The following is a 288,358-nucleotide window of genomic DNA, read 5'->3' on the forward strand; positions in this document are numbered from 1 at the left end:
TTTGTGACAACATGGATGGACCTTGTGGGAATTATGCTAAGTGAAATAAGTCAGAGAAAAACAAATACTGTGTGATCTCTCTTATATGCGGAGTCTACATAAAAGGGGATGTTATGTACAGCATGGTGACTATACTTAATAATACTCTATTGCATACTTGGAAGTTGCTGAGAGTAAATTTTAAAAGTTCTCATCACAAGAACAAAATTTGGTGATGGATGTTAGACTTATTGTGATTATTTCCAAATGTATGTAAATATCTAATCATGCTGTATATGTGAAGCTAATATAATGTTAATTACACCCCAACTTAAAAAAATGCTTTTCATGGATGCTATTCCCATCACCAATGTTTTTCTCAAGGTTTTAGTGAAAGGGGGGTCAGTAACAAGGTCTTCTTGGGAGACTTAGGAGATCACTAGGATAAAGATGGTCTGGTTGCACATGACAAATCCACTCCAACATTCCTATCATTGAAATCTTTGAATTCCTTTATATTATTTCAGGAAATATTTGCATTCTCAGTTTCATTTAATTTCATCATTAAGTCCATATTTCAGTCAACTAACTGAACCAAGTAGAATGACTTTCAGCTGCTCAAGGCAGCACACCAAATCCAAAATCTGTGGCAAGTACATCCCTATCAGTCAATTCTATCCAATCCAAAAGCGCACTTCTCCTTTCTCAGTACATTTTCAGAATCCCATATTTACTCTTGGGGTTTTGCCAATATAAATAAGCAAAGTCAAGAATTCTTTTGGTGGGAATCTTCTTCTCCTGGGTTTCCCTTTCTACTGTATCCAACACAGCTCCTCTCTGGAATCTGATATTAAGAATGTGCAGGTCATGAGAAGTAATGTGGGAAGAGCAGAAGGTAAACTGAGGCGATCACAAAATCTTCAAGCAAGGCAGTAATAACGTCGTTAGGCAGGAAGAGCTCCCACGTTGATTAGCAAGGGAGGACGTCAATTCTTACACTTTGCCTAGGGGTTGAGGGGTTTCCTGGGACACAGAACTTACAGTATTCAAACCTGGGTTGTTCACAGTAGCTTAGGGTATCACATGTCTTCCAAATCCCCCTACCCATAGATCCCTATTCCAAATCAAGGTCCTCCTGTTTCTGATCAATACTCTAAAGTACAAGGTCTGTGTCCTCCTGTTTCTGATCAATACTCTTAAGTACCTGGTGAAGCTGTGAGTGCAACTCCTCGTGTAAGTTGGCAACGAGTAGGATTAAGTATGACCTTGTTTTCAGTTATTTCAGCCTTAAAGCTAGTAAGACAGAAAAGATTCTTTTGGCAACAACCTAAGCATTGCCTTGAGCTGAGAATTTAATCCTTTGAGCCTCAATGATCTCTTTCTTTATGAACCCATCTCTGTAGAAGCAACCATCCTATCCCACAGTTCCTGGATTTCTTCGCCCTTTACAGTGTTTTATGGCAGGAGCCATTTGTCAGCCCAAACCTCCCCATCCTTAAATAATGCGTTCCATCCATTTTTTACCTCCTGTTTGGGTTCTTGAGGTCCCAAAGATACTTTGCTATATTAATTTTTATTGACATTATATTTTTACAATTTATATTTAGGTCTTTAAGCCATCTAAGCTCCCCTTTTTTAACGTTTTTTTTTTTTTTTTTTTTTTTGAGACAGAGAGAGACAGAGCATAAATGGGGGAGGGGCAGAGAGAGGGAGACACAGAATCGGAAGCAGGCTCCAGGCTCTGAGCCATCAGCCCAGAGCCCGACGCGGGGCTCGAACTCACGGACCGCGAGATCGTGACCTGAGCCGAAGTCGGCCGCTTAACCGACTGAGCCACCCAGGAGCCCCTAAGCTCCCCTTTTTTAAATGATGTAAGGTAGGATTCTAGTTTTAATTTTCTCCACATAGTAGGTCAGCTTTCCCAATCCTCTTACTAAACACCTTATTCTTTTTATCTGTTGATTTTTGTGCTATCTTTGTAATTCATATATTCAGGGGGTCTGTGAGCTTCCATGACTTGGATGCATATGAAAATATCTAGATTTTGGAGGTTAGTATAAGATAAACCATTTCATTAATATTTTTATATGGACTACATATTGAAACGATAATCTGGAGATGTCAGTTTAAATAAAATTAACATGGATTCCACCTATATTTTCTTTTTATGAGGCCACTAGAAATTACATAGGTGACTCACTTCCTTTGTCTATTGTACAGTGGTATTCTAGACTGCACTCTAGCAAAAAGAGAGCAGACTATGAAGCAAGATAAACAAGGATTTAGAGCCCACCTCCTTGACTTATTAGCTCTGTGGACTTGGTAAGCCACTTAAAATACCTACTTCATAGGAACTTGTGAGGACTACATTAATTAATCTATACAGAATACTTGAAACCTAGTAAGTAATCATCCAATGCTTGTTTTATTATCTTTCTCTGAGGATAAGGAAGTCGCTCATTTATTATAGAGCAAATATGACTACACATGTATTAAATGAAGTTCATACTGAAATTAGCTATGAGAATATTTTTAAAATTCATACACTGTCACATGACTGCCAAGGCCCAGCATTATCATTTTAAAATGTAACAGTATTTTAAGAGAAAAAGACAATCATAATTTTATTCATTCACTTTTTCTACACTTTAATAAATCTTTTGCATAGGTAAATACATTTAGTTAGAGTTGCAAGACAGCATGGAAACAGACAAGAAATAAGCATTCTGGATCTTTTCAAAGTGACTATATTGAGGAAACTCTTGACTAAATGTTACTTTCAGAAATAACCGCACCCTGTCTATTCACACCTGAAACTATCTGTATAATCTTCAACCTTCAATAAAGTCATTGTACAGTATAGTTTATCTTGAACATCTTCTTATACTTTTTAAAAGCATTATTTCAAGAACAGAAATTCTCCAAATAATCCTACAAATAAATAGCAAATGTTATTGCACCTGAGCTTAAGAATTTAAAATGGTTTCCATTGGTTCAATTATTAATTTCTAAAGTAAAACTTGAAGTTAACAATTTCCGGGCTATAAGTACTGACGGTAATTAGAATATCTTAATACCTGATGTAAAGATAGTTTCTGATACTGGGGAATTGGGTTACAAAATTTCCTCCATACTCAGAGTAAAGTGAGTTTATTATAACACAGTGAGCTCTAATTACCTGAGCTAATCAAGGAAACACGAGGGCAGGTCACTTAAGTGAGAACCCAGCTTGTCTGGGAACCACACTCTTGCCCCTGACTCCAGAGATCTTTGTCCTAAGAGGTCAGCTCCACAGGCAGCCCTTTCTCGAGGATATTACCTACTCTCTTTCAGCTCTTTCTGTGGCTCAGGCTATGCTGAACTGAAGGTACCAACTTCTGGACAGGCACCACAGTCTGCAAATGTTCAGCAGCAATAGTGTGAAGGATAGGGCATTCAGTCAGGGGAGGAAGAAAAGTGCTTCTAGAAGAGATATCTGACTGAGAACCAAAATGATAAGAAGATGTAACAATGGGGAAAGAATATTAAAATCTAAGGCTGCACAAGGCATTGTAAACAGCAACGATCTTTCTTAGAAATGTTAGAGTTCAGTTGCACTAGAAGAACTAATATAATATAGGACTGGAATAAAAATACCTGAGAAGTTATTTTTCTCTAGGCAATGAAGTAAGTATTGTTTCTGCTTTTAGCAAAAATTCATCTATGCCTAAATTCATTTCTATCTTTATTAAAAAGAAAAAAGAGTAGATTTTTAACAAAATGGTCAACAAAACAATTATGGATTTTAATGTTGAGCATATCAATTTATTACTAATTTTGGTCTCTCTATTAGTTCCCTATATAAAAATGGTGTGTTTCTCAGTAGTAGGTACAACAGCTTTTTAAGAGAACTTGGGCAAAATAATTAAGAGAGAAACCATAAATAATGAGAAAGTAAATGAAGCAAAATTGTCTAGTGTGATGTTTACCCCAAAGTATATTAATATTCTTCCATGAATTTTTATAGTTAAAGTAAAATTATCCTAGTCTAGAATATTACGAGTAATTAGAAAAGATTCCAATCTTTAAAAATTATGAGAGACTTTAAGATCTCATTAATGGAATTAGAAATGTCAGTAATTATCCTACTGGTCAAGTTTGGTCTGTATTTTCTGGGCCTCTTCAGGCCAAGAATAACAATCAGGTAGAATCTGGTCATAATCAGTGCTATACATCTGAGAGCGGACAAATGCTTCCTTGTTTTGGGGTTCAGGATAAACTGTGGCTGTCTTTTCTTGGTAAGCATCTTTCACAATCTAGGAATAAAAAAAGAATATTAATTATTTTAATGAATAGAGTTGATGGTGAGCACATGTCAGTTTTCATCTGTTTCAAAAAATTAATTTATGTCTCGGTTGTTTACAAAAAATTAAGTTACATTATAATAAAAGCACACATACACAAAGAAGATAGAAAAGGAAAATGCAATTATAAATCACATAGCAGGAGGAGAACAGGACATTGCCAACAACGGAAAGTGTGAAGAATAGAGATTTATCAAAAGTGTGATCATAACAGGATTTCACAGATAATCCAGTGGTGAAAGTTTTGACATGACCTGAACGGTAACTAACTTGAACTAAATACCTTAGTATTCCTGCTAAGTTTGAACTCAGATAGTATGCGGTATCCACAATCCCTGTCCTGACCACAGCCTCCTACAAAATTTCCTTATTTATCCCTGTTCACCTAATCCACTGGACTCCACAGTCAGTTATAATGCCCCTCCCCAGTATCACAGAATCTCCTGTCTCCCTGTCTTGCTGTCACACTCCCCATTCTAGTTCCTGGTCTGGGCAACCCTCAGTGCTGGCTTTCCCCTTTCATGGCTGCCTCTAGCGATGTCATACTTTTCCTAACCTTACCTGCATTGATGTGGTTGCATATTATGTTTTTATCCTTTTCTTTAACAAACAAACACCCTTTGTCTCCCAGTTCCCACAAGGCAATTTCAAACCTTCCTCTGTCGTAACTGCATCTGACTCATCACTGTACTGAGAACATTCCAGTTACTCAGCGCAAACAGTCTCAATTTCTGCTTCCATCAACTCAAGTGAACTCCTCTACATCTTCAAACATTCGCTCTCCCCTTACTTTGAGAAGAATGGATTCTCCCACTTGTCAAAATTAATCACTCTATACGTACTCTTTAATTCACTCCAGTTGTAAAAAAAAGCAATCGCTAGGAGCTATCTGTATAATAGAGTTATTTGGATAAGTCTGATTTTGAAGAAGATTGGAATGATTAAGTATTTCTTCTCAATGAAAAATTACGCATTGTGAAAAATTATGGTTACAAAGACTGTGCCATATTATGGAGAAATATTCATGAAAAACACACAGAACAAATGTATATACCATGATTATGACAATATTAGCAAGGATAGCAAGCAAATGAAAAAAAAGACTGGAGGCAAACACACCAAAATAATAAAACTGCTTATGTTAGAAAAATAGAGTATTGGATAGTTTCTTCTGTATTTCCCAAAGTGCCTATAATGTGGTATTATTACTAGTTAACAGCTTTTTTGAGGTATAATTGACTGATTGCAAAATCCCAACATTTTAAGTGCACAATGAAATTATTTTTGTCAATTCGCAGAGTTGTGCAACTGTTACCGAATCCACTTTTAGAACATTTCCATCACCCCAGAGACCCCTTGTGCCTGTTTGCAATAGTTGTACTGCTTTTATAACAAAACACATTATTTCATTCCTGACACAGACTGTGAAAGTTCACTCCTCTTTTTGGTCCCAGGATACACTCGCTGTATCAGTGACCACCCCCGCCCCCCGCCATGAAGCCTCCACCCTCAATGCTAGAGTCTGCAAGAGCAGTTTGTTCTCTGTTGCTTTCCTAATTCTCCCCAGTAACTTCTGTGCTACTGAAATTGCTTTTGTAAAAGGTCCTGCTAACTCTGTACATACTAAAAGTTCACCTGTTTTTCTCACCAGGATATCGCTCTTCCACCCCCATCCTGACACTGTGTCTTGTCTAATTTCTGACATGTTGCTCAGTTCTGAGTCTCATCTTAAAGTCCTAACTTCCCTTCACTGGCTTCTTACCTCTGTGTTCTGGACAGAGTAACAAACCATGTTCCATCCTTAGTTCTCACCTGCTATACTTGCTGTCCTGGTAGCTCCAAAAACTCCTGGCATTTCCCCCATTACCACATGGAAAATAGTTCCCACATCTTTATATTTAGTGTCTCTTTAAGTTTCAACCATTTCTATCAACTTGCTGGAGTTGTATGAATTCTATGTGAATGTGCCCTGAAACTTCAAACTTGCAGGTCACTTACACTATCTTCCTCCCTCAACTTGATTCTTTGTTCTGATTTCCCAGTTTCTGTCTCAGCACTTGATTTTCCCATGATTCTAGGTAGAATATCCGAGTCTTTATGAACTTCCCTGAGGTCCTCTGCTTTTGTACTTTCTCCTCTAATCATAAGCTAACACCTTTTCATTTATGTTTATTTTTGAGAGGAGAAAGACAGAGTGAGAGCAGGGGAGGGGCGGAGAGACAGCGAGATGCAGAATCCAAAGCAGGCTCCAGGCTCTGAGCTGTCAGCACAAAGCCCAATGTGGGACTTGAACTCACGAACCTTGAGATCATGACCTGAGCTGAAGTCAGATGCTTAACCGACACCAGGCGCCCAGGCGCCCCAACACCTTTTCGTTTAAATCTTCACAATGAATTAAACATAATAATGTGCTGTTCGGTGTATTAACAATTCAAATTAGTTAAAAACTAGGAGATATAAAATAGTAGAAGATAAAAAGATACTCTTTCATGAATAGGTAATCAAGCAGATTATCTAAAGTTTTTTTGAAGGATTACTTGGGTTTTGAAGCATATGCCCTCAATCAATAAGGCATATAATGATACATGAATCCTAAATATGGTACTGTTTTGGTAAATTTGCTAATAGTCTTTATTTTCAACCAAAAAACAATATTTCCCCTGAGGGGATACTTGGCAATGTCTGGAGACATTTTTGGTTGTCATAACTGGGCAGAGGCTGCTGACATCTGGTGGGTAGAGGCCAGGTATGCTTAGCATTCTATAATGCCAAGATAACCCCCACAACCAAGAGTTATCCAGCCAATATGTGCACAGTGCTGCGGCTGAGAAACCCTAGTTTACATCTGTAACATATAAACATAACCATTATGGGCTGACCTATGTCACCCAAAATTCATATGCACTAACCCCCAGTACCTCAGAGTGTGATAATGTTTGGAGACAGGGACTTTAAAGAAGTAATTAAGTTAAAAATGAGGCTGTTTGGGTGGGCCCTAATCCAAACTGACTAGTGTTCTTATGAGAAGGGCAAATATGGACACCCCAGGAGAGCCAAGGATGTTTGTACACAAAGAAAAGACCACGTGAGGACACAGTGAGAAAGCAGTCATCTACAAGCTAAGGAAGGAGCCCTCCAAGGAAATCAGGCCTTCTACCCCTTAATCTTAGATTTCCAGCCCCCAGAACTGTGAGAAATAGATTTCTGTTGTTTGAGCCACCCAGTCTGTGGTATTTTGTTACAGCAGCCCTAAGAGGCTAATATAATTATATTGTAAAAAAAGTCAATTTCTCTCTCATCTTAATTACAGAAAATTTCTCTGTCTTTAGGTTCTTCTTGGCTAATTTTTTCATTAGCTCATCTGCCACCCCAACAGCTTTGAGTTCTTTGCCCTCATTGTTTAGCCCTCTGCCCAATATTATCAATTGTGATCTTTAAGATGCTATACATCATAGAAACATAGACAAGACAAATGATTCACATGATTCTAAATGTTACTCTACCGTATCTGCAATATTTTGGTGACAACACAACTGAAATATGGAAAACAATAAGTTAAAAAAGGTGAAATAGGAGAAACCTAACTGAAAGGGAATCCTACTAACTTATTTAGATTATGGGACAGATAAAGAATGATAGGGAAATCAATGATTCACCCCAATTCTTCCATTCCTAGGGATGAAGTGTAGTTCCTAAGCTCTGCTAAAGCACTGTGTCTCATTTCTCTGACTTCTGACAAAATAAGTTGACACAGATATACATTTCAAGGAAGTGAAGTGATTTTTAGTGGCTAAAAATGCATATTTAGCAATAGAAGGAATTAAAAATAATAAGACTTGAAAAAGAGTGGTTTTACCTTTGCTGCAATTTTCAGAGAAACATCTCTAATGGTGTCCAAAGGAGGATAAAGCCGGCCCTCTTCCAAGTGTTTATCTGATACTTGCTGGGCTATAACCTTTCAAAATAAGAAAGACAAATATGTTTTTACTTCACACCATACAATGTGATGGTTATGAGGATACCTAGGTGAATGATCACATATGGTCATATATGGAAGCAGGGCACATTAATGTGATCACCTAATTTTGTCTTTCCCTTTGTCGATGGGAAAACTGAGTCCAGAAGACTTGGTGACTGGTGGGATCCCACCATTAGTAAAGATGGGAACAGAATCTGCACTGCCTCTTACTCCAGTTCCTTTTCTACTGTGCCATGAAATGCTGGAAGCTTTTCCATCCAATGTGCCTGAGGAACAGGGGAGAGAGGGGCGAGGAAGGCAGAGGAGGATGACAGAAGTGATGGACAAGGACCCTGAGAGTACAGGAGGGAAGGGATCCAAGGCTGATCACACTGCTTCTCCTAGCTCACATATTCTGGCACAAGAGGTACAGCACGGGACTGAGAGAGCCACTTTGGAGTCACATTGCAAGTAGGGTTTCAATTTATCCAGATTCTGGATTCTCTGAATCACCTAACTGGTCTCAGCATTTGCTGTTCCCAGACCATTCCCCATTTCTAAATTAAATGACATATACTTAAGAATTTGCTAAGAGGGTAGATCTTATGGTAAGTGTTCTTCTCTCCCTCTCTCAATCTCTCTCTCTCTCTTTCTCACACACACACACACACACACACACACACACACACACAAAGAGTAGGAAAGAGCATTTGGCAATGATAGACATATTTATGGCATGTATTTTGGTGATCAAGTTGTGTGATTAAATATGTACAGCTTTTTGTATGTCAATCATACCTCAGTAAAGTATTTTTTTTAATGAGACAGATTGACACTACATGCCTCCTGATGTGATGCACTGAGAAGGATGCAATCATTAGGCATTTAGTACTCCTAACAAAACCGCATAACTTGAATTCAATCATGAGGAAACAATCAGATAAACCCAAAGTGGGGAACATTGTAAAAACCAACTGGCCTGTATGCTCCAAAATGTCAGTGCCATAAAGGAAAGACTGAAATATTCTTGCAGATTAAAGGATTAGTCTAGAGGCTATAAAGGCCTTTTCTAATGGATAATTGGTGAAATTTGAATCCGGACTGTGCATTAGATAATAATATTCTATCAGTGTTAAAGTTCCTGAATTGAAAATGGTACAGAGATCACATAAAAAAATGTCCTGAAATATCTAGGGGTAAAGGGACATGATACTGTAAGTTGCTCTCAAGCGGTTCAACAATAAAGTTCTATATGCTAAGTTATTTGCTGAACCTTCTGGGGCACAGAGGTAGACTCAGCAATTGTGAAGTTCCCTCCAGCTCTAAGACTTTGATTAGGTATTTCAGTGTGGCAAGTCTAAAGCAGTATGTGGCTGGCTCTATTATTTAACAGACCTGAGGGTGCAGACAGGAAGTAGAAAATCTTCCTCATTTGAAACATTTTGCATAAGCAAACATGTATTTTTCACTATCTCTTAATATGTTAGATTTTTAAATCATGAAATTATTTCTGTAATTGTTTTATTGCCATCAGCAAATATGAAAGACACTGAGCAAGAGAGGATAAAAAAGCAGTTCCTGCCCTTGAGAAAGTTAGAAGTTAGTGAGGAAGAAAAAGGGAATACTGAAAGAGAGGATAGCCTAGGTCAAAGGTGAAATGTGAGTGTTAAGAAATCCAGAAGTACAGTGGAGACAGCTTAGTATGGGACTGAAGGAGAGCTAGGAGTCAGACAAAAGGGAAGGGGTGGGCACTCCAGAAAGAAGACAGATTCAGACCAAAGGCAGAGATGTATGAGCTGGACTCAGTGATCCCCAGTGTCCTGATCTGGGGGAGCAGAGGGGAATCTAAATAGAGAATAAGGATTGGAGCACTGTCAATGCCAAATTAAGGAATTTTGGTTAAATTCTATGGGTGACTGAGGATATTCTGAACAAGGATATTTGGGCAGGAGTGTGGGGTGGGGGGAGAGCAGGATGAAGTTACTAGTACAACTGCTATTTGATTAATATTACATTACATGTTATGCAAAATATATAATTATAATTACAGAAAGCTGATCACAAAGAATTTTATAATAAAGACATTGTTCAGTCCTTTATTTCTTGCCTTTATAACAGGATGTTGAGCAAAACTTTTCCTTGGCCCCAGAATTGGTGATCAGGGCCCCCAACACTAGAAGAAATGGAATTAAGTGTTCCACATTATTATGAAGCCACCAAATAGTGTGAGGACTGCCACGTCCCTCAGAACCTAAGAGGGGGCAGAATCAGCCCTGCCAGCCCCACAAACACAGCCACCCCTTTTCAGAAGGCTGCAATGGGGAGAATCAGGGAGAGTCACTAGAACCATAGTCTGGCCTAGTGGGTAATGCAGTGGCTTCTCTCCCCCTCTTCTTCTTGCACACTGCCCTCTCTTGAAAGCATGAGGTGCCCTCAAGAAGGAGAGTTTGGCATTCTATTCCTCACTTAGCCTGAGCAGTTACAGACATGTTTATGTAAGCAGAGGTGAAGAGGATGGGAAAGGAGAATCAGATAGAAAGGGGGGTGGGGGGGGGTTGCTTGGGGAGGAGCCTGTATCCCCAGAAGGCATGAGCTTCCAAGCCAAGTTACCACTGCAGAGGAGGATCTCACAAGCTGAGCAAGGGAAAAAGGCTGAACTGGAGCCAGATCTCTCATGTCATGCCACAGAGGGCCCCAAAGAGTCCTCTAAACTCTTGTACACATACCCCATGAGAAAGCCAGATATGGGCTCCTGCCTCAGATGGTTCAATGGCCTAAAAAAGTGGAGAGTTAATAAAAGACATGTTTGGGGTGCCTGGATGGATGGCTGAGTGGGTCGAATGTCTGATTCTTGACTTTGACTGAGGTCATAATCCCAGGATCGTGGGATAGAGCCCTGTGTTGGGCTCTGCACTAGGCATGGAACCTGCGTAGGATTCTCTCTCCCTCTCCCTCTACCCCTGTCCCCTGTTCATATGCTCTCTAAAAAAAGGAAAGGAAAGGAAAGGAAAGGAAAGGAAAGGAAAGGAAAGGAAAGGAAAGGAAAGGAAAGGAAAGGAAAAGGGAAAGGGAAAGGGAAAGGGAAAGGAAGGGAAAGGAAAGGAAGGGAAAGGGAAAGGAAAGGAAAGGGAAAGGAAAGGAAAGGAAAGGAAAGGAAAGGAAAGGAAAGGAAAGGAAAGGAAAGGAAAAGGGAAAGGGAAAGTAAAGGAAAGGACAGGGCATGTTTGTCCTTTTCCATACCCTTCCTTTCTGTTTCCAACACATTTGAAGAAATAGGCCTTGATAAGAAGGGGGAGGAGGTGTTCAGAGCCCAGACATGCTCTTTTCCCTGAGCCCCTCAAGATGCTGGGATGGGAGAATGATAAAAGAGAAGGGGCTCTCAGCCAGCTGCTGCGGCAGGCCTCTTGTACTGAAGGAACAAGAGATGATATCTGAATTGGATATTGATTCTGAACGGAACAGATGTTTAATTATTGTTCACTGATATATTCCCCAGCACCCAGAATAATGAGTAGCATATAGCAGGTATTAATCAATACTTATTAAAAGAATGGGTGAATTGAAATGGAATTAAAAGTTACTGAGATGCCATTAAGAGAAAGAAAAGAAAGACTTGATGGAGAATTATTCAAAACGGTGATTGTCAGGAAAAATAAAACCATTTTATGTTGATGCCCCATTGAATTTAGGCTGCTTACAAAATCCTGTTACTTCTTGTTGTTCTGCAAAGGATCTGTAGCAGATTCAAATCATTGGCATTTCTTAGATGTTAAAGCAAAAACCTGTATAGGTATCTACTACTGTTATTTACCTGGATAGAGAAAAAATGAGTAGCACAATGTTGAACGGATATAACAGCATGGTGGTTGAAAGCTCAGGCTGTGATGTGATGTAGGTCTATATTCAAATTCTAACTGCAATAATTACTGTTTGTTTGAATTGGGCAAATTAATTAACCTTCCTAAGCCTAGTTTTCCCTTTGGCGATAGAAGACTACTAACAATTCCTAATTCATGAGATTAAACAAAATAAATGCCAGTAAGGAATTTACCACATTGTCTGAGAAAGTAAATGTTCGGTATGTTTTAGCTATTTCACTTTTTGCTTACTGTTTATTTATTTATTTCGAGAGAGCATGCATGCTTGCACACGCATACTCGTGCACACACACAAGCGGATGGGGGAGGGGCATAGGGAGAGAGAAAGAGAGAATCCCAAGCAGGCTCCACACTCAGCACAGAGCCTGACATAGGGCTCGGTCTCACCACCATGAGATCATGACCTGAGAGGATATCAAGAGTAAGATGCTCAACCGACTGAGCCCAGGTTGAACCCTCTTAGCTATTTCACTTTTAAAAGAACAGAGGGGCAGTCACCATGGCAGAATGGAAGTAAAATAGCTTTGGGGGCCAGATCTAGCTCTACAATATGAAAGCTAGTAAGCTTTTTGAGGTGGAGGCAAGTTCTATAACCAATCAACTGCAAATTATTTCTATGAGATAAGAGGTATACTGTTCCTCTCACCATTGGGGTCCAGCATCATTGCTTCTTGTCTAGAATGTTGCACAATATCATTTTAAAGAGACCGGGGACAGTAAGAAGATGGCTGAGTAAATTAGAATCAGTCTGAATCTTTGCTCTCCACGTATGCCTGTCACACAGAGAGAGAACCGAGACACCATAGAACAGAGCCAAGTAGCAAACACGCGACCAGGGGAGCCTCATGTTAGGAATGAAATCACTAACATGGAAGGGATTGACCTGGGGGAAAAGGGGAGAGTATACAAGAGTCTTAACGTTGCTCTCACCTATTACCTCATTCACTCAAAAACTATTTGCTGCTTTTGATATGCCACTGGTGTCTCTCTACACTGTGTCCGCTTTCAAATGATCTGTCTTCGTTTCATTTTGGCAATGTTACAGCAGCTGGATTTTCAGTTATCCAGTGACTTCAATGAATCAAAGTTTCCTCCAGATGCTGTTGTCTGTGGTGACCATCTCTAGTGTCCTCCACACAGACCTCAGAAAGGGGTGGGGTGAGGCAGATGAGAGAACACAGAGCAGGTGGTTCAGGAGGAATGGGAGAAGGACAGGCAGCCAGACACGCCTCTCAGATGTGGACAGGAGGCGAGGAGTATGTTCCCAGGAGGGCTGACCCAAGGGAGCACTAAGTGCTCGCAGAGGTTCAGAAGGTTGTGAGGGTACCAGGAAAGCCAGAATCCTCTTTGTTGTAACAGCATGGTGGTTGAAAGCTCGGGCTGTGATGTGAGGTCGGTCTATATTCAAATTCTAACTGCAATAATTACTATTTGGTTGAATTTAGGCAAATTAATTAACCTTCCTAAGCCTAATTTTCTCAAGATAAGCCATGGTAGTCACCAAAGGATTCAAGCATGAGGTGGGGAGTGAAGTTAACAGAAGGAGAGGCTTAGATAGGTGAATAGTTCTCAGAGTTTTCCAGGCAGGATAATAGAGCAGTTATACAGGTGTGCGCTTGCATGTTTGAAGCTTTGGGATGAGGGAGAATGAAAGAATGACAGGCTTCTAAGCTTTGGTGTCTACTTAGAAAGGAGTTATCACTAAATGCAGTGCAAATACTGAGGGTATACTGAGTCCTTCACTGAGGGTGAAGGAAGGTGAAAAGTATGGTTTTATGCATTTTGTGTTTAAGGAAAAAGCAACTGGAGACACATTACAAGATGAGACTAGAGACACAGATTTGGCCACTTTTAGACCTAAGATAATGGAACCCAGAGAATGGATGAAATCTCTGAAAGCATAAGAAAAAGGGGGAAAAAGTTACAACAACAACAAAATGAATGCTAGAAAAAAGCTCTTAGTTAAAAGGGACATGGAAAGAAGACAAAGTAAACAATGAGGTGGTGTGAAAAACAAGACTGTTGTGTTGAAGCCTAAGAGAAAACCGGTGGAAAGGCCAGAAGAGGTAGCCAGAGAGATCACTAGCTACAAGAAGGGCACTGCTGACATTACATTTTCTTTTTTCTTCAAAGTTTTTTGATAGTATTTATTACTTTGCCTGGATGGTAAATGGAAGGATTTTTTTTTTCATGGAGTTTGTCACTAGATGGTGCTGGAGTTATTTAGGAAAGCAAACATGGGCTACATTGAGTAGAAGATCTCCCCCCCCCCGCCCCTTTGATGTGTCTGTTATGTAGAACAATAACTATGTTTTTCTTAATGTGTGAACGGCTTTGATAAGCTCTCTTAGTGAGCAGATATCTACTTATGTGTCACAAGATTTTAGGAGATAAAGAAACTCTGGGACACCAGCTGCGATGCTTCTACTGCAGGGAAGACAAAGAAAAGAGCAGGACATTACAGCTTCAATATCTGTTCTCACAGAATGACGCCAGGCGCTAAACACTGGGATTATACTCCTTAGACCACAACAATAACAGAAGACTCCATCTATATTCTCCGAGTTCCTCTTCAAAACAGAAAGCACAGTATGTTTGCAAGCTGAAAATATCTGAATTTTAATCAACTTTTATTTGGTTCAGTTCAGTTACCATGTTGTACAGTGGTCTCATTTTAGAAGAAATTCACTCAAATCTCTCATCCGTGAACTGCATCCTGCTCAAACAAGGTATCAACCAGATGAACATTCTGATTATCAAAAGCTCATGATTTTACAAATATGTGCCAAATCACTGTATCGTCCCCCTGAAGTGTGGGGAGGAAAGGGAACTGATGGGAACCTGAAGTTTATGGTACGTCTTGTGCCATAAGTAATAAAGTCTTTGTCTCCGACCTAAGGGTTTTGGGTCTTTTGCCAGCATCCATGAAACTGTGGCAGGCTAACTCATTAGCTTGCAACTAAGGTAAGGTTTTAGATCCTTCACTTCTTAAGAACAGCTCACCAGTCCCTACTGGGTCTGTTGCGTGATGTTCGGAGAATCTTTCCTGAAGGCCCACACTCAAACCCACATGTGTCCTTTTAATGAGTTCAAAAACACTAATTCCCTGTTATAATTTTCTTTCTGCTTAAAATATTAGAGTAGTTTCTGTTTTCTGCCCTGTACCCTCAATGAATACACACTTCTTCACTATACCAAATCAGACTTTCATTTTAAACCTTCAAAATGCTGTTATTTAGGAAAGTTTGGAGAAACATTGGTCGCTGCATTATGATTTGGAAACAGTATTTTCAATTGTGTCACTACTGTCACAGAATTTGATTGGAAGTATGAAGACGAAAATGAGTTCCTTGTAAGAGATCAGAACAGTTTTTTTACTGGCTACTGAAAAAATAGTCTTTTACTCGTGACTCCAATGTGAACCTGCTACCGACCCCTTATTCTCCACTAGGAGAGATTTTTTTCTTCTTCGGACTTTGTACCTTATAGGGAGTGAGCTGAGATGCTATATAAATAAATAAAGCATTAACCCACATGGAGCTCATCTGGCGTTTTACAGCCTTGGTGAACACAGAGTTTACAATACCTCAGCAGTTGTGAGAAAAATCTCATCTGTAATATGTCTCAGTCCACAAGCCACAACACCAAGAGCGATTCCAGGAAACACATAGGAATTGTTTCCTTGGCCAGGATATAGGGTCCGTCCATCTGGAAGAGTGACTGGATCAAAAGGACTGCCACTGGCAAAAATTGCACGCCCCTACAACACAGACACACAACTAACTTTAAAAAGAAGCACGGTATTTTAAAAGAAATGTATCATAACAGAACTACCCCACAGTTAGAGTACTGAGCATTTAGAAAGAAGAGCAATTTTCATTAACCCTCTAATAAGTCTGGGCAAGCTTTTATGATGTTGGCAGTAAGTTCTGGAGTGGCTGATGACTACTACTCTCTGCCTCCCTCTCTACTCCTCAGAGAAGTGTGTAAAGCACAGGAAACCCAAGACCACCACTCTATTCGCTGCAGTGGTCCAACCCAGAAGCCTATCAACCATTTCTATATGGGGTTCAGATTACAGACTTCTGAAGCTGAAAAAAATGATAGGTTAACATTAGAGTATTGGAAAGTATGACATTTTAGGTTAGAGTTTAGGGATCTACACAGTTTTCTTTAATTTTTTAAAAATGTTTATTTTTGAGACAGAGAGAAAGAGAGAGCACAAGCCAGGGAAGAACAGAGAGAGACACAGAATCTGAAGCAGGCTCCAGTATCTGAACTGTCAGCACAGAGCCTAACTTGGGGTTCAAACTCACAAACCTCGATATCATGACCTGAACCAAAGTCAGAGGCTTAACCAACTGAGCCACCCAGGCATCCCTACAAGCAACTTTCTAACGAAACTTAATTATTTTATATATATACATATATGTATACACACATATATTTAAGAAAAAGACCTGCAACATGATATATAAGCTCATTTATCTCCCTCCCTGCTTTCACTTCCTACCTATTGTTTTATAATCATCATATTTTAAGGAGAACAGCATTCAGTAAATGACAGCTAAACATTCTTGTGTACATGGAGTGTTAATATGGAGAAGAAAATCTCTTCATACTATTTCTGGATTATAGTTTTTCATGCTTCAATAATCTTCCTGTATTTCTATTTTTAACCTTTCCTGACAACCTTTCCCTTGCGCCTAAAGCAGCAGAGACTCATCCAGCACAGACAGACCTTTGCCTGTTCTGTATCCTTTAGCTAAACCAGTGTTTAAGTTTTCAGCCTCAAAATGACTTTCAATTTTATATCCTTTTTTTTTTTTTTAACAACACAGAACATCATGCAAGATGATTAAGAAAGAGTTTAGGTCATTTATATCAGACACATTCAAATTTAAAAACACAATTACGGGGCACCTGGGTGGCTCAGTTGGTTAAGTGTCCAACTTCAGCTCAGGTCATGATCTCATGGTTTGTGGGTTCGAGCCCCGCATCGGGCTCTGTGCTGACAGCTCAGAGCCTGGAGCCTGCCTCAGATTCTGTGTCTCCCTCCCTCTATGCCCCTCCCCCACTCATGCTCTGTCTCAAAAATAAATAAACATTAAAAAACTTTTTTTAATTTAAAAACACAATTATACAAATTTGGCTGTGTTTATTTCTATTACCGGTGAGTCTACAAACTCTTGACACCTGTTGAGATATATGACAAAATAACTACAAAACCACTTATTTGTTATTTGTCTACTATGCTAAAATTTTATTATTTGTGCACCATGCTACAATTTTATTGCTCAAAGGGTTTTTTTTTCTTCCCCTTTTAAAAATTTCAGGACTACTGAAGGATGTCAGGCAAATTTCCCAATCTGCAGATGGGCTGAAAATTAAAATTATTGAGGACACTGATGCCATCCCAAATTAAGAGAGATAGACAATGGAGTGGCTCCTTGCCAACATTTCATTAATTCTAGTAATGAGCATTTAAGGTTATACTATTAAGGAAGTAAAGCCATCAATTTCTGATTTGTGCAGAGTGACTTCACTTTGTGTCATGTTTGCCTTTTCTAGTGCATTTTGGATTTCTTTCCAAAATAAAAGTGTTAGATATATATGATTCAACCTCTGTTTCGTTATAATGACATTTTCAAGTCTTTGAAGGGAAAAAAGGCTATTGTCAACCTATCAGTCAAATATATGTTAATACAAACACAGTATAAAATAAGCCACTTTTTTGGAAACAGTAAAGTATTGAAGCTTCAAGGACTTCTATCCCAAACTGGCTAGATGTCAAAATAGCTGCCCAAATGTACCACCCATGGCATCAAAATCCAAGCCCAGGATTTAGCAAAACAAAAATAAGACTGAGGTTTTATACGGTGTGCTTCAACGTTCAGAAATAGCTAGTTAAAAGTTATTTTAATAAGTATCTAGCATCAAAATTTTTCCTTTTTAGCTTTTATATTTAAGTGTTAAATGCTTCCAAATCACTTGAAAAAATTATCAATAAACTTTAGAAAGCTTGTTTTACTGAAGAGGAGGATTTACACAACATTCTAGAAGAGGAAACAGTTCTTAACCCCTCTGACCTATTCACTTTTCTTTCAATCTTGGTTGTTTAACTTTTAAATTAAGTAGTAAGAATCTTACATGTCCTGGGTTCCTCCATAACGATTAAGAATTAGAGTAGTAAAATATCACACCCTGTGTCAGCATTGGCAGAGCTGGGGACTGGAGGGGGGGAGAGAAATCACACTTTTGCTTTACCTTGGTTAGTTTATAGCACTGCTCTGCAGTACATTCTGCTTTGCTAGTTGGATTACTCAATGCAAAAATAATAGGTCGGTCATTGAAGGCAGCCATGTCCTTGAGAATTTGTTCTGAGAATGCACCACCAATCGCAGCAACTCCTGATGTAGAAATGAGAAACCAGTGAATAGACTATCAGCGGTTAGTGAAGTAAGACGTCCATGCCCTCAAGACAATGAGACAGGTCAGGTCACTTTCTGATAGACCCTAAACAAAATATAGAAGATCTGCATTAACAGTGACAGAAAGAGATACGTTTGTGAATGCCAACAACCTTTAGGGTTACAAATCTCCAAGTATCTATACAAAACAACACAGATCTAACATTTGGCTCATAATACACTGAGTCAGTGATCAAATCACTAGGTTTTTTTTTTTTTAATTTTTTTTTTTTCAACATTTATTTATTTTTTGGGAGAGAGACAGAGCATGAATGGGGGAGGGGCAGAGAGAGAGGGAGACACAGAATCGGAAACAGGCTCCAGGCTCTGAGCCATCAGCCCAGAGCCTGACGCGGGGCTCGAACTCACGGACCGCGAGATCGTGACCTGGCTGAAGTCGGACGCCTAACCGACTGCGCCACCCAGGCGCCCCAAATCACTAGGTATTTTAATGACAGACACTGATGTCAGGAAATTAAAATGTGCCTAATATATATTATCTCTCTATAAATAATTCTAGGAGTATATTCCAGTCTCTCAGGTTATAAAGTAATTATTTTTTATAAACCAGTGCTAACACTTAAGACAACCATCGAATTCAATTGTAAAACTGCAGTATCACTCACTGAAAGAATCCTGACAAAGGATAAAGCAATTAGCATGATGGAAATGGAGAAAAATTCTGATACAATGTATTTTGTAAAAAATAAGGCTTATTACAGTTTCTGTGATGGAGTATTTGTTTTTGTTACCATTATCATCATTGTTCTCAATGCTGTCATGTTTACAAGAACTTCCAGGAATGGATTATGATACAAAGTAAGAACTGACATTCTATACACACAAAATAAGGTACGAAGTTTCATACCCTCCTCTGAGTTTTTTTAACCACATTAAATTTGGCTATATTAAACATCATATGTGCACACGCACTGTGTAAGCACTGTGTTAAGTGCTATGAGGAATATAGATGTGGTCTCCCTATCTTCAGGGAGGGTCTAGTAGTTAGTGCAGTATTTCTCAACCTCTGGGATATGAACATTGTGGGTCGGATAATTCTTTGTGTGGGGGGGAAGGGGTGCTTTCCTGTGCACTGTAGGGTGTTGAATACCATCTCCAGTCTCTACCCACTAGATGTCAGTGGCCCTGACCACCACTCCCCCAACCCGTTCCAAAGTTGTAATAACCAAAAACATCTCCAGACATTGCCAAATGTTTCTTTGGGGGCAAAGTCACTCCCATTTGAGAACCAGTGTGTATCTGGAGCCTGGGAAAGGCTGAATCTGCCAAGGACTGACAGGTTGACAGAGTTAGCAGAGGGGGCTGCACACTTCAGCTGATAGGACTGAGAACACAGTACGAAATTTACAAATCTAAGTGTCCGTGGGGTACTGCTGATTCAGTGAATGTGTGATTTTGTTTGTGAATTCCAAAGGTCAAAATTTCAAAAAGCTAAATTATGCCTCAAAAATCAATTAAGAAAATGAATCAGGCCAAAATGGGGTAGGGTTGGGTTTATGGGAAAGAGAGAGAAGTTTACCTATGAGGGCAGTTGGTTTTATTTCTTGAACAATGGCTTCTAGGTTCTTCATTTCTTCATGTTCATGGGCAAATTCCTTCTTCTCTTGTGTTAAGGCAGCACGTCCCTAAGTAAGGCAAATAAAAAGAAATGTTAAATCTGCCAAACATTTGTGAGCCAATGAAATTTCAGAATATTACACATATTACGAGTATTTGTGCTTAACATTTTTGTGTATCATGTATTACACCTGTTCTTAAATTCTCTTCTCTAATTATTAGAGTATTCTTTCATTCAATCTTTCAACAAATACTTATTTCTCAATATTCTAGGCAATGGGGATGAGCAGTAAACAAACAAGTCTTTCCCTTTCTTAAATATTATTTAATATTAAAATCCTAACTCTACAGACATTTATGAGAAACTGGCACTAATAAATGATAGTGCAAAATGTCATTTAAATAAAGATATCATTTACTAAACATTATTTGTATTAAATGTGTCTTAGAATGCAGAGTTGGCTTTAGTCACAACACTCCCAATTCATGTACCACTGAGTAAAAATTGAACTCAAGGCCATATTTATACCATAGCTTGATTTTCTAAATAAGTACTAGCTTTCAATATTTTTATGTTAATGTTTTGACTATGAATGTGTCATGTGTTATCTAGGAAACATCTAATTATAATTCTCTAGCTACAAATTTTTTTACGTTTATGTATTTTTTGAGAGAGAGGAAAGGAGCACACATGCACGAGCAAGGGAAGGGCAGAGAGAGAGGGAAACAGGATCCCAAGTGGGCTCGGCACTGACAGCAGACAGCCCGATGTGGGGCTCAAACTCACGAACCGCGAGATCATGACCTGAGCAGAGATTGACGCTCAACTGACCGAGCCACCCAGGTGCCCCTCTAGCTGCAAATTTTTTATCTTGACTTAAAGTAATAAATCACTGCCTAATATTATATGGTACTTTGACTTACAAGTTGTTTTCACGTATTTCATATGATCCCCTCAACAATTTTAAGAAGTAAGGCAAGTAATTAGAGTCATTTCACATGAGGAAACAGAGGCTCAGAGATATTAAAGGACTTGCCCAAGGAAGGCCCTGGAAGTCAGTCTTTCCAATAATACAGCACGGTACAGTCCTGGAGAAAAAGCTTTACAAATGGTCAGGGTGTTTACAAATTGTTGCTCTAAAGATGGTACAATTTTCTTGCTTTAAAAGGTTATTATCATTTTATTTCCATTTTTAAAATACTATACATGTGAATTACAGATCACTTGCAGCATATGAACCTATTTGCTGCACTCACTTCCTCATCTGTAAAATAAAGATGGTAAGTTCTACCTTAAAGATGATGTGGTAATAAATATACAAAGGAGTAATACTCAGCCATAAAAAAAATGAGGTTTTTCCCTTTATGACCTGGATGGACTTAGAGGGTATTATGCTGAGTGAAGTAAGTCAGACACAGAAAGACAAATACCATATGATTTCATTTATATGTGGAATTGAAAAAACAAAACAAATGAACAAACAAAAAAGCAGGAAGAGACCCACAAATACAGAGAACAAAGTGATGGTTGCCAGAGGGGAGGAGGGAGGGACAAAATGGGTGAAGGGGACCGGGGGTAGAGGACCGCAGCTGTGAAATGAATAAATCAGGGATGAAAGGTACCACATAGGAATTATAGTCAATGGTATCGTAATAGTGTTGTATGGTGACAGATGTTAGCTACACCTGTGGTGAGCACACAGCACAGTCTAGTTGATGAATCACTATGTTGTACACCTAAAACTAATGTAACACTGTGTGCCAACTATACCTCAACAGAAAGAAAAAAATCAGGGAGGGAGGGAAAAAAGAAAAAGGAAGAAAGAAAGAATTTCTACCTCATCAGGTTGTTTACAAATTAAATCAAACAATACATCTAAAGTACTTAGGATTGTGCAAATTTTCTTAATGTTTATTTATTTGCTTTTGAGAGAGAGAGAGAGAAAGAGAGAGAGAGAGAGAGAGAGAGAGAGAGCAGAGGCGGGGGGGGGGGGAGAGAGAGAGAATCCCAAGCAAGCTCCACACTGTCAATGCAGAGCCCGATGCAGGGCTCAAACTGTGATCATGACCTGAGCTGAAATCAAGAGTTGGAGACTCAACCAACCTAGCCACTCAGGCGCCCCAGGATTGTGCCAGTTTTTAACAATAGCTTAACATTAGCTGTTGTAATTAAAATTATTGTGAGGAAGAAAAAAAGTCATAATACCAACAGCTATAATTTTGGTATATTTTCTTACAGTCTTCTGTAAAGTGCTGTTTCTATATTATTGTTTTCTATTATGAGCAGGATATTAGAGTGAATAGCTTCCTAAGAATAGAATTTACTGTTAGTCACTTCTGCATTGTAAAACGTTATTTATCCTACCTTTTCTTCTGAGACACTGTGAAAAATAATCTTAACACTAAATAGAAAAGATACCTGTATGCCATGTTCACTGCAGTGTTATTTACAAGAGCCAAGACATGGAAGCAACCTAAGTGTCCATGAATAGATGGATGAATGGATTAAAAACAAGACACACACACACACACACACACACACACACACACACACACACACAAACACACAGAATATTATTCAGCCATAAAAAATGATGAAATATCGCCATTTGCAACAACGTGGATGGACCTTGAGGGCACTATGCCAAGTGAGATAAGTCAGACAAAGAAAGATAAATACCATATGATTTCATTTATATGTAGAAACTAAAAAAGGAACCAAAAAGAAAAAAAAAAAAAGCCTGAACTTACAGATTCAGAGAAAAGATTGGTGGTTGCCAGAGGTGAGGAGTTGGGGGACAGAGGGCAAAATGGGTGAAGGTGGTCAAAAGGTACAAATTTCCAGTTACAAAATAAGTAAGTCCTGGGGATAATGTATGGCTTGGCAACTATAGTTAATACTGTATTGTATACTTGAAAGTTTTTAAGAGAATAGATCTTAAAAGTTCTTATCACAAGAAAAAAAAAACATTTGTAACTATGTGTGATGATAAGTGTTAACTAGAGTTACTGTGGTGATCATTTTGCAATATATACAAGTTTTGCATCATTATGCTGTATACCTAAAACTGACACAAACTTATACATCAATTATATATCGATAAAAAAATCTTATTTCATTCAGAATCAAATTTGAAGATTACTATTTCATATTCCTGACTAGTCTCCAGTAATATTAAATTGAGTATATTAGACCATATTCTTATTCATCTTCTTTATGAAGAAAAAGTCAAAAATCATATAAATTCAGTTGCCACTTTTATCAATAAAACCTATCTATTATCATAGGTTTTTTAAAATTAGTCATGGGTCTAACAAGTAGTTTATGCAAACCTACACTGATTCCATGAGTAAACACTGTATTTATGAGACAAGATTTTTTTTAAATTGCTTTTTAATAATATAAAGAAATCTATGACAACACTGAAATGTTTACAACTCTCACCAAATTGGGGGGAGGAGCTACCTGGTAGCATCCTCCTCCCCTCTCTTATCTTCTCAGCCAGGAAGTCTATTTCATTTACATATCTCAATCATGGAGATTAATTAAACCTTATCCTAGTATATAAACAAAGGCTAGGCTTAATGATAATTTATTAGTCACAAATGAAAGAAACAGAAGCCTTGGAGTACCACAGAATTTCCTCTAAATATTTTGATAATTAAGACTTCAATTTAGGCCCCAATTCCTCAGCATCCATTTCCTGTGTCAATGTTCTTTGCAATGTAACTTGACAGTTCCTTCCACAAAAAGAAGTTATACTTTCCCACCCCTTCTCTTTGGACTTGAACATGTGATTCTCTTTGGTCAATAAAATGTACGCTGAAATGAAAGTGTGCCAACCTTAGGCCTTAAGAGTAACTGGTGTTTCTGCTCATTCTCTTGTGCCTTTGCCATTTGTGCTTTAACGTGTATAACCTGGGTAGCCTGATGGTCCACTGAAGATGAGAACCTTGTGGAAAAGACCTGGACCCAAACTACAGCTTAGAGCCACCCCGCCAACATCATCAGAGCTGCTCCACCTGACCCTCAGGTGTGTGAGAAATAAATCATTATTGCCGTATGTCACTGAGACATTGTAGCTTTTGATAACTCAGCAATAGCTGAGTGATACAGAGGATAATTTAAATTTTGATTATATATTCCATCATTTCTTTTTACTCATTATTACTATTTGCTGCTTTGGGAATAAGAGGTTCCTTTGCCTGAAATGATTTAATGAAAAGAATGCTTTTGCAATCCTCAATGCTCTTATTACTGCTTAGTTATTTGGCAAAAAAAAAAAAAAAATCTTGCATTATTGGAAAGGAATGAAAAATTCTGGTTGTGGGTAGGAATAAGAACTTGGAACCATTTGATGGTAACAGTATTTAACTATCTAAATTATTTCTAAACTATTTCTGGAAGTAATATAAGCTAAAATTCACGACTATTTTTGTTCTCACTACAGTGAAATTTCTAGAACAGGTATTCAATAAAGTTGCAGCTCGGTGAGACATATTTCCTGGGAATAATAACTTTTAGCTTCCAACATAAACACAACAGAGTTTTGGCTTGTTGCTCTTTCCCAGAAATGCATATACTCAATATCAAGTACAAAGGCAAGATGTTAGACTAACATCTACCTGAGGCTCTATATGGCAAATACCATAGAACTCTAAATTGCTTCTAGCGTGGCTTCCTGTACACTTGAGGTTAAAGGGCTAAACTATATCTTGAAGCTTGAGTTTCTACTTCTGACACAGCAGTCACCACGCTGATGTACCTTTGTAGGACGTTGAAGGAGAAAACGCACATCCTGAAGTAGAAGTCATGTGGCTCTTCTGGAAGCGTGTGGTAGTGCTTGTTTGTTTTTAGGCAAAAGCAGTGGTCTCTAGTATCCAGCCTACCACCCACAGGTGTGCTGAGTAATGGTGGTGGCGGCAGCCACCATATTTGGCAGCTTCCTGTCTGTGGCTAAGACACTGATTCTTGAGTCCACAGCCTCAGCAGTTCCTTGCTATTGCAGATGTGTATTACAACTACTCCTGAACATTTGGCCCTGTGTCTACTTCTTCTAAGGTTTGGAGATTTGCATTTCAGAATGTTTTTATGGACAAGAGAACTTGTTTAACGTGTGCTAGGTTCCCTAACAGAGAAAGAGATCTCAGGATATTCACCTGTTCCAAAATAGCTAGAGTCACCTCAATGCAATGCTATGTAATCTTGAGGGCTACTGAGAAGATGCGTAACTCTTAGAGTAAACAACATGTCACAGGGTTTGCTTTCTGGTCTTTTCGATTTTCCACCAGACAAAGTATAAGTATTATGCAAATACAATTCAATAAATTTACTATAGTGTCTGAAAATGTCATATTACTTTTATATCCAAATTCTGAAACTCTTTTCATGCCATGGTAGAGAATTCTAATTGTCCATCAATATTCATGCTCTCTTTTTTAAATTTTAATTTATTTTTTTTTTAAGTTTATTTATTTATTTTTGTAATCTCTACACCTAGTGTGGGGCTCGAACTCATGACCTGGAGATCAAGAGTCACATGCTCTTCTGACTGAGCCAGCCAGGCACTTCATGCTATCCTTTAAAAAAAATTACATTACTGTGAAAACACAGTACGAAATTTTAAATTTTTAAGTGTACAATCTCTTTTTTGAAACTTTTTTCATTCGTTCCTTTTTAATGATAAGATTTTCCAGTTTTAGCCAACCACATTGTTCCCCAGGTGGAGACTGTATTTCTTAGCCTCCTTGCAACGTAGAGTGGCATGAGACTATCTCTGTTGGAAAGGGTGGAGTGGAAGTGAGGTGTGTACCTTCTGATGCAGCACACCCCCCCCCCCACCCCGGTCCATTCCCCACCCTCTCTCCCCAGGTGGCTTTGATGGCGACACCCGGAAAGCTTCTTTGCTTTCCCAGAGATAGATGATGGACACAGAGATGACTCTGTTCTGCCTACCTCTATACTATCAGATGACAAATACATTTTAACTTGTTTGGGTTAACATATTTTGGGGTCTCCTTGGAGAGCAATTTAACCTAAAATCGAACTAATACATATCTTTAAGCTAGTAGTCTCTTCATTTTGTATCTGAAAATAGTACACACACCATCAGGAGGAAACTTTGCCTTGAGAAGCCCTTATCTTCTGGGAAGGCCAATGACCAAACATTAAAACCAAGAAAGTGTCTATATGGTTTTTAAAAAGTTTTACTTATTTTTGAGAGAGAGAGAGAAAAAACCCAAGTGGGGGAGGGGGAGTGAGAGAAAGGGAGATACAGAATCCGAAGCAGGCTCCAGACTCCGAGCTGTCAGCACAGAGTCCCATGCAGGGCTCGAACTCCCAAGCCACGAGATCACGACCTGAGCTGAAGTCGGATGTTTAACTGACTGAGCTATATGGGCGCCCCTGTACATTTTCAAGATTCATAGTAATGTAAATTTTACTACTGTTCTATCCTTAAACAATGGTGTTTTTTTTATTCCTGAATTCCTGCTTATTATATAATTTCCTTTTGTTCAATTCTGTGTCATTGCCCTTAAATGATCTTTTGTGTATTTGAAAAGAGATACTGAATCACAGTCTTCCTTTCCCAGGTGAGGAACCCAGATATTTTGAATCTGTTCTAATTGAACCCACCTCTCTTCCCTATCAGTGAGGTGGCTCAAGTGAACTCTCAGACACTCTTGCTTCCCCTTTATATACCACAGGACTGAGGGGCGCCTGGGTGGCTCAGACGGTTGAGCGTCCAACTTCGGCTCAGGTCATGATCTCACAGTTCATGGGTTTGAGCCCCGCATCAGGCTCTGTGCTGACAGCTTGCTTAGAGCCTGGAGCCTGCTTCGGATTCTGTGTCTCCTTCTCTTTCTGCCCCTCCCCAGCTCACTCTTTGTCTCACTCTGTTTCTCAAAAATAAATAAATGTAAAAAGAAAAAAAAAATTTACATACCACAGGACTGAAAACTGTACTCCATCAAAGGAATAACCAATGATGAATATGGCCAAGAAAGACCATACTTCCTGGATCTGGCTTTTAAATGTTATATTACTGCATTCTAGTATCATGTTTTCTTCTTTGATAACAGTTAAATATAATCAGTCTTAACCTGTGGATTACTTTAAGCAGAAAGGAGAAACCTCGCAGAAAGGATTGTGAGAGAAAAGAACATTTGTAACATTTTCAGAATTATCAAAGAATAGGAAATAAGAAATACTATGAAAGAGGAAAAGACGCCACTGATCTGTTTATTTTAAAAACTGCCTGGGGGAGCCTTGGTGGTTCAGTCGGCTGAGCATTGGACTCTTGGTTTCAGCTCAGGTCATGATCTCACAGTGGTGGGATCGAGCCCTGCACTGGGCTCCAGGCTCAACCTGGAGATTCTCCTTTAGACTCTTCTCTTCCTCTGCCCCTCTCCCCTGCTTGTGCACTTGGCACTTTCTCTCTCTCTCTCAAAAAAAACCAAACCAAACCAAACCAAACAAAACAAACAAAACAAAAGAGAGAGATGAGAAAAGAAAAAAAAGTAATGATTTCTTAGCAGCTGAAATAACTGAATTCAACCTGGTACATTTTGAATTGTGCTGGGACTGCAAAATGCAAACAAAAGGGGATCTAGTCTGTTTATATTGAATGTGGACCTGCAAATCCAAGTTGTAAAATGAATTTAGAAGACGCTGAATAAACTGAAAGTGACAGAGACGTGATACCCATTTTTTTAAACTGAATGATTCAAAATATTTTCCTGAGTGCAGTGTCTCAGACTACCCAAAACAGTAAATTCAAAAAAAATTTAAATGTATTTTATAATATTGTCTACAAAACTGTAATTACTGTCAATATGCCATTAATTTCTGATTAATTTTGTTGGCTAGGGACATGAATAAATAACTAGTAGAAGAATGCATTCTAAGAGCCAACAGCAAATAAATACATGTTACTTCTGAAAGCTTGTAATGGTATTCAGAAGGGTAAAAAAAGAGCTCCCGGGTGAGACACAGAAAACGCCATCTACAAATGCTGGACACAGAACATGGGACTAAGGTTCAGGACAATAGTCCTCAGCCTCTTCCCTCACCTCACGACCTAGGGCACGCCCTACGATACTTCCATGGACGTTGATTTCTCCATCTATAAAAGCAGTCTGGGTTAGTGATGATGACAATGTGATGAAAGTGAATGAGATCCAAAGCCAAATGAGCACCAGACTCACTTCAGGAAAGCCAGATTCTTGAACCTTGCTTTCAGATATTCTAAGTCAAGTCCAGGATGAAGCCCTGGAATCTGTACATATATGTTTTTTTAATTTCCCATGTAATTAGGATGATCAGCCAATATTTAGAATCACTGCACCAAATGATTTGTCACATTTCTACCAGATGCATTTTAAAAAGATATGTGATACGTTTTTAAAAAATGTATAAATTGATTTTTCTGTTAATAAGAAGAAAAGCTACAGAATAACATAAATTAGCAATCACAGATTTCTATTACTGCTTTTCTGACTGACAACTTCAGATATAATGAAAAATATTTAATGTGCTTTAAAGCCCCTAAATTTCCTGGAATGAGAAGCAAATCACAAAGAAGATGGATAAACATTGTATGAAAGGCAAAGATGCATACTTTTAGCATGAACACTTTACTTTCTTTTCTTATTTATTTATTTTTTTCATTTGAGAGAGGGAGACAGAAGAGCAGGGACAGGGGCAGAGGGAAAGAGGAGAGAGAATCTTACAAAGGCTCCACACTGAGCTCAGTGTGGACCCTGACACGGAGCTCGATCCCATGACCCTGGGATCATGACCTGAGCTGAAATCAAGAGTCGGACACTCAACCGACTAAGCCACCCAGGCGCCCATCGTGAACACTTCATTTTCTTAGGCGTAGCAACAGCACTGGCAGCTCCTAGCCACTGAAGCCAGATCTTGACCAGAAGACATCCACCCAGTAAGAAACACAGATTACCCACAGTCTCTCCCCCAAAGGCTCGATTCTTGGCACTGACTTAGCAAGGCCAGGAATCACGAAACAATAATACTAGCACTGCTGAAGGACTCTACTTGCCAAAAACAGAAGAATCAAAAGACAAAAATAAAGGTCCCTCAAGTATTTTATTTGTTTTTAACGTTCACTTATTTATTTGGGGGGAGAGTGGGAGAGAGAAAGGGGGAGGGGCAGAGAGACGGGGAGAGAATCCCAATCACAGAGCCTGACACGGGCTTGATCCCACGAACCATGAGATCATGACCTGAGCCAAAATCAAGTGTCGGACACTAACTGCCTGAGCCACCCAGGCGCCCTTCAAGTATTTTCTTCACTGTTTTCAAAGTTGATGTGACAATCTGGTTTAGATGAAAAGAACTATTGAAATGTGACCTCTAGATCTGGCAATATTAAAGCAACTGCCTATACCTTTGGACTTCTATTTTCTGCACCAATGGCTCATTTTCCTCCTTCTTTCAAAATCTAATTTGGAATCCAGATTCTTTACGCCACTCACATCAGTTGGATATGGATACAGAAGACTTCTTTTCTGTTCATTCCCCTCTCCAAGATCCCTTGCTGAAATGCTTTTTGCCTTCTTTTGGCAAAGTGCACGTGGACACTTCTTAGAAATCTCAAACCCTATGGTGTTTTTCTTTTTTTCAAGAGTCTCTAATTACACTAAATGTATTATGGATAGCTGAGAATTTCTTTTGAATGTTACCATTTCTTCAATCTCCCCTCTCCCTTATTTTGTGCTGATTCTTAGGACAGGATAGAAGCTATGATTAACCATACTGAATTACTACCTTTTCCAAAGTCTCAGATGTTCTGGTGTGGCTGGAGAGGATAGGCGGCAAAGACCTCAAGATTTTGGCTTAGCATTTCATGAGCTAGGACAGGTCTAGAAAACTAACTATGGATTGTTACTGATAAGTATTTATTCCTTCCTACACACAGGCACTAGAAGAACTCTTCCATAAGTGCTTTGTTTTGTAATCCATGCCCGCCTGGACAGTTTGCCCACTGCACTGGCCTGGTTCTGTGTCAGGTCATTAGTTTACCAGAGTTGAACTGGGCCCCTCTCTGCATCTGTAGACAGGGCCTTCCTAGCAGGCTGTGGTGGCATTTCACTGTCAGAGTAATTATCATCTGGTCTGATGATGACAGAACTCCATAAATGAGGCAACCTCACTGTATCCTTTTTAGGTTTTGGTTTTATGTGTTTAAAGCATGAATTTGGTATTTTTTTGTGTATTATAAACAATTACATTACCAGTTAGTACAATTAATAAAATTATTATTATTGGTTCTCAGGAGAGGCTGTAAAAGTACTAAAGATAAAGGACAACAAACAAAAAAAATCACGTAAACTTGAAAGCAAGATACATTAATTTACTAGTTATCCTAAGATTTATTAGTTCTGCAACAAAAATCAACATAATAATTTTGACTTTTTAAAAACTTGAAAGAAAAAGTGGTTAATTGAAGCCTCATGTTTCTTTTATATTAAATAGTGCACAAGGTGTTAAATATATAACAACCTTTTAAAATGTAACTTTATCTTGGCAAGCAGAATATATGCAGTTCTTTATTTTGGCAAGTAAAAGACATGAGGTAAGAGTGACTGATTAGGCCTAGGCAACAAATTCACAGTTATTCCAAGTATTATAATCCATGGAATTTGCAGTCTCAGTTTAGTAAGTCTACATTAAAATTATTTGAGATGCTAAAATCGGTACATTTCTATAAAGATTTCACATAAAAATGTCATTAGAAATCACAAAAGAAAACCACAGTCAAAGACTCACTTTTTTAGGTCCTTAAATCTATTACATCCCTAACTACAGCACAATGTGTATGGCTTTTTCCATGGCTCCAACTTTTTACATGCGGAAATCTGTCTCCAGGAGCCCAGATCCTTATCCTGAGCATGATTCTTGTAACCTCTGATTGCCAAGGAGGTAGCACCATGAGATCTGCGCAGGTACCTTAAACTTGCTGTCCAAAATGGATTGCATTACCTTTCTCTTAGTCTGTTCTCCATTCCTTTGCTATCACAACGGCCACATCACTTATCTAGACACCCAAGGAGTCCTGCTAGATTCCCGTCTGTATTCTACCCTTCTCCTCCTCCCATATTTAGTGGGCTATTAAGTATGACAATCCTATTTCCTAAAAGTCTGCCAAATCAAATGTCTTTTACTCACCCTCATAATCATTGCTTTGTTTCAGGCACCAATTAATTTTTATCTGTATTATTACAACAGCTTTGTAACTAGTTTCCTTTTTTCAGTTTCACCTTATTTCAGTCCATCTTCAACAATGCTGAGAAGTGACAAGACACAAGACTCCTCTGCATTAAGTTTCTTCAATTGCTTGAAGCAATAAGTTGCTTCAAGAGCCTTCCTCACTGTTCATCTGTTTCCTTTGAAACCTAGTCTCTAAATGCCTCTCCCAGTGAAATATCTTTTTTTTTTGCAAACGTTGGTCTTCTGCCTGGAAGGCCATTCATTAATCAATTCACTTTTTCACAAACATTTATTGTCAATTATGCGCTAGACACTATGTAGGACTTTGAAGATACAGAAAGATGAAAGACATGATCCTCAAGTTCAGCCAAGATCTCCTAGTGAACTTTCCATTCTGCTTCCCTTGCCTCAGTTTCAGATAGAAGACGTTTAAGATGTCCATGGAGACTCAAGATAAACTCCCAACTCTCCCTTTCAAAATGAGCTGAAGAAACACCTTTTCTAAGAGCCCTTCTTGACATTCCCACTATTCTCTCTAGTGCAGGTGGAAGCATCATTTCCTCGACACCCCTAGCACCAAGGACATATTTCTATAACATTTTCATATACAGTTATAATGACTTGTTTGAGTTTTTCCCACTAGGCTTGTTTGAGTTTTTCCCACTAGGCTTGTAGAGTCGTAGTGGCTTGTTTGAGTTTTTCCCACCAGGCTGTAAGCCTTCTAAGATCAAGGGCCTTACTGAGTCCCAGAGTCTAGTACAATACCTGACCCAGAGGCAATTTCATTCAGTAAATCTCATTTCCTGACCACAATATATGTTGCGTGGCCAGAATGCAAAACTTTTTCTATTTATGCTGATTCTTCAAAGCAAAAGCAGTTTCTAAGACAAGAAATTTTAAACTTCATGTTTTTCTTATATATGATAAAAAAATCACATTGCAAGTTAATAAAATGATTATTATTTGATTTTCAGATGTTATAAAGTATGTCCTGTCTTGTTTTACTTCTTTTTCATTTGTCACAAAAAGTTATTCATACACTCTTTAAGGAAAATATTATCTATATTAATTAAATTTTTTTTTCTGGCTTTAACATAATTGCTATGGAGAATTTGTAATATACAGAAAGGCATTAAAATAATAAGATTTAAACTAGTATGTATTTGATACATTTACTTCTATAGTTCTATATGCAACTCAGTTTTTTTTAACAAAATAGTGACATATAACATGGTGTTTTCCTTTTTTCATCTAACATTACATTACTAATCCTTTAATGTTACTTATAGTTCTTTCAAAAAAACTCTAAGCCTGTATATTCTATTCATGTGGCTATTCCATAATTATTTCACAGTTATCCTCTATTTAGGTTACAGCATATTACCATTATAATGAGATAAAACATATCATTATTACAATTAATGCTGTGATAACATTCTTAAACATAAAACATGTGTCTGGCACAAAAATGGACACATAGATCAATGGAACAGAACAGAAAACCCAGAAATGAACCCACAACTATAAAGTCAATAAATCTTTGACAAAGCAGGAAAGAATATCCAATGGAAAAAAGCACAGTCTCTTCAATAAATGGTGTTGGGAAAACTGGACAGCAACATGCACAAGAATGACCCTGGACCAGTTCATTATATCACACACAAAAATAACTTCAAAAAGGATGAAAGACCTAAATGCGAGACAGGAAACCATCAAAATCCTAGAGAAGAACATAGGTAGTAACCTCTTTGACATTGGCCCTAGAAACCTCTTACTAGATATGTCCCTAAGGCAAGGGAAACCAAAGCAAAAATAAACTATTAGGACTTCATCAAAATAAAAATGCTTCTGAACAGCAAAGGAAACAATCAACAAAACTACAAGGCAATCTACAAAATGGGAGAAGATATTTACAAATGACATATCTGATTAAGCGTTATTATCCAAAATATACCAAGAACTTATAAAACTCAACACCCAAAAAACAATACTGTAATTAAAAAAAACAATACTGTAATTAAAAAACTTATAAACTCAACACCCAAAAAACAATACTGTAATTAAAAAAAACAATACTGTAATTAAAAATACTTGTAGTCACAAGACATGACTAGACATTTTTTCAAAGAAGACATACAGATGGGCCAACAGACACGTGAAAAGATGTTCAATATCACACATCACCAAGGAAATACAAGTCAAAACTACTATGAGATATGTCACTCATGTGTGGAATTAAGAAACAAAACAGATGGCCATCTGGGTGGCTCAGTCGGTTGGTAATCCAACTTCAGCTCAGGTCATGATCTTGCCATTCTTGGATTCGAGCCCTGTGTCTGGCTCTGCACTGACAGGTCAGAGCCTGGAGCCTGCTTCAGATTCTGTGTCTACCTCTCCCTCTCTGCCCCTCCCCAGCTTGTGTGCTCTCTCTCTCTCAAAAATAAATGGATAAACATTTGAAAAAAAAAGTTCTAAAAGAAACTAAACAGATGAACATAGGGGAAGGTAAGCAAAAAATAAGATATAAACAGAAAGGGAGACAAATCATAAGAGACTCTTAAATACAGAGAACCCACTGAGGGTTGCTGGAGGGGTGATGGGTGTGGGGATGAGCTAAATGGGTGATGAGCATTAAGGAGGACACTTGTTGAGATGAGCACTGGGTGTTCTATATAAGTGATGAATCACTAAATTCTATTCCTGAAATCCTTACTACACTATATGTAACTAACTTGGATTTAAATTAAAAACAAAAAAAAACTACCATTAGATATCATCTCACACCTGCTAGAATGGCTAAAATCAACACCACAAGAAACAACAGGTGTTGGCAAGGATGTGGCTAAAAGGGAACCCTCTTGCACTGTTGGTGGGAATGCAAACTCGTGTAGCCACTGTGGAAAACAATATGGAGGTTCCTCAAAAAGTCAAAAATAGAACTACCCTATAATCCAGCAATTGCACTACTAGGTATTTACCCAAAGAATACAAAAATACTAATTTGAAGAGATACATGCATCCCAATTTTTATGGCAGCATATCTACAATAGCCAAATTATGGAAACAGGCCAAGTGTCCACTGACTGATGAATAGATAAAGAAGATGTGTGGTTTTAAATTTTTAAAAAATTTAAGGAAAACAAAAAGATGTGGTGTGTACGTATATGTATGTAGAGATAGAAAGATAGATAGATAGATGTACATGTACACACAATGGAATATTACTCAGCCATAGAAAAGAAAGAAATCTTGCCATTTGCAATGATGTGGCTGGAGCCAGAGACTATTATACTAAGTGATATAAGTCAGTCAGAGAAAGACAAATACCATGATTTCACTCATATCTGGAATTTAAGAAACAAAACAAAAATCATAGGGAGAAAAAGAGAGAGAGAGAGGCAAACCAAGAAACTGTCTTCACTAGAGAGATCAAACAGAGGGGAGGTGGCTGGGGGAATGGGTTAAATAGATGATGGGGGTTAAGGAGGGCACTTGTGATGAACATCAGGTGTTGTATGAAAGTGCTGAATCACTAAAGTGTACACTTGAAACTAAAAATATACTGTATGTTAGTTAAATGAATTTCAATAAAAATTTAAAAAGAAAAAAACCAAAAAACATTGTGTACATCTCTATTTCTATAGGACGTATTCTTACAATTCTATTGGATCAGAAGCATAAACTTGTAAAGGCTTTGGATACACATAAGATAGTTTTCCAAAAAGTTTGTTCACATTCACATTTGTTTCTATATTAAATTCCTGAAGCCTATGCTTATCACTGGTTATTTTAAAAATTCATTTCCATGTAGAAAGGGGATTTACAAGTATTTTTTCTGGCAGTTTAAGGAAGAGTGATTAATGTGCACAGAAGGTAGAAGTAATATTAATGCCTTATAACTATGTAGCAACATGGTCACATTCTTAGTCTTATTTGGTTCTCACAATAACCTATGAAGTAGGTCCTGTTATCTCTATTACAGCTGGGGAAATGACTTTGTCAGTTACAGCCCATTTATTAAAGCCCCTTCAGGAATTCTCATTGAAGCCCTCAAGACTTTGGTTGAGAGAAAGCGGCAAAAGAGGGGCTATTTCATTGTTTGTTCTTTTTTTTTTTCCAGCTAGTGTGCATTTTGACATATAGCCCTTAGTAAAAGGACCTATAGCTAGGTGTTTCAGTTGTGTCACTATCAAACTGCCTCATGTGCAAACTAATTCAAGTGGCCTGACAATCCACAGAGTTGTAAAGGGCCTACGTACACCACAGGCAGATTCTACAGCTGAGCCACAAGCTTCTTTTTCAGAAGAGTAATCAGTATTATTGTACGACACGGTCATTCATGTGTAATGGCTACTCTTTTCACATGGTGTTGGGGTAGGGTGGGTGGAAGCAGTTGTAGTCTTTGAGATGGGCAGCCAGAACGGCACATTAATTTTTATTCTAGTTAAAACTGACAGATTCTTACCTTAACTATTAATCCTTTTGAGTCAACCAACCAGATCTTTTTCATGGCTTTCTCTTTTGGTAAACCTTCTTTTTCCATGGCCATAACAATCAGGTGTGCAATCCCTAAGGCAGCCTGAGAAGGAGGTAATGAACACAAACTTCAAAAAGTTGTTCCACGTAATGTTTCACTCCATTATATCTTTATCAACAAGAAAGAACAAAACGGCTCCATTGACCTAAAGAGTTATATTCATTCATTTGTACTGGGAGCAAAGTATTTTTGTCACATTCGGGTTAAGCTAAAGGACAACTGTTTACTCTTCTTATCACAACAGAACCACTATTATGTGGCTTGCTTTTTAGCCACAGATAAACCAGCGATATCCTTGTCATCATCTTTAATCCCGTTAATGCAATTAAGATTTGCTTCAACAAGCAAATATTGACCCTAAAATAATGAATTGGTCAGCCTTGCTCATTGGACTGTATTGTTTATTGTTGGGCTCCAGATCCTCTAATTGAATTTGAAGAATGAAGCCTGGTCATTTGGATGGGAACTTGACCAATTAGGCAATAGAATAAAACATATAAAATCTCTGTCCCCAAGCATTTATTTACTCCATTAATTTGGACAAAGAAAGTACTGTGAAATCTCTTGCAAGATTAAAGGAATCTACTTCTTTGGTATTTGATGAATTTTGTGATAATCGGTGAATGTCCGAAACCTTTTCAGGGACAAACAAGTGGCAGTTTTGAGTCATCCAACCATGAATACCTCTGCCCTGCTGAGTATCAAGAACTGGCCTGTGCCATTCATCAAAACGCTTGGGAAATTCAAACAATTTGAATTCAAAGAAGAAATTTACTAAAATTAAATACAGCATGTAACATCGACATAAATAAAAACTCAAATTTTAATAAGCTATAATTTAACCTTGATTTTATTTTGATGTGAAAATGAATTTGTGATTTACATCAGAATACTTTGAAAGGTTTACATCTTGGCATTTAAGTTCTAGCTTTGTATATTTTAAGAACAAGTAAAATCAAAACAAACACAATATATACAATTTCGACCAGTGTATTACACTTATTCATAATCCTATTCAATTTGAAATTGTAAAGCTTCTTAAGATATATACAGCCACAAAGTATTTCTCCATTCATTACATTCTGTAATTCCAAATAATCTGGGCAGTTTTCTCACAAGAAGTTCAAACTCAATTGACATTTTAATTCCTATTGTTGGGGGTGAATTATTATCACTGCAGTCTAGTTTTCTTTCTTCAAATGATTAACTCATAGCAAAGGAGGACAGAACACAGTCCACTTTTGTCTCGCTGCCATCTCCTTCCAGCAATTGTAAATGTTTTGGTGCTTTTGCACGTAAACAGTTATAATGCATGACGAATCTCCAATTCAATTTTTTTTCTTAAAAACTCGTATATAGTGATCTATGTGTGCATTGACTTGTGAGTCAAGGAAACTCTCGTATGTGAAACTGGAGGATACTAAATTCATCAGATACAATAGCTTAAATCCTTAAAGGCTTTTATACATAATCACACATTGGAAACTTCTCTGTTCCCACATGGCACCTTAAATATGTAAAACAGAAACCCATGGCACCATTTGATTATCTTACAAATTTAAGACTGAAAACTATCGCTAGGCCTCCTTATGAAAAATTAAAATGCCTCAATACTTACTTTTGGAAATCTTTCAATAAAACCTACAGATGCAATCTACTAAAAACTTAAAAGAATACCCTGAACTTCAAATTAATGAATAATTAAGATAAATTCCACTCATTAGTTTCAGAGAACATAAAAGACTGTATAAGGCAGGTACCTCTCCAGCTCCTTGGAAGAGTATTGTTTGATCAGACAGTTTGTTCTTGGTTATTCGAAGAGCCGCAAGGATCCCTGCCACTGCGACAGATGCTGTTCCTGAAACAAGTAATAAGTACCCTTGAGTGATCCTCAAACGGACCCTGCCAAATTCTAAGCCTCAAATCTTTATTCACATCTTGAAATTTTCATACCACATGGTAACTGGTACAGAAAGGGAACGTGCAGTTGTCTGACCCCACGCTTATATATGAGGCAAAATTCTCAGGCTATTGTCATCAATATTTTAAGACAGCAACTCGCTACTATTCTTGAAAATATTGTGACTTAATGCAGTGATGTAATGACTAAGAGCATGGCATTTGGATTCTTATGTGGATTCCAGCTCAACCTGTTTACTAGCTGGATGAATTTAAAGGTTTATTTATTTTTGAGAGAGCACGCCAAGATGGGGAGGGGCAGAGAGAGAGGGGACAGAGGATCCAAAGCAGGCTCTGCACTGACAGTAGAGATCCCGATGCAGCTCAGACTCATGAACCATGCGATCATGACGTGAGCTGAAGTCAGACGCTTAACCAACTGAACCACCCAGGCTGAATGAATTTAGAGAAATTATTTTGTATGTCAGTTTCCTCATCTGTAAAATAGTTGTACTGTGTGAGATAAAAGAGTACTAAGTGCTATTCGATTCTTCCCCCTAATTACTCTAGGGGCTCCGAAACCTATTACTAATCCCCTCTACACAAAGCGGGTACACAGTAAATGCTTCCTGATTATGGTATTGATGGTAATGATGTTCTACATACATTTGGAATTTAATCTTTTACTCTTCAATTTGAAAAACTGATAGTTAATAGCAATGAAAATCTGATGTTATTGCATCCTTTAATTGGCTTCCTACCTATAAGAATCCCAAAGGTGCTGAACAATATTAATGTAAAATTTATTTAGAATGAAGACTGAGTTTTCCTCATCATGCTTCACGGTCATAGAAACTTCACAGTTTTAATTTTACTACTTTGACATACAGGCTTTCACAGATCACAGAGCAGTTTTTGTGCTTTTAAACATAATTACATAGCTCAAGTTCTTTATTGGCTCATGTCTAAAATAAAACTTTGTACCCTCATGCAGTACTTTCCAGCTGTATATACATACTCCTCTAAATAACACTATAATGGTTCCTAGATCACTCACCTGGGTAGTAAAGCTTAGTTAATTTTTAAACACCCATATTTAGTTGAAAAAAATTGACTGTAATAGGTTTGATGCATGACACAATGATGAAGTGTTATATATGCCATGTGCCAAAAATGGATCAAGTTTTTACCTTCAGTATGTTTGTTATTTTCAATCTTTTGGTTGGTTGTTTCTTTCTTACAGAATTTGGTAGTCATAAATAAGACCACGATAATTACTGAAGACCTGTGTGTCTCCTGCGTGTTTTTCATTTAGAAACACAATGTGAATCATGAAAATAAAATGCTAGCCACTTTGAGCCACCATTATAATAAAGTATGAACTGTGGTAAGTCATACATTATGCAAAGGCTACCCTTCTATACATTATCTAAAATGAAAGTCTGTATTTTCTTTGGGGAAATACTGAGAAGTGGAATTAGTGGATTATATAGTATTTATAGTTTTAGTTTGGGCGACCCTCCATACTGTTTTCCACAATGGGTTACACCAATTTGCATTTCCACCAACAGTGCACAAGGGTTCCTTTTTCTTCACATACTTGCCAACACCTGATATTTGTGTTTTTGATTTTAGCCATTCTGATAGGTATAAAGTGATACCTCGTTGTGGTTTTGATTTGCATTTCCCTGATGATGAGTGATGCTGAACAACTTTACATGTGTCTGTTGGCCAATTTAATCTCCTCTTTGGAAAAAAAATGTCTGTTAAGGACCTCTGCCCACTTTTTAATCAGATTATTTGTTTTTTGGTGTTGAGTTTATAAGTTCTTTACATACTTTGGATATTAACTCTGTATCAGATATATCATTTGCAAATAAATGAAAACACTAATTCAAAAAGATATATGCACCCCTATATTTACTGCAGCATTATTGACAATAACCAAGATATGGAATCAACCCAAATGTCCACTGATAGATGAATGGGTAAAGAAGATGTGGTACATACAGGTACGTACATACACAAACACACACAATGCAATATTACACAGTCAAATGAGATCTTGTCATTTGCGACAACATGGATGAACCTAGAGGATATAATGCTAAGAAAGTCATACAGAGAAAGACAAATACATGTGGAATCTAAAAAACAAATAAACAAACAAAAATCAGGATCAGATCTATAAATACAGAGAATGAACAAACTAATGGATACCAGAAAAGGAGGATGAGCAAAATGGGTGAAGGGGAGTGGGAGATACAGGCTTCCAGTTATGGAATGAATCAGTCACAGGAATAAAAGGCACAGCATAGAATATAATCAGTGGTATTAGTGTAAAAGTGTTATATGGTGACAGATGGTAGCTACACTTGTGGTGAGCACAGCATAACATATAGAGTTATTGAAACACTATGTCGTACACCTGAAACTCACATAACATTGTGTGTCAACTATAATCAAATAAAAAATAATAGTAATAAATGAAAGCCTGTGTAAAACAATGGCTTATCTATGCAGAAAAGACACCATAACAATTATGTGTTTGTCTCTTTGTCTCTTACATCAAGACAGACTCACAAGAGCTGTTAAATAGATGAAAAAAGAACTTGAGAGAGACACTGGTATCCAGAAGATACGAAGTTATTCACAAATAGTAGTTCAAACTATCTCTATCTCAGGCTTTTTGAAGCTAGCCAGAAGTTTGGATTTCAGGGATTCTAAGCTCCCTTCCAACTCTGAGATTCTGCAACGTTAAGGGTCTCTATACATTCCACCAGAACCAACAAGATTTAACTGGTTGATGAATCAAAGTTGAAGTATCATCAGCAATCACTGTATCTGTATTATTTTTTTAATTTTTTTTAAGTTTATTTGTTTATTCTGAGAGAGAGAGAGAGAGAGAGAGACAGCATGTGCGGGGTAGGGGCAGAGAGAGAGAGGGAGAGAAAGAATCCCAAGCAGGCTCTACACTATCAGTGCAGAGCTCAAACTTATGAACCATGAGATCATGACTGGAGCTGAAACCAAGAGCCAGATGCTTAACCGACTGAGGCACCCAGGCGCCCCAGTTTTGATTTGATTTGATTTTTTAAAAATTTTTCCCCCTGTTTTGATTTTAAACAGAACTGGGCATTTAAGAACAGAGAGAATAAAATATCTCAAAAGATCTAAACTATAATATGATGACATTTTTATATGGTTGTGCTGGATCATCCTGTATTAAAAGTCAAGACATTAGGAATGCGGGAAAGGGAGAAAGAAAAAGTCAAGACATTTTAAATTCGTATTAACTCAAATAAGATAAACTAAATCTCTGTCTACAGTGGATGTCAGAGGCTTCTATTTAAATGTGTATTCTATAACATTTCATTAGAACATAATAAAACATCCAAACTTCTCTTCATGGAATTAATAAGAATCAAAAAGATATTTTTACTATCAAAAATTAATTTGAGCATTATTCTTGCACATTTCCTGGTCCTACTTCCTGGTACTACTTTGATTTAAATTTCACTACAGTCAAGGGAATTAGTGTGGCAAGCTGATACTTCACAAAAACGTAGGTTTTCACAATAAATTATTCCAAAATAACTTTTGTTTTGAGACTCAAAACTGAATTTTTAGTAAGGCACACAAAGACAGGGTGAAGTTTCTGACTTTTAAAGAGAAGTTAATATTTAACATTGACCAAAGAATGACCTCTACTAATGCAGTAATTCGTTAAATCTGATTAGGATTACTATATATAACCAGCAAAGGTGAATAACACGTAATCAAATAATTATAATCCTCACGTGCTACTAAATAAACAGATCAGACAGAACTAGAAGCAAGCAGGGTGGGAGTGAACGTGTTGAAGCAGGGGCCACAGTATTTAGAGGACATGCCACCTGAGTACAGTATCAAAAGATTAAGATGAGAGCTCCAGGACCTTCCATAGGACAAGCATGTGCAAAGACATGGAGGCAGAGAAGACTGGTCAAATCGAGGGACTGAACACATAATTTAGTTTTCTGTATCCCCCAATGAACTCTACTAAAATAACAGAGAGAAGATTTAAAAAAAAAAAAAAAAAAAAAAAAGGTCAAGGAACCAGAAGAGGATAGCATCAAAATCTTAGCAGCTAGAAGGCAGATGGGCAAATGGCGACAGACTTAGTAGATGTGGGAAAGCTGAACTGCTGGCCAGCCATGGGGAATGCTAACAAGTGATTAGACTGATAAAGCAGAACTCTTGAAAGGCCTGGTTATAAGAGGGACCAAGAACCTCTGAAAGTAGGGATGAAGAAGAGGCTGAAAACAGGAGGTTGTTCAAAAATCTGTTAAGAAGTAGTTATAATCTAGATCCATTTTCCTCACCTTTTATTAGATGGCTGACCCTCCACACTCTGGAGGTTTATGTTACAGAAAGGGTATCTAGATTATTAAGACACCAGGCATAACTGTAAAACATCCGGGGAAATTGGTGGCAAGGGATGCCATATTTGAAAACAAGAAGATTAAATGCAAATTTACATACTCAATATGCAGACACCCCCCCCCCCCAACCTACTCTTACTTGGCTCAAAGAATACTGGCAGAAAGCTCATCCTAGCAGAAAGCTAATGTCAGGAGAGAGACTGAAAAACCTTTTCTGTAGAATCTGAGCAATGTAAGAGAAAAAGGCCAGAAACTGACAAGGGAGATTTCCTTAAGGAAATGGCTCAACCAAATACCTTATAGTAAAAACCCTGAATACAAGCTCCATTTGTATACCAAGCCTCCTAAAATATAAAAGGGAAGAGAACACATGTGAAACTGTAGGTTTTATAGTGTTGCTGAAACAAACACAACTTATTAGAATGCAAAGTGACGTGAGGCTAGAGAAGTGTTTAGATCATGCAGGGCCTTCTATTACACACTAAAAGTAACTATATAAAGGAAGTATATAAAGCAAGGCAATTATAATTTATTATAGGTAACAGAAGGCTGCTAAAAGATTCTAAATTCAGAGAGTGGAGGGGGGAATACATTTGCGAGTTGGAGGCTGGTGGGATGTAGACGAGTTAAAAGGTCACTACAATTATTGAGGAGAGAGGATATTGCAACGATCCAAGAGAGAAGCAAGTTGAGAGGGAGGAAATGTTTAAGACAGAAAAATCAACAGGACTTAATGATTAAATACATAAAATGGATGAGGAAAAAGTCAGGAATAATCATACATTTTCTTGTTTGGAGGACTAGGGGAAAATGTGCAAGGTAAACAGGAGTTCAGTTTTGAGCTGATGAGGTTGTCCTCTCTGTGTGCTGCTCAGTGAACAATGTCAAGAAGGTAGTCAGATATACAGGTCTGGAACTCAGTCTAGAAATCTAGGTCGGAGATAAAAGATCTGGAATTCGAAAATGTGTAGTTGTATTTAGGTCATGTGGATTCATAACACTATTCAGTGAGTAAGTTCTCTTCAAAAGGAGAGAACCTGAATGAATACAAACATTTAAGGAGTAAGGGCAGGAGAATGTGATATAGGGAAGATGACTAAGTAAAAAGTGGTCAAAAAGGTAGGAGAAGCAAGAAAGTGGATGGCTGTCATGGAAACAAAGGGAGGAAGTAGTGACAAACATAAGAAAGGTCAATCAAGAAGGGAAATGACAAATAACCACACTAGATCTGGTAATTACATCATGGTGACCTTTCAGAGAGCTACTTTATTTACACATGCTAGAGCCAAAGTTGGAGGGCAGTGTGCGGAGGAATAAATAAAAGAAAAAGAACAGAGACAGCAGGTGTTGAGCAGTCCTTGGAAAAGCTTAGATAAGATAAGAAAGAGTGAGATGAAGATGGGGGTGGGGGTGGGAGGGAAACAGAGCCAAGAAAAATCGTTTATTTTTATATTTTTAAGGAAAGAATGACAAGGGCTGTTGCTGAGGAAAATGAGGATGAAGGCAATTATTTTAAAAATTAAAGCAGGGGCGTCTGGGTGGCTTAGTCGGTTAAGCGTCCAACTCTTGATTTCGGCTCAGGTCATGATCTCGTGGTTGGTGGGATTGAGCCCCATGCTGGGCTCCATGCTGACAGTGTGCAGCCTGCTTGGGATCCTGTCTCTCCCTCTCTCTAGGTCCCCACTCATTCTCACTCTCACTCTCTCTCAAAATAAATAAACTTAAAAAAAAAAAGAATTAAAGCAATTTAAACATGGGAAGGCTAATGGGAAAGCAGTAGAGAGAGAGTGGCTGAAGACACAGGAAAAGAAGCTAACCACTAATTCTAATGAGTTTTTCCAAACTGGAATGGTTTCACTGTTACTAAAGCAGAGTAATGTTTGAAAAAATATGCTAGATTAAATTCTTTTGCAGTAAGAATATTTGACAAAAGAATCGTGCATTCTAATTCATGTGCTGCTTTTTCTGTTAAATGTTTGATAAAACAAATTCTAATATAACAAAATAGTCTAAGTAGTTCTTTTGTCTTCTAGTATAAAGACATCTTAGCGGAAACAGAGGGGAATGCAACTGTGGCGTCTCCATATAAAATAAAGTGCTCTGGAATATGAATGTTAAGTCAACTGAGTATTAAAATCTACAAATAAGAGGAAGGAATAAGTGTAGTCAGAATACTGTTTTCTTTTTTTTCTCTGTATAACTTCTTATCCTTCACATAACTGGTATCAATTAAGTGGTGACGTGAAGAATGCCTCTTATAAGGAAATGAGAGCACATACCAAATTACTACATAAACTAATAACAATACGACTTTGAAAAGAACACTAACAGACACAATAGGTTTTTGGTATGAAGTAATCTTGCTAATGAAAGATTATATATTAGGTATTCTTGTGTTACGGCTCAACAGTTTAGCGTGGTATCTTTTGACACTTGAAAAATGTATTCATAAAAAGATGCCCATTGTAGCAAATCCATTAAACAGTTAAAATCCAGATATACAAAGACTAAAGAAATCACCTATAATCCTACTGCCTAGGTAGAATCCTTTTCAACATTCTGATGAATATTCTTACAGCTGTTTTCTATATCTGACATGTGCAAAGTAAAGAAAATTTTAATTTGTAAAAAATACCTCATGCCACGCATACGATTTTAGCATACTTTCTGCCACTTAACAATATCCTGTGACTACCTTATGATGTCAATAACATATTTTAAAATATTCTGTATACTTATAATATTCCATAATATGGATATGTCAAATTTATTTAACCAAACCTCTACTTTTAGATATTTAGAGGACTTCTGATTTTTTGCGTTTAAAAATAACATTACAATAGAGACTGCATTCCAGAGAGGGCAATGGGTGGCTAGGGCCCTCCTCAAGCCCAACCCTGCCCCCGTCCCCCACCCTGGGGGGCAGCCCCACCACATGCCACCTGAAAGGGGAAACAGGAAGGCTTCTCCCTGTCTGGCTCTCAGTGCCAACGAGTCAGACCTAGAGTGCACTGCATCTGGGCCAGGTTCCAAAGTAGCTAGATAACTGATGCTGGATTCGTCAGGCCTGTTCCTGCCACACTCACACTGCTTGCTCCAGGACCACCTGCATGCAGCACCAGGTGCCGCATTTGGTATCAGCTGAAAATGTGTATCTAAATATGAGCTCAGCTCAACAGAAAGCTTTGGACGGCCTTGCCTTGTCCTGTAAAATTGGATCGTGAAGGTATTAGAGCAAATTACTTCTGGATGTTGCTTCTAATAATACTTCCTCTGATAATGGATGCTGTGGAACGTGGAGAGGTGTTGGAACATGCCATCAAGTTACAGCTTGAGCGGACGGGTGGCTATAACTCAGAGGAAGCAGTGGGTCCTCCATAGTTGCGGAAAGCTCTCTGGGTTTCTTCACTAAAAGACTGGGGTTCTTTACTGACTGAAAAGGACAATCAGAGAAGTGGGAAAAGATGCCGGTCTGTGGGATGAAGAGAAAATGTTTCAGGTGCATACATTTGAAATGTTCCAAAAAGAGGTGAATGAAGTGAAAATGCACAGTCTTCCAGGCTGTCCATGGACCTGAGAGAGCCCTGCAGGGAAATTACAAAGATGTTGTGACCATGAAGGAGAGCAGCAGGCAGCACCTAGAGCCCTTGGGAGAGGCTGCAGTAAAGGAAGAGATGGAACCTGTGGAACTTCTGGCAGCAGAAAAACATCAAGTTGAAGCCCTCAAAAATACACATCATCAAAACAAAAGTTTATCCATGCTTGATGACATTCTTGAAGATGTGAGAAAGAGGAAGGAAGAACGCACTTTTGATGACAATGCATCAGTCAAAGGGGTCAATTTTGAGGCAGTTCTGAGGGTGGGAGAAGAGGCAACTCTAAGCAACACCTCACAAAAAATGAGAAGTGGAGCCTGATCTGGGTCTTAGCATGCTGACTGACTCCCAGAATGACCAGTATATTTTGACCAAGCCCAGAGATGCAACAATCCCGGGTGCAGGTCACCACCTGACGAAGAACGCTGTTAGCACAGGAGCGTTGTCTTTCCTTGGAGCCGGCTGTGCGTAGCAACGGGACTGCCGACATACAATATTTCCTTTCACGACTGCTGGGATACTTTTGGGACCTCTAGGACGAAAGGGGATTAAGTTTATTGTACAAGTGGAGACATGAGAATTTGGGGTTCTTTACTCTTTTTCTTATTGGCTTAGAATTTTCCCCAGTGAAGCTGAGAAAGGTAGGAAAGATTGCCCTACAAGGACCACGTCATATGGCACTAGCAGTGACTGCATTCGGCTTACTATGGGGACATCTTTTACAGATCAGACGCACCCAGAGCATCTTTATTTCTACTTGCTTGTCCTTATCAAGCACACACGTAGTGTCCAGGCTCCTCATGGGTAGTACCTGTGGTGAAAAAGAAGCAGGTGATGTTGACTATACACGGTGCTGCTCGAGATGCTCATAGTGTGGGACAAGCAGCCAGGCTTTAGTCATGGCCCGCAGGGCGGCCCTTATCCAATTCACTACTGTGGATACTGGCTTGTTGGTCAGATTCTTTTCTCTGTGGCTGCTGCTTTTCTTCTATGCCTTATCATAAAGACTTATCTCATAGGCCTATCTTATCTAAAGCTTCACATTGAAAGCAAAGGGAATAAAAAATATCTTATAAGAATCTGTGCTTTCACCTCTTTTTCAAAAATGTTTTATATATTTTTGAGAGAGAGAGAATGAGAGCAGGGGAGAGGCAGATAGGCAAGGGGACAGAGGATCAGAAGCAGGCTCCCTGGCTCTGCACTGACAGCAGAGAGCCCGATGCAGGGCTCAAATCAAACCCATGAACTGTGAGATCATGACCTGAGCCAAAGTTGGAAGCCTAACTGACCGAGCCACCGGGGTGCCCCACTGCTTTCATCTCTTTTTTTTTTTTAATTTTTTTTTACGTTTATTTATTTATTTTTGAGAGACCAAGAGAGACAGAACACAAGTGGGGGAGAGGCAGAGAGAGAGAGAGAGAGAGAGAGAGAGAATCAGAAGCACACTCCAGGTTCTGGGCTGTCAGCACAGAGCCCAACACGGGACTCGAACTCATAAACCATGAGACAAACCTGAGCCAAAGTCGGATGCTTAACCAACGGAGCCACCCAGGCGCCCCTGCCTTCATCTTTTTAATGCTGTCACGGAGCTGTTGGATGTCTCCATGGAGCTGGGCTGCTTCCTGGCCAGACTGCTCATCTCTTCCCAAGGCTACAAGGTCACCGAGGAGATCGTGTCTTAAATTAAGCCTACTTGTGACTTCCTGGTTACCATTTTCTTTGCATCAGTTAGCAGGTCTTCACCTGTTTCCCACTTTTGTGGTGTAGGAGCTCACCGTCCTGATGGTCCCTACTTTGTTGGTGGTGATCATGAACTTTGCTCTAGTATCTCTGGTTCTTGTCTCTTCCTGCCGAAGACCAGCGAGTACATCAAGTGGCTCACGGCCACAGGGGCCAAGCGAACAGCTTCTCTTCCATCCTGGGAGCAGAGTCCACAGAGAGGGCATCACCTCTCAGAGGCGTACCTCCTAGTCCTGAGAGTGACTATGCTCAGCCTTTTAGTGGCCCCAGTGCTATGAAGAGCTGCAATTATCAAGTGTGTGCCACCTCAGGAGAGTTGGTCAAGTCCCTAAGGGCACCGAGATGACACATGACTTCACAAAGTGAAACCTGGGTATGGGAATCCAGAAGCTTGGGACACTTCAGTGAGGGCACATTTAGGGCACACTTCTGTGAGCTGGCGACATCAGGAACAAAACACTCCATTAAAGGTGGGGGGTGGGGCCTTCCTACTGGCCTGACTTTATAACTTACTGCCATAGTTTAGGATTTACCAAAATAATTTACCGCATTCAGTTGATTAAGAATAATACAAATATAATGCTGTGTTTTACAAATCACCTTGACTATTTTGTCTGGATGTGCCTTTTCTTCTGAAATTAATGTTAACTTTCTATTGTTACTTCATCAGTACATGATTTTTTCGGAAAAAATAATAATTAGAAAGGTTTTTATTTATTGTTCAACTTTACCGTCTTAATCTGTTGGTCAATGTTTGTTAACAATCCCGTGATGTGAAATTTTAATTCTGGCAATGAGTTTGAAAAGTTACTTTTAATACCTAAGGCCTACATTTTCTAATATGAGACAAGTATATTCTAAGTGTCTTTGTTCTTTATTATAATAATCTAAAAGCTCAATTCAATTTTTATTACATATATCATTCTTTTAAAATATTTGCTTCGATTCACAAGAATATACATGCTTTTAAAAAAGATCATTTATGATCAGAGAATAATTGAAAAAATAACATTGCAAAATAATGTTAATAATATATAACTAATGTTAACAATACTATTAATAACAATAAGTATCCTTATCTAAACAGATATTCTACCAAAGAAGATACACAAATGGCCAATAGGTATAGGAAAACGTGCTCGACATCACTAATCATCACAGAAATGCAAATCAAAACCATACGAGGTATCACTTTGCACCTGTTAGAAGGGTTATTACCAGACACAAGAAGTAACAAGTGTTGGCAAGGATGTGGAGAAAAGCGAACTCTGGTGCACCACTGGTGGAAAGTAAATTGGTGCGGCCACTATGAAAAAAAGTATAGAGATTCTTCAAAAAATTAAAGATAAAACTACCATATGATCCAGCAATTTCTCTTCTGGGTATTTATCAAAAGGAATGAAATCACTATCTTGAAAAGATTATCTGCAACCCCATGTTCATTGCAATATTATTTACAATTGCCAAGACATGGAAAAAAATCTAAAATGTCTATCGATGGATGAATGAATTTAAAAAATGTGATACACACACACACACACACACACACACACACACACACACACACACTGGAATATTATTCAGCCATAAGAAAAGAAGGAAATCCTAATATCTGCGACAACAGAAATGGATCTTGAGGGTATGAGGCTAAGTGAAATAAGTCAGATGGAGAAAGACAAATACTCACTTATATGTGGAATCTAAAACAAAACCAAAACCAAAAAGCCAAATTCATAGAGAACAGATTGGTGGCTCCCAGAGGCTGGGGTTGGGAAGTGGGCAAAAGGCATGAAGGTTTTCAAAAGGTACAAATTTCCAGTTATAAAATAAATAAGTCCTGGGGCATGTGGGTGTTTCAGTCGGTTAAGCATCCAACTTTGCCTCATGTCATGATCTCAAGGTTAGTGAATTCGAGCCCCGCTTCTGGCTCTCTGCTGTCAGCATGGAGCCTGCTTCAGATATTCTGTTCCCCTCTCTCTCTGCCCCTCCCCTGCTTGTGTTCTTTCTCTCTCTCTCCTTCTCAAAATGAATAAACATTTAAAAGTAAATAAATAAGTCCTGCAGATGTCATGTACAGCCTGGTGACATACTGTATTGTGTATCTGGAAGTTGCTAAGAGTAAATTTTAAAAGTTCTTGTCACAAGAAACTGTAACCATACATGGTGATAGATGTTAACTTACTGTGGCAGTCATTTTGCAATATATACATATACCAAATCATTATATTGCACTTAAAACTAATAGTGTTACATGTCAATTATATCTCCATTAAAATAATAAACACATACTTAAAATAAATAAATATCCTTGTACATTTGCTTTACATACTTTTACTTGCTCAGGATAAATTTCTACAAATGGAATTGTTGGCTCAAAGAGCCGTAGACTTTCAAGGTTTTTGACACATACTGCCTTCCCAAGAGTTGCACCAGTTTATATTTCCACCATCGATATATGAGTGCTCATCTTCTTACAGCATTGTTAACAGTTGGGATTACTATAGAAAATCTTTGCCAGCTTGATACAGAAAATCAGTTTTTCATTTGCTTTTTAATATGGTTTTTAAAACTCAGTGGTGTTAAACTTTGAAGCATGTTTTCTGGCCAACAGTCTTCCTTCTTTTGTGAAAAGTCCGTTCTATCATGTCTGATTTTTGATCTTTTCCATTATCAAAGCATTTAGTATAAGATTAGGCTATATCTACCTTATTTTTTTAAAAAATCCTAACAAACTTGTTTATTATGGCTGAATATTCTTTGTAAAATATTTACAATGTTATGTTAGAGAACAGCCATTCCAGAGAGGGTATTATGAGAAGAAAAACCTCTTTTTTGTCATTGATTTTAAATGACCAGAGGATGAGACCTTATTGTTTTGATCTGAATTTGCTGAATTCAGATTATAGAATTAAATGTCCAATTTCTTAACATATTTAACTGGCACATTTTTTCCAGTTAAAAATAATTATAATTAGAATGCATTAAGGTCCAAATCTCTATCTAAAACCAAAATCTCTATCATTTAAAATTATTTTAGATCATTTAGATAAATTATAAGATTTTTAAAATCAAATACTTTTCATAAAATATCTTTAAATAACACATCTGTTAAAAAAAAGAAAAGAAAAGAAAAGAAAAAAGTTCTCCCCAGGGTCCAGTGTGAAACATTTATTTACATGGTAAGGCTGTAATAGCTACATAATTATTTTCCTTGGCACTGGAATGCAATTTCTATGCCCACAGTGGGGAAAGTATTACATTGTGGGCAAAATGGTAAAAACATAAGGTTAAAAAGGTAAAATAGAAACATATGGGGATAATGTGTCACTAAGGACACTATTTTGGTATGGAGAAATGCACAAAATGATTTCGTTGTTTCTAATCAGAACCCCAATAACTTGCCAAAAGTTTTCTCTAGTCAGAGATTGGGCCCATTTTTTCTCAAATCTGTCTTTTTGTTGGCTAAGGCAGTCATACTCTAAAATTCCTATGTGTAAAGAGGTAAACATGCAGATTTTATTTTAGGACAGATTTGCTGGGGTGAAAAATTAGTTATTTAATGCCTCCACTGTGGTGACCCGCTGGGTGGAGTGGGGAATATTCTGTTGTGGACACTCCAGAGCAATTCCACATGCAATACTCTTGGCCTTGACTTAAGTAAGCATCTGCCTCAGATTTCTTGTGCTCCTGACTTTAATTCTGATGCAGCCTAGGCCTTGACCTCTAAATTCTGACTAAGTCGATAGGAGCTCTGACCCTAATTCCAAACTGCTCATTTTGTTTGATAATTTGGATTTAGCACTGTTTGTCTTAAACTGAACTCTGATGCCTATTAATTCTGTGTATTGATTCAAAAGTATGTAATATCAGTCTGTAAAGATGGATATTTCTGTGGGACCCACAAAATCAAAAGATAAGAATATTAAAGAAAGGATAGTTTTTTCAGCAGTGAATGTGGCTATTTTTTTTTTTTTTAAGATTTTAAGTAATCTTTATGCCCAATGTGGGGCTTGAACTCACAACCTTAAGATCGAGAGTCAATGCTCTACCAACTGAGCCAGCCAGATGCCCCTAATGTGACTATTTTAGAGACCACTACAAAATTAACTGGTAAGTGACCCAGTCACTGGTCTACAAAATCTGTCTGCAGCACCAAAAGCACGCTATCACTATATATGTATCTTCAAGTTATAGCTATAATAGAACTATAGTGCTGTAAAATTAGATTCTTTACTTCCCTTTTGAATTTCTCCAAATATTCACTTCTCATGAATAAATATTCAAAAAGAAATTTAAATAAAAAAGAAAGAAAATAAAGTTGAAGTAACGTATAGCAGCATCTTTATCATGAAAATGATACTACAGTAACCATGTGATTAACATCACAAAGGATTTGGGGGGAAAGAAAGACTCAACCAATTGCTTTAGTGTGCCTCAAAAGGTACAGAGGCTCATTATTTTTAAACACATTATATTCATATAGTTATGTCACAATACAGAATTTAAGCATAGTGAATTTTAAAAGTTATATTTGTAAAGTACAACTCAGTTCAGAGGGTATTTTCACACATAATTACTTGTCCTCAATAAAAACTCTATGAATAGACAAACATTATTAGCATCCTCGTCTTACATTTAAACTCTTCTTAGACCACCTCATTTCCAATAGCATTCAACATTTTATTTCACATTGGCTGTCTTCCTGCTAAGTTCCCCGTTGGCACTTATCACCACTCAGATCTAATGCTTCTTTCAAATACTACATTAGAATACCTCACTCATGGTCTACAACCTCCTACCTTTCCAGGTGATTCAATTTTCCCCATTATGCCGATTCTTTCATTTTAAACATCCAATTTATTATTTTTTTTTAAGTTTACTTATGTTTTAAAGAGAGGGAGACTGAGAATCCCAAGCAGGCTCTGCGCTGTCAGTGCAGAGCCCAACGAGGGGCTCAATGTGGAGCTGGAACTCATGAACCCTAAGATCATGACTTAAGTCAAAACCCAGACTCGGAGGCTTAACAGACTGAGGTGCCACCCAGGTGCCCCCTATTACACACAGTCTTTAACCTCATGGGAATATCTGGGCCCTTTTGCCCTATGCATTCTGTATCTTCACTTCCTTCCCTGTCCAGCTTACCTTGAATATCATCATTGAATGTGCAATACTGGTTTTGATATTTCTTCAGGAGACGAAACGCATTTATATTGGCAAAGTCTTCAAATTGAATAAGGCAATTCATCCCATACCTATGGGACAAAACATTCACTTTAGAAGAGGTTCATGAAATAACATACAAATAAACCTTTGAAATCAGTCTACAGAAAAGATAAAACCTTTTCTTTTAAAGGTTCTATTTTGCTACTTAATATAAGTATGTAATACAATGTCTGTTCAGCAAATATTCACTGCATACTTAGTACAGAAAAAGCATTGTGTTGGCACTGCGAAATAATACAAAAATGAGAAAAATAAGGTCCCTATCATCAAAGAATTTAAAATTTAGTAATTTTTAGAAAGTTTTTGAAAAAATAGAAAGTAACATAAAAGTGATATAAACAAGCAATTATAGATGTTGAGAGGACAGATATTACTTCAGGCTGGAATCACAGACCTGGTAATAAATGAACTGAGTTGTTGTTTTTTTTTTTTAATGTTTATTTATTTTTGAGAGAGAGAGAGACAGAAACAGAGTGTGAGCAGGGGAGGGGCAGAGAGAGAGGGAGACACAGAATCTGAAGCAGGCTCCATGCTCTGAGCTGTCAGCACAGAGCCCAACCCGGGGCTTGAACCCACAAACTATGAGTTCATGACCCGAGCCGAAGTCAGATACTTAACCAACTGAGCCACCTAGGTGCCCACAAATGAACTGAGTTTTAAGGAACAGAGATGTAGGTTTTTATAAGCCAGGTAAATACCAGAAGCAACATGAGATGCAAATTGAGAAAGAAAAAAATTTTCAAAAAATAGCAAGAAACCCTATTTGGCTATAATGTGGTGATACATGTAAGGGTGTACTAAAAATAAGGTCAGAATTTTATATTGGAAACCTTAAAATTCTAGCCTAGGATTCTGGTTTTTATTCTATATTAATGGCCAAACACTGAAAGGCTTTGAGCTTTGAAGTATATTGGACAGATTTTTACTTCTGATATTAATAGCTTACTTGTCTGACCCCTTATATGATCATCCACCTGGGTAACCTATCCAAAGCAAGAGGAATTAACATTATTGATAACCCAGGATTCTAAGAGTTGCCAGAGAAAGCCATATAGCCATGCCTTGCCACTACAGTTATATGTCTCCAACCTTGGCTAGACTCCCACTGCCACCCTACATGTGATTCCTCTTATTTGTTCTTGGTCAGCTTCCACTTCCATTATACCCAGTGGCTATTCCCAAGCTTTCCCAATCCTTTAAAATCTTGACCTCTTCACATGTCTCCCACATCTGGCATAGTGAGGGCATAATACATGATCTCCCTCAACTGTGCCCCCCACCCTGACCCCGGCCTCTATCTTTAGCTGTATTCTTCAGGCATCAGTGGACAAGGTATTCCTCCTCCTCTTCAAGGTACCTCACCACAGGTGCCACATTCTCACTCCCTTCTTCTCAGTTAGCTCCCTCCCTTGTACTTATAACTTCTTCTAGAGAAGTTCCATCCTCTCACCTGATTGAGTTTGAATCTCTCATTAAAGGGAAAAAGTTCTCTCTTGACCCCATGTTTTTCCTATTTAATGTGCTTGAAATAGTAGTTTACAGTTCATCTCTTATTTATTTCTCAATCCCCTGGAGTTTCCTATCTACCCTCATTATTCTAGTAAAATTGTTGTTCTCAAGTTAAAATATTTCCTGACTAAATCTAATTGAACACTATTATCAATCTTTAATTTACCGGACCTCTTTGCTGCATTGCCACTAATCTGTTTGTCTTTTTTCTTGAAATTCTATTCCCCAGCCTTCTAAAATGTCATACTTTTCTGTGCCTTCTCCTAAATTTGTGATTATTTCTTCTTTCTACTTTGTGGCATCCTTAGCACCTAAACATTGGTGTTTTCTACTACTCTGTCATTGGCTACTGTGTATGAGCGTGTGTGTATCCTATAAAATCTCAATCCTGCTTATGGTTTTCATTATCAACCATATATACTGACTCCCAAAATGTGCATCCCTAGTCTATTCCTATCAACTTCAGACATGCATATCCCACAACCAGCTGGATAATTTTACTTGAATGTACCTCAAACCAGAAAATCCACAATTAAATTCATTATTTTCCCACAGTACCTATAAGTGCACAACAAGTTTTTGTTGGAAGAAGGTAACTTATAGATATCTTCTAATTCCTGATTTTAATACCACATCCCTTGGTCATGACAAAATCAAAGCTATGGTTCCTTATCTTTCTTCCCCCATGATGCCAATTTTTTCAGAAGAGAGGGTGATAAACTTTCCCTCATTTCTCACTTCTTGTCAATATTTTGCCAATAATTCAAAGGCCATCTCAAACTTTCCAGAAGAGGTCTTTCCTTACCCAACCAAATACTTTGTGAATCAGTTATTTTTCTTCCATTGTGGTAATTTATATATTATTATATTTGCCCTTGGTGGAGAATCTTTTTCAATCACCATTAAATTCATAGGGGAAACTGGTTTCCGAATTTTTATTGATTGATTCACTGATTCCTAGTGAAGTCCAACATCTTTTTTTATGTCATTTGGTCATTTGTAATCCTTTCTGTCAGATTATGTTTTTTGGCTCTATTCTTATGTTCCTTTATTATTTCATAAGAACTCTTTACATAATGTTAAGAATATTAACTTGTTATATATGTTGCATATGGTTTCCCTACTCTAGTATATTGTGCCATTAATCATTTACAATGTTCCTGTTTGTTTTCACAAAAGGAATTTAAAATTTTTATGTTGTCAGATCTCTCTTTTTCTTTACAGTTTCTGCCCTTGACAGTCTTCTTACTACAGTCTTCTCTACATTTAAATATTAATCAAAAATTTCTTCTGGTGATATCATAGATTTAGGAAATAATCTCTATATCTGGTATTATTTTTTTACTGTTTGGATGTAGTTTAAAAAAAATTTTTTTAATGTTTATTTATTTTTGACAGAGACAGAGCATGAGCAGGGGAGGGGCAGAGAGAGAGAGAGACACAGAATCCAAAGCAGGCTCCAGGCTCTGAGCTGTCAGCACAGAGCCCGACGCAGGGCTCAAAGTCACAGACCACAAGATCATGAACTGAGCCGAGTGGGACACTCAATCGACTGAGCCACCCAGGCACCCCTGAATGTATTTTTTTTTAAATATATTCAAAATTTCTATTTTCTATATAATTCATCCAACTATGCCAGCACTATTTATTTAATAGTCATCATTTCCTCTCAACACCTGTAATCAAATACTATATTCTGATAGATAGCAGGGTTGGTTTCTGTGCTTTTCCTTTTATTTATTTTTTATATATAATTTATTGTCAAAGTGGTTTCCATACAACACCCAGTGAGTGCTCATCCCAACAGGTGCCCTCCTCAATGCCCATCACCCACTTTCCCCTTTCCCCCACCCCTCATCAACCCTCAGTTTGTTCTCTGTATTTAAGAGTCTCTTATGACTTGCCTCCTTCCCTCTCTGTAACTTTTTTTTTCTCCCTTCCCCTCCCCTCTGGTCTTCTGTTAAGTTTCTCAGGATCCACCTAAGAGTGAAAACATACGGTATGTGTCTTTCTCTGTATGACTTATTTCACTTAGCATAATACTCTCCAGTTCCATCCATGTTGCTACAAATGGCCAGATTTCATTCTTTCTCATTGCCAAGTAGTATTCCATTGTATATATAAACCACATCTTCTTTAGCCATTCGTCAGTTGATGCACATTCAGGCTCTTTCCATAATTTGGCTATTGTTGAAAGTGCCCTATGCATCAGCACTCCTGTATACCTTGGGTAAATTCCTAGCAGTGCTATTGCTGGGCCATAAGGTAGATCTATTTTTAGCTTTTTGAGGAACCTCCACACTGTTTTCCAGAGCGGCTGCATCAGTTTGCATTCCCACCAACAGTGCAAGAGGGTTCCCGTTTCTCCACATCCTCGCCAGCATCTATAGTTTCCTAACTTGTTCATTTTAGCCACTCTGACCGGCGAAAGGTGGTATCTCCGTGTGGTTTTGATTTGTATTCCCCTGATGAGGAGTGACATTGATGTGCTGTTCCTTTTAGTCTACTGATGCTAATGACAACAAATATTTTTTCACTTTAAAGTAATATGGATATGTCTGTACATACTTGCTTATTCTTTACAACCATTCTATGAGGCAAGTAGTATTATTATTATCTTACACATGAGAAAAACAGGCACAGTTTGTTGATACTTCCTGGTAATAACAGTCCAATAGCAACGATTAGGGTACTAATCTCTTTATCCAGAAAAAAATGACTCTGTTTTAATTACTACAGTTTTTAAATGTCTTTATTTCTTTTATTTTTAATGTTTATTTTTGAGAGAGAGAGAGAGAAAGAGCACAAGCAGGGGAGGGCCAGAGGGAAAAAGGCAGACACAGAATCTGAAGCAAGCTCCAGGCTCTGAGCTGTCAGCACAGAGCCCAACGCGGGGCTCGAACTCACAAACTGCAAGATCATGACCTGAGCCAAAGTCGGCGCTTAACAGACTGAGGCACCCAGGCACACCTAAATATCTTTAATATTTAATAATATTATTTATCTCTCATCTTTCTCTTTATGTATCCACTTGGCTGTGGCAATGGTCTAAAAACACAGGCTTTAGAGTCAGTGCTCTTGGGCTGTAATCTTGTTCTCCACACTCATTCTGTATTCTTTACTGTGCTGTGCCTCTGTAGCTCTACTAGAATAAATGAGAAAAATGAGAATAAAATATTATCATAAGGTTGTTATCAGGATTAAGTGGTAAATGTAAGTTCTCGATGTGTGAAGACAGGTACGTGAGTGCCCTATAATCTGAAATAATTTTCACTTAACAGGAACAATAGAAGCCACAGATAGTGGGTATCTTCAAGTGCCTAAGAGAAAATAACTGTCATCCTAGAACAGAATATCTATCAAAGCCATTCTTCAAAAGGTTGAATTATGCATCAACTATACTTCAATAAAAAAAGAAATGTAAGTAAGAAAAATTCTTTTTAAGTAAGGTTGAAACAAAGACATCTTTAGATAAATAAAAACCAAAAGACTTCAACTAAAGGAACTTTTCATGGGTAGAAAGAAAATAATCCCACAAAAAAGTTTATGATATAATAAAACAGTAAAATATAATAACAATAAACTTTTATCCATATAAAATAGTAAAGAGGAATAAAGCATGATACATTGAGGAGGCTGGGAAAATTTTTCCTCAAACGGCAACAATAAAGCAGAACAAATCCTTCAAAATCATCATTTCAGTGCTCTGGAAATCAACTAAAGGCAAAAGGAGCAAAAATTTAAAAGTAACATGTGGGAGTGGGGTCAAATCTTGAAAGGAACATACAATTTTTAGGCTCCTTATATATATGATGCCATTCTAGGAAACTCTTTAGCTAGCTTTCTTAAAAATTACTAAGATGTTTTTAAGAACGGACAAAAGCATTTCTATGGTTATAACCTACTGCTTTTCTTTTACAACCTTAGCAAAGAAGCAAACTTTGTGGTAGCAACAGATTATCCCAAACACAAATATCAGTTGATAATCATCTGGTGTTTATAAAGGCTCCTTCCCCACTTCTCTGGTTTCTACACAGGCCTTTAGAAAGTAAAGGCTGCATGCTTTTAGACAGTGCCCTCCCTCATACAGTCTGCCCCTGATGTGTCATGTACAGATGGCTAGCAGCATTAGATGATCTGTCATTATGTTCAGAAGCAGCAGAACCTTGTGGTCTCCATATGTGAGGAGGAATCAGAGCCTTTTCGGTTCTATTCCCGGATCTACTACTTACTTGGGTTCTGTGGTTTTGGACTTGTTACAATTTCTCTGTGGTTAAAATGAAATCCCCACAATATGGTTTGCCTTCAGTGTTTAGGACACAATGTGGTCAGGCTTTATGTTTATAATATTTTCTAACTATAATCTACCAGTTATAGGTAGTAAAATCCTACACAAGATACTTTATCATTTACAAAAGTTTATTTTAGAATTATCCCCTGGAGAATACAGTATATCTGTTTTATTTTCATGATTCTTCTGTACCTGGGAGTTAACTTTGATTTGACTCTTAAAGATTTAGAGAGAGGGAGATCCTGGATTCATCTTGTGATACAGCATCCTGCATCATATAATGAAAGAAAACCATGTCAGAGATATTTTGTTCCACATTGACCAACCTTGTCACTACGAAATTATAAGTAGTGGAACGCAAGGAAGCTAGCCAACTCAATTCTACATAACTATGAAAAGAACCTACTATTTTATGATCAAAGTATCACATAAAATAGTGGGTGTAAATGGTTTTAAAAGTTGACAGAAATACCACCCGTAAAATTAACCTGTAAAAACTGGTGGCACTGTTTTCTCTGGTAGCACCATTAAATCACAGAAAATTTCATTACAGTGACTAATCATTATATCTAACAGTGAGTGGCAGGCACTGTGCTCCACTCTTTATGTGGATTATGTCATTCAATTCTCTCGGCAATGAGGAAGGTAGATATGACCCATTTTACAGATGAAGAAACTGAAGCTCAGAGAGATTAAGGGCCATAGCAGAATGCATACTGCTAATAAGTGGTAGGGTCTGGGCTGAACTGCAGGGCCCATAGTTTTAACTACTATATGTACCGGCTCTCATAGAGCACCAATGTCATGATCGACTCAATGAAGTGAACAGTGTATTTATTAGTAAAAAGACTGCATTGATAAAATAAAGGAGTTATAATTTTATAAAACTAGCATTGATGTATAAAAACATCATTTGTACATATTCAATATACTAGGTATTTTTATTATAGAAAGTATATAAACATATTGGTGAAAACAATTAGATTTTCTTTGATTATAAACTATTAAGAATTCACTGTAATCACGTCAACCAAGCACATTTTGATTTTCCCCGAGAGATATAGTAACATGTGGTTCTTTTAGGACTTACTACATACATGGCAGTATGCAGTATTTAAGATCTAAAACACTTTAGTTCTGATTGGCACCTTAGAGCTAATTTTTTACAAATCATTCACTTTTACTAGTGTCACTGAGGTCTGACAGTGCTCAAAGAATTAAACAGCAAATAGGACTCATGGATCTTGTGCTTAACATGCTCACAGTCATGGGGCGCCTGGGTGGCACTCGGTTAATCATCCGACTTCAGCTCAGGTCATGATCTCACAGTTTGTGACTCCCAGCCTCATGTCAGGCTCTGTGCAGGCAGCTTGGAGCCTGGAGCCTGTTTCAGATTCTGTGTTTCCCTCTCTCTCTGCCCTTCCCCCACTCACACTCTCTCTCTCTCAAAAATAAATAAACATTAAAAAAATAAACAAAATAAATAAAAAATTTTAAAAAATGCTCACAGTCTCAGTGGGAAGACAAAGGAAAAAAGCAAAAATCTAAAGATTCAGGTTAAAGGGAAAATCAGGGACACACAAAGAGATCACTATAGGATTTAGGGAAGACAATATGAATTAGAGGAAGCTTAGGTTGGGCCCTTGGCTAAGATTTAAATGAGGTAAAGAGCTGGGTGGGGAATAAAATCATAGAGACCTCAAAGTTTGTGCTAGAGGACACTGAGCACACGGGTTTGAGGAACCTCAGAAGATCAGGACTGGTCACTGAGTTTCAGATTATGAATACTCTACAATTCTAGGATAAGTAATTTTAAATTCATGAGGCTCTCCCTGGACATTTAATGTTTCCTTGTAGGAACTGAGAACAGAAAATTGTTCACTCTCTTGTTTGTTTATTTTGTTTAATGTTTTTTTGTTTATTTTGCACATGCAAGAGAGAACTAGGGGAGAGCAGAGGAGGGACAGAGAAAGTCAGGGATACTGAACCACACAGGCGCTCCTCCCTTGTTAGTTCATTGTGATATGGCTCCATTTCCTACTACTTTACTTCTTCATCATTGTGTAACACTTAGATATTCCTCTCATTTCTTTAATCACCCCTTCTATTATATATTGCTGACACTTCTAAATTATCCTCTGTGAGAGTGGAGGTTATAAAGATTCAGCAATAATCATCCATTCTTTCTGTTCTTTTGCCTCTACAATCTTCCCCTTATCAAGTTTACCTATTCTTAGGGACTCATTAATCAACTTTAGACAAATGACCTCTAAATCTCATCTCTGTTGCTGATCTTTCAAAGAAGTTCCAACTCTCTGTTGCCAAAATGATAGTAAGAAAGACTTGGAGAAATGCCATATTACGGATCTTTTTTTTTTTCTTTAAATGAGAAATAACTGTTCAAGATGTTTTTATATATTGTCATTCTTGCTCTGTAATGGATTTCTGTAAAAATGTCTATAGTATCCAAAAAACCCACAACTCTTTTATATCTAGGACAACCAAAAGTCACACGCAAAATTGAGTCATTTTGTTTAGATGTTGACTGCTTCTCAGGAAAATAGCAGCTTGTGAGATTGTGAGTTCCTTAAAATTCAACAAATTCAAAAGTTGCATTTATAACTAAAATCTCCACTTAGTATATTTTACTAAAAAGCATTTTAAAAGATACTTCTTGCCTCTAGAATCAGTGCACTCTTTTCCTTTAAGATTTAACTTAATATATAAATCTAAAACTTCTGAAAATTCTGTTTGTTTGTTTTTTTTACAAAACTTATTATCCAAATTCCCTATTTCTATCATTGGTACCACCAAAGGCAAAGAACTATAGGCATTTTCCGTTTTGCCTTCCACCTTCCATCCCAGTGGTCAAGTTCTGTTAAGCCTTCTTTTATAAAATTGTTATGCTTTCTATTGTAAGTGCCTCAACTCAAGTTTGGGCTCTTTGGATCACATCAATGCAACAGTATCACAATCTCCTGATTAATCTCCTTGCTTTTGTTTCCTTTCCCACTGAAGTAATTTACATGCTAAAAAAATTTTTGTCATGGTATTTTAAATAGGTACTGTGTGATGGGATCTCATCTAACCTAATCTCTGCTATTCTCAAAAAGAAATCTTATCCTTCCTTTCTTCCCTTATTTATTAATTTATCAAATAACATACCGAGTGCCTACTAGGGGCTGAAATTATTCTAAGTGCTGTTGACACATTCCTGTCCTCACAAAATTTATAATCTTGTGGAGGATACAGTAAATAGGAGATTACAATGCAGTGTGGTAAGGGCTATAATGGAGGAAATTTAGGGTGCCAAAATGCAGAGCAGGGGCACCTATCTAGTATTAAGGGGATTAGGAGAGGCTTTATCGAGGAAGCTAAAGCCTGAAGGATGAGTAGGAATTTACCAAGTTAACAAAAAGGGGAAGAATTTGTGAGGCAGAAAGAACATACTCTAAGGCCCAGGGCTAAAATAAGTCAATGTCATGTTCCAGGAACTGAAATAAATTAAATATGACTGAATCATAGTGTTTACAGGGAAAGAGACAAGAATTAAGGCTAGAGAGGTAAGCAGGGTCAGATTAAACAGGGCCTCTAACCGGTATATTTGATGTAAGATTGGGATGTTAAACAGGAGCGTGACATGATAATTTCCACTTTAGACCCACTTTGGTGGTCAGGCTGAAAAACGGTTATCAGAGGGGCAGGACTAGAGCAGGAGGCTTACTTAAGAGGCTGCTGCAAAACCCCAGCCTTGCACCCAGAAACGAGAATGGGGACAGGGACAAGTAGATGGATCTGAGAAATATTTATGATAGAATTAACAGTATCAGGTGAAGAGAAGCAGCTGATGAAAAAGAAAAAAAAATCAAGAATGAATTCCAAATTTATAGCTTGGACAACTTGGTAAAGGATGGATTATATTAAAAAATAGGAAACCTCAGGAGAAGCAGCAGGTTCAATAAGGAAGATTCTGAGTTCAGCTTTGGATAACTGCTTTTGAGCAACCACAGAAATATGCAAGCAAAGGAAGTTGTCACAAAAAATTAAGATGTAGGACTTCAGTATTTTAGAGTTTGAACAGCTGCGGGGGAAGATAAGGCCCATGATACAGCCATGAATCTCAAGTGATGTGGTACTAAAGGCCATTAGAAATGAAGATCTTAAGAACAAGAAAGTCCAACGTACAAGAAAATTCATCAACATGAAAGTTAAAGGAGGCTGAGAACAAGACTTTAAAAACAGGCAATAATTTGGGGACAGTGGTTAAGAAACTGGGAGAAGATATGGGGCGCCTGGGTGGCTCAATCAGTTAAGTGTCCGACTTTGGCTCAGGTCATGATCTCGCGGTTCCTGAGTTCAAGCCCTGCGTCAGGCTCTGTGCTGACAGCTCGGAGCTTGGAGCCTGCTTCTGATTCTGTGTCTCCCTCTCTCTCTCTGCCCCTCCCCAGCTTGCTCTCTCTCTTTCTCTCTCTCAAAAATGAATAAACATTAAAAAAATTTTTAAAAAGAAAAAAAAACTGGGAGAAGATAGAGATATGATAAACCTGATTGACATAAACATCAAAGAAGCTTGTTGGGGGCAGGAAGCTTACATAAGGATGGAAGACTGGTAATGTGAAGAAAGGGACAGAGGAGAGAAGACACTGATTTCATCTCCCAACCCTAAAACATTGTGTGAACCAGTGACCATTACTGTTTGAAAGCACTACATGAAAAGTGGATGTCTTTTTTTTTTTTTTAAGGTTTTAGTTTTAGCCAATCTCTATACCCAATGTAGGGCTCAAACTCACAAACCCAAGATTAAGAGTCACCTGCTCCACCAACTGAGCCAGCCAGGTGGCTGTCTTAATGAGTCTTAAATGGAAAATGGAAGTTAAATGAACTTAAAGTGGAACTTAAAAAGTGGAAGTCTTATGACAGACATGTTGACATAAAGCAAGAAGGTCAAGGGAACATTCATGGAGAAAGTGAGGACATCAGAGAGCCTTTTATTAAGGAATAGATTTCCACAGACAGTGGAAAGGTTTGAGAGGGAGGGGAGTATTGGAAGTTTGGTTTAGTGAGGCTGAAACACAAAGCATGAAGTATGAAAAGGCACATACTTTGTGAAAAAATATATAGAAATGAACAAATGACATGTTATTTTTACATTTTAACAATTTACATTTTAATAGGAGACCAATTACAGCAATGATGCGAAGGAAGATTTTCTAAGAATTATGTCCAGAGGCCACGGATGGACTGCAAAGGTGGAGTGTGGACAGATGGGTATATGGGAGGAGTTATAAGGTTGGTCCTCAATTGTCTCTCCAATTTGAGGGCAGCAGGGATACAGGCTGAAATGCTCAGGACAGTTTGGGCTCTAACGGACCAACCTGTGCTTCTACAGACCACTGTAGTGTGATCTTCCACTTCTAGTCTGCATCATTTCTTTGGGTCAGAATGCCTTCATATAAAGGATGCAGAAACTTAGAAAATGTTTTTATAAACCCCATCCACAAATTTACCACAGACAATTAAAAGTCTCCTCAAATGCAGGTTCCAGTAAATACCTTATCCCCAGCCTCAATCATGTCATTTATTTCTGCAGTTTGAATCACTAAATCGGTCTATGTCTCCTTCTCAATTTAGTCTAAATCAAACTGTTTATTTCTAACTTGCACAAAACACTAGGGATCAAGTTCTGAGCAAGAGAATTGTAGGTTACTTTGCTTAGAGTCCTAAGATTTTCAAACTAGAAAGATCCTTAGACACAATTTAGCAACAGATAATGCCCAGGAATGCTGAATGATACCCAAGATCACAGGAACAGACACATCAGTGCATACTGCCATCTAAGAGAAAAGACAGAAAAGCCAAGTACATGGTACTTACGATGCTAATAGACAGTAAAATCCACTAGAAATCTAGTAAATCTACTAAAATCAGTTCCATTGTTTTAAAGTTCTATCTTGTACTTATCTTCTTCCCTCTTTCTTAACCAGCAATAATAGATTTAAACAAATATTTTGTGAATAAGAGCTAGATCCAAATACTGACTTGGATTGATATTCTCATTCTTACTATTCTCAAGAATCAGTATCAGCCTCGAAGGGTTTTTCTTAAAACGTCATCATTGTGATATATAAAAAGCATTACTGTAGGTTTTAAAGGTAATCTTCAAAGTGGCATTCCAAAAGCACTGTGAACATTAATGGCAATTATTGTTCAGAGTTCCAGGGTATTACTTGGAAAGAGATAATACTCAGATCTAGCTTCATTTAAAAAAAAATCAATCACATTATTCTATAATGAAACCTCAAAATCAAAGTAAAAACAAAAAAAAAAGACTTTGCATATGTAAGTACTTAAAATAAAAACACTGAAAAATGGTACACATCCTTGTGCCACTGAATAACAAAAATCCATGCATATTATTCAAGAAAAATCTGAGAACTGTACACTTATAAATAGCTGAAGGCACAAATTCAAAAGAAATTACAAATCTGGAGTCTCTGGCACAATCATCTGAATGAATGTTGAAGTTTGAATACTCACCATCTTCCATAACTAGAGTCCACCTACCAGTAAAGTCTTTATAATTCCATATTAGTGGTATTTCCTATGGGAGTATAATTGCCTAACAACAATAAAAATACCAAACTATCGCGTTCCCTGCTATATTAATAGGCTCTTTTCTTCCCTGGGGGCCTCAAGAACTAAGCCATCATATGTTCCAGTGGTACTGAAGGTCTTTTAAACACAAACTGGTTTAAAACTATTTCTACTGACATCTGTATGGGTACATTTACCTGCATGTCAAAGCCTTTTTTCCTTTAAAACACCTCAATAATTGGTTGAATTGGTTTAACACAACATACTAAATTTAGAATCCCCACTTAATTATGAACAATTCTTAGTAACAAAATATGATGTACTCCTAGAATTGTTTTTACTTCCTTTTGCAATAAATCATTTTTAAATGATACCTTTTTTAGTTAACAAGTACACTGATATTTCAGTCTCAATTTTCAACAGTGCAACTCTGTCTCTGACCAACTGACTGACATATTTCCAAAATCTGATTAACAAAGCTATCTTTGTGTTACAAGGGTAATTTTAGGTAGTTTACTGAATGTACTACTATAGGGGTATGTGGAAATATAATTTAAGATCTGTAAACAAATCATTTTATTCTGGTATCACTGAGAAAGAAAAGCCAAGACAATTTCTGTGCCTAAAATAATACTTACTGAAAAGAACACTTAAAATGAAGTTAATAATCCAATGGGCTTAGACTCTAACTACCTGGATTTAAGTTCTGCCTTTTCACTTATAAACTGAATCTTTTAAGTCAAATTCTCAGTATTTCCACTACCCTTCTGAGAACTTCTTTGGCAATTCTAAATCTATAAAAAGAATTGGAAAAATATACCCAACAGAGGTCAAATTAACAACTCAGGCCACCCACTAGTACGTAAAATACTCAGATTTTGAAAAAATCCGACTCTGTTACCAATATGATTCGTGAAAGTGAGAAGATAAAATTCTGACAATTTTACTCTCACCTCTTATATCTTGACTTTTTGATATTAGCCATCCTGTCAGGTGCGAGGTGATTATTTCATTGTGGTTTGGTGTGCATTTCCCCGATGATGAGTGATACTGACCACCTTTTTCACGTGTATGTTGGCCATCTAGATATCTTCTTTGGAAAAATGCTTGTTCAGGTCTCTGCCCATTTTTTAATAGAATTGTTTGTTTTGGTGTTGAGTTGTGTAAGTTCTTTATATATTTTGGATATTAACCTCTTCTCAAATATATCATGTGCAAATATCTTCTCCCATTCATGTGAATAACTTTTAGATATGCACCTATTGTTTCACTACTAAATACCTACATTTGTATTTTGATAAAATATTTTAATCATAGAGAAGAGCATTAGAGAATAATATTAGCTAACATGTAAGTGCTCCCTACACAATTTTGTGAAATGTTAACATTTATTTCAGACCAAAAAAGGGCCACATATCACTGAAACCTGTTCTGCCCCTACTTGATCCCACCTCCTTCAGGTGACCACTCTCTCAAATTCGGTGCTTATCATTTCTATGCATACAATACTTTTTACTACAAATGTATGACATGAAAAGCAAACCTGGTATTGTTTTTGAGCTTTATATACATGAATAGCTGTATATTAATCTGATGGTGTTGAATGGTATCTGATTCTTAGGAAATGCCACCTTAGTACCATTATTAACAGCTCAGGGTGAGTAGACTGAACTGTCTCCTTTTGCAATTTTTTCCTCAATTCTGTAATTCTTAGATATATTAATGTGGACATATGAAAAAGTAGTTCATTCCATTTTTATGTACTGTACAATGCTGTATGCTATATATATGGCACAATTTATCAATTCTCCTGTTGATGGACATTTAAATTGCTTTCAGTTTTTCACTACTGCAAACAACGCTGCTCTGAAAATTTCTGGGCATGTCTCCTTATGAACAAATTTCTCTGGGATGCAAATGCCATACAGTAGGCTATGGCAATCCTAATTACACACCAAAGTGTTTTATGAATTTACACTCTTGAAAGCAATGTACATATTTATCCACAGCCTCACAAACATTTAGCATTGTCAGATTTAAACATTTTTGCCAATCTGATGGATGTGACATGATACTTGACATCTATGAAATGGCAATATGGTGCTGAGCAGCCATGGAAACATGCTGCTTGGACTGACCTTCAAGAAAGAACTTGCCTAAGGATGCAGTTGGACAGCTGCCTCCAGCCACAATAGTTTAAGATCAGATGCAGCATTCCATCCACAGCCATGCTCTTCCCAGGGAGTCCCCAGTCAATTATTGAGCACAGCAGTAATACTAAGGCCAGGTCATTTATACTCAAGGTGAACTCATGTAACAAGCAATCTTGGCTCTGGAGTTCCCCATTAGGTTGGCTGAGACTTTGTCAGATACATATTACAGTCAGAGGTTCTCTCTGCCCGATTTGCTTCCCAGATATGCATTATGGTATGAAGGCTTTTCCTGTCCAATCCTCCCTCCTTGTTAATGCTTCACAAGCATTACCCCTAATATAGTCCTCACACTTCAATGCCAAGTCAGGAACTACTTCATAGAAACTGATAATGGTGTATAGATTAGAGCTCAAACCTGTACAGAATCAAACTGTTTCTAAGTTGGGCAGGTTATGTAATTACTCTATACCTCAGTTTCCTCCTCTCTGAAGTGGGAATAATAATACTATCCGCCTTAAAGGTTTGAGGGAATTAAATTAACACAAGCCCTTGGAACAACCTCTGGCACATAATAAGCACTCAATAAATATCAGTTTGGGTGTATCTGGGTGGCTCGGTCAGTTAAGTGTCCGACTTCGGCTCAGGTCATAATCTCACGGTTCCCGAGTCTGAGCCTGACATTGAGCTCTGCGCTGACAGCTCAGAGCCTGGAGCCTGCTTCAGATTCTGCCTCCCTCTCTCTCTCTGTCCCTCCCCTGCTCATGCTCGGTCTCTCGTCTCTCTCAAAAGTAAATAAACATTGGGGCGCCTGAAGGCTCAGTCGGTTGAGCGTCCGACTTCAGCCCAGGTCATGATCTCGCGGTCCGTGGGTTCGAGCCCCGTGTCGGGTTCTGTGCTGACAGCTCAGAGCCCGGAGCCTGTTTCAGATTCTGTGTCTCCCTCTCTCTCTGACCCTCCCCTGTTCATGCTCTGTCTCTCTCTGTCTCAAAAATAAATAAACATTAAAAAAAATTTTTTTAAGTAAATAAACATTAAAAAAAATAATTAATATCAGTTTTTATTTGTCCGGCGTGATTTCCTTATTTATCACCAGAGTTGTGATTAAGCTGGAGTATATTTGAAACCATAACTGAGTAAACAATGACCTGGGAATATTTATTGGTCCTTTCCTTAGATATGTGTGTGTGTGTTTAGGTAAGTGTTATTATAGCATGTGGGTAAAGGTAGGGTGATCTCAAAATACTCAGTGATAACAAATAGTTCTAGTCTTATTGTCTTTATCAATGATAAATCTGTATTCTAGAACTTGTTCCTCTAGCATTTGTGTTTTGATTTTTTTTTCCTTATAATAAATTACATATACAGGTAATGCTAAGGAATGCTAACTCTTATGAGGCTTTGATTAAATGCCTTTTCTATCATAAAGTGCAGTATACATTTGGATTTTATAGTCTACAAATCTTGGGACTGTTCGATTAGTTTCCTTTAAGGGTGATATTAAGAATCGATCAAATGATACATTAAAATTTCATGAGATAACGCAGAAGTCAGAGCTAGTATTCTTTTTTAAATTGATTTTTTCCCTGAAATTATTTTCCCAGAAATGTCCACCATTTTCTCCTTAATAATTTTTCTAAAATCTAGAGTAATTATACCCCAAATTAATCTATCTGTGAAGAAAGATCAAGAAAGCAGCTCAGTAACTAATGCATCTTTCCTATACCCTTCCCCCCAAAGACCAGGTTAATGAGAATTTGGAAGAGCATTAGGTCTTTAAGAATGACCCAAACATTTATTGTAATTAGATTCTGTTCCCTATCTTCTGTTTTAAAACTAGGAATTTGGCCAAATATAAACTTCTAGAATAAGTAGATGCTTATAAAAATAAAAGTCTTAACTTTGTGAAATATATTTTCTGTCTCATTCCAAACTTCTGTATTCCTTCAGAGCAAGAAAAATAACCTCTATATTATTCCAAAACCCCATGTGAAATGTATACCCAGAGGTCTGGGCCTACAGATCTCTGCAATGAATTTGTGAAAATAGATCATATATCCCATTCTTTAATCCACCCAATGGAAAAAACACCAGGATTGTATATTAGAAAATAGTGCAGGAGCACGTAATGGGAAGAGAAAAAAAATTTGTAAAATCTTGTTAGTAAAATAAGTGATATTATCATCCTTCAGTTGACTTGTATGATAAATTCCTACTGGGTTTTTTAAGACATATATACTATTAAAGTATATTTCTTATCAGACTGTATCTGCTTTTACATATTATAGTATAACTTATCTTCTAAATCACCACTCTTCATTTCTTTTTTAATTGTTAGCTGATCTCCAGAACAGATCAGGTTCCAGGTTTCTGGGTAAATGAGCAATGATCAAAACCCCTCTTCTCTCTAAAATTCCTTCAAAATTAAAAAAAAAAAAAAATAGCTTGATCTTTATGCAGGACAAATCCTATTAATCATTAAACTTTCTTCTGAGTAAAGCAATCACCACTCTGGTTAGTGACTAGAGACATCTAAGAAACTGGGTTTCTCAGAACCATGTGCTACAGCAAGATAACTGGGATTTTCCAAACATAGCAGTCCTTGACCAAGTGATTTTGAGAAACACTAGACAAAACAAGACAGGTCTTCAATCAGCATTTGAGAACTCAGAACTCTAACATACTATTGTTAACTGATGATCTCTAAGAGGCTGCATAATATGTGAACTTATCATTCTTATTTAACTAGAAAATACCAGTTCATAGCCCAAAAAGTGTTGAAAAGAATACTGAAAGACCAAGCATGAGCAACTCTTAAGATACGGTTAGGGAAATTCCCGAGCTGTTTAACAGTTTATGATAAAGATCAAAATCTGTAAGAGGTAATTATTATTCTATACTGGTAAATAGAAGAAGGATATCATTTTTTGGAGGGGGATATTATTTTTATTTATTTACTTATTTACTTACTTATTTATTTACTAAATGTTTATTTATTTATTTTGAGGGGGGCTGCAGAGAGACAGGGAGAGAGAAAAACCCAAGCAGGCTTCACGTTCAGCTCACAACTGCAAGATCATAACCTGAGTCAGTATCAAGAGTCCAATGTTTAGAACACCGGGGGGTGGCTCAGTTGTTAAACGATCACTTCAGCTCAGGTCATGATTTCATGGCTTGTGGGTTCAAGCCCCACTTCAGGCTCTGTGCTGACAGCTCAGGGTCTGGAACCTGCTTCAGATTCTGTGTCTCTGCTCTCTCTGCCCCCCTCTCAAAAATGAATAAACATTAAAAAAATTTAAGTCAAATATAGTTTATAGACATGGTGTCATGAATTCACCCCCTCTTCTGTTCTGAGGGCTGGTCCTATCAGTTCACAAGAGAAGAGGTGCACAGCAGCTGAGCAGGAAGAAGGGGAATGTGGCCACAACAGAGTCACATGGAGGCTGCCAAGGGGGTTCGTGAAAGCTGGCAAAGCTTAAATCATAAGCATATGTGGAGTAAAGAAGTCCCTGCTCCTCCTTCTCATATGCGCTGTATTAGTCACTTTGTTTTCCCATAAGTTGATAACAGTAACATTTTGTGGATTCTGTGGTATCTGGGAAAAAGGAGAAAGGTTTATATTTTCAAATCCCCAGTTAAGAAGGAATTTTTCAATAGAGGAGATTACAGATTTGGAGTGATGCTCCTTATAAGCAAAACATCAACCAAGGGACATTCCAAATTCTCTACATACCAAGCAATGTAAAGACAATATGGAGTGTATAGGAGGTTATGACTTCAAGGAAGAGGTTTCAATTTCATAATCAGAATGTAAGACAGTAGGGACAACATTTAAAAATGTAGCCATCATTGGCTCAGAGCCTGGAGCCTGTTTCCGACTCTGTGTCTCCCTCTCTCTCTGCCCCTCCCCCGTTCATGCTCTGTCTCTCTCTGTCCCAAAAATAAATAAACGAAAAAAAAAAAAAATGTAGCCATCATTAAACCAACTCATTGAGACAGACTAAAGGACCTTAAAGATATGAATATGAAGGTATCCTTGATACTCCACCACCAAATAAACAAATCCACAAAAATCTCCTTTGAAACCATGGCATAGAAAAGTCTTAACACTGTCATGAAATCCTAACAAAGAGAAGGGTTTTTTTTTTCCTGAAACATATGCTACCTTACATGTCACATTACTGTATGTTAAATTTTAAAAGGTACCAATTTCAAATGTTATAGAAGATAATTTGTATCCAAGCACAATATTCTAGGCCTTAACACAGAAGTATGTGACAGATTTAAAAAATTTTTTTTTTAACCTTTATTTATTTTTGAGACAGTGAGAGACAGAGCATGAACAGGGGAGGGTCAGAGAGAGAGGGAGACACAGAATCTGAAACAGGCTCCAGGCTCTGAGCCACCAGCACAGAGCCCGACGCGGGGCCTGAACTCACGAACCGCGAGATCATGACCTGAGCCGAAGTCGGACGCTTAACCGACTGAGCCACTCAGGCGCCCCGACAGATTTTTAAAAGCCATCTGAAATAGGAGAAAGTGAAACACAGGATATCAGCATTAAAGTTGGAAAGACTTCCATATTATGCTTTCAAATAATCCTATGGTTCAATATAGCGGGGAAGCTGGGCTTGCTGTGGTTAGGGATAATTGGAAATGCAATCAGCTACTGGCTCTGACTGGCTCCCTAAATGTGAGGATTAGATTCACACAACTAAAGCCAAGATGAAGTTTTCCTTTAATACTGAGGCCATGCATATCATGTATTTATAAATCTCTATTGTTTTAGCATGCATATACTTAGCATATCTATTGTTATATACCAACAATATTGATTTAGTATGCATATACTTAGCGTATCTTTAGCCATATGCAAATGTTTTATATATCTATATATGTTTTATATGCCTATAATTCTATACATCTAGAATTTACAGTCACATTCATATATCCATTTATAGAATTCAACTATTAGCTCCATGGAATCAAGGCAAACACTGCAATATTAGTTTCTAAAATGAGAGTTCAAATGATCTCTTTTAAGAAAATACATAAAATAAGGTTTTGATATTCCTATGAGCAAATCTTTTGCAAAAATACAGTTAAATATATTGACTAAATATATTATAGAGAAATGCTATTTTTTCTAGCTCAGATTCACAAGAGCCTTGGTTTAAAGACTGCTTTCCAAGTTTTCCACTGTTATCAATTTTTAACAAAATATATAAAAAGTTACAAAACAATCAAACGTCTCAATGCAAAACATATTTTCAACAAAAGACCCTAAAAAGTTAAGTCTTATTCTGTGACCAGAAACAACATTCCATGACTGGAAAGAAGTTTTTCTTCTATGGTGAAGTATTTTTTATCTAAAAAAAGATAGAGGTTGGTTTTCCCTTAAACTCTTTAAATAAAATTATATTAATAGATGCAGATGATTGATTTTATGGTGCCAAATCAGGTAAAAGGACTACCAGTTTTGAAAGAAGATTCTGTCTGCCAACAACAAGAATGTGTTTCATGTTATGTGTTAAGAAATGGAAGTTACATGACACCATCTCTGCGGCTTCAGTTAAGTCTTATTCCACTGAGGCTTTTTTCCCTCTTTTTTAAAAAACGCTTTTATTTAAATTCCAGCTAGTTAGCATCCAGTGTAATATTACTTTCAGGTAATATTCAAGACAGTGATTCTGCCAGCGCTTAGAAACTGTGCCCACAAGTGTGCCTTACCGACCATACTTGGTTAAGCGTCTGCTAACCTTTTATGTCAAGAACCCTATTTTGATAATGAAAAAAGGTAAGCTTTCAACTGCAATTTTTTAATCCTTGCCTTGCCTGATTCACTGCTGTGTTGGACACTGTTAATCCCTATTTCCTGAAACTCTTATCATTTAGCCTGCTACCCCTCCATCATCTGGCTCTTTCCCTCTGCTGGGCTGATACCCAATAATCCGCTAACACTGAAATATGGAAAAGGAGTATATAAAATTATTATGCTTACTACCTGACTTTTACATTTCAAATTTTCCTATAGTATTGATAAGTGTATGTGTCCATGGTTACGTTAAAAAGGAGAATAGATGGAAAGTGTATTTTTATTAATTTCTTGATTATAGAAGTTCTATCACTAATAACAAACTGCAACAGGGAAAGAGACTAATAACATATGCTATATTTCTCTAGTTCTATGATAAACTGTTAAAGATTTTTAGACTGAATGCCAGCACATTAAGTCTTAACACAGCCATCTGTTTTGAAATAAACTTAATCCCACCTCAAACAAATACTTAAGAGATGAATGATAGCATTCCTTTATAAGAAAATATAGCAATAAACATTCTCTCAAGGGTAGCTTTTAATATATTTTGGGAACTACATAATTAAAATAAGCAAGCCACTTAGATATCCATTAAATTGTCATCTATAAACAGAATATTTATATTCTCATATTTACTCACTGTAAGAGAAAAGATGTGTAATGCTAACCACTTCACTATCATAACTGTTTTCTTTAATTTTTTGTTTAACTTACATTACAGTTGGTTAAGTATATAGTGCAACAATGCTTTCAGGAGTAGATTCCTTAATGCCCCTTACCCATTTAGCCCAGCCCCCCTCTCACAACCCCTCCATAACTTTTTTACAGCCTGTGAAATTCAATGGCTTTGAATCTGAGCTCTCAGCTCTCACTTTACTCAGAATCAGCCAATAATCCTACATTTGTAGGAAATACACCTGAAAAGCAATGGTCACATGCCCACCACAAATATGTGGACTCTGTATCATATATAATCACAGGTCAAGGAAGAACAGAGGTTCAGTTAGGCTTCTGGCAGAACAGTGCAAACACTATGGAGTATAAGGTAACACAACATGGGGAAAGGATTCATATAGGATGTGCTAAGGCAAGATCATAGCTTGCACTGTCAAACTAAAACTGAGAACAAAAATAAAATTTGTGGGGTGCACAATCGGTTGGCTCAATCGGTTGAGCATCCAACTTCGGCTCAGGTCATGATCTCACGGTTTGTGAGTTTGAGCCCCACATCGGGTGCTGCACCAAAGCACAGAGCCACTTTGGGTCCTCTGTCCCCCGCCCCTCTTCCCCATTCCACTTACTCTCTCTCCCTCTCAAAAATAAACAAACATTTAAAAAAATCAAATTTGTAATGTGACTCTGTGTAGCAAATCTCATCTTCTTGGATCTCCTGCCATCGGCATCCCAGACTTCAAAATCTAGGGTTAAGGTTTCGGTCTGACAAGCAAATAGCTTGGAAGCTGACACTCCAGTCATCACAGCAAGAAAAACACTGAACCAACTCAAAATTAACAATTCATGGACCAATCACACTGCCCACGGAACTGAAGGGACAAATTGGCAAATACAGGTAATCACGGGAGCACACGGCCAGGAAGCAGCCCTGCCACTGGAGCCAATATCTGTGCCAATGTGTCAACTGTAATTGATGAATGGCTGGGGGCCCAGTGAAGGCTAACTTGAGAGTTAAAAGCTCCTAGGGGGCCCACTCTTAGAGGAGGACCCCTCACAGTTTTACCCTTCAGAAACCTCATCAGGTTCTCACGATGAAGATCAGAGAAAAATTCCCTTATGCTTAGAGCAGAAGGAAGAGAAAAGTAACCATTTTGAAATACTCCCAGTTTCCAGTCTTCTTAAAAAGGCCCCATTAGCCTTCCAAATGGGGGAAGAAAAATACCCATCTTAGGTTCACTAAAGACTGAGACCTAAACATAGGACTGCAGCAGGCCTCCTCTTCCCCCCACAGTTTATTAACACACCAATGGGGCCTAGTATGATAGGAGATTACAGATTTAAAAACAAAAAAACAAAAAAACCCACAAGCCTCAGACTCTAAGAAGTATGTAGGAAAATCCAAAGATAACAAGGGAGACAAAAACAAGGACACTCAGAAAGTTTTGCCTCTAACACCACAGCTATAGCAAACAGTATACCCAACCTAAGTCCTAGCCACAGAACAAAAACCCTCACACTAAATACCTGTCTTCTCTATTTAGTTCCTTTTACAGCATACATCATATCCAGCTTTCAACAAAAAAATGCTAAGCATGCTAAACGGCAAAAAATACAGTCTGAAAAGACAAAACAAGCATCAGATCTAGATTCAGATAAGATAAAGATTTTGGAATAATCAAACCAGGAATTTAAAATGACTATGGCTAATATGCTAAAAGACCCAACAGAAAAAGTGGACAACGTACAAGAACATATGGGTAATGTAGCAAAGAAATGGAAACTCTAAGAGAATCAAAGAGATGTTAAAAATCAAAATCATAGTAACAAATTAATATTGCATTTGATAGGCTCATTAGTAAACTAGATATAAGAGGAAAAGATTAGTAATCTCAAAGATATGTCAGTAGAAATTTTTTTTAATTTTTTTAATCTTCATTTATTTTTGAGAGAGAGAGACAGAGTGTGAATGGCGGGGGGGGGGGGGGGGGCGGGGAAGAGAGGAAAACACATTTCTGAAGCAGGCCCCAGGCTGTGAACTGTCAGCACAGAGCCCAATGCGGGGCTCTAACTCACAAACCGTAAGATCATGACCTGAGCCGAAGTCAGAGGCCCAATTGACTGAGCGATCCAGGCACCCCTAGAAACTTCTAAAACTCAAATGCTAACAGAAAAAAGAATAGAATGGTCGGTCAAGAACTGTGGGACAAAAGGTATAATATATGCATAATGGGTATACCAAGAGAAGAAAGAAAGGAACAGAAGAAAATTTGAAGTAATAATGCTAAGAATTTTGCAAAATTAATGACACATGCCAAACCACAGATCCAGGAAACTCAGAGAATATCAAGCAGGATAAATACCCTACCACCCCCAGCCCCACCCCAAAATCTATAATTAGATATAACATACTCAAACTGCAGGAAATCAAAGATAAACAGAAACTTTGAAATAAACCTGAAGGGGGAAAAAAAAAAACAAAACACCTTACCTACAGAAGAAGAAAGTTAAAGATACATCAGACTTCACTTCAGAAGCCATGTAAACAAGAAGAAAGTAGAGCGAAATATTTCAAATGTTGAAAGAAAAAAAAACACCATCTAGAATTCTGTATCCAGCAAAATTATCCTTCAAAAAGCAAAGGAGAAATAAAGACTCTCTCAGACAAATTAAAATTGAAGAATTTTGGGCCAGCAGACCTGCCTTGCGAGCAATATTAAAAGAAGTTCCTTGGAGAGAAGGAAAATGATGTAGGTCAGAAACTCAGGGCTACACAAAGAAAGGAAGAACATTACCTTTTTTTATCTTAACTGATCTAACAGATAACAGTTTGTTCAAAATAATTATGGTAATAATGTATTTGGTGATTACGGTTTATACGGACAAGTGAGATGAATAACAGCAATGTCATAAGAGACGGCAGGAAGGAATTTGGAATATTCTATTATGACATACTATTATATACGTCTATTATGACTGTTGTGTGGCTATCTAGTGTTATTTGAAAGTGGACTTGTATTAGTTATAAATGTGTATTACAAACTCTGAGGCAACCACTAACATTTTTTTTAGAGTATAAGTGATACACTAATGCAGAAGAAAAATGAATCCAGGGTCAGAACTTGCTTCTTCTTATACTAATTAACTCCTTGTCCTTCCTTTCCTTAAGGATTCTGTTACATGTGTCTTTGGAGCTCTGTGTATTTCAAGTTTTGATTCCTCCAACTGCTCTATCTTTTTGCTGTTAGGTTAAGAAAACAAACAAACAAAAAAGCTGTTCACAATAATAAAGAACTGATCCAACAACCACACTGAATAAAACATATGGAAGTATGACAGAATTCTATAAACCTTGCCTCACCATGAACATATAATTGGGTATTTGTTGATTATAACAGAACCCTGTACAGATGAGTCTCAAATAATACTAGTAGTAAAAATAGATCTATAGTTCCAATGCCTAGAACACCACCTGGCATATAGCAAAAATACCCAATATTTATTGAATGAAGAAATGAAGAAGATTTGATACCTGCTGAGGGGCAACAAAAAAAATTTAATGTTATTTGTCAACTTGCTTTAACATCCATCTTACAAATAAAATGAAGTCTCCTATATTGGTTTTTTTTTATTTCTTAAGTCTACTTACTCTTAAAAACACAAGTATTTCAGATCTGGGAAAGATCTTACATCTGGCACATTAAAAGGTGGTGAGACCGGGTGTCTAAGTGTTTAAACATAAAACACTCACTTGTGAAAAAATATTTTGAAAGCGTTCCAGATATGTTTGCACATTTAAGCAGTCTTACCCATGATTAAAGCCAATTTCTTGGAAATTTAATATAACGTTTCAAAATATCTAGGGATGATGGTGAATCAAAATGTACAAAGTAAGCAAAATCTGTCCTAATTTTAATTTCATATGGTTTGGCACTTAGGAAAAAGAACAGTTAATACTAAACTATTCTTTCTATAAAAGCCAGAAGAGACAAGTGAAATAGGTCCTCTCTGACAACTCATCTCCCCCACATTATTTATTAGGTACATTATTTTCCATATTCTCTTATAGTACCCTAAACTCATTTCCACTAGAAGCTTATTAAAAATGTCTATTTATTTATATCTCTCCCCAATTACACTGAGTTCCTTAAGAGCATTTCACAAAATGAATGCTTGGCACATAAAGATGCCCAATGTGTTTGTTCAATGAATATATAATTCAAGGTACCCTGAAAACTTTCTTCAACTAAGTTTATAGAAATTATTGGCATGATTGGGGAAGAACTCTAGAAGACTAGGCTAATTCCCCTGTTTACTGGTCAATAATGTTTTTGGTTTTGTTTTTACCTTTACTCTATTTGTTTTCCACTAAAATGGAAATTTTGTTTTCCACTAAATCAATATAGCATACCCAGAGGAAAAGCATAACTTAGACAGCTATAAAAATCAGTGGTATGACTGTGAACCCATGTTGAAATAAACATTCATATTAAGTCCTGTTTGGCTATAGCATGTTCTTTTCCTACACACAGCACTGTATTGCTAAAATCACCCAAACTAGCAAATTAAAATGGCTATCTTTCTATTCAAAAAGATGTCTGGGGAATTTTTTTTTTGTAATCTCTGTAGGCCAGCATTTAAATTTTCACCCAATGATTCTTCCTTATTGAAAAATAATACAGAGCTGTAAATCGACATTTAATGACAACTAATGCATATTAGAGGTATAAGGTGATTCTAAGAAAAAACGCAACTTCCATTCTTTTTCAGTTTTTGCAAAAATAACATGAGTTCTTATCAAAGTGACCTATAAACATCAACCTAAATTAAATTTAGGAACAAAGACAAAAAAAAAAATGTGATGACTTCCAGTGCTTTAGCTGAATGAAGTCTGCTTGTAAAGCAGAATACAATTTCAGAAGAAATCTATTCTGTGTTTATAATTTAATATGCATAATTATGGGATATATATTTTATCTTTTCTTGACATCAGAATGAAAAAAGGGGAATGGGTGTAGAATAGATTATAAAACTAACACAACTTTAACCATGATAGCATAATAGATATTTTATATTTAATTTTTTTAAATGTTTATTTATTTTTGAAGGAGAGAGAGACAGAGTGTGAGCAGCGGAGGGGCAGAGAGAGGGAGACACAGAATCCGAAACAGGCTCCAGGCTCCAAACTAACAGCACAGAGCCCAACACGCGGCTCGAACTCTCGAACCGTGAGATCATGACCTGAGCCGAAGTCAGACACTTACAGTGAGCCAACCAGGTGCCCCACATAATAGATATTTTAACAGTTACTGAAAACTTACCATGTGATAGGGACTATTCAAAACCAAGTGGGACTGGTTTTCTCACTTTTGTTCTTTTACTTACAACAAAAAGCATGAATGTTTTAATTCTAGTTAACTACCAGAAAAATCTTAATGTGAAATATTTTGAAACCAGAGATAAAATGAATATATTCCACAAATATTTCCTAAGTGCTTCCTAGGAGTCGGGCTCTGGGGAAAGAGAACTGAACAAAATAGATGGAAATCCTTGCCCCCATAGAATTTATATTACATTTGTAGGAGACAGACAATAAATAATAAGTAAATTATACAACCTGCTCCGAGGTAATAATTAGGACAGAGAAAAATAAAACAGAGAAGGGAGACAAAGAAAGCCAGCCAGCATGAGAAGTGCAATTTAAGACAGACTGGTACAGGGAAGTCTTCACTGAAGTGACAAATGAGGAAAGCCCTGAAGGAGGGAAGGGAAAGAGACAAAGGCTTACAGGTTCAAGAGAACAGCAAGGTCAAAGACCCTGAGGTGGGAGTACGTGTGAAGTGCACCAGAAACAGCAAGATTTGGAATGGCCATTGAATGAAGCTTCTATTGAATGCACATATATTTCCTATTTGTTTCTAACTCAAATAACACAAAATATCATCACACTGTTTTGTTTAGGGAATTATAACATTGAGGGAAAGAAAAAAACTCATAGTTGAACCAAATTACCTAGTTTTCCATAACTGTTTTTCCACAGTCGTTAGGGTACTGCTTATCTTCACAGCTACGTATTCAAAATTCAGCCCCAAGCTTACAGTTACTGTCATCTCTATTTTCTCCATTATACCAAAAGCTGAATTTATAAGGTGTCTGAACTCAAAATCAAGGTCTAGGGAAGTTGGGTATGGCCATGGAAATGGAATCAAGGCATGGATCAAGGACATAATAGAGAAACGGTCTGGATGGCTTTAGTAATGAATCTGTTCTTGAGACAAATGCACCGGAAAACATTGGGAGGGTCATAGAAGATACTCAAGAGGAAGCAATTATTTCAATTTGCTTTGGGATACAATCAGAAGATACAGACATAGATATATATGAAAAAGACAGAGAGAGAGAGAGAAAGGACTGGTCTAGTTGATTGGCATGAATGGCTTATGTATGCGTAAGTCTCATTTTAACCTTTGCAAAGTTAATTCAGTATTTTTACTATCTTTGTATCACTTTTATTGTATTTACTTTTATTTTTTATTATGAACTTATTTTGCAGCTGACTATACAATTAATATGTAGCACAGGGAATATAAAGCAAGGCAAACAAAAACTTTTTGTGAAATATTTTCTATTGAATTAATCACCTTGCCATCTGTCTCTTGAGCTACTAATGAAATAAACTTTGGATAGCAAGGGAAAACTAACGTTTATGTAAAACAAAATAGTTTAAAATGCTGAATGAGAAGCTTATTCCTTGGGGTCAAGTATAATTATATAACGTGATGATCAAACGTTTTCACCTGACTCATAATGGTAACAATTATCAGTGAACTGCTGAATTTTATGATATAGATCAACCCTGAATGATGAAACAAAACACAGCTTCTTTAATACTTTATAGCATCTTAAAGTTGGAATATTTCCGAAAATACTTAATTGGGTTTTTTGGTTTTTTTTTTTTTTTTTTTTTTTTGGTTTTTGTTTGTTTTTAGAAAAAGAGTACACACAGGCAAGCGGGGGAGGGGCAGAGGGAGAGGAAGAGAGAGAATCCCAAACAAGCTCCACACCCAGCATGGGGCCTGACACAGGGCTGGATCTCATGACAGTGAGATTCACGACCTGAGCCAAAATCAAGAGTCAGACACTTAACTGACTGAGCCACCCAAGCGCCCTAGAAAATATTTAGTTCTAATCCATCCTCCTCTACTTAAGGCAGAAATCTTTATATACTAGGCGTATCTACCCACATAGAGTGACAGACACATCACAAAGAATACTAACAATAAAAATAACCAAGAAAAACAATTAGTGATTTTTTTTTTTAATTTTTTTTTCAACGTTTATTTATTTTTGGGACAGTTAGAGACAGAGCATGAACGGGGGAGGGGCAGAGAGAGAGGGAGACACAGAATCGGAAACAGGCTCCAGGCTCTGAGCCATCAGCCCAGAGCCCGACGCGGGGCTCGAACTCACGGACCGCGAGATCGTGACCTGGCTGAAGTCGGACGCTTAACCGACTGCGCCACCCAGGCGCCCCAGTAAGTACTTTTACATACATTATTTTGGGATAATTCTAACTATTACATATTCCATCTACTACTAAACCAAATTTGCCAGCTTATAACTTTTGAATTATTGGCTCTAATCATGCTTCCTACAGAAAAAAATTAGGATTACTATTTATGGCAGTTAAAAAAGTAATTTTCTTTTTTAAAATTTTATCTCAGTCATCACAACAACCCTGTAAAGTAGGTACTGTTATGATTTTTCACATTTTTCAAGAGAAAGAACTAAGCCTTAGGGAAGGCAAATACCTTTCCCTTTGATGGAGATGAGGATTAATTTGAAAGCCCAGGTTTTACTTCCCACTTGCCCCTGAGACATGGCCTTTGCAGGCTGGCAAAACCAGCTTTCTAAACTTCCTGAGCTGAGTCAGATCTCAAACCACTGAAGCAAAAAAAAGTCATTTTCTGAGGCTAAAGAAATGGACTGTGAACCTATCTCAGGCAACACCACTCCAACATGTGCTCAGTATGACTCAACCTTTTTTCCATTCAAATTTCTACATATCCCAACCTAACCATATTGGTTAACAATAAATTTAACAGTTGCTTGTTTTGTTTTCTGTTTACCAATATGGTGATCTTTACCATGAATACTACAGGATATGGTATTATTTTGGCTGAAGATGTGAAAAAAAAAAAATGAGTCACCATCTGGGGATGCCAAAAAGAAAAACAGTCTTATGAATTAAGCACTACATCATGGTTAAATCAAAATCATGGCATGCTGTGTTAATTCTGGCTTGTTTTACAGTTAGTGAAATAAAAACAACCGTCAATGATGGAAAACTGAGTTAGCCAAAATGTGATCATCTTGGCAATATGAATGATTATTTTGTTTAAACTCTTGATTATAGCAAATTTTATACAAATTTCATTACAGCTTTCAATGTTAGAACTTTGAAATATTCAAAAAATATTCATCACCAACTTACATTAAAATTATTTAACTTTATGTAACATACCAATCACTGTACTTATCTCCACCCATCAAGGGATAGATAACCCTTGATGTTTGTGAGGCCTGAGAAAATAAATATTCATCCCTCACCATGTCCTATGGTTCTCCTTTCCACATAAAAATGATGCTGGTAACTCATCAAAAGTAAAGCATGTTTAAAATGTAATTTTCTAGTAATGGTGAAAGATTTGTGCCAATCCACTCACATTCTCCTGTGTGGCCTCTCTTTGAGGGGTTCAATTCAATCAACAAATATTTATTACATACCTATTCTGTGCCAGGCATTGATGTAAGAACTTGTTCCTAAAAAGAAGAACTAGATCCCTGTACTTAGGGTACATACATTCTAGCAGGTGAGACACACAATAAGCAGTAAATGTAATACGTGGATAAATTATATAAAATTATACAAGAAAAAGTAGAGCAAAGCAAGAGTATCAGGAGGGCCAGGGATGGGCAGAAGGTGGGGCAGAGTTCAGTACCATTGGGGTAATCAGGATAAGTCTAGAAGAGGGTAAGATTTCCACAAGTACTGAAAAAGATGAGGTTGTTAACAAGCTGATTTCTGGGGGAAGAATATTTCAGTCAGAGGGCAGAGCAAGAATAAATATTCTGAGTGGGGAACATGCCTTGAGAGTTCAATGACTCCAAAGGCAGTGCAGACAGTGTGGCTGCAGCCCAGTGCGTCAGAGATGTCAGGAGGGGCCGCGAGAAGGACCAGCTTTTACTAACTGAAATGCACTGGTCATCAATAATAAGGTTAGGTCAAGATAGAATATTAACTGTAAGTTATTTTCACATTTCCTACTGAACAAAAAGTCCCCTTAACGTCCTACTTTACCCCAAACCAACTTTCTAACTTTGCTTCCATAATGATTCTTTTCCTTTCAGCATCTTTAATCCCCATTAATGAAACTACATCTTTTTTTTTTTTTTTCAACGTTTATTTATTTTTGGGACAGAGAGAGACAGAGCATGAACAGGGGAGGGGCAGAGAGAGAGGGAGACACAGAATCGGAAACAGGCTCCAGGCTCTGAGCCATCAGCCCAGAGCCTGATGCGGGGCTCGAACTCACGGACCGCGAGATCGTGACCTGGCTGAAGTCGGACGCCCAACCGACTGCGCCACCCAGGCGCCCCAATGAAACTACCTCTTGTTCAAATATTGTTGTACTATTTCCCCAAACTGACCACATACATAGTCTTAAAAATAAAAACTAAACTGCTTTCATAAGTGCATACCTGCTTTATTTTTGGTTATAAATACATTTAAATTAAGGAGAGCAAGAAAAGATTACAACAAAGAATCTTGTTTCGATACATAAGGCATTGCCACTGATGGGGTTTTTTGCTTTTGTTTCTATGAGCACAATTAAGGAAATCTATATTGAGTCTCCTTTTTAAATATTACCAATGAGTAGATATATTCATTCTTATTTTCCAATTTATTACACATGGTAATACAGATGGAAACCTAAGAAAAACAAGCTTTTAAGAAACTAGGCTGCTTTACCTTGTTGAATAAGCTAAGAGAATAAGTAAAGAAGAGAGATAGAGGAAGCATGATATAGATTTTTGTCAAACCTTAGTATCTTTAATAGATATAATAATTTACTTTTAATAAGCTCAGATAAAATATTTAGGGATTCCTCTATATAGACCTTGGTATCAATTCAAAGAGAACAAGTAAGGTGTCTGTTGGCCATCTGTATGTCTTCTTTGGAAAAATGTCTAGTCATGTTTTCTGCCCATATTTTAACTGGATTATTTGTTTTTTCAGTGTTCAGTTTTATACGTTCTTTACATATTTTGGATACTAACCCTTTATCAGATATGTTATTTGCAAATGTCATCTCCCATTCTGTAGGCTGCCTTTTAGTTTTGTGGATTGTTTCTTTCAATGAGCAGAAGCTGGAGGTTCCTCAGAAGTTCAAAACAAAATTACCCTATGATCCAGGAATTGCACTATTAGGTATTTACTCAAAGAATACAAAAGTACTGATTTAAAGGGACACATGCACCCAAAGTTTATAGCAGCACTATCAGCAATAGCCAAATTATGGGAAAAGCCCAAATGTCCACTGAATGATCAATGGATAAAGAAGATGTGGTGTGTGTGTATATATGTGTGTGTACATACATATATATACATACATGTATGTACATACATATATACATTTATATGTATGTACACACAGTAGAATATTACTCAGCCATCAAAAAGGATGAAATCTTGCCATTTGCAACAATGTGGATGGAGCTACAGAATGTAATGCTAAGCAAAATAAGTCAATCAGAGAAAGACAAATACCCTATGATTTCACTTATATGTGGAATAGACACTTAACTATATAGACACTTATAGCCACTATTACAGACACTTAACTATAGAAAACAAACTGAGGGTTACTGGAGAGGAGGTGGACAGGAGGGGGTATGTGGATTAAATACGTGATGGGAATTAAGGAGTGAACCTGTCGTAATGAGCACTGGGTGTTGCAATGTAAGTGACGAATTACTAAATTCTACACCTGAAACTAATATTACACTGTATGTTACACTGTAATTTAAGTAAAAACTTAGAGAAAAAGTAATGATGGATACAACAGTAATTTATTAAAATATTTCTTTAGAGGAATTTCAAAATCTAAAACATACATGTACCTATGTAATGAAAACTCAAATCTTTAGTTTACAGAGGCAGAACCACTTTTTTTGGAAAACTGTGTGTTTCTCTAGTTTATGTTAGTGGACCACCTTTCCTTTACATATATGTCACCATAGTTTTGTGAAGGTTGGATTTAATGTTTAAGTAATACTTTTTCAAAAGAAGTTATTTTATACCCACTATGTGGTAGGGTATATTGTGGGATAGTGAGAATAATAGTCACCCCTTGATAATAAAGTTCTTTTTTGTGTGTTTATTTATTTGGAGAGAGCAAGAAAGCACAAGGTGGGGGAGGGGCAAAGAGAGGGAGAGATAAAATCCTAAGCAGACTCCATGCTCAGTGCAGAGCCTGACACAGGGCTTGATCTCAGCACTGTGAGATCATGACCTGAGCCAAAATCAAGAGTCAGACATTCAACCAATCGAGCCACCCAAACATCCCTAAAGTTCATTTTCTGGCATGATTCATATTCTAGTAAGGAAAATAGGGCATAATAGGGAATATTAAATTCACAAGACTCAAACAAATAGAATAAAACCAATGGAAAACATTTACACCCCTATTAAAGGAATGCTGGAATTAATGCAATTAGAATTAATGACTTGAATAAAATAGTATTAGGCAAGGAAAGCATCTGAAAGGAAAAAGTTGTAAACCATGTTCACCAAGAGATGAAGGCTGGGTCAGGATATAGGCAAAGATGTAAAACTAACAAAATATTTGAGAATTTACCTTAAATCTTTGAAGAAATATATATACGTATTCTTAAATACATATACCTAAGGCATGCCTACAGATTTCTAATTGTTCTATGACCTCCCTTTTTCATTCACTTGAAAAAAAAGTAGAGAGAAAGATAGAATTTTTAAGAAAAACATGGCTATACGTAAATTGTCAATCTGATCTTTCTTTGTATGGGCAAGTGGAAAAAAATTCTGAGTCATAAATTTGATTTGAGTCATGTTCCTTGGTAAGTGACATCGTTGCTGACTTCTCTCATATTGACAGACATTCTTTCCATCTGACTTTTTTTTCAAATAGTTTACATCACCTTTGGACCACAGAGAAGAATAGCAGATGGTGTCCCACAGGGTCATATGTTTTCATTAAATTTCTTATGAAAACCAAAGTAAATTATGCTGATTATAATGATGGGTGGAGTCCAAAAGGTCTCACAGATTTACAGATAAAATCATCAAAGTTATAAATATATCCATTCAACTAAAGGGAAAAAAAAAAAAGGATGAGGTAGAAAAGGCAATGATTGGAACAGGTGGAATAAGGCAGCAGAGAAAGTCAGCCATGCAATTAACTGCAGCAGAAATGGCAGAAAGACAAACAACAGGAAAGTATGTTAAGGCCAAATATTTGGTAGAATGGTGAAGAAACCATTAAATTGCAACCTTGAGTAAGGGTGAAGACCACATAAACTCACATTTCTGGTGAATTCTTTAAAAAGAAAGACCATTATAAAGAATAATAAAAATAAATTTAGTAAATCTGGCCATGATAATCAGGGGCTATATATCTTATTCCTTTGAAATCTGATATATGACCTTCAAGAACTTTTACCAAATTAATAGCTTCTCTGAAAAGTCTGGTCTGAGACACCCATTCAATACTGAATGGGTGAAAAAAAAAGCATCACTTTATGAAAACACCATCATCACACCTTGCAGCATATGGCAGGCGGTATGGCTTCAGACTAAGATTATTTTCCTTAAATACTATGTGAGAGATCATAATAAAATTTGTGATGGCAGCCACGGTTGGGGAAAGTCTCTAAATATTATAATAATCATGTTTGTGGTCATTCCTGGTGATTCCAATTGACTTTTAATTTTAATCATTTAAAGGAAAAAAGGAAAAAAAAATTAAAAATACAGTCCTTGCTGGAGTTTTTATTTCTTTCATTAAAAAATGTAATACTAGCTTTTAAAAACTCAGGACGCCTGGGTGGCGCAGTCGGTTGGGCGTCCGACTTCAGCCAGGTCACGATCTCGCGGTCCGTGAGTTCGAGCCCCGCGTCAGGCTCTGGGCTGATGGCTCAGAGCCTGGAGCCTGTTTCCGATTCTGTGTCTCCCTCTCTCTCTGCCCCTCCCCCGTTCATGCTCTGTCTCTCTCTGTCCCAAAAATAAATAAACGTTGAAAAAAAAATTAAAAAAAAAATAAAAACTCACTTAAGGTATAGCTTTTTTTTCCATTTAGTTACTAATCATCAATGGAGTTCTGATACAGAGAATTTTTGGTAGCAAAACTGAAGCAGTCATTCCATTTTAGGGGCAACTGATTCAGGAAAAAGAATCAGTTGGGGATGTAAAATGGGGAGGTGTAAAAATGTAGTTTTGGAATGTGTTCAAATTCAATTTTTTTATCAACTTAAAACCAACCATTATACACATAGGATTTTGTATGCAAACCTCGCAGTAATGACAAAGCAAAAACTTATTAAAAATACACAAGAGATAATGACAAAAAAATATGAACATAAAAGAAAGCAATCAAAGAAGGAAAGAGAAAGAGAAGTCATAGAACAATGAAAACATGCAGAAAACAATAAATTGGAAATAAATAAATACTTACTTATTTACTTATTTGAAAATAAGTTTATACTTACTTATTTACTTATTTGGAAATAAGTTTCCAATTTACTTAAATTGGAAATAAGTAAATACTTATTTACTGTAATACTTACAATAATTACTTTAAATGTATATGAACTAAATTATCCAATCAAAAGACAGAGTGCTCCAATGGATGAGAAAACAAGATGTATCTATATGCTGACTATAAGGGACTAACTTCAGAAGTAAGGACACACAGAGACTAAAAGGGAAAGGACAGAGAAAGATATTCCATGCAAATGGAAATGAAAATAAAGCTGGTGTAGCTATATTCACATCATACAGAATAGACTTAAACAATGTAATAAAAGACAAAGAAGAACATTACATAATGATAAAGGGGTCAATCCAGCAAGAAGATATAACATTTATAAATACATATGCATCCAACATATGAGCACCAAAATATATACAGCAAATATTAACAGACCTAAAGGAAGAAATTGACAGCAATATAATAGTAGTGGAGCACTTTAACATCCTACTTACATCACTAGAGAGATCATCCAGACAGAAAGTCAATAAGGAAACACTGACCTTAAATGACATGCTAGACCAAATGAATTTCATAGATATACCCATTTAAAAAAGCAGCAGAATACATATTCTTCTCAAATGCTCATGGAACACTCTCCAGTGCTAATCGTACGTAAGATCACAAAACAAATCTCAATAAATTCAAGAAGACATATTATATCAAGCAGCTTTTCTGACCACAATGGTATGAAACTAGAAATCATTACAAAGAGAAAACTGTTAAAACTACAAATACATGAAGATTAAACAACATGCTGCTGAGAAAACAATGGGCCATCAATGAAATCAAAGGAGAAATCAGAAAATAGCTAGAGACAAAAACAGAAACACAACATTCAAATCTATGGGATGCAGCAAAAGCGATTGTAAGAGGGAAGTTCATAGTAATAGAGGTCTACCTCAAGAAACAAGAAGACTCTCAAATAAATAATTAACTTCACATCTAAAGGAACTAGGAAAAGAACGAATGAAGCCTAAATAAAGTTAGGAGAGGGAAGAAAATAATAAATGTCAGAACAGGAGTAAATGAAATAGAGATGAAAAAGACAATAAAAAAGATCAATGAAACTAAGGGCTGATTCTCTGAAAAGATAAGTAATAGTTACAAAGCGAGGCAAACCAAGAAAAAAAAGGGGGGGCTCAAAGATATAAAACCAGAAATGAAAAAGCAGTTACAACTGTAACCACAAAAATACAAAGGATTATAACAGAATATTACAAAGAATTATACAACAAATTGGACAACCTAGAAGAAATGGTTAAATTTCTAGAAATACACAATTTTCCATGACTGAATCATGAAAAATATAAAATCTGAATAGATTAATTTCTTGTAAGAAGATTGAATCAGTAATCAGAAACCTCCCAACAAACAAAAGCCCAGGATCAGCCAATTTCACAGGGTAATTCTACCAAATGTTCAAAAAAGATTAACACCTATCCTTCTCAAACTGTTCCAAAAAAACTGAAGAAAAGTAAATACTTCAAAACTCATTTTACAAGGCCAGCATTACCTTGAAACCAAACTCAGGTAAGGACACTACAAAAAAAAAGGGGAGGGGGGAATTATAGGCCAAGATCCTTGATGAACATAGAGACAGAAATTGTCAACAAATATCATCAAACCAAATTCAACAATACATTAAAAGGATCAGATAGGATGATCAAGTGGGAATTATTCCAGGGAAGCACAAATGGTACAACATCTACAAATCAATCAATGTGACATACCACACTAACAAAATGAAGAATAAAAATCATATGATCATCTCAACAGATGCAGAAAAATATTTGGCAAAATTCAGTATCATTTATGATAAAAACTCTCAACAAAATAGGTACTGAGAGAACTTATCTCAACATAACAAAAGCTATATATGACAAACCTACCATCAATATCATATTCAATAGTGAAAAGCTGAAAGCTTTTCCTTTAAGTTCAGAAACAAGATGAGGATGTCCACCCCACCACTTACCTTCAGCACAGTATTAGAAGGTTTTAGCTACAGCAATCAGACAAGAAAAAAATAAAAGTCATCCAAACTGGAAAAGAAGAAGCAAAACCATTTCTATTTGTAGATGACATGATACCATATACAGAAAACCGTAAAGTCTCCACAAAAAAACAAAAAACAAAAAACAAACAAACAAAAACTTGTCAGAACTAATAAACAAATTCAGTAAAGTTACAGGATACAAAACTGATATACATAAATCTATGGGGTTTGTATACAATAATAACAAAACATCAGAAGGACAAATTAAGAAAAAAATCTCATTTAACAATGTATCCAAGGGGTGCCTGGGTGGCTCAGTTGGTTAAGCGTCAACTTTGGCTCAGGTCAAGATCTCACGGTTCGTGGGTTCAAGCCCCGCATCAGGCTCTGTGCTGACAGCTCAGAGCCTGAAGCCTGCTTCGAATTCTGTGTCTCCCTCTCTGCCCCTCTCCCACTCATACTCTGTCTCTCTCTCTCTCTCTCTTAAAAATAAACATTAAAAAAATGCATCCAAAAATATTTAGTAATAAATTTAACCACAGAAACAAAAGACCTGTACACTGGAGGCTGTAAGACATTGACGAAAGAAACTAAAAAAGACAGAAATAAATGGAAAGATACTCCATGCTCATGAACGGGAATAAATAATATTGTTAAAATGTCCATAATACCCAAAGCAATTTACCGATTCAGTGCAATCCCTATGAAAATTCCAATGGCATCTGTCATAGAACTAAAACAAATAATTCTAAAATTTGTAGGGAACCAAAAGAAATCGCAAATAGCCAGTCTTGAGAAGTAATAACAATGCTGGAGGTATCACACTCCCTGAATTCAAACTATACTACAATGTAGTATTTGCATAAAAACTGACATACAGATCAACAGAACAGAATTGAGAGCCAAGAAATAAATGCACACATATACAGACAATTAATTTATGGCAAAGGAACCAAGAGCATAAAATAAAGGATAGTCTCTTCAATAAGTGGTGCTGGGAAGACTGGACAGCCACATGCAAAAAAAAAGAAAAAAGAAAAAAAACAAACAAAAAACAAAGAATGAAACCAGAACATTATATTACACTGTACATAAAAATTAAAATGGAATAGACTTGACTGTAAGACCTGAAATCATAAAATTCCTAGAAGAAAACATAGGTGGTAAACTCCTTGACAATGGTCTTAGCAATCTATTTCTGGATCTGACTCCAAAGGCAAGGGAAACAAAAGCCAAAATAAACAATTAGGACTATATCAAACTAAAACGCTTCTGTACAGTGAAAAGAGCCACCATAAAAACAAAAAGTGAACCTATTGAATGAGAGAAGATATATGCAAATCATAAATCTGATAAGAGATTAGTATCCAAAATATACAAAGAATTCAGTCAACAATAAAAAAAATCAAACAACCTAATTTAAAAATGGGCAGTAGATCTGAACAGACATTTTTCCAAAGAAGACATAAAGATGGCAAAAAGACACATGAAAACATGTTTAAAAGCCACTACTCATTTGGGAAATGCAAATCAAAACCTCAATGAGATATCACCTCATACCCGTTAGAATGACTATCATCAAAAAGAGAAGAAATGACAAGTCTTGGAGAGGATGTGGAAAAAAGGGAATTTAAACTGCTGCAGAAATATGCAAAAGAGTATAGATTTCTCAAATATTTAAGAATACATTCAGCATATGATCCAGCTATTCCACTTTTGCATATTGATCTAAAGAATATGAAAACACTTACATGAAAAGGTATATTCATCCCTGTGTTCACTGAGGCATTATTTACAGTAGCTAATGTATGGAATTGGCCTGAAGTGTCCATTGATAGATGAATAGATAGAGGAGAAGATACACACACACACACACACACACACACACACACAATGGAATACTACTTAGTCATAAAAAATTAAAATCTTGCCATTTGTGACAAAATGGATGGACCTTGTAGGAATTTGCAAAGTAAAGTAAGTCAAAGTTAGAAAGACAAACACTGATTTCATTGATGTGTGGAATCTAAAAAAGAGAAACAGACAAAAAATACAGAAAAAAAAAACCCTCATAGAGCAGAGATTGATGGTTAGCAAGAAGAAAGGGAGTTGGAGTGGGCAAAATGGTTTTAAAGAGGGTTATCTGTTGGTGACAGACGGTAACCAGACTTTTGGTTGTGATCACTTTGTAGTGTATACAAATGTCATATTAATGCTGTATACCTGAAACTTACATATTATATACCAATTATACCATAATTAAAAAAATACTACTATGAAAAGTATAAACAGAAAAACAAATATAAATATGTAAGGAATGCATACATTTGGTGATTTTAATATATACTTGACAATATGCAAGGATTATAAGAACCTTAATACAGTATTTCGTAAAATTAAATTACATGAGAAGAAGGAATTCTTTGAAATACAAGACTTCTTCCTGGTATGCTTGTACAAAACAAGTGACAAGCGTTGGCAAGGATGTGGAGAAAAGGGAAGCCTCGTGCATTGCTGGTGGGAATGTAAATGGGTGTAATCACTGTGAAAAAGACTATGGAGGTTCCTCAAAAACTTAAAAACAAAAATGTCATATGATCCAGTAGTTCCACTATTGGCTATTTATCCAAGGAAAACAAAAAACACTATTTCTAAAAGATATATGCATCCTTATTTACAATAAATATGCAATTATTTATATATTTACATATTTGTACACAGTATGTAAATATGAAGCGTTATACATATAATACTCAAGATATGGAAGCAACCCATGTGTCCATCAATAGATGAATGGATAAAGAATATGTGGTGTATGTACACAATGAAATATTACTCAACCATAAAAAAAAATGATATCTTGCCATTTGTGAGAACACGGATGGACCTAAAGAGTATTAGGCTAAGTGAAATAAGTCAGAGAAAGACAAGTACCATTTGATTTCACTTACATGTGAAACCTAAAAAACAAAACACACAAAAAAGACACGAAGAAACGCATACATACAGTGAACAAATTGGTGGCTGCCAGAGGGAAGAGGCAAGACAGATGGGTAAAATGAGGCAAGGAGAATGAGAGGTACAGGCTTCCAGTTATGGAATGAATAAGTCACAGAGATAAAAGATAAAAGCAATACAGTTGATGGCATTTTAATAGTGTATGGTGACAGGTGGTAACTACACTGGCAGTAAGTGTAGCATAATTTATAGAGTTGTTGAATCACTATGTTGTACACTTGAAACTAATGTAACTTTGTGTGTCAACTATACTTCAATTTTTAAAAATTGAACAAACAACCAAAATAACAAAACAACAACAACAAAAAGAGCTCACAAATATAGAAAACAAACTGGTGGTTGCCCGACGAAAGAGGGGTAGGGGATAGGTGAAATAGGTAAAGGAGATTAAGAGTTACAAACTTCCGGTTGTACAATAAATAAATCACAGGGATGAAAAGTACAGCATTTGGGAATATAGTCAATATTATGATAACATATGGTGACAGATGGTAACTACCCTTACCGTGGTAAGAACTGTGTGATGTATAGAATTGTTGCATCACTCTATAGTACACCTGAAAGTGAAATAAGTTAAAAATAGAACTACCTTATGATCCAGTAATCATACTACTGCCTATTTACCCCCAAAATACAAAAACACTAGTTTGAAAGTACATATGCACCCCTATATGTATTGCAGCATTATTTGCAACAGACGAACTACGGAAGCAGCTCAAGTGTCCACCAAGTGACAAATGGATAAAGAAGATGTGGCATATGTATACAAAACAGAATGTTATTCAGTCATAAAAAAGAATTAATTCTTGCCATTTGCAACCATATGGATGGAGCTAGAGATTATTATGCTCAGTAAAATAAATCAGAGAAAGACAAATACCATACAATTTCATTCACATGGAATTTAAGAAACAAAACAAATGAGCACAGGGAATAAAAAGAGAGAGAGAGAGAGAGAAACCAAGAAACAGACTCTCAACTATGGAGAACAAGAGGGGAGGTAGGGGGATGGGCGAAATAGGTGATGGGGATGCAGGGCACACTTATCACATGAGTACTGAGTAATGTATAGAATTGTTGAACCACGATATTGTGCCCCTGAAACTAATAGAACACTGTATGTTAACGATACTGGAATTAAAATTAAAAATTACTTTAAAAAATGAAGCCAATATAACATGGTATGTCACTATATTTCAATAACAATTTTTAACAAACATGAAAAAAACTCCCTCTTACCAAAAAGATGAATGACTAGATGAGGTCACCAAGGAAGTGAGGATAATAGTAAAGAGAAGAGTTTTAAGCTCCAACCCTGAAGCACACTAAAGTATAGAGGTTAGGGGAACGAGAATAAACAAGACAAGCAAAGTGTGTAGGGGCCATCACTGAGGTAGAAGGAAGCCAAAGAGAGTGTGCTGGAAACAAAGGGAAGAAAATCATATAATGAAAATGCTCAGTGAATATATTTGGGCATAAAAATCATTCTTTATTTGGTATTATTTTCTTAACTATACTCTCAGATGTAGAATTACTAGGCCCAATTGATGAAACTGTTGAAAAGGCAAGTACCAGGAAAACAGACCTGGAGATGCTAATTAACATCCAGGCTTATTAATCCAGACTAATTTATCAGTACTTCTGAATTCAGTTTTTCTGTTGTTTATTAATTTACCTGACTGTAATCAAAGAGCTCACGCTAATTTTCAACAAAAGTATAACTGAAAGAGTATCACAACTTTAGCAATAGACTTCGTAACAGAAATTACCTGTATCTATTAATAAACATAATAAAAGTAAAATCTATGCTCAAAAAGAGATAACTACATCTATAACATTCATCTGATTTACATAAATTAAGTCACCTATTATTCTTAGACAGCAATTTGTTTCCTTTGTTACATTTATTACGATTTCATTGTTTCATCTGATTATTTGCTGGTTTACTTGTTTATTATCTGTATCCTCTAGTAAAGAATAAGCTATATGAAAGACAGGGATTTTTTTTGTTTTATTCATCCCTGTATCCCCAGCACCAAACACAGTGCCTGACTTTCAACAAATGAAAAATGAATCAAAACAGTAAGGAAGAAAAACTAGGTAGTTTGACAAGACACTTTTACCACAGAGATCTAGCTCCTGTTAGGGCACAGGTAGTTGGGGGAATTCAATGGCTTGCTCCAAAATCCAATTTTTCTTTTCCTTTCTTTTCTTTTTTATTTATTACAAAATAATATCTATTTATTTTTGAGACAGAGACAGAATGCAAGTGGGTTAGGAGCAGAGAGATGGGGAGACACAGAATCCAAAGCAGGATCCAGGCTCCAAGCTGTCAGCACAGAGCCTGATGTGAGGCTCGAACTCACAAACTGTGAGATCACGACCTGAGCCGAAGTCGTATGCACAACTGACTGAACCACCCAGGCGCCCCTCTTTCTTTTTCTTTTTAATTTTTTTTATGTTTATTTATTTTTGAGAGAGAGATAGAGACAGGGGAGGGGTCGAGAAAGAAGGAGACACAGAATCTGAAGCAGGCTCCAGGCTCCAAGCTGCCAGAACAGAGCTTGATGTGGGGGCTCAAACTCACAAAAAGTGAGATCATGACCTGAGCCAAAATCAGACATTTAATCAACTGAGCCACCCAGGTGCCCCCAGTAGCCAATTTTTCTAAACCAAAAATATTTTGCAGGAGCCAGCACTTGTCTGTCATATGACTTGATAACAGAATATCAGAAATAGTCTATTGAACAGATTCTAAGATACGCCTTAATTACAGCTACCTTGAAACTTTTTTTCTGCTTAATTTTTATCTTTATCTAAATGTCATTATACTGAATGCTGTGACATGGTACTGAGTAATGTAATGTAAAAGCCAGAGGACCTCTCTAATAGATACAAAAATGCTCTCAGATCCTACAGCTCCTGAGCAGAGAAAGTTAATCACCAGGAATAAGGCATTAATCATCAGAGTGGTCAAACACTCCAAAACTTTAACAAGGTAGATCTGCTAAGTCAGGTTCCTGATTGGATCCTGACACATGAGATGAGATGTCTGGTTTGATGCCTCCCAAAATCTTGAATTTCCAGATTCCCTAAAACATTCTGAAGCCACAAAAATGGTCTGCCCTTTCCTTCTTGGGAATCACGTACACAGAAGCTTCCCCCTCCTAAGACAACATGTGCCTTCCTAACCTCCATCCACCTTCACCTCCTCTCCAGACCCTTGGGCCTATAACCAGGGTTATGTCACAATATAACCCACCTAAGACATACTAGGCCTAACAAAGGAAGAAAGGGGATATTCCACAAAGAAACTGCAAGATCTAGCTACTTTATATTAGTCAGAAGAGTACATATGAGATTAAATTCTGCTCAAAGGGGCTGGAATGTAAGTATTAGATAAGAGTTTATCGATTAGAAGGCACTATCCTGAGATGCAGGATTTACAACCAGTAAGAATCTCAGGAGATGGTATAAATTCACTACTAGGATGGTTCCTGGAAACAGAGAAGGTAAAGGCTCATATTAAATATTGTTGAAATGCCAGGAATGCTGTGGCAGATGGCAGAAGGGGGATCATGAGTGTCTGAGAGTAATTCTAGAATGCACGTGCTAAGTAAGACCAGAAAACCCATGAAATTACTATGTTCCACTTGAAGGTCCAGAAAACACACCATATACAAAGCAATAAGGGATACGCCAATGAGAAGATATCCACATTAGTAAGTTTTGTGGTGGTTCTTTTCTAAAGGACAGAACTGACAAAAGGAAAGGCTGTTAAAAGAATTAGGGTCAATGATAGCAATGGGGATGATAGGACCAGCTAAGGGTCAGAAGCCATGAGAAGCTAGGTGGACATAATTATCATTAGAGTGGCAAGGCTGGGGTTAGTGAGGGGCTGACCCACAGAGAGATAGTTTAAAAATACAGCATCTCTAGAGGCAAAACAGCTGACAAGGCTACTACTCAATATGTACAATCAAAATAAATCATAGATGAATGAACAAATCTGAGGGAAACTGCCCCAGTGAAGTCACAATCTCTCACTCAGTTTCCAAACCTGACCTAATTTTTTAACTCCGAACCATCTAGAAGCCTGGTGGGTGGGGGGTGGATGGTGCCTGGGTGGCTCAGTCAGTTAAGCATCTGACTCGTGATTTGGGATCAGGTCATGTTCTCGTGTCTCGTGAGATGGAGGCCCATGGTGGGTTCCATGCTCACAGTGTGGAGCCTGCTTGGGATTCTCTCTCTCTCTCTCTCTCTCTCTCTCTCTCTCAAAATAAATAAATAAACTTAAAAAAAATCTAGAGGGAAAGGTCTTCCAACACCATGGCAAGAATACAGGGTAATAATTCCCTTAATCCTTCTCCAATGGAACCTATAGCCCTTTATTCAGTAACTGTGCTCTGGGGACAGGGAATACCCAAACATGTCAAGGGCACAGAGTTGACAGTGATATCAGAAGACCTAAAGTATCTATATAATGTCAACCTCCTCATTAGAGTAGAGGCGTTTGGAAGCCAGTAATAAATGGAGCCCTGACCAAAGTCTAGTTCATAATGGGTCCATCCATTAGGACTACAGACTGATTTCCTCAGTCCCCAAATACATAATCAGAACAGACTTAGTAAGTGCCATAACACCCATATAAAGTCCTTGGCCTAGGAGGTAAAGAGCTATAATTGTGAAGAAAGTCAAGAGGAAGAATTTGAAATTGACCCACCCAACCCTGAGAATGTAATAAGTAAAAAATACAACACAGTATTGGGTGAGGTAGGGGGGGATTGGCAGAAATCAGTGTTCCCTTAAGTATCTAACTGGAACGCAAGGATGATTCCAATGAAGTTATCCAAAGCTGTTGGTGGTTCCACATTGCAGCTCAACTTCTCTTATCCACTCCTATTTCTGTCCCCTCCCTTGCAAAGGGGTCATTCCAAAGGTACTCCTTAATGAACTCCATCTCGGAACCTGGTTCCTGAGTAAGTCAATTTGCAACAGTCATTTTCCACCTTGAATTTAAGTTACATGTTCTTTTTAAATAATCTTGGGCTTATCTTCAGAACCATTTCCCAATTTAATTGGTGCCTCTTCTAGAAAACTTTTACCAAAGCAGCAACATGCTAGAAATATTTTTGAAAAATCTTTGGGATTCTTCTCTGGGAAGAGCCCATATAGAATTCCTGATATACAGGTGCTCTCTGCATTTAAAATTATTGACTTTTCATCAATCTCTATATCCTTATCAAAGATCTTAGGTAATCCTTCAATTCACTGTTTTTTAAAAAAAGCTTTTCTGACTCTATATTGACACAGAGCATTCAAAATTAGCTCATATCTCATTTTCTCCAGAAAGCTTCTCACTGATTCTAATAGAATTATTTCTATTTTATTTCATCAGCATTTAAGTATGTAAGTATATTAAGTATATAAGACATACAAACTATGTTCATAAACTTGTGTAACAGTTTCTTTGTAAGTATACTGAAGCCGTGTATATAAAGATAGAATCTACTTACTCAAATAGACAATAAAAACAATTATGCTAAGAATGGCATTTTCCTCTTCTTTTATAGTGGCACAATGTTCCCTACATACTCTCTGTTTTTGTTTTTTTTTTAATGTTAGTGCATTTTTTGAGAGAGAGATGGAGACAGAGCATGAGTGTGGGAGAGGCAGAGAGACAGAGGGAGACACAGAATCCAAAGCAGGCTCCAGGCTCTGAGCTGTTAGCACAGAGCCCAACGCAAGGCTCAAACCCACAAACTGTAAGGTCATGACCTGAGCCGAAGTCAGACACTTAACCAACTGAGTCACCCAGGTGCTCCTCTGGGGTTTTTTAAAAAGAATTTTATTTTTACGTAATCTCTACACCCAACGTGGGGCTCAAACTCACAATCCCTGAGATCAAGAGTTGCATGCTTCACCAACTGAGCTAGCTGGGCACCCCTAACATAATCTCCTGATTAGTGTTGCTACCTAAAAAGTTACAGGTAACTTCAAAACATTACATTATATATGAGAAACTACTAGAAATTAAACTAGTAGAAAAAAATACAACATAGTATTGGGTGAGGTAGGGGGGATTGGCAGAAATCAGTGTTCCCTTAAGTATCTAACTGGAATTAACTGTTCCATGCAATCTTGAGCTTAAACTGTACAGTTTTCCAACTATTTCTATGAATAAGTACAGCTTAACCAAGTAAGTTAATAACAACAATAAATAAATCAGGCATGTGTGTTTAAAAAGTAGCCCATGCTAACTGGCAAATATACTCTTCCTTGAAACCTTGGGCAATAGGAGATTCAATATATTCTAAATACTGTGCAAGCTGATGAAAGCACTTTCTGCTGTTGCATACAACTTCTTAAAATTAAACCTTACACTAAAAAAAACCCAGAAGTATGTCTCTAGTTACGGCTCATTCAAATGATGAGTTTATTTCTATGAAAAACCAAGGCAACGTATATGTTTTAAAATAGTACTTGGTTTTTGTGGTAGTAGCAAATGGGATGACTGTCCATTAGTGTGACAAAATTATCACAGAATACATTACTAAATTATGGTGGAAATTTCTTTGTTGAAAGAAAAAAAAATGGAAAACTTTATAGTAGTACTTGGCCCACAATCAAGTGCTACTGAAACTAGGTGAAATACAGTAGTGCACTTTAATCATATACTGTAGATTTAATCAGAGACTCATGAACTGTGATTGGATGTCCTGTTTCTTAAACACCATTCTGGACTTGTGGCTTATACTAACTCACACTTGTTCTCCACTTCCTCTGCTTCTCCTACCACAAAAGGGTCAGATACACCCACAAAGATGACTAAAGATCACATTTTATCAGCAGCCAGAAATGAAGTACAGACTGCCAATAATCACAGAAAGTCTTGCTCAGGTAATTTGGTCACTGACTACTGCCTCCTTCACCATAATCATGTATTTCAATAACCACAAGACCTAAAGATTTTTGTAAAAGTATCTTCAGGAATAGCAACAGAGACAACAGTTTGTTTAATTTTTTTTTAATGTTTGTTTATTTTTGAGAGAGAAAGACAGAGTGTAAGCGGAGGAGGGGCAAAGAGAAATGGAGACACAGAATCCAAAGCAGGCTCCAGGCTCTGAGCTGTCAACACGAAGCCCAATGCGGGGCTCAAACTCGCCAACCTCGAGATCATGACCTGAGTTGAAGTGGGACACTTAACCCACTGAGCCACCCAGGCTCCCCCAGAGACAATCTTTTTTGAGACAGATACATGACTTTATCATTTAGTCACTAATAACCATGACACTGTATGTGTGTGCGTGCGCCCGCATTTCAAACAAATCCCTTCCAATTACTAAACACACTACACCAAACTTGGATACTTGTGTAGTTTATTATGTTAGGTTATCTTTAAATTTTTGAAATTCAATTCGAATAAAGATAAATAAAGATTATACATACTTGGAAGAAACTGCCTCCATGAACTCATCCAAAAAGTCATCATATTCAGGACCTCTCACTCTTCTCTGCCGTAGCCCAATGTACAACGGATCTTTAAGTAAATCCTATTAAAAAAAAAAGTTACCATAGATATAGAAATAATTATAGGTATATCATTCATACTTTCTGAGCTTAGAAATGGAAATAAAATCTTTCCATACTGAGGCAGAATTCACCTACAGAGTGTTATATTTTATTAGTATTACATATCTACAGTATTCATATGTCAAATAAGAAAAGTAATTACTAGACATTAAAACATTCTGCCTTATTTTGGGGATAATAAAAGGAATTAAAATCTCTCAGTAGTGCTAATTAGAAGACTTCAATTCAGACTTTACAGGCAAAGTTTATCATATAGAAAAATAATACTGAATTTTGAAGTATTACATTAGTTTAGGAAATGGAAAGATACCAATTCTTTTCTTAGATTTATTTTGTTTTTGAAAGTAAAATCTTCAACAAGCATTTTAATTACAGTTTTAATATATTAACTGGCTGATATTAAAAATAAATTTTTAGCCTTAACTAAAGTTTTCTTAAACTTTTTAAATTTTACAAAGCTCAAGTTTACTCTGTTCAAGTTTTGGTATAAGTAATAGTGTTTTTTATGAGATCAATTTTTTCAATGTATAAAATGCATACATAACAAAAGCTCTCAGTAAAGTAGGAACAGTAAGGTAGGAACTTCCTCAACCTAATAGAGGGCATCTGTGGAAAAACCACAGCTAATAATATATTTAACAGTGAAAGATTGGACGCTATTCCCCTAAGACTGGAAATAAGCAAAGATATCTACTATCACTATTCAACACTATACTGGAGACCCAAGCCGTTACAATAAGGCAAGAAAAAGAAAACATAAGAATATAGGCTGGAAAGAAAAAAGTAAACTGTTTTTATTTGTACATACATGATCACGTACATGGAAAATACTTAGAAATCTATACACACAAAATAACCCACTAGAAAAAAAATATGTGAATTTAACACAGTAGATCTAAGATCAACATACACAAATCAACTGTATCTCTATATACTAGCAATGAACAGTGGAAAATGAAATAAAATATATAACCTCATTTACAATAGCATTCCAAAACATAAAATTCACAGGGATATATTTCGGAGAATGTGTGTAAGCCCTATACACTAGAAACTACAAAATATTGCTGAAACAAATTTAAAAAGACAAACTGCTTTTGTGGACTAGAAAGAAAATTGCATTCTATGTCATGTTATAGTGAAACAATGGAAACAGTGTCATCTTCTGTAACCTGAAACACAGACGATGTACCTAAAGAACTTGTGAATCTGGCTAAGGAGATACCCGGGCAGAATGCTGAATGTGTAAATTGGCTTCTCTTAGCTGTATGATAAGGTCAAAACAGAGATGAGGTAAATAAGGAAATGTTTAGCTTGTGAGCAAAATTTAAAGAGAATACAGAGGACACAAGACTTGCTTGTGAAAGATTTCCAAAGTAAAATAAGGCCTGCAGTCAAAGATTCAACTGTGTAGTTAGCACACCTTTTGTGGAAAACTCTGATTTAAATTGGAGCCTAACAGACCATCCTGACTAGATAAAAAGAACTGGTTCTGCAGCATTCTGATATGGCAGCCAATGTCAGGAGAAGGTCTGTTTTGAAAAGAATTATGAGTAAGTCCTTTCTTTAATGAAGTAGACAGTCTCATATAAAAAGTCTTCAAAAAATTTTTTAGGGTACTGTACTATTTGGACGATTTGGAACAGAGACACTCCAAAATGAAAATACTTCTCTGGGCCCCCAACTTTCCACAGGCAGAGAGCAGACAGAGAAAGCTATTCAGCTTCAACATCGCCATTTCTTATGGAAAAGGAGGGATAGCTCAAAGGACAGCGCCAAGAGCTCAGACTCAGATCCAAAAGCCTAAAAGAACAATGAACTACAGAATCACTCTTAGGAAACACAACCAGGCCCCCTTCAAAAAATATGCCCTCCCCCTAGGTAGGCAGCCTGGCAACATGTGTCCAGTGGCAATTCAAAATTGCCATGAACCACTGAGAGTAATATGATTCTTATTCCTCCCATTTTGAATCGAAGTGTTGATTATGGTTATTCTGTTCCTACCTCACCACTGAATAGCTAAGAGCAGCCACACCAAGGAATAAAACACAAGAAGCTTTATTTGCATCTAGACCTGATTTAGATGACAGGATCCTGAACTTTGGGCCTGCTGTTGTTGTGGGATGAAACTTCTGGGAACCTAGGATGGAGATGTGCATATTTTACATGTAGAATGTAAACAATTTGTGAAGGATGAGAATCTAGATGGAAAAAGGCTGTGATAAGCATCCTGGCCTTCCTACCAATCCCAATGAATCAATAACATTAATAAAATAGTAATTGTTAGAAGTCACTAAATTTGGATGTGGTTTATTATGGATAAATGATATGTTTTTGCAGGTGTTGTGATGTTAAAAGGTTAACCATCTGAATCATCTGAGTTGGGATTTGCTAAAAGTCAACAGAAATTACAGCCCAGTTCATACCTATTATCCTAGTATAGTTATTAACAGCATCCTCTTTCAGTGGGTTTGGCCAATAGATTATGTGGTCATCCTACTTATAATGTACTACACAACGAGTTAAGGCTTTCCAACTAGCTGGAAGTTAACATATTTAATCATATAAATGTATTTCAGATGAAATGTAAAATCTAAAACAGTGCTATTGTAAAGCCCAGCTGTTTTGTGAGGCCTGAAAACTTTAAACAATCTACTGGCAGGCTTCTTAAAAGCTGAGGTTGAAGTGCCAATGAGCTACTAATGGCTGCCAGAATTAAAATACCTTCTCCATGTGTGGAATATATTTGGACTTCGAAAATGTGAATTAGAAAAAGAACACAATTGAGAAAAGATGTTACACGTCCCCTCTTCTCTTTTCTCTCATTCTTTCCCATGCTAATAATTAAAGTATATATCATAAAGAAGTCCAACTACAATGAAGGGTCAATTATGAAGATTTATAAACAAGATAAATCTTTTGAATTAAACCAGGCAGTTATAAAATTCTTCCAGTCATAATGTCCTTGTCAAAAGTTACTATTTTTAAAAAATGTCATGACAATTAAGGCTTGAGTGCATTCATGGAGAGCTTTCTGACCAAAAAAATTAGTATCTACACAAAACAATTTAACAATATTACCCAATTTTGATAATGGCTCCATAGACCAACTAGCTTGGCATACAAGTGATATTAATTCATTGTATTAAAAACTTCTTATGGCCATGAGTAAACATTTAGCACATCTTTGATGGAGAATAAATGAAAGACTTCATATTAAGCAAACACTTAAAAAAGGTTAGACTTTCTTTAGCAAGAGATGTCACATACAATACATGTGGTGTCACTAACGACTTATAAGCATGAAAGAAGGAAATAGAGTAGGGGAAAAACAGTAAAAGACAAAACATATGGAAATATAAGAGAGTTCCAAAAAGGAGAGAAGGAGGGAATACACTGGTGAAGCTAATTACTCATTAACAATATCCCATTTCTGGAAACTTGGAAATTTTTATTCAAAGTATTCATTTATTTAATGCTAAAAGAAATCATTATCAACTTTCACCTTGTTCTGATCTCTCACATCCCTGCCTTTCCAATATGGAGATGGAGAATTAAAAAATATTTTCTTAAGAATCAAAAAAATAATTTATTTTTCACTCCTAAATAGACATTAGTGTGTGTTTAGGGTTGCCAGGCATCCTGTATCTGTGGATATATCCTAAATTTAATGATTTTTATCCTGTGAACACCCTAAATATTCTGTATTCAGATTTTTTCCAACAAGTTACAAAAATCTGGTAGTCAGAAAAAAAGTTTCTTAATATTTTAAGGATTCTTTTTTCATTACAAAGGCAATGTTTGCCTATCAGAAAATTTGAGAACACTGAAAAGTAAAATTAGAAACAAAGAATACCAATAATCTCTACTGACTACTAGCATCTTGATGCATATTCTTCTAGGTCCTTTTCTTTATGTCTATGCATGTAGAATATTATCCCTCCAAATGTATGACAATATCATAGACTGTTTTATAACCCCTTTTCACATAGAATATATCATGAGGAGTTTTCAGGTCATTAGATGAACACTTTAAAAACTTGTGATCTGTATTCAAATTCTGGCCTCCTAGAAAGGATGAACAAATTAACATCTGCACCCAATGACACATAAGTACAGATCTTTCTTATGATAGACTTACATCCCAATAAACCCATCATAAATTGAAAATATCTTGAAAATGCATTTAATACACCTAACCTATGAAAAGCATAGCTTAGTCTGGCCTCCCTTAAATGTGCTCAGAACACTTATATTAGTCTACACTTGGGCACAATCATCTACAAAAAGCCTATTTTATAATAATGTGCTGGATATCTCATTTAATTTCTTGAATACTCCACTGAAGAACAGAATGGCTGTCTGGGTACAGAATGTAAGCGTATTGGCTGTTTAACCTCGTGACCGTGTGGCTCACTGGGAGCTGCAGATGGCTGCCTCTGCCCAGCATCACAAGAGAGACAGAAGATCATACCACATACCATCGGCCTGGGAAAAGATCAAAATTCACAATGTGGAAAAAAAAAAAAAATTCACAATGTGAAGTATGGTTTGTACTGAATGCATATAGCTTTGGGACCAATGTGAAATCCAAAAATCCTAAGCCAAACCATCATAAGTCAGGGACTGTCTGTATATCTATTTTGTTGCAGCTTCAAGTAAAAGTATTATCTTTCCATAAATATATGTGTGTGTGTGTGCGTATATATATATATATATATATATATACATATATATATAATATACATATAAATATATAATAAATATAATACACAAATATTAAATATATAAAAATACATATATTTGTATATATAAAATGTTGTCAAGTAGCATTCATTTGTATTTTTCTTCTAATACTGTTAAATGTTTTTTATAAGTTTATTGATCATTTTTATTTCTTCATTTGTAAATTATCTATGCCCATATGTCCCTAGGCAATTTTTACATTTCACATTTGACATTTTCTTATTGACTTCAAAGTGTTCTCTAAATATTCAGAATATTATCAATATTTATCTGTAATGGTATGAACACTCCCCACTTTAGCATTTGTTTTTAAGTTTTATTTATAATATACAGATAATCATTTTCTTTGTTGTTATTTACTCATTTTCAAATGAAAAAATCAGGTTCTGTAAATAGTATATAATTTTAGCTATTTTGCTGGCTCATATGATCAGTACAATTAAGCAAACCAACTGCCAACATTCAGTCAAGAGTCTGAGACATAAAATTTTAAATATTGCATAAAAGCAATACTTTAAATGTCAGCATGCATATGAGCTGGCACAAATTTTAAAAAGTGGTAGAAGTAAAAGTGATTAAAATCTGACTGTGATTCAGTAAATCTAAAGCAGGGCCCAGGATTCTGCATTCTTTTTTTTTTTTTAATGTTTTATTTATTTTTGAGAGAGAGAGACAGAGAGTGAACAGGGGAGGGCAGTGAGAGAGAGGGAGACACAGAATCCGAAGCAGGCTCCAGGCTCCGAGCTGTCAGCACAGAGCCCAACACAGGGCTCAAACCCACAGACCATGAGACCGTGACCTGAGCGGAAGTCAGATGCTCAACCAACTGAGCCACCCAGGCACCCCAGGATTTTGCATTCTTAACATGCACCCCTGGTAATTCTGAAGTAGTTGCTTCATGGAACATATATTGAGAACCACCAATTTCAAATTTATATTATTAAGTTAAAATAAAAGTATTCTACTTCTCCAAAGGTTTCTGTCTCAGGTAAATATTTTGTCCTATTTTAGTTTATATAATGGGTATTCCTAAATAGATCACAAACTTCAAGAACTTCCTGATAGTTTTAGTGCGTATAAACCAAACTGAAGAGACCTCATTTCATTTCCAAGGCATTGGTTTAGTATCTCAAAAAATAAAGAAATTCTTGATACCATCCATTATCATCTAATTTAGAGAGGATGAGATAAAAAGAGACCACAAAAAGTAAGCACATGACACTACAAACCGAAAGCCTGGAAACTGAGCGATCTTCTTTCCTCTGGCTTTACTGTAATGATTAGTGTTCATTCCAGTGCAGGATCACTTGTCTGAAGTGACAAGCAATCCCATAATATGAAAGGAAGAAGACAGAAATGAAGGAGGGTGGAGGGACAAATGACATTCTATCTGGGACCCAATGGTAGGCAGAATAATGAGTTCCCCTATTCTTAGAACAGTAAACATATTACCTTATGTAGCAAAAAGGACTGGAGATGCGATTAAGGGTGAGTCTTGAAAATTGAAAAATCTTTCCTGGCTGTAGTCAGAGAAAGAGATGTGACAATGGAAGTAAAGCCAGAAAGACACTACATTGCTAGCTTGAAAATGGAAAAAGAGTACCATGAACCAAGGAATGGAGGCAGTCTTTAGAAGCTGGAAAAGACAGGATATGAAACACAGCCCTGTAGACACCTTTAATGATTTTAGCCTTTTGAGATTTGTCAGACTTTTGACCTATAGAACTATAATGTAATATATTTGTGTTGTTTAAGGCATTAAGTTTGTAATAACTTTTTACGGTAGCAATAGAAAACTAACACATTAAAACCACATTTTAGCGCCAACACTAGTTTCTGTGCAAGGGTTAAAAGATACATGGCAGCTATATATGACATAAGATCTGTAAGGTTTTTCTTCAGTTTCTCTCCATCATAGCTGGTTCATGCCAAATAGGAAGAGCAGTTTCTGAAAGACAAGGGGGAATTTTCTGAATGCAAGAAGGCTTCGACTTTGTGAGTTCAAGTTCCAGTAAGGATTCTAGATCTAGATACACTGTAAACATGAACCGAAGGGCAAACGAAACATAAAACCTGAATCAGAAATCTGAGACCTAGAGCAATGATTTCATAAATAAAGAATAACTATGCAAAAAACAAGTACCCATGCCCTCTTTAAGAGTGACCAAATGTTATGGGCCAAATTGTGTCCTCACCAAAATCGTATGTTGAAGTCCTAACTCCCAACACCTCAGAATATATTTGGAAATGGAGTCTTTTAAAGAGGTAATTAAGTTAAATGAGGTCATTAGGGTGGGTCATAATCCAATATAACTAGTGTTCTTATAAGAAAATATTAGAACACAGATGCACACAGAGGAAAGACCACGTGAAGACACTGGAGAAAAACTAGAGGAAGAAAAGCCAAGAAGAGGGACCTTAGAAGAAATTAACCCTGTCAACACCTTGATCTTGGATTTCTAGCCTTCAGTACCCTGAGAAAATATATATCTACTGATTAACCACCCAGTTTGTAGTACTGTTTTGGCAGCCCTAGAAAATACACCACATAATACATGAAGCAGTCTTCAAGACCTAATAAAACCTAGATCAGCATGTAGGGGACACAAGGAACATCTACTCACATCTTTAGTCAAACAGCAAACTTTGATATTGGTCATTTATATAAGAAAAATAGACAAATAATAAACACGATTACTATGAAAAGATTTTGCAATAATGATTTAAAAAGAAACTGAATATGGGATGCTGTTAAAAGACAACTGAAGAAAATTTACTTGAAGTAAATTATATACAGCAACTGTTTCACAAGGAACATAAAGAAAATGTGATCTATAAAGTAACGGATGAAAAATAAGACAGACATACATATATCTTGACTAAATGAATGCTTTGCTTTATTAACCTAAAGAAAAAGAGTATTTTTTAGCCAAGCACTTTTATGGCTCAGTTTCAGTGTCTTTGTTCTTTTTTTTTTTTTAAGATTCTATTTTTAAGTAATATTCTACATCCAACGTGGGGCTTGAACTTATAACCTCGAGATCAAGAGTCACATGCTCTCCCAACTGAACCAGCCAGGCACTCCATTACTGTCTTTGATCTTTAAACCTTCTTTAGGTGAAAGCTGCAGAGATTTAAGAAGTCAGGTGAGTATGATTTATACCAAGTGAAGAATGTCTTATCAATGGACTCCTAATTTCTTTCCTGTTTTCATTACTACTCAATATAGGCATTTATAATAAAAGACGAAAACATTTATAATTTATAAAAACGGATCTAGTTCTCAAACTTTCCTACATTATTCTGGATAAGGAAGTAAGTTATTTTATCAATTGTTTGTATATTTTTACCATGAGGTGCCAAACTGGACAGAGATTCACAAAAGACAGAAGATTAAAAGCTTTTACCACAGGGAAAAACAAAAAGTCTTTATCACAGGAATATTTTCACAGCAAACAATTTTCCACATGTGAAAGTGGAACATAAAGCAGCAACATAAAAGCTCCATTATATTTTACACTGTCACATCGTAGTGAATTTTGTCTTCTCGGTAAAGCAGCAGTAAAAATAAAAAGAAAAAATGGTCAGAATGAATTAAATAAGAACATTAAGAGTTAGTAACTCATCTCAATCTAAATATTTCACTATTCTCCAATATATATTAATTAAGAGCTATAAACATAAAAATTCAGGTTATATTGCTCATAAGTTAGAATGTTACTAACAGATTTTGAACTCCAATAGCTAACAGAAAAATAAAATCATGTGTTGGAGCATTTCTATCTATTTTAAGCAACAGAAAAGTTAATCTAGAATCTAAATGGCTTCTATTCTTCCTGATATATAAGTGCTTTATTGTTAACAAAATACAGTTGATACGTGTCCCAAAAGTGAATAAAATTATGAAAAAGTTAACTAAAAAACAAAATATATTCTGCTTAATAAATAAAACATACCTCTATTAGTTTTTGGAAAAAAAAGAAGACAGATTTATACTTAAAAAAAAAATCATTCTTCTGATGAGCCAAATCAAATATCACTATTTCTTTGCTTAAAATCTTGAATACCATATAACATTAGCAGAATAAACATTGTTGCTATTGCAAATGGAACAATTTTTGTTGATTAGTTATTACAAATACTTAGAAAAGCTGTTGAGTTTTAACATTTATTTTATAAGCATGGGGCGCCTGGATGGCTCAGTCAGTCAAGCGTCTGACTTTGGCTCAGGTCATGATCTCATGGTCCATGAGTTCAAGCCTCGCATTGGGCTCTGTGCTGCCAGCTTGGAGCCTGTAGCCTGCTTTGGATTCTGTGTCTCCCTCTCCCTCTGCCTCTCCCACGCTCATACTCTGTCTCTCTCTGTCTCAAAAATAAACAAACATTAAAAGAAAATATTTATTTTATAAGCAATCACTTTACTGAGGGCTCTAATTTGGTCATGACAATTTTTACTTGATTTTCTTGGTTTTCATCAATAAACATATTACCTATAAATAATGAAAACTGTGTCTTTTCCAGGAAACTATCACCTTTGTTTTTCTTGTCTTATTGCAAAGGCTAGTAGTTTCTGAATAATCAAAGAGAACAGTGATAACAAGTGTCTTGATAACTTTAAAGGAATTCCTCTAATATAGCACCATGGATTATGATGTTGCTAATAGTTTGAATAATTTTTGACATTAAAAGTATTCTGCAGGATTCAGTTTGCCAGTATTTTATGAAAGATTTTTGTTCCTGCATCTATATTCATAAAACTAACATTTAATAAGTACTTACAAAATGTTAATCACAATCATAAACACTCTAAGAGTATTAAATTGTGGTAACTCTACAAGCAGGTACTCATTTTACAAAGGAAACTGAAGCACCGAAGAGTTCAGTAACTTTTTCAAGAGTACACACCTAGAAAGTGGTAAAGGTAGGAACATGGGTAAACATGAGCCAAATTATCAGTTTCTTGTTATGTGCTATTTTTCTTTTTTACCAGGTTTGGATATCAAGGTTATGTTCTTTTCAAAATGAAATGTGAAGCTATGAATTTTAATATACTCTGGAACATTTTATAGAGTACAGGAGCTACATTTCCTTAAAAGTTTGAATGATCAAATCCATAATCTTACATGAGTTTAAAACTGAATTCTACTTAATTTAACATTAAAATTTAGACCTATTTTTCCTTTTGTGTGTTTGTCTCTTATATTTTTGTCTACTGTTTACATAAATCTGTGACATGATTCACAAGCATTCAACCATTTTGGATAGAGCCTGACCATTTTACTTAACAGCCTAGGAGCCCCAACTAACTGTCACAAGGTGGAGACTGACCACACCAGAAAAAATTACCATGTGACTTGGGGTAGGCGACTTTGGTCCAAATGTAATCAGTCGAACAGGTGCCCGAGTTCACAGGGGCAATCAATCAATCAATCATGTCTAGGTAATAGAGCCCAAATAAAAACTCTTAACAGTGGGGGTTACATATCAATCTCACACATTAATACCACAGGGTAACTTGTCCTGACTCCACAGAAAGGAAAATAGAATCTTCACATTTGGAACCCTGAGACTCTGTCTTATGCATCTCTTCCTTTCACTGATTTTAATCTATATCCTGTCTCTATAATACATTATATTGTGACTATAATAGCTTTCAGTGAGATCTGAGTCCTTTTAGTGAACTATCAAGCCTGAAAGTCAGCTTTGGGCAATCTCCCACACTGACAGCACAGAGCCTGCTTGGGATTCTCTCTCTCCCTCTCTCTTTCTGCCCTTCTCCTGCTTGTGCTCTCTCTCTTTCTCTCTCAAAATAAATAAATAAAACATAAAACAAAAATATTTCCTTTATAAAGGTTAAATGAACATTCATATATATAGGAAGTTAAAAATTATAACTTTCTTGGGGCGCCTGGGTGGCGCAGTCGGTTAAGCGTCCGACTTCAGCCAGGTCACGATCTCGCGGTCAGTGAGTTCAAGCCCCGCATCAGGCTCTGGGCTGATGGCTCGGAGCCTGGAGCCTGTTTCCGATTCTGTGTCTCCCTCTCTCTCTGCCCCTCCCCGGTTCATGCTCTGTCTCTCTCTGTCCCAAAAATAAATAAACGTTGAAAAAAAAAAATTTTTTTAAAAAAAAATTATAACTTTCTCTATTAATGAATATAAAAACTGTTCAAGCTAATATAATATATTACTAACGGGTCAATTGCTTTAGAAGGGAAGAAAACAACTATAAAAACTGTACATATTCTACCTTTAATTTCTAGTATGTATCACTATAAATGAATCTAACTATTAGCAACAAAGGATGAACAAAAATATGTACTGATATACAACTTTAAGATTCTAAAATACTGATCCAGGAATGAGAAACACTAAATTCCAAATCATCTACTACAGGTTTAAACAGACTTTTAAAACTACATTTCACACTGATTAAACTTAGTAAATCCTTTGGGATTAGTTCCTGCATAGTATGGAATCAATAATTTTAAAAAGTAACTATGATCTCCTAAAGTAAAACATATACTCTGTAGAATAGTGGTGTGAATGTTCATAAAAGGATCCTAAACACTAAAGAGCTAGTAAAGGATTAATCTTGTTATAGAGAAGGGGAAGAAAAAGGGAAAAGAGAAAGAATAATTTTCTTATAAGACTTAGGGGAAGAGTTTGAGGAGGGAGGGAGAACTAGACAGAAAAGAATGAATTTCATGAAGTTCTTGAAAAAAGCTCAAAACACAAGAATTGGTGCTATATTTTAAGGTATTCAGCTGTCTTATAGACTTAAATTGTTTACCTCATTTTCTGTTCCCACATCCAGAATAACAGGCAGACATTCTTGAGGATTCATCCCTCCACAGGCTGTATACAGTGCCAGCTTGCCCACAGGGATGCCCATTCCATTACAGCCAAGGTCTCCCAAGCCAAGAATACGCTCTCCATCAGTCACCACAATAGCCTAGAAAAGAAAAAAAAAAGTATCTATTAATAGATGTTTGAAAATCCAGGGGCACAGTTCCTGGTCGCTACTTCTGAAGTAGAAGTCTCTACTTAATGTAATGAAACATTAAGCTATCAAAAAACATAAACTGAATATACATGTAAGAGATTTTATATGATCTTAAGTGTGGACGAGTGGAGGGAAGAAATAAAGTTGATATGTGTTTTTAAACTATTTTTTAAAAAATACATATATACAATTAATTGGTTAGTGAAGAGAGAAGAGACGATATGCACATAAAGAGTCAAATGACTTTTGTGGTGAGTGGGAAGACACAGGGAATTAGGAGCTCAAAGTGAAACTGAGAGAAGCTTTGAAACCAGTACCATCCACTTTGAGCATGATTTTGGGAGTGCCCTAGTTAAATAACGCATGACTGCTAAGTATCCTCCAAAAGCTTTGATGTTTACTTTATGCATCTTGGCACCATTTTCACAGCAATTTTCACACATCGGACTTTCAGAGCAATGTTGAACTATCCTCTTTAGCAACCTAACCACTGGATATTGTTCTACCATTTTTGAAATATGCCAAGTCCAGTCTGCTACTTCTTTTACCTGGTAATCTTGCACTAGACTCAATGAATTTTGTGTATTTCTTTCCAATCACCTTGAATATCTAGGAGTCATACATTTTAATCATGAGGAGATTTTATTTCTAATTTATTTGAGATCTGTGTGAAATTAACACATCTAACATCCTTGTTCTGTGACTCATGGCCATTATATGAATTTAAGCAAAACCAATCTCATGAGACACAATTTATTAGATTTTCTATAAACTGCTATACTCATTATTTCCATGGAGCCTTGGGAAAATGTCAGTCATTTGACCTTAAATAAATGGACAAATTAAATTTTGTTTCTTATTTGTAAAATGGGAAGAATAAAGATACTGTACAGAAGAGGTGCATAAAAATAGGATCCCACTCTGTTTTGTTCACTACTGTGCACCAGCACCAAGCACAGCATTTGGCACATAGTATACAATGAATAAACATTAGTTAATTGAATAAATCTATGATTCAATAAAATGATATGCAAAGTACTTAACCATAGTTCCTAGTATATTACAAATCCTCAACAAATTGTAGCTATCAATACTATTATCATCAAGAGTTTTACAGAGTCGTAGTATTTTTGAAGGGGAATTTAGAATATATTTAGTCCATCCCTCTTATATTATAGATTAGGAAATTAAGATCAGAGAACTGAAATCATCTGCCTGAGGTATTTACCTGGTTAATACCAAAGAGCCAGAAACCAGGTATGTTAACCTCTAGTACGATGTTTTTCCACTATGCTATAGTGCAGAACATATTTTAAAATATACTTTTGAGGGGCACCTGGGTGGCTCAATCAGTTGAACATCTGACTGATTTCTCTGCTCAGATCATGATCCCAGTTTTGCGAGTTCGAGCCCCGCACAGGGCTCTATGCTGACAGCACAGTGTCTGCTTGAGACTCTCCCCCTTTCTCTGCCCTTTCCCTACTTGTGCTCTCAAAATAAATAAATAAACTGAAAAAAAAATGTAAATACACTTTTGAGATCTTTTTACATTTCTGTTCACCTATATTATGCAGCTCTTAAAGAACTGCCCTAAAAATAAATACATTTGAGAAGTGGGTGAAAATTATTTTTGCATATCCCATAAAGACACGATCTTTGTCAAATTTTCCATGTCTAATCGCAAAGGGTCAATAGGTTATGCTGTTTTGAAGAAGGCAACTTGATATCACTGGGTTAGCTGGCTCTGATTTAAGATAAGAAAGATAAACAAATACTGCAGAAAATGGTAACTTTGCTTTTTAAATTAAAACCAAATTTCCAAAGTCCAAATACTTCAAACACATATTTGAGATTGTTCTATTTATCATACTATCATAAACAGAGGTACTTTTATCTATCGCTGATAATGTATATTTTTATAAATGTGTCCTTTAAACAGGTAAAGCCAGTTGGCCTGCATATATTTTAAAAATATTTTCAGGGGCGCCTGGGTGGGACAGTCGGTTGAGCGTCCGACTTCAGCCAGGTCACGATCTCGCGGTCCGGGAGTTCGAGCCCCGCGTCGGGCTCTGGGCTGATGGCTCAGAGCCTGGAGCCTGTTTCCGATTCTGTGTCTCCCTCTCTCTCTGCCCCTCCCCCGTTCATGCTCTGTCTCTCTCTGTCCCAAAAAATAAATAAACGTTGAAAAAAAAATATGTATTTTCAGAACATGGGGCGCCTGGATGGCTCAGTTCTTTAAGCATCCGACTTCGGCTCAGGTTATGATCTCACAGTTCATGAGTTCGAGCCCCATATCCGGCTCCGTGCTGACAGCTCGGAGCCTGGAGCCTGCTTCCGATTCTTGTCTCCCTCTCTCTCTGCTCCTCCCCTGCTCACACGCTCTCTCCCAAAATAAAGATTAAAAAAATTTTTTTAATTATATATTTTCAGAAGATATTTTAGGACAGCAACATAGTCATATAACTTAGATATGATCTGAATAATAATGTATATAATGCTTTCCAGGTTTCATTAAAGATATTTAGACCCAGGGAGTTGCTACTTGTGATTTTCATCCAGAGATGCGTGGGTGGCTCAGTCAGTTAAGCATCTGACTTTGCCTTAGGTCATGAAATCACGGTTTGTGAGTTTGAGCCCTGCATTGGATGAGCTGAGTCCCGCTTCCGGTGAGCTGGAGGCCTGCTGTGGGTGAGCTCGAGCCTCACTTTGGGTGAGCATGAGTCCCACTTCTCTCCCTCTCTCTCTACCCTTTGCTCACTTGCACCCTCTCTCTCGAAAGAAAAGAAGAGGTTGAAAATAACATAGTATTTCCATTTATTTTTTATAGCACATCTAAATTAAACTAAATCTATGTCTTATATATAAAGTCAAAGAAAAATGTTCTTTTTCTTCAAAAATTTTATTCCCTAAGCTCTTCTCTCATCCTGAGCTATTAATTTTATTATATAAATATGCCATGGACATTTATAAAGGCGATAGCTATTTGAGTAATTTTTAAAATGTTTTGAGGCATTTGCTATTTTAGCTGCTTATGTGCCTTGTTACAAATGTACATTTGGAGCATTAATTCGCAAACATTTCAACATTGAAGGGTAGATCTTAATAGTGAAGGAACCCTCTGAAATACAAAAAACTGCCATCTACACAGCTTATCATTACATTGACCTTCCCTTGGCTTTTGTTTTTACCTACTCTATCTCCCATGTAAGGAAAATCAAGCAGCTGGATGTCTTCTATACAACAGTGAAGTCACAACAGCAGGATTATCTCAGTAAGACAACTGCAATTCTCTCAGTGATGTCTGCATTTCACAAATTCAACCTTCATCCACTCTGTCAATTTTTATCTGGGCATTACCTGACTAGTAACTCTATGAAACATGCGGGGGTTCTCCGGCACACACACAGACACCCTCACCATATGTCTTGTCTTCATTCCTTCTTTTCCTTCCCCAGGGCCTTTCTACTATGGTCACCCTGGGTGCAACACTCTTGCCTCTTCTTCCTTCTCTGATGCACCTTCCTCAAGCACTACTTACATAAAGCCAGTCCCCTTCTTTACATATGACATTCTATTATTTCAAGTCTAAACACCTCTTTCTGAATTTCAAGAACTTTCATAATAATTTGAAATCTGAATTCCACTACATTTCAACATTAACACTTAGCTTTGTTCAGGGCATCCAATTCACTTACTGCACAAAAATACACCATTCTTTTCCTGAACCAGATACTTACATGCATCTCTTCCCTTCCTAAGATAGGATCTTCTTCCCTTTGCAATTATCCAAAGCTAAATCTAAGTTCCAATTTTGCTAAAACAATTTAACTGTTTCAGCCTTCTCTGAATGATATTATCCTCTGAATGAATATGGAATTTATAATTTATACCAGTTTACGTACATATTGTCTAATAATTGATTGCCTTTGTTTTATGTGTGCCTTCAACTATACAGTAGAGACGACATCTTATTCTTCAATATTCTATTACATATAAACAGCTGCCATTTAAGTGCCTATTCTGTGTCAGATACTATGCTAGACTTTTAAAATAATAGTAGGTGTAGTTAAGATCAAGAATGTCAGTGAGGGCCTAATATTAAGAGTTGAAAGACTAAAGGTAGGCTACTAATGAAGATAAATATTCAGAGATGAGCTAGGAAAAACATAAAGGTGACTGTATTGCCTAGCTGTTATGATTATATGGATATTAATTATTAATATTAATAGCCATATTAATTAGCCCTCTCTACCCTAGAACTATTTTGTATATTGACTCATTCTTAAAATTCTCTCTAGATTCCAGTTAAATTTTAAGTGTCCTTCTTAGACATTTTATACTTCACAGAATTAACACATTTTGGGGGTAGTTCCTAAGGACAGGATCTGTGGACAGTGCAGTTTACCTTGTGGGAGAAAAGCTAAGGAAGCAACTTAGGTTAAAAAAAAAAAAAGTGAAAAAATTGGGAAGACTGGAAATCATGAAAAACATTCTGCTTTACAAGTTTGCCTGGTATAAGCCTCAAAGAGCAAAGTGAATCAATTCTAGCCATGACTGCTCAAAAGAAAGATCAGTAAGGGGGTGATGCTTCAGAAGTCATAGCTGCATTATCGACAATAGCCAAAGTATGGAAAGAACCCAAATGTCCAACGATGGATGAATGGATAAAGAAGATGTGGTATATACATATACAACGGAGTATTACTCGGCAATCAAAAAGAATGAAATCTTGCCATTTGCAACTACATGGATGGAACTGGAAGGTATTATGTTAAGTGAAATTAGTCAGAGAAAGACAAAAATCATATGACTTCACTCATATGAGGACTTTAAGACACAGAACAGATGAACACAAGGGAAGGGAAGCAAAAATAATATAAAAACAGGGAGGGGGACAAAACATAAGAGACTCTTAAATATGGAGAACAAACAGAGGGTTACTGGAGGGGTTGTGGGAGGGGGGATGGGCTAAATGGGTAAGAGGCATCAAGGAATCTACCCCTGAAATTATTGTTGCACTATATGCTAACTAACTTGGATGTAAATTTTTTAAAAATAGTAATAATAATAATTAATTAATTAATTTTTAAAAAAGAAGTCACAGCTGAAGTGCCTCTGGCACCCCTAAAAAGTATCAGTTTGTTCATTCTTACTCCAAAAACATAGCACAAAGTGCTTGGCACGTGGAAGGAAGGAAGGAAGGAAGGAAGGAAGGAAGGAAGGAAGGAAGGACGGACGAACAAGGGCCAAGGCAGGGACAAGTACTTCTCACATTCCTGAGACAAGGAAGGTGAAAGGGTCCATGTCCAAGAGCAAGGGCTCTGAGGCCTGCATGCACCTTCCAACTGCCACCCCTGCACTACTGTGGAGCACACTCCCCTTTCCTTTCCTCACTGAATTATTGTGATAATTGTAAGAGTTAATCCAGGTAGTGTCTCGCACTGAAAGCTACTAAATGCTGGATACTATTCTTATTTTATTTTCATTAGCTCACTCACAGAGGAAAGTCAGATGAGCTACTTAAGGTCACAATGGTAAAGGAAATGGTAAAGGAAATGGATTTTTTGTCTACCTGTGTTCCTCTTAGTGGATGATTAAACCCAACAAATGTGAAAAAGGATTTTGCTTAAAGAAATTCAGAGGCAACTTCAACATCTATTCAACACTTATCATTTATAATAAACAAAGAAATACTAAGAACTTAGATAAAAATAATGGGGAAACTTACTCTCTAAATGGTATCAGAATAAAATTAATCCAGTATGCAAAAATTAAAGGAATATAAATTAGGTGACATTCACTAGAAAAGCTAGTGAATGCTATCTGATATCATGAAAATTGTCAGCATGTTACAGGATAGAAAAAAGAACAAATTTGCCATAGTAGAAAAATTGGATAACTTACCTTGATGACATTTTCTGGCCAAGCATTAAGAACTGAAGCAATATGCCCTTGGTCATGGATACTAATAAAGAGACCCCTGACAGAAAAAAAAAAAAAAAAAGGTAGTTTTAATTTACTTCAGACTTGTGAAACCACCATGAATATTTAAATTTTTTTTCAAATTTGTTTGATACAGCTCCATTTTTATCAAACTAGTGAAAATTATTTCCTTACACATTTAAAAGCTAGGAATCTTATAAATTAGGGAGAAATTACCTTAAATAATGTATTGACATTAAAGGTAGATTATAATAATAAAGGTTCATTCTTATTACATATTCTTTAAGATTTTGTAATTAAAGAAGCATTCACTCTTTTATATACAGAGAATTAAATAGCATTATCAATTCCACTCATAGATTTATTTAGGCTTTCATTAAATAATATACGTAAAAGCACTTAGAAAAAGATGAAGTATATGTAAACAGGCATTTTCAGTATACACTCCACTTGATTACATAGTCACAGTGTGAAGATGAAAGCCTGTATTGGAGTGACTGGAGTCACTGACTGGCTGGAGTGACTGACGAATGCTGGGCACTCCTTTTGTGTGAAACTTACTTGATTTTTTTTTTAAGTTCAAATACCCAAGTTACAATTCTTTGATTTGCAGTCTTAGTTGCTGTTTTCAACTCTGTTAAGACTCAGTTGAAGTCTTTAACACTGCCTCTCCTGCCTCTCATTTCCTATGAAAACCTAACAACTAACTGAAAATTAAAATTAAAAATGAACTTCAATATCTTAATATCATTTAAAAGCTTTACTTTGGGGCGCCTGGGTGGCGCAGTCGGTTAAGCGTCCGACTTCAGCCAGGTCACGATCTCGCGGTCCGTGAGTTCAAGCCCCGCGTCAGGCTCTGGGCTGATGGCTCAGAGCCTGGAGCCTGTTTCCGATTCTGTGTCTCCCTCTCTCTCTGCCCCTCCCCCGTTCATGCTCTGTCTCTCTCTGTCCCAAAAATAAATAAACGTTGAAAAAAAAAAATTAAAAAAAATAAATAAATAAAAAAATAAAAGCTTTACTTTAGTATTGTTAAATGTAACTCAAATACAGAGAGCCAGATACAACCAATGTACAGCTTAGTGAATTTTTATAAGGCAACCACCCTTGTACATAATAGCATTTAAGCAGAGAGAGCCTTGCAGGCATCCCAGAAACCCTCCACATGTTTCTCCCAATCAAAACCCCCCTCCCCTCCTAAGAGTACCAACTGTCCCAACTTTTATGGTCTCTTTTCTTTAATTTATAGTTCTATCATCCAAATGAAAAGCCATCTCTAGACACAATTTGTCTTCTAAAGTTTCCCATAATCTGAATTTTGCTGATTAAATTCCTATGGTATAGATTAACAAATTACTCTTTCTTCTGTATTTCTTGAGAAATTGGTAATTGAATTTAAAGGCTTAATGAGATTCGTGTCCATTTTTTATAAGACACTTCATAGTTGGGTGTTATCAGAAGATGCATAGTATTATCACCAGCTAGACCTCAAGACTTGATCCTTCCTGTCCACCTGCTTGTACTCACTGACATTTGTCCTCTATTTTTCCTTACCTCTTCTTTCCAGCTTATCTCTTAACTGAGGCAAATGGAAAGTAAAACTTTCTCTTGAGCAACAGAGCCTATCCTGACCAGCCGGCCCAGACTACCCAAACTAGTGTGGATTTAACCCGACTCACACCTGAGCGGATGGATCCTGGAATGACCTCCAGAGTGACCAACAACTACCTTTATCTTGTTCTAATACTAGAATCTCTGCCCAGGGAGGAGGCACAAGCTCCATTTACATAACACACAATGTATGTATAGACATGTTTCCTTAAGGCACATGCATGACCTTATGCTTGCCTCTACATACAATGATGACAAGGCAGCCCTGTCTAAATACTCATCCTAACTCTAAACAAAAGAAACCCAACCACCCTTGCTCAGGAGTCATGGCTTTGGAAGCCATTCCCCATGATCTCCTTATTTGCTGCAAATAAAGTACTTTGTGAGATAACCTAACCCAGTGCAGTTTCTGATGCACAAACGAGCAAACTCACATTGGTTCAGTTACAGTATCTTGCAGTGTTTTGTGTGATTGCCACAGCTGCTAATGCTTAATATCTAAATTCATTAATTCATTAGGGATTACAATGGAATATTCCAATTCTGTCAATCATTCCTCATTTGCTGCAACTCTTCTTTAAAGAGAAATTTCACCACACCTATTGTTTGGTTACCCAATGGTAAAGCTGATAAAAAAGCTGGATTCTTCCTCTTTACTTACCAGTTTTATTTTAATGTTTATTTATTTATTTTGAGAGAGAGAGTGTGTGTGTGTGCGCACGCGCACGTGCGTGCGTGCACTAGTGGACAAGGGGCAGAGGGTGAGGGAAAGAGAATCCCAAGTAGACTCTGCACTGTCAGTGCCAAGCCCAATGCGGGGCTCAATCTCACAAACCGTCAGATCATGACCTGAGCAAGATCAAGATCAAGAGTTGGATGCTTAGGGGCACCTGAGTGGCTCAGTTGGCCAAGCATCCACCTTTGGCTCAGGTCACGAGCTCTCTTTTGGAAGTTCAAGCCCCACAACGGGCTCTGTGCTGATAGCTTGGAGCCTAGAACCTGCTTCAGATTCTGTTTCTCTCTCCCTCTCTGCCCCTCCCCTGCTCACGCTCTGTCTCTCTCAAAAATAAATAAACATTAAAAAAATAATAAAAAAAATAAATGAGTTGGATGCTTAACTGACTGAGCCACCCACGCACCCTTTTATTTACCAGTTTTTGAAATAAAGAGGACATTTGCTAGAATCCTTCAAGAATTTCCACTAAAGTGTGTGTGTGTGTGTGTGTGTGTGTGTGTGTGTGATCAAAATAAACTCATGGATTTAAACATATTTGATGTGTTTTAATCCATCACAGTTACTTTCTTTATTGATACTAAAATTGTCCCATACTTAGTCAGTGGAAGACTCTTCATGTTGGCCTGAGTCCTTTTGACATGACTATAGTTTTGGACAGCTTCCTTGATCTTGGTTATGACAAAATGTTCCTTTTTGTCTCTAAAAGGTCTGCCCAAGGCCCATGAGCCATTTCTTTAAGAATCCCTGTTTTCTTTTAGTAGAAAATGATATTTCAAGACCACAACCCAGGTAATAGACATCCCTCCTGCTATTGGTTGGCTAAAGTACTGTTATAGAAAATTAAAAACATTGTTAAGATTCACTTCCTACTTATGGCCAGAAATCTCAATTTGGCACTTTTTTTAAGTTTATTTATTTGAGTAATATCTACACGCAATACAGGGCTTGAACTCACAACCACATGATCAAGAGCCGTACATTCATCCATCTAAATCAGCCAGGTGCCCCAAATTGGCACTCTTCTTTTGCAAAATTTACCACTATGATTTCCTAGCAAATTCAACTTAGCAGTCTCTGAGAGGGCCATTTCACACTTTCTCTTTTCCCCTCACCTCCTACACCCATCTCCCTCTCTCAGCTGATGAGCAAATCTTCTTAGATCCAACAAGGTGAAAACTACCTCATCTGTCTAATATAAACTCCACTAACCCATCTGCATCTTTTAAAATAGATTTTTTTTTTTAGCAGTTTTAGGTTCACAGCAAAATTAAACAGAAGTTATAGAGATTTCTCATAAACTTCCTGCCTCCCCTCCACATGACTACCGGCCTCCTCACCCCCCCCCCCCCAACCAACAACATCCTTCACACCACAGTGGACACTAACACATCATTACCACCCAGAGTACATAGTTTCCATTAGGGTTCACTCTTAGTGTTGTACATTCTGTGGGTCTGGACATATTTATAGTGATATGTAGCCACAATCGTAGAATCATACAAAGTAGATTCACGGCTCTGAATGTCCTCTCTGTTCTACCTATTTATCCTTCCCTCTCAAGCCCCCAGCCACCACTGATCTTTTTACTGTTTCCAAAGTTTTCCCTTGTCTAAAATGTCATATAGCTGAAATCATACACTTTATAATCTTTTCAGATTGGCTTCTTTCACTTAGTAAAAAGTTCCTCCATGTCTTTTCATGGCTTCATAGCTCATTTCTTTTTAACACTGAGTAATATTCCATTGTCTGAATATACCACAGTTTGTTTACCCATTCACCTACTGAAGGACATATTGGTTGCTCCCAAGTTCTGGCAATTATGATGAAGCTATTAAAAACTTTTGTGTGCAGGTTTTTGTGCAGACATAAGTTTTTAATTCCTTTGGGTAAATATCAGGAATGCAATTACTGGATTGTATGATAAGAGGAGGTTTTAAGAACTCACAAACTGTCTTCCAAAGTAGCTGTATTGTTTTGCCTTACAACCGGAAATGAATGAGAGTTCCTATTGCTCTATATCCTGACCAGTACTTGGGTGTTGTCAGTGTTCCAGATTTTGTCATTCTAATAAACATGTAGTGGTAGCTCACTATTGTTTTAGTTTGTATTTCCCTGATGACGTGAAATGTGGAGTATCTCTTAACATGCTTATTTGCCATTAATATATCTTCTTTGGTGAGGTGACTGTCAAGGTCTTTGGCCCATTTTTAAATTGGATTGTTTCCTTATGGCTGATTTTTTAAGAGTTATTTGTATATTTGGGATAATGTCCTTTGTCAGATATATCTCTTGCAAATATTTTTTCCAAATATGTGGCTTGTCTTTTCATTCTCATCACAGTGTCTTTTTTTAACTAAACTCACTGCCAATGTGGGGCTCAAAATCACACCCAAAGATCAAGAGTTGCACAGTCTACCAACTGAGCCAGTCAGTCACCCCGACAGTATCTTTCAGCAAGCAGAAATTTTATGGGGCGCTTGGGTGGCTCAGTCATTGAGCGTCCGACTTCAGCTCAGGTCATGATCTCGCGGTCCATGAGCTCAAGCCCCATGTCAAGCTCTGTGCGGACAGCTCAGAGCCTGGAGCCTGCTTCAGATTCTGTGTCTCCCTCTCTCTCTCTGCCCCTCCCCTGCTCGCACTCTGTCTCTCAAAATTGAATAAACATTTAAAAAAATTTTTTAAGCAAAAGAAAGCAGAAATTTTAAATTTAATGAAGTACAGCTCATCCATTATTTCTTTCAGTGGATTGTGCCTGTGGTGTTGTATCTAAAAAGTCATTGCCATAACTGAAGTCATCTAGATTTTCTCCTATGTTATCTTCTAGGAGTTTTATAGTTTTATGTTTTACATTTAGGTTTGTGATCCATTTTAAGTTAATTTTTGTGAGAGATGTAAAGTCTGCCTAGATTCATCTTTTTGCAGGTGGATGTCCAGTTGTTCCAGCACCATTTATTGAAAAGACTACATTTTATCCATTGTGTTGCTCTGAATTTCTGCCTTCCCTCCTGTTACAGTGGAAGAAATTTCCTATTGCCAAGGCCAACCTCTCACACGCACTCTAGATTCTACTCCATCACAGCTTTTCAAGGGCTTCATTCCTACAATTATCCCATCTCTATGCTATACCATCACTTTCTCTACTGGATCATTCTTACTGGCATAAAAACCTGCCTTAATATTATCTATCTTCTGAAAAGACTGGGTTTTGTCCTCTACTCTCCTCTCTTCAGAGCAAAACCCTTCAAAGACTGATGTATTCTTTTTTATTTTTTTTTAGAGCTAATTGTCTTTATTTTTTTTATTTTTTTTAATTTTTTTTAATTTTTTCAATATATGAAGTTTATTGTTAAATTGATTTCCATACAACACCCAGTGCTCATCCCAAAAGGTGCCCTCCTCAATACACATCACCCACCCCCCACTCCCTCCCACCCCCCATCAACCCTCAGTTTGTTCTCAGTTTTTAAGAGTCTCTTATGCTTTGGCGCTCTCCCCCTCTAACCTCCTTTTTATTTCCCTTCCCCTCCCCCATGGGTTTCTGTGAAGTTTCTTAGGATCCACATAAGAATGAAAACATATGGTATCTGTCTTTCTCTGTATGGCTTATTTCACTTAGCATAACACACTTCCATCCATGTTGCTACAAATTCTTTCTCATTGCCAAGTAGTACTCCATTGTGTATATAAACCACAATTTCTTTATCCATTCATCAATTGATGGACATTTAGGCTCTTTCCATAATTTGGCTATTGTTGAGAGTGCTGCTATAAACATTGGGGTACAAGTGCCCCTATGCATCAGTACTCCTGTATCCCTTGGATAAATTCCTAGCAGTGCTACTGCTGGGTCATAGGGTAGGTCTATTTTTAATTTTTTGAGGAAGCTCCACACTGTTTTCCAGAGCGGCTGCACCAATTTGCATTCCCACCAACAGTGCAAGAGGGTTCCCGTTTCTCCACATCCTCTCCAGCATCTATAGTCTCCTGATTTGTTCATTTTGGCCACTCTGACTGGCGTGAGGTGATATCTGAGTGTGGTTTTGATTTGTATTTCCCTGATGAGGAGCGACGTTGAGAATCTTTTCATGTGCCTGTTGGCCATCCAGATGTCTTCTTTAGAGAAGTGTCTATTCATGTTTTCTGCCCATTTCTTCACTGGGTTATTTGTTTTTCGGGTGTGGAGTTTGGTGACCTCTTTGTAGATTTTGGATACTAGCCCTTTGTCCGATATGTCATTTGCAAATATATTTTCCCATTCCGTTGGTTGCCTTTTAGTTTTGTTGATTGTTTTCTTTGCTGTGCAGAAGCTTTTTATCTTCATAAGGTCCCAGTAGTTCATTTTTGCTTTTAATTGCCTTGACTTTGGGGATGTGTCAAGTAAGAAATTGCTACAGCTGAGGTCAGAGAGGTCTTTTCCTGCTTTCTCCTCTAGGGTTTTGATGGTTTCCTGTCTCACATTCAGGTCCTTTATCCATTTTGAGTTTACTTTTGTGAATGGTGTGAGAAAGTGGTCTAGTTTCAATCTTCTGCATGTTGCTGTCCAGTTCTCCCAGCACCATTTGTTAAAGAGACTGTCTTTTTTCCATTGGATGTTCTTTCCTGCTTTGTCAAAGATGAGTTGGCCATACGTTTGTGGGTCTAGTTCTGGGGTTTCTATTCTATTCCATTGGTCTATGTGTCTGTTTTTGTGCCAATACCATGCTGTCTTGATGATGACAGGTTTGTAGTAGAGGCTAACGTCTGGGATTGTGATGCCTCCTGCTTTGGTCTTCTTCAAAATTCCTTTGGCTATTTGGGGCCTTTTGTGGTTCCATATGAATTTTAGGATTGCTTGTTCTAAATTCGAGAAGAATGCTGGTGCCATTTTGATTGGGATTGCACTGAATGTGTAGATAGCTTTGGGTAGTATTGACATTTTGACAATATTTATTCTTCCAATCCATGAGCACGGAATGTTTTTCCATTTCTTTATATCTTCTTCAACTTCCTTCATAAGCTTTCTGTAGTTTTCAGCATACAGATCTTTTACATCTTTGGTTAGATTTATTCCTAGGTATTTTATGCTTCTTGGTGCAATTGTGAATGGGATCAGTTTCTTTATTTGTCTTTCTGTTGCTTCATTATTAGTGTATAAGAATGCAACTGATTTCTGTACATTGATTTTGTATCCTGCAACTTTGCTGAATTCATGTATCAGTTCTAGCAGACTTTTGGTGGAATCTATCGGATTTTCCATGTATAATATCATGTCATCTGCAAAAAGTGAAAGCATAACTTCATCTTTGCCAATTTTGATGCCTTTGATTTCCTTTTGTTGCTGATTGCTGATGTTAGAACTTCCAACACTATGTTAAACAACAGCGGTGAGAGTGGACATCCGTGTCGTGTTCCTGATCTCAGGGAGAAAGCTCTCAGTTTTTCCCCACTGAGGATGATGTTAGCTGTGGGCTTTTCATAAGTGGCTTTAATGATCTTTAAGTATGTTCCTTCTATCCTGACTTTCTCGAGGGTTTTTATTAAGAAAGGGTGCTGAACTTTGTCAAATGCCTTTTCTGCATCAATTGACAGGATCATATGGATCTTCTCTTTTCTTTTATTAATGTGATGTATCACATTGATTGATTTGCGAATGTTGAACCAGCCCTGCATCCCAGGAATGAATCCCACTTGATTATGGTGAATAATTCTTTTTATATGCTGCTGAATTCGATTTGCTAGTATCTTATTGAGAATTTTTGCATCCATATTCATCAAGGATATTGGCCTGCAGTTCTCTTTTTTTACTGGGTCTCTGTCTGGTTTAGGAATCAAAGTAATACTAGCTTCATAGAATGAGTCTGGAGGTTTTCCTTCCCTTTCTATTTTTTGGAATAGCCTGAGAAGGATAGGTATTATCTCTGCTTTAAACGTCTGGTAGAACTCCCCTGGGAAGCCATCTGGTCCTGGACTCTTATTTGTTGGGAGATTTTTGATGACTGATTCAATTTCTTCGCTGGTTATGGGTCTGTTCAAGCTTTCTATTTCCTCCTGATTGAGTTTTGGAAGCATGTGGGCGTTTAGGAATTTGTCCATTTCTTCCAGGTTGTCCAGTTTGTTGGCATATAATTTTTCATAGTATTCCCTGATAATTGTTTGTATCTCTGAGGGATTGGTTGTAATAATTCCATTTTCATTCATCATTTTATCTATTTGGGTCATCTCCCTTTTCTTTTTGAGAAGCCTGGCTAGAGGTTTGTCAATTTTGTTTATTTTTTCAAAAAACCAACTCTTCTTTCGTTGATCTGCTCTACAGTTTTTTTAGACTCTATATTGTTTATTTCTGCTCTGATCTTTATTATTTCTCTTCTTCTGCTGGATTTAGGCTGTCTTTGCTGTTCTGCTTCTATTTCCTTTAGGTGTGCTGTTAGATTTTGTATTTGGGATTTTTCTTGTTTCTTGAGATAGGCCTGGATTGCAATGAATTTTCCTCTCAGGACTGCCTTCACTGCATCCCAAAGCATATGGATTGTTGTATTTTCATTTTCATTTGTTTCCATGTATTTTTTAATTTCTTCTCTAATTGCCTGGTTGACCCACTCATTCGTTAGTAGGGTGTTCTTTAACCTCCATGCTTTTGGAGGTTTTCCGGACTTTTTCTTGTGGTTGATTTCAAGCTTCATAGCATTGTGGTCTGAAAGTATGCATGGTATGATTTCAATTCTTGTATACTTATGAAGGGCTGTTTTGTGACCCAGTATGTGATCTATCTTGGAGAATGTTCCATGTGCACTCGAGAAGAAAGTATATTCTGTTGCTTTGGGATGCAGAGTTCTAAATATATCTGTCAAGTCCATCTGATCCAATGTATCATTCAGGGCCCTTGTTTCTTTATTGACCATGTGTCTAGATGATCTATCCATTTCTGTAAGGGGAGTGTTAAAGTCCCCTGCAATTACCACATTCTTATCAATAAGGTTGCTTATGTTTGTGAGTAATTGTTTTATATATTTGGGGGCTCCTGTATTCGGCGCATAGACATTTATAATTGTTAGCTCTTCCTGATGGATAGACCCTGTGATTATTATATAATGCCCTTCTTCATCTCTTGTTACAGCCTTTAATAAAGTCTAGTTTGTCTGATGTAAGTATGGCTACTTCAGCTTTCTTTTGACTTCCAGTGGCATGATAAATAGTTCTCCATCCCCTGACTCTCAATCTGAAGGTGTTCTTAGGTTTAAAATGAGTCTCTTGTAGACAGCAAATAGATGAGTCTTGTTTTTTTATCCATTCTAATACCCTATGTCTTTTGGTTGGTGCATTTAGTCCATTTACATTCAGTGTTACTATAGAAAGATATGGCTTTAGAGTCATCGTTATGCCCATAGGTTTCATGCTTGTAGCGATGTCTCTGGTATTTTGTCTCACAGGATCCCCCTAAGATCTCTTGTAGGGCTGGTTTAGTGGTGATGAATTCCTTCAATTCCTTCAATTTTTGTTTGTTTGGGAAGACCTTTATCTCTCCTTCTATTCTAAATGACAGACTTGCTGGATAAAGGATTCTCGGCTGCATATTTTTTCTGTTCATCACATGGAAGATCTCCTGCCATTCCTTTCTGGCCTTCCAAGTTTCAGTAGAGAGATCGGTCACGAGTCTTATAGGTCTCCCTTTATATGTTAGAGCACGTTTATCTCTAGCTACTTTCAGAATTTTCTCTTTATCCTTGTATTTTGCCAGTTTCACTATGATATGTTGTGCAGAAGATCGATTCAAGTGACGTCTGAAGGGAGCTCTCTGTGCCTCTTGGATTTCAATGCCTTTTTCCTTCCCCAGATCCGGGAAGTTCTCAGCTATTATTTCTTCAAGTACACCTTCAGCACCTTTCCCTCTCTCTTCCTCCTCTGGAATACCAATTATGCGTATATTATTTCTCTTTAGTGCATCACTTAGTTCTCTAATTTTCCCCTCATACTCCTGGATTTTTTATCTCTCTTTTTCTCAGCTTCTTCTTTTTCCATAATTTTATCTTCTAGTTCACCTATTCTCTCCTCTGCCTCTTCAATCCGAGCCGTGGTTGTCTCCATTTTATTTTGCAGCTCATTGATAGGATTTTTTAGCTCCTCCTGGCTGTTCCTTAGTCCCTTGATCTCTGTAGCAATAGATTCTCTGCTGTCCTTTATACTGTTTTCAAGCCCAGCGATTAATTTTATGACTATTATTCTAAATTCACTTTCTGTTATATTGTTTAAATCGTTTTTGATCAGTTCGTTAGCTGTTGTTATTTACTGGATGGTTTTTTGAGGGGAATTCTTCCGTTTCGTCATTTTGGATAGTCCCTGGAGTGGTGCAGAACTGCAGGGCACTTTCCCTGTGGTGTCTTGAATAACTTGCGTTGGTGAGCAGGGCCACAGTCAGACCTGATGTCTGCCCCCAGCCCACCGCTGGGGCCACAGTCACACTGGTGTGTGCCTTCTCTTCCCCTCTCCTAGGGGCGGGATTCACTGTGGGGTGGCGTGGTTCATCTGGGCTACTTGCACACTGACAGGCTTGTGGTGCTGGGGATCTGACGTATTAGCTGGGATGGATCGGCAAGGTGCACAGGGGCAGGAGGGTCAGGCTCAGCTGGCTTTTCCTTCGGAGATCGGCTTCGGGAGGGAGTCAGACCCGCCTGAGGGATGGATCCACAGAAGCACAGCATTGGGTGTTCGCGTGGTGCAAGCAAGTTCCCTGGCAGGAACTGGTTCCCTTTGGGATTTTGGCTGGGGGATGGGCGAGGGAGATGGCGCTGTTGAGCGCCTTTATTCCCCACCAATCTGCGCTCTGTCGTCCGGGGCTCAACAACTCTCCCTCCTGTTGTCCTCCAGCCCTCCCGTTCTCCGAGCATAGCTGTTAGCTTATAACCTTCCAGATGTTAAGTCCCTCTTGCTGTCAGAACACACTCCGTCCGGCCCCTCCGCTTTTGCCAGCCAGACTCGGGGGCTCTGCTTGGCCGGCGGGCCGCCCCTCCGTCCCGGCTCCCTCCTGCCAGTCTGTGTAGAGCGCTGCCTCGCCGCCCTTCCTACCACTCTTCCGTGGGCCTCTCGTCTGTGCTTGGCTCCAGAGACTCCGTTCTGCTAGTCTTCTGGCGGTTTTCTGGGTTATTCAGGCAGGTGTAGGTGGAATCTAAGTGATCAGCAGGATGCGCAGTGAGCCCAGCATCCTCCTACGCCACCATCTTCCAAGACTGATGTATTCTTACTGTCTCTATTTTCTTACCTCCCATTCTGTCTTCAATCTACTAGTAAACCTTTTTTTCCCTCACTTCTCCACCAAAACAACTCTTACCAAAGTCACTAACAACTCACATCTGACTGCAGGCAAAGGTCAATGCTCAATTCTCATCTTACTTGACTTCTCAACTGTGTTTGACGTGACATTAAATAGTATGTTCATAATGATGACTCTCAGACTTCTGTCTTCAACCTAGACCACTTCCTTGAGCTCCAAACTATGTATTTAGCCAACTACTTAACTCCTCTAATCATTCAGGCCTCAACTCTCAGCTGAGTTCCTCAAACAGGTCTTTTCTGATAACAGCAATTAAAGTACTTCCACGCTAACATTTTGATCATCTTCACAATACTTCCAAGTATCTGAAACGATCTTATATTTTCACATTTACTACCTGTCTCCTCCTTGCCACCACCACCCCCAGTATACATATACACACAATGCAATGAGTTCCTTAAGTACAAACTCTATTTTTCTCACATTAGTAACTCCAATGTCTTTAACTACGCTGGCACATAGTATGTGTCCAACAATATGTGCTGATGATAGTACTGAAAAAATAAGTCTTCTATAACCAAAATTCTTAAAGTACAGAAAACATGAAATAAGCCCAGATTTACACTGACTTATTAAATAACCAAAAGTTATAGTATGATAGTAAGTGCTAAAGGCAGATTACTGATGATTGTCTGACTCAACAAAAACATTAATTTGCCAAGTTGGCACTAAATTATATCCTTTCCTGGGTTTTCTTTTTTTTTCTTTTCTTTTTTTTGCTATTGCACATGAATTTATTTTGTTTCTCCAAAATAAGAATAAGCTCTGTATTAGTAACACGTTTTTTTTGGATCCCTGTCATATCCAACTATGCAATCAACAAGATCTCAATGAATTATTCTAAAATTAAAATGAAATATTTTTGGACTTTTTAAAGAAGTCCAAATTGTTGAATTATCTAAAATGTTCTTGGCAATATATCATTAAGTAATATTTCTTGGGAACTTGTTAGTTATCCAAGGTTTTCCAAGCACCACTAGTCTCAGGAAATAGTATCTCAAAAAAAAAAAAAAAACAAAAACAAGAGGGACAACGAATGATACTAAAATTTACATAAATTAAATGCCAAGGTTTATTATACAAAGATATGAGCACGACTTCACTGGGAGATTCATTTAACCACCTGTAATCTCTTGTACTGAGCAGAGATTCATTAGTGGCTAAAGTGCTTACTCTTACAGAGAGCTCAATAAATGAAGCATCTGTAATGTCCCACCAAATCAAGCATTTTGGGAGAATAATTTGCAAAACTTCATGTAATATCTCCTTGATCAGAAAACTAATGAGATACCCAAAAATCAGCAGGACATGACTCATACTTGCTGGTATAGAGTTGAATATAAAACATTAATCCTCAACATATACATATAGTTACATATATACAAATGAAAACTTTAGACCAGAAGGTTATTTATCAATGATATTTTTAAATAAATGGAATTTCAATAAACACTTCTCCACCCATGTTTTTGTTGATCAGTTTATTTAGAATATTTCATTTTATCCAAAGTATATTAAATATGGAAACTAAAAATACTCATGCTTTTGTGTCTAGTTCATGTAAGAACTAAGATAATTTGAAAATGTGGGTCATTTTCTCATGTACATACTTCAAACTTTTCTCATAACCTCTACATTGTATATACTGCACTCTCAAAAGAGATTTATGAGATAATATTCTTAATTCTTCATGTTGCCTCAGATAAATCCCTAATGAAGTTTATTTCATATCAAAATAGAATTCATATTCTAACATGCAACCCTCTATTATAACTAGGCTTCAATTTTCTTTTGGAAATTAGTTCATGACCCTGCTCCTGACCCAATGGAGGAGGCAAACACTCTACTATTTTCTATAGGAATCCTCTCTCCTGTTACAGAAGCTCATTTTAATATCTTTTGAAATAAGAAAATTAGACCCCATATTTTTCACAAATTGTGAGTATGCACTAGTGAGTCCTGGAAGTCAGCCCAAAGTGGAGTCATATCAGCAGATCTGAGCTAATGGGAAAACAAAGTGCTTAAGAAACCTAAGTTCAGGTAAAATGTAGGTCTAATCAAGAAATACCTAGGATAAAGGTACAGAGTTAGGAGTCATATGCCTACAGTTGAAAAGAGTAGAATATGGGATGAGCACTGGATGTTATATGTAGGGGATGAATCACTGGAATCTACTCCTGAAATCATTATTGCACTATATGCTGACTAATTTGGATGTAAATTAAAAAATAAATAAATAAAATTATAATTAAAAAAAAGAAAAAAACTAGATCAATTTGAAAAAGAAAAAGAGAATAGCTTGCTAAAGAAGAAAGAAGTGAAGGCCAAGGGGAAAGCATTCCAAGTTAGTACCCACAATGAAAGAATAGGATGACTAAGAGTCCTGGAAGGGCTCTTAGGAGGGAAGGAAGGGAAGGGGAAAGGGAAGAGGAGAGGAAGGAAGGGAGGGAGAGAGGGAAGAAAAGAAAAAAGGAAAGGAAAGGAAGAAAAGGAAACAAAAGAAAAGGAAGAAAAGGAAATGAAAGAAAATAAAGAGAGAGAGAGAGAGAGAAAGAAAGAAAGAAAGAAAGAAAGAAAGAAAGAAAGAAAGAAAAAGAAAAAGAAAAGAAAACAATTTAAAAGACCACCAGTGTTTCTAAAGCCAAGGGAATTCAAGGGAGGGCAGTGTTAAGAAGGCATGGATTAATATTAATTTCCTGCAGTAAATGCTTAGAGGAATTCTAAGTATATTAAGAATTTAACTATTTGAGAGTCAAGTAGCCAACGTGATGTCTCATCACTATCAATAATTTAGTGCATTTCCTACAAACAAAATATTCTCCTACATAAGTATAATAAAAAAACTAATACTAACACATTACTACCATCTGATTCTCAGACACGATTCATATTATACCATTTGTCCCAATGATGTCCTGCATAACAAAAGTCCAGTTCAAAGTCCTATGTTGTACTTAGTTGTCATGATTCTTTGGTCCTCCTCGATGTGGAACATTTCCTCAGTCTTTCCATGACTGTCATGACCTTAATACTTTTAAAGTTACAAGTCAGTATTTTTGTGGAATGTCCCTCAATTTGGGTTTGTGTGGCATTTCCTCATGACTAGATTCAGATTATACATATACTGCAAGAATATCACAGAAGTGACACTGGCTTCTTCTCACTGCATCCTATCAGGTGGCACTGTTCCTGGTCTGTCCCATTATCGGTGATGTTCACTCTGATCACTTGATTAAGGTGATATCTTCCAGGCTTCTTCACTGCAAAGTTACTCTTTCTTCCCTTTGTAATTAATAAGCATTTTATGGGATGATTCTTCAAAACTCCCCATTTCTCTGTCCAATTTTCAATTTATTCATTTATTTATTGATATCAATGTGGGCTCCTGTTCATTACTTTACTCAATAGGTTTTAATCGGTAGCAAATATTTATTTGATGCTCAAAATGTCCCAGATTTAGCCAGAGGGAACCCCTTCAAGCTAGCTGCTTTGTCCTTTTGCCACAAGGACATTCTTTGAGCACTTCCTTACTTTCTGGTACAGATGTCCTCAGCTCATCTTTTAATTATACTGGCACAGCCCTGGAATCAGTAATTTCTCTAAGGAACTCTGGTTCCTTTTGATGGAAACAGTACTCAGATCTGAGTGCTAGATGTGCTCATTGTTACTGGGGTATTGCTGCTCCTAGGACAACTCAATGGACAGAAAAAGAATATATGTATGTACATATATACTTCATACATGTATGTGTATACACATGTGTATGAGTATTATACACATATATATTTCTATACCTATGTGTATATATAATACATACATAATATATACATTTCTATACCTATCCATCTCATCTATCTATACACTGAAAACCATATGGTCACACTAATACCCTCAATTCCAATTCAACACCTAAGGGCTCATTCTAGTGTTCTCCCTTCAGTTTTCACACTTGTAACAACTTTCTCCTATAGTGAAAAACCTAGCTCCTATTATGCTTAATATATTTACTTATTTGACCAGTCCTCTTGTATGAAACCAATCCTGTCTCCCTTCCCATGCAGACACCCTGCTCACTTCACTAAAGCTCCAATATCTGAAGTAGGCAGCCCTCCTACACAGGTGCCCTCTCCATCCACTGGGGCTCTGACACCCAGCACTGGACCACCCTCCTACAAGGACTCTCCCTTCACCTTGCTTGGCTCTCACACCCTGACTCAGGCTGCCCTTCTATGTGGGTGTTCTTAACCCTGCCCAGGCTCCAACACTCCATGCTGGGTCCCCACCCTTTTATTTATTTTTTTAATGTTTATTTTTGAGACAGAGAGAGAGAGAGAGCAGGGGAGGGGCAGAGACAGAGAGGGAGACATAGAATCTGAAGCAGGCTCCAGGCTCTGAGCTGTCAGCACACAGCCTGACATGGGGCTCGAACTCACAGACCATGAGATCATGACCTGAGCTGAAGTCGGATGCTTAACCTACTGAGCCACCAGGTGCCTCCCCTTTTTTTAAATGTAGTCCCCACCCTTTTAATTGGAGACTGAAGCACCATGAAGTAGAGACAGGATGCAGCCAGACTGCTGCTGTCACCTCTGAGGAACATGACAAAACTGACACTGGATATGTAGAAAGAAGCTATAATTATTCTCGGCTGCTGGAGGAATACCAACCTCGAGTACACCTTTAAGGAATTTTACCTTGGAAGTATTTTCATTTTCATGTCCTCTGTTCATAGTACTTGTGGAAATTATTTTCCTAATTGTTTATTTTAGACTTTTGTTTGTTGTAGTTTCCCATTTGTATGTGGTGAAACAAGTGGATTTTTCTCCTTTCAGATTTCTTAACATTTGTTTTAAGCATACAAAATCCTGTCTTATCAATTACTTTTCTCTGTTACCCTTTTTTCTAAAAAAATCTATCTAAAATTTCAGTATACTCTGTGATATGAGGATTTAATATCTCACTTCATACTTTTCCAAATATCACACTTTTGCTATTACTACACTTTGACCTTGTTAAGGTCTCCTGTCTTTTGACACCTGCTTTTTTTTCCCTTCAAATTATCAGTCGATCCTGACTGAATTTCCTTCTTTTTTTTAATGTTTGTTTATTTTTGAGGGGGGTGGTGCAGAGAGAGAGGGAGACACAGAATCCAAAGCAGGTTCCAGGCTCCAAGCTGTCAGCACAAAGCCCGATGCAGATCTCAAACTCACTAACTACAAGATCATTACCTGAACCCAAGCCAGACGCTTAACCGCTTAACCGGCTGAGCCACCCAGGTGCTCCGTGACTGAATTTCCTTCTTAATGCAGCTAGGTTTTATCCATTCCACCAACTAGTCTTAACTCTCATGCTTTCTTCTCTTTCCATCACACCATTTCTGAAAACCTTCAAATCTAAATCAATCCATTTGCCTTTATTTTCCTCAGGCCCTACTGCCTGTCAATAGGCATGTTTGAATAATGTTTGAAAAGGGCATTCAATCAGGTGTGTTAGATCCATTAAAACCTCAGGTTTCCCATCAATCGATAAATTGATAAAAAAGACGTGGCACATATATATGATGAAATATTATTCAGACATAAAAAACAATGAAATCTTGTCATTTGCAATGAGATGGATGGAGCTAGAGAGTATAATGCTAAGTGAAGTTAGTCAGAGAAAGACAAATACCATATGACTTTACTCACACGTGGAATTTAAGAAACAAACTAAAAAAAAAAATGAGCAAAGGGAAAAAACAAGAGAGACAAACCAAGAAACACACTTGACTATAGAGAACAAACTGATAGTTACCAGAGGGAAGGGGGGCGGGTGTGAAATAGTTGACAGGGATTAAGAGTATACATCACAATAAGCACAATAAGAGTAATATACAGAGTTGTTAAATCACTATATTGTACACCTGATACTAATACAACACTCTATGTCAACTATTGTGGAATTTTAAGATAAAACGAATAATTAAAAAAGAACTCACAGTCTCTCCAGTGTCAGCTAGGTCCTCACAACTCAACATGACTTCCTTAAGTGTCTTCTATTGGCTATTCTTAGATTACTCATTAAAGCTACTTCATATTTCTCCTGTCTCCCATTCCCACCCCTCTACACTATTATCAGATGAGCACACTTTTTTTCTTCACTCTGAAGAAACTTTCAGCTCCTAGTTATCCACCTATAAACTGCCTTCCGTTATTCATTAGTGAGTAAAGTGTCAGTATCACTGTCCTGTGGTCTAGTTTACCCCCATGCTGTCACCTTCTGACCACTCAGTCCTCTTCATTAAATGCTGGCATTCTCCAGGGTTCAAGAAAACAGGTTTTTTTCACTCTAAGACACAGTGAAGGCTGAGGGATTCTGCTTTGTTCCCCACCTTGGAGTAATTGTTGAGGTTCCCTTTGCCTTAGCTTCAGCTGAATGTCTGATCTATCTCCCTTTTTAGTCCCATCTTTGCTTCTGGCATTTGATCAACTAATTCAGCCTGAGAACTATCCAGTTTTCAACTCTGGATGGTCTTTTAGGGATTCATTTAGGCATCCCTCCAATCCCTCCAGCTCCTCTTCATGGCCAGGCTAGCTTCTAATTGCTTATCAGAGGCAGTTCAAGTGTTACCTTCTCTTGAAACTATTTCCTGACCCACATTCAAGCTGAGTTGGAACCTCTCTGCAATCCCATAGAACCTGGCTGTTTTTCTCTATCATAACACTTATCATATTTGTCATATAGTTTTTCACTTTCTTATGTCTGTCCTACCAGATTATGAATTCTTAAAATCAGGAATCCTGCTTTTCTTACAGAAAGAAAAGAAGGAAATAGGGAGTTTTTAGAGAAAATGTAGGTAAGGAGAAAAGAAGGTAGTTCGGATAGGACTATGGCACCAGCTGACCCAACGGTGGCTAACACGCTAGTGCCAAAAACTGGACTGGAGAACACTCAGGAGCTATGTGGCCCATGTACACACTTTGGTGGGGGGTGGGGGGGTTCTTCTGAAAATGACAAGACCAAGGAACAAATAGAAGAAATCAAAATTTAGGGGAAAAGTCCCTGGGAAAATACTGCAAGAATCAGAGCCAATGCCCCGTTCAAGGACGTGGAATACTGGGGGCCCAAGATATGAGCAGTGTGAGATCTCAGTGTTAATATGGGAGCCACAGATCTTAATGACAGCAAAGGATTTCAGAAATAAGGGGGGAACCAGAGACACTAGGTCTGAGGAAGAACCATGATTGTTAAGAATACACTAGCTTTGGGGCATCTAGGTGGCTCAGTCGGTTGAGCGTCCAACTTCAGCTCAGGTCTGATCTCACCGTTGGGGAGTTCAAGCCCCACATAGGGCTCTGTGCTGATAGTTTAGAGCCTGGAGCCTGCTTCAGATTCTGTGTCTCCCTTTCTCTCTGACCTTCTCCTGCTCACACTCTGTGTCTCTCTCTCTCTCAAAAATAAATAAACATTAAAAAATTAAAAAAAAAAAAAAAGAATACACTAGCATTAAGAGAAAAGAAAATAAAGTGGTTTAAGGGCTTCAGTCTGTCTTACTCAGAAATAAAACTACAATGAGACAGAGCCTGTAGATGAGAAGGACTCAGTGGAAGGTGCAAGGGCCAAAGGAAAAGTGACATCCTTGTGACTGATTACCAATTCTAATATAGAAGTAAAAAAACTTTTTTTTTTTCAACGTTTATTTATTTTTGGGACAGAGAGAGACAGAGCATGAACGGGGGAGGGGCAGAGAGAGAGGGAGACACAGAATCGGAAACAGGCTCCAGGCTCTGAGCCATCAGCCCAGAGCCTGACGTGGGGCTTGAACTCACGGACCGCGAGATCGTGACCTGGCTGAAGTCGGACGCTTAACCGACTGCGCCACCCAGGCACCCCAACAAACTTTTTAATTGAGGCCTGAAGAACAAGGTAGATTTCCTATTTCCTCTAGTCAGCTACTTCCAAAAGTAAGGTTTTTCTTTTTTATTATCACATAATATCCTAATATTACTAACATGAGTAATATTTTTCTTGGTGTAACTAGTTGATTTTGTTCTGCGATGATACTCTTGTGAATTTGCTTTGTTTATTGTAGATAATACTTAAAGTTCTATTTCGAGTCAATTCTCCTGAGGAGGGAAAATGTGTGGCGGGCAGATTTCTAAGATGGGCCCCACGATCTCCCAGCTGCTGGTGTTCACATTCCCACTACCAAGTACATGATGGATTGTTCTCTAATTAGGTTATGTCAGAGGACGGAATATGCTTTTGCTCAGGTCAAAATCTGGCAGTTATTATAGTAAAGTCCCATATATTTTCAATCCAATTAACTTTGGTATAATAACATTTAAACTGATTATACAGAGGTTTTTAAAGGGTCATAAAAGAACAGGGGCACCTCAGTAGCTCAGCCAGTTAGGCATCTGACTCTTAATTTCAGCTCAGGTCATGACCTCACAGGTTCATGGGATTGATGAACCTTCAGGCACTCTCTCTCTCTCCCTCTCTCTGTGGCCCTCCCCGGCTTGCCCACAGGCTCTCTCTCAAAATAAATAAACATTAAAAAAAAAAAAAAAAGAGTCTTAAAAGAACATCAAAAAGGATTTAATGTTTTAAAGGGAAACCATTAAAGGATAAGTTTTAAAAGAATGCAGTAGAGGAAGCACAAAAAGAAAAATATAACCATTTTTAAATATTTATAGGATTATTACAAAAAGTATAAAATCATTATTTGTAAAACTTCTATCAAGAATAAAATTTTAGATAGGGGTGCCTATGTGGCTCAGTCGGTTGAGTGTCTGACTCTTGATTTTGTCTCAGGTCATGATCTCACAGTTCATGGGTTCAGGCCCCACATTAGTCTCCGTGCTAACAGTGTGGAGCCTGCTTGGGATTCTCTCCCTCTCTCTCTGCTCCTCCCCCTCTTGTGCTTGCTCTAAATACATACATACATACATACATACATACATAGATTAAAAAAAAGAATCAAGTCTTAGATAAAACACAAGTGACCCATGCTTGCATTTGTAAAGCTCTTCAATATTCAAGTGAATAAGTTTAGGAAGATTGTAGAAGATATGAAAGGTTTTCTCTGATAATGGAAGTTAAGGAAATAAAGTAGTTAGTATAGCCAGGTCTTTTCTTAGTCTGTACTACTATTATTCCAATATACTATATGGTGAACAGAAAAGACACAACAAATTTTACAATTTAACTCTGCAAGGGAAAAAAACAGTCACCCTTATCTACCTTGGGTTCAGTCCCTTAGAAAATATTTGCTTCCTCTAAACTCCCTTGCAGTAAAGAGAGCAGTACCAAAGACACCAGAAATATCTACTGGATGCACTAAAATTCTTTGAATAGGATATTATCAGGAGGAAAATTAAAAATTCCCAGAGCTAAGAAGCAGAAGTTAAAATGAGGAGAAATGGAGAAATGGCCATAGAAGAGTAAACTGCTATTCATAAAAACAAACTAGCACCAATTACTTGCCAAGCGTCCATCTTATTTACCCTGTTTGAATTAGCAAAGTCTATCAGAATAGAATAACTACCTAGTCTCACATTGAGGCTGGTATCTCAAGTTTCCTTCCAAAATTATAAATAGCAAAACAGTAAAGGGGAAAAAGCACTTTTCTTCTCACTGTTTAAGGGAAAATACATATTATCCTATCAGACATTTATTGGCAAGGCAAGGGAAAAAAATCCTTCAGTTACTTGATGTCTATGGAATGAGAGGCCTATCCAGAGCCAGTATAAACTGACAATTGCAGTAGGATCCAAGAACGGAAATAATAGAGACACTCAGTGATGGAAGTGCACTTAGATTCATGCCACTGCTTTTGATGCAAGAAGTCAAAGCAGTAAGAACAAGCAGCAGCAATGAAAAACCGATACAGAAGAATTCAACTGCTTCTACACATGTAACACTTTGTTCAGGCCTTTAAGATTTGCTCCAATGTTACATGTTACACTTGAGCTCACCATCCCATATCCAAAGTCTTTGGGGAATCTCTACATTAATGTAACAACCTCTATTAATCCATTGTTGTTGCTATAAATGGACTAACATATAATTCCTCATTCTTGTTTCTCTGATAAACAGCATTCTTGGATAGCAAGCAGTTCTTAGTTGAAGCTTTGTTTTCGGGTTCCTTTCAAATCGCTAATAAAGTAAATCCCACAGTCTTAACTCTGGGCCTTTATCCAGAAGTCTTTCCTTTTGCTAATCTTTACTTTCTTTGGAAGTATTCTTGCAGACTATTTTATCTAAGCCCAAAATTAGTGATCAAAGCATTTAACCAATTAATCCCATTTCCTTTTCTAATATTAAAGAAAACTGAGAGACCCCATATGCATATGCTAAGAATTACAGGAATAGTTTTTATTAACCTAAAAGAAAAATACTGCTGTGTACAGACAGGCATTGTCCCTAGGTAGTCTTTTTTTTTTTTTTCCCTTCCTTTTCAGAGAAAGAAAATTCATCAACAGAAAAATATAAGCCACATGGGCAGACTTGGGATACTGCCAAATACAGTTCAAGCAAATTCCTTTAATATGAGGCCACTTTTCCAAAGGGTTTTCCAGGGGAGGTTGCCACTGCTGGGTCCTAGAAACTGGTTCTCCTCAGTCTTATTCCAAGAACCAAATAATGTCCATTTTCCCTCAGATTTAGACCATCCTCCCACAAATTCAAATTTACAATCACTGGAAATCTGTCACTGGTTTGCTTTAAGTCAAGCATAAGTGAGAAATATGCTTTCAAAAATCAAAGCTGTATTATCACCATGTAAGAAGACTTCTAGAAAGTTAAAGGACAAAGTTAAACAGCATTAACTCAACATAATAGAGTTCTCAGGCTACTTTCTTTGGGAGTTGTGCTTTACTCCAGTTCTGTCTAGGTTACGGACCCCTCCTATCATTCCCTTGTACTCTATCACGGTGCTTATCACACAGTGTTATTACTTATTTAAGGTTTACCTCCTCCATTAGACCATATGCTTCATTAGGCAAACTGTTATGTCTGTTTTGTGCATGATTTTACTACAACGACCTAACAGAATGTTTGGCACAAAGCAGGTGAGTCGGATTAAAGTTAGCCACAGATTCTTTGATACTCCTCCCATAGAAATGTGGGGTCTATGTCCCCTCCTTGATTCTGCTCTTCATTCAACACAGTATGGCAGTTAACACTAACTACTAATTAGTAACTGCTAATTTCTAACTAGTTCTCAAGAGACTAGCAACTCCATTTCCGGTCTCTTAGAACACTTGCTCTTAGAGCCCTATGACTGACAGATACAGTTGAGACATATTTGTACAAGGAATACAAATGCATTTATAGTTTTAAGGGAATCAATTTCCCTATATTTACCTTCCATTTCTCTGTTTCCTAAAATTGATCTACTATGACCTGGTGTGGTTCTCCAAAGACTAATCCACTCATGCAGATTGATTCTCTATCTCCTTTTTCACAAGACCTATTTTATAAAAGCAAGACATCATATCACCTATCCTGAATTTTACTATAATGCATTGTCCCAAAGTACAAAACCTTTGGGATTTTATTGGATTTGGTAAGGCTTACCTTGCCCTATCTTTCACATAATCTTCTTACAAGTAAAGTGTAGAGGCACCAGAATGAGGGTATTTGGGCTCTGAATTCAGACACAGGAGAGAGTGAATCAGTGGGAGCTGGCCTCAGTCTTGAGGGAGACACCACCAAAAGGCAAAAGAACCACGCACTGAAAATGGATTTTCTCCCTCACATATTTAATGAGAAATCTATCTTTTCAGTTACTCTCAATAGTCAGAATGTCTACTAGAAAGAAAGCAATCGTCAAACAGCTGGAAGCAGAAAACAGTTAATGATACTGATTGTTTTAAATATAACTGAGTACTTCCCCAAATGACTAAATATTTCTGGATATGCTGGATAAAGCACACATGTAAAAATTTAACATGATTTTCAATCAAATAAAAGGTCTATCTTTTAATTTTTTTTTTAATGTTCATTTATTTTTGAGAGAAAGAACTCAAGCAGAGGAGGGGCAGAGAGAGAGGGAGACACAGAATTTAAAGCAGGCTCCAGGCTCTGACCTGTCAGCACAGAGCCCAATGTAGGGCTCGAACCCATGAATTGTGAGATCATAACCCGAGCCAAAGTGGGACGCTTAACCAACTGAACCACCCAGGTGCCCCTAAAAGATCTTTTAATAAGTTATTATATAATTTTATAAAATTTATAATACATTTATTCCTATTATAGTTAATCCTACAATTATATTTTATAAAATGGATATTTTCTATATCTTAGTCTCAAGGGGTTTAATTTTTTTTTAATGTTCATTTATTTTTGAGGGAGAGAGAGACAGAGCATGAGCAAGGGGAGGGGCAGAGACAGAGGGAGACACAGAATCTAAAGCAGGCTCCAGGCTCTGACATATCAGCACAGAGCCCAACGCAGGGCTCAAACCCACGAACTGAGACATCATAATCTGAGCCAAAGTTGGACGCTCAACCGACTGACCCACCTAGGCGCCCCTAAAAGGTCTATCTTTTAATAAGGTACTATATAATTTTATCAAATTTATAATACATTTATTCCTATTATACTTAATCCTATTATTATATTTTATAAAATGTATATTTTCTATATCTTAGTATCAAGGGAAAAATTATTAGCCACCAAACCAATTTATTTTTAGCAATATGTATTTTTATCTTTTACTATGTCAAAAGTTTGATCATTATGTCTGACAAAATTAATGTATTTATTATTTACATATATTTATCTAATTATTTCTAAGAGCCCAACACCAGAACTTAATACATGCATACATACATTCTTACCAAAGTAATATGCCTTCTTTCATACTCCTTACTTCATAAAAACTGATAATCTCAGCTATATATTACACTGCTATATAATAAATGAATGAAATACACTTGTTTTATAGTTATTTTGTACTATACCATCTTAATTTTGATGTAATGACTTTCAATAATCAACCATACAAGATGTGTGCTATAAATTATTTCTCATTGGTGTTCATAATATTCAAAAAAGAAATATTAATGCATTTTTGAACTGGCAGAAAGTCTTTTGGCTGAAAGACTTGATAAAAAGGACTATAAGGCCAATAAAGGTATATGGCAAGTACTTTAAGTGAATGAGCTAAATCTACAACTTCTAAGTTTTGACAAAAGCTTAAGATAAACATATTTAATATTTTAAAAGTCTGTACTGTAAGAGATGTACTGAAATTAACGTTTCAATTTTCCCAATCCTTTCTGAGTATATCAGGTTAAACAAAATTGCTAACAAGTGAAGAATAACAGACATTAGCAGCTATTTGCAAAGTCTTGGTAAAGATTCTGGGATACCTCTCAGAAATTAAAAAAGTTCTGACTCTGGGGCACCGGGGTGGTTCAGTCGGTTGAGCATCTGACTTCGGCTCAGGTCATGATCTCACGGTTTGTGAGTTCAAGCCCCGTGTCGGGCTCTGTGCTGACAGCTCAGGGCCTGGAGCCCGCTTTGGATTCCGTGTGTCCTTCTCTCTCTGCTCCTTCCCTGTTCACACTCTGTCTCTCTCTCAAAAATAAATAAAGATTTTTAAAAAATTAAAAATAAATAAATAAATAAGTTCTGACTCTTAACAACTGGGTAACAAAACATTTTGCAATTCAGATGGTTTCCAATTCTTTCAACATTTTTGAAGGAAGATATAATTGAGTAGTCATTTGGCAAGTCATTAAAAATAAATGCTTATGATATATCTCTATATAACTTTGGGGACATAACTTGGAAAGAGTTCAAAGAATTAACTGATATTGCTATAACGAAATTCTCTCCAGTCCTATCTATGTATTTGCATGAATAGATTTTGTAGCACGTAAAGGTGCAACAGGAATAAGTAACAGGAATAAAACTAATCCTAATAATTATCGTCTACCCACAACTACCATACATCTAGATACACACGAATCAGGAGGGGGGAAAAATAATTCCCATTCCACTAAATGATTTATTTCCAATAAAACTGTTTTTATTTTAATAATCAAAATTTAACACACATATCTGTTGTTAGATCAATTATATGCTAGTAATAATCCTAATAAATTTTTAACATTTGGAACCTTAATGTCACTTCATACATAGTTTCATTGCACAGAAGTATAATGCTTGATCAATAAAAGACTTTCAAGCATTAAAATGTATTAATTTAGGATAAAATCATGAATAGGAGTGGAATGAAAATATAAATCCAAAGATATTTATAATATTTCTGTTAAAAAAACATTTGTTTTTATATATTTTAAATGCACAATGACTATATAAAACTGTATCCCATTGGATACATCTAAATGAAATATAATAGTTTTATTTTGATATGTCAATAATTAAATATATTGGAAACTGCATTCCTTGCAATTACTCAGTTATGATACAAGTTTTTTTAATGTTTATTTATTTATTTTGAAAGAAAGAGAGAAAGCACATGCACGCACATGTGGGAGTCAGGAAGCGGGGGGGAGGGGGGGGGTTGGGCGGGGAGAGAATCCCAAGCAGACTCTGTGCTGTCAGCCCAGAGCCCAACTTGGCTCCATCTCACAAACCATGAGATCCTGACCTGAGCTAAAATCAAGAGTTGCACGCTTAACCTACTGAGCCACCCAGATGCCCCTTAGATGTCAAGGACAGTTTTTCAAAATTCTCTTAAGGGGTGTGCAAGCAAAATAGTATGATGATCACTGATACACAGTAATTCAATGATGTTGAATTTTCACTGATGTTGACAGATACTAGTTCCCTATATGATGCACAAGTTCAGTGTTAAATAAAATTTATTTGTAAATGTGACTGGTCAAAGAACTGAGCAAAATTCTTTCTCTTTAAGTTTATTTATTTTGAGGCAGGGGAGGGGCAGAGAGAAAGGGAGATAGAGAATCCTAAGTAGGCTCCACGCTGTCAGCACAGAGCCCGATGTAGGGCTCTATCTCACCAACCATGATGAGATCGTGACCTGAGCCGAAATCAAGAGTGCAATGCTTAAACAAATGAGCCACCCAGGTGCCCCTGAGCAAAATTCTTAAATCAGTTGAGAGGCATACCAAGAGAACATGCACTTTGACAGGGATTAGCAATGATTTAGAATCCAAAAAATAGTTTTCACTGTATTTAAGATGAAACATATGAATTTTGAAAGTTATTTTTTACTATTTGTAGACTCTTCTTTCTAAGGGTTTGTGTTTCCCATACATTGTGAATAGCTGCAGAATCCTCCCAATGGTGTAGTTATACTCTAGCCCATTTATATGACCAGAATTATTAGGGGAAACAATTAAGTTTCTATCAAGCATGCCTCTTCAGAAAGGGAAAGAAAATCATTTGGCATTGGTGAAATTACCACAGTTACTCTCAAGTATGCTTGAGAGTATCATTATTGGAAATTCTAAATTTATACCAATTTGGCAGTATATTGGTAATCAAAAGAATTTAATCTTTCAAGCTCCCAAATATATAACAAATTAGTTTAAAAGAGAGAAGAAATAAGTTGATGAAGAATTATTTGAAAGAAAAATGTATGAAACATTTGGGATCTCAGCCATCAAGCTCAAGACCTTGCTAATTAACTATGTCACATATTCATAGCTGGGAAAACAAAGGGACTGCTGCTTAGAAGGCATTAAAACAAAGACTAAAATGATGGTTTTAGTTTCTGGTCTTTTGTTTTCCTTTTAAACTAAAAGAAAACAGAATCAACAAATTGATACATGCTTTCACTTATAAAGATTTGAGGCAGTAACCAATATGAGTTACAGATTCAGGGAAATCATGAAATCATTCAAATCATAGAAACGTGACAAAAATCCAGAAGACTGGCAAGCTTTAGTCTGTTTTCTCTGAGCTGCAGGAAGCCACCCAACCCTGGAGAAGAAAGCAGATATGAAATCCTAGTAAGATGCCTTTTTAAGGAGGACATGCACTTTTCACTTAGCCTGGGAGGAAATTTTAGGGGCTAATGCCTGCCAAAAACCTGGGTTTGCAAGACATACTCATTAAAGAGAATGTAATGGGGGGTGGGGAGAGACAGGAAAAAGAAAATGTTTTTAAAAAAACTACTGTGATTGAGTACAAAATACAGCCAAAGTCCAAGGGTGAAAGGGAGTTAGTTCTCAAGTCTAATTAAAGGAAGTAATACCATGGCATCTGGGAAGAGGGAAAAAAAAAGCTTTTCTTCAATTTTGAGAGGAATTTATCAAATATTCTTTATATAAAGGACATTGAACAATATATTAGATATTGTTTCCATTAGAAGTTTTAATAAAAGATATAGAAGAATCTATTCTATTTGGCATTTCTTTCTCATATGGACCCTAATCAAAACAGAATATAATGTTAAGTTATGAATGCCTGCAAATCAGGTTGAATAAATCAAAAATACACTTCACTGAGAATAGTTTGTTGTACAGCTAAAATGTCAAACCAGGAGAGGGGCACTTGGGTGGCTCAGTAGGTTGAGTGTCCGACTCCAGCTAAGATCATGATCTCACAGTTTGTGAGTTTGAGCTCTGCGAAAGGCTCTCTGCTGTTGGTGCAGAGCCCCTTCAAATCCTCTGTCCCCCTTTTCCTCTGCCCCTTCCTTGCTCTCACACTCTCTCTCAAAAAAGTAAACAAACATTAAAAAAAAAATCAAACCAGGAGGTATATTCTCTGCTCAATACTTACCTACTGATCAGGATGACTAGAGGGTAGGTTTTATACAAATTCAAGGTCACAGTTAACAGATACTTTGGACAATAGAAATCCTTCATATAAAAAGTTTCTTGTAAGTAGCTTAATACATAAATGTGACTTCCAGCAACTTATTCATCTGTTTTCCAACCACAAGGAATTCTTCCCACCCTAGTCATTGGTGGTTTTCTTTGGGTAAAGAGTGAAGAATATCATCCCTTGAGATTGTTTTGTATTTTTTATTTTTAGAGGAATGTATCTCATTCCAAATAAGAGAAGAAAGCTGTCATGTGTGTGTGTGTGTGTGTGTGTGTGTGTGTGTGTGTGTGTATACATATATACATTTGGCATTCCTCATGTTAGTGAGTTACATACTTTAGTATACACACACAGTTCAAATTACTTCCTTATTTATGTTACTAATAAAATGAATTTTATTAGTACAACATTCCACATTATTTAGAGTGAACTTTGTGCTCTATTTGTTACATGAGAAATAATGGAGAGTAATAAAGGAAAAAGAAACCACATTGCCACGTCCAAGACTTTTAACAGTCACATGTTGGGAATGTCTTATAACTGCAAAATAATAAATTAGAAGCTAAATTTGGTGTAGAAGTCTTTGCAAAAAAAATGTATGTGACATCAGGATCTCATGTATATTACTGGAAAAATTAGTGAGTTCACCTTATGTTAAAAAAAAGAGAATTTCCTAATATTAAATAGATTTTTTCTGGATGAGGGTTTCCTTGAGAAGCTTTATATAGTTTCAACTATTGCTTAGACTTAACACTTTCCATCTGTCTTCAGAAATATTTGTACTTCCTTGGAACTATCCAATATAATAAACTGGTCATGAGGCTAAATAACATACAAACTTCCTTTGTGCTCTATGAATACTTACAAAAAACATACTCCTGGTAATTTTTTTATATAAGTCTTTACTGGCTAGTGTCTTAGAAATATTTCCATTAATCATATTTATAATATATAACTTATATTTGAATATCATTTTTTTGAAATCTTCTAATCCTAAAAATAATTTGGGTTGATGATTCACATGATACCCAGACTTTTCTTACATTTTTCTAAATACATTTTATAACATAACAAGTTATGTTCCAATTATAACTATGTAGTCAGTGTTAAATCTAAGTTTCAATAGTTACAAAAAGAAATTTTGCTTCCTAAGATTTTGATACTTGAGAACTATAGAATTTCTGCCATATACGTCCTGTCAACAGTTTTAAAAAAGATCATCTTATTTAAATATAATCACAATAGTAATCTTACAGATGAGGAAACTACAGATCAGGGAATTTACATTACAGACCAAAGATCACACTGTTAATAAGAAGCAATAAAGAGATTTACACCAAGCCTCTTCAGGTCCAAAGCACACTCTGGGCTGAGAATGTTTATTCACTCTCTCACCCATTTATACACTCAACAAAAACTGTGCAAAGTTCTGCCTGGTTCTAGGGTAGAGGTGAAGTGTACAGAACTGCTACCTTCAAGAAAAAAATGGTCAAGAGACAGTCAGATAGACAGAAAAGAGTCAGTTGCTCTATGTTAGTGTGAAAGCAACCACCCAGGGGTATGGGTGCTACTTGACTTGGGGTGGGGAGCCGGGTATGAAGAGCAGAAAAAGGTTAACAATGAAGACAGAGAAGTAAGCAAAGGAGCCAGATTACAAAAATCCTTGAAAGCCATGCTAAGGAGCTTGGACTTTCAATGGTGGAAATAGAGAGTCAGTCAAAGGTTTTGGTCAAGAAAGTGATATAATTAGGCATCCCGTTTTGAAACTCCCTCTCTTTTGAAATGAGAAGGGTCTAATCTAAAAGACTGGCAACAGGATTGAATGGATGAGAGATTCAATGGATAATTAAGAGGTAAAATTGGCAAGGCTCAAAAGGAAAAGGAAGGGGGAAAACCCTGACTATGTCTGAAGTATCTGGTTTAGGTGACTGAGTGGGTCGTGTTGCAACTTACAGTGTTAAGAAACCTGGGGACTGGGATGTTAAGCTGAGGAGTAACAGAACCAAGAAGAAAACGTTAGAGAGCACTGACATTTTAGTGGGTGGAATGGATCACTGCACTTAGTTGTACAGATTAAGAAGGAAATATATCGAAGAGGGGAAATGTATTAGGTTTAGTTCATGGAAATAAAATGTGAAGCCAATGAATTCATAGGGGACGTGGGAAAGAATATATGTGATAAGGAGGATAAAGCTGCAGAGTGTTTACATTCTTACAACCACAAGAGTGAGAGGAGCCAAGAACACAGCTGGAGTTAAACTCTGTGCAATAGAAGGTCCAGCTGAGACTGAACTATGCAGTTATAGAAATCCACCCCCACATTAATAATATTTTAATTTAAAAAATAGGTGCATAGAAATGAAATGAATAGTATTTTATGGCAGTACAAAACATTGTCTAATTAGCTCTTCCTTGAAGGAAAAGAAAGAGTTGGTTCAGGATGGATTTGTGCAGTGGACAAAGGACAAGATCATAAGAGTACTGACTTGGGTTGTAAATAAAATGGACTGCCATAAGCCTGCATGCTTGAGAAATTCTTATGGACAGCAGATCTTCTTATCTCCTGCTAATGTTTTCAGGGTCAGTTAAATACACCATGTGTTGCATATCCACCAAGTTACAGCCATCACTGCAGGATTAAGGGACTTGCCTGACCTCCTTGCTCCACATTCTAAGAGGATCAAGTCTGCTCAGTGATTCGGATTGATGGAAGGAGGGCCAATATCACAACAGTCTTCTTATTGGTCTTCCTATTTCAATTCTAGTCTCTCGTTTCCAATCTTTTATCCACATAGCGGCTAGGATAATCTTTCAAAACTTTTAAGAGAATGCAATCATTCCTCTGCTTCAAATACTTCAATGGCTTCCCAAATGGATTAAGAATAACAATGAAACTCTACCATGATCCACAAGGCCCCGCATGTGACTCCTGTCTTATTCAAACCTCATCTCAAACCACCTTCTCCACTATCAGACCTTTGAACATGCTACTTCCTCAGCCTCAAATGCTTTTTTCCCCTGGCTTTTACAAGCCAACTCTTCATCCTTCAGGTGTCAGCTTAAATACTGTCTCCTCAGAGATACATCTCTGACTACACTCTGAAAGGAAATTCCCTTGTTATTCTTTATCACTGCCTTATGTTCATACCCTTCATAACACAAGCTGTGCTCATGTATTTCTTTGTTCACTTGAATAGTACCTGTAAGTTCCACAAAGACAGGAAATATGTGTTTCATTTACTTGCACTCAGATTAGTAAAGTGCCTGGCATGCACTTTACTACATTTCCGTTAAAGAAAAGAAGGAGAGAAGAAACCATGAGCATAGAGAATCAGCAAAAAGATTCTGATGAAGTGGCAAAGTTGAAGAAGAAAACAAAGCAAAAACCTTTGGGAAGAGCTGACTGATCAACCATATTATTTGATAATTTCTAAAACCAGGTTTAAACAGTTAAATTAATGTCATTAATTCAATTAGTGGTAGAAACTTTTTAAAGAAAAACTATATTTCAGCAATATTCCTATGAAATATCTATTAGATATATCTAGAAAACAAGATATGAAATTCTTCGCATATACTGTAGTATTTGGGAAAACAATCTTAATTAACAAACCTTAATAATCTTGATAGTTTAGAGGAAAGGTTCAAGAAACTACACAAGAGTGGAGCTTCTCTGACCACCTCAGTAGAAAACATAATCAATCTAAGATAAAAAAGACTCAACACTGGTATGCAAAGATGTGATGGTTAATTTTCTGTCTCCATTTGGGTAGGTATGGTATCTAGACATTTGGTCATACACTAGATGTTTCTGTGAAGGTAATTTTGTGTGTGTGTGTGTGTGTGTGTGTGTGTGTGTGTGTGTGAAGGTAATTTTTAAGTGAGATTAACATTTAAGTCTATAGACTTTGAGTAAAGCAAATTACCCTCCATAGTGTAGATAGGCCTCATCTATTCAGTTGAAGGCCTTTCTAGAAAAGAATGATCCCTCCCAAGGATGAAGGAATTCTTCTAGCAGACTACATTTGGGTTTGACTACATCAACTCTTCCCTGGGTCTCCAGGCTGTCAGCCTACCTTGCAGATTTTGGACTTGCCAGTGCCTAAAACTGTGTAAGCCAATTCCTTAAAATAAACCTCTACACACACACACACACACACACACACACACACACACACACACACACACACACAACTGATTTAGTTTTCTCTGGAGAGCTCTAACACAGAGGTCTAAAGGGTAGAAAACACAAATTCAAGTCCTAGCTCTGGTACTTACAACCTGGGTGACCACTGAGTTTCCTTGGAATGATTATTTTCAATTATAAAATGAGTGGACTGAAAAAATCAACAACTACCAAACGTTAATGATTCTGTCTCCAATATACCACAACTCAACTGCTTCCAAATAAATGTGAAATGAAAATGTACATAAAAATAATTTTAGGGAAGCTCTTATTCATCTACTCATTTTAAAATTAGTATGAGCAGGGGCACGCCTGGGTGGCTCAGTCAGTTAAGCATCTGGCTTTGGCTCAGGTCATGATCTGTGGTTCCTGGGTTCGAGCCCCATGTTGGGCCCTGTGCTGATAACTCAGAGCCTGAAGCCTGCCTTAGATTCTGTCTCCCTCTCTCTCTGCCCCTCCCTCTCTCGTGCTCTGTCTCTCTCTCTCTCAAAAATAAACATTAAGAAAATTTAATTAGTATGAGCATACCAATTAACTACAAAGTAACCGATGTTCTTATAGTTAAAATCCAAAGGACCTTCCATAGTAGAAAATACTGGAAAGAATCCTAACGTAACACTGAATTCAACAGACAGATGGCATTTATTTGGCATACTGTCAATAAAAATTAACTTCTTCCATTAGGGAAATAATATTCTTACAACATTTTCAGCTTTTAAAATAAATTACCTCATTTCATAGTGAAAATGTTTTATTTCACAAGGCAACACTATTTTTGTAAAATAGGTAAAATATGATAGCCTCCAAATTATTATGAATGCCATTCATTCAGCCACTAGACAATCATATTAAGACTAGGATGTATATTGCTAAATGAGAAATTTATTTGCTTAGAAAAAAGTGAAATTCAGTAACTTTCATAGATAATTATATAATTTGGAATGCTATCAAATATTTTATAAATTTTACTACTGTGAACATATCACATATATGAAAATAAAATTGACCATTTCGATTTTGCCTTTAAAATAAACTTTATACTATAAAATTACTTATGTATAAAATAACCAACATTTTTAAAGGTATATAAAAGCATTCTTAGATGATAATTATAGATTATTTTGTCAAGAAAACTGATGAAAACAGGGGCCCCAGGGTGGCTCAGCCATCTGCCTTTGGCTCAGGTCATGATCTCATGGTTCATGAGTTCCATCCCAGCATTGGGCTCTCTGCTGGCCACACAGAGCCTACTTTGCATCCTCTGTCCCCCTCTCCCTTTGCCACTCCTCCAGTTGTGTTCTCTCTCTCAAAAATAAAAATAAATAAAAACTTAAAACAACAACAAAAAAGAAAACTGATAGAAACAAATCTCCAAATTTCAGAAGCATACCTGAGAGGCATGTAGGAAATTTTGGAAAGGGCAAACTCTAACCTGGCGATTCTCCTCAATTACTGATTTGGGCAGAGGGTGCCAGTAGGGGAGGTAGAAACATCACCTTAAAGAAAATTCTTCCTAATAATGCCTCTACTAGCTAAACTATAACTAAGTTTAAATATATATATCCAAGACTGTGAAAGCATATACAGAAAAACAAATAGTCTGAAAAAAAAAAAAAAAACTACAGAAAAGATTAGATCAGAAGATGTAATTACTTCAAGTAAGAAAATGTCAACATTAAACTTTTTATCCATTAAAACTGGAGAAATTTTGAAATCAAAACATTGTAGCCAGGATACAGCTGTGTAAACTGACATGTGTTTGTGTGTTTGGGTGAAGGAGTAGGAATTTTGATGAGATGTGTCATCAAATCACTGTAAATCTGTTTAAAATCCTTGCTTCAAAACATACTATTTTAAATAATTCTTAAAATTATGATTAAAGTGGTCACTAAAAAACTTTCTGAATTAGAAAGGGTTTTTTGAAATGAGGTGTGAGTTAGTTGTGAGATGTTGTTCCAAGCACCTAGGAATTATTCATTTGTAGGCTGCTCTTTTAAAAGTTCATTGAATTTTCTAGTTAAAAGGTACGTTAGAATTCAACTACTTTATAATCACACTCAATGCAAAAATCTGATTTATAATATATCACCAACAGATTATCCAAACCATGTAAGTATTTCCAATGATGGAGAGTAAGGAAGTTTATTCTAATGACAGATAGTTCAATTATCAGAAAAATCTTCCTTTACATTGAAATTAAATCTATATCCCTGTAATATAATGTCCATCCTCTGATTTTAGCTCTACACTTGGGGGCTAGACCATGCAAGTTTATACTTCTTTTCCACATGAAAATCTTTCAAATAATTGAAGAGTTAGCTATATCCCTTTCAAGTTTCCTCTTTTAGTTTAAATATTTCTATTTTCACCAACCCTTTCTAATATGACAAGTTATAACTCTTATTGCTTTGGTCACTCGTGTCTGTTTGCCAACGGCCCTGAAAAGAATGGCATCCAAACTAAATGCAATATTCTTTTTTTTTTTTTTTTAATTTTTTTTTTTCAACGTTTATTTATTTTTGGGACAGAGAGAGACAGATCATGAACGGGGGAGGGGCAGAGAGAGAGGGAGACACAGAATCGGAAACAGGCTCCAGGCTCTGAGCCATCAGCCCAGAGCCTGATGCGGGGCTCGAACTCACGGACCGCGAGATCGTGACCTGGCTGAAGTCGGACGCTTAACCGACTGCGCCACCCAGGCACCCCTAAATGCAATATTCTTGACATGATGTTATATAAAGAACTATTGCCTCCATTTGAAAAAAGAACTTTATTCTTAGTAATAACAACACTGATTTATAACCCTTCTTAAAAATACATAATGATGCCCTAATTAATATATTTTCATAAATACTGCTGGAGATAAAACTTGGCAATTTTCTTAATTCTCTGTATGCTGTGTATAAATTTAAATCAAAACACCTGGATGTACCACACGGATTGGAGCAGAGTTATTTTTGGATCCTAAACTTACATTTCCATTCAAGTTTTCCACATTTAAAATCTCTACATGAATATGGAGACTTGATGAACTGTTACTTTACACTTTTAAGGGTCTTTTACAGTAAAAGATAAGTTTCACTGCCTTGCTGAAGAGATTTATATGTCTTTGCATACACTTAGACAATCCTTAGATCTTGATAGGAAGAATTAATGTTGAATCATGCCTACATTTTTTCCATTCTCTAAATTTTTCCTAATTATGGCAATACTTAGGAAAAAAGAAAGTCTGGAATCTTAAACCACCTCTGGGCACACACTGAATTTCCAGCACTTAAGATATAGGATTCTCTACCTCAACTCCTGTTTAGCACAAGTCACATACACATTTTCTTAAATATCGCATTTAGTCTGCTCAGAAACAAAAGTTAATTTGAATTACTAGTTCAAGAAATCATTACCTACATCTCCATAATAAATGAAAATCAATTTTGCAAATAATTATCTCTAAAAAATCAGCTGAATTAACAGGTAAGAGATTTGAACTAGTCCAGACATTCGATCTAACTTGTTTCAAATCTTTGAAAAAAAAATTCCAATATACAGTGCTTTTTCTCATACTTTAAAGTATAATAGATGCAAATATTAGGCCTATTTCAAGGGAAAGGAGATCAATTAACAAAAGAATATTCTGAAATAAGTATAAATCAAAATCAAAGGTTTATTATTGTAGGTAAATGGTGGAAAAGTTTATTAACATCAAACATTAAAATGATTTGTAGAAACATTAAAAAATGAGTTACTCTCTTAAACATCAACTATTTGAGTCTCTAGAGATACAGAAAATCCTAATACAGTAAAAGATAAAAATTACAAACTAAACTAGAGTTTAAAGGCAAAAATATTCCCTGATTCTCAAAAGTTGCCTACATTTTTTTAAAGATTCTGAAGTCGCTTAACTGAAGAAAGCCAAATGCACATTTGAAAGCTACTAAGAGAATAGATCTTAAAAGTTCTCATCACAAGAAAAAAAATTTTTTTATAACCATGTATGGTGATGGATTTTAACTAAAACTATTGTGGTGATCATTTCACAATACACAAATATCAAATCATTATGTTGTGCACCTGAAATTAATATAATGTTATGTCAATTATATGTCAATAAAAAATAAATTAAAAAGTAAAATAAAAACAGACCAAGAGTACTTTGATAGAACATTAGAAATATCAAAAGAAGGAACATGATTAATTGCCAAAGGCATGGTAAAATGATATGTAGCTAATAAGAGCTCAGAAGAGAAAGAGAGGATTCTTGGAAAATGCAGTGTAAAATAAAACAGGTAAAAATATTTCCAAAGAAATTACATAAATCTGCTTTAGCGATTCTTTATGTATACCTGCATTATCAATTTGCATTAAATTTTTCTTTTAAAAAAAAGTTTTACAGAATACAAGTAATTCAAGTAACACAGTAGGCTCAGCATTCTGCAAAAATACAAAAAGAATCATGTCTAGCTCCAAAAATCACCTCTATCTACAAATTAGCCACAATTGTATATGCTGACATAAGCATATTGCAATACCAAATACTGAAAATTCTGCAAGAATTAAAATGTTATGGGTACATGGGAACAAGATAATCCAAACAAACTTGACATTTTTAAAAATCATTATCCGCAACATTTTGAAAAACCCAAAGTATCTATGCCAAAGAAAAAAGAAATTCCACAGAAGACCAATAAATGGATAATCCAGCATCATACCTTAGGAAAAAATATGTTGGCAGAATTATTCATATAAGAACTTATTTTTGGATACCTAGCCAGATTTTAATGCCATATTTAAAATGAAAAATATCTAGTCATAGAAAAGTATCATATTGAGACAGGGAAACTCAAAGGGCCCATGAAAAACTGCTTTATTCACTCTTTACTTTCTTCTCTTTTTTTCTGCTTCTACTCTTGCTAGGACCTATGCCCCACCCCCCTACACACACCTCATAGAACACATAATGTATGTCTTCCTTGCAAAGGTCAAGGATTTAATGATTTCTTTGGAGACTTTGAGCACAATAGATAACACTGAAGACTCGAGTGACCGGGCAGGGTCATCACGAATGTTTTCCAAGACTACTGACTCAAGACCCCTGGCTGCAGGGCACAAGTGACTTATGGAGAATACCTAAATACTCTTCATTCTTGGATTACTGACAAGATCTGGGCACCAGACCACCATCCTCAATAAAAACTCCAGGCCCCAAGCAAAGACGAGGTTCACTCTTCCTTCCTTTCTCAGTCTCCCAGACACTCTGTCCATATCTACACACTCTCCATACCTTAAAAAACTCTGCTTTTACTTCCTCTTGGAAAGTTTGATTTTTATCCTGCAGGAAGCCAAGAACCCTCCTGGCTGGTCCTACGGGACCTCCCTCTGGGTCCTTGGACCCAGCCAGCCTGCATCAATATCGTTAAGATATATTAGAAAATATGAGATCAAAGATATACCTGTTTGCAATTGTATTAAGCTCAGTACTTATACTATTATCTCTTAACTTTCACTTATTATGTTCCTAATTGCTACCCCCAATTATACAAAGTAAATATAACAAGAAGAATCCTCCTGTTCATTTTCTGAATGTCTTACAATACTTGCTGTTGCAGTAAGAAAGATTAAATAGACATTTGTCAATTTTGGCTTTAAAAAATAATCTATATGCTAAATGAGGCCTGAAAGATCCATTATTATTCAAACACAATAACAGTTTCCTGTCCAATTAAATACAATGTCTAAATATATCCCACATAACACATTTTCAAACAGGTTCCTTTCTTTACAGTCCTAAGAGAAGCCAGGAGAATGATTCCATTAAAGAACTTCAAAATCATCAAAAGTTTAGCAAGATCTACACATTAAAATTAACATGAAAGAAAACTGCCATAAAGCAACCATATATAAATATGATTATATATATATTTATTTATATAAATATATAGATCATATATAAATAGTTTTAGGAACTTTACTTTCTCTGTTAGTAAAGCATTCCTTTACCTAGATTTCAAATACTGTACGTAAGTCGGAAGAATAATAAGATGAATGCCTCCACCAAGATTCAACATTTGTGAGCATTTTGTTACAAATGCTCTGCTACCTCCTGCCCCATCTCTTCCTCTTCCCCTTCCTTCAATCTATCAATTTATTTATTTCTGGCAAGCACCCTATAATCAATATATTAATACTTCTAAAGAAAAACAGATAACACTAAGTCAGATAAATACTATAAATACCCTTATATAAATTCAGTTCCACTTCCCACCAAATGGGTTCAGACACATCAGGTTTTATCCCAAATTTAAATTTTTTAAATGTAGATAAAGGATGGTAGGCTGCAGCTTAATCCCCATGTCACAGAGGTGGAAACTAAGACACACAAAGGATAAATAATGTATTCAAGACTAAAACAAGTAGCAAAACCAAGTACGAAAATATAGGCAATCTACTCCAGAGCCCACTTCTAACCACTGCTCTAGGAAGCCTCCAATCCAACAGGAAACCCTCATGACTTTCTTGATCTATGCAGAATAATTCCATCACCCCTAACTGTAATGCTGGCCTAATCTGGACACCATCCTCTCTCACTGGGTTTACAATAGCCTGCTACCCAGGCCATCTGGTTCTTCTATCCATTTGACTACTAGTAAAAGCTAATGTTCTTTAGCCTCCAAGAAACTACAGGTTCTGTGCTCTCTCATTTATGTTATACCAGTGACTTCACCTACCACTCTCCTCTCTCTCACATCACCAGCGCACTGGCCTCTATGCTACTCCTTGTCCCCAGGCATGTTCCCACTTAGGGCCTGGCACATGTTTCCTTTTATATCTACATGACTGCCCCCCTCACTACTATGGTATCATTTTCCAATGAGGCCCTACACTTTCCACTTTATTTAAAGGTGCCACTACCCCCCCACTGAGCAATGGACTCTCCAAATGCCCTTTTCCTGCCCTAGTTTGTCTAATATTTATTACCTTCCAACATCCTAGACAGTTCACTTATTTTTTATCTCCCTATCTTTTCTGCTCTTAGATTTATAGGTGTACCAATGTATGCTCAGCCCTTAGAAAATCATCTAATGTATACTAAATGCACAAAAAGTAATTGTTGCTATTGGGACTTCTATGTCAACTTCAACCCAAATCCTTTGAGTTATGCTCCTCTACATCTCTTATAGTTAGCATTTCTCAGTATATCCCAAACAGTTACAATTTCAAAAAATATGCTTAAATTACATTTTAAAACAGCCGAGTGTTACACACTTATGCTTTTATGAAGATTATTTTTAGAAACACACTTTATAGACATGGAGAGATGTTCATGTCACTGAGAGAAGACAGATAAGGAAGAGCTTATATAGTATGATCTTTGTGTAAGGAAAACAGTATATATTTGTGTGAATTTAAAGGTTTTCTGGTATAATGACATTAGGTATTTCCAAAGCATTTCTCCCTTCTGCATATTTGTATTTTCTCATTTTTTCAATAATGAAGATATATTGTTTGTATGATTAAAAAATAAATATACTTCTATACCCCCCAAAATTATTCTTCACAATACAATTACCAGCTAAATTCTAACTCTTGCTCTATTAATAAAATATGTATCCACTGTTAATACAGCTGTTTTATAAATGCAATATAGATATATGCTATTAATGTAACTTAACAGACCATCTACAGATATTTATCTAATTATTTTCTTTTTTTTTTTTTTAATTTTTTTTTTTCAACGTTTATTTATTTTTGGGACAGAGAGAGACAGAGCATGAACGGGGGAGGGGCAGAGAGAGAGGGAGACACAGAATCGGAAACAGGCTCCAGGCTCTGAGCCATCAGCCCAGAGCCCGACGCGGGGCTCGAACTCACGGACCGCAAGATTGTGACCTGGCTGAAGTCGGACGCTTAACCGACTGCGCCACCCAGGCGCCCCTCTAATTATTTTCTTTATACAAGGGATGATGGGGTCAATTCTTTTCTTTATACAAAGAATAACATGACACAAGTGTGTTAAATATTACCAATATTATCTATGGGAAATCCACATATTCAATCTAAGTTTCAGATATTACCTTTGGAACACTCCTTTCAATGGCGGTTCTTTTTTTTTTTTTTTTAATTTTTTTTTTTTAACGTTTTTTATTTATTTTTGAGACAGAGAGAGACAGAGCATGAACGGGGGAGGGGCAGAGAGAGAGGGAGACACAGAATCAGAAGCAGGCTCCAGGCTCTGAGCCATCAGCCCAGAGCCCCACTCGGGGCTCGAACTCACAGACCGCGAGATCGTGACCTGAGCTGAAGTCTGACGCTTAACCGACTGAGCCACCCAGGCGCCCCATTGGCAGTTCTTTTAATAAGCTTTTTTACTTGTGGTATAAACTTACAAACATTTTTTATCTTTAAATTCAGAACTATAAGTTCTGAAGCATAAATATATTCAACTTGAGCTTTTGATTTTGCTGCTGTTAAAAGTATTATTTATTATTTATTTCAAATGCGTCCTGCTTCAAAGTATTTAAAGTAATATAATTAATAAAATAAAGCTCTGGATTTAGAAAAATTATATTCTATATTTTACACAACTTTAAAGGTGACTAATATTTCACTTAAGGAAAATCAACAAAAGAGCTAATTTATTTTTTTTAAAGAGCTACTTTAATGCCAACTCTTAATTTAGAAAATGTATTCATTTTCAGAAAAATTTGGAATCCTTGTTTTAACTTCTAATATGTATAGAAAATAGTGTTAATTAACATTTCAAAGTCAAGCTTAATTATGGTCAATTACTTTCTTCCCAAATAAAAAACAAGTTCATTTATTGTCTATAAAAGGAAACCTAAATTGGCTTATAATGCTTTCCCATGATCTTAAATCTAGAAAAATAATACTATATTTTTTAATGTTTACACATATTTATATCTGAAGTTCTTTTAAATGAAATTTGATTTCAATTTTTCCATAATTAACTTCCATTCAATAATTTCTTAATTATTATAAAAACTTTACAAAAAAATAAAGACTCAAGTGTTTTTAAAATGAAAGTTTACATACCTTGGCTTCCGAAATGCTAAACTATATTGCTGGCAAGCCAGACCCACAGTGGGGGTATAGACAATAGGCATGAATTTCTCAATGTCAGACATTAGCACTCTGTAAAAGAGTTTTTCGTTTCTATCTTGAAGATCCATTAAGAGAAGATACCTGTGGAAATTGGACATAATGAGATCTATATTCCAACAAATCATGAAATAGCTGCTTAGATTTTTAACCATTTTTCAACAAAGTACTAAGTACTTTTTAGGTCATAAAGAAAACATCTGATCGGGGCGCCTGGGTGGCGCAGTCGGTTAAGCGTCCGACTTCAGCCAGGTCACGATCTCCCGGTCCAGGAGTTCGAGCCCCGCGTCAGGCTCTGGGCTGATGGCTCAGAGCCTGGAGCCTGTTTCCGATTCTGTGTCTCCCTCTCTCTCTGCCCCTCCCCCGTTTATGCTCTGTCTCTCTCTGTCCCAAAAATAAATAAACGTTGAAAAAAAAAAAAAATTTAAAAAAAAAAAAAAAAGAAAACATCTGATCAAAAAGGACTTTAGAAATATTCTTAAACACCTCAAAGAATGAGGAACCATGAACCTGAGTGAGGTTTATTCAAACATTAAAATCATTGCTGAAACAGCAGGTTTATTTAATACCTGGAAAGATTTTATCCCTATTTTAAAATGAAAATGCCACTATAGATAGAATTTAAATATTAATAGACTTCACCTTTTAACTTGTGGTACTGAATAACCGAGAGAAATGAAAAGTAGACAACAAGGAATAAGCAGTGACTCTAAAAATTACTAAGGTAGGCAAGTTCAAGAGACTTTTCTTATCATTTTATCATATGTCCTTTTTCTTTCTAGAGGTAATTTCTAACCCAGAGTTACCTTTCTAAACACCAACCTTATTATGTTACCTGTAACCTTCGAGAATTCATAGAATAACACCCAAACCGCTGAGTACAACTTAAAATAGTCTTGCAAAATTGCACTTAACAGTCTTACCATACTTTTTACGTTCATTTTCATTCACCAGAAGACTTGAAAATGCACAAAATTTGGAGCCAGAGATACAAGGATTCTAATGTTTGGCAAACAGATGGGTTACACCAACCCCTGTAACATTTGAAGATGATGACTTTCGGCCAAGCTAAAACTGATTTAGTTATGTGGAAATCATCATTGCTGAATCAATGATCAATTCTCAGACCTCATTTTATTTTACCCGCCAAAATATTTGACACAGGTGTCTTTCCTTAGAGCTCAATATACTCTTTTTACTTGACTTCTGGGCCATCATACTGTTCTTGGTTTTCTTCCTGTCTTACTGGTTATTCCTTTCCTGTTTCGTTGCTGCTTCCTCCTCTTCTCTGAAAGCTAACACTCATCTCTGATATATTAGGAAATTAAGTTGGCTTTACCCTTAATATATTCCCAAAATCTACACACCTTCATTGCTACCATCCTGGGTCTAGTCTCTTGTATTAATAATTATTATTATTGTCATAGTCTACTAAATATTCTTCCAGTCTACATTCTATTCACAACGTTGCAGACAATCTTGAAAAATAGATCGGGTCTTGTTGATCTACTTAAAACCTTGAATGGCTCCCCATTTCACTCAGAATAACACCAAAGTCCTATAGTGGCCTTCAAAGCCATTTGGAAACTGTCCTCCATTACCTTGCTAACTTCCCCTCCCAACCTACCATATATTCCCTGAGCTCATTCTGATCCAGACATAAGTCTCCCTGCTGATCCTGGAACATACCAGGTGAAGAACACTGTTTCCCAGATTTCCTCATGGCTAATCACCTCACTGCCTTTGATTATTCACTCATAAGTCATCTTCTCAATGAAGTCTATCCTGATCAATATGACAATATAATAATGCAAACTAACCATACCATCCCTTAATATTCTCAGCCCCTCTTATCCTATTTTTTTCCATTAGCACCTGTCAATTTCTAGCATACTAATTTATTATTTTACTATTTAGTATTTAATAATTTTTAAAAATAATTTACCTAAGTTCCATGAGGGCAGAGATCATTGTCTATAATCCTAATGTCTGAAAGAGCACCTGACACTGAGCCGATGTTCAATAAATACTTGAGGAACAGTCTGTGGTAAAAACACGAACGTGACTAGCTCTTACACGGTAGAGGTAAATGGCCCAGGAAAAGAATGTAAAGTAAAAACATTTGAGTCTGAAGGAAAGACTAACAGAACAAATGAAAGAGATTGTAAAGGAGTTCAAGAAACAGCAAATATACACATTAGGCAAATTGATCAGCTTCCTTCCTCAGCTGTCCCTGGGAAGCTCATGGGCTCATGAAAAGTAGCCATGGCAGTGATAGAGGTTATCCGTGGGCTCAGCAACATAAACTTCCACTCACCAGACCAATCTAACTACAGACACTGCTGAGTACCCCATGAGCCAGCAGAAGAGACCAATGCTGGGCACCTGATATGGCACCGTTCCAAGGGATGACCAGCAAGCTACATGGCAGCAAGCTGATTACACTGGACTGCTTCCATCATGGAGGGGTGGTCCTTTTTTTTTTTTTTTTTTTAACTGGAATAGGCACTTACTATGGATACAGATTTGCCTTCACTGCACAGAATACCTCTGGCTAAACTACAATCCACAGATTTGTAGAATGCTTTAAACACCACTATGGTATTCCACACAATATTTCTTTTAATCAAGGAACTTACTTCAAATGAGAGAAAATGAAATGTGGCAATGGGCCCATGTTCTTGGAATTCACTAGTCTTACCATGTTTCCCACCATCCTGAAGCAGCTGGCTTGACAGAATGGTAGAATGGCCTTCTGGTGACTCAGTTACAGTACGAGGTAGGTGGCAACACCTTGCAAAGCTGGGGCAAGGTTCTCCAGAATGCTAGCTATACTCTGAATCAGTGTCCAATATATGGTACTATTTCTCCTATAGCCAGAATTCACAGGTCAAGGAACCAAAGGATGGAAATAAAAGTGGCACCACTATGACCCCCCCCCCCATTCCAGTGACCCACTAACAAAATTTCTGCTTCCTGTCCCTGTGAACTTATGCTGTGCCGGCCTAGAAGTGTTAGTTCCAAAGGGAGGAATGTTTCACCAGGAGACAATGATTTCACTGAACTGGAAGTTAAAACCACTGCTAGCCACTCTGGGCACCATATGCCTCTGAATCAACAAGCAAAGAAAAGAATTACTTTTCTTTTGGGGTGGGTTGGGATGGGGTGATTGATCCTGACTACCAAAGGGAAATTGGACGGCTACTTCATTATTATTATTATTATTAATCTCTTCAACCCCACAGCAGAAAGGAATCCTGCCAAAGACTGCCTTTGGATTCGAACTGCAACTCTCCCCTTGGTTTCCAGCCTGCCAGTAGCCTACGGATTTAGGACTTACCTTGGCTCCATAATCATATGAGCCAATTCCTTAAAATCAATCAATCAATCAGTCAATCTATCTATATAGATCCAGTAGGTTATGTATGTTGTATATATGTTAGTACTTTTTCTCTGGAGAACCCTAATACAAATACTTACTAGGTACTGGTCTGCTACCTCTTCTAACCTTTGCAGCAATATTTTCAAAGAACTGTCACTTCTTTTAATCCACAAATGAGAAACCTGAGATTTGGAGGGTTTCAGCACCTTATTAAGAAAGGGCCAGGTCAAAAGCACAGGGCCAGGCATGTACAGTGGTCATGGCAGTGGCTGCAGCAATTTGCTCAAGGCCCCACTGCTCATGAAATACAGCCAGAATTCCAACTAAGGGCTCTCTAATTCCAAAGGTAGGGAAAACATTACTTTCACCTTTGTGCAGACACAGAAACTGAATTCTAAAAGTAAGTGACCCAAATCTGCAGTAGTGTTAGAACCAAGCTTGGAAGTTGAAAAAGTATGCTTTTATCTACAATGAACTTAAAGTCTGACTAAAAGCCACTATGACCTGTTTTGCTCTGTCTAGAATGGCATTTCCTGGGGTGCCTGGGTGGCTCAGTCAATGAAACATCCGATTCAGCTCAGGTCATGATCTCACGGTTCATGAGTTTGAGCCCCCTGTCGGGCTCTGTGCTGACAGCTCACAGCCTGCTTCAGATCTTCTGTCCCCTCTCTCTCTGCCCCTCCCCTGCTCACACTCTATCTCAAAATAAAAAATACATATATTTTAGAATAGCATTTCCTGATAATTCACCTTTATAGCAACCATTTGATCACAAGAGAAAAGTGGTCTCTCTGAGGATATAGTTTAGAAAAGAAAATTTTATATTATTCAAATGCTGCTACTGAAGGTAATTTTTTTTAAAAACATCATTGTATTTCTAGGCAAATTCTTCTCAAACTTGACTACTCTGTCCAAATCACTAAATATTTTAACTTCCTCATCCAATAAAAAAATAGACAACTGCCTAAGAGAAACATAAAAATCATCTTCAGGAATATGTTACCTGTCAAAGTCAGAGGTCAGACGCTCAAAATTTTTAATTACTCTAAGAACCTGGATATCCTGACTGATGAAGCAAGGTGGCAACAATCCATGAATATTCAATTGTTGTCTCTCTTCCAGGGTAAAAGCCAAGTCCTATGGAGGAAAAAACAAACAAACAGTAATTTAAAGGGAATAATAACCAAAAACTATAGATGTACACACACTTAAAATCCAACAAATATATGGAATTAAAAATCAGAACATCTGGTATTGCCTAAACAAGGCCATCCAACTGTGTAATCTCTCAATACCTCAGTTTCCTCATCTTTATATATTAGAGTACTATAATATTTTCAGGTCTGTGTCATTCATATTTGAGGTTTGAAATTAGGTAATGGAGAAAATGATGTGAAGATATGCAAATGAAAGACATAAATATTATTACTGTCATTAAATATATAAATGAATAGGAGTTACAAGAGATTTTTAAATTATGAACATTTTAAAATTATGAACCACCTATGACCTGCTGTTCCTCAACCTATAAAATAGATCAGGAAATGCCTTATATATAATTGAGACACCCAACACTGCTCCCCCAAACTATCTCTTACTGTTCTTATTACATTTCTAGCTACACAAACTTTCTCACCATTGCCTAAACATACCACACCCTTTTACTCTTTCATGACACCACGGACAAAAATTTTTCTCTGCTTCTCTGTCCTTCAAGCCTGACCTTAAATGCTCCCTCCTCTCTAATGCCTCTCTAAAGCCTCTCCAGACTCAGCCAGAATGTCCATTAGAACCCTATTATTTTATACTATGTTATCTGTTTACATGAACACTGACTGTAAAAAACATGAAGCTCAAAAATAAGTAACAAAATATAACTGATGGGCTGACACAAAAACCCAGAATGGACTGAAGAGATTTGCTGCAATATAATAAGAGGGGAAGTAGTAGCAGAGAAACCCCAGTAGTCATTAATCTGGAAGAATGGGATGAGCCATTCCCCTGGAGATGACTCCTCCTGGGGCTACCGAAGCCCAAAACACTTCTTTGACTAGACTGACAACTGTTTCTCTGGGTCTGGCAAAAGTGCACCAAAATGATGATGGTTGGGTTCACTCATTATGACCATTACTGACGCTTCTTAAGACAGCTTGGATGGGTAGACATGTGTCCACTGACTTTGTAATGGGTGATTCTACAGCCATCCTCCTCTGCCCCTGAAAGTTTCTTGCAATGGTAGAACAGTGATTCCTAAGTCTTTAGAAGGTTTACTACTCAGGGGAAAAGACAATTTGGTTCATCCCAGAGGTAGATGACAGACCCTGACTGTTGAGAAATGAACACATTGAACCTCAGAAAGTAGGTGAAGGAGGTCAACAGATGAGCAACTCTTTCTTTCTTCTTATTTTTTATATTAATAGGCCCATTTATTCATGTCACTGATGAAAAAGCCTTATGTTTAATTAAACTTCTGGTCAGGGAACAGATTGAAGAAAGTCAAATAGATTAGTCCACTGAATGACACATAGTGGAGCACTCTAAATTGCCTACAAGGGCTAGCTGGGAGTGATGGCTCCAGAACCTCCAGAATGAGAAGCTGTATACAATCTTGACTTCTCAGCAGAAGGTCTCCCAAGTGCTATCAGCACAGGTGGTGTCCAGTTTCCAGATATTTTTCTCCACTAGCAGCCACTCTTATGACTGCAAATGCCCCATTGTTACAAGTTCAGTTGGGGGTCCTCTGGAGCTGTTCTGTTCCCCAGGAGCTCGATGGGCCCTTTCCTAATGATAATCTATAGTGTTCAGCTGTAGCTGGCCCAACCACTCTCTCCTGGATGCCTAGAGAACAGCAGACAGTGCAGCCTGTCAGTCCTTTGCCTAGGAGTTCCAGTAGGCACCGGGAGACACTCATGGTATTGCTAGAACCTTCTGCATGCCATTTGCTTTTTTATCAGTGGTTTGTGCCTCCAACCACAATGCAAAACCATGAGGTCAGGATTTTGTCTGGGGTTTTTTTTTCTTTTCCACTGCTCCATTTTCAGTGCTTAGAAAAGTACCTAGAACTAATACATGAATTAGCAAGGTCCGAGGATATAAAATCAATGAGCAGAAATCTGTTGCACTTCTATATACCAATAACAAAGCAGCAGAGAAAGAAATCAAAGAATTGATCCCATTTCCAACTGCACCAAAAACAGTAAGATATCTAGGAATAAACCTAACCAAAGAGTAAAAGATCTGTACTCTGAAAACCATACAAGACTTATGAAAGAAACTGAAGAAGACGCAAAGAAATGGAAAAGCATTCCATGCTCATGGATTGGCAGAACAAATATTGTTAAAATGTCCATACTACCAAAGGAATCTACACATTTAATGCAATCCCTATCAAAATACCACCAGCAGGGTGCCTCAGTGACTCAGTTGGTTGAGCATCTGACTTCGGCTCAGGTCACGATCTCATGGTTCGTGGGTTTGAGCCCCACATAGGGCTCTGTGCTGACAGCTCATAGCCTGGAGCCTGCTTCAGATTCTGTGTCTCCCTCTGTCTCTGTCCCTTCCCTGCTTGTGCTCTGTTTCTCTCTCTCAAAATTAAACAAAAAAATAAAAATAAAAATAAATACCACTAGCATTTTTCACAGAGCTAGAACATACGAGCCTAAAATTTGTATAGAACCACAAAAGACCCCAAATAGCCAAAGCGATCCTGAAAAAGGAAAGTGAAACTGGAGGCATCACAATTCCGGATTTCAAGATATATTACAAAGTTGTAGTCATCAAGACAGTATGGAACTGACACAAAAACAGACACATACATCAATGAAATGAAACAGAAAACTCAGAAATGGACCCACAAATATATGGTCAACTAATCTTTGACAAAGCAGGAAAGAATATCCAATGGAAAAAAGTCTCTTCAACAAATGATGTTGAGAAAACTGGACGGTGACATGCCAAAGAATGAAACTAGACCACTGCTTACACCATACACAAAAATACACTCAAAATGGATGAAAGACTTAAGTGCAAAATAGGAAACCATCAAAATCCTAGAGGAGAACACAGGTAGCAAACTCTTTGACCTCAATCAGAGAAAATCTTACTAGACAAGGGAAGAGAAACAAAAGCAAACATGAACTCAATTGGGACTTCATCAAGATAAAAAGCTTCTGCACAGCAAAGGAAACAATCAACAAAACTAAAAGGCAGCCTACAGAATGGGAGAAGATATTTGCAAATGATATATCTGATAAAGGGTTAGTATAAAGAACATATCAAACTCAACACCCCAAAATCAAACAGCCCTGTTAAGAAATGGGCATAAAACATGGCTACATTTCCAAAGAAGACATCCAGATGGCTAAAAGACACATGAAAAGATGCTCAACATCACTCATTATCAGGGAAATACAAATCAAAACCACAACGGGATAACCACCTCACATCTGTCCAAATGGCTAAAATTAACAACACAAGAAACAAGAGGTGTTGGCGAGGATGTGGAGAAAGGGGAACCTTCTTGCACTGTTGGTGGGAATGCAAATTGGTGCCGCCACTCAGTATGGAGGTTCCTCAAGAAATTAAAAATAGAAAAAATACAGATACAAAGAGTTACATGCACCCCAACGTTTACAGCAGTATTATCAACAATAGTTGAACTATGGCAAATCCAACTGTCCACCCACTGATGAATGGATAAAGAAGATGTGGTATGTATATATGTACACACACACACACGCACAGACAATGGAATATTACTCAGCCACCAAAAAGAATGAAATCTTGCCATTTGCAACAACATGGATGGAGACAGAATGCATGCTAAGCGAAATAAATCAATTAGAGAAAGACAAATGTCATGATTTCACTCATATGTGGAATTTAAGAAACAAAACTGAACACATGGAAAGGCAGGGTGGGAGGCAGGGAGAGAAAAGAGGGAAAGAAACCAAAAGAGACTCTTAACGATAGGGAACAAAGTGAGGGCTGCTGGAGGGGAGTTGGGTGGGAGATGGGTTAGATGGGTGATAGGTATTAAGGAAGGGCACTTGTGGTGATGAGCACTGGGTATTGTATATGAGTGAGAAATCAATGAATTCTACTCCTGAAAGCAATATTGCACTGTATATGAACTAAAGTTAATTGAATTTAATTAAAATAAATTAAATTAATTAAAATTTAAACAAAATAAATAAATAAATGTTAAAAGTACCTGACATAACTGGGATTCAGTAACTTGCTACATAAACAAAATGGAAAGCTTTAAATATTTAACTTCTGAGAAATATTAAAATTTTAAAAAATAGTACAACTGCTGCTGAGGAAACTGATTAGCATATTAATTCTGGTAAAATTAAGTTTAAAATTAAAAGCAATCAGTAAGGGATATTGTTTTTAAAAAAAAGTAATTGTAAAATGGAAAGCATACTTCACCTGTTAAAGAAATATCTGGGAAGACTGATCCTTTAAAACATAATGTCATGAGGGGTGCCTGGGTGGCTCAGTCGGTTAAGCATCCGACTTCGGCTCAGGTCATGACCTCACGGTCCGTGAGTTCGAGCCCCGCATCAGGCTCTGTGCTGACAGCTCAGAGCCTGGAGCCTGTTTCAGATTCTGTGTCTCCCTCTCTCTCTGACCCTCCCCTGTTCATGCTCTGTCTCTCCCTGTCTCAAAAATAAATAAACGTTGGGGCGCCTGGGTGGCGCAGTCGGTTAAGCGTCCGACTTCAGCCAGGTCACGATCTCGCGGTCCGTGAGTTCGAGCCCCGCGTCGGGCTCTGGGCTGATGGCTCAGAGCCTGGAGCCTGTTTCTGATTCTGTGTCTCCCTCTCTCTCTGACCCTCCCCCGTTCATGCTCTGTCTCTCTCTGTCCCAAAAATAAATAAACGTTGAAAAAAAAAAAAATTTAAAAAAAAAAATAAATAAATAAATAAACGTTAAAAAAATTTAATTAAAAAAAAAACATAATGTCATGAATAACTCTTCAGAATAAAACAGAATTATGTAGGGGCGCCTCGGTGGCTCAGTCTGTTAAGTGTCAGACTTTGGCTCAGGTCATGATCTCACGGTTCGTGAGTTTGAGCCCCACATCAGGCTCTGTGCTGACAGCTCAGAGCCTGGAGCCTGCTTTGGATTCTGTGTCTCCCTCTCTCTCAGCCCCTTCCCTGCTCATACTTTCTCTCTCTCTCTTTCTCTCTCTCTCTCTCAAAAATGAATAAACATTAAAAAAAAATTTTTTCTAAACAGAATTATGTACAGTAATGTAATTGAAAAAGAAAGAAAAATTCAATAAATTTTTCTCTTGCTCAAAATGAAAAATTTGTAAGTTAAAAATGGGAAAAAAGCTAGAGTAAAACTGAGCCTCAAAAATACATGAACATATGTAAAGAATCAGTAAATTTCTGAATATTACACCTTGAAAATAGGCCTCCAAACCAAGAATAAAAATTATCAATATTATGAGAATAAGACTTATTATCAGAAGCACTAACATATTCTCCTGTGTTCACTTAATAATGGCACTTAGTCATTTATTGGTATATTAGCCAGTCTTTTTACATAAATTTTCCAATGTCGGTCTGACCTAACAGGTCTCCCATATTGCATGCCATGTGAATGACAATGCCATCTGGCTATCTTCTGATATTCTTTCATGTTTAGTAACTACAACCCCCCATATGCTGTTAACCAAATATTCTATGGCATAATAGTGTCAATTTGACTCTGAAAAAACAACAACCAAAAACAAAACAAAGCAAAAAAACTACGGCTTAAAAATTTGGGAACTGGTCCAGGTTAAAGTCCTATGATTGGGTTCATATTCTATTACTGATCTTTATGAATTAAAAAAAAAAAAGTTAACACATAAGCAAACTTAAATCTTAAAATCGCTGAAAATTCAAAAATATATATGGCATGATTTTGTTTAAACCACAGTTTTTAAGAATGACACATCAAGGTGATTCCTACCAACCTGCGGCTTCCCAGAAAGTATGCAGCAAATGGTAAGTGGAATTCTGAACCATTTAATAATCCTGGCTCTAAGTTTCATTTTTTCGTACTAACAGAGACATATTCATATATATTTTGTAGAAATTACAAACAGTAGCTTAACACATTCTCCTTATTAAACGCTAGCTTAATACAGTGAAACACTATCTTAATGCATTCTCCTTATTAAAAGCTGATGTAACAAGTATCTGTTTCAAAGAATTTTTACCTTAGGGTTATGCTGTGGGGCCTATCCAACAAAGGACAGTGTATCCCAAGTATACACGCAGCTTCTAACTTCCATTTGCTTTCTACTGAGTCTTTCATGTAGTTAAAAAGTTTAGACGTCTATACATATATTAGGTTTCCAGACCACCTATAATTCTAATTCCCTAATAGCGTTCTCATACACCCAAGGTTCAACCCTGGTTTTCTCATTTTCTGTCCTTCTTTTACTTTCACTACTCCTTAAAAAACCTTTTGGACTAGATCCCTAGACAGCAGAATGGTATGCTGTTTCACTGCTGAGGATAGCACACAGGACAACTATTCTTCTGGACTCTACTAATTGATCTATGTATATCTTCTTGAGAAAACTGAGACCATCAAGCAGAAATGAAAACAAAATTCCTGGCATAACAAGAGACTTCTATTAAAAACTGTGCTTGCATGGTAACTGAGAAAGAAACTTTTTCCTAAGTAATTTATCAGAAACAATTACCATAAAAACAGAAAAGATACATTCTGAATTCTGCACTAACCATCTTTAATGTTTGAGCTTCAGTAATTTGCCTTGTTTTTTTCCCTGAAGAAGGACTCAAAGTAATCAAGCAAAACGGCAAAAAGGAAAACACTGTCTAAATCACAAATATCTTTAAGTAATCTATTTATGTATAATTCATTATAAAATGTATTCATTGTAAGGTTTGTTTTTATTATTATTCTGAAATAAAGAGATCAAAGTGAGCTGTACCTTTATATGTCAATATTTTCAACTATGTATTAACATAGTTTATATGCATATTTTATAACTACAGAAAGAGAAGTGATACTAATTTGTCCTGGACACATTCTACTGAATGGTTTCTTCCCCCAGATCTTCCATAGTGCCAAATACTCCTCTTTGATATTGATCTATTTAATTCTAATTGAAAACATAGATAATGACTTCTAGAATTTTTTTGGTGGTACACAACCTTATTTCTTCAAAACCCACCAGCCAGATAGAATACACATTTCCAAGGCAAGTTTTTAAATGATTATTTTGAATGCATTCATCTGTGCAACTAAATTCTCTCATGATCATCTGCTTTAAGAGGCATAAAATCAATTAGCTACAACCAATAATATATTAACAACAGCTTCTTTAAAAAAACATTTGGTTTCATTACCCTAAAATTTACAGCAAAATACCATAACCATAACACCTAAAATTCATTTCATCTACGTACTTTAGGATATAAGCAAGTATAACTATTTTGTAGTTTAAGTGACACATTTGCTTAATTAATAAAAAGAAAGAACACCTCTACCTAAGAGAGCCAGTGGATTTTCATTTACTTTTTTATGAATATAATTTATTGTCAAATTGGCTAACATACAGTGTGTGAAGTGTGCTCTTGTTTTTTGGGGTAGATTCCCGTGGTTCACTGCTTACATAACAACACCCAGCGCTCATCCCAACAATTGCCCTCTTAAATGCCCATCACCCATTTTTCCCCTCTCCCCCACCCCCCAATCCACCATCAGTTTGTTCTCTGTATTTAAGAGTCTTTTGTGGTTTGCCTCCCTCCCTCTCTGTTAGAAACTATTTTTTTCCCCTTTCCTTTCCCCATGGTCTTCTGTTAAATTTCTCAAGTTCCACACATGAGTGAAAACATTTGAGATCTGTCCTTCTCTGATGGACTTATTTCACTCAGCATAATACCTTCTAGTTCCATCCACATTGCTGCAAATGGCACAATTTCATTCTTTTTCATTGCCAAGTAGTATTCCATTGAATATATAAACCACATCTTCTTTATCCATTCCTCTTTCCATAAATTGGCTATTATTGGAAGTGCTGCTATAAACATTGTGGTACAAGTGCCCCTATGCATCAGCACTCCTGTATCCCTTGGGTAAATTTCTAGTAGTTCTATTACTGGGTCATAGGGAAGTTCTGTTTTTAATTTTTTGAGGAACCTCCACACTGTTTTCCAGAGCGGCCGCACCAGTTTGCATTCCCACCAACAGTGTAAGAGGGTTCCCGTTTCTCCACATCTTCGCCAGCATCTGTAGTTTCCTGATTTGTTCCTTTTAGCCACTCTGACTGGTGTGAGGTAGTATCAGTGTGGCTTTGATTTGTGCCAATGGATTTTTAAAATATTGGATGAGAGGTTTAACTAAATAGTTTAAGTATTTCTCACTTAAAACCCAGTTCCTACAGATTCCTTGTAAGGCCGAGAAATTAGTAACCATCAGTAGCAATACTATATTTTCCAAACATAGCTCTTACAATCATTAGTAAGATTTAAAAACTTGGGGCACCTGGGTGGCTCAGTCTGTTAAGTGTCAGACTCTTGATTTCGGCACAGGTCATGATCTCACAGTTGATGTCATCAAGCCCCACACAGGGCTCTGCACTGACAGCACACAGCCTGCTTGGGATTCTTTCTCTCTCCCTCTCTCTGCCCCTTCCCCACACATGCACACACACACACATTCGCATTCTCTCTCTCTCTCTCTCTCTCTCTCTCTCAAAATAAATAAGTAAACATTAAAAAAAAAAGATTTTAAAATTCTATCAGCAAGATGGAGTGCTGTTGTCCCCAAGGAAGGTTTAAGGTAAATTTCACAAAGTCACCAAACCAGTAAAAGTACCTGGTAAATAACCAGACTGGTAATTCTTAGTAAATTACTGAAACTACAAATGAACACAAATGATTTCAGAAAAAAAAAAGAAAAAAAAGCCAGATCTCAGATCTTTGATTGAACTGTGTATGAATAATCCAAACCAAATGGGTAATACCTATTGCCAGTAGAGTCCCTACTAATCACATGCACATTTACACTATTCTAAAAAGTGTAATATATGTGACCTAGACAAAATCCTCCAGGTATGCCTATGATAGTATGTGTAATGATTATTCATATAGTGAACCGGAACATCAGGATTGCAAGGTAATCATCTATTGTGCCTTTGTTTGGTTTATCTTTTTTAAAATGTTTCTTAATTCATTTTGAAAGAGAGTGTATGTGTAAGGGAGGGGCGGAGAGAGAGAGAGAGAGAGAGAGAGAGAGAGAGAGAGAGAATCCCAAGCAGACTCCATGCTGTCAGCATAGAACTCGATATGGGGCTCAATCTCATGAACCATGAGATCATGACCTGAGCCACCCAGGCACCCCTTTGTTTGATTTCTTAATTCCTTGAGCTAATCAAAGATTCTACAGAGTATAAAAATTAGATGGCAATTCAACACATTACCAATTAAATTACACATGAATTTGTAAATGTCCCTTGCCTATCCTGAATGATGACGATCTTCAAGAAGGCTTTTCCTCCTCCTCTCTGGATTATGAGATGTCCTCCAATGTACTCCCATAACATCATGTACTTCTATCATGGAACTTCGCACTCCATTCATTATTTCTGCTGAAGCACTGTTTTACCCTGCCCAAGGTCTAGGTGCTTCTGGTGAACAGGAACTGTGATATTCATATTTGAATAGTACCTAATAAAATGTCAAGATGGATCAGGGTCTCAATAAGTTTTACAACAGGGTTGTACCCTGACAAACCCATCATAAATTGAAAATACCATTAAGTAAAAAATGCGTTTAATACATCTAACCTACCAAACATTATAACTTAGCTTAACCTACCTTAAATGTGCTTAGAACACTTAAATTAGCCTACAGTTGAGCAACAATACCTAACACAAAGCCTATTATATATAAAAATTTCCAAAGGGGACTTTGGTACAAAATATTTTAAGAACTATTGCAGACAGCAAAGGAAACAAAAAAACAAAAGGCAACCTATGGAATGGGAGAAGATATTTCCAAATAACATATCTAATAAAGGGTTAGTATCCAAAATATATACAGGAGTTATAAAACTCAAACTCAACATTCAACTTATAAAACTCAATCCAATTAAAAAATGGGCAGAAGATATGAATAGACATTTTTCCAAAGACATACAGATGGCCAATAGACACATGAAAAGATGCTCACCATCACTTATGATCAGGGAAATGCAAATCAAAACTACAACGAGATCTCACCTGACACCTGTCAGAACGGCTTAAATCGACAACACAAGAAATAACAGGTGTTGTGAAAATGCGGAGAAAAAGGGACCCTCATGCACTATTGCTGGGAATGTAAACTGGTACAGACACTGGTACTGTGAAAAACAGGTAAGAAGCTTCTTCACAAAGTTAAAAATAGAACTACCCAACAATCCAGCAATTGCACTTCTAGATATTTACCCAAAGAATTCAAAAATATTAATTCAAAGGGATATATGTACCCCAATGTTTATAGCAGCATTATCTACAATAGCCAAATTATGGAAACAGCCCAAGTGTTCATCGACTGATAAATGGATAAAGAAGATGTGGGGTGTGTGTGTGTGTGTGTGTGTGTGTGTGTGTGTGTAAAATGGAATATTACTCAGCCATATAAAAGAATGAAATCTTGCCATTTGCAACAACATGGATAGAGCTAGAGAGTAAAATGCTAAGCCAAATATGTCAGCCAGAGAAAGAAAAATACTGTATGATTTCATTCATGTGTGTAATTTAAGGAACAAAACAAACAAGCAAAGAGAGAGAGAGAGAGAGAAAGAGGCAAACCAAAAAACAGACTCTTAACTATAGAGAACAAACACATGGTTACCAGAGGGGAGGTAGGTGGGGGATGCATGAAGTAGGTGATGGGGATCAAGGAGGGCACTTGCTGTGATGAACACTGCTATATAAAAGTGTTGAATCACTATATTGTACACCTGAAAGTAATATTACACTGTATGTCTGCTAACTGGAATTTTTTAAAAAACTAAAAAAAAGATAGGAACTGTTGCAGAGAACTATGCTTCAGTGTCTAAGCGATGTATCTCACATATCAACATGATATTCCCAGAAACACCACAAGATGGCTTTCTTACTTCAGATCCACAGTTGAGATTTTCAAAAATGTTTGGTCTCCTCTTAGTTACTTTATGGGAGCTTGTGAAGTTCACGGAATTGCTCAAGGGTCTCCAGAGAAACAGAATGAAAGGATGTGTGTATAAACATCACATATATGAAGAAATTTATTATAACGAATTGGTTCATGCAATTATGAAGGCTGACAAGTCCCCAGATCTGAAGTTGGCAAGTTGGAGACCCAGGAGAGCCAATGGTGTAGTTCTAGACCAAGCCCAAAGGACTGGGAAATCAGGAGAGCTGACAGTATAGTTACAGTCCAAAGGCCAGCAGGCTTAAGATCCAGGAAGAGCCAGTGTTTTAGTTCAAATCCAAAGGTAGGGGAAAAAATCAATGTCCTAGCTTGAAGGTATTCAAGCAAGAGGGGTTCCCTCTTTGTCACAAGAGGGTCAGCCTTTTTGTACTATTCAGACTCGCAGCTGACTGGATGAGGCCCAACCACATTAGGTAGGGAAGTCTGCTTTACTCAGTCTACCAATTCAAGTGTTAATCTCATCCAGAAACACCCTCACACACACACCCAGAATAATATTTGACCAAATGTCAGGACATCCAGGGGCCTAGCTAAAATGACACATAAAAGTAATCATCACACTCACCAAAGATTTTTCACCAAATATTTGTTGAGTGAATGCTTATAATGCTTGCAGGCACAGAGCCAATGAAACAGTGTTATGTCAAATATGGTCCAGAGTCTCATGAAGCTAACAATCTAGAGAGCTTAACAGGATATTACATGAAGAGCTACACAAATAATTATAAAATAACACTGTGGTAAGTACAGGGAAAGAAAAGGGAAAACTTAACTTAGGGGCTTGAAAGGGAAGAGCTGACTAAGCAGTGATACTAAAATGAGAACTGGAAGTACCTCGGTGGCTCAGTAGGTTAAGCATCTGACTCTTGGTTTCAGCTCAGGTCATGATCTCATAGTTCGTGAGATCTGACAGTGCAGATCCTGCTTGGGATTCTTCCTCTCTCTCTGCCTCTCCCCCATCTGTACTTTGTCTCTCAAAACAAATAAAAACATTAAAAATAAAATAAAATAAAGTAAAATAAAATGAGATCTGAAGGAGAAACGGAAGAGTAGAAGCTGACCAGGTGAAAGACTCAGGGTGACTGTGCAGGAAACGGCAGGGGCACAAACCCCAGCTCAGAACAGCTTGGCTTCTCGGAGAAAGTACAAGGAAGGAAACGTCAACTAAGGGAAGAATGATGCAAGGTGACCCTGGGGAAGACAGGCAGGAACCAGAGCAGGCAAATCCCTGATAGGCAGGTAAAGTAACGGGAAGACCTGGTTCTTTGCCTGACTAGTGATGCCATTTCATGAAAACACTGCAAGTGTGTCAGCAGCGTTCACCCATGATGTTTGTTATTCACCACATTGAGGAATCTCCGTCCCGAGGCTAGCTCACTAAAGAAAGAGAAAACAGGGCTTCAGAAGCAGTTGCTGAGCACCAGGCAAATGACAGAAGGTTCAACCTGGGCTCAAGATTCTCAATCTGTCTTCCTCGTCCCTGCATGATTCACAAAGATACTCTCAACTGCAACACTTGTCTTTGTAACACCACCTCCTAGCTGCCACACCAAAGGCAGATCTGAGCCATGCCCTACAGCAGTAACATTTAACAAGAAAATTAACCTTAAAAATATATAAACCAAGGGTTACTGAGTGACTCAGTCAGTTAAGCGTCGGACTTCAGCTCAGGTCCTGATCTCACAGGGTTGGTGAGTTTAAGCCCCGCATTTGGCTCTGTGCTGTCAGTACAGCACCTTAGATACTCTGTCCACCGCTCCCCACCCCCCCGCCCCTCCCTTGCTCACTGTCAAATAAGTAAATAAATAAATAGAAGCCATACAATATTTCCAGTGTATAATGGAAACATATTGAGTGCTAGCAACCACAGTTACTGTTTAGAAAGGGGAACAAGCTAGCTGGGGCACAAAAGTGAAAGGGAGACAAACTTTTCACTTCTTCATATTTTTGCTGTTATACAGTGAATCTGTAAGGCTATTAAAAATACTAAGAACTATTAAGAACCGTTTATCTCAATCTCAAGAATATATACCTATATAACCATACTTCTTATTTACATTTGTTAAATCTCTATCCTTGTTTCTGGCAGCTCTGGGTACAGGCAGACACTGCTCTTTACCGTAACATCTATTCTCCCCTTCTTCCGCAGTAAGAGGTCCCTGTATTGTTTGGGTGGTAATGTATCAGATAAACGACTAAAATTCCAGACTCCCCTATAAAAGAGGCCCTGTGAATGAGTTCTGAACAATGAATGTGAGTGGAAGGGATGTGTGGGATGTAGGGAAGGCTCCTTAAAGGGAGCTAGCGGACTCCACTGGAAGGCGGCCCTTCTTGTGTTTCTCCCATTTCTTCCAGCAACCAGCTTGGAATGTGCAAATGCTATCTAAGACCCATAGTCAGTCAGGACCATGAAGTGTTCTGGAAGATGGAAGTGCAGCAATGTTCCTGATGACTCTGTGACCCACCCAACAGGCCCAGACTGTCTACCTCTGATTTCCTTCATGTGTGAAAGAAAAATAAGCTACATCCTAACCACATCACTGTTACTTGTTTTTACTGTTGTTGTTCTTGCTGTTATATGTACCAAAACCAAGTCGTAAATGATATAGTGGTCATTCCTGTACCCACTAAAGAAAAGAGATTCTCCAACATATACCCAACAGCATATTTAACCCACAATGTAGAATGTAACTTGTGGAGAAGTTATAAGCATATTTGAAAGGCAAAACAGAACTATACATTAGGTCAAGAATTAACCATCATTTACCCATTTGACAAACTTTTACAGAATACTAACTATACTCCAGGTCCTGGGAGCAACTATGTGAAAAGATAAAGTTATGATATAAACCAGCCTAACAACCCTACCCACCTCCTCACAGGAAATGTGAACCTTGTAATTTCTGTAGTATTTTCTCCATCACAGCATGAAGAGAAACAGAAGAATACAAATACCAACAAGGCCAAGAATTTTTAAAAATCCTTAGACTGTAGAAATTTTACAAATTATGTCATGTTCTTATTTTTACATAAATCATTTTCAACAGAATGACCTTTATTACCAAAATTACTGTAGCAAATATGTACCCAGTGAAATGAGGAAGATATGTGAATATATATTGGAAAACATATTCTCTGATGTTTCCCCCTGAAACTTAAGACCAAGTTAGACTGAGTTTCACACATTCACCTCCTAAAAATAACAATCTGAGGGTTCTGGTTCTGTGCAAGATGGTGTAAGCATACTTTACCTTGTCTCTCCCAATGAATCTAACTATAAACCTTGTGCAGAATGCATCAGGAAGCTATATGAAGAGTCTGAAAAGTAAATGGCAGCAGAGGAGCAGGGGAAGAAGACCTGAATCCCAGGTACCACCAAACCAACAGTGAGTTTCCTGGAGTTTTGCCCTTCAGTACAGCCTGGCTTTTTTTTCCCCTCTGTGATCAACTGGCCTTGACTAAAAAGTAACAGAAATGCTAGAAGTGCAACTGAGTGCAGACAAAAAGAATGCCAAAAAAAGCTTTCTTTTTCTGGTCCAAGAATCAGGAAAGGGGGCTGGCTCTTAAAGGTTACAGAAGAGGGAAATCCATTCTTATTTTCCATTCTCTCCAGCCCCAGCCCCCTGTGAATCCCACAGTGGGGGGCAGGAGCATGACCACTGCAGATGTCTAAAATTGTAAGATAGGAAAATCATTCTTTTTAGCCAGAGAAGCAATGGTCCCAAGATCATGGATTAAACGTCTGTAGCATTTTTCTTTGTCTTCCAGTCACTTGGCCCTAAATGCAAATGCAGGTAGAAGAAGTATACTACAGAGCAAGGAAACTAAAGGTCCAGTTTTCCGGCTAGTGGGCTGGAAAGGGGGCCTCAAGGAGACAAAAAGTATCAGTGAGATCATAGAAAGAAGGGAACTCAAGAGAACAATCCCATAAAGTTGTATATGAACTCCTGGGCTTGCCTCTGAGCTATGCATGTAGAGACCTGATCTTGAACAGTCTCACAAAAGATATGAGAACTAAACTATGGTATAAACCGCTGTATGGATCCTACACTGACCTTTGGGCAGTACACACGATGAACAGAACCAAATAGCACTACAAAGTGGCTATGAAAATGGAATATTGGAACCACGATCCATAAAACAAGGGTCCAACTTATGAACTCACCTAACCAGTTTGACTGACTGCAAAAACTAAAAAGAACTGTATTCCCTTTGGGATTTAACCAAAACCTACAATGCAAATGTCCAGGATACATGCAAAAATTACTCAGCATATGAAGAAACAGGTAAATGTTAACTTTCAAAGGAAAAAGAAAAATCAATGACAACACAGAGAATGGAGTTATTAAAGATTTAAAAACAGTTATTGTAACCATACCCCAAAGCATAAGGGCAAAATCTGTTGAAATGAATGGAAAAAAACAGTCTTGGTGAACAAATTAAAGCTATAAAGAACCAAGTAGAAATTTTAGAACTGAAAAATATAATAACTAAAAATATTCATAGGATGGGCTCAAGAACAGAATGGAGATACAAGAGAAAAGGGTCAGTAAACTTGAAGATGGACCAACCAATCTGAAAAACAAAGAAAAAAAACTGGAAAAGAAAAAGTCAGAGCCTCAGGGACCTGTGGGACAATACCAAAAAACCTAACATTTTTATCAACAGAATGCCAAAAGGAGAGGAGAAAGAAAAAATATTTGTAGAAATAACGGCTAAACATTTATCAATTTGGCACCAGATATAAAATTACAAATTCAAGAAGCTCAACAAACCCCAAGAAGATAATCGAAAAAAATCTAAATCCAGAAAAATTATTTCAAAATGCTGAAAACTAGAAAAAAGAAAACATCTTTAAAGATGCCAGAGAAAAACCAACCTACTCATTGCATACATATACAATTCGGATGACTACAAGTTTCTCATCAGAAACAAGGGAGGCCAGAGGGAAGAGGAATGGCATTTTTAACGTGCTGAAGGTAAAGAAGTGTCAACCCAAAATTCTATAACTGGTGAAAATACCCCTCAGGAAAGAAAGTGAAATAAAGACATTCTCAGATGAAGGAAAATGAAGACAAGCAGTCTCCAGCAAACCTGCTCTAAAAGAAATGCTAAAGGACATTTTTCACATAGAAAGGAAATGATACCTGAAGATAACCTAAATGACAACCATCTGGGTAACTGTAACAGATTATCCTTTCCCTCTTAAATTCTTTGAAATATGTATGACAGTTAAAATCAAAATAATAAACATTACATTATTACATCAAAAATATTTTTCATAAGAATTCAGTAGCAAAACAAACAATCCAGTTAAAATGGGCAAAGGATCTGAATAGACATTTTTCCAAAGAAGATACACAGATGGCCAACAGACACATGAAAGGAAACTCAGTATCCGCAATCATCAGGAAAATGCAAATCAAAACCACAAGATATCACTTCACACCTGTTAGAATGGCTATTCTCAAAAAAACAAGAAATACAAGTATTGGTGAGGATATGGGGAAAAAAGTTTCCCTTTTTTGGAGGTTTTTGATGAACCTTTTCTCCCACACTCTTGGTGGGAATGTAAATAGGTATATCCACTGTGGAAAACAATATGGAGTTTCCTCAAACAATTAAAAATAGAACTATCATATGATCTAGCAATTCTATCTCTGGGTTTTTATCTGAAGAAAAGAAAAAAACAACATGGAAAGGATATATGTACCCCCATGTTCACTACAGCATTATTTGCAATTGCCAAGATATGGAAACAACCTAAAAGTCCATCAACGGATGAATGAATAAAGAAAAACGTGGTGTGTGTATGTGTGTGTGTGTGTGTGTGTGTACATACATATGTATATATATAAAATATAATTTGGCCATACTAAAAAAAAGAGGGAAATTTCACGATTTGCAACAACATGGATGGATCTTGACAGCATTATGCTAAGTGAAATAAAGTCAGAGAAAAACAAACACAGTATATGATCTTACTTATACGTGGAATCTAAAAAGAAAACAAAAACAAAAACAAAAAATAAGCTCATAGATACAGAAAAAGATTGGTGGTTGCCAGAGGTGGGAAGTAGATGGGTGGAGGAAATGGATGAAGGTGTTAAAAAAGTACAAACATACAGTCATAAAATAAATAAGTCATAGGTGTAGCATGACATATGTACATATGTCATGGTGAGTACATATAGCATATGAGTATACATATAGCATGGTGAGTATAGTTAATATATACTGCATTGCATATTTACAAATGTACATATGGCATGGTGAGTATAGTTAATAATACTGCATTGCATATTTACAAAGTTGCTAAGAGAATAAATCTTAAAAATTCTCATCACAAGAAGAAATTTTTTTATAACTGTATGGTGGCAGATGTTAGCTAGACTTATTATGGTGATCATTTCACAATATACACAAATATCAACTCATTATATTGCATACCTGAAGCTAATTTAATGTTATGTGTCAATTACATCTCAATTTAAAAAATTTTATGTAATGTATGTATGGAGATGTAAGTGGATATAACAACTATAACATAATCAAAGGAAAGTAATTAGACAAATGATGATAAGGTATGAACATTCCAACTGAACTGATAAAATGGTCATTTCAAGTAGACTGAAAAATTATATATAGTATAATTCTTTTTTTTTTAATTTTTTTTAATGTTTATTTATTCTTGAGAGAGAGACAGAGACAGAATGTGAGTGGGGGAGGGTCAGAGAGAGAGAGAGAGACACACACAGAATCTGAAGCAGGCTCCAGGCTCCGAGCTGTCAGCACAGAGCCTGAAGTGGGGTTCAAACTCACTAACTGTGAGATCATGACCTGAGCTGAAGTTGGACGCTTAACTGACTGAGCCATGCAGATGCTCCTATATAGTATAATTCTTACAGAAAGTACCAAAACCAGCCTATAAAAAGATATTGTCAAAAAGTCAAAGATAAAATGGAATAAAATATTCAAACAGGAAAGGGAGAAATAAAGAGATGAAAAACAGAGGGAATAAACACCTAATAATAAAATAGTAGACAGAAATCCAAACATAACAATAATTCCATTAAATGTAAATGGTCTAAACACAGAAATTAAGAGATCTATTACCAGAAAATGGCAAGAGCTACAAGCAAAATTAATTAGATCATTACAATCTCTCACCTACATGTTCCTATGAAGATTGGGAAATGTCAGTCTTAACCTCTTTGTATGTCACCATTTCCAGCTCTTCTTTTTGACTTCTATCATTGGATCTTTCAAACCAGTAATGTCTCTGTGTTATTTATTAAGCTTTAATTCTCAAAAGGAAGTTATAATAATACTCTTTTCCATTTTCCCAATTTCTCAAGTGAATTTTCTCATTATCTGGCAAAACAAATTTCTTTAGAAATTTGAGGAATTCATATATGGAAACAGTTTTTTACCTTTGGTGTGACCAGCACTGAGAGAAATATGTTAAAGTCTGCTAGTATTGGTGTTTATTCCCCTCTGCGTGTTCTGTAGGGTCTTTTTTATGAGGGTGACTGCTGTGTTATTTGATGCATAGATATTCCTTACTTTTTTAACTTTATTCAAAATTGTACTTTTCAGAATTATAAAGAGTCTTTTGTCTCACTTAATGCTTTTTGATATAGACTCTACACTGTCTGATGTCAGGTATAACCCTGATTTCCTGCTGGTTGCATTTTCCAACGTCTTTATTTTTAGTCTTTCCATAGCATTTTGTTTTCAATGTATCTCTTATCTATAGCATAGTTTGCTTCTGCTTTGTGGAACAATCTGAAAACAATTCTATTAATAGAGGAGTTATTCTCATTTATATTTACTGACACTGATGAGGGATAGAAGCAGAAAATTTTCACCTTTAGCCCAGAAGGCTGATCTATGGCATCCATAATTCTGATAAGGATTAAATACATGCTGGTTACTACATTCTTAAAAGGTCTCATGACTGCCTGGCTATCTCACCAATAGTTAATATTGAACTGAATGATAGGCACCAGATAAATCTTGTGAAACTAGTTTTACAAGCAGAAATTCGAAGAAGACCTTTATGATCTAGTACTTCCTGCACATCCCCTATCTCTTGAGTACTAAGCATATAACCACTGGCTTCATACAGCAATAGCACAGCTCTTTCTGTCCATGGGTCCTGTCCCCATGCTACTCAAATAAACTTACTAAGCTGCACCATAAAACATCTCAAGAATTATTTCTTGACCATTGCATTCAACAGCCCTGCAATAAAACCAATATATTTCCTTTCAATTCTGTCTTCATTATATTATAATCTCTACATGTAAAAATTAACTATAATTTTGAATAAGTAAAAATTTTAAAGGCTTACAAAAATACTCATTAACCAAGTCACAGTTTCTTCCTGGCTCTGAGCACTCGAGTAAGGACTTATATTTTGGCCAACTAACCAAGACTTGCCACTATTAGTAACCAAAACATTCTCATCATTTCAAGATTATTGTTTCAAAGGATACCTCAATTTGGACATGTAGACAGAAAAACAAAAGGGGGCTTGACCAGTACTGCCAAGGCAAACTAGAGCCCCATATGTTCAACACTAACACACAGAAAAGAAAGTTACTTTCTAGTAACCTCCCAGGTATGTGAATGCGCTACTTAAAGAAGTCATAAAGCAAAATTTTTTTAAACTATGGGTTGTGACTCACATTTCTTAAAAACTGAAATATGATAAGTACTACTAGTGTGCACTAAACACAGCAAAATATTGTATTATGACATTTTGTTTCCATTACAATATGTATTAGTTTGCTAAGGCTGCCATAACAAAGTACCAGACTAAGTAACTAAAACAACAGAAATTTATTTTCTCACAGTTCTGAAGGCTGTTAAGTCCAAGATCAAGATGCTGGTAGGGTTGCTTACATTCTGAGACTTTTCTTATTGACTTCTCTCTTTGTATTCACATGGTCTTTCCTTTTCTTATAAGGCTATCAGCCATATTGAATTAAGGTCCACCCTAAAGACCTGATTTTAACTTAATTACCTCTTTAAAGGTATTAACTCCAAATGCAATTGCATTCTGAGACAGTGGATAAATCAATACATGACTCTTGGTAGGGCACAATTCAGCCCACAACATTATGCTTATACATGTATTATACATGTGTACTGTGTCACAATCAAAAAAGTTTTAAAATATCTTAGAAGACTCTGAATAGATAATTCAAATGTATTAAATATATTCTAAGCTTAAGGGGCCTAGCCCTAATACTGTCATGGAGTCAGGACTCCTTCAGTCTCCAGATTTCCAGGTCTTCATGAAGCAGTTTAGAATTTAACTGCTCCAGGGATCCTGATAATGCAATTATGAACATTCAGATGAACATGTAAATACTTTTGCTGATATTCTTACTCAACATTACCTGATAAAAAAAATAAACTTAGTGCTTTAGATCTAGGGTTTATTAGTATAAAGCTCTAACAGTTATATTTCCATGTGTTTGAGACTATTACTCATTTTTTCTAATGTTTATTTATTTTTGAGAGAGACACAGACAGAATGTGAGTGGGTTAGGGGCAGAGAGAGAGGGAGACACAGAATCCAAAGAAGGCTTCAGGCTCTGAGCTGTCAACACAGAGCCTGACGCGGGGCTTCAACTCACAAGCTATGACATCATGACCTGAGCCAAAATCGGAGGCTTAACCAACTGAGCCACCCAGGTGCCCCAAGACTATTATTCATTAGTATATTGACTTCCCAAGCTACCCAGATCAAACTGTAGAAATTTAAAGCCATAATGTCTCTCCCCTCTGTTTAAACTCAAAGGCCTCAAGTATCTAACAGTTTAGTTGATGGCTAACTTAGATATATTTTTAAGGCCTGAGGGAAAATGCTGAGGCTTTAAATTCTCTAAATTCACTTAAGACAACAATAATCTTTTGTTTTAAAATGTACTACTTTATATACATAAAGCTAAAAACAGGTAAAAATTAACATATAAGCCATAAGATATTTTAAATATCATTTTAAGAATACAAACATTCACATTTTACATTTAGGTCCCATGTCTAAGAAAATTTCCTAAACATTTAGGTTGGAAACATTTCCAAATTTGTTCTAACTGTAACGTATTTCATGATTTATTCCGGATCTATATACTGTTCAAGTTGGTTGAGTTGGTTCAATAACATAATGAAGTAACAAATCAATCAGTCTTAAGTCTATCACAGTATTTGGTCATGTCAGTTTTGAAAACCATTGGAAATAGTCAAATATTTGTTTTGTCAGAGTAACAGACTATTTCCAAAGCCAGACTCAAGTAAAGGCTGGTTTCACACCACTGGAACTTGTAAATTTCCTGTCTCTGCAATTCACTCCCTCTTCTCCCAATAACTTTAATGACCAAAGCATACCTCTACCTTTCTCTAACAAGCCATGTTCTTTCATACTTCCAAGCCTTCACATGCTTTGAACAGAGTCCTGAGAAGCAAAGAGCTTTCCTTTTTCTTTGTCTTCACAAATATATATTTTAACCTATACCTGGCATTCTGTGAAAGTGTATGAAAGACTGCAAAGGTCATGTGATGTCAGTCAAGCTCAGTTATATGAATTTGAGGGTAAAACATAAATGTCTCTCCCATAAAGAGAAGATAGGTTTTTGTTTTTACTATAAAATAAAGAAGGAACATAATCTTGTCATAGAAAATTCAAGGGAAGAGGATTAGTACACTAAAAGGAGAATTCTTTATAATTGCTCCAGCTATGAGCTCGGACTTTCTATACAAAAGTACTATATTAATATTAGGATATACTAAAAAAACCTATTGTTTTTGAATGCATAATTTAGAAAAAATTAATATTCACTCTCTCAAATCTTTTCAGTATGTGATTGAAGAGGCAAGACAGAAATCACATTACAACAGAAATCTAAGTGCACTCACAAGAATCTTATTCATTGCAATATTGTCTCAACCACAACATTACCTAGTATATACTGGGTTCTGAACAAATATTTTCTACATAAAAAAATAATAAATGAATGAAATTATCACTTTATTTTATAAGGATAGTAACCGAAATTAGGTAAGAAAAGCTCACTTAAAATCTCATAGCTGCTAAATGGAAGAATTGGGGCTTTCGCTTTCTAAATACAATGCCTTAGAACGTTCATTCCATTACATTACATTTCTCATACTTGCCCAAAAGCTAGAAGGAAATTATAACACAAAAACAAAACTTCTTAGACTTTCTTCAGTATTTTCTTATACTCCATATCACCAGTCTCAAAAGTCCTCAGGTCAAACTCCTCTTTCTCCTCTTTCTACTCATTCGAGTGTATTTGTTTTTGCGCTCCCCTACACTACCACCGTTGTTTCAAGTGCAGCAAGGTATCAGCTGTGGAGGCATATGGCTATCCACCCACAATACAATGGCATTTGTATCAGTGGGATTCCACATTAAATAATACATCAGTTTCCCATACTGTTGAGGCAACTTCAGAGAACTGTTATAGATAAAAATTTCTGAATGATTTGTCGTGGTATAATTTACATTGAAGAAAAAGAGGAGGTTTAATGTATCTTTCCTTCATAACCATGAGACTTACTTGTCTCTTTTCTCTACAACACATCCAACTAGGTCTTGACATGCCAGGACACAAACATCTACAAATGCACTTGCCCAGAAGCTCACTTTTTAGATAGAAAAGTTAATGACGCTGACCGAAACTGACTTTGATACATCACTATCTTAAACTGGATTAAAATGCCTAAAATATTAAAAAGTGGTATCTTTTGGAGATTTACAGGTCATGTACATTATTTAATCTTAAAGACATAGAAACCATGTAAGCACAATTATGGCAGAACTAGCAATTCGTGTTTTCTACCATTGCTAGAGGAATGGTATAAAGCGAACTAATAAATTTAGAAAATGAAAAATAAGCGATTTTGTGTGTAGAATTTTACTTTTGAAGAGTTATTTATGAAACACTAGTCACATGAAAATTCCTGAGAAAAAATTTGAAATACAACTCATCAAAACCAGAAGGCATCCTTGAAAATCATAAACATTAAACATTAAATTAGAAAAGTGCACATAACACAAAGACAAGCACCTCAAAAATAGTTTGGGCTGTGTAGAGAAAGATACTGAATCTCAGAAGCATGAGGCAGAAGTACTTTCCCAAATACTATGATGAAATACTACCTGGAATGATGTAATTTGAGTAAAAGCAAATAGAGAATCATACATTATTACCAATGAAGAAAGATCTTAATTTCTCTTAAGTTTTCACAAGGTTTTATTTTTTTTAATTTGGATCATATCTACTGTTAACCTTGAGTTTACCAAAACTAATCACCCCTTTAAGGTTATCTAGCAAGCAATTAAAACTTCATGGATGGTCAGGCTTAAACCAAATTCCAGCTATTCTCCTATATTCCATTATACATTGTATAATGTATAGGCAACTGAGCTTTAGACTTAAATGCAAATTTACTTTCAAAAAACTATAATAAAAAGGATATAAATGTCAAAATAATGCTCAAACGACCACTCTAAAAGCTTCTTGCTTTATAGGAAAGAATATCCAATGGAATAACGACAGTGTCTTCAGCAAATGGTGCTGGGAAAACTGGAGAGTGACATGCAGAAAAATGAACCTGGACCACTTTCTTATACCATACACAAAAATAAACTCAAAATGGATGAAAGACCTGAACGCAAGACAGGGAGCCATCAAAAGCCTAGAGGAAAATCAGGCAAAGCCTCTTTGACCTCGGCCGCAGCAACTTCTTACTGAACACATCTCTGCAGGCAAGGGAAACAAAAGCAAAAATGAACTACTGGGACCTCATCAAAATAAAAAGCTTCTGCACAGCGAAGGAAACTAAAAGGTAACCGAAAGAATGGGAGAAGATATTTGCAAAGGACCTATCAGATAAAGGGTTAGTATCTAAAATCTATAAAGAACTTATCAAATTCAACACCCAAAACACAAATAACCCAGTGAAGAAATGGGCAAAAGACATGAATAGACACTTCTCCAAAGAAGACATCCAGATGGCCAACCGACACATGAAAAAATGCTCAACATCACTCATCATCGGGGAAATACAAATCAAAACCACAATGAGATACCCTTACACCTGTCAGAATGGCTAACATTAACAACTCAGGCAACAACAGATGTTGGCAAGGATGTGGAGAAAGAGGATCTCTTTTGCACTGCTGGTGGGAATGCAAACTGGTGCAGCCACTCTGGAAAACAGTATGAAGTTCCACAAAAAATAAAAAATAGAACTACACTACGACCCAGCAATTGCACTGCTAGGTATTTATCCAAGGAATACAGGTATGCTGTTTCGAAGGGGCACATGCACCCCAATGTTTATAGCAGCAGTATCAACAATAGCCAAAGTATGGAAAGAGCCCAAACGTCCATTGATGGATGAATGGATAAAGAAGGTGTGGTATATATATACAATGAGGTATTATTTGGCAATCAAAAAGAATGAAATCTTGCCATTTACAACTACGTGAATGGAACTAGAGGTATTATGCTAAGCGAATTTGGTCAGAGAAAGACAAAAATCATATGACTTCACTCCTGTGAGGACTTTAAGACACAGAACAGACGAACATAAGGGAAGGGAAGCAAAAATAATATAAAAACAGGGAGGGGGACAAAACGTAAGAGACTCTTAAATATAGAGAACAAACAGAAGGTTGCTGGAGAGGTTGTGGGAGGGGGGGATGAGCTAAATGGGTAAGGGGCATTAAGGAATCTATTCCTGAAATCATTGTTGCATTATATGCTAACTAACTTGGATGTAAATTAATAAATAAATAAATTATAAAAAAATAAAAATAAAAATAAAAGCTTCTTGATTTAAAAGCTGAGTACTGTTTAAAAGACAAAAGAAATAAAAACATGGTTCATTCATTCATGAAATAGGCATTTATTTAAAGCCCACTGGGCAAAATTCTGTACTAAGTATGAATCCTGCCCTATGACAATCATTTTAAAAAAAAATACAATGCAGTGAATACAACATGACATGGTACATTTGAATACACAAATGTTAATGATAACAGGACTAAGAGAATTAGGAACATCTTCCCTAGAGAGATTATTAAATCAATTAATGCCATTTTAATTGTAGGAAATTACACATAGACAAAAAGGAGAGTATTAAGAGATACAGCAAACATATTTCAAGTGGAAGACTAAATTGGGGGACTAATGAGATCAATTTGAAGAAGACGGTAAACCTGACAAGACTGATTTTATATTCAACATTATAGGAACTATTTTAAATACCTGGATGACAGAGGAAGAACATGAAGAAAACACTAACTGATGTACGTATTGCTCTCATATCTACATGTAGGACAGACTATAATCTGAAGATAAAACCGGTAAAAATTGTTGCAGTTACCCAAAAGCTGCGGTGATAAAGGTCTGTGTGAATGTGGCTGAAGAAGTCTTCACGCAGCCAGATGACAGGCTGGAGTGTTAAAGGGCAAGATCTACTAGCCTAGGTTATCACAAAAATCAATAAGAATTCCCAGGCTACCAGAAAACTTTAAAGCCCAGAGGTCTTCAGTGCAGGGCAGATCAGAACATCCCACAGCCATGGTTTCAATGGTAAGGATACTCTGCTACTTCCATTAGGCAACACACAACTGTCTTAGAACTGAGTAAGAAAAAGTAAAGCTCATTCCATTAATCACCCAGAGTTGGTGAACTAGATTTTTTTTTTAATGTTTATTTATTTTTGAAATAGAGAGTCAGAGCATGAGCCAGGGGAGTGGCAGAGAGAGAGGGAGACACAGAATCTGAAGCAGGCTCCAGCTGGGAGCTGTCAGCACAGAGCCTGATGTGGGGCTCAAACTCATGAACTTGTGAGATCCTGACCTGAGCCAAAGTCGGACTCTTAACCAAGTGAGCCACCTAGGCGCCCCGGTGAACTAGATTTTATATCCAATTTGATACTATGCAGACAATAAAGTTCAATTACAAATTCAAAAATGTGTTCTTAACACATTATGCTGCACCTTTCAACTTGGTGGAAGATCTTTGTCATATTATTGTTAAGTAAGAGTTAATCTTTATTGGTAAATAGAAGCCAGAAAGATTTTAAGTAAAGGCATAATAATTACTCTTGCTCAGTGATTGCCTATGCCATCTACCCACTCCAAACACTCATTCTTGCCCATGACTTCAGGGAAATTCAAACAGGTTATACCACTTATGTGGTCCTTCTTAAGTAACAACACATTATTTGGTCATAAATTACAGCAAGCAGATACACATGAAAGTAACAAATTATTTTATAACATCAGATTTTACCTTTGTTCTACTGAAAATAGGCCCCAACATGCAGACTAATAAAAAGAAAAATCTAGCAAATAAATTCATTTTGAAGAAAAAAATAAGTAGGAACTATTTAAAATTTCATGATGCTTTATGACCCCAAATACTAAACAACCACGTATTTTTTAAAAGTTATCTGTCACCACAAAAATCAAAAAGAACTCACACTATAGCTATAATAAACTATAGCTATAGTTTATTAAATAGAAGAAATCGCAAATCTTCAAGCCATTAATAACGATCAACAAATCACCAGCAACATGACCAGAAGGTAAGAGTGGGGTCCAGTTCCTAATGAAAAAGAGTATCTACTAAAGAGACAACCAAAATGACTAAACAGATCTCTGTTGACTGATGGCATTTCCCATATCCTAAAAAAGGAAATGTCAAAATCACAGCTACACACACACACACACACACACTCACACACACACAAAACAATCTAGAGAGAAATTTAGCTATAAAGTGTGACTGCTTAGTATCTAGATAAGCAAAATTATAAATCAGGTATTTTTCATTTGAGAGAAATATTAGGTGTTCACTCGACATTACCAGTGAAGAAAAATGAAATGTTAGCGAGATCTGGAAAAGGGTCTGTAATTTACAGTGGATTCTTGTTTTCATAAGAGGTCTTTAAAAAAATGTTTCTAATTTCCATAGGGCCAGATTAAAAAAAATAGGAATGGCTTTACCCACAGCCCCATGTCTAGGACAGGGATTTTGTACCAGGCCATGCAAAGTGTCCAAGGCAGAAGCCACCCACCACGCATTCCCAGCCTCCTAATCGTGTCGCTCCAGAAACCAAGAGGCCTTGACTTCTAGCTTGTTAATGTGATCTGAGGCTCTGGGAACTCATTTCTGTCCAGGATGTACCAGTAGGGCCACTTCTCTCGGAGCAGCGTCCAAGAATTGCCACACTGAGTGAAACCAGTAAGTAGGTGGCACATACAGGCTGAGCTGGCAGCCAACCTATCTTCACAGAAACAGTTCAAGCACTTAGCCTGATACTACTTTCTTCGCCTTGGCTCCTGGAGAAGAGAAGCCGAAAAGTAAACAAGTTACATCTCCTCCGGTCCCAAAAAGGGATGCCGAGGTGCACCAGCACCGCGCGCCCATCACACTGCTGGGCACACAGCCTATTGGGTGGCCCCTCCATTCCGCCCGCAACGAGAGCCGCGTCCGGTGAGAGCGGACAGAGGGGTGAGGCCGCGTTGGGGGAAACCCCCGGAGGGCCGGTCCCAGACCCAAGGCGACCACTGGGCCGCCAGGTGGGCCGGAGGACTCACCTTGTTGAGGTGGGGGTCCCGCGTCAAGGCGTAGCCGCGCTGGTGGGTGTGGCAGCGGCGGGGGGCTGCGGGCTCCATGGCTGGCGTGCGGGTGGGCGGTGGGATCTGGCGGCGGCGCGCGGCGCGCGGCGCAGGCGGCGATGCTGCTGAGACGCCGGCGCTGAGTGCGGCGGTGGCGGCGGCCCCGCTGGGAAAGAGCCGGCAGCCGGGGGCGGGCGTGGGTGGCGAGAGGGGGTGGACGCGGCGGGAGGAGCCCGCGAGAAGCCGGTGTCCCCAGCCGGGCAGCCTGCGAGAATCGCTGAGTCATGGCAGGAGATCAGCCGAGCCGGCGAGTGAGGAGGAGGAGGAAGAGCGAGGCTCTCGCGGCTCCCAAGGGGCGGCGGCCGCAGGAGTCGCTCCCTTCCATGCACTGGGCCCCACTCACCACTGGGTTGATGATCACAAGTGTCCTAGCCCGTCTCTGCGTGGGGCGTGCCTCCGTGGTGCACGGAACGCTTTTACCCCCGAGACCCATGCTAGTAGCAAGGTCACGTTCCCCCCGCCCGCCCCGGGGGCTTTGCGGGTACCGTAGCCCCTGGGCCCTCAGCGGGAGCCGCAAGGATACCCGGGAGGTGAGAAATGGGGAGGTTCAGGCGGAAAACAGCGGCTGTAGGACCGAGGGATGGGAGCACTCAGGAAATGGACCAAGGGGTTTGCAGAAGACCTCGACTGAGACTCTCTCTCTCTTCCCATTAGGCGCTTCGAAGCTCTCTATCCAGGGTCCCGATGCCGGCCACGCCCAGGAGCCAGACAGAACTAACCTTGACCCAGAAAGCAGAGGCCTGAGTAGAACTGGGAGGAAGTGTGGGCCTGTGGAGCTCTAGATTATACATGGGAATTTTACCTTAATATAATTGCAAGCCAACGTGTGTTACACTGCAGATAGTTATGGCCCACTGAACAGTCACATTTATCTTGTATATAATTTTGTGAGAGTTCTAGAAGCCAGGATGTTTATGAACCTCTTTGAATTCATATTCAAAGATTGGATAACTCAATCTTCAAGGGCTTCAGTTTCTACTTTGGTGAAAGGAGAGGGTCAGAATAAATGATCTTCCAGCACTGGAATTCTGTTGTTATTGTTATTTCTACTTGAAGTTTCCAGGAATGGAGGAGCAGTCAGATCAAAGCCAAAAGGGGTGTGTGATACACAAAAACCACGAAAGATGTCGGTGCCCCAGTTTCTCTTCCAGGTAAGCAGGATCAATAGTTTCTACCTGATTCATTTCTAACTAATAGTAGTACAAAAGACAGCATTAGGGATTGATTATGGGTTGATTTTGTATATCCATAAACTAGACACACATCCAATAATTTCTTACGTTACCTTATCAGAAAGATTGTTATAGTGATTGTTTTTTAGCTATGCTTATATCCAGAAGCTTCTTGGGCCTATTCTTTGAATTACCTAGAATCTGTTGTTTTAAGGGAGAACATTTTATTAATGGGGAACATTTTACTGTCATCATAGAGTTCTTTAAAAAAAAACTCCTTGCATTTAAATAACAGTTCTCACTGTGAATGCTACAATCCATAAATAATTAACCCTAACTACAATACCTGAGAAGAAGGTACACTTTACAAAACTCACTCCCAGGGAGTTAACTGAGACATGTCACAATTAGAGTACTTTATCAGAAACAGAAACAGTTTAATAACAGGCCTCAGAAGCAAACTTAGATGCTGAAGAAACAAAAATGTCAGTACAACTGAACCTTGTTATTATGCCCCTCTTATAGAAGTTTAGCCTGTCTATTCCTGTTTCTGTGATGTATTACATACTGATAGGAAAGCTGACATAAATATAGGGAGGAGCCCAAAGTATATGGGCTCTACCCCCAAGCCCTCATTAAAGGGAGTACAAGATCCTGGCAGTGCAGGTAAAGAGAAGTAAACATATAGGAGATGTGAATTTAAGAGAAATAGTTCAGTCATCTTGAATGATAACAGTAGGAGGCCTAAGTGGGGGAGCCACTTTGTATATTCATGTGCAGTTCCAAGAGTACTGGAAGGAACTCTTTTTCATGTAAATGTTATCCAGAACATTAAATTTCAGTCCTGTTTGTTTGTAAAGTTAGGTTTTAATATAAAAACAAAATCTCAGGAAACAAAAAAAAAACTCATTTTAATTTTCCTTGTAAGAAACTACAGTTGTGCAATCTGCACATAATTGGTAATGTTAAAAATGGTTATGATTCACACACTAAGGGATTAGAACCTGTAAATTTCTGTTGCACAGGTGAGTATACTATCAAATAAAAATCAAATTTTTCTTGCCAAATTTAATGTACAATGAACTCTAGTCATTAAAATCATTAAAATATGATTATAGTATTCTGATTTAATGTCATTGAGATGAAGTACAGAAAATTTAGGAAATATCTAATGGTACATAGAGCATTTCAAGTGTTTTACTTTCATAGTAAACTTAAAAGTACATAAATTTCCCAGAAGGAGGGATTAGTCTATATCATCGGTGTATATTTGCAAAACATTTCAACAGTACAACACTAGAACTTTCTTTTTTTTTTTTTTTTTTTTTTCAACGTTTATTTATTTTTGGGACAGAGAGAGACAGAGCATGAACGGGGGAGGGGCAGAGAGAGAGGGAGACACAGAATTGGAAACAGGCTCCAGGCTCTGAGCCATCAGCCCAGAGCCTGACGCGGGGCTCAAACTCACGGACCGCGAGATCGTGACCTGGCTGAAGTCGGACGCTTAACCGACTGCGCCACCCAGGCGCCCCAACACTAGAACTTTCAAAATGGGACATTGGAAATATTTTACTTTCATGAGAAAAAAATATCTAATTTTTTTTAATGTTTATTTATTTTTGAGAGACAGAGCACGAGCAGGAGAAGGGCAGAGAGAGGGAGACAGAATCCAAAGCAGGCTCCAGGCTCTGAGCTGTCAGCACAGAGCCTGGCATAGGGCTCAAACTCAGATCATGACCTGAGCCGAAGTCAGATGCTTAACTGACTGAGCCACCCAGGCGCCCTGAGAAAAAATACCATCTAAAACAAAGATGTAGCTATGTGATATGAGTAAGTAATCCTTATTTCTTTATACAAAAAGCATGTTACTACTATGTAAAAGAAGTTCTGATTTTTTAGTTGAAAATCTCAACATGCCTTATTCTTGGTGTGTTTCTGCATGAAGGAAAGACCTTTGATCTTTTGGGGATTTTAGAATTCAGTGTTCAGTGTATTAGGGAGGAGAAAGTCCACCAGAGTAAGTGACCCTAAAAATACAGAATTTAATGTAGGCAGCTGCATCCTTGGGATAGCCAGCTCTAGGACTGTGAAGCATACAACTGGAATGAGTGCTAGTGTGGAGGAGGCTAAGCTCTCCTACCTTAGGTTTTCAGCTGGGACTCTTTAACAAGAGGACATTAAGAAAAGAAAAAGTTTATTAATGCTTGCAGTACACATCACACGGAAGAAACTTGAAACAAAGAGTAACTCAAAACAGCTTCTTAAAACCACTGTCTATATAGTATCTTCAGCAAAGACCAATACATTTGTAGAGAAATGATAGCACAAAGGAAAACAGTTTTAGGCTTCCAAGGGTGGCAAACTGGAAGGGTAAATATACGGGAAGAAACTTAACAGTAAGGTTTGTTGCCAATTCCTCTTCTCAAAGATTCAAATTTTGGGGTGACATATCCTGGTTTCCTTCATTAGGTTTTATACCTGGCTCTAAGGAATCCCTGATGAACAAAAAACTCAAAGTTATTGGTATTTAAGTATCCTGGTTATAGGTGAAATGAGTGCATGAGCCATTTCATTAGAATGTTTTAGGGACGCCTGGGTGGCTCAGTCAGTTAAGCATCAGACTATGGCTCAGGTCAGGATCTCACATTTCATGCATAGGGCTCTGTGCTGATAGCCTGGAGCCTGGATCCTGCTTCGGATTCTGTCTCCCTCGCTCTCTGCCCCTCCCCCACTTGCATGCAAGTGTTCTCTCTCTCTCTCTCTCTCTCTCTCTCTCTCTCAAAAATAAACAAACATTAAGGAAAAGAAAAGAACTGGGGCACCTGGGTGGCTCAGTCAGTTAAGCGTCTGACTGTGGCTCAGGTCATGATCTCGCAGTCTGTCCGCAGGTTTGAGCCCTACGTCAGGCTCTGTGCTGACAGCTCAAGAACCTGGAGGCTGCTTCAGATTCTGTGTCTCCCTCTCTTTTTAAAAAAGAAAGAAAGAAAGAAAAATAATGTTTTAAAGAGATGTGCCCGTATTCTATTCTTTAAGCAAAAGTTTGTGCAAAAGCCCCATCCTCTAAAGGATTCTACAGAATGCCTGGAGCTCTATAGAGTTGTGTTGTTGTTGTTGTTTTTCCCCCTGAAGAAAGCAATGTTACTCTTTAACAGTCAAAAGCATTATTCCTATTAGGGATAATGTAATACCACCTCATTCTTACTATGTATTACAATCATTTATATGGATATAAATATAAAAATACAGGCACTGCATGGTGACTAATTTTGGAATAAATCCATAGACTAAGTCACAGCATGTATAAATCATTTATATCTTAACTGCTTACTTATACCTGAACAAATTTTCATTAAGCACATTATTAATTTTCTAGTTATATAATCTGGTTGCAGTATTTTATTTTGCTGAAGCACATTTGAAAAAGAAGTCAGCTCCTTCACCTATTTTAATACTAGTATATTCTGGATCTTGTTATGCAGTGCATGTATAGAAACTTAAAAGAGCATATATTTCCCACAAGAAGACATTTAGTCTCTATCATTGGTGTGTATTTACCAAACATTTTAACGCTACAAACATTAGCAGTTTCAAGATGGGGCACCTGAAAAGGTTTCTACTCTGCTACAACGATACAGGTGTAACTTTACACGAGACATCTTAGTAATGTTAAATCAACTGCAGGTAAGAGCTGTGAAAACCAATAAAGAAGCTAAGTTAAAATGGAGTCTGGAGGCAATGAAGGGGGAGTTCTCAGGATCACTCCTGGCAACTTACTTAGCATACCTCAGGGAGAAGAAGGATGATTCTCCTTGCCCAGCAACAACCTAGCCAATGAGAAGCCCTCACTCTCCCTCAAATTCTCCCTCTCCTCCAATGAACTCTTGTTCAAAGCAGCCCCTCCCCACTCCCTTCTTTCCTCTATACAAGGAAACTCTTTTTCCTTCCTTCTTGGGACTTGCCTATGGTTTGCCATGATTGCAGTCCTAAATTGCAATTCCTCTGCTATTCCTAAATAAATTCATTTTTGCTGGATAAATAACTGGCTGGTTTTTTTCTTTAATTTTATTAATGGATGTCTTGTTTTTAAGGTTGACAGGGTTTTTATCAATGAATTGCTTCATATCCATCATTTCCTGGTGACATGAACTGTGCATCATGCCTTCCTAGGTTTTTAAAGTTACATTGGTTGGATTTACCGATGTTTTTAGCTTTTGACAATAAGAGAACCAACCATTATTAGAAACCAAAGGGTGGTAATCTCCATAGCACTAAGAATAGAAATATCTGTTAGCCTCTGCTAGGACTCCGTGCAATGGAAGCACACAGGGGAAGTGAGTACAGTGATGCCTGCCAGCTTCTGCTGTGTGGTAGAGCAGTATATAAAAGACAAAGCTCTGTCCTGAGAAAATCCTCCCCAAATAACAACATTAAAAGGAATACCTTTCTTCACCTCTGCTCTATCAAGGGCTTTACATTTATGCTATCCAATTCCAGGTTCATCCTGTAAATCTGGTAAGAGCCCAGTAACGTTAAACAAGGCATAGCCATATTCACAATTAATGTGACAGGCATACCTGGCACACATGGGTAAATATATTTGATACGTGAACTTCTGATACCTGCAAAGTCTTCTGCCCACCCATGCTCAGTATCTCCATGGTGAGAAGGGGTACAGACATCGATGGTACTGCCATGTGAGAAGCAGGAACGAAAGTGGCGCCTGTGAGCTGCAGCCCCTCTAGAAGGCACGAGTATCATGGGTCTAGGCCAGTAGTTTTCAATCTTTATCCCATATTAGAATCATCTGGAGAGCTTTAAAAAACACTCTTGCCTAGGCCAAGAGTTCTTGATTTAATTGGTCTCAGTTGTAACTTTAGCACCAGGACTTTTTGCCCCAAGCTCCCCAGATGATTCTAATTCGCAAAGTTGAGAACCACTGGTCTAAAATAATGGTTCTCAAATTTTTTGCATGCATCACAGTCAGTTGGAGGGTTTGTTAAAATAAAGAACCTTTTGATTCAATAAATCTGAGGTGAGGTTTATAATGTGTTTTTCTAACAAGTCCTAGGTGATGCTGATGCTGATGGTCAAGAGAACACATTTGAGAACCACTAGTCTAGAGCAATGCTATCTAACAGAAATATAATGTGAGCCACATACATAATTTAAAATTTTGCAGGGAGGGGCGCCTGGGTGGCTCAGTCGGTTGAGCGGCCGACTTCGGCTCAGGTCATGATCTCGCGGTCCGTGAGTTCGAGCCCCGCGTTGGACTCTGTGCTGACTGCTCAGAGCCTGGAGCCTGTTTCAGATTCTGTGTCTCCCTCTCTCTGACCCTCCCCCGTTCATGCTCTGTCTCTCTCTGTCTCAAAAATAAATAAATGTTAAAAAAATTAAAAAATAAAATAAAATTTTGCAGGGAGCCACATTTTTTTAAAGTAAAAAGAAACAGGTAGAATATATTTTAAAAATATATTTTATTTTACCTATTATATCCAAAATATTATGTCAATATGTTATCAATATAAAAATTATTAATGAGATGTTTTACTTTCTTTTTTTTGTACTAAGTCTTTGAAATCTAGTGTATTTTACATTTATAGCACATCTCAATTTGGACACCAAATTTTTATCAGAAATGCTTGTTCTGTACTTAGATTTTATAAAATTTACAATTGACATAATAGATACATATACCCAAGTTGTTGCAAACATACTTAGAAGATTCCAATAACTAAATTCAGTATATATTTTATATTTAAATTAACATAAAATAAAATTTATTTTTCCCTATTTGAAAAATGCATTAAGATTATTTACTGAAGGTCAATCATTATCTACCTGTTTCTACCTGTTTGTACTGTTTCCATATTATTAATAGATTGTGCTTCCTAAAGCTCATATGCAAGTCACTGATTTAGAAATCAGGTTGCATTTTTTCATAGAAATAATACAACAAATGCTTCCAGGGTATCCTATTAAAGCCCACTTAACACATAATGGCTGAAATATACAAAGAATCAAAGAGTACTTCTCTGCAGTTTTTAAAAATAAAATGTTTCTGAATAAAATATCAGACAAATTCCAATTCAGTATTCCATGAGTATAATTCTCTTTCAATAAGTGCCCTTTGAAAATGGATGAACAATATAAAGATTTAGTTCCCAATAGATGTGAAGTATGTCACCTGCTTTAGAAGGCAGAATCAATTACAGTCACATTTGGTTTTAAAACAACAACTGTTTGCATTTCACTACATAAAGGACATTCATACAACCTATGCATAAAAAAGAAACCACAGGAATATTTCCAAATGTAAAATATAGTTCTAAACTCAAGTCCTCTGCTCTGAATTCTCCAATTGTATCCCACTCACTCACAGAAACAAGGTTATTAATTAAACCTATAAGACCCACATGATCTCCTCCAGTTTTATCTCTGTGGCTTTGTTACCTTTATCTTTCCCTTCGTCTCTCACTCCATTCCAAAGGACCCTGATCTCCCAAACAGGACAAACACATTCCTGCCTCAGGGCCTTTGCTCTTGCTGTGCCCTCTAACTGAAACACTCTTCAACCAGATCACACAGGGCTTCCTTATCCCCTTCAGGTCTTTTCCTAAATGTTTGGGTCTTCACCAATCATTCCACATAGCAATTACTAACCCTCCTCCCACCTTCCTTCCTCTATATCATTCTTCCTTAACTTTTCTCCATGTAACTTTTCACATTTAAATATAATATGCAATTCACTTATTTGCCATCTCACTGCTACCACCACTAACATGTCAACAACATGACAGTGGTGATTTGGTCCTTTCTGTGGAACCTAACACTTTTATGTTCCTGAACTCTACATAAACAACTTTCTAAGTTATTTTATGATCTATTTATTTATACACACATGTCTTTCATATGTACAATTTTTACTTGACTATCTTCCTTTAAGTCTTCTGCATGAAGGGAATAGATCATCCTCCCTTTGGCAAAAGATTTAATTGGAAATAGAAAATTCATTGTTGTAGTAACTGGTGAAACAGCCTTTCAAATAATTCTTGGTCTTCAAACATTTTGAAAAATTCGTGTTTTCAGGGCTAGCTCAGTCAGCAGAGCGTGTGACTCTTGATCTTCAGATTGTGAGTTCAAGCCCCTTGTGGGGTGTAGAGATTCCTTAAATCAATAAAACTTTTTTAAAAATTCATGTTTTCTGGGGTGCCTTCGTGGTTCAGTTGGTTAAGCATTGGCTCAGGTCATGATCTCATAGTTCATGAATTTGAGCCCCACATTGGGTTCTATGCTCTCAGCATGGAGCCAGCTTCAGATCCTCTGTTCCCCCCTCTCACTGCCCCTCCCCTGCTCTCTTTCTCTTTCTCAAAAATAAATAACATTTAAAAAATGCATGTTTTCTATATCCCTATAGAATGACAAATTTCGTTGAGGCTGTTCCGTAATCAATATTCATTTGGATTGTATAATTGTGTAATGTTCAAGTACCCTGTAGAATTATATCAGCTGTCTAAATAAAGTACCCATTTGTGAATAGCGTGTACTATATTATTTAAAACCTAAAAGTACAACTTCTATGAAAAAGATCCAGTTCAATGATTTTTGTCATTTGATTTCACTGAATTAAAATTGTACTACTTTCTTAAATCTGTTTTTTAATCATTTAATCTAGATAAAAACCAAACTCCCATCATTGTAATGAATAAATCTATGTCATTGCTTCCAAATACTCTTTAGCCTACCAACTCTGCCATTTGTTGGTGTGATTTCTTTTTTTTTTTTAATTCAATTTATTTAAACTAAAAAAAGGAAAAACCATTCACCCATTTCTCCTACACACACAGCCCTAACCCCATCTCTGGCAACCACCAATCTATAAGCTTGATGTTTATTTATTTATTTATTTATTTATAGATTCTAGATATAAGAGAGCTCATGCAGTATTTGTCTTTGTTTGACTTATTTCACTTCTCATAATGTCCTCAAGGACCATCCATGTTGTCACAAATGGCAAGATTTCATTCTTTTTTAATGGCAGAATAATATTTGTGTGTATATGCATACATACATACACACACACATACCACATTCGCTGTTTCCATTCATCCATCAATGGACCCAAGTTGTTTGCATATCTTGACTATTGTAAATAATGCTGAAAGTAACATACAGGTGCACGTATTTTTTTGAGTTAGTGTTTCATTTTCTTTACATAAATTCCCAGAAGTGGAATTGCTGGGTCATGGTAGTTCTATTTTTAATTTTTTGAGGAACCTCCATACTGTTTTGCACAGGGGCTGCACAGTCTGCATTCCCACCAATAGTTCCCTTTTCTTCACATCACTTGTTATTTCTAGTCTTTTTGATAATAGCTATTTTAACTGGTATAAGGTGATCTCTCATCATGGTTTTTTTTTTTTTTTTTAATGCTTATTTATTTATTTTGAGAGAGAGAGAGTGCATCTACAGGGGAGGGGCAGAGAGAGGGAGACAGAGAATTCCAAGCAGGCTCCACACAGCGTGGAGCCCAGTGTGGGGTTAAGCCCGCAATTAATTGCGAGATCTCATCTTGAGCCAATATCAAAAGTCAGTCAGTCAACCAACTGAGCCACCCAGGCACCCCTCTCATTATGGTTTTGATTTGCATTTTCCTAATGATTAATGATATAATGCATCTTTTCACATACCTGTTGGACATTGGTATTCATGGTATTCATGTACCTTTAAACATTGAATTGAGGGTGTCACTTGTGCTGGCCATATTTCAAGTACTTAATAGCTATTTGTGGCAAGTGGCTATCAAGTTAGAGAGTACAAATCTAATCCAATATATTTGGGTTCTTAAATAAATGCTTTAAGTGATTGAAGAAGGTCAAATATGCATATCCCTATTTTTGTGATATTCACATAGGAATTGTTACTTTACTTTCAGAATAACTAGAGTTATACTGCCTTATTAGTCTTCCACTTATATATTTATAAGTGCTGTGCAGAATATTGATTTCCTTTATAATGCACTGATTCTTTTCCTTCTTCTCAGTCAACCTAGTTGGCTCATTCCTCAAACTGTTTTATTAAATGTTCACAAAGTCCCATGGGGCTCCTGGGTGGCTCAGTCGGTTAAGCATCCCACTTCGGCTCAGGTCATGATCTCACGGTTCATGGGTTCAACCCTGCATCGGGCTCTGTGCTGACAGCTCAGAGCCTGGAACCTGCTTTGGATTCTGTGTGTGTGTGTCTCTCTCTCTGCACCCCCCCCCCACTCTGTCTGTCTTTCTCTCAAAAACAAATAAAAACAGGGGTGCCTGGGTGGATCAGTCGGTTAAACATCCAACTTCAGCTCAGGTCATGATCTCACAGTTCATGAGTTCAAGCCCCACATCAGACTCTGTGCTTGACAGTTCAGAGCCTGGAGCCTGCTTCCAATTCTCTGTCTCCCTCTCTCTCTGCCTCTTCCCTACTAACGCTCTCTCTCTCAAAAATGAATAAACATTAAAAAAAATTTTTTAATGGATAAAAACATTTAACAATTTTTAAAACTAAGCTCACGAAGTCCCAATTGGTACCATGATATATAGAATAAAAGTACAAAATACAAAAGATTACATTTAAAACAAATTTCTGAAATTCAGGTGTTCAAGTAGGTGTTGCTCTTCAAAATAGTCATACAGCTTGGGAAGTTTTGTGCATACTCCTAACATTGCTGCCATCAACTGAAATGTTTTATTGCAGTTTCTCTTATGGAATTCTTTCTCGTTCATTCTGGGTAAGCAGCGCAGCACAGTCTTCTGAGAGTAGTAGATGAGTTTGATATCCACAGGTGCCAGGGTTAGGACTTCAACATATCTTGGGGGAGTCACAAGTCATAACAAGCATGCATTCTGAAATCAGACTGGGTTTGAGTCTTGTGCTACCACTAATATCATACTGTACAGTACATGTATAGTGCTTAGAAATATGCTTGTCACATAGTTCGTACTCAACAAATCTTATCCTTTTTCTTCAAGATCCAACTCGAACATCATCTTAGGAAGCCATCCCCCACTATCCCCTAATTTATTCAAAACGTTTATTGAACAATTTACTCAGGCTATGCACTAATATTCAGAAATAGGCTTATGAGGAGAAACAGCTAATACACAAGTAAAGAAGTTGATAATTATATGAAGTGTGAAAGAAATGAGTGTACACTTCAGCAATCAGTAACATGAAGACTAGTTTTAATCTTTATGATTTTTGCTTCAAGTTTTAAGTTGTAAAGTTTAAATTCTAGTTTGTTAACATACAGTATAGTACTGGTTTCAGGAGTAGATCCCAGTGATTCAACTCTCACATATAACAGCCAGTACTCATCCCAACAAGTACCCTCCTTAATGCCCATCACCATTTACCCATCCACCACCCACCTCCCTCCAACAACCCTCAGTTTATTCTCTGCAGTTAAGAGTCTCTCTCTTATGGTTTGCCTCCCTCTTTTCGTTTTCTTTCCCCATGTTCATCTGTTTTGTTTCTTAAATTCCACATACGAGTGAAGTCTAGTTTTAATATTTTTTTAATGTTTATTTATTTTTGAGAGAGACACAGAGACAGAGACAGAGCACGAGCAGGGGATGAGCAGAGAGAGAGGGAGACACAGGATCCAAAGCAGGCTTCAGGCTTGGAGCTGTCAGCACAGAGCCCAACGCGGGGCTGGAACTCACAAACCAAGAGATCATGACATGAGCTGAAGTCGGACACTTAACTGACTGAGCCACCCAGGTGCCCCAAGTGATGTCTAGTTTTAAATACTCACAATGTTTTTTAGCTGTATTTTTTCACGGTTCTTGGGATGCTTTATATATTAAGTACTTGGAAATATTTCTGAAGTATTTCTTCAGGTGTAACCACAGATAACCTCAATAAGGCTTCAGTTACATGTATACAGCAGATTTGTCCCCAGTGGAGATATTTACAGAAATATTCCATCAAGTATGAAAGGGAAAACACTCAATTATACAAGTAATAGCTAATATACTTGTCAAAGAGGTTTTAAAAGTAGTAGTTTGGAATATAGACTCTGGAACCAGACTTCCTTGGCTCCTGAAGCAGCTTTGCCACTTTCTAGCTTGGGTACCCTTGTTGTTTTAATTTTTTTTTTTTAATGTTTTGTTTTATGTTTGAGAGAGAGAAAGAGCAGGCAAGTGAGTGAGCAGGGGAGGGGCAGGGAGAGAGGGAGACAGAGAATCTGAAGCAGGCTCCAGCTCTGAGCTGTCAGCACAGAGCCTGATGCAGGGTTTGAACCCATGAACCGTGAGATCGTGACCTGAGCTAAGGTCGGATGCTTAACCGACTGCGTCACCCAGGTGCCCCAGCGTATGTACTCTTGTTAAGTAACTTACCTCCCTTTGTCTCCTCAGATGATTTATCCTCACTAGTAGTAATGCCATATAAATATGTATCAAGTGAAAACGAGATAAATAAATCAGGCACACTATATACTTAGCTTGAACTTTTAAAAAGAAAACACTATCCATCACCATCATTAGAAGAAATTAAGTGTCCTAAGAATATCATTTTTACTTAGAATTTCAGCAAACAGATGTTTTGGCAGAATTGAGTGAGACTTGACAGGTGTTAATATGAATCCTGGAGGACTGTGTATTTTTTATTCTCATAACAAAATAAGTATTATTTGGAATTGCTTGTTTTGTTTAAATTTCATGTTTTGTTTTGTTTTGTTTTAATTTGGAGCTAAAGGTTCCTGAAAATGCAGTTGAGTCCATGGAAGTTTTTTAAATTTGTTTTGCTTTTCCCAGATATCATCACAGTATAGCCACCATAATACATCATCTACATTAACTACCTATGGTATTGCATCTAAAACCCACCACTCTAATTGTCCCTGGTACCCCTACCTGTCCAAACCTCTCCCTTAGACTGAGGAGTGCCAGAGCTATTCAGGTTCTATAAGAAACAAAGAAATTATGTTACTAAAAATTTGGAAAAGCTTGTAGGGTATTCCAGTAAGGTGTTGGTATGTAACATATTACTCAAAAATTTAGTGGCGTAAAATGATAATAACCATTTTGTTATCTCTCATGGGTTCTGTGTGTTCAGAATGTGAGAAAGGCTTAGCTGGTCAGTGCTGGCTCAGGATCTCTCCCATGGTTGCAGTTCAACAGTAGCTGGGACTGGGAAGAGGGATAGCTGGAGCAGCTGGGGGCTGGGCAGAAACTCTCTCTCTTTCCCTCCCTCCCTTTCCAGGTCATCTCAGGCTCTCCATGTGAGGTCTCTCACTCTGGGCTAGCCTGAGTTCCTCACACACAGCAAGGCCACCTCAGGACAGTCAGGCTGCTTACATGGAGCCTGAGGTATTCCAGAACAAGTATTTCAGGGAACAGGGTAGAAAGTGCTTTTTCTTTTGATTACTTAGCCTTGGAAGTCACATACTGTCACTTCTCCCATACTCTCTTGATCCAGTCAGGAAAGCCTGTCTCAATGAGAGGAGTGCCAAAGTCACATGTAAGAAGAGCTTTTGTGATAGGAGACGTGATGATAGGCATTTGGAAAATACCATCTGCCACATAGGAGTGAATAGATCTACTTACATTTGTGTGTATCTGTATATATATCATTAGTTCATCTGGAATATGCAGTGGGTGGTGCCCTGGACATAGACAAGTTATCGGCACCAATATAACATGTACATAAGTAAACAAGTTGAAAAAAACCTATTCCAGAAAAGCAGTTTTTAGAGAGTGTTTTATAATTGAGTTTAGATTCAGGCCCTATCCTTTACCGTATCTTGGGTGTATCAGATTTCGGAGTCACTGGTGACTCTGAATACAAAGAGATTTCCAAGTGCTCTTTCAATTGCTTTCAATGTGTTTTATGTGGTATGTTTTCTTCTAATACTTTGAAAAATGGCAATTCCTAGGAAAATATGTTAGTGCTCAGCCAAAATGTTAAATTAGCCATAATACACTATTATACAATATCTTAACTATCTTAAATAGTTAGGAGATTATTAAATTGGGCTAGTTTCATAGACTGTTAACAAGGAGCAGTAAAAGAATTGCATATTAGAAACCAAAGGCATTTAGGTTTATTAGAACCATGTACTGATTCAGCCGTAGTGGGAATACCATATTAAAACTGATCATGGACACAAAATATCGACTGGATAGAGAATTCTTTTTTATTTTGAAAAAATATGCTCCAAAATTATTGATGGTTTGTTTCATTTTATAGTTTTGTAATGTTTGGAGTTTAAAGAACTGTGTGCCTGGGTGGCTCAGTCAGTTAAGCGTCCAACCATGATCTTTCAGTTCATGAGTTCAAGCCCTGTGTTGGGCTCTGTGCTAACAGCTCAGGGTCTGGAGCCTGCTTCAGATTCTGTCTCCTTCTCTGTGCCTCCCTCTCTTGCACTCTGTCTCTCTCTGACTCTCGAAAATAAATAAACGCGTTAAAAAAAGTTGTTTTAAAGGAATATATATTACTTTCATATTCAGAAAAAAAAAACACAAAAACTTAGGATATGTCCAGGGGAGTGTATATACTGTATATTTATACTGGGAGCAATATACTGTAAAATTTTAGGGACCTCAATTTTTTTTCTTTTGTTCCAAAGGTAATTGGAGATGATGATTTTCTCTAATTACTCTTTCTGCAGTATGGATGAATTTAAATCTCTGCTTGCCAGAGGCACTGAGGCCAACCACATAATGCAACACTGAGACAGGAAGGTATTCATAATACCTTACTCTGCCAAACACCTGTTCAGATCCACCCCACTTTTCTTAGTTTGAAAAAGCTGGACTAAAAACAACACCCCCCCCCCAAAATCTAACCATAAAAAATTAAAGTTAAAACATTTTGTAGAAATGTAACCCTTTTTCATAACAATGTGTATTAAAATTTACCACTTAACCCTGACTCACCTACAGAACAGATTTGCATGTAATTTAGTTAATAAATCATTGATTTTCAAATATAACAGGATATTAATAGTAATTCTCTCTAAGTGGTGATATTATAAGGCTTTTTACTTCTCAGTATCTGCTACATGTTTTGAAATTTTTGATGTTATAATTAGAGAAAATAAACGTTAAAAAAAAACTTTATTACTTATTTTTGAGAGACAGAGACAGAATGTGAGCAGGGGAGGGACAAAGAGAGAGAGAGGGAGACACAGAATCCAAAGCAGGTTCCAGACTCTGAGCTGTCAGCACAGAGCCCAACACAGGGCTCGAACCCATGAGCTGTAAGATCATGACCTGAGCCGAAGTGGCATGCTTAACCAACTGAGCCACCCAGGCGCCCCGAGAAAATAAACATTAAATATGATTTATTTTCAGGAAACGTTTTCAATCACAAAAATATCATGTTTCAAAAACTACTTAAATTTCTCCTTGGAAGGAATATCTAGTTAGTGCTTTAAGATTGCCATTAGTTTCTGACACTATATCAAATTGTCTTCATACCTCAAACAAATATAAAAAATAATGAACCAAAAATCACACACATGAAGCGTTAACCTTATTAAGTTGCTTTATTTAAGTGGAATTTTAGGAGACAGAATATTCTTTGTTTTGGAGATCAACTCAAACTACATCGACCTTGTTAACCTGGCATCCGTGGGCTGTATCTAGTGGTTAGCATCCAGTGACCTGCCAGAAATAGGCACCAACTATCAATCTGTAATGTCACCAGAAACTTGGTATTTCAAATCTAGGTCTAAGCTGAAGCTCCAAATGCAGTGGCAGAGCTCCAGACACTCTGGTTTATGGGAGAGTGAGAATATGTGTCTGAAAGGATGTACTCAGGAGAGTTATACAAGAGATTCATTCACGATAGATGAAGAGACCCGATAGAAAGCACGTAGGCCAGAGGGGAAATTTGAGGACTGAAATAAATTTTGCCATAGTGGAAAGAGCAGGACCAAACCATTTTTTCTGAACATATGGCACAATTTCTAAGGGAAATTGGGAATCTTTGGGCAGAAGAAAAACATTGTATGGATTTGGTAGGAAAGTTATTAAGTCACTCTGGAGTTTTGAAAAGAACCATTCTTTAACTACTTGTTCTCCACACAAATCCATTTAGTCATTTGAGATTTCCCAATTAGAGTAGAATATACATTGACATAGGAATTTACACGTAATAGTTTTCAGACTGGTCACATTCAGATTTGGAGATACATATTCTTTGCTAGAACCACATGCAAAAAAAGTTGGAAGAAGTAGCCAGTCACTTGTCCTGCACCTCCCCTACCCTCATCTCGGCTCCCTGAGCGTGTGTATCTTCTATGGGCAGTGGAGCTTCAAAGGTGGATTATCAGAGCACTTTCCTCACCTTACACAGTGGAGGCTGTTCTGTCCAGCAGTTAAAATGGGCTTTGGAGAGACCTGAGACCTTTATACATGCCCCGCCCCTCTCGCCCTCCCTAACAGTGCTGGCTAAGAAAGACAAGGCAGGAACTAAGTTTTATCAGGTAAACCAGAACCACACAGAGACAGGAATAATCCCCCACACTCTTCAGCTCTTTCCTTTCCTTTCTTCATGCTTTACTAAACCACTCTAGAGGCAACGAAAAAAAAAAAAAAAAACAAGGAGCAAGAAATGAAAGGACCATGCTGAGCAAAGAGGGAGGAAACATTCAAAAACACAGGCAAAGTTAGAGGAAAACTATAAAAATTCCTCTGTTGAAAGGAGTATATCAAAATGCCGTCAAGGTCTTGGAATGAATTTCAGACAGTGTAAGTCCATCAGAGAATAAACGTTTGAATGCTTTACAGGTCAAGTCCCAGAAACTCATACTTTGATTCATACTTTGACTTGTTTGCCCTGTCTACACAGAAACTAGCATATAATTGTAGAAAAGATATTACTTAATACAAATATTAAATCACCTGCACTTTGTTTTCTAACATTTTTCTCACAATTCTTCTGATGGCATCTGTTGGAAAGACACTAAGTCTATCTCATGAGGCTAAAAGAGTTTTTTACTCATAATATCTTTCTCCAATCTGTACATTTTTGTAAGTAGATCTGCACATAGAAAAAGTAAAAGGACATAAGAACAAAGCCCTTTACAGTTGAAGCCTTATGGTAGTTTCTGAATGATTAAAAAGCAGCAGAGAGAGCACCACAGTATATTAATTATTAATTCTCTGGTATCTAAAGATCCCACTTTTTCATATGCCCCTCATACCTTCCAGTCCCCACACCTCCAAGGAGATAATGTATTACAAATTTTCTAGAATTAGCCGCTTTAAAATCTATGTCAAAAGACAGAGGACAGAGTTGTATTTTCCTTCAGTGATAGAATTAACTTGCATATAGGTTCTTCTTGATTCCTAGTTCTACCTATGACATCTTTGTAATTTATCATATTCTTACAGGAGGAAGAGCACTTAATAAACCCAGCCTAAAATAGGAGTCTCCCTAGATAGATTCCTTTTAGAAATGTATAAATAAAAATTCTACCACACGCCAACTTTTCAAAACTCTCAATAATTGTAATGAATATAAATATAAATTTATTTTATAAACATAATAGGTTTTTCTTTTTATTTGTTTTTTTAATGTTTATTTATTTTGAGAGAGAGAGAGAAAGTGAGAGCACATGCGTGCGAGTTGGGGAGGGGCAGAAAGAGATAGAGAGAGGGAGAGAGAGAATTCCAAGCAGGTTCTGGCTGTCAGCATAGAGTGCTATGTGGGGCTTGATCTCACATGACCGTGAGATCATGACCTTAGTCAAAATCAAGAGTTGGACGCTCAACCGAGTCACCCAGGAGCCCCAATTTTTCTTTTTAAATATCTCCTTATTTCTACATAGTCATTTAATGAAACTATCAACTCTTTTATTTTTTTTTAAATCTATTAATTTTAATAAGACATTGCTAATATTTCTTCCCATTCAATGTACTAAATGATACAGAAGAAGAATACCAGAAATAAAAAGTTAGGGGGGAAAAATTGTTGGAGAACCATGAAATTAGATAATTTTTTTAAAAAGCGGGTCAACTGAGGGGTGTCTGGGTGGCTCAGTCGTCTAAGCATCCAACTTCAGCTCAAGTCATGATCTCATAGTTTGTGAGTTTGAGCCCTGAATCAGGCGCTGTGCTGACAGCTCAGAGTCTGGAGCCTGCTTCAGATTCCGTTGTCTCTCTCTTTCTCTGCCCTTCCCCCACTCATGCTCTGTCTCTCTCAAAAATAAATAAACATTAAAAAAATTTTTTTTTAATTAAAAAATGGGTTAACTGAAATCTTAGTAAGTACGGTTTTGCTGGAAATATGTTACTCTTATTATGAAATACTACTGATTTACTGACATCTACCCTACAGGCCATTTTAGTAACATTGAAATTATGACATCAGGGTATTGCCGGCAGTAGATATGGTAGTCCTTGATGTACTTGTTATCTACTAATATGTAACAAGTTATCACAAAACAGTGGCTACAATAACAAATGACAAATAACAGGCATTTTTATCTCACAGTTTCTGTGGATCAAGAATCCAAAAGTGGTTTTGCTGGGTGCCCTGGCTCAAGGCCTTTCACAAGGATGCAGTCAAGGTGATGGCCAGGGCTGCTTTCATCTCGAGGCTCGACCAGGAGAGCATCAGATTCTAAGCTCACTGATGTTGGCAGGGTTCAGTTCCTGGTTGGCCCTGCTTGCTCTGGGAGGCCTTCCATAGGGCAGAGCAACCACAGCAACTTGCTTCATCAGAACGAGCAAGCAGAAAATCCAGAAAGAGAGAATATTAGCAAAATGGAAGTCAGAAGTGACATCACATCACTACTGACATATTCTATTCTTTAGGAGCAGGTCACTAGGTTTAGTCCATGCTCCAATAGAGGAGATGGCACCAAATGTGTGAATACTAGGAGGCACAGATCTTTGGGAGACATTTGAGAGACTGCCTTCCACCCTGCCATAGGAAACTCTTTATAACACCAGAACTTTTTCACGCTGCAGTATTTTTGGATAACCATTTCCAAAGGTTTTATTTGAATAAATTGTCTATTTTGTATTCTGAAATGTTAAAGAAAAAAAAAAGGTATTTTGAAATAATTTTTTATATACATTTTAAAACAGTTGCCTAGTTTTCACATATTAGTGATATATCTGAACACTTGATATATTAAAACACTTTCTTGGCTAACCAAAATTAAAGGGAGTCAGAAGGAGGAAAAATTAGATAAATAAATAATTAAATAAATAAATATTAAATAAGTATATATATGTATGTGTGTTTGTATATATATATATATTTTAAATATGCTTCAGTCTTGACCTAGATAGTATCATAGAATGTAGCTTCTTTGACACATCTATGATTCAATCTCTCCCATTTTACAAATAAATTAAGGTAAAGAACAGTTATAGTTGGACAGTAAAATTGTTTCCAAAAAAATAAGTAAATCCACAAAAAAGTCCAGTCAATTCTTTAAAATTTTTCTCTTCTCTACTGGGTCAAGCATTCTCAACCAGATATTTTTCTGTACTTATTGATGTCAAAACTTGACACCTATGTGCATTTTTCTATAGACAGAACTAATAGCATTCATGAGATTTTTTTTTAACGTTTATTTATTTTTGAGAGAGACAGGAGTGAGTAGGGGAGGGGCAGAAGAGAAAGGGTCCAAAGCAGGCTCCACACTGACTGCAGAGAGCCCAATGCAGGACTTGAACTCAGGAAACATGCCATCATGACTTGAACTGAAGTCAGATGCTCAGCTAACTAACCTACCCAGCTATCACAAAAACATTCATGAGATTCTCAACAAAGAACCATTGCCCTAGGCAACAAAAATTTACGCACTAAATTCTCATATAGAGCCTCATGAATTTATTGGATTTATTGGATTTTTTTTAACTGTCTGTTTCATCAATGTAACTAGTGTTGGTCTCCACATTCATTCAACAAATATTTGTTGAATATCTACTAGATTTGAGCCACAATTCTAGGTAAAGGAAATATAAGTCCCATTCTTAAGGAGCTCACACTTCTGGGGCAGACAATAAACACACTAATATAGACAATATTGGATGTGATAGCTTTGTGGAAAAAATAAGCAGGATATACCTGAATCATCTGAAGCATTAATAGATATATGCAGTTCATCTTAAATCAGTCTCTGATTTAAAACCTTTTACACAATAAAGTACACTCAATTCAGCACAACAGTTATTTATTACACACTTACTAGGGGCTAGGCACTATGCTAGATGCTAGGGAGGCAGAGATGATTATTTCCTCTAGGAATCTCTCTGGGCTGGATTAGGGTTTCCCCCTTCGTGAGCATAAACTAATGTGAGCAAACCTTTATTGGGTTCACCTCCAAGTCCCATCTGTTTTAGTGTGTCTCTTTCCTTCTTGGCTTGTGAACTGTTTGAGAGCAAGACCAACCTTTCATTATTTTCTGATTCCCAAATGCTTGGGGCTTAGCAGGAGTTCAATAAATGCTTATTGACCCACACTTGAGGAGACAGGCTAACGGTGGAGGGACAGCACATACCCCAAAACTTTCTATAAATTCTGCCTTAAGCAGTAAAATATAGACTGGCATTTTTCTTTTAGGTTCCAGGCAAAATCAGTGATGTCATTGATATGAGATCTGATACTGATGTGGTTTGAAGTGTTGGGTTCAGATTCTGTGCCTCCATCTATCTCGGCCTCTCCCCTCTCCCTCTCAAAATAAACATTAAAAAATTAAAAAAAAACATTAAGACAATTGGGTGTTCTCAGAGGACTGTCACTCTGCTGTCTCAAGAACTTGTCAATGGGTTTTAAGTTGTAAGGAAACTTAATTTTCCATTTGCTTCTTTCCCACATCATTGCCCCTTGAAGAATTTTGACCCTTAAATCTTTAAGGTTGTTAAGGTTGGAAGGTCACATCTCCTGTAACTTCTTGCTGAATAGGAGCAAAGAAATGTCCCTACCTTTGGGTCAACATTGGTCAGTTGGGGGTTTATATATGTAGGAGTTACAAAAGGCAGAAGCAGCTGAATCCAAGGAAGACACATGTATGGGGCTTCCTAAGTGGAAAGGATCATCTGTCAACTTGAAATTATGGCAGTGAAGGAGTCTCGGCACCAAGTGGAGAGACCTGGGAGGAAACAACAAAGTATGATTAGAATAGCAAAAAGACAAAGAAGCCCAAATAAAAGTCCTTTGGTAGTTGACAAAAATCCTCCTCCAGTCCAGGAGTTTAAGCAATCATTAGACAAAAGAGAGGACTAACTTAAAGTACTAATTTGAGTACTCATGTCAGTTAGAAATCCAGAAATATTTTTGTGGTTACCTGAAATGTATGCAGAGCATACATAGATAGCACAAGTTCCACCTTGTGCAGCAGTTAAAACATCTAATGCCATTGTATTTTGTAAAACTGCTTTACGCATTTGTGTTACTTCAGTATTTAATAGGAAGTGCTATGTTGAATGTCACTGAGGGCTTTGACTGTGTCTTATTAAGAGCTTCCATGTGCCAAACAACATCCTCCACTCTCAAAGAGGGAACAAAGATGAATGCTAGGTGGTCATACCGATAAAACACAGAATGTATCCACCATTGTTTTAAATTTCGGAGGTTGCTGGGTTGGTAATGGCTTTAATAATGCATCCATGAATCCAGGCAAAACCCAGAGTGTAGCAGCCTACCCAGCCTGGGGGAAGCTATGGCCACAAATTAGAGCCACATAGTCTTTGGGGCCCATTAGGAGGCAGCCATCTAATTTTGGGTCTCCTTGAACTGCAGTTAGGATATCAAAGTCCATTTGGTTTTGGAGAGCCATCTTTTGAATTTCTGGGTAACTGCATGTCAGCCTTAGTTAAAGGTGGTCACTGTATGCTTGGTTAAAGCCTCTATTTGCAATTTTCTATCAATAGAGGTAGTGCCTGGGACAAATATGGCTTAGGGATAAAACCATCAAGAAGCCCTCTTCATCAGACGTCTAGCCTTAACAATATCTTTATGATGAGGAATCACTGGCAAATGGGAGAAGACTTATTTCAGGGGATAAGGGCATCCACAAGTGTATCCCCAAGTGCATAAGGAAAGTGGGATTGTCTCCATTATCCATTATCTTCACAACGCCATGGAGTCGTGTATGCTCTGGCTTTTAAGGAAAAATTTTGTCATTCCAGCCACACAGAATTGGCCAAGGTGCTAGTTGAGTTACACAATTGTTGGGGAATCCATCCCATTTTCCAGCTGTTCAAATAATCATCTGCTCATGGGGTCCTGTTATTATTACCACAGACTAACAAGCACAAAGGTTGTCTATACATTAGCTATTGTGGCAGTTTCTCTGAAGTTTACCACAAGTTGTCTAGCTTAGGCAAACAATAAACATTCAAAGACAATTAGAACTAGAATTTAACAACTGCAAAGATGTGTTATCGAAATTTTTTGCTCTTTCTAAAATCACCCCTATTTCCAGAAGTAGCCACATTAGGAGTAATTTGTTTGAAAATCAGGTCCAATTTTTAACAAGCTTAGCCTAATTACTTACATAAGTTCAGGAAGAGTAGCGACTGGCCATATGGATCTTTTAAAATCTGCTTTGCTGGAACCTTTTATAAGGAATCCAGATTGAACTTTTACTAGCCTCTCTAGGCCAGAAGCTAAGCCAGGTACTTGCCATCAGACATGTCTGCAATACCTGTACATTTGGGTGAATTCCTCTTCAGGAGTTCCCCAGTATATCCTGAGGTTCCTATACCTGCCAGGAAGTCACCTTCTTTACTCACTTGGTAAGGCTGCTGGGAACTCTCTAAGCAGGGTATCATTAGACCAACATTTCCAAGTGGCTTTATGGCTCCATGTTTCATAAAGTCACCCTTGGTTCTTTAAAGTTGTTTGGTCATATCTGAGTCTATGCGTGTCTTTCTCAAATATGACATTCCAGTCAAAGTCTTGGCAAAATAAACAATGTTTCCAATGATGTCCTAAGAGAGCAGATTCTTTTTGGACTTATGCAAATGACTATGATTGCCATGGAAGAAAGAATACTCACTGAGACTTTTTTAATTTCAGAGGGTTCAGGTAGAGAGAAAAGTTAAATGCTTTAGTTGGTTCACAAATGAATAATCTATCACATTTCTGTAAGTCACAGACATCTTAAAGTTTCCTCAATCCAGAAGAACATTAGAGAACCAGCAATGTCTCAAATAAGAGTTACAAAAACTATAATCATTTTTTTTTCAGTTCATTTAGTCCTATGTTACTAATTTTTGTTTAGTTTGAATGTGGCTTTTTAGTTCTGGAAATTCTGACCCATTCCAGTTTAGATCTTAAAGATATCGAATACCTGTATTTGTCTTAAAAGTCCTTTTGATAAGTCTCCTTGAATATAAAACACATTTTGTAAGAGAATAAGAACAATTATAAATGACAAAAACTCAGAAATGGACATTGTTAAAGATCTAATATGAGAGTTCATTATGATATAATTGACAAGGAAATTCAGTTATTTGTATGACACATAACACTTCAATAATCAGAATATCAAGTGATGACCTTATACCAGAACATATTAAAACTTATGAATTTTGTATATATATAAAAGTTTTATATATATATATATATATGTATGTATGTATGTATGTATGTATAATTGAACGGTTATAGCATTTACCCAATATAACCTAAGACTTATTATTTGACAGTGCTTTTCAAGTAACTTAACATACCAAATAAAAAGACCTAATTAGTAAAAAAAAAAACAAAAAACAAAAAACAACTTCATCTACAAATTCATATCTTGGGGACGCTTGTTAAAAAACCTCAGAAAGTTATAAAGCAGATGCCTAAATAGGATTACAGATCATTATAAAACTTAACTATTTATTTAACCAATGTGGCAATAAGAGATCCAAAAGGCAAATATGTAGGTTATGTAGTAGTTAGCAAAACTTAGCTCCTTTAATATTGAGAAGTTTCAACTAAGTAATCAAAGGCCTGATAAAGATAAAACACAGAAACTGGTTTTACAGGAAGACACAAAAGAAAAAAACTTTGTTTACATTTTCTTATCCAGAGCAGACCAACAATCCAAGAAAACTTCTTTTTTTTTTTTTTTTAAATAAAGAAAAGGAGAATTTCAATCTTATACCAGTGTACTTTTAAAATCCATTCATTTCAACCTTAGTCCAACCTGGCCATGCATAAAATTCCTTTCCAAAGATGTCCCTTCACAAGCCTTCTACAACTTTACTTTGCACTCAGATTTTGTCCTAAGCCATTTCCCTCCAAACAGCCAGACTCATATAGAACAAAATTACTTTCTTTTACCTTCAGCAAAAATGTATTTTCATTCCTTATATCTTCCTTACACATCTCCTACTATCTACATACAGAGTTGCTTCCCTTATTTCTGTCAGTCTTAACTCTTAGAAACCTTAGTCTGCAGTGAAAACTAAGTAGTAACCAATCGTGAACTGTCACACTAGAATACTTTAGATGGCAAATTTATGGATATGTATAAGTACAAAGCCTGTTTTTCAACAGACTCAAGTATCCTTAGTTTCTCTGCAATGAGAAGTCAAAAGCAGGTAAACCTTTTGCTTAGTAATCCATGCTTTAGCACTTTATTTGGAAATAAGCCTAAATGGGAAAGACTTAGATGTCCAATGAGTTCAGTCTAATTTATCATCCAAGTAAAACTTTAAACTTTCAGGTTACCAAAGACTTTGAAAGCTATCTTAACAATTACCCATGAAAACCTTGAGACAGAATTAACCATCATTTTAAGTCATCTTTTGGTGTCAAATTGCAACAGAGATAACACAAGCTTAATTGACATTTAGTGAACTTAGGTAGAATGAAAATATCATACTTAATGTCAATAACTCTTAAGACATGTGTATCTTGGGGCGCCTGGGTGGCGCAGTCGGTTAAGCGCCCGACTTCAGCCAGGTCATGATCTCGCGGTCCGTGAGTTCGAGCCCCGCATCGGGCTCTGGGCTGATGGCTCGGAGCCTGGAGCCTGTTTCCGATTCTGTGTCTCCCTCTCTCTCTGCCCCTCCCCCGTTCATGCTCTGTCTCTCTCTGTCCCAAAAATAAATAAACGTTGAAAAAAAAAATTAAAAAAAAAAAAAAAAAAGACATGTGTATCTTAATTAAACCAACAGACTTAAATTAGCTTAAACACTGAATGCCTTCCACCTGTGTCCACTTAAAACTCAATTACTTTGTTCCCCCTTGTCAGTTTTTACCTGGGACACTGGTGAGGAAATCTGAAGTGGGTGGTGTTAAGTCCAGGGGATGCCCTTGGTTCCATGAAAACGAGGATAGGAGAAGGAGTCAATGGCACTGGAGGCACCAAGGATGGTACAAGAGCCAGTTATGCAGACCACACCTAATGTGATGCATAAACAAGGGGGGCAGAAGAGGTGAGGCACTGGTTCTAAAGATAGTTCCTGGTTCTAAACCTCATCAGCTTAGACAGATGAGCAGACGCCATGGTTTTTTTCCACCAAAGTGGAAATATGCAGTCCATGTTGAGCCTGAGAAAACAAGGAATTTCCCAGAAACAAAGAGAGTTTTGGCAGCTGCTTAGGAATATTCCTTAAAGACCATGCTCTGAGGTAGATTAACCACAGTTGGCTCCAACCAAAGCCATTAGCCTGGGAAATGAATGAGGGAGAAGCCCCCATATCAATGAGGAGGAGGAACAGTGAGAGAATCAGCATCTCCTTTATTAAAGATGGCCTGTTTTTCCTCCAGCAACCTGGATTCTATTAGGAGGCCTATTTAGATAATTATAATCCAATATATTAGGAGGGAATTTACTGGCCTGATTAGTGACCAAACATGTTCTGCAAAAGGCACTTAGGTCTGGGTCCTGATTTAGAGCCCTCAAGGCCTGGACCTAGGGTACCTCCATCCATTTGCCCTGTTTCTTACAGAAGAGATCTAACTGATAGATCCTACTGAGGCCATGCAGTGTTACAGGAGATCTCTCTTTACTTAAATTTTGCAATCTGAATTATTTTCAGTGGGTTAAAAGGCATTCCAAGGGAGAGTCCTTGGAAACCGAAGAAGAGAGAAAGTCCATTACCAAACCCCCCTCCCCCTGCCCTTGACTCTCAAGAGGTGTCCCATACAGGATATGTCAGAGGTTCCATGGGTCAAACGTCACTGGAGGTGTCCCTGAAATGAAAATCGCCATTGGTCACCATCCTGCAGTAAAGGCTCTGAATGTAGGAAGGATGCTAGTGTCCCTCCCCTTCCCCAAAGCACATACAGATGTGTATCTGGTGAATGGATTGAAATACCATGCCATACTGTGTCCAAGCATTCCCATGAATGCCATGCTGTGAAGGCCATGTTTTGCCTTGCTTTGCCTTGCTGTGAAGGCCAGGCCATGAAGACCATGAAGAACCTACTGATTTTAACCCAAGGAAAACACAGGAAAAGTTTTACAAGGGGAAATTACCCAATTTTGTAGTTTAAGTAGTTAGTAGGGGAGACTGATGGAAAACAGTAAAGACAGAAATCCATCACGGTCTAAGTGACATTCTAAAATATGTAGTCTTCAGGGCGCCTGGGTGGCTCAGTCGGTTCGGCTCAGGTCATGATCTCACAGTTCGTGGGTTCGAGCCCCGCATCAGGCTCTGTGCTGACCGCTTGCTCAGAGCCTGGAGCCTGCTTCAGATTCTGTGTCTCCCTCTCTCTCTGCCCTCCCCCCACCCCCGTTCACGCTTTGTCTCACTCTGTTTCTCAAAAATAAATAGATGTAAAAAAAAATTAAAAAAAAAATTTTTTTAAATATGTAGTCTTCATAGCCAACTTCTCGAGGAAACAGTCCGTGGTTGGAATTTAATTCAATCGGGACCAGGGACCAGTGTCTCGAGATGTGGAGGGGATCACATTAGACCAATAGGAGGAAGCCTCACATGAGAGTCTGAAGATTGGCAGCCATGTTAGTCGCTTAGGTGGCTGTGGTGTGCCCAAGACAGACGACTTTGTATAAGGACAGAAATGAAGAAAGAGCATCAAGTTTCTGGGTCTTTTTACCATTCTGACCAGGATACTAAACTCCAGCCTCCCCATAGAGTAGCCATGGGCTAGAGGATTGCAGCCTGGGCAATCAACCTGACAGCGTTCCAATAAAGACCATACTCCTTGAAGTGAAAGTAAAGGAAGAGGAAAGAAGAGAGAGTACTCACCAAGTTTGCACCGAGGCCCAGAGTCCAGATGAGAAGACTGAGTCCCTTTGTAGTTGCCAAATAATGTGGTTTGAAGTGTTGGGGTCCAGAGTTGACAGCCAAGAAAGACTTCTTGAGATGTCTTTGGTGAGAAAAGGTGGCTTTATTAAAGCACGGGGATGGGACCTGTGGGCCGAAAGAGCTGCACTTGGGTTGTGAAGAGTGACGTCAGCGTCCCAGGAAATTGAGTCTATAGGTTTCTGGAAGTTTGGCTATTGACAAAGTTGCTGTTTTCCTTGTAAATCATTAAGACAGTTGTAAACTGATAGAGACTATGGCCTGCATGACTGTGATCTCTATCAGTTAACCACTTGTTTTTCCTCTAGCAAAGCATGGACATTAAGACAATTGGGTGTTCCCAGAGCAATGTCAGTTTCCTGTCTCAAGGACATGTCAATGGGCTGTAAGTTGTAAGGAAACTTAGTTTTCCATTTGCCTTTGTGTCCTACATTAATATGATGTAAGAAATGTATTTATCATAACCATATGCATTCTTTCCAAGAATAACTGGTTAGAAACACATTGCCATGTTTTATTAACCCAAAATCCTTCTTTATCTTGGGCCTCTCCCTGTTTCCTGACCAGAGTCTGTGCAACAGTTTCACCTATCATGATACACCTCAGCTCTTGTACTGAGACGACCAAGCCATCTGGATGCTGGAGAAAAGAGGACCATGTTATTAAAGGGATGATCGTTGCTTCTGCCTGTTTTGGTGGCAAGTGTTACAAAACCAAACAAACAACAGCAAGAACAAAAAAACACGGGTTAAGTTTTAAGATAATTTTACCAAAAAAAAGAATCAGATTCAAATGTCAAGTATTCAGGGAAATAGAGAGATAAAAATTCAAATAGAACTGAATTTCTCAAGGTCAATGTGTTCTATGCCTATATTGTATCAAAACAATTACATCATGCCATTTTTCTCTGAATAAGGCCTAATATCTGCCCATGCCTAGCAAAGTGGTTCTTTTTTTTTTTTTTAATTCTAAATTTTACTCAAAGGCAAATGCTTTCCCACACTCAGAAATGTGTTCTTGGTCCTCTGAGTATTTGTTTTATGCCAAGTTTCAAAGTTTTAATTCTAAATTCTTTTGTTTAGTTTTTAAAGCACATAGTATAGCAAAAGGGAACATTATTTTCTTTGTGCTTGAGTGACTCACAGAGTTAATAAATATTTCATGAATTCTTGACAAAAGTACTTTTAAACCAGGAAATAGAAGGAGAAATTCCACCAGACAATCTCATATTTTGAAAATATAACAAATATGAGGATATAGAATCAAAAGTCTGCTTCTTCTGGATCATTATGTTGGTACCATACCATATTAATAAGCTATTAATATGTTACTATTATCCAGGAGCAGTTGGATTAAGTTAATAATAAATTAACAGCCCTGTATCAGCCTGGTGGGAAATCTCTAATTGAATGACACAGGGCTCTATCACTGTCTATATTCTTTAACACTCATCAACTTTTTTTTTTTAATGTTTATTTATTCTTGAGACAGAGAGAGACAGAGCATGAACAGGGGAGAAGCAGAGAGAGAGAGGGAGACACAGAATCCGAAGCCAGCTCCAGGCTCTGAGTTGTCAGCATACAGCCCGATGGAGGGGCTCAAACCCATGAACCGCAGGATCATGACCTGAGCTGAAGTCACACACTTAACGGACTGAGCCACCCAGGCACCCCTCAACTTTTTTTTTTTTTAAGTATCATGTATTTATATTTATTTTTAAGTAGGCTTCACGCCCAGCAGGAAGCTTGATCTCATGACCTTGAGATCAAGACCTGAGCTGAGATCAAGAGTCAGATGAGGGGTGCCTGGGTGCCTCAGTCGCTTCAGCATCTGACTCTTGGTTTGGGCTCAGGCCATGATCTCATGATTTGTGAATTCAAGCTCTGTATCAGGCTCTGCACTGATAGAGCTGCTTGGGATTCTCTCTCTCTCCCTCTCTCTCTGCCCCTCCCCTGCTTGCACTCCTCTCTCTCTCTCTCAAAATAAATAAATGAACTTAAAAAAAAATAAAAGCTTCTAAAAAAGAGTCAGATGATTAACCAACTGAGCCACCCAGGCATCCCAAGACCGAGAAACTTTTTAGATGGAAATTGTCATACCTTTTAAGAAAGTAATGTGATACATGTTTTTTATAACTTTTCATTCTAATTGTAAAAATAGCTCATGATTAATACAGGTAATTTAGAAAACACAGAAGGAAATTATCCATAATGATGTGACTTTTCTTTCTCATGGGAAAATTATATTTCTTGAATAATGTAGCATGGGTCTGAAATAGTTTTATATCTGCTAGACATCTAATTGATAGGCCTAGCAACATATTAACTACATTTATGAGTGACATGGAAATTAAAAGAATAGTTAATATAGTAGAGGAGAGAACTAAGATTCAAAATCTCACCACAGGCTGGAAGAATTGGGTTGAAATGAACAAGATAAACTGTAGCAAAAGGAAGGATAAAGCTTTGGTACAGAAACAAGTGTGCAGACATAGGAAAGAGGCAATGCATCCAAATAGGAGTTCCTATGGAAAGGACCAGGCACTTGTAGTTTATGACAGTCAACTATTAGTCAGTATTTTGCTGTAGTCACTACAAAAAAAGTGACTGCAAAAAAGTGAATGCAAGCTTATGTACCACAGAATTCAGATGAAGGCAAGAGATACCTTCTATTTCACATGGTTTGGGCTACATCTGGAGAATTGTTTTCATTCTAAGTGCACGTTTAAAGACAGTGTTGATAAACCTGGAGGGAGTCTTCCCAGTTGAAATTTTTTGTTGAAATCATGTTACATAAGAAATAGTCAGAGGGACTACTGATGTTTAGATTTGAAAAGAAAGAATCTAAAGGTAGATATACTAGCTGCCTTCAACAATTTGAAAGTTTTTTTTCCCCCCTAGGCAGCTCCAGAGAGCATAATGAGGATACGATCGGGGGTAGAATTGTCATTCAGGTTTCAACATAAGTGATATTTCCTCATCAATGTCTTGCCTGAAGTAGCCACTCGGTAATGAGTACCTAACCCTATTTTAATTTTCTGTGTAATTGGTTATCACTATCTACTCACTTGATTTTTTTCCCCCGTAAACTTAATTCATTTACTCATTGTTGGTCTGTTTTTTTTTCTCAGTAGAATATAATATCCTTGAGAATGAGGTCCCTTCTACCTTGTTCGTAGTTACATACAGTCCCTTGAACAGTGTTCCTATAACTGTTTATTGAATGAATTAGCTTATAGAGGCAGATTTCATCTTTCTGTCAGGACAGAAAAGTATGGGGCGGGGGCCATCAATCACTGACCATATTTTACATTAACTAGTTTTATCACTATAGTTTATCATTAGCTATCTTTTGAGTATTTATATGCCAGAAATAGGCAAGGGTGTTAAGGTTCAGAGAAGGTAAACAACTTTGCCCTACCTCATGCAGCTAGAACTGGGATTATAATCCAGTCTGTTTCCCAAACCAGTGGGCTTTGTACCATACCATAAACAGCAAGATTTTTATGGAGATGAATTTCCTATCACTTAAGCCAAGGCTAGATGGTCATCTATCAAGGGTGTTAAATTATGTTAGACAATGGATTCTTGAACCAAGGGAGATGTTGAACTAGGTCCAACTTGTAAGACTGTGATTCTGTGACAGAATCAGCCCATTCATGATAGGAACTGATTCTACAACAGGATTTCTTTATTTTGCAAATAACAAAGAAGAAAAGAAAACATTTCTGAAAGTGTTGCTTGGAACCCAAGAATGTGAATTTACACAATGGCTGTGACATTATCCCTTAATCCTAGTTGGATAGTGTGGCAAGTGAATACAGAAATATACTTGTGTTTCAAATGCACTAGCTCCTATAATCTACATGTAAAAATAAAAACTAAAACTTTGAAACTATGAAATGGAAAATTTTCAATAAAGAAAGCAAATTGTACAGTGATTGGGATAATAGTTGTTTCAGGTGAATGTCTAAGTAAAGTTCCCATCATGAACTGTGAAAAAGAGTCAACAATGAGAAAAGAATGTTGGCAATGTGCCAGGAATCATTCTTGGAAAGAATTAATCTACCTATTACAGTATTGCCCATTATAGGATTAGCTGCTACAACTCACTTTGAAATGAAAATATGTTATATAGAAGCTACCTATTACCTTACACCTTGAATATACTCAGAATCTTTTTTTTTTTAATCAAATACTGAAGTTTTTTAAAGAGGTAAATGTAAACCAGATACTGATGAACAATTCATTTATCAGAAATCTTTGCCTCAGGTGTTTGAAAGGAGTTACATTTAGATCTGTGGACAAAAGATATTCTGCAAAGAGATTATCTATGATATAGAGGTAAAACAATAAACCAAGGCTTCTAAATGATCCTTAGGGATTAACTTTGTGAGAGAATTTTTTTTCTGAAATTTTAAGTACTTCCCACCTTCCCAATTTTTGCTAATCTTTTTGGGTTAGCTCTTTAATGCTTATAAATAAGGATATTCTTATATAATTTACTTAAAACTCAATCTATGCTGAGTTCAGTAGCTATCCATGAAAAATTAGTATGCTTTTTAATTGATATGAAAATTAAAAGTGAAAGCAAGTTATATACTTGTAGAATATAAAGTATTAGCATGTTTAATCAGTCAGCACAACATAAAGGTGACTTGTGGTATCCAAATGATGAGGGAGAAAAAGGCAAACTGAGAGCAAAGTGCAAGCTAGCAACCTCCCACAGCCACTCCCCCTCCTCTGCCCAGGTGGGACCCCCACAGCCACCACCTCCCTCCCCCAGGTGGGATATGTGTGACATTCCTCAGGCACTCCTGGCTGACCAAGACAAAGGAGAGGGGAAAACAAATGGTTAACTGATAGAGATCACAGTCCTGTAGGACATGAGTCTCCATCAGTTTGCAACTGTCTTAATGATTTACAAGAAGAAAAGCAATCTCTAGAAACCTATAGACTCAATTTCCTGGAGCCCTAATATCACACTCCCCTCCATAGGATAGAAAAACTTACATAATCAGTCACTCTTCACAATTCCAGTGCAGCTCTTTCTGCCCATGGGTCCTGTCCCCATGCTATAATAAAAACACCTTTTTTCACCAAAGATGTTTCGAGAATTCTTTCTTGGCCGTAGGCTCTGAACCCCAACACTTCAAAACACATCATTTTAGCACCCAACATGGGGCTTCAAGTCTTTTCATCTGGACTCTGAGCCTCGGTGCAAACTTGGCAATTCCTCTCCCTTCCCTTTACTTTTTTTATTTCAGGAGCTTTTCAGGGAGTATGGCCTTATTGGAACACTTTCATGTCGATTGCTCAGGCTGCAATCCTCCAGCCCATGGCTACTCTTGGGGAGGCTGAAAGTTAGCATCCTGGCTGGAATGGTATTAATACCCAGAAACTCGATGCTCTCTCTTCGTTTCTGTCCTTATACAAAGTTGTCTGTCTTAGGTACAGGACAGCCACCTAAGTCACCAGGATGGCTGCCAATCTTCAGACTCCCATGTGAGGCTTCCTCCTATTGGTCTAATGTGATCCCCTTCAAATTTCTGGTCTAGCTGCTTCTGGCTGTGAGACCTCCACTCAGAGCTGGCTGAAACGAGTACCTGATTGAATTGAAGTCCAACCAGGACCAATATTAGAATGTTGCTTAGACCGTGATAGATTTTTATCTCTACTGTTTTCTGTCAGTGTCCTCTACTAACTACTTAAGTTAAAAAATTGGGTAATTCCCCTTGTAAAACCTTTCAAGTGTTTTCCATGGGTTAAAAATGGCAGGTTCTTCATGGCATGTCACAGCCTTCACAGCAAGGCAAGGAAAGTAAGGCCCGCCTTCACGGCATGGCCTTCAAGGCAAGGCAGACAAGGCTTGGTATCTTGGCCCATATGCTGACACCCATTTTGCAGTCTAGGATTTGATGGGGAAGCAGAGGGACACTAACATACCTCCTTCAGGGCCATTAACGGCAGTGAGGTAATCATAACGATTTCATTCCAGGCACATCTCAGGTTGCTTTGACACTAAGAACCTCTGACATATCCTGCATGGGATGCCACCTGGGAGTTGGTGGGGGGGTGGGGAGGGGGTTCTTTGTAACAGACCTTCTCTCTTCTTCAGTTCCCAGGGACTTTCTCTTGGAATGTCTTATAACCCATGGAAAACAATTCGGATTGCAAAACTTAAGAAAGGAGTGATCTCCTGTAACACTGCATGGCTTCAGTAGGATCTATCAGTTAGATCTCTTCTGCAGGAAACAGGGAAAATGGTTGGAGGTACTCTAGGTCTAGGCCTTGAGGACTCTAAATCAGGACCTGGACCTAAGGGCCTCTTGCAGAACTAGGTAGAGAAACTCCCTCTTGATATATTGGATGATAATGATCTAAAAAGGCCTCCTCCTGAAAAGACCCAGGTTGCTGGAGGAAATGCAGGCCATCCCTAAGGAAGGGGACACTATCTCTCTCACTGTTCTCTCTAATAGACCGAGGTTACTCTTCCTGTGTGTGGAAGGGCTTCTCCCTCATTCGTTTCCCAGGTTAATGGCTATGATAATTGGAAACAACTGTCTCTGGTTAGTCTAACTCAGGACAGAGACTTTAAGGAGTATTCCCAAGCAGCTGCCAAAACTCTCTTTGTTTCTGGGAAGTTCCCTGTTTTCTCTGGCCTGACATGAACCTCCTAATTCCACTTGGTGGAAAGAAAACCTGCTTTTTCATTGGTCCAAGATGACGAACTTTAGGACCGGGAGACCTTCTCTGGCCTCCAGGCTTTTACCCACCTCCGACTTTGCTAGTGACACCTCACCGCTTCTGCCTTCCCCTCCTGCTCCTCCTGTTTCTGCACCATCTTGTGTGTGGCCTGTATAACTGGCTCCTATACCATCTGGGTGCCTTGGGCATCACTGGCTCCTCCTCCCACCCTAACTATCAAAGAACAAAAAGCACCCCCTTGGACGTAACATCACCTACTTCAGATTTCCCTACCAGTGTGCCAGGTAAAAATTAATAATGAGGAATAAATTGATTGACTTTTAAGTGGACCCAGGTGGAATATAATTCAGTATTTAAACTGTTAATTTGTTGGCTTAATTAAAATAGACATGTCTTTAGAGTTATCAGCATTAAATAGGAAACCTTTCATTCTACCTAAATTCATTGAAGGTCAAATAATCTCGTGTTATCCCTGCTGTAGTTTGTTAGGAAAAGGGTGATTTACAATGATGGTAAATTTTGTGTCTCAAAGTTTTCAAGGGTAATTGTTAAGATAGCTTTCAAAATCTTTGGTAACCTGAAACTTTAAAGTTTTGCTTAGATGATAAAATGGATTGAATTCACTGGACATCTAAGTCTTCTCCAAATGAGATAAAACACTACAGCTTTGGTTACTAAATATGAGATTTATCTACTTTTGACTTCTTATTGCAGACTAAGGATATTTGAGTCTGTTGGTACACATGCTTTCTGCTTCTTTGATTCATAAATTTGCCATCTAAAGAATTCTGCTGGGGGCGCCTGGGTGGCGCAGTCGGTTAAGCGTCCGACTTCAGCCAGGTCACCATCTCGCGGTCCGTGAGTTCGAGCCCCGCGTCAGGCTCTGGGCTGATGGCTCAGAGCCTGGAGCCTGTTTCCGATTCTGTGTCTCCCTCTCTCTCTGCCCCTCCCCCGTTCATGCTCTGTCTCTCTCTGTCCCAAAAATAAATAAACGTTGAAAAAAAAAATTAAAAAAAAAAAAAAAAAGAATTCTGCTGTAACAGTTCACAACTGGCTACTAGTTAATATTCACTGGAGACTAAGGTTCCTAAGAGTTCAAAATTCTGCTAAATGTAATTAAGACTGATGAAAATAAGGGAAGCAAGTTTGTATGTGTCAGAAAGATATCAGGAATGGGAATACATTTTTGTTGAAGGTCAAAGAAAAAATTTAGTCCTAAAATGAGGCTAGTTGTTTGGAGAAAAATGGCTTGGGCAAAATCTGAACACAGAAGAAAGTTGTAGAAGTTTTGTGAAGGGAAATCTTTGTAAAGGAATTTTATGTGTGGTCAGGACAGACTAAGGTATTTGAAATGAGTGGATTTTAAAAGTATACTGGTATAATATCAAAGTTCTGCTTTTCCATCTGTTCAGAAGACAAGGTTTTCTTGGATTGTTGGTCTGCTCTTGATAAGAAAATGTAAACAAAGTTGTTTTCTCTTGTCTTTATCTGCCCAGAAAAGCCAGTTTCTAAGTTCTGTCTTTGTCAGGTCTTTGATTAGGTAAAGTTAAAACTTCTCAATGTTAAAGGAGTTAAGTTCTGCTAACAACTACATAACCCTACATATTTGCCTTTGGAATTTCTTATTGTCACATTGGTTAAAGAAATAATTAAGTTTTAAGTTGTATAATGACCAATAATCCTATTTAGTCATGTGCTTTATAACTTTCTGAGGTTTTTAACAAACCTTCCCAAGATTTAAAATTTTAAAGTTAATTTATTTATTTTAAGAAAGGGGGGTAAGGGCAGAGAGGGAAAGAGAGAATCTCAAGTAGGCCCAAAGCAGGGCTTAGTCTCACCAATTCACCAATCCTGAGATCATGACCTGAGCAGAAATCAAGAGTCAGATGCTTTATCTACTGAGCCACCCAAGGGCCCCTCCCATGATTTAAATTTTAAATGAAGTCTTTTTGACCAACCAGACTTGTTTATTTGGTATGTTAAGTTACTTGGAAAGAACTGTCAAGCAAATAATGATAAGTCTTAGGTTATGCTTGGGTAAATGCTATAATCGTTCAAATATATATATATAAAATTCCTGTAGTTTTAATATGTTTTGCTATAAGGTCATCACTTAACATTCTGATTATTGAAGTATTGTATGTCACAAAGTCACTGGATTTGCTCATCAGCCACATTATAATGAACTCTCATCAGGTCTTTAAACATGTCCATTTTTGAGTTTTTGTCATTTACAGTTATTGTTTTATTGTCTTGTAAAACATGTTTCATCTTCAAGAAGATTCATATAAAGGGTTTTTGACAAATGCAAGTATTTGATATGTTTGAGATCATAAAACTGAAATGAGTAAAAATTTCCAGAACTAACTAAAATCTATATTCAAACTGAATAAGAATTAGTAACATGGGATTAAATGAATGGAAGAAGAGGATTATAATTTTTGTGACTCTTGTTTGAAACATTGCTGGTTCTCTAATGTTTGTTCTTCCAGATTAAGGAAATTTCCTTTTAAGAAATCTATGACCTATAGAAATGTAATAAAATATTCATTTATAAACAAGTTGAAGCATTGAACTTTTCCCTCTACCTAAACCCTCTGAAATTCAAAAAGTCTTAGTAAGTATACTTTCTTTCATGGCAATTACAATTATTCAATAAGAATCTGTTCTTCACATAACAGAACACCATTGGAAACATTTTACCAAGACTTTGACTGGAATGTCATATTTGAGAGAGACATACATAGACTCAAATATGACCATATAGCTTTAAGGAACTAAGATTGACGTTATGAAGCATGAAGCTTTGAAATGTTGGCCTGATACCTTGCTTACAGAGTTCCCAGCAGCCTTACCAGGTGAGTAAATAATGTCACTTCCTGGAGTGACTGGGTGGCTCATTTGGTTGAGTGTCGAACTCTTGATTTTAGCTCTGGTCATGATCCCAGGGTTGTGGAATCGAGCCCTGCACTGAGCATGGAGTCTGCTTGAGATTCTCTCTCTCCCTCTGCCCCTCTCCTCCACTCATGCTTGCTCGTACTCTCTTTCTCTCTCAAAAAAATTAAAAAAAAAAGAATGCCACTTCCTTAGGGTGCCTGCATGGCTCAGTTGGTTAAGTGTCTGACTTAGGCTCAGGTCATGATCACGATGTTTGTGGGTTCAAGCCCCACGTCGGGCTCTGTGCTGACAGCTCAGAGCCTGGAGCCTGCTTCAGATTCTGTGTGTCCCTCTCTCTCTGCCCCTCCCCCACTCATGCTCTCTCTCTCTCTCTCTCTCTCTCTCTCTCTCTCTCAAAACTAAATAAACACTTAAAAAAATTTTTTTAAAAAGAAAAAAAGAAAGAAAGGAGCTCACCCAAATCTACAGGTATTGCAGACGTTTCTGATGCCAAGCATTTGGTTTGGTTTCCAGCCTAGAGAGGTGACTAAAACTTCAATATATCCCTTATGAAAAATTCCCGCAAAGCAAATTTTAAAAGATCTATACAATCGATCACTATTCTTGCTGAGCTTATGTAAATAATTAGGCCAACTTTGATAAAATTGGACTTGTTTTACAAACAAATTAGTCTCAATTTGGCTATCTTTGATAAAAATGAGGGTGATCATAGAGAGAAAAATGTGTTTTAATAGCACATCTTTGTAGATATTAAATTTTAATACTATTGATTATAAACTAGAGTAGATCCTGAATTCTTCTGGTTCTCTCAAATATTTGGATATGGCTCTTCACCTAAGGTTTCCAATCTTCTTCCATTCGCTTGACTTAAAGTCATTAAAAACTAAAACTGCCTTTTCCTAGATGCTCTAAAAACTGATGCTGGACAACTTGAGGTAAAGTTCAGAGAAACTGCCACAATAGCTCATGTATAGACAGACTTCTTGCTTGTCATTCTGTGAGGTTAATAACAATTTGAACAGCTGGAAAATGGGATGGATTCCCCAACAATTGTGTAACTCAGCTAGCACCTTGGCCAATTCTGTGTGGCTGGAATGACAAAATTGTTCCTTAAAAGCCACTTTACTCCATGGGGTTAACTATGGACTTGTGGAGATAGTGGATGGCACCACTTTCCTTATGATCGCATTGGATGATGCACTTTGGGATGTCCATATTCCCAGACAAATCCTCTCCTACTTGCCAGTAATTCCTCATAATTAGACATCACACAAAGAGGGCTTCTTGACAGTTTTATCCCTTAGCCATATTTGCGTCAGAAGCCACCTCTATTGATAAAAAATTGCAAATAGAGGTTTCAGCCAAGCACACAGCGGCCACCTTTAACCAGACCCAAGTTGTAGTTGTCCATAAATTCAAAAGATGGCTCTCCAAAACCTAATAGCTCCTGATATTCTGACTGCAGTTCAAGGAGGCCCAGAATTAGATGGCTGGCCCCCAAAGGGACCCAATGGCTGTGTGGCTCTAACTTGTGGCCATAACTTCCCCCAGGCTGGGTAGACTGCTGCAGTCTGGGTTTTTCCTGGATGCACGGATGCATTATTAAAGCCATTACCTTCCAGCCTTAAAGATTAAAACCTTCCAGATTAAAACAACAGTGGACATATTATCCGTTTCATCTGTATGACCATCTAGCATCCATCTTTGTTCCCTCTTTGGGACTGGAGGATGTTGTTTGGCACGTGGAAGCTCTTCATAAGTACACAAAGCCCTAAATGACACCCAACATAGCACTTCCTATTAAATACTGAAGTAACACAAATGTATAAAGCAGTTTTACAAAACATATGGCATTAGATGTTTTCACTGCTGCGCAAAGTGGAACTTGTGCTATCATAGAAACAGAATGCTGTGCATACATTCCAGATTACCACAAAAATATTTCTGGGTTTCTAACTGACATGAATAGTCCAACTGGTGCTTTAAATGATCCCTCTCTTTTCTTTAATGCTTGGTTAAACTCCTGGACTGGAGGAGGATTTTTGTCAGCTACCAAAGGACTTTTATTTCAACTCCTCTCTCCTGTTATTCTAATTATATTTCTCCCAGATCTCTCCACCTGGTGCCAAGACTCCATCACTGCAATAACTTCAAGCCAATAGATGATCCTTTTTACTCAAGGATGTTCATGTATGTTGTCCACATTGGATTCCGCTGCCTCTGCTTTACGTAACTCCCCTATATGTTCCCCAATGGACCAATATTGACCCATAGGTAGGGACATCTCTATGCCCCTACTCAGCAGGAAGAAACTACAGAAGATGAGACTTTCCACCTTCAACAACCTTAAAGATTTAAGGGTCAAAATTGTTCAGGAGGGAAATGAGGGAGAAACAGGCAAGCAAAAGGACAAAAGGACAAGCTAGCAACCCTTCCCACCCCCCCACCCCCAGGTGAGGTGGGATATGTGTGACATTCCTCAGGCACTCCTGGCTGCCCAAGACAAAGGCAAGGGGAAAACAAATGGTTAACTGATAGAGATCACAGTTCTGTAGGACAGAGTCTCCATCAGTTTACAACTGTCTTAATGATTTATAAGAAAAAAAGCAATCTCCAGAAACCTATAGACTCAATTTCCTGGAGCCCTAACATGACCCTCCCTCTATAGGATAGAAAATCTTATATAATCAGTCACTCCTCACAACCCCAGTGCAGCTCTTTCTGCCCATAGATCCTGTCCCCGTGCTGTAATAAAAACATCTTTTTATACCAAAGATGTCTCAAAAATTCTTTCTTGACCATCAGTTCTGAACCCCAACACTTCAAACCACATCACAAAGGAATCATAAAATGGTTGTAAGTAAAAAAGACAAGTTAATTCAGGGCAAGGTGGATGGAAATTAAGAAGGTCTTTACAAAACAGGATTATCAGAGTCTTTTTCAGGGGCACCTGGGTGACTCAATTGGTCAAGCATCTGACTCTTGATTTCAGCTCAGGTCATGATCCAGGTTTGTGGGATCGAGCCCTGTGTCTGGCTCCATACAAAGCATGGAGCCTGCTTAAGATTTTCTCTTTCTCTCTCCCTCTGCCCTTCTCCCCCGCTTATGCTCTCTCTCTCTCAAATAAAAATAAACATATATTAAAAAACAAAACAAAACAAAACCTTTTTCATATGTGCATCTGGCACATAAAGCTACCAGGCAAATGTTAGTTTCCTTCCTTACTGTTTATTGTATGTCCAACTCTGGCAAAGGAAACATCATTATGTACACACCATTCCCAATATATGATGGTTTGATTTCCAACCTTTCTTTTTCTTTTTTAATTTTTTTTTTTAACATTTATTTATTTTTGAGACAGAGAGAGACAGAGCATGAGAAGAGGAGGGTCAAAGAGAGAGGGAGACACAGAATCCGAAACAGGCTCCAGGCTCTGAGCTGTCAGCCCAGAGCCCGAGGCGGGGCTTGAACTCACAGACCGCGAGGTCATGACCTGAGCCGAAGTCGGGCGCCCAACCGACTGAGCCACCCAGGCGCCCCTGATTTCCAATCTTTCAACTTTACCATATGCAAAGGCGATACACATTCAATAAAAACTACTTTGAATTTTGAAATTTGATCTTTCCTACATTAGCGATCGGGGTACATCCTCTGTCATGATGCTGCCCAGGGGCAGCGGCAGCTCCCAATCAGCCCTGCGATCATGAGGGTAAATAACCGATATACTTACAACCACTCCGTACCCCCACAACCATTCTGTTTTCAACTTTAGTACAGTATTCAATAAATTACATGAGATATTCAACACTTTATTATAAAATAGGATTTAAGTGAGATGATTTTGCCCAACTGTAGGCTAATGTTGGCGTTTTGAGCACCTTTAAGAGAAGATAGGCTAAGTGATGAGGTTTGGTAGGTTAGGTGCATTAAATGCGATATCAAATTACAACCTTTTCAACTGCTGATGGGGTATATTAGCATTTGCTTTAGTGGAATGTAGCAAATGATAACATTATCGTTTCTACATTGTGTAAAATTTATTGTTTTCAGTAAATTTTGCCTAAAGAAAATAAACTTGTTAAGCTATTGAGTAATGGGTCATATCTGCTTGGCATAAAATTCAGAATAAAAAGATAGTATATGACATCTCCATATTTAGACCAATGAAATAAACTGCTGAAATTCACTTATTCTTAAGTGTCAGTGTGGTGGGAGATTTTGGTTGCATACAACATTCCAAACTCTTGAATCAGAAAGGGTAAATGTAGTTCGTTCAAAATAATTATTCTTTCATATAAAACATGCTGATCAAGTTATAAAAATTTTACCATCTCTTGGGCCGACTTATCACTGTACAATTCCCAAGAGAAAATTGGGATGGCACTATTGAACACAGTGGAAATGATGTGGAGAAGAAAGGCAAAAGGAAATGTAGATAAAATTAAATTTCCTCATAACCTGCAGCCCATTGACAGATACTTGAAGCAGGCAGAGTATGACATTCCTCCAGGAACTCCCAACTGTCTAACTGTTAATGCCTTGCTAGAGGCAAAAACAATCTTACCTTGACAATAGTCATGCCAGGATACTGTGAATCTTCTTTAACATATGAAAATCCTCTTGGTGGGGCATCTGGATGGCTCTGTGGTTAAGTGTCCACCTCTTGATTTCAGCTCAGGTCAGGATTTCTTGGTTGTGACAGGAACCCACCTGGAGCTCCACGCTGAGCTTGGAGCTTATTTAAGATTTAAGATGAAGACTGTTAACTATAGAGAACAAACTGAGGGTTCCTGGAGGGGAGGTGGGTATGAATGGATGGACTAAATGGGTGATGGGCATTAAAGAGCACCCTTGTTGGGATGAGCCCTGGGTGTTATATGTAAGAATTAGTAAATTCTACTCCTGTAACCAATACTACACTATATGTTAATTAACATTAATTTAAATAAGAAAGAGAAAGGTTCTCCTCCCCCTCTCTCCCCTCCCTCTCCTTCTGTCCCTCCCTTGCTTATGCACACACATCAATGCAAGTGCTCTTGCTTGGGCTGTCTCTCTCTCAAAATAAATAAGTAAATAAATAAATTTTAGAAAACAGATCAGAAGTTTTAGCGTCAGTCCAAACTAGGTTTGGAGAAAGAAAGAAAGAAAGAAAGAAAGAAAGAAAGAAAGAAAGAGGAAGAAAGAGGAAGAAAGAAAGAAAGAAAGAAAGGGAGAAAGAAAGAAAGAGGAAGAAAGAAAGAAAGAAAGAAAGGGAGAGAAAGGAAGAGGAAGAAAGAAAGAAAGAAAAGAAAGAAAGAAAGAAAGAAAAGAAAGAAAGAAAGAAAGAAAGAAAGAAAGAAAAAGAAAGTTGTTTTCGAAACTTCCCCTTGTCTTTACCTCCCCCAACTCCTAAGTATCTCACACGTATAATGCAGCTCTTTCTGCCCACAGGTCCTGTCCCCGTGCTTTCATAAAATCACCTTTTTGCACCAAAGACATCTCAATTCTTTCCTGGCCATCAGCTCCAAACCCCATTTATACATCAGAAATACATGACAGTAATCAACAGAGGAGAAAAAGCCAGACAGAGGGGAGAACACAGTATCTGGAAGAAAGAGCTGTGTATCTATAGTTTAATATTGTGGAATTCCTGATGGTTTAGGCTGTAGCAGCTTCACTTCAGATTAAGGCTAATTATAGTATGCCAAGATCCTCATATTCTGCTGAAACACATTTGCCAAAATTATTTCCTCCATTACATATGCTATTTTTCCTTTCCTCCTCTGTGTATCCCACATTTCTAAATATATAATTCACTGTCAGTAGGAAAGATAAGTTCTTTTAAAAACACTTATATAATTTATATAATACATAAAATCAGAGACACCTTCAGAGGTTGCACATTCCGATTTGATTTAGTCTTTATGTAGCTTCTGTTTATTTTAACTCTTCCACGGGAAAGAGTGCATCAATATCATGCAATAGATTATTATTAATATTAACTCAATATTGAGAGGAACCCAAATGCGTGCAATTTCTGATTTTAAAATTTGGCGTTTTTATTTGAGTCAATATAAAGACGGTGATTGTGTCCAAGATTAACTAACTTCCGGTACATCATAAAAAAGCAAGAGCATCCATGTCTTGTAACAAGGAAGAACATTAATGTATCTGTTCCTAAAGGTTCATATAACCTAGGTCCTATTGTTTGTTATGTTCTAGATTGTAAAGACCCTGTCACATTGTGTATGTGCCCTTGAAGGAGACTGAAAAGGAAACTATCATTGTTGGCTATATATTTTGTAGGAGGCATTTTGCTAGGTACTTTACATACAATATTTCAATTCTCACCACCATCCTGCAAAGTGAATTTAAGTATTCCTATGCCCTGCTGATAGCCCCTCCTTGAAGAATGACCCAGATTATGGATACTATATTTGGTAGTAGTAATTTTTCTGCAGATAAAATGATAATGAAATCGATTTGGAGGTTGCATTGTCCAATATGGCAGCCACTAGCCACATGTGATTATTTAAATTTAATCTATCAAAATTAAAAATTCAGTTCACAGTCACACTAGCTATATTCCAAGTGCTCAATAGGCACATGTGATTAGTGGCTACTGGATTGGACAGTGCAGATTATAGAACATTCCCTCATTGAAGAATCTTCTATTGGGCGATGCTAATTGGAGGTTTACAATAATTAAAACAGATGGGATTTTCATTGCAGAAAAAAATGGACGTTGATATACAACTGAGTAATTAGACTGAGCAAAAATTATTTCAATTTTATTTTTTTAAGTTTATTTTTACTTAGTTTGAGAGAGAGAGAGAGAGCAAGTGTGGGAGGGGCAGAGAGAAAGAGAATCCCAAGCAGGCTCTATGTCGTCAGCACAGAGCCATTTGTGGGGCTCAATCTCATGAACCATGAGATCATGACCTGAGCCAAAATCAAAAGTCTGACACATAACCGACTAAGCCACCCAGGTGCCCCAAAACATTATTTCAATTTTAAATGATAATTTATTTTGTGACCAATGACAAAGATGCCCTTAATATTTCCCCTCAGCCTGACTAATCTTTAGACAGACTTAGACTTCTTCCTCACACAGGAGCCCCTGACCTCCTTTTCCTCAGGTCATTTTCTTTAGAAAATTTTTAATTGGAAATGATTTTTTTGAACTTTGCATTGTATGCAAGTCTTTTATGAGACTGATGCTGGAATGTATGCAAGTCTTGCTGGTTTTACATCTCAGGATGTAGCATCTTGCTGGTTTTACAACTCAGGAATATCTTTCTCAATGACTTGGGAGCCATCTTTGAAATAATCATCAAAGGAGATAGCACCCCCATCTCCCAGTTTCTGTGGGTGGACCTCAGCCTAACTTCAATGGGCACCTTGCTCCAGGTTAGAAAACTATCTCCTGTCATAAAGATATGAGATTATTTCTTCAGATAAAACCAATGAACAAACACTGATGGCCTATAACTTCCCCCTAACATTTTCTAGGGCTTGTCCACTACCTCACCCCAGCCCTTCAAATGCCCTACCCTTTTTTTTGTCTCAGTGCAGTTAAGTTCAGAATTAGTTCTGACATCTCTCCCCTAATGCAATAGCCTTAATAAGGTCTTTCTTGCTACTTAACTTTGGTCAATTTTTGCTTTGACATCAGTTTTCAGAAAATGGAAATAGTCATTCAAAATAGTTGTTTCAGTATGCTGAAAATAGTTTTGATATTTTCTTAATATAAACCACCTATTAAAGGGTATACATAGTTGTAATCTTATAGTTGTGTGGGCGAGGTGAAATGGTTTGACTGCAAAGGTAGATCCAGTTCCAGGATTTAAGGATATAGAATTGCAATTATATGTAGCTATGCCTGACACCACTTCAACTCTACATACACCGATTACCCAGTTTAACTGTTCTCCCATGAAAGTATAATGGGAGGGGCGCCTGGGTGGCGCAGTCGGTTAAGCGTCCGACTTCAGCCAGGTCACGATCTCGCGGTCCGTGAGTTCGAGCCCCGCGTCAGGCTCTGGGCTGATGGCTCAGAGCCTGGAGCCTGTTTCCGATTCTGTGTCTCCCTCTCTCTCTGCCCCTCCCCCGCTCATGCTCTGTCTCTCTCTGTCCCAAAAATAAATAAATGTTGAAAAAAAAATTAAAAAAAAAAAAAAAAAAAAGAAAGTATAATGGGAAAGGAAACCAAGTTTTTTGATCTAGGAACACTTTCTTCTAGAACATGCTCCTCCTCTGGCTGACCACCAAAGTATACCCCATCAAGGCTTAAAATGGTAGAGCTGGGTTCACTGGGGGAACCTTCCAGCAATCTACGGTAATGCCCCCATTATCCATGGGGGTTACATTCCAAGGCCCCCAGTGGATGCCTGAAATTGTGGATAGTACCAAGCCCCATATACACAATTTTTTTTCTATATGATAAAGTTTAATTCATAAATTAGGCACAGTAAGAGATTAACAACGATGACTAATAAAAATTATAACAATAAACTGTAATAAAAGTTATATGAATATGGTATGTTTCTGCCTTTTAAAATATCTCATTGCAGGGGTGCCTGGGTGGCTCAGTTGGTTAAGTGTCTGACTTTAGCTCTGGTCATGATCTCACTGTTTGTGAGTTCGAGCCCAGCTTCAAGCTTAATGCTGACAGTTTGAAGCCTGGAGCCTGCTTCGGATTCTGTGTCTCCCTCTCTCTCTGCCCCTCCCCCCGGCATTCTGTCTCTCTCAAAAATAAATAAACATTAAAACAACATTTTTTAAAAGTATCTGATTGTATTGTACTTACCTTTCTCATGATAATGTGAGATTATTAAATGCCTATGTGTGGTGATGAAGTGAGGTGAATGATGTAGGCTGTATAATAAAGTGTGAGGCTACTACTGACCTTCTGATGATTCACTAAAAGGAGGATCACGTGCTTCTAGAGAATGGTGGACTGCCAGTAATTGAAACAGTGAAAAGCAAAACCACAGCTGGTCAGGAAGGAGAGGGAGGGGAGATACTACTGTATTTCCATTAGGATTTTCAAGCCCAGCCATGGCTATACTTAGCCTAAATCTACCTTTTCAGGTCTTCCTAGAATTTATATTTTCTTTTTTTTTTAAATTTTTTTTTTTTTTTCAGCGTTTATTTATTTTTGGGACAGAGAGAGACAGAGCATGAACGGGGGAGGGGCAGAGAGAGAGGGAGACACAGAATCGGAAACAGGCTCCAGGCTCTGAGCCATCAGCCCAGAGCCTGACGCGGGGCTCGAACTCCCGGACCGCGAGATCGTGACCTGGCTGAAGTCAGACGCTTAACCGACTGTGCCACCCAGGCGCCCCAAGAATTTATATTTTCTGAAAATTTCAGAAAATTAATTATTATGTCTTTTGGCTGCTTTTCAGCATTTTGCCAAAGTTGAATCACTATTAATGAAAAATACTTTCTTCTCAGAGAACAAATTCAATGATTTGTTGACAGATTGCTCTTTGGGGTGATTTTCTTTCCTTTCTTACTGGCATCCCCGGACATTTACTTCCATAACTGGCTGAGGATCAGAGAGGATCAAGAAATATTGGCTCCCCCCCCCCAGCTCTTATTCCTGGTTCACTACTTAAAAACATTTTTTTTTTTTTACCAGATTTGAAAAATGATACCTCATGGGGGTGCTGGGGATGACACGAGAAGAATCACATACTTTCAGTAGAACTAAAAATATGTGACAATATATGGATATATTTATACATTTCATGTGCTTTATAATTTTTGGAAAATTTTCATGTTAATTCTTTGAATCCTCTTAATAGTCTCACGGGGTGGGTTTTAATATTTGCCTATTTTACCAAAATAATGCCAAACAAAAATTCAGAAGCTCAGAGACACTGAGGGGCAATCAGCTTCCCCAAGAGCTGTGTACCTCTACCTCTCACTGCCATTCTCTGTAACTCATGGCAATGTGTGCTTGGGCTCCTACCACTTGACTAAAACTACTCCTACCTCTTTGTGAAAACTTTCCAGTCCTCATCTACCCAGAGTACCATTAGCCCTTGACTTTCTGGGCCATTACCTGCTTGGTCCTTAGACATCATTCTCCTTTGTTTCTTCTATTGCTAAACCAGTTGTCTTTTTTTCTTTTCCTCTTTCCTTTTTTCTTCTTTTCTTTTCTTTTCTTTCTTTTCTTTCCTTAAGAGAGAGAGGACACACAAGTGGGGGAGAGGGGCAGAAGGAGAGAGAGAATCTTAAGTAGGCTTCATGCTCAGCACAGAGCCCAATGTGGGGCTTGAACCCACAACCGTGGGATCATGACCTGAGCAAAAATCAAGAGTCAGATGCTCAACTGACTGAGTCAGCCAGGCACCCCTCCAATTGCCCAATTTAAGGACTCAACATCTTCTACATTAGAGCTTTCCAACAGACATGAAGCAAAGAGATTGCTTTACCCAGGCAGGCCCTGGAAGTCTAGAACCCCCAGTTGATGGCCATCATTGGAAACATTTGTGTTCTGTGCCCCTATGAGAGCCACCAAAGAAAAATGGATCAGAAAGTGTGCCTCTCTCCTTCCCACAACATACAGAACTCACTGCTGTATTGAGTAGCCCTGGTAGAGGCCAAGTTACACATTGACTTTAACAGCCCGAGAAAGAATTTCAGCCTAAAATAGAACTAGAGGATACATAATGGAAAAATCTCACAGATGTGTCCTCAAGAAAATAAAACTTAAGGACTGAGAGTTTGATTTCTTGTAAATGCCTGATTCACAGAAAACTGATAATATTGCACTTTTCCTAACTGACAGGGAATTGGTCAGGGCTTGCCTCATATCAACTTTGGGAAGTTTTAGTTATGGCTTCCAGAGGCATGAACAAGAAATGACACAGGTCGGGCTGGTCTCAAAAAATACGCTGACTTGAGCTTTGTTTGTGTGACTGGACTGGTTCTGTTTGCTTGGGGATTTTCAAAGCTGGTCTCCACCTCTTTTTGATTTTCACAGACTCTGACTGAGTTCTCTTCTCTAACTGAGCTCTCCTCTCTTTACATTGCCCGCCTATAAATACAGCCCATCCCAAACCCTCAAGAGACTTGTAGGCAACTGGCTACCATTTGCATGTCTTAAATTGTAATTCCTCTCCTAAATTGTAATTCCTCTCCTACTCCCTAAAAACCTTATCTTTTTGACAATTCTGAGCTTGCCTCAATTTACCACTTTAGTTTGACAAGACCAAAAAGGGTAGTACACACTTCAAGATACAGCTGGCAGTGGGGAGGGGGGGGGGAAGCAAAAAGGGGTTCACCCTTACTGGAGCAGAGATCAAAGGACCAAGTTCTATATTCAAATGTATAGCACCAACTATACTTGTAGTACTCTCCAAGACTCATCAAGAGAAAATTTGATTGGATTCAAAATCCATTCTTATCTTTGCAAGAAATTTACTATTACGTTTGTCAATTAAAAAAAAAAGAGCTGATAGCATCTTTAAGTATAATTTCAACTCACATAAATTTTTGAGTGATTATAAAAATGTTCTTACTTTTTTTTATTACTTATTTGTGTGAACATTTCTCACCAATGGTAACGATCAAGAATTTGAGAATCAAATTTCCCAGAACAGAAGAAAGAAACCATATCTGTTTTAAGATGACAGGGCATGTGGATATCCAGAACACTGACTCCGCTATACCAGCTGAGAAGCTCTAAATCCTGTAACACCTCCTGTGTACCACTATTTTGATTCTCAAGCCAGTGTGCCACAAGTCATGGCACCTGCAGTGTTTAGCTCCAACAGAACTGTGTTAGTCACGAGGACCATGGATTCCAAGAGTAACAGGGTCTTGGCCTGGAGCAGTCATACTAATTTGGTTGCAAAAGCACTTTTAACCAGACCTTCTACTCTGGATCAGAAATTCCCTGTGATGTTAAGTGGGTAGAGAAAAGCTTTAAAGCAGATATGAGTCTCCAGGGTGCATGAGTGGTGCAGTGGGTTAAGTGACTGACTCTTAATCTTGACTTAGGTCATGATCTCATGGTTTGTGGGCTGGAGCCCCAAATCGGGCTCTGCACTGATAGTGCGGAGCCTGCTTTGGATTCTGTCTCTACTTCTCTCTGTCCCTCCCCTGCTTGTGTGCATGAGCTCTCTCTCCTTCAAAAATAAATAAATAAGCTTGAAAAATATCTAAAACAGGTATGAATCTAAATTCCAAAACCTGTCAGCAACAGGGCTCTGCATCTTCTTCCTGAAAGTGGCTGTGTTTAACCTGCTTGTGATGCCCAGCTGTGGCCCAGCTGAGGTCACCAAGACTATGAGAGCCCTGCGTTCCCTCACTTCTTGCTGCCTCACTCCTTTCCCTCTTCAAACAGGGAGGAGCACTCTCTGCCCCAGGGAGGAGAAGGCTCCCTCTGCCTCTCTGGCCCCAGTGGCAGTGCCACCAACTGGATCCTACCGAATATTTGTAATGAAGATGCTAAAAGAGCTGCAAAATGTTGTTGCAGTTCCCTGAGTCCCCTCACTGCTTGTCACTGCCTGACATTCCTGGCAGAGACCAGGACTACTGCAGCATCCGCTGGCTGTGGAGAGACTCCCTACCCCTCCCTAGAGGCTGCCTCTGGTGTCCCATTGGATGACGATCCCCAGCACTTTCTCTTGGGTTCTTGCTCCTGGAGAGTGTTGTGAGGCGTTGCATCTTTAAAATAGTGTTTATAAGTGGGAGAGAGCCAAAGCATAAGAGACTCTTAAAAACTGAGAACAAACTGAGGGTTGATGGGGGGTGGGAGGGTGGGGAGGGTGGGTGATGGGTATTGAAGAGGGCATCTTTTGGGATGAGTACTGGGTGTTGTATGGAAACCAATTTGACAATACATTTCATATATTAAAAAATAAAATAAAATAAAGTAAAATAAAATAAAATAAAATAAAATAAAATAGTGTTTATAAAGAAATACAGATCACCTCTTTCCCCAAGGTGTCTGGAAAATTATTTTCTTATCTAGGCCCTTCCACGCTGTGTTCTGAGTCATGTTGCATATTCTGCTGTCCGCGGCTTCGTTAAAAGCAATTTGCAAGAGAAAAATAATCTGAAAAGATTATACATAACTAGAAAGTTTATCCATTTCATTACAAACATAAAATCTGGCATTAAAAAGTCAGCTTAAATATTATATAAGTTCAATATTAACACCCATACTTTTTATTTCATTTTCTTGTAATAATTGTGGAATAATAAGAAATTATTATGGATTGAATTGTGTTCCCCCCCAAACAAAGATATGTTGAAGTCCTAACCACCAGTGCCTCAAATTGTGATCTTACTGGGAAATTGGGTCATTGCAGATATAATTAATTAAGATGAGGTCATACTGGAGTAGGGTGGACCCCCTGATCCAATATGACTGATGTCCTTGCAAGAAGATGGTCACGTGAAGACAGAGAGACTCACAGGAAGAATGCCATATAATAACAAAGGCAGACATTTCAAGCCAAGGAAATCTAAAGATTGTTGACAAACCACAAGAAGTAAGGAAGAGGAAGGACTTCCCTCACAGGTTTCAAAAAGAACACAACTCTGCCAGTATCTTGATTTTGGACTTAAAACCTCCAGAACTGAGATAATACATTTCTGTTGTTTCAAGCCACCCAGTCTGTGGTACTTTTTTAGGGCAGTTCTAGGAAATGAATATAGAAAGTAATAAAAAATTTCACCAAGCCCATATAGGCACCCTTAAATCTCTTACAATTTGCCTGCAATGTGCCATATAAATGCTATTTTCTGTATGTGGAATGATATGTAAAAAGTTGGGTAATAAGTCTTCCACCTTTCCTGCACACATTGGTGTTTCCTAGGAGGTTTTTTCCTTCACTCTCTTCTCAGTTAACCCATTCTTGGTGGGTAATCTTATCTACTCAACATACACCTGAAAGTTGATTACTTCAACTCTATGTTTCCCAAGCTCAGATCCCTCCTCTGAGGTCCAGGCCCAATATCCAATTGTCTGCTGGACTTGTAGTCCCCATAGTCATTCAAGACTGTGAGACCCAAATGAGATAATAAAAGGAATTCAGGGTGGCTTGAATTCAGATAATAAAGAAAGGCTTGGAGATGTAGGTGTCTGGGTATTACTTCAGGGCATAGCTCTACCATTTTCTTTTCTTTTTCGATAGAGATCTGTCCCTAGGACTTTCCCTGAACCCATTTCCCGTCACAGTGAAGACAGGGTTAAGAAGCATTTCTGAGCCTAGAAGAGAACACAGGCGGTAAGTTCTTTGACATCAACCATAGTAACTTCATTCTAGATAGGTCTCTTGAGGCAAAGGAAACAAAAGAAAAAAATGAACTCTTGGTACTATTTCAAAACAAAAACCTTCTGCACAATGAAGGAAACAATCAAAAAAACTAAAAGACAGTCTATGGAATGAGAGAAGATATTTGCAAATGACATATCTAGTAAAGGGTCAGTAGGCAAAATACATAAAGAACTTACAAAATGCAACATCCCAAAACCAAATAACCCAATTAAAAATGGGCAGAAGACATGAATAGACATTTCTCCAAAGAAGACATACAGATGGCCAACAGATAAGTAAAAAAGATGCTCAACATCACTCATCCTCATGGAAATACAAATCAAAACTACAATGAGATATCACCTCACTGTCAGAATGGCTAAAATCAAGCATACAAGAAACAACAGGTGTTGGTGAGGATGTGGAGAACTGTTGCTGGGAATGCAAACTAGAGCAGCCACTCTGGAAAACAGTATGGAGTTTCCTCAAAAAGTTAAAAATAGAACTACCTTAAGATCCCACAGTTGCACTACTGGGTATTTACCCAAAAAATATAAGAACACTAATTCAAAGGGATACATGAACCCCTATGTTTACAGCAGCATTATTCACAATAGTCAAGATATGGAAGCAGCCCAAGTGTCCATTGATTGATGAATGGATAAAGAAATGGGAAATGGCATATATATACAATGGAATATTACTCATCCGTAAAAGAGAATGAAATCTTGCCATTTGCAACAACATGGATGGAGCTAGAAAGTATAATGCTAAGCTAAATAAGTTAGTCAGAGAAAGACAAATACTGTATGATTTCACTCATATTGGAATTAAAGAAACAAAATAGACAAGTGAAAGGGATAGATAGATAGATCTCTTTCTATATATAGATAGATCTCTCCATCTCTATCTACATATATAGATACAGATAGATAGTTATAGATCTATCTATCTATGTATATAAAGAGAGCATGAAACAGACTCTTAACTATAGAGAACAAGCTGATGGTTACCAGAGGGAAGGTGAGTTAAAAAGGTGATGGGGATTAAGGAGTGCACCTGTCGTGATAGGCACTGGGTGATGTATGGAAGTGTTGAATCACTATATTGTATGCCTGAAACTAATGTTACACTGTATTTTAACTAACTGAAATTAAAATAAAAACTTAAGGAAAAAAAAGAACTATTTCTAAAGAATATCATCATCTTAAATTGAAAATGCTGGCTGAATGTAGTACACTATCTATAAGAATTTATCCATATGAAAATAGAGCCAAATATGCCACACATAATAACTGGCTAGCTCATGATGTTAAAAAGAAACTGTTCATTGGACTCTTGTTAAAAGTGGCAAGACAGATTTTACTCAAGCTACTGCAGTATGGGAGAGAGAGCAGTATAGGCTTTTTAAGCTCTGGGTGTGTTAAAAGAAAAGTACTGAAGGACACTGTGTGTGTGTGTGTGTGTGTGTGTGTGTGTGTCAAGATGGTGTGGGGGGTTGGCCAATGTGTTGATACCATCTTTATCTGCTAACAGGGGTCAAAGTTAGGCTCCTATTCTCCCACACAGACTAGGAGACAGGGCCCTATCCTTCTTGATGATTACATTTCAAAAGGATGGTCCCACCTCCTCAAGAAAGGCATTCTTGGATTATAGAATATACAGTCTCAAAAAAGAGAAAGGATTTACAATTGCATGCTTTCTAAAGTAAATGCTCCAAGAAAAGGGAGGTCAGGGGCCTATAGTCAGATTTCATCTGGAACAAACAATACATTCTTTAGGCAATGTTGAGTTTTCTCAGGCATGGTATTTTGAGGGAGTTGGGGTCCTCATCCTAGGAACACAGATTTGAGCTGATAAAACTATGTGTTTGTCCAAGTCTTAGTGTGGGAGATAGATGAAGTCATTTGTACTGAAAGTTACAAAGTCTCTAGAGGGAAAAATTGAGGCCTAGTTAGGAACAGGACTCAGAGGAGTCTGACTAAAGTTTAGTCAAGGAGTCTTTGTCAGTGACTGTAAGGATATAAAGTTCCTCCCATGACACCAGTGTTCTCAAAGAATAAAATGAAAGGTGTTAATTTTTCACTATTTTAAAAATACCTAATAGTCCACAGTCATGCCTTTTGTGAAAAGCAGAGGTTGCGATGTCTATTATCACTAATGTCTAAGAGGCAGAAATTTAATTCACATTAATAAGGTTGAGAAAGGAATTTATTAGAAAAGCAAACTAGGAGACCTCTGAATCTTTGGGTTGCATCTCTTATCATAAGTAAACAAATGGACTCTATACCCACCTAGGTATCTTACTTTGAAATATGCTTTGTGCCCTAAGGAAAAGCCAAATCATTCAACAAATATTCATTGTGTGCCTACCATGTACTAGGCTCTGTTCCAGGCACTGAGGATACAGTGGTGAATAAGACAAACTTTTAAGGATTTCATATTTTTTAGATTTATTTATGTTTTTAATATTTATTTATTTTTGAGAGAGAGAGAGAGAGAGAGACAGAGTGAGTGGGAGAAGGACTGAGAGAGAGGGAGACACAGAATCCGAAGCAGGTTCCAGGCTCTGAGCTGTCAGCACAGAGCCCTACGAGGGCTTGAACTCACGGACTGTGAGATCATGACCTGAGCTGAAGTCTGACACTTAACCGACGGAACCACCCAGGCACCCCAGAGATTCCATACTTTAATAGTGGGAGACAGATAATAAATAAGAAAAAAAAAGATAATTTTAGTTGAAACATTTTATAGAAAATTGGTATAAGATATTCCAAATAGGGTAATGTGATAGAGCATGATGGGCTGAGGGAGACATGCTTTAGATATGGAGGTCAGGGAACTTCTCTGAACAGGCACTTAAATTGAGACCTGAGTGGTCCTGAGGTCATACAAAGATGTGGAGAAAGAGCATTCTGGACAGAGGCCACATGTACAATGCCTTGTTGTGAAAATAGTTTGGGCGAGTTTACAGAACAGAAAGGAGTAGGTGGAGCATGATGAATGAGTGGGGAGTGGTCTGAAATGTGGCTGGAGAAGGAAAGCCAGGTTACACAGGACCTCAGAGGCAGTGGTAAGGAGTTTGGATTTTATTCTAAGTATAAATGGAAACTCATGAAGGATTTTAAGTGGGAGAGTGGACCAGTGTGAGAGGGTAGTGAGAACATTATATCTATCTATCTATCTATCTATCTATCATCTTTGTACTTTTGGTTGTGAAAATAAGAATGGTAAGGGGCAAGAGTGGAAGGAGGAGAACAATTTTGAAGATGTTAGAAAAATCTGGAGACTATGTGATGGTAGCTTGTACTAGGCTGGTGTAGTGGTAGCAGCAGAGAGCAAAAAGACACAAACAGATTAAGGATATATTTGAAAGGGGAAATTATTTATGAATAGATTAGATGTAGGGAAAGGAGAAATCAAGGAGGACACTTAGATTTATCACTTGGTGGAAATACTGGGGAAAATAGATTTGGGGAAGTGGATAAGAGTTAACTATTTATTTAAAAAATTTTTTTAATGTTGATTTATTTTTGAAAGAGAGCATGAACGGGGAAAGGCAGAGAGAGAGGGAGACACAGAATCCAAAGTAGGCTCCAGACACTGAGCTGTGGGCACAGAGCCTGACATGGGGCTGGGACTCTCAGACCTGACTGTGAGATCATGACCTGAGCCAAAGTTGGATGCTTAACTGACTGAGCCACTCAGGCACCCAAGAGTAACTTTTTTTTTTTATTAAAAAATGGGTTTTTTTTGATGTTTTTATTTATTTTTGAGAGAGAGAGAAAGCACAAGCAGGGGAGGAGCAGAGAGAGCAGGAGACAGGAATCCAAGCAGGTTCCGCAATGTCAGCAGAGAGCCTGATGCGGGGCTCAAACTCACAGAGTGATGAGATCATGACCTGAGCTGAAGTCAGGGGCTTAGCTGACTGAGCCACCCAGGCGCCCCTCCCAAGAGTTAACTTTAAAAGGAAATGTTATGACGTCTGGGTGGCTCAGTCAGTTGAGTGACCAACTCTCAGTTTTGGCTCAGGTCATGATCTCATGGTTTTGTGAGTTCAAGCCCTATGTCAGGTTCTGCGCTGATGGTGAAGAGCCTGCTTAGGATTCTCTTTCTCTCCCTCTCTCTATGCCCCTCCCCTGCTCATGCTGTCTCTGTCTCTCTCAAAATAAACAAAAAAAAAACTTAAGAAAAATTAAAAAAAAAAAAAGGAAGTGTCAATTAGCCACTGTATATATGAATCTAGAATTCAGCAAAGGGTTCAAGCCCAAGATGTACCTTTAGGAGTCATCTATTTAACACATCACTTTAGGATCTGAAGAGCACAAAGCAGAAATCAAAGTGGCAACATTTTAGCCAAATGGGCAGATGAAGCAAATATAGTTGTCTATGTTATTTGTTACATTGAATGGTAGTTGTTACGTCTTGCAAATGTGCTATATGTCAAATGTACCCACAGGCACATTTAGAAATACCATAAGGGAAGGGAGAGAGACTTTGCCATTATGTTTTATGGTGTTGTAATGCTCAAAGCATATACCAAGTTTTCAAGTCAACAGTGCTCTATGTGCTAATAATCAAAACAGTGCACTGACTGGTATAAAGGCAGAGACCAGAAGTGTCTGTAATGATCTCCTGGTGCATTCCTGTGTTATTATGCATCAATGGTAGTAAATGTAGTGACTGTTAGCTGTCGCTCACTTCTGGAAATAGGAGGGTGGAGCAGAAAAGTTCCACACAGAATTGCTCCCATGGACCATCTAAGCCATGGCTCATGGTGCCATCCATAAGGACTGTGTGATTGCAGCAAGCCTTTCATGGCACATCCCCAAAGAGTGTCAGGCTGGACCTGTCAAAACCAGTAGGCAGTTGGGCCACGGTTTGCTCATGCCTAATCCCCATTGCTCATATGTTCCAATAAATTCTTCTTTTTAATGGGATTATACATTGTCCTGCAGCGGATCAAACACCTCTAGAATTCAGTCAGTATTGTTCAGATATTGGAGATGTGCGTTGGGAAAGGTGTCTTTCTCATTGGCTTTGAGCTCAGCCTCCGTATGACCACACCAAATTTCTGCTGTAGTCTCAGCATGACTGCAGCTCCATAAATGTTACTGGCACCCAAAGTTTAATAAGCATTTTGTGGAATTAGAAGGTAAAACTACGCTTTTTAATTCATGGGGGTGGTTGGATTAAATGATTATTTTCTTCAAGCCTTAACATTGTGTTTATTTGAAATGACTGCTACAGATAACTGTGCAATAGAAACTATCTTGGCAACATGGTCTTCTAGTCTAGCCTAAAGGCCTCTGGTGAGCAAGAATTTTCAATTCTCTAATGCAGTGTGTTCTAAGGCAGTGCTGTAGTGGTTTAAGGCTGATGTATTTCCTGGTATATACAACAGTGGCTGGCACATAGTTGAACAAAAAATATTAACTCAACTCACTTTGGATCAATTATAGTTTCAGATCTCAGTTTTTATTCTTTAAAACAGTGCTATTGGAGATGTAAATCTTGCAAGCCTAACTTTCATCATCTATAACATGCAGTTAAAATGTTTAACTACTTATCTACCATAAGGGTTAAATGCGAAGTGCCCAACGTTTGGCAATACTGAGCATTTGTAAATAGTAGTAACGTAAACCGCTGTGGCCACGTGTGAAGAATTCTCCTCTCATCCCTCTCACCCCATGACTCTTACCCATTTTGGCCACTTACAATGCCGTCTAAAGCTTCCATTGCCTCAAATAAAAGAAGGGACTTCAAATAAAACAACACTCCCAAATGTCAAATTCTTCAAGAAGGATCTGGATGAATAAGCGACCCAATTCCTCCCTACCCTGCCTCCTCCCATCCTCTGAATACATAACGATCCCCTGAACTGAGAGAAGCAAGAGGGGGACCGAGAGAAGAAGACTGTGTGGCTAAGTGTCCCCAGACTCTGCCCACCTGGCTTCCCTGCTCCACCAGCAGCTATCATATATGGTTTGCAGTTTTGCATGGCCAGTGTGTGACTCCCTATCTAAGCCCTGTGCCGGGCTGCATGGCTTGGTGTGCCTGTGAGGGAAAAGTGCCCCCCTTCTGGGGAATCTTGAACTGATCTGGTTTACCCTGAAATGACTTTTTCCCTTGCAATTGGAGACTTGAGATAAAATCCGATAGACTTGGGGGTGCCAGGGTAGCTCCGTTAGTTGAGCATTGGACTTCAGCTCAGGTCATGATCATGGTTCATGGGTCTGAGCCCCACACTGGGCTCTGCTAACAGCCTGTCAGCCTGTCAAGGCAGAGTCTGCTTTGGATTCTCAGTCCCCACCTCTCTCTCTGCCCCTCCTCTGCTCATGCTCTCTCTCTCTCTCAAAAATGAATAAAACATTTAAAAAAAAATATGATAGACTTTGAAAACATAAAATTACATTTTGTACATTTTGTAGTATGCGACTTAAAAATCCTACTGGCCATAGGAACTTTTAGCTTTATATCAACTAAGGTATTAATATATGTAATACACCACTCTTTTTATCCAGTGGTCATATATATATATGGAAATATATATATGGAAATATAACTTATCTTTCATCCAGCAACTCTTAAAATATTTTAAAATGGATATCTTGTCTCTCAGATTTTTTCTGTGTTAGTGTTCTTAGGTTCATTAATCATTTATCACATAAAATTATTCTAGACACTTCCATTATAGTTACTGTTATTTGTACATCCTCAATCCTATTTATTTGTGTCTCTTAAAAACCAGTGATCATAAATAAATAAATAAATAAATAAATAAATAAATAAAAAGACTGGTGATCAAACTGGGTTCTGCATTTTATTTATTTTTAATCTTAAAAAAATTTTTTTTTGGGAGAGAGAGAGAGAATGTGGGTGAGGGAGAGGGGCAGAGAGGGAGTGAGAATCTCAAGCAGGCTCCCCACCCGGCACAGAGCCCAACACAGCACTCAATCCCACAACCCTGGGATCATAACCTGAGCTGAAATCAAGAGTCAGACACTCAACCAACTGAGTCACCCAAGTGCCTCTGCATTTTATATGAACATTTTATTCTGTTAAATGAGATTAATCTTTCTTGACACTAAATGGCTAAAGAATATTTAAAATAATGGGAATAACTGCTTTAAAACACTGGGGCTCCTGGGTGGCTCAGTCAGTTAAGTGTCCAACTTTGGCTCAGGTCATGATCTCGTTGTTCGTGGGTTTTGAGCCCCACATCAGGCTCTTTGCTGACAGCTCAGAGCATGGAACCTGTTTCGGATTCCATGACTCCCTCTCTCTCTGCTTCTCCCCTGTTCATGCTCTCTCTCTGTCTCTCAAAAATAAATAAATGTTAAAAAACAAACAAACAAACAAACAAAAAAAACATAGATCAACTATAAGAGTGTAGTAGGAACCCAAGTTTTTGTCATTTAAATAAATTTCTCTTCATTCTGAGCTTGGTCATCTCTTTTAGACTCTTCATAAATGCTAATGTTTATTGTGATCATTATAAAATAACTTTATCATTAAGAAAAACCCTTGCTGATCATATTTATAAAATTCAATTAATTAAATTAATATAAAAGTTAGTATATGCGATTAAAGTGAATTCCATACTCTCTTAATGTCTTGGAGAAGATTATAGTGTGTTCATAACATGGTATGGGCAAATGGCAGATGGTATGAATATCAGCCAAATCCAAATGAAAAATCAGTCTATTCTGAATGCAAAACAATTTTGCAATGGTTTTGTATTTCCTACTTCCTCATGGCCTTATGCAAGCATGACTTCGGTTTCTGGTGAATGTCAAAGATGATTGCTTGTTAGGCAACATAATTCTAGCAGTAGAGGTATGACTTAGTGCATTAACAGCTACCACCAGTGTAACTATCTCCAGATTGAATATCTTTCGAGTTGACATCTGTATGCTGTTCTCATTACTGATTGAAGTACAGTGGGACAAAGCTCTTTAGAATCCTGTGCCAATAGTTCCCAAAGAGAATCCTGTAAATGGGCAGCAATAGCTAAAGAAGCCCGAGCCCCTACAGATCCTTCTTTGTCACTGCTCATCAAGTTCAGTGTCTAATTCTAGGCATTATGCTGCATGGCCTACTGAGCAAAACCTGGGGAAGAGGTCAAGATTTAGAGTCCATTCCTGCCTTGCAGCAGATTTCTGGGTAACCACAAAGGAAATACCTATGTTTGTATCAGCAAATTTAGTAGTTTAAAACATCTCCATTTAGTAATGAAACGGTTTTGTAAGGATTTATCATTTTCCACTTGCTCATTCTCATTCATCCCTTCATTTAGCTACTCACCCACTTTCTTCTTCTAAAGATCTTTTTTTTTAAATTTTTAAGTAATCTCTACACTCAATGTAGGACTCACACTTACAACCCCGAGATCAGGAGTTGCATAACTACCGACTGAGCCAGCCGTGTGCCCACTCACCCATTTTCTGATGGCTTTCCTTCTCTATCACTTCCATGCTATTTTTTGTTTTATTTTTAATTGTAGTAAAGTATACATAAGATTTACCATCTTAACCAGTGTACAGTTCAATAGTGTTAAGTGCATTCACATTCACATTGTTGTGCGACCAATCTCCAGAACTCTTTCAACGTGGAGAACTGAAACTCTATACTCATTAAACACCACTCCTCAGTCTCTGCCCCCTCAACCTGCCCCCTCAACCTGCCCCCGTAATTACACTTTACTTTCTGTCTCTGTGAATTCGACTGCCTCACTTAAGTGGAATCATACAGTATCTGTCTTTTTGTGACCAGCATAGTGTCCTCAAGTTTCATCCGTGTTGTAACATGTGTCAGAATTTCTTTCTGAACAATATTTTTCAAGACTGAATAATATTCCATTGTATGTATATATCACATTTTCTTTATTCGTTCATCCCTCGATGACACCTGGGTTGCTTTTACCTTTTGGCTACTGTGAATAATGCTGCTATGAACATGTGTGGACAAATGTCTCTTTATGATCCTGCTTTCAATTCTTTTGGGTATATACCCAGAAGTGGAGTTGTCAGATCATAAAGTAATTCTTTTTCTTTTTTTAATTTTCAAAAAATCTTTACTTTTGAGAGAGAAAGAGACAGAGTGCAAGCAGGGGTGGGGCAGAGAGAGAGGGAGATACAAAATCCAAAGCAGGCTCCAAGCTCTGAGTTGTCAGCACAGAGCCCTACTCGGGGCTTGAACTCATGAAACATGAGATCATGACCTGAACCGAAGTTGGATGCCCAACCAACTGAGCCACCCAGGTGCCCTGATCATAAAGTAATTCTATTCTAAAATTTTTGCAGATTGCCACACTGCCTTCCAAAGAAGCTGTGTCATTTTATATTTTCATCAACTGTATACAAGGGTTCCAATTTTTCCACATCCTCACCAACACTTGTTACCTTCTGTTTTTCCAATAGCACCTGTTGTGGACTCAATCATGTCCTCCCCAAATTCATATGTTAAGGTTCCAACATGACCATATTTATAGATGGGGCATTTAAGGGGTAATTATATTAAAATGAGGCTATTAGGGTTAGCCCTAATCCAATCTGACTAGTGTCCTTATAAGAAGAGATTAGGGGGACACCTGGGTGGCTCAGTTGGTTGAGTGTCTGACTTCAGCTCAGGTCATGATCTCATGGTTCGTAGGTTCAAGTACCATGTTGAGCTCTGTGCTGACAGCCCAGAGCCCTGGAGCCTGCTTTGGATTCTGTCTCTCTCTCTCTCTCTCTCTCTCTCTCTCTCTCTGCATCTGCCCTGCTCATGCTGCCTCTCTCTATGTGTCAAAAATCAATAAACATTAAAAAATTAAAAAAAGAGAGAAGAGATTAGTCTATTCAGAGAGAAACCAGGGATGTGTACCCACAGAGGAAAGGCTATGTGAGGACACGGTGAAAAGGCTGCTCCCTGCATGCCAAGGAGAGAGGCCTTAGAAGAAGAAAGCTCCTGATACCTTGGGAATTCTAGCCTCCAGAACCTGAGAAAAGAAGTTTCTGCTGTTTAAGCCACCCAGGTCGTGGCATTTTGTTATGGCAGCCCTAGCAAACTAATACCACAGTCATTTTGACGGGTGTGAGGTGGTGTTTCATTGAAGTTTTGATTTGCATGTTTTTAAGGATTTGCAATCAGCATCTTTGCATATGCTTATGGTCCATTTGTATATCTTTTGAGAATCATCTATGAAAGCCCTATGCCCATTTTTAAACTGAGTTGTTGGTGTTTTTGTTGTTGAGTTGTAGGAGATTCTGGATATCAAGCCCTTATCAGATATACGATTTACAAATATGTTCTTCTATCTTTACTTTTGCTGCCTGTCTTGGTGTCATACCAAGATATCATTGCCAAATTGAATGTCATGAAGCTTTTCTCCTATGTTTCCTTCTGATTTTTTGCATGTGCATATCCAGTCTGAAAAAGCCATTTTTATGGCGAGTCTTCCTGTACCCAAAGTTGAGTATGAGAGACACTTGGGAGGTAGTCCACACTGACTCTGTAATTCTCTAAGAGCAAAATTGTAAGACTCCTCATTTGGGCCCTTCCTGTGACAAGTCAGGTTTGCAGCATGCAGGTTGGAAGTATGACTTTGAGAAAGTACAGCCCTCATAAGATAAAAGCTTGTGCTAGGAAAGCCGAAGACATTTCAACTGGGATGTCTCCAATTCCTGGGACTCCCACAGCTGTCCTAAATGTCTTCCACCATCTCAAGGATTATTGCCTCTTAGAAATCAATGAAAATTTCACTCAACCCCACCTCTTGTCCCAGCACCTCCTCACACATTTTGTCTGGTTCTGATTTAGTGAGGTCCTTCAGGAACTCCCTGGGCACTCATACCTGCACAACCTGGAAATGAAGGGGCATCAACACCTGTGGGCCAACCTTGACAAATGGGGTGTGGAAGGTGATGGATAAATGTTTCTTCCCTTCATCCTCTAGATGAGAGTTCTCATAGGCCTTCTCAGATGGCCCAGGCAGCATCCAGCACAGGTAGCAGTGGCCAACTTGACAAAGTATCCTGTTTTGCTTCCCCTCACGTTGTCTGACTCTCCCTGCTGCCCTGCTGGCTCCATGGAATCTCCATTCTCAAACAAACTCACACAAACCTTAATCTGCTTTCAGGGGAACCCAGGCTCACATGGACATTCTGGAGTTACAGAGTTCCTTGCTCCTGATAAAGTGCCTACTCACCCACATGGATGGCCTTCTAGTTTTTTTCTTTGGCTGAAAAGGCATGGAGGGAACCAGAAAAGGGAGTGAAGAATATGGAACTGATTTTCTATACATAACAATTAAGTTCCTTTATATCTTATTGCTTTATCACCGCAGGAAATGGATCCAACTATTTCCAAGTGGCAGGAATGGGGAAAAAATGACAACAGTGCCTGCAGGAACTTATTTTTCAGTATGCCATATGTTACATGATGCAAGAGTGTTTCTCCACATTGAGCTTCAACCAGGAAGCTGACCCATAAGAAACCTTCTTACTGAAGCAGAGTGGGTGGCATTTTCTTGGTAAGTTAAACAGGTGTACTGAGTGACACATAGTTTTGCTTAATGGTAGGAATACAAGGGAAACAAGATCATAGGCCACTGGAGAGGATCTCTGAGCAGGGAATTAGGAAATACTGGCCCTGGCTGGCTCTGTCACCAAGATAAGTAACAGCTCAGGCTCTCCCAGGCCCCATCCGCCTCTGCCAGCTCACATAGCAAGCAGGGACCTTGCTTTTGGTCTCATTTGGGCTTCCTGGAGCAGCAGCTGAGACTCGAAGAGAGGCTCTCACATAAAGTTGGGCTCTGGAAACAAAAAAGTAGTCTGAAGGGTGCTGTGCAGAGTGGCAAAGACCATCTACCATGAGGTCACCCAGGAGAAGGAACAAATTAAAGCAGAGTCCTCAAGGCAAAGCCAGAGCAGATCTGAAAAGCCAATACCAAGAGCAGGTACATTTCTGTGGCATTCGTTAGCCACAACTCCGGGTGTGAAATGAACTAGTAAGGACACCAAGACAGTTTAGGCATCCTCTTAATTAGATCCCTGGTTCCTTGTTACTCAAAGTGGGATATGTGAACTAACAGTCTTTTTTTTTTAATTTTTAAAATGTTTTATTTATTTTTGAGAGAGAGTGAGAGAGAGAGAGAGAGAGAGAGAGCATGGGAGGGACAGGGAGACACAGAATCCAAAGACAGGCTCCAGGCTATGAGCTAGCTGTCAGCACAGAGCCCAACATGGGGCTCGAACCCATGAACCACGAGATCATGACCTGAGCCAAAGTTGGACGCTTAACCAGCTGAGCCACCCAGGCGCCCCTGAACTGATAGTCTTGGCATCACCTATGACGTGGTTAAAAATACAGAGTCTATTGAATCAGGGTCTGCCTTTTTAACAAGATTTCTCATTGATTCTCCTACACATTAAATCTTAAGAAGTGTTATCAGTGAATCATTTGCATTAGCACACGTTTCCTGGTTGTTTATGAGCAATTTGGCTCAGAGGTTTTCATCAGGGAGAGGCACAACCCCCTCAGGCACATTGGGAAGTCTGTGGTGGGAGGCACTTGATTGTCATAATGACTGTAGAGACTACTGACATTTAGTGGGCAGGTGCCAGGGATGCTAAACATCCTGCAATGTGTGGGATGGTCCCTCAGAGCAAAGAACTGTCCCACCCAAATGACAGTGGTGTTCCTGATGAGAAACACGTTGGCTATTTCTTAATCTATAAAATAAGCACTTGGACTAAATGGATGCCAGTGTTTCTCCCAGCTCCAAGAATCTTTTGTTCTACCGCTGTCATAAACACTGGTTTAGAAAGTTCTCAGTGCTGTCTTCCCCTCCCTCTAATTATGCCTGCTGCAAGTCCATGTCATTTTTACTTAGACCATCCAATGGAGCCAGTCACAGAGATTAATCTTAATGAACATAAATTCATATCATTCCCTATTATGTACAACTTGCCCATTCTGGTGAGAATTCAAAGAGCCCTTTTAGTCAACTTAATGTATTTGTCATTGTGATGCTGATAACACAAAAAAGTCTGGAAACACGGTCAGCTAAATATTTTACTAGCCAGCAGTTCAAGGCAATCATTGCCCTGTCAGATTTGAGCTGAAGTGGCTCTCCCCACTCTCACAACCTCTGTCCTGTTTGGATTAACAGGGAGTCCTGCTGGGATGGCATGGAAGTAGGGGATGGTGGCTGAAATGCAATTCTCCAACAGCTGTTTAACATCGTCTCTGAAGAGAGAGGACAGGCAGCAAACACGTGGAGGGTCATAAGCAGGGCTTGGTGAACCTGACCACGCTGAGAATTTTCTGACTCTGTGGGGCTGGTGGAGGAAATTAAGTAAGACTGGAACCGATAGACTCATAAGAGAATCTAAGTAAACAATTGAGCTTCTATTGAGGGTGAGGTCTCTTTTGAAGATGAAATCGTGAATTAGCTTCTATTTTCCCAATGCAGGGCTGTGAGGACAAAGGAAAGTATCTGTAGAAAAAAAAAAGGAACTTGTTGGACGAAAGGTAGGACTTACCTCTAAAGGTCTGTTGGTTTTTACAATTGTGCTGTCCTTGACGCACTACTGGTGCAAAGATTAAGAAATTAAGGTCCTTTCAATCACTACAGCTAAAGGAAAAGGCAGTATCCTGGAGGAGATTATTTTTCCCTAGGATTATTTGTCCAGGGGTTCTGTGGAGTGGAATCTGCCAGGGCATTCACCTCATTGCCTTCTGGCTTTAGAAATCAATGGCATGGGTGAAAAGAATAGCATTCTGATAGTTAGTGCTTATACATGCCTCCTCTATTTATACATGTTGGTGGCTGGCTACTGAGATAAGCAAACAAGACAGACAGTGCTGAAGGCTGGGCTTTTGTCTGTGGCTTAGATTCTAAGTCAGTCAACGGTGTACTAATTGTGCCCTAATATAGCCCTGCTCAGCAGTATAAGAGAAGTTTTATTGGAGTGATTAGGAAAAGTGGTTGGTGGCTAAAGACAGTTCAAAATAATAAAAATATGCCTTACCATTGTATTTGATCATAAAATGTGTAAATGCACATGATCTGTTAGCCCTTACTGAAATCTATGCTTTGCATCTGCTGATGTGAGGGATTCCATGACCACATGTTTACATAAACGTGTGTAATGCATTTGTCACAATATCCAATTTCAGCTTCTTGAAAGTAGAAGGAGAACTAAAGCCACTTCTGAGACAATTTTGGTGCAAATCCTGGATTTTTATTGTTTTCAAATCCTTTATCATTGTCTTGTCAAGTACTTTCATGACAATTTTTTAAACTACTGAATCTTTCCTGGAATTCATAATTTCGTTTTCATAGAAATAATAACTTTTTCTTTACACATGCATATTTATTCACTTGCAAATCAAATTCTATAATTACAATAACAAGTTCAACAGGTATGAATGAGTTTGGGAATCAACAGAACTACTCTTAAGAAGCTGACCATTGATTTCCGGTAGTGGCAGTTTGAGCGGCCAAAGCAAGATGGGTCAAAGTCAGAGTAGTGGTCATGGCCCTGGAGGTGGCAAGAAGGATGACAAGGACAAGAAAAAGAAGTACAAACCTCCTGTACCAACCAGAGTACCAACCAAAGGGACCGATGCTGCCAGCAAGCTGCCACTGGTGACACCTCACACTCGGTGCCGCTTAAAATTACTCAAGTTAGAATTAAAGACTATCTTCTCACGGAGGAAGAATTCATTAGAAGTCAGGAACAAATGAAGCCTTTAGAAGAAAATCAAGAGGAGGAAAGATCAAAGGTGGATGATCTGAGGGGGACCCCAATGTTGGTAGGAACGTTGGAAGAGATCATTGATGACAATCATACCATCGTGTCCGCATCTGTGGGCTCAGAACACTACATCAGCATTCTTTCCTTTGTAGACAAGGACCTGCTGGAGCCAGGCTGTTCAGTCCTGCTCAACCACAAGGTACATGCCATAATAGGGGTGCTCATGGATGACACGGATCCCTTGGTCATGGTGATGAAAGTAGAAAAGGCCCCCACGAAACCCAAGCTGATATTGGTGGGTTGGACAACCAAATCCAGGAAATTAAGGAATCTGTGGAGCTTCCTCTCACTCATCCTGAATATTATGAAGAGATGGGTATAAAGCCCCCAAAAGGGGGTCATTCTCTATGGACCAACTGGCACAGGTAAAACCTTATTAGCCAAAGCGGTAGCAAACCAAACCTCAGCCACTTTCCCAAGAGTGGTTGGCTCTGAACTTATTCAGAAGGACCTAGGTGATGGGCCCAAACTCGTGTTTCGAGTTGCAGAAGAACATGGGCCATTCATCGTGTTTATTGATGAAATTGATGCCATTGGAACAAAAAGATATGATTCAAATTCCAGTGGTGAAAGAGAAATTCAACGAACAATGTTGGAACTGTTGAACCAGTTGGATGGATTTTATTCAAGGGGTGACCAGAAAGTTATCATGGCCATAAACCAAATAAAAACTTTGGATCTAGCACTTATCAGACCAGGCCACATTGACAGGAAAAATGACTCCCCCCAGCCTGATGAAAAGACTAAGAAGTGCATCTTTCAGATCCACACAAGCAGGATGATGCTGGCTGATGACATGACCCTGGACAACTTGATCATGGCTAAAGATGACCTCTCTGGGGCCAACATCAAGGCGATCTGTACAGAAGCTGGTCTGATGGCCTTGAGAGAACGCAGAATGAAAGTAACAAATGAAGACTTTAAAAAATCTAAAGAAAATTGTTCTTTATAAAAAACAAGAAGGCACCCCTGAGGGGCTCTACTTGTAGTGACCACATCTGCCTTCAAAGAAACGGTCGGGAGCATCCTGACTCCTCGGAGGGATGAGTCTGGGAAGCCGCCCAGAGGAACCCATGTTCCAGTTGATCTTTCTTAGCAAAACTTCCTGTGTCCCTTTTTGAGCGTGGTGTGTAGGGTGCCCGCCAGGCTGCCTTCATGTGTTGGCCACGTGCAGTGCTCTCCCCCCAATAAAGTGAGATCCTCCTCCTCAAAAAAAAAAAAAAGAAGCTGACCATTCAACATGTGGAAATAGCAGTGTGGGGCATACTAGTAGGCCACGAGTTGTCAGGCCATAAGAATGTACACCTTTTACAAAGAGGATGGAGAGGACCAGTTAACCTGAAAAATAAGTTAAGTGGGGATATTGAAATAGTTATCTGTTATACTGAATGTTTGTATCCCTCTAAAATTTGTTCAAGGCCTAAACTCCACGTGACTGAATTTTGAGTAAGGAAATAATTAAGAGTCAAATGAGGTCTTAACGTTGGGGCCCTGATCTGAAAGGATTAGTATCCTTATGGGCAGAGATACCAGAGAGATTGCTTACTGTCCACACTGTGAGGACACAGAAAGAAGGTGGCCGTCCACAAGCTGGGAAGAGGGCCCTCACCAGAAACTGACCCCGTGGACCTCGATCTGGGACTTCAGCCTCTAGAACTGTGGGAAAATAAATGTCTATTTTTTCAGCCACCAAGTCTGTGGCAATTTGCTTAAACCACCCAGTCTGTGGTATTTTGCTATGGAAGCAGACTAATGCACTATCCTTTTATACTTAATATTTAACACCATGTCTTTGGTTCTGAGGAACACTTAACAGTAAAGTTTGTTGTATCAATACAAAATTATTACCATTTCTGGAGAACTGACTTATAGTGCAGAGCCTAAGCTAATAGATCCTGCCTGATAAACAGTATATTCAATTTTATTTTGGGAAAATACTGGTATGTATTTACACGCCTAATTCTAGCAGTGAACTATTGAATATAGCTATTTAAATCAGCTCCTGGGGGCGCCTGGGTGGCTCAGTCGGTTGGGCGGCAGACTTCGGCTCAGGTCATGATCTCGCGGTCCGTGGGTTCGAGCCCCGCGTCGGGCTCTGTGCTGACAGCTCAGAGCCTGGAGCCTGTTTTTCAGATTCTGTGTCTCCCTCTCTCTCAGACCCTCTCCCGTTCATGCTCTGTCTCTCCCTGTCTCAAAAATAAATAAACGTTAAAAAAAAATTAATAAAAAAAATAAAAATAAATAAATAAATCAGCTCCTGAGCTTATCACTAAAAAATAATCACAGAGAGATCTTTATAGGTTAGACATCTTTTCTTCCTGTTGTATCTGTTAGCGAGAGTCTTGGAGTATTACTGTAGCTATATTATATAATTATGTTATATAATTAGTATATCTAATTATATAATTGGTATATGATTATATAATATAGCTACAGTAATACAGTAAAAGCTATAGGTATACTATACCATATAGTATATGCAGTGACCTTTGAACAATATGGAGCTTAGGGGTGCTGACCCCCATGTAGTCAAAAATCTGTGTATAACTTTTGACTCCCTGGATATTTAAGCACTAATAATCTACTGTTGACTAGAAGCATTACTGGTAACCTAAACAGTCAATAAACATGTATTTTGTATGCTATACATATTATATACTGTATTCCTACAATAAAGCTAGAGGAAAAAAAATATTAAGTAAACCATAAGAAAGAAAATATGTTTACAGTATTGTAGTGTATTTATCAGAAAAAATCTGCACATATGTGGATCTGTGCAGTTCAAATCCATGTTGCTCAAAGGTCAAATGTACATATACATTGATATCCCATATACTATACTATACCATACACTACATGATATGTAGTAATATTATACAGTTAAGAGGGATATGAGGATTGGAAAAAAGTCACAAAACTGTCATTATTTTCAACTTATATGCTTTCCCACTAAAGATATCCACAGGAACCAACAGGTAAATTGTTACACAAACCAACTATATTCCCCCACACACAAAAAAGCAACAAATAGTTCAAAAATGTAATTTTAAAGATGTCATTTATAATAGCAAGAAAACATGTATGGTATATAGAAATAAATCTTTTGCAAGGATGTAAGGCATTTTTTTCCTTTTTTTTTAGAGAAAGAGAGTGGGGAAAGAGAGAGTCTTAAGCAGGCCCCATGCTCAGCATGGACCCCAATGCTGAGCTTGATCTCATGACCGTGAGATCATGACCTGAGTCAAAATCAAGAGTCGGTGGCTTAACCAACTGAACCGCCCAGGACCCCCTGTGTAAGGCTTTCATAAGAGAAAAATAGAAAACTTTAATTAAAAAAACAAATGTTCACAGATGGGAAGTCTCAATAACAGAAAGACATCTGTTCTCCCCAAATCCAAAGTCCTTTTTTGATTAAAAAAAAAAAAACTTTTTTGCTAAAAGTTAACCAGTATTATCCTAAAGTCCATTTGAATGAACAAAGGGCCAGGAATTGCCAAAATGTTTGAAGAAGAACAGGGGGATTCACTCTTCAAAATATCATGCACCTTGTATCCTGAAGCTATAGTAATTAGGACATTGTGGTGTAAGACAGAATAACACACTAGGGCAGGGATAGAACAAATAGATTGATGGAAGCCTATAAATAGTTCCACTTCCATATGGAAGCTTATTATATAACAGAGCAGACATTGCAAATGAGTGGGGACAGTGTGGGAATAGCTAGTTTTCCATACTGAGAAAAAAAGTGCCTCCATCTCTAGTTCATATCATTCCCCAAAACAAATTTCAGGTGAATAAAAATGTAAATATGGACAGAAAACCTTTAAAAATTCTAGAAGAAAAACATTTAAAAAACATATCCAAATAGAATATTGTACACCTGAAACTAATATACCACTGTATGCTATTATACTTCAATAAAATATATATTAAAAAAATAAAAGTCAAAAATTAAACAACACCCATTTATTACCTCACAGTCCTGTGGGTCAGAAGTCTAGACACAGCATGGTTGGGTTGTCTGCTCAGGATCTCAATGGCTAAGTCAAAGTATTGGCTAGACTGAGTTCACGTTTGGAGGCTCTGGGGAAGAATTCCCTTCGGAACTCATTCAAGTTTTTGGCAAAATTCAGTTTCTTGCCATTGTAGGACAGAGGTTCCCTTTTGCCTTGCAGGCTCCCAGCCAGGGGCTACTCTCAGCTCCTAGAGGCCACCTGTATTCCATGTCACATGACCCCCTGTATTTTCAAAGCCAGCAACAGAGATTTTCTCCCTTGTTAAATTCTTCTCATGTTTAAACTCTCTCTGACTTCCTGTCTTACCTCTAGAGTCAGATTGAAAGGATGATATGATTAGGTCAGACCCACTCAGACAATCTTTCCATCTTAGGGTCAGCTGATTTAGGACCTTAAGTTACATCTGCAGAATTCTTTTTATAGCAACACCTAGATTAGTGTTTGATTGAATAACTGGAAGAAAGTGTACATATACCAGGGGTCAGGAATTTAGAGAACCAAATTCCACCTACCACAGACTGGAACTAGGGAGAGTATAGAATAGAAAGTCAAAACCAGGGGAGTTATTAAGTAGTGGCCATAGATGTGCTCAATGTTTAATGTTAAAGATGGGCTACTATAGCTGGCTCATGAAGTTCTGAATGCTTAGAACTTAGGAGAAGAAAACAAAGGCCAGAAATCTCTGTGATCTTGGCAGACTGAAGCTCAGTAAGAGGTACCATAGGCGGGGGTTACTGACTATAGGCAGGTCAATGGAAAACTACTTTGCTATTTGAACCCGCTTTTGAATTAGTGCCATTGTAAATGATAGGTAAATATAATATAATACAAAATTAAATATAAATATAACTGAATATAAATATAAATGAAGCTTTTTTTTTTTTTTTTTAGAGAGAGAGAGAGCACGCGCACTATGCAAGCAGGGGAGAGGGGCATAGGGAGAGACAGAGAGATAGTCCAAAGCAGTTTCCATGCTCAGTGTGGAGCCCAATGCCGGGCTCGATCCCATGACCCTGGGATCATGCCCTGAGCCAAAATCAAGAGTCTGATGCTCAACAGACTGAGCCACCCAGGTCCCGCTACAAAGCATTTTTAAAAACCAGAATATTTATAAAGTTGAAAAGAATGGGACAATTTAAATTTGGGGGAATTGTGTTTTATTTCCTATACACATATAGACCATGTTTCATTCTTCTATATGTCTACATAGCAGCTATTCCTATTTTTAACACATGGTAAGGGAAATTATAAAAAGTTGATTGTTCAATTAGTAATAATGATAGGTTGGCATTTAATACTCCCTTGGTTATAGTCCATCTTATCTTTTTCTGAGTTTTTTCCTACTTTCTTACTTGTACTTTATATACCAACAAAACAGAATTGTTCCTTTTTCCCTAAATCCATCACTACACCTTTGGCCATGTGTCTACCTCTAATAATACCTTCAATGTCATCAGATTCTTTTCTACTTTTAAATGTTTATTTATTTTTGAGAGAGAGAGAGAGACACACACAGAGTACAAGTGAGGGAGGGGCAGAGAGAGAGACACACACACAGAATCTGAAGCAGTCTCCAGGCTCTGAGCTGTCAGCCCAGAGCTTGACAAGGTGCTTCAACCCACAAACTGTGAGATCATGACCTGAGCTGAATTCAGATGTTTAACCAACTGAGTCACCCAGATGTCCCTATTAGATTCTATCAAATTTAATGGTACCTATAAAATTTTACTAATCCTTTAGGGCCCATTTCGAATATCCCCTCCTTCAGGAAGACTTCTTTGATCTATCCTAGCCTCTGTTGAAAATAATCTTTTCTGCCTGAACTCCCTCAGCACTTTGTTCAAACTTAAGGTTCATGTCACTTCCTACCTTACCCTGTGGTTATTTGTGTTCATACTGTAGCTCCCCCTACTTGACTGTGTCTTTGCAGTAGTAATTTGGACTGTTTCATTTCAGATTACCCATTGGACCTGGCAGAATACTTAGCATTATAAGTATTTAAAAATTGTGGATTAATCTAGCGAATGAATATATCTTTTTGTCTATATCACAGCGTCAAATCAAAGTAAAAGAAATTAATATAATTTCTGCTGCTAGAGAAGACCTTAGTCTCATCAAATAGACCTTTGTTACAATTACATTGCACAAATTATTTCTCAAAACTCCCCCAAATTTCATTTCACCATTTCAGTGAACAAACACTTGGTTAAACATAATCCCCACACATGCACAGACTTGCATCATACCTGTGTGCAGCAAGTGTTGATCAGATCAATCGCCAAGGGAAGTAAGTTCCTCTAGACTGCCCCAAACCTTTCCCAAAATCTCTCTTCCCCTGAAGCTTTCCAAAACAAAGTCTCACCACATTACCAGAGAGGGAGAGAGGAAGGAATTTCCTTAAGAAATTAGTGGGAAAAAAGAGTCAACATGAAGACAAAATAATAAATGTTTCTCCTATGTCAGAAGGAGCTGACGTCATCCTCTAAGGCTTTCATGAATTTTATTGTCGTAAGTTTTTATGGAAATGTATACTGAATTATATTAGGACATCATTCATATCTGCCCCTTGAGATTGTTTATGAACATACAACTTTTTTCTTCTAACACTTGAATTAAATTCTGGCTAACAATTTAAAACGGTTTGACAGAACCCTTTATCCCGATAGATCATTATGTTGTCATTTACCAATTACTTCACTCTACTCAGAAATTAATGAAGAGATATCATTGAATTAGGAAATATGCTTTTTAAATTCATCACTTATTTACTTAAGAATTAAAGGCAACATTCACATGGCACACTATAAACTCAGGCACAGGTACATACATACGTGTTTGAACACACATATGCACAACACATACCCATTCACATGCACATACAAACACGCATATCTATACCTATGTACCACCCACACATACTTTGTAATAGGAAACCAAACAGTGTCACATGGCGAAAATGATAACTACAATGCAAAAGTTTAAAGGTAAGTCCTGTGACTGTGAATTTTGGCACAAGCTTTTTGAATTACTAATTTATTCCCTGAATCATCAAAACATCACAACTTAATATAATAGAATAGACAAAATAGGAGGGAAATTTTTGACAATCCAAAAGAAGCCAGCAAAGGAGGAGCAAAGACAAAAGAACATATGAAACAAGTAAAAACAAACACTGAGAAGGTAGGTAGGCTTAAAATCAGATCAGTAATTACATTAAATATGAAAAGACTAACCATTCCAACTATAAGGCAGATATGATTAGATTGAGTAAAAAACCAGATTCGACAATATTTTTGTAAGACACAAACTTTAAATGTTAAGACACAGAACAGTTGAAAGTAAAATGATGAAAACATAAATACTGTAGACCATGTAAACACTAAACATAAGAAAGCTTAAAAATTAAGGTTACATTTATAAAAATTATAGGTGTGATGGGGCTCTTGTACCCCAATGTTTATAGCAGCACTTTCAACAATAACCAAATTAAGGAAAGTGCCTAAATGTCCATCAACTGATGAATGGATAAAGAAGATGTTGTTTATATATACAATGGAATACTACTTGGCAATGAGAAAGAATGAAATCTGGCCATTTGCAGCAACGTGGATGCAACTGGAGGGTATTATGCTAAGTGAAATCAGTCAGGCAGAGAAAGATACCATATATTTTCACTCATATTTGGATCCTGAGAAACTTAACAGAAGACCGGGGGGAGGGGAAGGGGAAAAAAAAATTTACAGAGAGGGAAGGAGGCAAACCATAAGAGACTCTTAAATACTGAGAACAAACTGAGGGTTGATGGGAGGTGGGGGAGAGGGGAAAGTGGGTGATGGGCATTGAGGAGGGTACCTGTTGGGATGAGCACTGGGTGTTGTATGGAAACCAATTTGACAATAAATTATATTAAATATAAAAAAACAAACTGATGGAGAAGGCATGGCCTCTCTTTTGAGAAAGAAACCATGAATCAAAAAAAAAAAAATTATAGCTGTGGATATAGTATCAAAGTAGACTCTAAGGCAAAATGTATTATCAGATATGAAGAGGGACATTTAATAATAGAAGGGTCAATTTAACAGGAAGATATAATAATCCTTAATGTGTATGTGCCTGATAGTATACCTTCAAATAGAAAGCAGAAATTGACAGAAATAAGTAGATAAATCCACAATTAGAATTGGAGATTTAAAAATATTTCTTTCTGTAAGGGGTAGAAAAGACAAACAAAACTTAGTAACAATATATAAAATATGAACGATCTGACCTAAATAGACATTTGTAAATTACTTATAGTTTATTATAGCCAACAACTATGAAAAAGAAGAAAGAATACATACTATTTAAATGTACATATGCGACTCTTGATCTCAGGGTTGTGAGTTTGAGCCCCATGTTGGGTGTGGAGCCTACTTAATTAAAAAATAAAAATTAAAGGGGCGCCTGGGTGGCGCTGTTTCCGATTCTGTGTCTCCCTCTCTCTCTGCCCCTCCCCCGTTCATGCTCTGTCTCTCTCTGTCCCAAAAATAAATAAATGTTGAAAAAAAAATTAAAAAAAAAAAATAATAAAATAAAAATTAAAACAAATAAAAGAACAAAGATCATTCACTGAAGTAGACCATATTCTGGGTTATAAGGCAAGTCTTGATAAATTTCAAAGGACCAAAGTCACCCAGAATATATTTTGTGACCACAATAGTATTAAACTAGATGTCAGTAACAAAAATATAGAAATCTCCCTAATGTTTGGAAATTGAGCAACACATTTCTAAATTGTTTACTGGCCAAAGGAGAAGTCATTAGGGAAATTAATTAGAAAATTAACAAAATATGCAAGATCTGTATAGTGAAAACTATCAAACATTGCTCAGAAAAACTAAAGAAGACCCAAATAAATGGAGAGATACACCATTGATGTGATATTAAGATATGAATTCTCCCTAAACTGATCCATAGATTTAATACAACTCCAACCAAAATCCCAGCAGGCTTAATTTTTTTGTGTGATAGAAATCAGTAATCTGAACCAATAATTTATTTGGAATTGCAAAGGACCTCGACTAGCTAAAAGCAATCTAAACAAACAAACAAACAAAAAACGAAACCCATTGGAAGACCTATACGAACAGATTTTTTTTTTTTTAAGTAGGCTTCATGCCCAGCGCAGAGCCCTACATGGGGCCTGAACTCATGACCGTGAGATTAAGACCTGAGCTGAGATCAAGAGTCGGACACTTAACCAGCTGAGCCACCCAGATGCCTCCTGGCACTAACAGATTTTAAACTTACCCTAAAGCTTTGGTAATTAAGACAGCGTGATATTGGCATAAATATAGTCAAACAGATCTACAGAACTTAACAGCTTGGAAATAAGTCCAGGTATATATGTTCATTTTATTTACTAAAAAGATATTCATGCTCTTCAAAGAGAAAGGATGGTATTATTAATAAGTGATACTAGAGCAATTAGACATTGATGTGATAAAGAAAACTTGACCCTTATCTTAAACCATACACAAAAAATCAATTCTAGGGAGATCAAATGTCAACTTGAAAGCTGAAACTATCTTGAGATAAGAGTTTTTAAATAGGACACAAACAGCACAAACCATAAAAATGTTTAATTAATAAATTGGTCTTCATCAGTATTTAAAAATTTTCTCATCAGAAAGTACTATTCAGGTAGTGAAAAAGGTGCTCCAGAAGCTGGAAGAATGTGTTCACAATATGTATACCTGAAAAAGGACTTGAATACAGAATATAGGAAAGACTCTTACAATTTAATAATAAAGCAGCAAACAATGCAATTTTTGAAAATTTAAATTTTAGTTAACATAAAGTGCAATATTGGTTTCAGGAGTGGAATTCAGTGATTCATCACTTACATACAACACTCAGTGTGCATCACAACAAGTGCCCTCCTTAGTACCCATCACTATCTAGCCCATCCCCCACCCACCTCCCTCCATCTTCCCTCAATTTGTTGCTCTATTATTAAGAGTCTTTTGTGGCTAGTTTCTCTCTCTTATCTTCCCCCCTTCCTATACGTTTGTGTTTTGTTTTATAAATTCCACATATGAGTGAAATCATATAGTATTTGTCTTTCTCTGATTTACTTACTTTGCTTAGCAAAATACATTCTAGCTCCATTCACATTGTTGCAAATGACAAAATTTCATTCTTTTTTGATGGCCAAGTAATATTCCATTGTGTGTGTGGTGTGTGTGTGTGTAATTTATAAATTATAATTTATAATTGTGTGTGTGTATATATATATTTGTATATATGTGTGTATATATTTGGCTATTATTGATATTGCTGCTATAAACATTGGAGTGCATGTACCACTTTGAATCTGTATTTTGTATCCTTTGGGTAAATACCTAGTAGTGAAATTGCTGGATCATAGAGTAGTTCTATTTTTAACTTTTTGAGGAACCTACATACTGTTTTCCAGAGCAGCTGCACTAGTTTATATTCCCAATAAGAGTGGAAGAGGGTTCCCCTTTCTATGCATCCTACCAACATCTCTTTTAACTTTAGCCATTCCGACAGGTGTGAGGTGGTACCTCACTGTGGTTTTGATTTGCATTTCCCTGATGATGAGTGATGGTGAGCATCTTTCATGTGTCTGTTAGCCATATGGATGTCTTCTTTGGAAAAGTGTCTTTTGCCCATTTCTTAACAGGGTTGTTTGTTTTTTGGGTGTTGAGTTTGATAAGTTCTTTACAGATTTGGATACTAACCCTTCATCAGATATGTCATTTGCAAGTATCTTCTCCCATTCTATAGGTTGCCTTTTAGTTTTGTTGATTGTTTCCTTCACTGTGCAGAAGCTTCTTATCTTGATGAAGTCCCAATAGTTCATGCTTGCTTTTGTTTCCCTTGCCTTTGGTGATATGTCTAATAAGAAGTTGCTATGGCTGAGGTCAAAGAGGTTGTTGCCTGTGTTCTCCTCTAGGATTTTGATGCTTTCCTGTCTCACATTTAGGTTTTTCATCCATTTTGAGTTAATTTTTGTGTATGTTGTAAGAAAGTGGTCCAGTTTCATTCACTGTCCAGTTTTACCAACACCATGGTTTAATAGTTTATTTTTATTGCAAAATAATGTTCCATTATTTGGATGTACAACAGTTTGCTTATGCATTCACCTACTGAAGGACATTTTGGATGCATCCAATTTTTGGCAATCATGAATAAAGCTGCTACATTCACATGCAGGTTTTGGTATGGATATATATATATTCAAGTCATTTAGTAAATACTTAGGGGCACTATTACTAGATTTTATGGAGACTATGTTTATCTTTGTAAGAAACTGCCAAACTCTCTTGAAGTAGTGGTACTATTTTGCATTCCTACCAGCAATGGCAGAGTTCCTGTTGCTCCACACCCAATTCAGCATTTGGTATTGCCAGTGCTTTGGATGTTAGCCATTTTAGTAGGTATGTAGTGGCTAGTTTAATTTGTAATTCTCTAATGACTTCTGATGTTAAGCATCTTTTCATATGTTTATTTCCCATCTGTATGTATTCTTTGTCTGTCCAAGTTGTTTGCCCATGTTTCAATTCCTTATTGAACTTTAAGTGTTCTTTCTAGAACACGTGGGTGACTCAGTGGTTTAAGTGTCTGACTCTTGGTTTCAGCTCAGGTTATGATCTCGTGGTTTGTGAATTTGAACCCTGCACCCAGGCTCTGTGCTGACAGCACGGAGCCTGCTTGGGATTCTCTCTCTTCCTCTCTCTCTACCCCTCTCCTGCTCACACACACATATACTGTCTCTCAAAATAAATAAATAAACTTAAAGAGTTCTTTCTATATTTTAGATACCAACCCTTTGTCAGATATGTACTTTGCAAATATTTTCTCCCAGTCTGTTGATTCTGTTTTCGTTCTATTAACAGTGTCCTTTGCAGAGCAGACATTTTAAATTTTAATGGAATACAAGTTGACAATTTTTCCTTTCATTGATCATAGTTTTGGTATTATGTCTAAAAGTCATCATCAAATCCAAGGTCACATAGATTTCTCCTATTTATCTTACAGAAGTTTTGTGGCTTAGCATTTTACATTTGTAATCCACTTGGAGTTCATTTTTGTGAAGGGTATCCTTCATGTGGATATCCGGTAGTTTCAGCACCACTTATTGAAAAGACGATCCTTCTCGCCACTCAATTGCCTTTGTTCTTTTGTCAAAGATCAGCTGACTATATTTGTGTGGGTCTATTTCTAAACTACTCTGTTCATTCTATTGGTCTATTATTTTACTAATACCTAACTGTGTTTATTACCATAGCTTTATATTAAGTTTTGAAGTTAGGTAGTATCATTCCTCTTTGTTCCTTGCCAGTGATGTGTTGGCCATTATGGGTGTTTCACCTTTCCATATAAATTTTGAATCAGTCTGTTCATAACCACCAAAATAATTTTTTGGGATTTTGAGAATGTGTAGAATCTATAAATTAAGTTGGGAAGAATGAACATTTCGACAATATTGAGTCTTTTTATCCATGAATATAGAATATCTCTCCATTTACTTGGATATTCTTTGATTTCTTTCACCTGAATTTCATAGTTTTTCTCATATGGATCTTACACATACTTTGTTAGATTATACTTGAGTATTTATTAAAATTTTTTTTAGTGTTAATGTAAATGGTATTTCTTTTTAACTTGAAATTCCAATTCTTCATTGCTGGCATATAGGAAAATTGACTTTGGACTATTGATCTTGTATCCTGCAACCTGGCTGAAATTGCATACTGGTTCCAGCAGGTTTTTTTTTAATTGAGTCTTTGGTATTTTCAACGTTTATTTATTTTTGGGACAGAGAGAGACAGAGCATGAATGGGGGAGGGGCAGAGAGAGAGGGAGACAGAGAATTGGAAACAGGCTCCAGGCTCTGAGCCACCAGCCCAGAGCCTGACGCGGGGCTCGAACTCACGAACCGTGAGATCGTGACCTGGCTGAAGTCGGACGCTTAACCGACTGCGCCACCCAGGCGCCCCAGAGTCTTTGGTATTTTCTGCATAGACATTAATGCTACCTGTGAAAAAAGACAGCTTTATTTCTTCCTATATAATCTGGATTTTGTTTCTTTTCTTATCTTTTTGCATTAGCTGGAACTTCCAGTATGATGTTGAGTAGGAGAGAGAGGTGAGAGGGGACATCCTTGTTTTGTTTCTGATTTTATGGGACAAAGCATCTAGTTTCTCACCATTAAATATGATCTTACCTATGCATTTTTTGTAGGTGCTGTTTATCAAGTTAAGGAAGTTCCTCTGTATCCCTTGTTTGTTGGGAGTTTTTATTATGAACTGGTATTTGAGTTTGTCAAATGATTTTTTCATCATTTATTAATATGATCATATAACTTTTGTTTTTTATCCTGTTGATGTGATGGATTACACTAGCTGGTTTTTAAATGTCGAACCAGCCACACATACCTATAATAAATTCCATTTGTTCTTGGTGAAGTATACTGAAGTCTGCAACTTACTTTGAAATGCATTTAAAAAAAAAGATGGATAGAGATATATAACAAATGTTAGAAAAAATTATAAATCTGTATAGACAAGGAATACAGAGCCAGAGTCAAACATAAAAATGAAAGTGATGTGACTTGTGGTGTTTTTGTTATTGTGGGCAATTTTTTTTCTTTTCAATTTAGGGCATTCTAAACATTGCTAAAAACTTTTTAAAAGCATCAGTGGCAAGTCTCCACTGAGTCTTTAAAAGCTTCTTATAATTCCCTAAACATGTTACTGTTTTAAAACTCATTTTCTGAGAAATAAAAGGCATACAAACTGGCATGGAAGAAGTCAAACTTTCACTATTTGCAGATGACACAATACTCCGTAGAAAACCCAAAAGTCTCCATGAAAAAATTGCTAGAACTAATACATGAATTCAGCAAAATCCCAGGATATAAAATCAGTGTACAGAAATCTGCTGCATATACCAATAATGAAGAAACAGAGAAAGAAATCAAGGAATCAACCCCATTTACAATTGCACCAAAAACAATAAGATACCTAGGAATAAACATAACCAAACAGGTAAAAGATCTGTACTCTGAAAACTAGAAGACTTATGAGAGATATTAAAGAGGACACAAAGAAATGGAAAAGCATTGCACGCTCATGGATTGGAAGAACAAATATTGTTAAAGGATATAGACTACTCAAAGCAATCTGCACATTTAATGCAATCCCTATCAAATCACCACCAGCATTTTTCACAGAACTAGAACAATCCTAAAATTTGGACAAAACCACAAGACTCTGAATAACCAAAGCAATTCTGAAAAAGAAAAGCAAAGTTGGAAGCATACCCATTCTGGACTTCAAGCTATATTGCCAAGCTGTAGTCATCAAGACAGTATGATAGTGGCGCAAAAACAGACACATAGATCAGTGGAACAGAACAGAAAATCCAGAAATAGGTGCACCTGGGTGTCTCATTTGGTTGAGCATCTAAGTCTTGATTTTGGCTCAGGTCATGATCCCAGGGTCATGGGATCGAGCTCAGTGTTGGGCTCTGCACTGACCATGGAGACTGATTAATAAATATTCTCTCTCTTTCTTTCTCTCTCTTTTACTCTCTCTGTCACTCAGTCTCTCTCTCTCTCTCTCTCACCTTCTGCCCCTCCCCTCTGTTCATGCTCTCTCTCTCTCTCTCTCTCTCTAAAATAAATTTAAAAAAAACAGCCCATAAATAGACCCACACTATATGGTCAACTATTCTTCGACAAAGCAGGAGAGAACATTCAGTGGAAAAAAGTCTCTTCAACAAATGGTGTTGGGAAAACTGGACAGTGAATGAAACTGGACCACTTTCTTACACCATACACAAAAATAAATTCAAAATCGATGAAAAACCTAAATGTGAGATAGGAAATCATCAAAATCCTAAAGGAGAACACAGGCAACAACTTCTTTGACCTCGGCCATAGCAACTTCTTACTAGACATGTCTTACTAGATGCATCACTAAAGGCAAGGGCAACAAAAGCAAGCATGAACTATTGGGATTTCATCAAGATAAAAATCTTCTGCACAGTGAAGGAAACAATCACCAAAACTAAAAGGCAGCCTACAGAATGGGAGAAGATATTTGCAAATGACCTATAAATGGTTGGTATCCAAAAATCTATAAAGAACTTATCAAACTCAACAACCAAAAAACAAATAATCCTGTGAAGAAATGTGCAGAGGACATGAATAGACACTTTTCCAAAGAAGACATCCAGATGGCTAACAGACACATGAAAAGATGCTCAACATCATTCATCATCAGGGAAATACAAATCAGGTGTGAGATACCACCTTACACCTGTCAGAATGGCTAAAATTAACAGCACAGAAAACAACAGATGCTGGTGAGGATGTAGAGAGAGAGCAACCCTCTTACATTCTTGTTGGGAATGAAAACTAGTGCAGCTACTCTGGAAAACAGTATGTAGGTTCTTCAAAAAGTTAAAAATAGAATTATCCTACAATCCAGCAATTGCATTGGTAGGTATTTACCCAAAGGATACAAAAATACAGATTTGAAGGGGCACATGCACCCAAGATTTATAGCAGCATTATCAACAATAGCCAAATTATGGAAACAGCACAAATGTCCATTAACTGATGAATGGATAAAGAGGATGTGGGGTGTGTGTGTGTGTGTGTGTGTGTGCGTGTATAGTGGAATATTAGTAATCCAAAAGCTGAAATCTTGCCATTTGCAATGACATGGATGGAGCTAGAGTGTCTTATGCTAAGCAAAGTAAGTCAGTCAGAGAAAGACAAACGTCATATGATTGCACTCGTGTGGAATTTAGGAAACAAAACAGATGACCATATGGGAACGGAAAAGAGAGAGAAAGGATAGAAAACCATAAAAGACTCTTTTTAAAATGCTTTTTCTTTTTTAAATTTTAGAGAGGGATAGCATGAGCAGAGGAGAGAGGCAGAGGGAGAGAGAGAGAGGGAGAATCTTAAGCTGGCCCTATGCTCAACAGGTATCCCAATGAGGGGCTCAATCCCACGGCCCTGGGATCATGACCTGAGACAAAATCAAGAGTCAGATGCTCAACCAACTGAGTGACCTAGGAACCCCAGGAGACTCTTAATGATAAACTACAAACTGAGGGTTGATGGAGGGAAGTGGGTGGGGGGTGGGCTAAATGGATGATGGGCATTAAGGAGGGTACTTGTCGGGATGAGCACTGGGTGTTATGAGTGATGAATCACGAAATTCTATTCCTGAAATCAATATTACACTTTATGTTAACTAACTAAAATTTAAATAAAAATTTGGGGAAAAAAAGTGCTTTGAGTTCTTGATTGGTGGGAGAACTGACCTGCTTGCTTCCTTAGGCACTTTGCTGAACTGCCTTTGGGGAGCAAATAAAGGCAAAAACCTCACAGCCACACAGATGGAGGCTGACATTACTCACCATCTACTTGCTGTGGGCAAATTCAATAAGCTCTCATGACTCCTATTTGTTCCTGTATAAGTGGAAATGGTGCTCATGTGTTGTTGCAATAAAATCAAAAATGTCACCAAGGAATGGAGTTCTTTGGCCCTAGCAGGTGTGCAATAGATGTGAAAGGGTATATACTTTTTCTTAAAAGATTTATTTTATTTTTAGAGAAGAAATAAACAAACATAAAAAAAGTTATGGTTACAAGAAACAACTTGTCACTTTCTGCTTTTTAGTCTAATGGTCAAAATTCTGTCCAATATAACTTTTTCACTAACAGCAGAAACATTCTTTCTCTTGAACCTGGTGCACTTTTTTTCTGTATTAACTTAAAAAAAATCTAACTAAACACATAATTGATTCTTTTTTTTTCTAATGTCCTAAATTTTATAAGGACACTCTAGGCAGTATGGGTAGGAGTGAAGGAGTTAAACTTATAGTAAAGAAGTGTCTGCCAGCCACTCAGCACATGTCTATTCATCACCACTTGGATTTGAAGGATGATTTCTCTGATCTTGAAGTTCCATAAAGAAAACTACATGTTTCTGCATTTGGGTTGCTCTTTTATTGCAACTCTGAAAAACTATTTTTAAGAGAAAAGAGGACTAAATTACCACAAAGGATGTTTTTAATAGACAGAGTTCATATCAAACATCTAAGCCTAACAATATCAAAAGGAAATGTTTATTGTTGCATTTTTTCAGATGTTTTCAGGCCTAGAGAAAAACTTTGACATTTCAAATGAATAAAGCTTAATTATCCACAATATTCAAGTTATTGTGCTAGACATATTTTGGAAATGTAACAATGAAATAGAGAAGGTCTCTATTTCACAGGACAGAAATCTCAACATTTCAAACATCTTATGGTAAGAGCAATACCAGCACGAGTGGGAGAAAGGATAGCAGCGCTGACCTCATGGAGAAGGGGGCGTTTGGGTTTAGATACAAAGCAGCTTCAGTGAAAGGGTCTTTTTAGGAAGGGACATGTATCAGAGTCCTCCAGAGAAACAGAACCAAAAGGATACACGCATAGAGAGGAATATTTACTTTAAGGAAGGGCTTATGGGATTGTGGAGGCTTGGCAAATCCCAAATCTTCAGGGGAGGCTGGCCAGCTGGAGACCCAGATAAGAGTTGCATTTCTAGCCCTAACGTGGTCTGCTGACAGAATCCCCTCTTCTTCCAGAGGCCCACCCACATCATGGAGGGCAATCTGCTTTAGTCAAAGTCTACTGATTTAAGGGTTAATCTTATCTAAAAAATACCTTCACAGAAATACCTAGAATGTTTGACCAAATATCTGGGTAGCATGGCCTAGTCAAGTTGACATGTAAAATTAATCATCACACAAGAGTTTTGAGGTGAAGAGGGAAAAGCAGAAAACAAAACAAAACAAAACAAAACAAAACAAAACCCTATGTCAGACACCTTTGATCTCTCAGAAAATGAACGATTTGCTGGAAGGAAGGACTGGGGGTTGGTGGCAACTAAAAACACCCCTTGGGGACAAGGATGAGATTTGGGGATGTGGAAAGAATTAGGAAAAACACTCAGAATAACCTTTACCTTTTAAGAAATGTTGAACCTAAGTCAGGTTTCTTCCTCTCTTTTTTTCTTCAGCATGCTTTCTAAAATAGGAGGAGCTGTGGAATTATACCAAGTGAAACACAGTCCCAGAAACCCACTCACTAAGCCACTGTATGACCTTGGGAAAATTATATGAATTCTCCCAGTCTCTGCTGTAAAGAGTAAATAAAAAGACTTGTGTAAAAATGTCTGGAGCAGGGAGTGGTTACTTAACCCAGGGGTGATCTTGCCCCTCAAAGGACATTTGGCAATAACTAGAGACATTTTTGGTTGTCACAACTGGTGGTGGGGTGGGGGTGGGAGGTCGGTGGTGTATTTATTATTAGCCTCTAGTGAGTAGAGGTCAGGGCTGATGCTACTAAACATTATTTAATGTACAAGACATTTACTTTATTGTAAATTGTACATTATTTAATGTACATTTAATGTAAATTGTACATTATTTAATGTACAAGCATCCCCACCCCATCCCCTGACAAAGAACTATCCAGTACAAAATGTCAGAGTGCCAAGATTTAGAAACCCTGCTCTAGAACAATGTCCAAGGCATTATAAAAACAGGAAGTATTGGTTTCTGTCTTTATATTAATCATGGTAAACCAAATGGAATAGAATTTTTACCCATAAATGGCCACAACTAAAGGCTTGGTTTTCTAACATATTTAAAATATTGTGTTGTAAAGAAGACTAAAGTGGAATTTAGAGACAAAAAGAAGGAAACTCCATTCAGAAATAAAATTCTTGGGGCGCCTGGGTGGCGCAGTCGGTTAAGCGTCCGACTTCAGCTCAGGTCACGATCTTGCGGTCCGTGAGTTCGAGCCCCACGTCGGGCTCTGGGTGGATGGCTCAGAGCCTGGAGCCTGCTTCCGATTCTGTGTCTCCTTCTCTCTCTGCCCCTCCCCCCTTCATGCTCTGTCTTTCTCTGTCTCAAAAATAAATAAACGTTAAAAAAAAAAATTAAAAAAAAAAAAAAGAAAGAAATAAAATTCTCTCACAAAAAAAAAAAAAAAAAAAAAAGAATAGGAAAGAAATCAACTTCAAGAAATACCAGAAGTCTAACTCCTGGTTATAAAAGGGCCCTGCTGTTCCTTTTGAAAAGCTCTGGGCCAGGACAGACTCATTCTAATATATCGTGTGCTGTAGAACCAAACTTTGAGGGAAACATTCAGTTGACTTAGACTTACATTTATAAACTTATTTATACATTTTTCCTATATCAATGACATATTTTAGAAACAAAACAGGGAACCCAGCAAATTGAATGGTTAGGTGTTATCCAGGCTTATGTGTAACTTCTTAGCTAAAAACAAAACTGAAATTCTTGAGGCATCTGGATGGGTCAGTTGGTTAAGTGTCTGAGTCTTGATTTCTGCTCAGATCATGATCTCGAGGTTTGTGAGATACAGCACAGTGTTGGGCTCTGTGCTGACAGTGCGGAGCCTGCTTGGGATTCTCTCTTTCCCTCTCTCTCTGCCCTTCCCCCCCCCCAAATAAACAAATTAAAACTTAAAAAAAAAAAACCACTGAAATTCTTAAGCAGCTTCAGTGCCAACTTTGTACAGCTTTATCTGAAATATCTCAGTATCTTTGGTTTCTCTAAGAGTGTAGACACTGAACAAATATGCAAAAAATAAGGTAGTTTTAATTCTTCCAAAGTAATATGACCATATTTGCATCAAAAGTTCAAATTATTTCTCTTCTATTTTGGTAGGGCTGGGAGGGAGGAAAGCTCTGTAGACCCATTAGCTAACTATCTAGTGCTTTGTAATGCTGTCACACACAAATCCCACTTTTGTTTAGCCTTTTTCTTTACATTGTGGCACAACTTGCAAAAACAGGCTATTACTTGTTAAATGTGGACAGGAGTTTTGAAAATTACTTTGAATTTAAGGGTAAGTTCTAAAAAAAAGAAGTCAGATCAGTTAAAAGTAGGATGAGGAAGAAACTACATGTGAGCCCTGATGCCTGCTCACTGGCCAGAGGCCCAGAATTCCTTCGTTGGCCTCAAGTAACAGATTAAAGTCTAGAGAAAAGGGGAGGGACCATTACCCCCAGAAATGGACTGAAAAGTATCAATGGAGGTTAGTTAGGGAGGAACTCAAGGCCATGGATGAAATCAATCATGTCACCCTTGTGAGTTGGGTAGGGAGTGTTTTCTAAGAGCACTGAAAATAGTAGCTGCCATCTGAGGAGAGCCTACTGTGGGCCAGGCACTTATAAATATTCTTTTAGTTGATCCTATAAACAAACAGCCTTTCAGGGTTGAGAGAATTGTTCCCCTTTTTCATGTAAGACAAATTAGGCTGAGAGAGAGGGATTATGCAAACTGCCTGAGTTCATCCAGCTAGTAAATAGCCATGGTGGGATTCACACCTAATACGAGGGGAATGTTGAATGACTGAGAATCATACCTTCATTTGTGCATGTCTATGATGAAAACGGATCTATTGTGGGTTTTTAAAAAATTAATAAACTTTCAGTTTTAAGCAGTTTTAGGTTCATATATTGTGGGCTTTTTAATGCCAATTTTATAAATAATCTATAACAATACAAGAAAATCAACAACAGTTGGAGTCCCTCAAACTCCAAATAACCATTTCATGCATCTTTTGTATGGTTACACATATCCATGCAATTTGACAACAATGGAATCATATATGTTCTTCAACAATTCAAAGATGTTTTGTAATACAGATTTCCTTTCTTCTTCTTCTTCTTTTTTTTTTTTTTTTTTTTTGCTTGTCTCCTACTTCCTGCCTCCTCCACTTGTTCACATAATCCTACACACACATACATGACTATGGATATATACATATCTGCATATGTATACATATTTAGGTCTTTGGTTGTTGCTTTTATATGAGTGGAATCATTATTAATATGTTCTTCAGGGTATTTCACTTAACTATACTTTAAGGAACTCCCTCCAAGGCAGCTGGTTTGGATCTGACTTATTCCTGCTGGCCTTCTGTCCCAGAGTACAGGTATACCACAGTACCATTTTGCTTTGATGGGCATTCATTTTGCTTTCGATTTTTCTGCTACCATATAAAAATCATTGCAATAAATATCCTTGTACATAGCCTTGATCTCTTTTGCACTCTAAAATCATCCCTTTCCTTTATTTACTCTCCATGTTCAGTCACCAGCTCACTAAATTTTATCCTCAATGTGTCTCTGGAATATATCCTCTCCCCTTGTCCAGGGCTCCAGGGCTCAAGCCTAGCTGGAATCTTCGTAATGTTTAGTTTGAACTATTTTATACCTCTTAGCTGTTCTTTCTACTTCAAGATCTCTTTTACTCTTTCACTTCATTTTTCTCTCAGAAAAACAAATCCTTCTGCTTTGAGGAGTATCTTTTTAATATGCAAACTGAACTCATCTTTTTAAAAATTTTTATTTTTTAAAGTTTTTTTTAAATGTATTAATTTGAAAAGAGAGAACATGATTAGGGGAGGGGCAAAGAGAGAGGAGAGAGAGAGAATCCCAAGGAGGCTGTCAGTGCAGATCCTGTTGTGGGGCTTGAACTCACAAACTGTGAGATCATGACCTGAGTAAAAGTCTGAAGCATAATCCACTGAGCCACACAGGTGCTCCTTTATTTTTTATTTTTTGATATGTTTATTTATTTTTGAGAGAGAGATACAAAGTGTGAGCAGGGGAGGGGCAGAGAGACAGAGGGAGACACAGAATCCAAAGCAGGCTCCAGGCTCTGAGCTGTCAGCACAGAGCCCAATATGGGCCTCGAATCCACAAACTAGGAGATCATGACCTGAGCAAAAGTCCGAGGTGACACTTAAGCAACTGAGCCACCCAGGGACCCCACCCAGGTGCTCCTTTAATATGCAAACTGACCTCATCTTGTTAGGAAGCTCCCTAACATGCAAATAGTCCAGCTGGCTAAGAGAAACAGCAATGCATTTGAGGTGACAAATGGAAACTAATACTTAGACCGCATGCAGGGCAGACATTGAGGAATGGAGACAACTGTGAAATGAGAGAGGGCCTGTTCCATCTGAATTGTTAGCTCCTACTTGGCCTCAATCATCCCCAGGAGGGAATGTGGACCAGACTTGCTTAATCTTCTAATTTTTCACACACAAAAATTGGACATTTTCATGGTAAAATTGGATTTTTGTGGTAACCTTCCAATTTACTAGCTACACCAAAACATCTGCCATCAGAGACATTGGCCCCAAATCCAGAGTGGCTCCTGCTGTTTCCATCTCCCAGGACTCAGCTCCGCACACCCATTCACTCTGACCTCTGGTGGTCGCTCCTTGTTTGTTCATCCTCTGGGAGGTAACTTAAATGTAATGAAGACTGTCTGGTTTAATTGATGCTTTGTTCTTGGATCTAGTCAGAGTCTTGGGGTATGAGAACAGAAAGGAAATGACAGAGAGAAGAGCTGCCATTAGAGGTCTCTGGTCTATTCCCTCTCCTGGGGGTCCTGTGGAGGCAAAGAAATCAGCCTCTGCTGGCACCTGGGAGTGAAGTGGTGATGTCTGTCAGATGTCACCCACACACTGATTTCCAGGGACCATTTCTCTGGATCTATGGAGTTGGAATTCTAGCTGTATTTATTGCATGCCCATCACATGCCAAGCCACAGTTAAAGACATTCGCATACATTTCTGCACTTATGCCTCATAACCGGGGGAGTTTCGTCAGGCCAACTTTTCGAATAGGGAACATAGGCTCTGAGAGGTTTAGTGACTTGCTTCAAGTCACATAATAAATGGTAGAGTTTGGTTTCAAGCCTTAGTCTTCCAACTTCAAATACATTTCCATTGAGTGCATTGTTGTTACAAGCCCAAGATGGATTTAGTGCCATTTTCAGGGGTCATGTACAAGGAGGAGGAACTTTACTCTTCCTGATGGGATGTGTGATTAAAAGTGTGGTTTGCCCAGGACCACTCTGACCCTGATAAAGATCTTTATTGAAGGCTTGTTCATATCCATTAGTTATTTATCATTATTTCCAGAATAAAAACACATGTGATAATAGGAAAATGCTACCACAAGCTTCCAAGCTTGGAGCATAAATGATTCTGCCCAATCGGCCTCAATTTACATTCCTATAAATTCAGCTTTACAAGGGACTCTATGCTCCAGCAATGTCCTATGGAATCCTGTCTTGGAGAGACTTTCTGCTTGGGGCTCAGTGTTTTCATCGAAGCTGTGTTGCCTGGAGCTCATGTCCTCTTCAGGTTTTTTATACATACTTATTTGTGATGGTTCTAAGTAAAGTCTCAGTGATTCCGCTGGGAAATCCAGTTTCTTCTGATCATCTTCTCTTTCTCTAAACTACAGATGAGAGTGACAGAGAATCCTTAATTCAAGTCCATTTTTGGAGAACTTTTCATTTTCTCAGTAACATTCATTAAACATCTAAATGTCAGATGCTGCACTTCGTGCTGGAGATGTAAAAGTTTTGTGGCTCTTGTGGCTCTCGCAATCCAATTTGGGAGGCAGGCATGGGAACAAATAATTCCCCCAGCAAGTACCCAGGTCCAGTGCTGGCACAAAGGAGGAGGACATCAACACTGCAAATCTGAGAGAACAGGCCCCAAACGGAGGAAGCCTGCACCATGGCTGCAGTGAGGAACCCAACTTTCAGATCTCGTTTGGGAACACATCCTTGCTTCTCCTCAGGCCACACAGAAGGATGGTGAGAGTCAATGATTCTGCAGGTATGTGTACAGCCAGCGACTGCTTCTCACATTAGCTAATTGTAGGTAGCTCCTGTCAGAGTACATCTAATCTGAGGACAAATGCCATCTTATCTTTCAATTTTTCTTAGCCTTACATTTGCTTAATTTACTCAATCTGTCTTAACCAATAGACCCTGGCTTTTTAAACATGTAGATCCATACTACCTAATAATGGGTAAAGCGTTTTGATCAAACTTTGGGATTAAAATTTAACAGAAAAAATTCCAGCCACAGCAAGTCATGGTTGAGTCATCACTTAGACCTTGACCATAGCTCATGAAGCATCTCCTCTTCTTGTCTTTCCATTGTTAAAACTTTCCAAGTACATTTCCATAACAAATAAGATTTAGCCTTGGAAAGGCAGCTGTTCTAGTTTGGTGTGAGTCTCTTGGGAAATCAAGTCTGGGGGAGAAAAAGCTATGTGATATAGTCTTAATCATGGCCAATAATGATGGGGATCACCATTTGCCCTTAGATCTCAATATCCCCAGTGCCCTGAAATGTGACAAGAAATGTGTCCAGGCATTTTGGTTCATTTCTGGAGAGTTTATACCAAAGCCACTGTTAGGCTAGGGACCCCACACAGGATGGGTAGTTATGAATTCTATTGGTGCATGAATAAAGAGATTGGGTTGTATTAAAAGTAATAAAACTGATAAAATCTTTGGTCATTATAGTCACAATATTAGAAGATCACATCTCGGAGTATTGGGAGGAAAAAGCCAGAAACCTCATTATTTGTGTGTGTTTTTTTTTTTTAAAAACTGATAACATTCCTTACAGTGCATTATTTACTAAAATGGTAAGAGTCACACAGTACAAAGTGTTAATTCTCATGTAGAAAATTGGTTGTCAAGTAGTGGAAAATTGTAGGATCATCACAACGGAAGCAGAATGGGGAACTTGAGGTGTTAGAAGGGGCCCGTTTGTGACATAGTTGGGTATGGGTGCCAAATCGCTTATATGAGGCTATAGAAAAGCTGAGAGACTGTACTAAGCCAGGAGAAAGAATCTTTGTTAAGCCAAAATTCTGAACCAGAGAAGCAGTAATTATCAAGGATCGAGGCCAGATCCGGTAATACTAGAAATGAATTAATTAGTTAATTGATTTTTAAAAGTCCAGTTGATGGTAAGACAACCTGAAATAGATCCAGAAATAAAGTGCAACAAGGCCTGGGGTAGATTGGAAAGTGATGTTGCCAAGGTGGCAGAGTAGGAGACCCCAGCCTCCGTTCCCCGGAGAAAGATCAAGATTAGGCAGCTATCCATGAACAAAAATAGATCTGGAAGAGCTCTGGAAGCCACTTAAGAACTTCAGCAATACACTGAAACAAAAACAGCACAAAAGGGGCAGGAAGACAGCTTGATTTTGCTTACATCATCCCATCCCCCAAGTTGGCATTGCTCCACGCCAAGAAGAAGCTTCCAGGCTAGAAAAGAGTTCCCCTTGCAGGGAAAGGAAGAACAGGGTGAGCAAAGACCTTCGCTGGCTTTCAGGGGCCTACACAAAGGTCACAGTTTCACCCCATCCACGGACATGCAAAGCTGAGATGTATATACAGAGATGGTAGAACCAAGCGAAAAAAGCAGGGCTTGCCGGTAGCAGTCATGCAGTGGGAATGATCGTGGTTTTCAGTGATCTGCTCCATAGACAAACCCAGTGGCTTTTACCACAGGGGGAAAAAAAAAAGAAAACAGTGGCCAGCACAGCCACTGATCCTCTCCGGAGAGAGATGAAATTTACCAATTTTCATCTCACAGGTGTTCACGTTGGCTGACACCAGCCACCCAAGTTTCTCCCTGTTCCCTCCCCCAAACTCTGCCAGAGCGTAAGAACCACACCCACAGCCAGCCCAGGCCTGTACAAGACGTCAGCCTAGATCGCAGTGGCTGACTTCCATCACTGTGTGCACGTTCAAGGCTAGCTCCTCCAGCTGCGCACCTGCACATCATTAGCCTGACGACCATCACTGGCCTTCACTGATGTGCGCACGCCCAGGGAGAAGACTGTAGCTATGGGAAAACATGCCAACGGCCAGGATCCCCTCAGCTGCTTGTGGGGGCCCCGATCAAGCAGTGTCCTCTGCTACAGTCCTTACCTGCAGCTGGCTCCTCCAACTAGCTCCATTTGCATGCCCCAGCCCAACCTCCATCACCAGCCTCCACTGCTGTGTGCCTGTGGCAAGACACAACAGCCATAGTAGGGCACACCAATAGCTAGGGCCCCTGCAGCTGCCAATATACCAGTAGTGTGCCTTGGCGCTTGCTTCCTGCTTTGGTCCCTGACACCACATGTTTTTCAAACCAGTCCCTGCCATCACACAGGCGCCTGCACTTGGCCCCCACAGAGCATGTACATACCACTGGCTCTGGCCATTAGCAGTGCTTGCCCTAGTCCTTAGCCGTTGTACGTAGAGGGGCTGCTGAGGACTCAAACAACCTTGCACCCTTATCAGACACCCTGCAGTGCCCACCCAGGACCATGCAGTTATCAATGCTGTGGACCCTAAGGCAATGGCCTGAGAAAATGAACCACATGGCCCCTTAGACCGGTGCAGCCACACACCCCTGTACTTGGCCCTCAGTGGATTTTTCAGCAGAGACCTTGCAGACCAGGAGAAAATAGGGTAATATTCTAAGCACCGAAAAAAAGAAATTGCCAACCAAGAATGCTTTACTCAGCAAAGTCGTCCTTCAGAAGAAAAGGCAAGATAAAGCCTTTCCCAAACAAAAGAAAGCTGAGGGAGTTCATTTCCACTAGCCTGCCTTACAAGAAATGTTGAAATGAAAGGAGATAACTAGAAACATGAAAATAAGTAACACACTGGGAAAGATAAGGATATAGTCAGATTCAGAACACTCTAATACTGTAATGTCAGTTCTATGTTGACCACTTAATTCTAGTATAAAGGTTGAAGAACACAAGTAATCAAATGTGTTATAGCTATCATAATTTGTTAATGGATACACAATATAAAAAGATGTAAATGACATCAAAAACTTAAAAAGTGGAGGAGGATGATAAAAGACTGGAGTTTTTTGTTTTCTTTATTTTAGAGACAGAGAGAGAGAGACAGAGAGACAGAGAGACCATGTAAGCAGGGAGAGAGGGACAGAGGGAGAGAGGGAATCTTAGGCAGGCTCCACACTCAGCATGGAGCATGAAATGGGGTTCTATCTGACAACTCTGGGATCATGACCTGAGCCAAAATCAAATCAGACACTCAACCGACTGAGCCACCCAGGTGCCCCAAAGAGTAGAGTTTTTGTATGTGATTCAAGTCAAGTTGTTATCAGATTAAAAAATGACTGTTATGTTTATAAGATGCTTCAGGAAATTATCAGAGTAATCACAAATGAAAACCTAGAGTAGATACACAGAAGATAAAAAGGAGGGAAACAAAGAATACCACTACAGAAAATCCATCCATTCACAAAAGAAGATAGCAAGAGAGGAATAAAAGAATAAAGAAACTACAAAATAGCCACAAAACAATGAACATGTATGCCCTTACCTACTAATAATTACTTTAAATGTAAATGGACTAAATGCTCCAATCCAAAGGCATATACTGGCTCAATGCATAAGACCCAAATATATACTGCCTACAAGAGACTCAGTTCAGCCTCAAACACACACATAGGCGCAAAGTGAAGAGATGGAAAAAAAATATTCCAAGCAGATGGAAACCAAACAGATCAGAGTAGCTACACTTATATCAGACAAACAGACTTAAAATTAAACAACCTCATTATGGGGACACCGGTGGCTCAGTTGATTAAGCATCTGACTTAAGCTCAGGTCATGATATCACAGTTGGTGAGTTTGAGCCCTGCCTTGGGATCTGTGCTGTCAGTGCAGAGCCCACTTTGGATCTTCTGTCCTCCTCTCTGTCTGACCCTCCCCTGCTTGTGCTCTCTGTCTCTCTCAAAAATAAATAAACATCAAAAAAAGAACCAAACCTCATTATGTAATGATAAAGGGGTCAGTGTATCAAGAGGATATAAAAATTGTAAATATATAGGCACCCAACATAGGATTATCTAAATATATTAAGCAAATACTAGCATATCTGAAGGAAGTAATAGAAAACAATACAATAATAGCAGGGGACTCCATACCCCACTTTTAAAAATGGACAAATCATTCAGACATAAAATCAACAAGGAAAAAGGGATTTGAACTATACTTTAGATCAAATAGACCTAACAACCATATGTAAAATATTCTATCCAACAGCAGTAGAATATACATTCTTAAGAGCACATGGAACATTCTCTAGGATAGATCATATGTTAGTTACAAAACAAGTCTCAGCCAATTTAAGATTGAAACCATATCAAGTATGTTTTCTGACCACAATGGTATGAAACTAAAATCAATAACAGGAAGAAAACTGTAAAATTTACAAATATGTGGAAATTAAACATCACACTTCTGAGCAACAAATGGGTTAGAGATAAAATTAAAAAGGAAATAAAAAGGTATATTGAAACAAATGAAAATGGGAATATACCAAAACCTATGGGATACAATAAAATTAATGCTAAGAGGAATGCTTATAGCAATAAATGCCTACTTTAAGGAAAAAGAAATGTCTCAAATAACCTAACTTTATACCTCAAGGAAGTATAAAAACAAGAACAAGCTAAGCCTAAAGTTAGTAGAAGGAGGAAGATAGCAATGTTCAGAGTGGCAATAAATGAACTACAGAATTAAAAAAAATAGAAAAGTTCAACAAAATTTAGAGTTGATTTTCTCAGTTGGTAAATAAAATTCACAAATCTTTAGCTAGATTTACCAAAGAAGAGAATGAGAGAGAGAGAGTGAGAGAGAGAAAACACAAAATAAGAAATGAAAAAGGAGGGGCACTTGGGTGACTCAGTTGAACATTGAACTCCTGAGTTTGGTTCGGTTCATGATCCCAGGGTTGTGGAATTGAGCCCCACATCAGGCTCTGTGCTGAGTGTGGAGCCTGCTTGGGATATTCTCTCTCTCTCTCTCTCTCTCTCTTTCTCTCTCTTTCCCCCTCTGCCCTCTGCCTCTGTCCCATGCTCATGCTCTCTTTCTCTTTCTTTCTCAAAAAAAAAAAAAAAAAAAAAAGAAGAAAGAAAGAAAGAAAGAAAGAAAGAAAGAAAGAAAAGGAGATATTACAACCCAATATCACAGAAATACAAAAGATCCTAAGAGACTACTATGAACAGTTAAACACCAACAAACTGGACAACCTAGAAGAAATGAATAAATTCCTAGAAACATACAACCTACTAAGTCAGAATCATGAAGAAATAGAAAATCTGAACAAACCAATAAGAAGTAAGGAGATTGAATCAGTAATCAAAACCTTCCCAACAAAGAAAAGCCAGATGGCTTCATGGGTGATTTTTACCAAACATATAAAGAAGAATTAATACCAATTCTTCTCAAACTCTTAAAAAAGTTGAAGAGAGGGAACACTCCCAAACTCATTTTCCAAGGCTAGCATTACCCTGATACCAAAGCTGACAAGGATGCTACAGGAAAAGAAAATAATAGGTGAAGATCCTTAATAAATATACATGCAAAGATTCTCAACAAAATACTAGCAAACTGAATTCAACATCACATTAAAGGGATCATACATCATGTTCAAGTAGGCTTTTTTCCTAGGAAGGCAAGGATGGTTCAATATATGCTTATCAATAAATATGTGATACACCATATTAATAGAATGAAAGACAAAAATCAAATGATCTTTCCAGTAGATGCAGAAAAAGGATTTAACACAATTCAATGTTCTTTCATAATAAAAACTCTTTAAAAAATGGGTCTAGAATGAACATACCTCAATATAATAAAAGGTCATATATGACAAGCCCACAACTGACATCATAGTCAGTGGTGAAAGATTGAAAACTTTCCAAGATCAGAAGCAAGACAAGGGTGTCTACTCTTACCACTCTATTTGTCATATTACTTGGAGTTTTAGCCTGTGCAATTAGGCAAGAAAAAAAAAGGCACCTTATAAAAGGCACCTGAGTCAGAAAGGAAGTAATAAAATTGTGTTCTAATGACATGATTTTGTAAAGTGAATTTTTTTTAAGTTTATTTTTATCTGTGTGTGTGTGTGTGGGTGTGTGTGTGAGAGAGAGAGAGAGAGAGAGAGAGAGCACGCAAGCAGGGTAGGGGCAGAGAGAGAGGGAGAGAGAGAATCCCATGCAGGCTCTGTACTGTCAGCACAGAGTCCAATGTGGGACTCAAACTCATGAACCATGAGATCATGACCTGAGCTGAAATCAATAGTTGGACACTTAACTGACTGAGTCACCCAGGTGCCCCTAAGGACATAATTTTGTATATAGAAAATCCTAAAGACTACCAAAAAAAACTGTTAAACCTATTAATCAATTCAGTAAAATTTCAGGATACCAAATCAATATACACAAA

General features: G+C 37.6%; 1 protein-coding gene, 1 long non-coding RNA gene and 3 pseudogenes across 2 annotated transcripts; 2 read left to right on the forward strand and 3 right to left on the reverse strand.

Annotated features, from left to right (window-relative positions):
- Positions 1-470: 470 nt before the first annotated feature.
- LOC123608676 lies at positions 471-1,612 on the reverse strand. Its single transcript, XR_006717376.1, has 2 exons — positions 1,184-1,612; positions 471-1,146 (listed from the first exon to the last, which is right to left on the reverse strand). It is a non-coding gene; the product is annotated as an uncharacterized LOC123608676 (long non-coding RNA).
- A 998-nt stretch (positions 1,613-2,610) lies between these two features.
- Positions 2,611-192,301, reverse strand: ME1 (malic enzyme 1). Its single transcript, XM_045498908.1, has 14 exons — positions 191,992-192,301; positions 164,127-164,260; positions 159,676-159,825; positions 118,003-118,078; positions 111,886-112,047; positions 100,206-100,309; positions 52,778-52,887; positions 37,737-37,834; positions 35,905-36,018; positions 20,169-20,274; positions 18,426-18,568; positions 15,745-15,918; positions 8,179-8,277; positions 2,611-4,274 (listed from the first exon to the last, which is right to left on the reverse strand). Exons 1-14 carry the CDS (start codon positions 192,067-192,069, stop codon positions 4,104-4,106), a joined length of 1,719 nt encoding a protein of 572 aa, XP_045354864.1. The 5' UTR covers positions 192,070-192,301; the 3' UTR covers positions 2,611-4,103.
- On the forward strand, positions 39,860-47,967 carry LOC123609366 (annotated as a pseudogene).
- A 4,926-nt stretch (positions 192,302-197,227) lies between the features above and the next one.
- LOC123609922 lies at positions 197,228-198,002 on the reverse strand (annotated as a pseudogene).
- Positions 198,003-257,802: 59,800 nt separating this feature from the next.
- Positions 257,803-259,345, forward strand: LOC123609763 (annotated as a pseudogene).
- The last annotated feature ends 29,013 nt before the right edge of the window (positions 259,346-288,358 follow it).

Source organism: Leopardus geoffroyi, chromosome B2 (assembly GCF_018350155.1).
Source record: "Leopardus geoffroyi isolate Oge1 chromosome B2, O.geoffroyi_Oge1_pat1.0, whole genome shotgun sequence".
NCBI classification, from domain to species: Eukaryota; Metazoa; Chordata; class Mammalia; order Carnivora; family Felidae; genus Leopardus; species Leopardus geoffroyi.

Bases quoted from the DNA above. Each gene is read 5' to 3' on its own strand.
- ME1 (XM_045498908.1), bottom strand. From the start codon at position 192,069: ATGGAGCCCGCAGCCCCCCGCCGCTGCCACACCCACCAGCGCGGCTAC. The intron at 18,569-20,168 runs GTAAACTTCTCT...TTTCTACATCAG, and splicing joins AAAACCAACTGCCCTCATAG to GAGTTGCTGCGATTGGTGGT. The intron at 8,278-15,744 runs GTATTGTAAACT...TTATTTTGAAAG, and splicing joins TTTTTCTCACAACTGCTGAG to GTTATAGCCCAGCAAGTATC.